This window comes from Acomys minous (assembly GCF_964271855.1).
Source record: "Acomys minous genome assembly, chromosome: 14".
In the NCBI taxonomy this organism is placed as follows: domain Eukaryota; kingdom Metazoa; phylum Chordata; class Mammalia; order Rodentia; family Muridae; genus Acomys; species Acomys minous.
In genome coordinates this window covers 49,172,407-49,444,951 of record NC_140496.1, presented here as the reverse complement: position 1 = coordinate 49,444,951, position 272,545 = coordinate 49,172,407, and the positions used below count along the sequence as shown (strand labels likewise).

Genomic DNA, 272,545 nt, shown 5'->3' with positions numbered 1-272,545 from the left:
TTAAGTCAAGTGCGTCAAGGAAGAGTTCAACAGAGGGACCACTTACAGCAGGTGTCAATGAGGAGCACAGAAGCCGTTTGGGATAATTCTGTAATGAGTCTCTAGACTGTGGAGTTAGACAGGCTGTGGGCAAGACCGTCAGCACAGAGCTGTACGTGGACGCGCCCTCCAGGGGGAGTGGAGACAGTTAATTCTCCCCCCTTTCCCACCCACTCCTGCCCTGCAGAAGCCGGAGGATGAGGGAACCTTCTGCTGTGGGCCAAAGTCAGCCTCACTGGGCCTGGAGCCGGGCAGGAAAGAGGATGAGGATGAGCTCAGCATGCCAAAGAGAGGGGATCCAGCCAGGAGCAGGAAAGCCAAAAATATTAGGAATAATACTTACCCTAAAACATGCCAACTCCTCACTGCTTCCATCACTGGCTAACTTTTTAAAACTCTTATTCCGAGAATGAATGAACTAGAAAGCAGCTATTTGGGGCAGAATTCTGTGTACACATACACTACACAGTATTGTTTATTTTTATTCTATACCTGTATAAACAATGATTTATGAGCCAGGTGCAGTGACACATGCCTGTAATCCCAGCATTCAGAGAGGCAGAGGCAGAGGCAGGTGGATCTCTGAGTTCAAGGCCAGCCTGTTCGACAAAGCAAGTTCAGGACAGCCAAGGCTACATTGAGGAATCCTGTCTTGAAAAACCAAACAACAGCTGGGCGTGGTGGTGCACACCTGTAATCCCAGCACTTGGGAGGCAGAGGCAAGTGGATCACTGTGAATTTGACACCAGCCTGGTCTACAAAGTGAGTCCAGCCCAGCCAAGGCTACACTGAGAAACCCTGTCAAATAAATTAAAAAGAAAAGAAAAGAAAAGAAAAGAAAAACCAAACAACAACATAACCCAGTGATTTAGTGTCTTCTGAAGTTGGTTGACCCACCATCCTCCTCGTTCCTATGTTATTCGGAAAGAATACCACCCATGATAATTGTTGAACATGTCCTCATTTGCATGTGGCCACTGAACTGGCCTGATGCACACTTGACCTGATTATTTCAGCGATTCCCATCAGCATTGCTTCATTGAACTGAACGGCCATCGACACCGATGTCCCGAGGAAGGAGCTGCTGACCCATTCAAATTCATTCCATTTGAAGTTCAGCTGTAGTGTCACTGGCATTTTTTTAAAAAAGTGTCATACAGCATGACAGATGTCCTGAAATCCGGGCTATGTGTCTCTGGAAAGAGCAAAGGAGTGACAGTACCTAGATCTGAGGTTTACAATAGCACTGAGCCAGCCATATTACCTATGAGGTAAGAGCCCTATCTGTGCCACGTGCATTTCTATGGAAGAGGTGAAGCAAGGCAGAATTACAGCAAATCCTGACCTTGATAATTAGCATACTTCTCTGCAAGAATATGCACTACCCTAAAAAAGCTGATGGCCTACTTTCTTTACAATAATAGTTCATCTCTAATATTTCTAATAATGAGCAGTTGTTATGTTATTACTCATTGTATTATTTATATATTGCTTTCTTTTTCTTTTCTTTTTTTTTTTTTTTTGAGACAGGGTTTCTCTGTTTAGCCTTGACTGTCCTGGACTCCCTTTGTAGATCAGGCTAGCCTCAAACTCACAGAGATCCACCTGCCTCTGCCTCCCAAGTGCTGGGATTACAGGTATGTGCCACTGTGTCTGGCTTTTGTCTTTTTTAAAAAAGATTTATTTATACCGCATGTGCCTGCATGCCAGAAGAAGAGGGGACCATATTTCATTATAGACGGTTGTGAGCCACTATGTGGTTGCTTGGAATTGAACTCAGGGCCTTTGGAAGAATAGCCAGTGCTCTTAGCCTCTGAGCCATCTCTCAAACCTATATATGGCTGTCTTTATTTGAGATTTAGAGAATTTCAATTTTAGGAAGAGATTGTAACTTATACAGATTTTTATTGTTGTTATTTTGTTTGTTTTGGGTTTTCTTGGTTTTTTGAGACAGGGTTTCTCCGTGTAGCCTTGGCTGTTCTGGACTCACTTTGTAGGCCAGAGATCCACCTGCCTCTGCCTCCCGAGTGCTGGTATTAAAGGTGTATGTCACAATGCCTGGCCCTAATTTGTTTTTATTTTTGTGTTTTTGAGACAGGGTTTCTTTGTGTAGTTCTGGCTGTCTTGGAACTTTCTTTGTAGCCCAAGCTGGCCTCGAACCCATAGAGATTCACAGATTCACCTACCTTTGCCTCTTGAGTGCCAAGACTAAAGATGTGCACCACCACCATCCAGCTCAGATGAGGATGATGAGGATGATGAGGATGATGATGATTCTTTATGGCTTTTGGCTTTTTGAGACAGGGCTTCTCTGTGTAGCTTTTGCTGTCCTGGACTCGATTTGTAAACCAGGCTGGCCTTGAACTCACAGAGATCTGCCTGCTTCTGCCTCCCAAAATGTTGGGATTATAGGTGTGAGCCACCATGCCCAGCTGAGATTGAGTGTTCTAATATGTTAAGTGCCACCACTGCTTGGCTCAACTCAGATTAAGGTTGGGAAATTTAATAGTTGTGTGTGTGAGGGTCTGCAAAACACACATACAGATAAATGTGGTAGCATGTGCCTGTAAACCCAGAGCTCTTATGTTGAAACGAGACAAAGACAGGAACATCTCCAGAAGCTTGGGGACCCAGCACCGTGGTGTTTGGGATGGCTGGACTGGAGAGATGCCTCAGTAGCTAAGAGCATGGGCTGCTCTTGCACAGGACCAAGTTCAGTTTCCAACACTCATGTCAGGTAGGTTTAGGGCCTGTAAGTGTAGATCCAGGGCATCCAGTATTCTCTTGGGCATGGTACCCACATGCACAAACCCACACACATGTGCACATACTAAAAATAAAATATTTTTAAAGGGTGGATGGCAAAGATTGTCACCGTAGCTTTACTCTGACCTGCACCCACATTCAGATACATGAATACATATCACACACATCATCATTGACACATAAAATATTTTATATGTACTATATTTAGTACTGTATTTATTATAAGAGTCACATAATCCACTTTACTATTGATTTAAATAAAGAGATTCCTGGCTATTCTTTCTTCAAGAAAACACTGGTGATGTATGTATGTATGTATGTATGTATGTATGTATGTATGTATGTATGTTTGTATGTATTCATTCATTTATTTTAGAGACAGGGTTTCTATGTGTAGCCTTGGCTGTCCTGGACTGGCTTTATAGACCAGGTTGGCCTCAAACTCACAGAGATCCATCTGCCTCTACCTCCTTGAGTGCTGGGGTTACAGGCATGTACCACTGCGCCTGGCTGAAAACACTGGTAATCTTACAGCTTATATTTCAGCTACAATTTTATTTATTTATTTATTTATTTTATTTATTTATTTATTTATTTATTTTTTTGGTTTTTCGAGACAAGGTTTCTCTGTGTAGCCTTGGCTGTCCTAGACTCACTTTGTAGACCAGGCTGGCCTCGAACTCACAGCGATCCACTTGCCTCTGCCTCCCAAGTGCTGGGATTAAAGGCATGCGCCACCACGCCCGGCTCAGCTACAATTTTAAATCACTTTTCTTTTCTTTTTGCTGGATGGAACCCACTAGTCATACTTTATAAGCTTTCCTGTCATAAAATCTCTAGTGATAAAGAGTGAAAATGCATCTCCCAGAGGCTTCCTTAGTGCATCACAAAGATACATATTTTTTCTTCAAAATCAATTCAGAGGCGTGTTCTCCCTGTGTGCCCCTGGACGGCATCCAGCTTGAGTTGTTATGCCCTCACGCAGGGGAATAAGGTTATAGGAGTATGTCTCCCATCTAGCCTCTCAAATTCCCCATTTGCAAACCTTACCAGAACTGGACAATCTACAAATACACATAGACACACTCATAATGTATAAAATTCTAAGTTAGGCTTACATTGTTAAATAGTTTACTCATCATAAAGCTTGGTAAAATTGTTGCCGTTTTTGTCTTGTGGCTTTGAGTAGTTCCCAAGACATTGCTAAATGTTCATTCTTTTATGTACTGACTTTGAAATGGACTGTAGAGGAATTTTAATTCTGAACATGGCTAGTATGGTCTTCTATCTCCTTCTATGTCTGTGTGATCTGGCTTGAATCCCAGGAGATAGAGGCATGCAGATCTCTGAGTTCAAGGCCAGCTTGGTATAGAACAAGTTTCACGTAAAGAAAAGCTTAGGTCCAGGCATGGCAGTATAAGCCTTTAATCCTAGCACTAAGAGACAGAATATTGGAGATCTCTGAGTTTGGTTAAGAGAGAGTTGAGAGACAGTGCAGTGGAATTTAGTTTGTGGCAGTTCAGTTAGTGGAATTCAAAGGCTGTTTTTTACCAGGAGAGTTTTACAGAGAGAGGTTGAAGAGGGAACCAGCTAGACACAGGTGAAGACAGAATGAGCCAGAAAATTAGAAAGAGACAGAAGATTTGAAGAGATTGCTAGAGTTAGTTTGAGGCCAAGCAGAGCAATTCAATGAGAAACTGAAAGAAGCCAGATTGAATCAGTCAGCTTGGAGAAGAGTTTGAGCTAAAACAGCTTAGTTGAGCCAGCCAATCAAAGTTCAGAAAGAGCTAGAAAGGTGAGCTTATTCAGCAGTAAGTCTCAAAAGTTGAAAATATTCTAGGCCTAGATTAGATTGTACAGAGGTGAGAAGCTTCCAGGACCAGGCCTAGGTTAACAGAAGGATGCAGTAAACCTCCAAGACTACAATTAAATCAGACAAATAAAAGTTACTTTAGCAATGGACTGGCTATACAGATTGCTGAATGTGTTTCAGCCATCCAATAAGCATTTGCTGAAGATGTGCCTCTGATCAGCACTTTGTGGAGCAGTTAAATTGCTAAAGAAAAGGAGGCATCCTTACTCCATGGTGTGTCACCTCTTGCTTAGACTGTCCAACCTACTTTCCATACTTGCTTGAACTGCCTCTCTGTCTGCCATGTTATTTCACTTTATTCCAAACTCCAACCTTTCTCAGACGATATCAGACATTTCCCCCCCCCTTTGGATGAGTAACCCTCCCTCAAGCAGCCTAGCAACAAGGGTGTGGATGAGACAGAGGTGTGTGTGGGGGATGTGGGACATTAAGTTAATATGAAAAATAATACCTTAGAAAAGGATCTTTCCACTGCTGCTAGCTAGGTTGTATCTATTAAATCTGCTGAGTGACCCCTTCCTCTCTCAGCACCCTGCTAAGGTGCACAGTGGTTGGGCATGCACATACTTCTACTGGAGCAAGGTCATTGTCCCTCTTGTTTGTGCCACTGTACTGTGTCTACCATGTGGGTGTGGCTCGCAAGTGCTCCTCTTGTTTGTACCGCTGCACTGTGTCTACCGTGTGGGTGTGGCTGGTAAGTGCCCGCTTGTTTGTACCACTGCACTGTGTCTTCTGTGTGGGTGTGGCTCGTAAGTCCTCTTTGTTGCTCAACAGGACAGTCTGGTCCTTTTTCCTCACAAAGGCATAGGATGCTTTGCTAGTCTCTATATAAACAGTGACCAGAGAGTGTCTTTTGTTTCATTTGGGATTTTGTAGTGTTTAACAGGTAGGAGATACTTCAGCCTGTGGCTAGTAGACACAGAATATGTTACACATTTGATTGCACTGTGCTGGCATAGGATAATGACCCTTAAGGCTTTTTCTCTCTAACACAGGCTCTATACTTCTCCTTTATTCTTCAAGGGACATGGTTCTCAAGTCAATATCAAGTGAATAAATGATTAAAATAATAAATATTAGATAAAATCCTCACCTTTATCTCCTGACTCCTCCACGACACTGTTGTGACTCAGAAATTTAATGACTGGAATAGGCTAGCATAGATGGTTGTTTATGTTTTATGACTATATTCAACCCAAATGAACCATATTTTCAAAGAGTGGAGCTGCGTCAGGCAAATGCATGGCACATGAGTTCTCTCCTTCCATCATGTAGGTTCTGGGGATCAACTCAGGTTGTTGGGTTTGGCAGCAGCCTTTCCTGCCGAGCCATCTCACCAGCCCATGTTTGCATCACTTTTCTGTTGCTGGTGACACAATACCAGACACTTGGTGGCATAAGAATTCCCTAACTAGGCACGCACAGTTTCTGTGGGGCCGCTGTCTGGATGTGGCATGGCCAGATTCTCAGCACTGGCCTCTGATAGACTATGGCCAGCACATGGGCTAGGACTGTGTCTGTGTCTGGGTATGTATGCTTGCCTCCACTCCCCCCATCTCTCTCTCTCTCTCTCTCTCTCTCTCTCTCTCTCTCTCTCTCTCTCTTTAAACAACTGGCCTTGCCAAGAGGCTGTGCATAGCAGAGCCTACATTAGCCTTTAAAATTTGTCATGGTAATGTGCAAATAGCCTGGCCATCTGGGCAGTGCAAAGGAGTCAAAAGTTTGGGGAGGCTAAGGAAGGAAGCAGTTCAGTATGGTGTTCTTAATAAGTGTGTGGGCCGTTGGCACAGGCAGGACACATGTAAATAAAAGCCTAGTAGAGGGTCCTTGGATGGGAGTTTAGTGTGTAAAGTGTTTGCCCTGCAAGCATAAGAGTACATGTAAAAGCTCGGCATGGTAGCATGTGCCTGTGACCTCAGTGCTGAGGGCCAGAGACAGGCAGGCCTCTGGAGTTCTAGAAGTAAGAGTTACAAAGTCATGGAGTGGAGAGGGAGTATGGAATAGGGATATTTGCCCCCCCCCCCAAAAAAAACCACCCCAGGTCTGAGTTACTTTTTCCCCCCAAAAGTTGAACCATGCCACAAGGCCAGACCATTCAGAAATCTTAAAGTGCAATTTCAGAGAGATGGCTGTCCTCGTCTTCTTACATCTGAGCCTCCCGGTTCTTGCTCAGGAGCCCAGGCCACTCTCCCGGCTCAGCAAAGGATGGCCCTTTATTCCTCTCTCTGAACGGCCCTGGTCTATTCCTTATTCCTGCTTAGATCTTTATGACTGAGGGCTTAGTAGGCTGTCATGGGACTCCCTGTGCTGTTCTGAGTGAAAAGGGTCCCTATAGGCTCATAGGTCACCAGGGAATGGCACTACTTGGAGAGATCAGGAGGTGTGGCCTTGTTGGAGGGACTGTGTCCCGGGGATGGGCTTTGGTGTAGGACTCTCAGCTGCTTCTCCAGTTGGCCTGTAGCCAAGCTTCCTCCCATGATGACAATGGGCTAAGCCTCTGACACGGTAAGCAAGCCTGCAATTAAACACTCTCTCTTATGGGCGTTGCCATGGTCATAGTGTCTCTTTACAGCAATGGAACACTGACTAAGACATTAACCACCCTTCCCTCCACTGCCATATGAACATGATAAAATATAATCTATTTATTACGTCATATTTGTTTTAAATAACTTCTTATTGGTGCTTACTTCATCAGCACACATACTAAAGTTAGAACAAAACAGAGAAGACTAATATGGCTTCTGCACAAGGGTGACCTGCAAATTTGTAAAGTCTTCCATACATTAAGAAAAAAAAAAGACTCTCTTCTTTCTACTTACATGGCATCTTCCGACTTCCATAAGGTGGCCTTGTCCTCTATGCGCTGTCCTCAGGGCCATCTGTCTATTTACAATCACTACACCCACTGCAGTGTGCTCATCTATTGTGGGGGCTGTCAGGGTCCTGCTTGTGGCTTGATAATAAAGACACAGGGTCACATCAGGCACGGTGGCACATGTCTGTAATCCCAGCGCTTGGGAGGTAGAGGCAGGCAGATCTCTCTGAGTTTGAGACCAGCCTGGTCTACAAAGTGAGTTCAGGACAGCTGGGGCTGTTACACAGAGAAACCCTGTCTTAAAACAAAACAAAAACAAACAAACAAACACAGAGAAGACACAGAGATATCTGTATAATATAAGGCTGTTGGCCTGTTTGCTAAGGTAGTCTCTCAGCTAGCTCATAATGTGAGGGTTGGATATTACCAGAGGACCCATGACAGAAGTCACGTAGGCACTGGCCGGTGAGAAACTGTAAAATTATAAAATATAAGACGCTTGTTTGCTTGTCCAACTTTGCTTGCCCAGTGGCCTGAGAACCTCTCCCAGTTCTCGGAACTGCTAACCTCAAGAGTTCTACCCTAATTCCCAGAATAGTTACATGCAAATTTGCAGATATCAGATGTCCTCACAAGAGGTTCCCTCAGGCCAGATGTCCTAATGTCCATATGGATTCCAGTGATAAGCAACCCCACCTACTTTGTGGTTTTTGCCTTTAAAACTAGCCTGTAACAGCTACTGGGGTCTTTCACCTCCCCGAGTGCTGAGGGACTCTGACACATCAACAATTGGGACCTTTGACGTGTCAGTAATAAATTTTACCTATACTTACACCTCTCAGCTGGTGTGACTTGAGTGTCTCTTGCGGCAACCCCCTTCCCAAATTGGACCCCCAGGGTTCAACATTGTGGGCCAGGGTCCAACACCGGTACCAGCCAATCCCACTTGGGGTCATGTAACAGGATGCTCTTGGTCCCAGAAAGACTGTTGGTGTGGGAAAGATCTGAGCCAATCAGCCACTAATGTGACTATTTATGCCCTAATGGCTTTGGTAACTTGGTGACCAGCTATTTGGGTCTCAGTCTATTATCTTATGCCCCTGTGATTGCTCCTTAGCTCACTCAATCAAATTAGAAGACACCACATCCTCTTAGAAGTCCTCCTAATTCCCTATAAAAAGGCCTGTGTGCCTCTGGCAGGGGGTGCGGCCATTTTGTATGGACGGTTGACCCCTGCAAGCTGGTGTTTCTGTAGAATGATTGCTCTTTGTTTCTGCATACGATTTGAGCCTGGGGGTCTTCCTTCAGCGATTCTCTGGCCCTTACAACATAACTTAACCTGGCTTCTTTGCCACTGTGTTGTTTCTCCTTGTGGCTCTTTCTGCACTACTTCCCTGCTTGTTCTGTGTTTGCTGTGTAGTGTGTTTCTCCTTCCCCTCCCCAAGCTCCAGCCCCCAGCTCTTTATTATGCAAAAAGCTACAGTCCTGGGCTGGGTGTGGTGGCGCATGCCTTTAATCCCAGCACTCAGGAGGCAGAGGCAGGCGGATTGCTGTGAGTTCGAGGCCAGCCTGGTCTACAAAGGGAGTCCAGGACAGCCAAGGCTACGCAGAGAAACCCTGTCTCAAAACAGAAAAAAAAAAAAAACTACAAGGGGTGGAGAGATGGCTCAGTGGTTAAGAGTGTCACCTGCTCTTCCAAAGATCCTGAGTTCAATTCCCAGCAACCACATGGTGGTTTACAACCATCTGTAATATGATCTAATGCCCTCTTCTGGCCTGCAGGTATACATGCAGGCACAACACTGTATACCTAATTAAAAAAAAAAAAAGCTACAGTCCTTACTCATCCCGTCTGAACCAATCGGCACCAGGACGACGCCCTTCCAGCTTTCTGGGTTCCCTTTTGGCATTGAGGGCAACTTGCCTTTTCTCTTTGGGCAGGTGAGGAAGTGACAGACCTTTACTGCTAGCTAGCCCCTACCACGGCAATGGAGAACACAAGGACACATTTCCAAGGCCAGTTGGTATAATATGCGTGTCTTATCCCAACACTCAGTGGCATGTGAGCCGCATCTTCCCATGTGTTTGAATCCAGAATGAATAAAGTGGGGAAAATGAGCTGAGTACACGCAATCATTTGTTCGTGTTTCCTGATGACTCAGTGTGACCAGCTAAACAAGCTGCCATGACACCTCTCCAAGCTCGAAGCTCCTCAGTATCAGAGATCAACAAGAATGCAAGCTGAAAAGCCAGAAGAAGAGTTCAGAGTGCCAATTTAAAAAAGGATTATAGGGGCAAAATTAATGCCGTATTTTATATGTAATGTATATTCTACAATTAATGCTGTGGTCTGTGAGAAGTTGTCCTCCAGGTGATTTCACTACTTCCTGTGTTCTGGGAAAGACCATGCACTGCCATAAACGGGGCCTGCTAGCACTCTCCAGAAACTCTACCGTAACAAGTAGATACAATTAATGTCCAAATGATCCTCTGAGATAAAACAACTTCTCTAAAGATTCAGCCTCCTGGACCCAACCTGCCTGAAGGTCCACTTTCCTGAGACTCACGACTCCTGCTTATGTTTTTTTCCTTACTTCCCTGTGACCACAACCCCTAATTACAGTTTTTCCTTATAAACTCATTACTTCTTGAAGCTCTGGTACCATTCTCCTATCCCAATGTGTCAGGAAGGATTGTGATCTAAGCTCCGAGCCCATAATACAGGACCCTGTGTATATTGCATTGGTATTGAGTCCTGGTGGTCTTTTTTGGGGGTCTCGCGATCTGGGTAATCTCGGCATAACAGAACCAGTGGCCTTATAGAGGAATCAGAACACAGGTGGATGAAAGCCGTGACCCAGACAAGAAAGTTAAGAGAAGTGAATGACATAGTCAGAGATTTGGAGGAGAGACTTAAAAACACAGTCCTTCGCCGTGCATGGTGGCGCACGCCTTTAATCCCAGCACTCGGGAGGCAGAGGCGGGCGGATCGCTGTGAGTTCGAGGACAGCCTGTTCTACAAAGTGAGTCCAGGACAGCCAAGGCTAACACAGAGAGACCCTATCTCGAAAAACCAAAAAAAACCAAAACCAAGGCCGGGCGTGGTGGCGCACGCCTTTAATCCCAGCACTCGGGAGGCAGAGGCAGGCGGATTGCTGTGAGTTCGAGGCCAACCTGGTCTACAAAGTGAGTCCAAGACAGTCAAGGCTACACAGAGAAACCCTGTCTCGAAAAACCAAAACCAAACCAAAACAAAACAAAACAAAAAACAAAAAACCAAAACCAAACCAAACCAAAACAAAAAACCAGAAAACAAAAACAAAAACAAAAACAAAAAACACAGTCCTTCAGCAAGGTAACTGAAACTCTGGAAAATAGCCAAAGAGGAATGCCAAAACTTCAAGGGACAGTCAGTCAAATAAGAAAGCATCATCAACAGACAGGGTCAAGCAGAAGAGCCAATTGTGGAGGCAATTAAGGAGAGGGCGAAGACACTAATACATTCAGACATGTACAAGAAAAAAAAAATAATAAGCATCATCAAAATTTCTTAGAGCTCTGAGATACATTCAAGAGATAAAACTTAAAGGACTAAAGAAGCTGAGGTAAAGTATAAAGGCAGAGACAATTAAAAAAAAACAATGATTATTATTTATTTTATGTGCATTGGTATTTTATATGGCCCGTGTGAGGGTGCTGGATCCCATAGAACTGAAATAACAGATAGTTGTGAGCTACCATGTGGGTGCTGAGAATTGAATTTAGATCCTCTGGAAGAGCAACTGGTGCTCTTAATCGCTGAGCCATCTCTCCAGCCCCCAAGACAGAGACAATTTATTCAATGAAATTGTAATAAAAACTGTTCCAGCCGGGCATGGTAGTGCATGCCTTTAATCCCAGCACTCGGGAGGCAGAGGCAGGCGGATCGATGTGAGTTCAAGGCCAGCGTGGTATACAAAGTGAGTCCAGGACAGCCAAGGCTACACAGAGAAACCCTGTCTCAAAAAACCAAAACCAAACCAAACCAAAACAAAAAACTGTTCCAAATATAGGACATGTAATATACATCCAAATACAAGAGAGATTTAGAATCTCAAATAGCCATGACCTATTCACTACACACCATAGTCAAGATGTCAAAATTACAAAGCAAAAAATAACTGTAATAGCTGTAAAGGAGAAAATGCTAACTCATCTACAAAGGTGGACATATTAGAATGACATCATGTCTCTTATCCACAATCTGAAAAGCCTGGGAAGCATGCAGGAATGTAATTTCAGTCCCTGAAAGTAAATAACTACTAACCAACATCGCCAGCCTCATCAAAGTTAGCTTTAAAAACTGGTGGAGAACCAAGAACATTTCAGGAGAAGTACAAACTATGGCAGCCAGGCCAGCACTGCGGAAATCGAAGGGGCCGCTTTGAGGAAGAGGAGTCCGAACTTCCCAAACTTCCACAAAATAGAACAAGAAGACACCATCACACTTCCTGTGAAGCTGGTACTACTCTAATACAAACACGGGATGCACAACTAAATAAGAAAAACGGACCAGTTTTCCTGATGAACATAAGACACATTTTCAACACACAACTTGCAAACTGAAAACAGGGACACATTTAAGAGGTCATACATCATGACTAAGTTGATTTTGTCCCATGCACGCAAGGGTGGGTCATGGTATGCAGATCAGTTAATATAATGCAACATATGAAACCTTCGGACAGAAACCGCATGCTAATCTCAATATACACAGGAAAGGCATTTGAAAAAGTCCAAATATTTTTAGGCATGGCAGTGCACACCTTTAATCACAGCACCAATGCTGGTAGATCTCTGTGAGTTTGAGGCTGGCCTGGTCTACTTAGTGAGTTCTAGGCAGTCGGAGCTGTAGAATGAGACCCTGTCTAAAAACAAACAAACAAACAAACAAACAAAAGCAATACCCCAAAGTCCCAAAGAAATTAGTAATAGAATATATTTGAACATAATAAAAAATCCATCTAGCAAACCAATATTACACACACACACACACACACACACACACACACAAATAAAACTTCAAGTTATCTTTGGCTACTGAGCAAAATTGGGGCCAGCCTGGAATATATGCCATCTGAAACCACCACCACCAAAACCAAACCAAGCCAAGAGACCTGGATGCACAGTCTGAATGCAAAGTGTCTCCCACAGGACCATGCTTTTGAACACGTGGTTCCCCGCCGATGGAACTGTTTTTGGAGGTTTGGAACCTGGATTATAAATCAGGTCCAACTGGTTACAGGGCATGTCCGTCTTATTTGAACAGAGTTTGCGCAGCTGGCTGCCTGTGATTGGCTGAGCCTTTGGCTACACTCTGGTTACAACTTAGGTTTGCAACCAAATGCATATGGAGGAGCTTTTAGACTGAACCTAATGTAGTTGTAGAGGCAGATTTATGATAAACACTTTAATTTGCTAAGAAAGAATTCAGAATATGGTGTGGCGTAGGTGCAGCTCCACAGGTATTTGATGAGTCATATTCACCTACCTGCTTGACTCCATCTTGAAGTCAGGAGGCATTATGTTATATTATTAAAAATAAGTTTCCATTTACTGTAAGAACTGGTCTCTTAAAAAGAAGTTTGTTCGAAATAGGGGTTTTATGTAAAATTTGTATAAGGATGACGGGGACGAAATAGAATGTGCCTCGCAGTGTTTTAAAATCTGCAGATGGCGTTCCCATTAAAGTCTTTCTATCCATTGTCTGTGTTTCGATGGTACTAATGTTCCTTCCACTTCTTATCACACTGCCCTCTCTGGTAAGCAATCATGCTTACGATGGACCGTTTTCCTTCAAAAACAACGCTCTGTTCTGTGGGAAGGACTGTAAGCTTTGTCACAGGTGAAAGCAGTCTTGGCGGGCCTTACCCTTGGACACCCCATGGATACCCTGAGATAGACTGGGTGGAGCCATCCTGGGCCTGGAATTCAGGAAGCCGACCTGGGGACTCCACCTGGACTATTGTTTTTCTAATCGACCCTCAATGGGAGAAGGAGACCGCCCTTCGCACATGAGACAGGCAGATGGAGAGGAGAGAGGAGCAACAGGTTCAGACCGGGCTTGAGCACACATGGATCAGAAGGAAGATCAGTGAACAGGCCAGACCAACAAGCAGGCCAGAAACACCTAGGGACCCATCCCTTGAAGTGGATACCGGAAGGTTCACTCTTTATTCCCTTTAACCTTTTTTTCCCCTCTTGTGTAAGCTAGGTGGGTTGTATAATAAAGTCTAATTGTTAAAAAACAGAGCCTACACTGTTCTTCATGCCGGGTGTAAGTGTTCATGTGGGACAGGCCGTGTCACACCTATTGCTGTCGAGTTTGGGGTCTTGCAAACGAAACACCAAGGACACCTTATAGAGCAACACAAAGTTTATTTTCCAGGCAATAGGTACTGGCAACTGGGGACGCAGCTCCAAGCTCGGGAGTTGGAGCCTTGGCCCAGAGCAAGATTGTTATAGTCTCTTAAACCAAAAACCATAAGCAGGAAGGCACGTGTAGGAATGGGGGTTAGTCTTATTTGGATTGGTCAGTACCAGATGGACTCACATATTTGACAAGGCAGGAGTCAGCAATATGTGGGGTCGGTAGGCTAGGAAGCAACAGTATTTTATCTTGGGACTGGGAACATCTGTCTGTCCTTGGCTAATGGGTGGTTCCATCGTTCTGGTGGTTTTTATGGATTTTCTGAGAACCGAAGGCCTGTGTGCTAAGGTGGAGGACAGGCCTAAGATGGAGTCAGGCTAGCTGGTCCTTTCGCTATTTCACTCAACAAATCTTCACAGTTAATAGAACTGCAAAAGCCCTTCCTGAGAATCTCGATGTTTCCTTACATCCGTTGGATCCCACTGCGGTTGCTGTTACCTTGGCCTTTCTGTCACTTTGCCCAGGGCTTGTTATCGGACTACGAAGATTTCTAAAGCAGTCTGTCTAATTTCAAAAACTAACACTACAGCCAAAATATTAGCAGAAATCAATCAAGAAACGGGAGAACTGAGAACAACTGTTCCAAAAATAGAGTTACTAGAGACCACCTTGGATGTCTATAATCTTGGTTGTCAGCAATTTACTGGAATGTGCTGTTTGGTTGTCCTATTGACAACCAAATTGATGATCTATGTAAAGAAATCAACAAAATCTCTCAAACAAATTTTGACTGGCCAGCATGGCTAAGAAGGTTCTTTTATGCTGACTCAAACTGGCCTGGACTCCCTTTGTAAACTTTGTGTACTTTGTGAACTTTTTCAACCTTCATGGTAGGAAAATGGCCAGGCCTGTGCCTGAGGAACTCCAGCAGCGAGACCCCTTGCCCAGACCTCTCTAGATGTCATAATAGCGTTTCCAGCCTCTGAAACTGTCATAAAGGTCATCTCTAGGCCCTCAACAGGACTCTTCCCAGATTATGATAAATTTAAATGAAAAGTCTAAACAAAAATGTCAGGTCCTGGCCCGCTGCATAAATCGAATCAGGGTTCACCTGAGAGAGGGAGTGGGGATTGAAAGTAGGATACAGAGACGCGAGAAATAACGAATGAAGTCAGGACATTTCTGATCAAGATTCACTTTATTGCTGACTAGCAGGAACATATATAGGGCAAGGTCAATAGGATCTGTTCTTATCTCACTCACCCTAGCCCCCGGGGCAAGAATACAATAGCCTAAATCGATCCCTGTGGAACTTCCTAGTTCTCTGAGTGGTTCCCTATAAGAACTTCCTTGATCCTCTGGGTGGTCCCAAGCTGAGACTTCCCTATTTCTTTCAAAGGTGAATAGTCCAAGGGTAGCTTAGAACACAAGACCTTGTGGTGAGGCAAAGATCAGCAACTCAAAGGTCACAGCACGCAGCCTAAGCACAGGATTTCTGACATGGCAGAATTTGGCATGGCTTCCCACACAAAAAGTCATAAATCTCCAAGCAGGGAAACAAACCAATCCTTGAGCTCCCCTAAGCTCAGGACATGAAATTCCACCAATCCTCACCTGGAAATATCTGCCTTAGAAAGCTCCATGCATTAAGAAATCCTATATAAAGACTGCATCTGCTCAGTTCCCTGTACCCCTGTCTAGGGACCAGGAGTAGCCAAGCCTAGATTCGTCCCTCCATACCCTGGACCCTCCCAATAAATTGCTTTTATGAGATTTGCTTTCTGGTGTGAGTCTTTCATTAGAAGAAGCCAAGAAGAAAAGAAGCAATGGAAAGAAGTGGTTCCTGAGCTCCTCAGCTCAGCAGGGATACCCTCCCCTGGAAGATGCCATGCCTCTAAGGAGGCTTCTTTTCAGAGCTGTGTGGTTCCTGGGCTCCTGTGCTTGGGATACTTTCTCCCCTCAGAGCTGTGTGGTTGCTGGGCTTCCAAGCGCCTTTCTGCCTCAGTAGGAAGGCCAGCAGTTCCTCTAATATTATTTCTCCTGGTTATCTGTTGGTTCTCCTGGCTACTAGAGAGCCGCGTACTCTCCAATGTATTACCAATTTGATCACTTGTCAGATAAACAATGCTAGAATCATCATCACTCAACAACATTACGACAGACAGTCCCCTCCCAGAGATTTGACAGGGTCACGCGAGCCAGTGGGAAATGAGCCAGCTTGACTCCATTTTGAAGGCAGGAGCCATTATGTTGTATTGTTAAAAGTAGGTTTCCATTTACTGTAAGAACCGAGTTTCTGTTTTTAAGTCTCTGTTTCCCAGAGTCTGACCTGTCCCAGTCCATGACCTTGACTTGTTTTTGAGAATACCTCAACCTTCCGTAATTATCCTGTCTTCTCTAATCACGTGATGGTGGCTATTGTTTTTTTTTAAATGCTATTTTTCTGCTCTTCCTTACTGCTTCATTGTCCTGATTCTGTAATCCTACTTTGAAGGTTTTGCAAAGCAAAGTTTTATGGATTTTATTCCTTAAAGGGGCTGGAAGAAATGAACTCAAGTCTTCTCTCTCTCTAATCCAATTTAGGAGGTAGTTGCTGGCCAGCTCTTGAATGTACCTCAATAAAAATCAAGCTTGATTCAAATTAAGCTCAAAGATTATGGTAGTGAGCTTATTCCTACCTGGTGGGATTAAGGTAGGTAAGTATTATTTGTCGAGTGATGGCCCAAGATACAGACAAGGCTGATTTTAACATCGCTTTAGGGCCTATTCTTGGAATTACTTTTGGAAATTTTGCCTCTTGCACAGCAGACCGAATGTCTCACCTGTTAATAAAGAGAAGTATATTATATTGTTGTAAGCATTTCTGGACAGAATTTAAGAAATTTTGACATGGTTTCAGAAAAGGTTTAACAATGATTGACTCATTTAAGAGTAGTCTTTATTTTTTTTTAAAAAAGGCTTATAAAAACCTTTGTTTTTCATTGATTTTAAACTTAAATGTTATTTAATATAAAAAAATTTAAATTTCCTTGTGTGTATGAGTGCACAGCTTTTGCGTGGAGAGCAGAGGAAACCTTGTTGGATCTCTCTTTCTATCATGTGGGTCCCAAGGATTGAACTCATGTCTTCAGGCTTGGTTGCAAGTGCCTTTACCCAGTGAGCCATTTCACCAGCCCATCTGCATTAAAAAAAGTATGAATACTGGTGACACATCACAGTGACATTAATACCATTAATAAAGTTTACAGACATCTTCATTGAATTATATATGACTGTCATTTGTACTTACTACTCGTTTGGAGCCAGGTGTGGGGGCTTACCTTTACTCCAGACTTGAAAGCCAGAGATAAGAAGAAACAGGTGGATCCTTTGTGAGTTTAAGGCCAGCCTGGGCTAAGTACAGTTTTTCAGGCTAGCCAAGCAACACAGTGATACTTTGTTTAAAAACCAAACAAATAAACAAACGGTTGGAAATGTTTATTTAAAATATTTGGCTGTCTTTTTTAATGTATCTTAAAAGACTGAAAAGGCTTCAGAAACTTTAAATGGATCTGTCACTCAAAATTGCCAGATTCCTTGCTCCAATCTTTTGGATAAAACAGCCCAAGCAAGGCCCTGGGATCTCAGCTTGGTGTTTATTCTTCTTCTTTGCTAGAAAAAACTAACAAAACAAAACAAAACAAAATGCCTGGCATGGTAGTGCATGCCTTTAATCGCAGCACTTGGGAGGCAGAGGCAGGTTTCTGAGTTCGAGGCTAGCCTGGTCTACAAAGGGAGTCCAGGATAGCCAGAGCTACACAGAAACCCTGTCTTGAACAACAACAGCAAAGCTATGAAGAGTGTAGCTTGCAGAAGTGAGAGGCATTTCAGTTAGCTTACTTACAACTGGAGATAGAATAAATAGACTTGGAACATACTCCATGTTTGCCTTATATTTTTGTTTGTTTTTTGCTTTTATTTATTTATCTTTTCAAACTAGGATTTTTCAGTGTGGCCTTGCCTGTCCTGGACTTACTTTTAGACCAGACTGGCCTCGAACTCACAGAGATCCTCCTGCCTCTGCCTTCTGAGTGCTGGGATTAAAGGTGTGTGCCACCAACTTTTGGGTCAATCTTTACTTTAAATATTCCTGCTGTCGATACATTTTCTCTCTGTGGGAAAGACTAAGCTGTGTCACAGGCGGAAGCAATATTGGCGGGCTTTACCCTTGGGGCACCCCATGAATATTTTGTGACAGACTGAGTGGAGCCATCTTGGGCCTGGAATTCAGGAAGCAGACCTGGGGACCCCACCTGGACTATTGTTTTTCTAATTGACCCTCAATAGGAGAAGGAGACCGCCCTTCCCACGTGACTCAGGCAGGCGGGAGGAGAGAGAACATGTTGAGACCGGGCTTGAGTGCATGTGGATCAGCGAACAGGCTGAACCAGCACACAGGCCAGAGACACCTAAGGACCCGTCCCGTGGAACGGATACTGGAAGGTTCACTCTTTTTTCCCTTTAACTTTTTTTCCTTATTGTGTAAGCTAGTTGGGTTGTATAATAAAGTTTAATTGTTAAGAAACAGAGCCAACATCTGGCACCCAACGTGGGGCCCGATGGGTTACACAGACCCTAATGGTATGAAGGAAGATTCAAAATTCGAAGGTACAGAAATACTGTTTCAGGGTATCAACAAAGTTGCAACTGTCATTGCAAAACTCTTTCCTGCCTTATACTTAGAGGAAATTCTCTGTTTTTCCGCTGTCCTTTTATTACAACATTTCATGCTTAGAAGGATTAAAAGAAAGGCTAATGACATAGTAAAGCCGGAAGGGTCAGTAAGTTCTATCCTTTTGGAAAAGATTGCAGATTTGACTGGACAGATGAAAAGGCTGAGAAAAGAAAATGAAGAGATGGGAAAGCGGATAAAATTTTTGGTAATTGGGACTGATAAAGGACAGAAAATAGAGAGACCGAAAAGCCAAAAAACCAAACCAAACCAAACCAAAACAAAAACCCCCGGAAGAGTCAATAAGCTCTATTCTTTTGGAAAGAATTACTGACTTGACTAAACAAATGGGCAAAATACAGAAAAAACTGGAAGGGCTGAAAAAACAGAAGGTACCTTTGGTTAAAAAGGGTGGAGAAGGTCAGAAACCAGAGGAAAAGGGAGGCAGGCCGACTAAAAGGTCTTTGGAGGAAAATGTCCCAGTGGAGGACACCTCCACAGTCGCCCAGATACCTTCAGCTTTTCCAGTCACTGTAAGACATGCGCTGAGGGTTATGATGAAATGGCCTGGCATCCTGTAGACATGATGGATTTAAAACATTTTAAGGAATCCTTTGTCAAATATGGTATGCATGCTACCTTCGTTAAACAAATGTTAAACAGCTGGGCCACACAAAATAGACTTGTTCCCCAAGATTGGAAAAATTTAGTTTCAGTGGTATTGGAAGCAGCACAACAGTTACAGTGGTTATCATGGTAGTGAACAGAGGCTATAAAAATAGAACAAGAAAATATCGCACAGGGAATAAATATTAATAGAGATCAATTGCTTGGTGAAGGACAATATACTAACATAGGAGAACAAATTCAGTCTGAAGATAGAGTGATTGAACAATGTCGTAAGGCAGCCTTGAGAGCTTGGGAGCTGGTAGAGGAACCTGGGAAAACAACTATTCCATTTACTAACATGTTCCAAGGACCTCTGGATCCCTTTACAGAATTTTTGCAGAGATTAGGATCTGCTATGGATAAGGTGTTGCCAGATTCTGACAACAAACAGGCATTAAAACATATCATGGCTTATGAGAATGCAAATACTGAATGTAAGAGGGCACTTAGACCATTAAAGTAAAGAGGCGCTCCACTACATGACTGGGTAAAGGAGACAGTTAATATTAACTCTCAGGAGTATCAAAATAATATTGTGGGACAAGCTTTAGCCAGAGAGCCCAGATATCATAATACTCGGTGCTTCAATTGTGGTAAAATTGGTCATGTGCAAAGAAACTGTAGATATAGAAGGCGCAATGACCCAGGAGAAAATGTAACTTGTAGGAGAGAACAAGGAGGTTCTGGTCATGATGGTAATGAGGTACCAAGACTCCCAGGGTACTGTAGTCGCTGTGGAAAAGGGAAACATTGGTCTCGGGATTGTCAGTCTAAGAGAGATGTACAAAGCAATATCTTGCCATGGGAAACAGCAGGAGGGGGCCATCGGCTTGGCCCCTGCCTCTCCCCCCCCCCCCCCCCCCCCCGTAAACAATGCCAGCTGAATTCCTTTGGCCAGTCAGGAAGTGACAAACCCGCAGGAAAATGGGAACTGACTGTTAGTGATCTAATGTACCCTACTGAAGGCAGTGCAGCCTTGGATCTGGCTTCAAATATATCTCTTACCCTATTTCCCCAGGTTGAATGTTACAAATTAAATACTGGTGTTTTCAGACCTTTGCCTTCAGGCACAGTAGGAATGGTTCTGGGAAGAAGTGGGCTGACTTCTCATGGTTTTATTGTGCATCCCGATATTATAGATGGAGATTCTAAGGAGGAAATAAAAAATCATGGCATGTGTGAAAAAGGAGATAAAAATAGCTGCCAGGGATAGAATTGCTCAACTCCTACCGTTTCCTTACATTAAGGGCAAAGCCGCTCCAGTGGAAAGGACTGGTGCATTCGGAAGCACAGGGACATGTGTGTTCCTGCAAACAGTAATTCATGATCAGAGACCTAAGTTAATTATACAATTGAATGGTGTTAAAATAGAAGGCTTGGTTGACAGTGGAACCCAAATTGGCCACTTAAGAAGGTTTATACAAAAATTGTAGGAATTGGTAAGTTATCTCAAATAAAACAAAGTGTACAGTGGCTTGTGTGTTTGGGACCAGAAGGGCAGATAGGGAGGCTGAAACCTTATGTGGCAGAATTCCCATAAATCTATGGGGAAGAGACCTCTTACAACAATGGGGTACTCAGATTACTATTCCTGCAAATACGGAGATAAACAAGGTTGAAACTATGGGTGAATTGGTACGCGCTTCTGGGGAAGAGATTAATGTAAGTGATCAGGGGTGACCACAAGCTTTGCCCATTGTCCAACCTCAGAACTCTTCAGGTTAGAGTGTCAAAATTTATAAGAGGGTCCACTGCTGAGATACCAACCGCCCTGGTGGTTGGAGAATGATAACAGATTTGAGGGCCATAAACAAGGTGATTCAACCCATGGGTTCACTTCAACCTGGAATTCCTTTGCCTTCCTTGTTACCTAGGTCTTGGCATATAATTACAATTGACTTAAAAAATTGATTTTTTTCACCATACCTCTGCATGAGAAGGACAGGGAAAGGTTTGCTTTCTCAGTACCTACTCTGAACAGTAATTCTCCAATAAAGAGATATCATTAAAAGGTATTTCCACAAAAAATGTTAAATAGCCCAACTTTATGCCAGTAGTTTGTGCAACAACGTTTAGAAGTACTTCAAAAGCTGTTTCCTCAATCTATCATATACCATTACATGGATGATACTCTGCTAGCTGATTCTGATCCTAGTGTTTTAAAAAAATGTTTCAAGAGGCACAAAGAATTCTGCCATGCTGAGGATTACAGATTGCTGTGGAAAAAATACAAAGAGGAGATTCAATTACCTATTTAGGTTATAAAATAACTAAACAAAAAATTCAACCACAAAAGGTACAGATATGTAGAGATCAATTGCAAACTCTTAATGACTTTCAAAGATTATTGGAAGATATTAACTGGTTAAGGCCTACAATCGGGTTAGCTACCTATGAGTTAAGTAACTTGTTTCAAACATTACAAGGGGATTCGGATTTAAACAGTCCTAGGTGTTTAACCACTGAGGCAGAAAAAGAGTTAATTCTGGTGGAGCAAAAACTTCAAAAGGCATATGTGGATAGAATTGATCCTGAACTTGATTGCATTCTGGTTATTTTGCCTTCAAAACATTCTCCTACTGGGCTTCTTATGCAAAGGGAAGACGGATTCATAGAATGGATATTCTTGGCAAATAAACAAAGCAAAAAATTGAAAACATACATAAAGAAAATTTCTGAATTGATTACAAAGGGAAGAATAAGGTTGCACCAACTGTCAGGGATGGACCTGGCGGAAATTGTAGTGTCTCGTACTGATTCTGAGATTATGTCATTATTGGCAATTAATGAAGATTGGCAAAAAGCTTGTAGTAACTATTTGGGAGACATTAACAATAGATATCCAAAAAGCAAACGTATACAGTTTATAAAAAGAACTAATTGGATTCTTCCAAGTATCATAAAGAGGTCACCAATCTCAGGGGCACTTACCTTTTTCACTGATGCAAATAAATCAGGTATGGCTGGTTATAAGTCTGAGAAAATAACTAAGGTGATTAAAAGCCCATTTACATCAGTTCAAAAATCAGAATTATATGCAATCCTTATGGTATTGTTAGATTTTCCTAAATCTCTTAATATAATTACTGACTCTCAATATGCTAAAAGAGTTGTTTTACATATAAAAACTGCTGAATTTACTCCTGATAACACAGAATTGACCACCTTATTTATAGAACTGCAACAGGTCATCAGAAACAGAAATTATCCCTTGTATATTACTCATATTTGATCCCATACAGGTTTACCAGGCCCATTGGCACAAGGAAATGAAGAGATCGACAAATTATTGATAGGTAATGTATTCGAAGCCTCAAAATTTCATGAAAAACATCATGTCAATGGTAAGGAGTTAAAGAAAAGGTTCTCTATCACTTGGCAACAAGCCAGAGAAATAATTAATAAGTGTCCTACATGTTCCTTATATAGTCAACTACCATTACCTGCTGGAATTAACCCTAGATGTAACAAAATGAATGAAATTTGACAGATGGATGTGTTTCATTTTACAAAATTTGAAAAAGTGAGGTATGTGCATCATACCATTGATACATATTCAGGTTTTCAATGGACAACTGCCTTAAATTCTGAAAGAGCTGACTGTGTGATTACTCATTTGTTGGAAATAATGGCATTTATGGGAATACCTACACAAATTAAGACTGACAATGCTCCTGCATATGTGTCCCTTAATATGAAAAACTTCTTTATGTATTATAATATAAAACATGTTACTGGTATACCTCATAACCTCACAGGACAAGCAGTTGTGGAAAGAGCTAATCGTACCTTTAAAAAATGCTTATTAAACAAAAGGAAAGGGTAAAGACACCCAGGGACCGATTAAATAATGCTTTGTTGACTCTAAATTTTCTTAATGTGAGTGATGAAGGGACGTCAGCTGTGGAGAGACATTGGGTAATAGAAAAAAACTGAGGAGTTGGGACAACCAATATTCTATAAAGACTTGTCAAGTATGAAATAGAAAACTGCAGTAGTTTTGAGATGGGGTCGTGGGTATGCATATGTTTCCACAGGGAGTAAAAAAATATGGCTACCAACCAAACTTATAAAGATTAAATCTGACCATATAACAAGTGAATTCTAAGAGCTACCTGGTTCTTACAACTTGACATTGTTTCATACAGCTTAGAGAACTAATGCCTTCTTCTGGCCTGTTGGTATACATACAGGTAGAGCCCTGTATTATTTACAAAAAGCAGGACAATACTGAAGACTAAACAGGCAGCCTGGGTGATTTAACCCCCAAAACATGCCTCTGGCACCTTGAACAAGGTGCTTCAACTGATGTTTCCTTGAAAAATTATATATGTACTAACATACCTGCACTAATGATTTCAAAAGTTTGCTTACTTTCAGAGCAAAAAACAGGACAATGATGAAGATCGAACTTCTGCCTCTGGCACTACTGCTTCTTCCAAAAATTGCATGCATATTAACAATAAATCGGCTAGCCAAAAGGATCCATCCCAAAAGGACTGGACAAAAACAACTAGCTTTTCCAGAGCTTGGCCAATATATTATTTTTCTAGGGTACCCAAAAAGATTTTTTTCCTAAACAACATAGAGTAATTTTGAGAACACAATGCCCCCATTTCCAGTAGGTGGGATGGGTGTTTTTAGTGGGTTACCAATGCTCACTTTTACCTAAGGGGGTTAGTTACAATTAATAAAAGTTTCATTTAGAGATTTCTTTCTTCTATCTTACTTTCTATCCCTTCTAATATTACAAAAAAAAAGGGGGGGGGGAAGGGAGGATATAGGTTTGTGAAATAAAAGGTAGATTATTGAATCTACTAGCTTTAAAAATCCTACATTGGTATTGTAGATTGATAAAAATTTAAGACTTTTGATTGATGGAAATTTAAGACTTCAACTTTTGCTTCACATTGATAAGAACTTAAATTGTATATTGCCATTCATTTTTGCCTTATGTATTGTATGTTATATGTTAACAAAATATTACATATTGTATGTTAGAAACTTAAGTTCATTTTGTTCAATGTTTATTTAATGTATTATTCATGTACCACTAATGTCTTGTGAAAAACTATTAATAATCTGTTCAGGAAGATTGGGGATAAAAGTTGGTATTTAGTTACGTAGAAATCCTACTAGATACTAACTTACTTTGTCATAGAGCAGGTTTGTTTAATTTCTTGAATATGTCTTCAAAGAAATAGATTGATACCTGTAAAAATAGATAGAGTTGGTCTTCAAACTCTTCAGAAACCCACAAAATATGACATTTAACGATGAGGTCTTTCCTGACAGAGAGAGACATCCGCTCCTGGCTACATCTCCATTTGCGTCATTGAAGATGGGGGCTTCAAGAGATAAGGGTGACAGAATGGTCAGTGGACTGAGAAACTGCTCTTATCTCTACTGCTGATGACAGGCTGACAGTCTGCAATGATCAGCAGTGATGCTGGAAAGTTGACTGTCCAACTTTGAAGAGACTAGATGGACCAGACCTTAGCTTAGGCTCTCTCACGCTTGCTCGCCTGCTCATCATTCCTCTACCATGATCATCGGAGACTCCTGGGAGAACTGCCTCTGGATGCCCAGTAGTCAGGCAGCAATGGTGGAACTGCCTTTGCAGCTGTCGTCACCTGCATCACCACTGCTGCCAGCTTGGTGCTGACCCTGGTGAGACTGGGAACTGGCCTGGTGCTCAGGTGATGGGCCTCACCCTAAGGTTCTACAGCCAACCCTGATCGAGAAATGGGCCCTTGAGCCTTTGATCCTAAGGTCTGTCCATTCTTGTCTGGAGGCAAGCAGTGCCTGGACCAGCCTGAAAGATGTGGGAATCAGGCCTCCCATTTGACAGATGCTGATGACTGTCTCCCATCCCGTTTAGTTTCCCCGATGGCAAAAATTATCTTGGATATCTCTGTTGGATATACCCTCATTGGTCCAATTGTATTCCTTGCCACAATGCCTGCAAACCCCAGGAAACTTAGGCATTCTTTCTGTTTGATATCTAGGAAAACCATTGCTCCTAAAAAAATGCACATTCACTCCCCACCCACCAGTGAAAAGTACCATATTTCTCACAATCAATGCACCAGGAATTTTGAGATATGAAACCTTTAGCAGGTTGGTCACAGTCTCCTTGCAAATGACCAAATTTCTTGCAGTTGAAGCATCAGGCATTTTATTTAATATTGGAGATCTTTAGCAATAGCCTGTCCTATGATATTAGCATGGTACTTGTGAGACCCAGTATTGGTCATGTCCCTTATCCACTCATCCTCTTCTTTAACTGTCTAACAACCTTTTTTTAAAAAAAATTTTATTTATTATGTATACAGTATTCTGCCTGCATGTTCACCTGCAGGCCACAAGAGGGCACCAGATCTCACTATAGATGGTTGTGAGCCACTATGTAGTGGCTGGGAATTGAACTCAGGACTTCTGGAAGAGCAGCCAGTGCTCTTAACCTCTGAGCCATCTCTTCAGCCCCCTAACAACCCTTTTATATTCAGTATTTGCATTCTGAAATGCAAGGGTCTGGTACTGTTAATTTACTAGCATGGCCTAATAATGCTTATTATTAGGCCCATATAATTATTATTACTACAGTATTTTCTACTCTGTTGGCAATAAATCAAGACACAAACACCTGTTATATTTTAAAATAGCGTTAGTTAACCTGGGGCAGGGCAGATATTAATCCCCTAAACTACTTCCCATAGTGGGGCAGGTATGGAACACCTGTCCTAATCCCATGTCATCTGCTTCTAATAATTTCTATCAAGTTACCTCCCATCCATAATCCCATATACTTGCTAATGTTCTTCATCTGGGCCAAATCTTCCATCCACCGCTGCCATGTGCTTCTCCTCCACCTAATCCATGGTGGCCCAGCCTCCATCTCCTCTCCTCTGGTCTCTCTCCTTCCTTGCAAGATTCTTTCTGTCTCCTCCCCAGCCTCATGCCTATCCCATTTGCCCTGCCCAAGCATCATGGCCTTTTATTGGTCAAATAGGTTAGGCTCTTAGGCAAGGTATAGGTGGGGCACAGAGACAGCAAATAGTAATTAGCACCAAAATACATCAGACCAACCTCCAACAAGGGTCTCTATCAACACCTGCCTCACATCAGGGTCTGGTATGGCTTTGTTCACAGCTGAGACCTGTTTTTGTAAGAAGAAAAATCAAAGAAGGCTTCTCTTGAGCCATGTATAATCTTTGTAAATGAGATGATTCCCGCCCCCCCTCCCCCAAGGCTCATCAACTTTGTCCCAAACTTTTAAAGCTGCTAAGCAACATTGTCCTTGTAGGTCAGAATTCCACCCTTCACCAACCAACTGATTTTTTTTTTTTTATTATATTCATTCCCCTTGCTCTATTTCACCATTCAATGTTTGTGTCTTTTCTCTACCATGTTAGCCATTGAAACTGCTGACCAGCTTCTAGCACAGCTATTACCAGGCCCCTCCCAACCTTGGGGAATAATTCTATTTTGAGTAGTCAAATAACTGAGAATTAGTTTTACATAAGATGAATGCATGCTATAGGAAATCATGGCTTCTGTAAAACACCTTAGAGCTATCATTTCTATAGGACACCACCCATTTCATCCTAATCATAATCATCACTGTTATCAGGAATGTGCTGGGAAAACTGATAGTGTTTTTGCAATTCTAGGCTGTACCTACTCAAACTCTAGCAGCACAATAGGTTTGAGATTAGCCCTTTCTTTCAAAAGGAGCTCGTTCAAGCCTGGCATGGGGGTGCATACTTTTAATGCCAGCACTCGGGAGGCAGAGGCAGGTGGATGTCTGTGAGCTCAAGGCCAGCCTGGCCTATCAAGTGAGTCCAGGACAGCCAGGGCTACACACAGAGAAACCCTGTCTTGAAAAACCCTTTTGTTTTCCCATTTCAGCCATTTAAAAATTTTCTCAGGTCCCTCCCTTTCTACCCACAATTTCCCCAACTGCTCAGCCATTCTCCTAACCCTTTGAGACAGAATAAAGGAAGAAGAAAAATAAAAAAGAAAAAAAACCCAGAACATCTAAATTGTTATCCCATCCCTTGTATCCTCCCATTCCTCCCTCCCTCCCATTTTCCCCTTACTCCCTTCCTCTATGGCTGTGACTGAGGGGGACCTCTTCCCCTTGTATATGCTTGTAGGGTATCAAGTCTCTTTTTGTAGCCTGCTATCCTTCCTCTGAGTGCCACCAGATCTCCCCATCCAGGAGACATGGTCAAATATGGGGCACCAGAATACGTGTGAAAGTCAGACCCCACTCTCCACTCAAGTGTGGAGAGTGTCCTGTCCATTGGCTAGATCTGGGTAGGGGTTCGAAGTTTACTGCATGTATTGTCCTTGGCTGGTGCTATAGTTTAAGCAGGACCCCTGGGCCCAGATCCGCCCATGATAATGTTCTTTTTGTAGGTTTCTAGGACCCTCTGGACCCTTCTATTTCCCCATTCTCCCATGCTTCTCTCATTTAGAGTCCCAACAGGACGTCCTCCCCTCTGTCCAACTTTCCTGGTAAGTGAAGACTTTCATGGAACATGCCCCTTGGGCTAGTGTCCAGATATAAGTGAGTATATACCATTTGAGTCTTTCTGCTTCTGGGTGAACTCACTCATTGTGATCATTTCTAGTTCAATCCATTTGTCCACAAATTTTGGGAACCCAGCTCCTCTTCTGGGTTCCACTTGTAACTGAAGTTTTACTACTTTCTGGGTTCCTTACTTTCTCCCACCCTTCTCCACCTTTGTTTCACCCTCCCAGTCCCCCAACACTAGGTGGGAAAGAAAGAAGGATAAAGGTGAAAAGTGGCTTCACTGCCATCACACTACTTCGTTCCGACTAAGAGTTCCCTGGGCAAGTTTGATCTTTACCTTCAGGATGATGTTCAGTTTCTTCTTCTCATCTTTTTTTTTTTTTCTTCACATGGCCACTTGACAAACGAGGGCAACAAAGCACAGCAGCAGCAGTAGCCACTGCAGCAGCAGCAGTCGGGGGTGGGGGTGGGGCTAGAATTTATATATCATCTCAAGAGTCCCCAGAATCCTAAATGTCACACGCTTGCAAAAATCTGTCTGCAGCTCGCAAACTCATCCCCTTGCTGGAACACCAGCAAATCACAGTCAGCTGCTGTGGACAATCTGCGGCAGCCCCGGTATCCTACACCCGGGACTAAAACAAACCCCATAGCATTTCTGCGTTTTTAAAGAAACCAAAAATCCTCACGACATTCATGTGTCATGTCTCTCATGCCGGTAATTTATAAGCATTATATATAGGACGAGTCTTTTTGACATCAGTGTACTTTAGCTGTATGTTTGTTCGGACACCTGGAGCAGATGTAGGTCTCACATGTGCCCATATGTCTGAGATGCTGATACCAGTGAAAGGAAATGCAAGGAAGTGAAGTAAATCATCAGGGACCACGGCAAAGCAAACATTAGGCAGTTTGGCCAGAACATAACAACCTGAGTGTAACAGGGCCCTTAGTACGTCTCCAGACCTGAGCACAACTGATTCCGTGATGGAAGAACCATTCAGGCCATAAAGCTCACCACACAGACAACTCCATTTGCCCAAAGTAAAGCACACCTAATACACCGAAGTTCACATAGTTCTGGGAAAGTCTTTAGATGTATTCACCTGGCTCTTTGGCTTCTGTAGTTTCATTTCTGGCTAACTGTTGTTGTTAACTTAACATGGTTTTTGTGCTTGAAAGCCCACTCTGAGATCCTGAATACCCAAGTGTAGTCACTGGCCGGCTAATAAAGATTTTCTATCACCTTCAACCAACATCCAAGCAATCTTCTTTGGTGGATACTCCACAACAGCAGGCAAGTAGGTTTTCTCATGTTCGAATGTTTAAATTGCAGTGAGAAGAATTCTGATATGTTCCAAATTTCAGCAGCAAATAAATACACGTGTAAAGGAACTCACTATTTCTGTGCGGAGATACTGAGTCACAAAGATTTTTAAATTTGAGGCCAGTCAGCTTAGATACAGAGACCCTGTCTCAATAAAATAAATAAAATAAAATAAAATAAAATAAAATAAAATAAAGAAGGAATGGAAGAAAGAAAAGAATGGCTGGGAGTGGTATTCTGTGATAAACTGCTTGCTTCTCATGCCTGTTTTTAAAATTCTGTCTCCATTAACACAAAACCCCTGAAATAAAATGCCCCAGCATTCACAATGTAGGGCATTGATAATAATAAATCACCGCTGGGGAGCAAGAGGCAGGAGGATCCTGAGTTCCTAGCAACACAAGAGCAATATGGCAAGACCCTGTCTCACGTAGCAGGAAAATATTTGCTTTGCAGAATGAAATGATTCAAATTATCTAGAATTTGAAAACTACAAGGAAGTCTTGTGATAAAGTCATATTTTTCCTTTTGACTGTTTTCTTGTATAAAAGAAAAGACCTCCCATAGCTGACAACTGCTTAGCATAACTTCTTTGTATTATTGCTTAAGAAATTAGAAAAAAAAAGCCATGTGGTGGCGGTGCAGGCCTTTAAACCCAACACTTGGGAGGCAGACGGTCGGGGATCTCTGAATTAGAGACCAGCCTGATCTACAGAGCAAGTTTCAGGACAGCCAGGACTATACAGAAAAACCCTGTCTCGGGAAAAAAAAAGTTTAAAAAACATTGCTTGAACAATTGCAGAAGTCAGAAAAGGGGGAGCACATGCCAGGCGTCCTGACACATGCTCTTAATCCCAGCACTCAGGAGGCGGAGGCAGGAGGATCTTTTGTGAGTCCCAGGACAGCCCAGAGTATTATGAAAGAATAGGAAGGCACGCATCAGGAACCTTACAGAAGTATTAAAAGAAATATTGCTGTTAAACACCTTAAACGTTTTTCTTTGTTCTATGCACTTTAGCAGTTCTTTATTTAGCTTGCTTTAATTTTAAATGTACCACCTAAACGTCTAAGTGGTGTGATGATTGTGCTCGGAGGCAGGTGCTGTGGATTCAGTGCTGGTTGTTTTCTAGCCCCATAAACACACAGCGCTTCCCTTTATTTTGGCCCTGGATGCCCATAAACCATGGCAGGAAACAGAAACGACCACCAGGTTGCGCTGTAGTTCCACAGCGGAATCAGGCTGGGCTCCGAGGCACTCACAGGAGGTCCGGGTGGCCTTGTTATTTCTGCTTTCGAAGACTGGTGGAAAGGAAATATTTCACAGGAATAAAAAAACACTTTGCTGAAAATAACCCCAAATTTACTATAATTTAGAGATTGCTTATTTAGGAAAAAATAATATCCAAGAGGGTCGCTGCAGCACTTTTTAGAGAAAAGGGCTTTTAACTCAGCTCTGCGGATAAAAGGATTTTCCTGATAGAAAAAGAAAAGATTAGAAAACCCCGTTGAAAGTTAGTTCCCTATATTATCTAGTTTTTGATGGATAATGCTATTTTTAAAAATCCCAAGATAGGGTATATTTATTTAAAGAAAAAACCATAAACACTTTACTTTTTTTCCCCCCAAAGCATTTTTCTTTCCTTCTCTTTTTCCAAAATGTCAATATTTATGAACCAGGGGTTGTGGGAAATGTTACCTAGAACTGCAAAAGCCAGAGTTCCTCTTGGTCTGTCCCTCCGTGGGGACTTGAGTCTGAGTGCCAGAGGGCAGTGTGTGGCTGGAGGGGCCGAAGCCCTTCCTCTTGGCCCCCTGTGGTGAACTCTTTGAAGTTGAAGAAAATTATGTTCTCTGTTTCATATGCGGATGCTTCAAGCCTGAGCAATGGATGCGAGTGCCTGTGTATCCTTGTGCTATGAAAACAAACGTAGCTTTCGCAAGAGCAGTAATGGCGGAGGCAGCGCCTATGCAAGTGAAAGTGGGAGCTCCTCTAAGACAAACACAGTTGTTTCTGATTAGAATTGGAGGGTTTGCATAGTATTTGTTTGGGCCATGGCAGTGCTCAAAAGCTAAACCAAATCATGATATACTAGTAAATTGTGGCACTTATGTTTATTTTGAAAATATATTTTTTAAAACCCCTTAAGATAATGGGGAATAAAAAGCATTATTTAAAAACCCAAATGGTTTGTTTCTTTTCAAACTGCCACTTGGCAGAGCGAGAGGTAGAAATTAAACCAAAAGTAGGGAGGTATTGCCAGACAGAGTAAGAAGAATCCGGAGATAGGACTGACACATTTGAGCCATTAACAAAGTTAAAAAAATTAAAACACTTAAACACAAAAGTCATACAGCAATACAAAGTAAAACAGTCTCTAAGGTCAAAGAAAAACTCTTGCCAGACCCTCAATTTCCACCCTTTGCTTAACATGAAGGACGCTCTTCTTACTCTTTCTTTAGAATTAAACCTGTAACCGTTTTGCCCCTTAGATGTTGAAATCTCCTGGTGTCATTTCATTACGAATCATGATTTTTTTCTTTGTTCTATGCACTTGAACAGTTCTTTATTTAGTTTGTTTTATTTTTAAATGTTCCACCCAAACACTCAACTGGTGTCCGAAAGCTTCCTGTATAAATAACAAGATAAAAATTCATAGGACATTTTATTTTCCCAGGTCAGGAAGTAATTGTCCTGTTTCATTTTTGGAAAAGCACGACATGAGAATTATTGAGATTAATGAAAAAGCAGCTAGAGGGAATGAGAGCCTCCTCTTTCTGAGGAAGCAAAAAAGCCCTCCAAAAGATGGTCTTCCGTTTCCTAAACACGCAGCTGTGGCCTTGACTTTTCCCTCCTGTGTGGTCAGCTCGATGTTGGTGACTTTCTCTCACTTGCCAGGGGCTGCCACAGCTTGTTGTCTCAAACCCCAGCCTTGTTTTCCTCATCTGTAGAGGGGGCCTGGAAACATTTAGCCTGGAGATGTAGAGACCATGGAATTTGTAGCAGATTCAGCCCCCAGCGTCCACTGACGTCCAGTGTCTGACGTGCCCTTCTGCCCTTTCTTTACTGGTAGAAGATCAAGAAACAGAACACAAAGCTATCTCTATATGTACCTTTATGAGAATTTTGTGTAAACTAACTTCCACAGCATTAACATTTTCAGTGGGTGCCTTCCTGTGCCTACGGCTGGTGGTGGAGCTTGGGTCTAACGCAGCCTGTTCCATAACTAGGCAGCCACTCTGAGGACAAGGCCTGACCCATCCCTCACAATCAACAGCTTGTAAAGCCAGAAACAGAAACTGCAAGCCTTGTGAACTGCCAGCAAGCGCGTGAGACTACAACCTTGCACGTGGCTTTCTAGGGAAGAACAGTGACATCGCACTGCCCCCTCCTCTGTGAGTTCATTCAAACGCTCTGCTTTTAATGAAAAAAGTTAAGATGTATTTCTTTTATGTGTGTGATGTGGGTGTTTTTGCCTGCGTGTGTGTATGCATGTGCACCACATGCGTGCTCAGGACCTGAGGAGGTCAGGAGAGACGTCAGGTCTCCTGGAACTGCGGTACAGATGGCTGGGCACTACTATGTGGGTTCTGGGAGTCAAAGCCAGGGCCTCTGCAAGAACAACTGCTCTTAACCTCTGAACTATCTCTCTGGCCCCTGCTTCAGAGTCTTTTGAAGACAGCACAATGGCCCCTGCCCACTGCCCACTTTCACCCCCGAGTGCACTCCGTGCCACCTTATAATAAAGTCTTTCCTCTACACCTTGCTCTGTGTCTAGTCTGAATTATTTCAAATCCGTCACAGGGGCCTGGGAACTCAAAGAAGCCAAAGGCAATGCAAACAGCGCATCCACAGATGGCACCTGCAGCCTCACCCAGTCACAGACACGTTTGACAGAATTAGGAGTGGAAACAAGGCCCTGAAAGCATGCGTGCGATATCTGCTGCACAGAGTTCATATTTTAATATTTTCTCCATATGCATATGTATATTTGTTTAATTTGCCATTGGTTATTTTTTATGGACTTATATAAGCCATATATATGTTTCCTTGTATTAGTTGTGCTTAGATTGTGACTTGGTTTGGATATTGTATACACATGTATGTTTTAAGGATGCATTTGAAGGTTTTCTACTTCTGTTCAGTCCAAAAATGGAGTTACTAGATAAAATTGGATTCTCTACTAAGCTGAAGAAGAGCCAGTTCCCTTTAGCTGACTACCAATGATATAGTGTGTGAAAATCAAGCAGGGTTAAAAATAGCCCGTTGTTCTTAGGAAAGAAAAACCCATATATTCAAATTAATGTCATCTTTTCAGAGGAGTTGCTTTGGAAGGTTAGACACTTCTTTCAACAGTACTGCTGCTATTCCAGATCTTTCAGGGTACTCTTCTGGATTTACTTTTAGTATTTTCTAAGGAATCCTGTTAACAGTCCTGACACATGGGAGTAACATTGTTAACGGTGTGCCCACAGTCCCAACACACGGAATGCTGAGGCACAAGGAGTTTCACACCAGCCTGGCCTAGAGACTGCCTTTGCCTGTCTGTTTCTGTCTGTCTCTCTCTTTCCCTCTCCATTCCCTCTCTCTCCCTCAATCCCTTCTCTCTCTCTCCCTCTCCCTCCCTCCCTCTCTCTCTCTGTCTCTCTGTCTCTCTGTCTCTGTTTCTCTCTCTTTCTCCTTCTCTCATTAATGCCCCCATACACACTCACATGCTTCTGTGCACACAAAGAAAGAGAAACCAAAAAGAAGATGAAGAAGAAAAGAGGAAGTAGAAGAAGAAAAGAAGGAAAGAAAGAGAGAAAGAAAGAAAAACTGGGTCTCATTATATCAGTCTTCTTGTATGTAGGTTAAGCAGTTTTATCTCCTAACTGGAGTCTAGAGCTGTTTTGAAAAATCCTTAACAGGTCTCTGACTATTTAGACATCATTCATGTGTGTGGACAAATTCAGATAGATTTGTTCAAACTAAATGACACTGTCTGGTAGTCACTTCTTTTGAATATAAATCTTTATTGAGTGAAATGAGGGTCCTCATAAAAAGATAGCTGCAATTATTTAGCTAGAAGCCAGCGTGCGATTTTAACCAGGGTCTGCTGTGCTCAGGTACAGAACGCGGAAGCTTCAGAGGGGAAGAGCGGTGCGAAGCCTGAAATCAAGCCTGCGATGCTCCCTCCCCCTCACATGGACTTAGCGAGTCACTGCAGCGGCTCTGTCTATGATTAAATCTAAGTGAGGCATCATGGGATAACGGTAGGAAGACTTCAGCATCCATAGTGTGAAGCCAGAGTAGGAAAGCAACATGAACTTGTTTGAAGAAGAATCCAGACTTGATGACAGCAAATATATATACGTAGTACCAGTTAGAGGTAGAAATTAAAATGATTTGCAGTGTGTTTGTGTTTGGCTATTAGTAAAAGACAGAGATAAGGGTATTAAGAAAGAAGCCAAAATAAAACAAATAAGCCACCAAGGTCTTTGCTTAATGACCTTCATCAGACTAAATAACACTGGGAGTGCACATCAAGTCAGCTCCAGGACACAGGCCAGAGGCCTTGAAAGGCCCTGCAAGGGCTGCGGGCCTCACAGCTGCTCCTTGGGGCCCCGCGCTTCTGAGGCATGCCATTTGCAGTTTCCTCAGATCCACCATGCCAAGCTTCTCCTTTCTCATCCAACATCAGATGTGGAGCCTTGTTGGGTCATCCAGGAAGTTCATCTCTCTAAAGCTGGGGCGTTCATTCTGTGTGTCTACTTTGTAGCAGCTGGTATCTGAGCAAACCTGGGAACTTAAAAAAAAATGCCAGTAGCTCTGCTCCTCAGGCCATGAGTATGGCATCACACGTGACTCACAATGAGGCAAGCACGTTCCTCCGGAAAGATTTCTGGAATTGATGTTGGTTATCTGTGTGTATGTGAGTGTGTGTGTATCTGTCTTTTTAAAAATAAAATCCATGAATAATTTATACTGCTGCCAAAGATGGCTTGCTCTTATCCTTATTAAGTGTCTGGGGATAAACATCACTGGGCCCTTCAGGCTATGTGACCTTAAGAGCAGCATGGTCTTGCCAGGTCACTTTCTGGGAAGGAGGGCCTCCCTGAGCGGGGAGAATGCCTTCTTGATATGTCCCCACAGTCTTAGTCCCGACCTGAGAAGCCAGCTCTGATCAGTCGGCCTGGAGATCCATAGCAAGAGTTAAATTACATGGAGCCGAATTTCTGGGGCAGATGAAACAGACATTTTATCTGCGTCTTGGTAAAATAGTAAAGCAGAGGACTGGTGAGATTTTAAAGGACACCTCTCCTAATATTTATATAACAAAAGCAGTCCTGCTTCTTATTTCTCACCCTTGCTAGGTAAGCAAAGGAATCCAGATCCTAGACACTGTATTGTTACGTGATTCCAGTTATCAGACATAACGAGAGCAGCTGATTGGTATTCAGGAAGTTAGCGCTTTCCAGAGTCTGGGGGCGGGAAGAAGGAGTGACTGTTTTGTGGGTATGGGATATGTTACAGGGTGGTGGAAGAGAACTATGCAACTAGGTCGTTCAAAGTAGATGTCATGAAAGCCGGGTGTGGTGGCGCACGCCTTTAATCCCAGCACTCAGGAGGCAGAGGCAGGCAGGTCGCTGTGAGTTCGAGGCCAGCCTGGTTTACAAAGTGAGTCCAGGACAGCCAGGGCTAACACAGAGAAACCCTGTCTCAAAAAACAAGCAAGCAAACAAACAAACAACAACAACAACAACAACAACAACAACAACAAAAACCAAACTACCCCTGCCCCCGCAAAAAAGAAAAAAAATATCATGAAGGTGTTTAAGCCTTATACAATTATACAATTTAAAACAATTGAAGTGGTAAATTTTATTCTGCTATTTATTTTTATTTTTATTTTTACTAAACTCACTTAACCTTAGGTAAATCACAGGTTAGGTACAATCAGAGACACTAATTATTAAATCACTTGCATAATTTTTCAATTTCAGTATAAGTGTAGAGTAACGAAAGGGTCTCCTAGCAAGGTGCTGATACTGGATAGAAGCAGACATTGAGAAGAGCTGGGTTGATTTTGTGAGGAAACAGTGACAAAAAGGTGAGGATACACAGACCGAGGTGATGCAGCTGTATGGTAACTGGCCCGTGCTTTGGGATGCACAAATATTCATTTAAATGTTGTTTCTGGGTGTGTCTGTAAGGATGTGTTTGTAGAGTGAGTAAAGCCGATTGCCCTCTGATGTGGGTGGGCCTTGTGTAGTCTGGTCAAGGCTTAAAGAAAACAAACTGAGTAAGAAGACGTTCTTTTTCTTTGCCTGTGAACTGGAACATTTGTGTCTTGATGTTTTTTGAAAAACAAGCAAGGCCAATAGACCTTTCAATTAGTATACACTAATTTATTATTCACTGTATAATAACGGTACAAATGGGTTTTAGTATGACATTTCCACAGAGAACATGCAGTATGCTTTTCTCATAGTCCGTTAGACTTTCTGAGCTCTCCCACATGCTTTGTTCTTCTGTAGCCCCAACAATTCCTCCTTTACTTTTGTATCTGCACTTTCAATTTGATATAGGAGAGAAGAGAGAAAAACCTAAATCAATAAAAGTAGAGGTGAAAAAATGGGACGCTACAATAGAAATAAGCAATACTCTGAGAAATTAAACTGCAGTAAAATTTTGCCTATTATTATTATCATTATTATTATCATCATCATCATCATCATCATTATTATTATTATTATTATTAGGGACAGGGTTTCTCTGTGTAACAGTTCTGGCATTCACTCTGTAGACCTGCCTGCCTCTGCCTCCCAAGTGCTGGGACTAAGGTCGTGCGCCACCACACAGCCAGGCTTGCAGTAAATTTGAAAACCAAAAAGAAGTGGAAGCATTTCTAGACAATTTGATGCATCCACATTTAAAAGAGAGGGCATGAACTGCTGCACAGCTGTGCTGAGCAGTGGGCTCAGTAGGGCTGAGTCATTCCAACAAAACTAACCACCAGACCGGAAGGAGTCACAGCCGATTCTATTAGTCCGCTGAAGAAAAATTATCACCAATGCCTTCTCTAACTGTCCTGTAAAAGAAAGCCAGTATTATCCTGATACCAGTCTAGATGAAGACACAGCCATCAAACAAAACAAAGCAAAAAAGTGTAGATCAATATCCTTGGTAAGCACAGACTGAAAAAACAAAACTGAAAACTTCATAAACCGAGTTCGACAACCTTGAAAAGATCATAAGCATGGTAATTAGTGTTTATGCCAGTAGTGCAAGGGCAATTCAGTATATGGAAGTCACAAGCATAATATAGCAATTATATGGAATTAACAAAAATCAAATGAAGGAGGGTAAATTAAAAACCTTTGACAAAATTAACATCCCTTCATGGTAAGAGCCCTGACATCACTGGGAGTGGAAGAGTTTTACTCAACAGCATAAAAGCCAGGCCAAGTCAACACTATACTTGATGTTAGAAAACTGAAAGCAGACGGGTACGATGGTACATGTCTTTAATTCTAGCACTTAGGGAGGCAGAGGCAGGTGGATCTCTGTGAGTTAGGGCCAGCCTGATCTACAAGGGGAGTCCATGATAGCCAGAGCCACACAGAGAACCTCTGTCTCAAAACCAAACCAAACCAAACCAAACCAAACCAAACCAAACCAAACCAAACCAAACAAAATAAGAACAAAAAACTGAAAGCATTTCCTCTTTAGTCATGAGTGAGACAAAGAGCCTTGCACTTTCTAGTCTTTTTCAGGTTAGTTCTCAGAATCCTATGAGAGGAAGAAAGCAAAGCGTCTCTGCTTGCACAGGATGCTGTCCTCTGCTTAAAACACCTGGAAGACTCGTAGATTTGATAAACACTTTTAGCGAAGTAGAGGAATACAGAAATCAACATATAAAACGCCAGTGGCTTTTCATTATGCGGATGGAAGAGTTGATGAAAGAGAAGTCAGGCAAACAGTGGCGCTTTCTGCTTTAGTCTCAGACTCACACTGAAAGTTATAACGTTGGACTTCGGGCTTCCGAGGCCCTCATGTTGGTGGTGCACAAACTTCCCTAACTGAGCCGTTCTCCGGCCCCGCTCTTTCTTATTTGCTGTGCTGAGGGGCTCCTGAATGTTCCCATACCCTTTACTAGGACTTCTGTAATGAAGGATCTTCATCAGTGTAACCCTGTGTGAAGTGACTGCTCTGTCCAGGCCAGCTGCTTCTCATGATAGTGAAGAAAGAAGAATTTCAGAAATAAAGACACCTTCATGGAGGTGGTCAGAGTTGGGGTGTGTGTGTGTGTGGGGGAAGATTGAGTGTTTGGATAGGCACACATTACATATGTATAAATACATATATATGTATCACACACATATATAATAAAATACACACACACACACATATATTACACCCCCCCATACACATATAGCTGAGGAGATGGTTCAGTGGGAAGCTTTTGGTGTGCAAATGTGAGGACCATTGTTAGGATCCCAACACCAATATAAATGGCAGGTGTGGGTGACAGTCTCCTTGTTGTCACAGCACCCAGAAGGTACAGATGAGACTCCTAGAATAAACTCGCTAGCTAGACTAGGTGCATCTGGGAGCTCCAGGCTCAACTGAGGGACCTTGAGTCAATGAATAAGGCAGAAAGCAATGGAGAAAGCCTCCTCACATTACCCTTGGGCCTCACACAGTCACATATGCACTCGCATGACACACATGTGTCTACCCACATGCAAATATGTACACACATGAAGACTCATGTGTGTTGTTTATTTTTAGTTTTAATGGGCTTGTAATAATTGCATGAACTTATGGGAAACTGTGTGGCATTTGGACATTTCATGTATTAGATGCAAAGTGAGTGAGCCAATCAAGACGTTAGCATATTTGCCAGCTCCCTTAGGTAGGATTTCTATGTAGGAATATTAAAAATCCTCTCTGCCATCTCTTTTGAATATTCAGTTAGTTGTTGCAACCAAAGGCATCTAACCGTGCTCTGTGCAGAAGCTCCTCTTATTCAATATGTATATGTGTAGCAGTTTCTTTCTTTCTCTCTGTCTCTGTGTCTGTGTCTGTCTCTGCCTTTGTCTCTGTCTCTCTTGTCTCTCTCTGTGTCTCTGTCTCTGTCTGCCTGCCTGCCTCTCTCTCTCTCTCTCTCTCTCTCTCTCTCTCTCTCTCTCTCTCTCTCTCGGTTTTTCAAGACAAGGTCTCTGTGTAGCCTTGGCTATCTTGCACTCACTTTGTAGACCAGGCTGGTCTCGAACTCACATCGATCCACCTGCCTCTGCTTCCCGAGTGCTGGGATTAAAGGCATGTGCCACCATGCCTGGAGTTGTAGAAGTTTCTTTTGATCAACCACACTCCTGAGCCTATCCCCCACTCACTGTCCACCATCCTTTCCCACCCTTCATGGGCTGTGGAGACCACCATTCTACCCCGCTCCCATGAGATCAGTTTGTCAGCTTCTTCATAGAATGTCTTTGTCACCATAGATATTTTCAAATTATGTTATTGTTGCTGGCAGATGTCCCCACATGCCACCTCCGTTCATGATACCTTTGAAATAATGTTAGTTGAGTGTCCTGAGGTTAGAGTTTAGTATTTCATGTGTTAGCAGAGAAGTCTATCTTTGCTTTGTCACAGATTAGTTTTTAAAATGATTTTGCTAACTGTATTTCAGCATTATTAGTGTTCAGATAATTCTGTGTATTTAAAAACATATTTAAGAGCGTTATTCACAGGAGCTGGGTATAGTGGCGTGCAGACCCGTGATCCAAGCGCTCAAGGAGGCTCAGGAAGGAGGATGATAAGTTTGAGATCAGCCTGGGCTACATAAAGAGTTCCAGGTCGAACGGTGTGGTGGCGCGTATCTGTAATTCCCAGCACTCGGGGAGGCAGAGGCAGGCGGATTGCTGAGAGTTCGAGGCCAGCCTGATCTACAAAGTGAGTTTAGGACAGCCAGGGCTACACAGAGAAACCCTGTCTTGAAAAGCAAAACAACAACAACAACAAAAAAAGAAAACAACAACAAAAAGGAGTTCCAGGCCAGCTTGGACAACAAACATAGTCCGACCCTGTTTCCAAATAACTGCACCAGCAGCAGCAGTAACAGCAGGATACTATCTCCAAGACGTCCAAAAGAGATCAGAAGCCCTGGGAAAGGGTAGTCTTCCATGAAAATTAGCAGAGAGAGCCAGTGGGTTCAGGCCCTTTCTGACATTGTTCAATACTGCTTAGCAGCCATGGTATCAGATGAGAACCTGACTTGGTGCTGTTCCATATGAAGCTCAGTCCGTTCGAAAACATGAGATGTACTAGGTTAAACTGCTCAGCTATTTTAGTCGGCAAATTAAAGTGCTTTCTCAGGCATCTGAATAGAAAAGCTCAATTTATCTGTTGGCTCATAGCCCTTGGTGTCTTGACAAGCCCATGCTAACAGCTCATCTCTCTCTCTCTCTCTCTCTCTCTCTCTCTCTCTCTCTCTCTCTCTCTCTCTCTCCCTCTCTCTCTCTCAAAAATGCTATGGGGTGAGTGATTTCTTTCCTTAAATGCCATTTAATTAATTTATCTCTCTCTGGACAGTTCAAAAGCTGTGCTATTATTTATGTATTGATGTTGAATGCTTTTATTTGGCCCTGTGTATATGCTTAGTGCTCATAGATGGTATCAGATTAGCGAGTCTGGAGACGCCGGTCTTCTGTTTATCTACTTATTTGGGAAGCAGAAGATCCTTGAGTCATTCAGTGTACACTTGCCTGCTCTATGTATACAGTTGCCTCAGTTGTGACCCAGGGGACTCCAGAGAGCTTCAACAGGGACACAAGAATGCTGGCTACTGCTCTAATTTCTTGAATAAGCGGATTGTTTCTTTCCTTTCAAGAAACAGTTATGTTGCGTGTTTACATGGGCACGTGTCTGTGTGTGGGCACACACAGTCATGGCATGCGTGTGGAGATCAGGACACCGTGTGACAGTCAGTTCTCTGTGGCTAAGATGTGGGTGCAGGGTAGCTAGCTCAAGGGGAGGCCTTAAGGCTTGAGGGCAAGTGTCTTTTCCTTGCTGAACTGCTCAGCTCCTCCCTCCCCTGCAAACAACAGGCGCTCACAGACTGGCTTTCTCAGAATGTCCTCCTCTTTCCCTCATCTGAATACTTAAAACATACCTGCTTGCTTTCCAGTCCTTCCCACATCTGCTTCGCTCTCTCCCTACCTCTTCTCTTCCACCCTGGACATATTTCACTCTGTGTTAGTTGTGTTTGGCAATTGTTCCTTGAGCCAAACTGAGTAGTTGGTGCCTAGGTTCCAGCAACAGCTTGAGTTGTTGGGATGCAGGTCGAGGCTCTGTCCTGTCAGAGCACTTCCTACATGAACAACTTTTATGTTTATTTGAATGCTGTGGCAAAACATTCACTTGACCACATCATATTTTGGATGGAGATTTGGAAACTGCTGAACTTGCCACTGCTCCTGGCACATGCTAGCACTACACTTTGGTCTTTCATATGTTGGGAAGACTTTGACTGTGAACCATGATACATGTGTGGCAACAATACTCTGTTGACCCCCGAAGCCTCAAATGTATGTGGCACAAAGCACAGAGCTGTGGGGCTAGTGTCATGCCCTCGGAGTCTGTAACTGGGATGACTAGACTCCCTTCCCCCACCTCATGCTTTACAATGTGACATCAATTGGAAACAAGGTCTTCATAGATGGACTTGGGTGGCTCATAATCTGAAAATCTGTGTCTTCACAAGACTATGGAGAATTAGAAGCAGTGATAAAGAGACACATGACTGCGCCATACAAAAGGAGAGACAGACATGAAAGTGAGGGGTCACCAGCCACTAGTGATCCTCAAGGGCGGGCTGGAGGGGTTTGGGCTGATTTAGCCTCTCTGCCTACTCCCAGGGTCTAAGTGAACCCCTGTAGTGGTAAGCCATCCAGTGTGTGGTCATATGCTACGGCAGCCCTGAGAAACAAACGCAAGCCTTTAACAAGTCCTTCCTGGTCCTTGGTCTTCCTCATGACATCCTCTCCTTCCGTGAGCCTGTCCTCTGGGCAGCCCTTTCTCTGCGTTCTGTCAGAATCCCTCCTTAGTTGAGTAAGCCTTCGGATGTGGCTGTTGGCTTTGTTTGCAAAGGCTCTTGGATGCGAAGTCTTGTTTGCATTCAGTCAAGGTCATTTCTAAGATCCCAAAGCCGTGGGAGGGAGCAGCCTGTTGTTTAGTGTGGCGGTCTTTCTGAAACTGCATGCCAGGCACCAGCACTTTTGCCTATCTGTTTAATAAGTTGCTTTTGCTAGGGAAGAATCTTCGAAAAAAATGAGAGAGGATTGAGTTTGCAAAAGATTGTGCTTGTTAGACATTTCTTAGCTTAAAAAAATTGTGTATGTATAAGTGTGTGAGATGAATATACAAATGTGGTCCCAAGTGTGCCATGGCACACAGAGGCCAGAGGACAATTTGCGGTGCCAGTTCTCCCTCTCTCTCTCTGCTATGTGGGTCCTGCAAACCCAACTCAAGTCAACAGGCTTGGTGCTAAGCACCTTTACCTGCTGGACTATTATTATTTTATCATTAGTTAATCACAAAATTACACTTACTTATTCATTTCTGTATTCTTTTTCTTTTTTTCCTGAGACAAGAGTTCTCTGTGTAGCCTTGGCCATCCTGGACTCACTTTGTAGACCAGGCTGGCCTCGAACTCACAGAGATCCGCCTGCCTCTGCCTCCCGAGTGCTGGGATTAAAGGCGTGCACCACCACGCCTGGCTCTCATTTCTGTATTCTTGTGTGTGCATGCAGAGGCCAGAAGACAACGCTGAGGGGTGGTTATCCTTCCACCTCTATGAACATCCCAGGCCTTATACTCAGGCCATCAGATGGCAAACACCTTTACCCTCATCATCATCCTTTCCCGCCCCTCCCACACCAAGCCAGGGGGTCTCTGTGCAGCCCTGCCTGTCCTAGAACTTGCTCTATAGACCAGGCTGGTCTCAAACTCACAGATCAGCCCGCCTCTGGCTCCCGAGTTCGGGGATTTAAAGTGTGCACCACCACCACCCAACTCAAGGAGTTATTTCTTAAATGAGCTCATAGAAGAAATTGTGTGGGGCTCGAGAGATGGCTCAGTGGTTAAGAGCACTGCCTGCTCTTCCAAAGGACCCTAGTTCAATTCCCAGCACCCACATGGCAGCTCACAACTGCCTGTAACCCTAAGATCTGACACCCTCACACCAATGCACATAAGTAAAAAAAAAATAAATAAAATATTAAAAAAAGAAATTGTGTCATTTATAAACTTTTCCATTGTTTGAGAATTTCATATATGTGTGTGATCAATCTTGATCAAACCCACCTCCTTTTCTCTCCTCCCAGTTTCTTCTTCATCCCCTCACACGTCTGTTCCTTTCATCCTCATGTGCTCCGGTTTAAAGCCCAATCAGTCTACTTAGGGTGTAGGATAACCTATGACAGCATGAATACTTCTCAAGGCTGCACCCAGGAAGGAATCCGACTCCCCTTCCCAGAAGCCATCTGTTGCCAACATCTCCTCAGCTAAGGGTCGGGCTTCAGGGGCATTTCCCTTGCTGGGGGTCTGGCTGCCTTGACCCTGTGTGGATCTTCTGCACTCAGTCTCGGTTGCTGCCAGCTCATGTGTGCAATGGCCCCGCCATGCTCAGCAAACACTGTTTCAGTGCAGATGCCCAGCATCTGTAGCTCTTACAATTTTTCCGTGCTCCTCTCCCATGATAATCCTTAAGCCTTGGTGAGGGGGCTATCTCATTTAGAGATGAGAACGCAATGGTCTCTTAGTCCATGCAGGTAGGCCAGTTGTAGGTCAGTATTGGGTGACTATTTTCAATAAGAGGAAGACAAGTACTCCCCAGTTTTATTTCAGTATTTCTAAACTTGGGATTTAGCTGTTACTGTTAATGTAGGCAAACCACAGAAGAGTGGTTAGCTTTTAAATGCTAATTTTTGTGTATCTGCATATGCAGATTCTTAAGCATTTGTCATAAAAAGAAAAAAGATACATGCTTGTCATACATGCCTGTAATTTTTGCACACCAGAGGTTTGGTGGTTGGAAGCTGGGCTGGGTGGTCTTACCCTAAGCTAGTCCTGGCCACAGAGGGAGACTCTTGTTTTAAAAAAGATGCAAATCCATGCCAGGTATGAGGTATCTCCCTTTAATTTTTTTTTCCAAGACAGGGTTTCTCTGTGTAGCCTTTGCTGTCCTGGACTCGCTTTATAGACCAGGTTGGCCTCGAACTCACAGCTGTCTGACTGGCTCTGCCTCCCTGAATGCTGGGCTTACAGCCATGCACCACCTTGCCCAGCTTTCCCTTGAATTGTTGATCAGCAGTGTCTTGGAGATCCCCAAATCATTATGGGCTATTGCCGTTGCTTTCGGGTGTCTGCTAAAATGTGATAATAAGATCCTATTTTTAAAGACACCTTACACTTTGGTCATGGAGAAATCAAGTTTGTACTGACCAGGAAGATTCCTCTTTGCTGGCTATATAGAATTTTCTCTGTAGGCTCCCGAAAGAAATAAGCCATCAACAGTATTTGTTGTGAACCCCATGAGCTACAGTTATAACCTGAGTGGCAGCATATGCCCAGGTGTGCCACAGGGGCATGAGGTGGTATGGGGCAATCAACTGGTTTCTGATTGGCTATGAGGCCTGCTCTCTAGGAAGAAGCACATACCAGATAGTGTAAATCCGACCAAGAACCCATGGCTAAGGTGCTTATAGGCCCAAGGGCGGCCCCGCTGCTATTATTTTACTAAATGGACATAATATCAAGCTCCTTTTTAAGTTTTATCTATACACCCGATAATTAGTGAAGCTCTGTGAAGTTTCCTTGCGCAGTGGACAGGTGATTAATGCAGATCCACAACAGACTAGAGTGCAGTGAGTCACTGTGGAGTGCTCAGCCATATCATTTCCTCTTCCCCAAGGCTCAGAGACCACTGTGCACAAGGTGTTGGAAAGAGCCAGAAGTTGGGGAGAACTGAGGCAAAGCTGTCTTTCTGGACAAGAGAAGACCACTGCATTCATGAACTCACAGCTGTGGTGTCTGCACAAGACTGGCACAGGGTCAGGCCAATCAACAGCCTAGTATGGAAAGGGGAGGAGCTCATAAGGCCCCACCCCTAACTGAGGAGCTAGTGGCAGTTGATAGCTTCTTGGGGAGAGAGACTCAGCTTTCTTTAAGGGTGTGGCTCCTCATAGGTCTACCACACTCCAGTGGGCGGCCCCATGCCTGAGTATACAGGTAGCACAAACTGGACTGGATGAGTTCTGGGGACTGGATGTAGGGAGGTGGGGGACGGATCTGGGAGGACTTATGGGGAGGATGAGGGTTGAATATGATTAAAATACATTGTATGTAATTAAGAAATTGTCAAAGAATTAATAACAATATTATATTAAAGCTTGGTGTGGTGGCGCACGCCTTTAATCTCAGCACTTTGGGAGGCAGAGGCAGGCGGCTCACTGTGACTTCAAGGCCACAAGGACTACAAAGTGAGTCCAGGACAGCCAAGGCTACACAGAGAAACCCTGTCTCAAAAAACAAAAACAAACAAAAAAATTTATATTAAAAGACCAAACCCCAAACAAAAAGAAAAACCAGAAAGAAAACAATAAAAAAAAAAAAAAAGAAAAGGAAAGAAAAAAGACAGGAAGCTAGTATTTTTGGGAAGAAAAGCAGGACAGCAAAAAAGCAGAAGGAAGGAAGGAAGTGTCAAAGGCTTTAAGACTCTCTCATCAGGACAGCTTAGAGGGCATCACAGAGCAACCAGTCGGCAGCGTGAAGAGAGAGTCTGTAGTATGTGAGAAAGTTTTCGCAAACAGACTTTCTACAGAGACCCAAACAGCACACTAGCAAAATAAACTCTAACTACGATCTCCAGGGAGATTTAAGGAAAACTTGCCTCTATCAGACACAACCAAGCTGCTGTAGAAAAAGAGGAGGCAGAGTTTGAAAAGGCATCTTCAGACATAAAAAAATGGTGAAATAAAAAAAGTGCATTTGGTGAATGAATTCAAGCAGATGGGGAAAAAGTTCAAACGGAAAAGTCCCAAACTGAGGTCCTCCTTCTGAGTGAGACACATTGGAAGATCTGACAGACTTTCATCATTAGCTTTTATACCTCACTTTGCTCAGTGAAGTACAAGTGAAAACAGACAATATCAATACAGTCAGAGTTTTCAGATGGAAGGGGGCGCTGGAGGTCCAATCAGGCAAAGTAATAAAACAAAACCAAAGTGGGACAGGGCATTTAGACTGCTTGTTCACAGACCTATTATCTGCACCTCTGTGTAACTTGACATTTGTTGGATGAATGAATGAACGAATGAGTGAGCTGATGAAAATATCTTAGAAAGCTTTAAAATTCCAAGGCCAAGGAGCAAAGAAAAAAACGTGAACACAGAGGACAATAGAAGAGATTACCTCAAGTAAGGATTTTATGATTAGAATTAGCAGATGCTTCCTCAACACCCACAGCTCCCTTCCCTGCCAGGCCAGTGTGTATGTGTGAATGTTTGTGAGTGTGAGTGTGTGACTGTATGTATGTGTGAGTATATGACTGTGTATGTGTGTGTGAGAGTGTGTATGTGTGTGTCAATGTTTGTGAGTGTGTGTATATGTGTGAGTGTGTATATGTATGAGTGTGTATATGTGTATGACTGTGTATGTGTGTATGTGTGTATGTGTGAGTGTGTATATGTGTGAGTGTGTATATGTGTATGCTGTGTATGTGTGTGTGAGTGTGTGTACTTGTGCCTGCTATTTTGAAGGCTAGTGGTCAACGTCAGGTGTCTTCCACCATTTCTATCCACCTTCAGCCAATGAGCTACAGGGACTCTCTGTGGACTAATACAGACTTGTACCTCTGGAGTCAGCCTTTATGTAATGCTGTGGATAAGAACTTTCAGCCTCATGCTTCTGCCATAGGCAAGGGGCCATGAATCCACAATGTAGGCTCTGATGACACACTACTCTTGTTTACTTCTCTCTCTCCCTTCCTCCTTTATTTCTTTATTTCTCCCAAAACTGCTCTATTCCTGAGCTACACTCTGGCCTGAGGAAATATGGTTTTCTTCCTAGAACTTATTACTCAGGCAAAAGATCAGTCCTGTATTGGGGGGAGGGGGGTTGGAGAGGGGCAGAACAGAGACTTTATACATTACATTTAGAATAAAGGAATAAAGTAATATTCATTCATCTGAAAAAAATTGTCCAAGGACAATCACCAATGAATAAATACATATACATAGGAGGAAAATGTAGAATCCAGAAGCAATAAAAGCCAGAAGTTGCAGAAAAAGGAATTAGAGGGCTGGAAATTGAAGCCAGCTGTGTGCATCCCCAGCAAGCTCCCCACCTCTGAGCTCCATCCCCAGCAAGCTCCCCACCTCTGAGCTCCATCCCCAGCAAGCTCCCCACCTCTGAGCTCCATCCCCAGCAAGCTCCCCACCTCTGAGCTCCATCCCCAGCAAGCTCCCCACCTCTGAGCTCCATCCTAAGCCCCACTACTTCCTTCAAGCCCACATTGTAGAGCACTATGGGTGTGATTGGCTATCTGCTCTGCCACAGTTTTCCGGCCAACTCTGCAGTGGCTAGGAAGTCTCTGCTGGGTTTCAGTGCAGCTCAGCTGGGCAGCTGTGTGGTCTTGAAGGACTGCTTCTTATCCTCAGCATGTGACATTTTCTGTAACCCCAGCATTTAAGAGTTGGAGGCAGAGCCAGGCGTGGTGGCGCACACCTTTAATCCCAGCACTCGGGAGACAGAGGCAGGCGGATCGCTGTGAGTTTGAGGCCAGCCTGGTCTACAAAGTGAGTCCAGAAAGGCTACACAGAGAAACTCTGTCTCAAAACAAAACAAAACAAAACAAAAAACAAAAAACAAACAAACAAACAAAAGAGTTGGAGGCAGGAAGATCAGGAGTTCAAGACCATCCTTGGTGCCTTACTGAATTCCAGGCCAGCCTGGGCTATATTAGACTCTATCTCAAACAAACAAACAACACCCCAAACCAAACCAAAACAACAGTAACCATGACTTTGTAGGAAAAAAGTCTTCATCCATAAGAACAGATCCCACCAACAAGAAAGGCCTGCACGCCAGCGTAACACTGATACCCCTTTCCTGTTTTCTCATCACTGAGGTGTCACTTCAGAATGGCTTCGTCAGACACAGGCTGAGTTTCTCTAATCAGAAAGTCTGAAAGCCCAATTTTTTTTTCTAGACAGGGTTTCCTTGTCTGGGACTCACTTTTGCAGACCAGGCTGGCCTCGAACTCATTGAAATCTGCCTGCCTCTGTGTCCTAAAATGCTAAAAACTTCTAAGGCTGACAGGATTTTCAAGATGTCTCAGAGTTTTGAAGCATTTGAAGTTTCAGAATCGTGGGTCTGGAGAAATTCACCTAAATCCCATGCAAATATTCCCAGCTCGCCAAATGCTAAAATCTGACATACTTCTGCCTGCAAGCGCTTCTGGTAAGGACTACTTAACCTGAGTTAAAGGCAGCCTCGGGGAGTGCCCAGTAGCCTCCTGGTCACTTTCTATTGTGTCTCCCTGATTTAAGTTCATTAAAGTCTATACACTGAGGGCACACTATGTGCCACCTAGAATTAACCCAGACAGTGGGAATAGTATGATAAGCTGTCCCCAGCTATAAAGTATAGCATGGAGGACCAGGTCTTTTGCGTAAAAAGGCAAGAGGAATACTATATGCCCATTATTAGGCGAGCAAGAAAGAGAATTCCTGAGCAGTATGTACTATGCAGAAAATTAAGGTGGAGTGATGTAACAGGGTGACTGGGTGACTCAGATAAGGGCCCTTCTTCTTCTTTTTTGTTGCATCCTGTATAGTGAACCGAGGGAGGAGCTTGTAAAATCATATGTCTTGTATCATAATTCCTGGTTGAGAGCACATAAATATAATCACAAAACCCTCCCAGGAGTACTGAGACAGCCGGGTGAGATAGTGAGCCATGGTCGGGCCCTACGCCATTGTTTGTCCTTGAGTCATAGTTCAGTAGTTGAAGCTCCTTTGAGCCGTCTGGGGTTTGGCTGAAAATCTCCCTTGGATATCAGGTGGACTGTGGAAGTGTGCAGCTGGACCACTTAGCAGGGTCCAAAGAACTTCACAATGGATAACGGAATTATTGGATGTCTACAAATACTGTGGGACCTAGGAAACGGAGACAGAATAGAGACAGTTGGAGAGCAAGGGTCCCTGCAGCCTAATGAGCATCAGGCTCAAGCATTCTGGGGCCTTGTAAGCATGCGTGAGCCTTTGAGCTCCCTCCCAAGCAACTGAAACAAACCAAAGCTGGGTGAGATTGAAAACTCATACTCACTGTTCCTTCCTGGGACTGAACCCAAGTCAGCAGGCTTGCGTGGCAAGCACCTTTACCTCTGAGCCATTTCATTGGTCCGTGTTTTTAAATGACAGATAAGTCCTCTCCTTTTTCTTAGACTTGAAATATCGTCAGAGGACAGGGGACTGATAAGGAAAACATGACCAAAAGCAGCAGGTCCTGTTGGTAGGCGGCGGCAGAGTCACCTTTTTGGAAACGAGGCTGCTGTGTTTTCTTCTTACTTCCTCTGAGACGTCCATCTATCCGTTGTCTTTGTTTTATCTGCACATGTGATCTCATGGTCTCTTCCTTTCACTCATCCCAGTTCTACTGTCTCAGCAATGAGGAGGATGCCCAGGCACAGTGGCCTGCACTTCCTGTTTCCCAACTGCTAACAAGCCTGGTTCTCCTCTTGTTGTTTCAATCTATTAAATACACCCAAGCCTTCTCCTGCACACACACACACACACACACACACACACACACACACACACACACACTGGCTCAGGTTGGTAGATTTTCCATCTTAAGACTTAGTAATTAAGCTTAAAGACAAGCAGAGCGCTACAGCTGATGGAGAAGTGGCTGTATTCTGGAAAAAATGTGTAAATGGAGTGAGTCAGGGATGTGCCCTGGGGTGGTAGGGGGGTGGGGGTGGGGTGGGGGGGAGGGGAGGTAGGGTGGGTAGTGTGGGGTGGTGGAGTGAGGGGGGTTAGGGGTGGGGGTGGTGGGGTGGGCGGCGACTTGGCTGACAATGGGGCAACAGTGCAGAGTCTGGGGAAGGTCATGACTCCCATCTGGGACACATCTATCCCACAACACCAAACACTCAGTCGTATCTACCGTCCCAGACTCACACTGAAGTAAGCATTGATTGCGGAGCGGATAAGGGGACGGTAGTTTAGAACTAAAAAGGAAGAAGCTTTGGAATTCTCTCCACTGCTCCAGGGAGGTTCCATGACTTTTCCAATTCTATTTAGAGCTGGCGTTGCTGCTCTTGATTTAATTCCTCCCAGGCACAGACACATTTGATGGATTCTATCGAATCATTCTGATGCCAAAGCTTAGGAACGGAGCTGAAACAGAAGAGAGCCTGCTAGCTTGCTTCCTTAGGGAGACCAGCCTTAGGAAGGCAAAGAGTGTCAGTCCTTTATAAATTTCTGATTTTCAGGGTTGAGGCTTTTCTTGGTTTTATTACAGAAATAAAAAGCTACAGAACACTAGTCCTGACCAATGTAGACACTGGGTCATCTTTGTTACTACTCAGAGAAAAAGTGTGACAGAAACACTTCCCAACGGAGGTTTATTTAAAACCCAACCAGAGGCCGGGCATGGTGGCGCACACGTTTAATCCCAGCACTCTCGGGAAGCAGAGGCAGGCAGATCGCTGTGAGTTCGAGGCCAGCCTGGTCTACAAAGCAAGTCCAGGACAGCCAAGATAACACAGAGAGAAACCCTGTCTCGAAAAACCAAAACCAAACCAAATCAAACCAAAACAAAACAAACAAAAAAAAAACACAAACAAACAAACCAAACCAAACCAAACCAAACCAAACAAAAAAACCCAAAAGGGAATTTTAAAATAAGAAGAGCTCACTAACTGTTCAGAGCCAGTCAGCGGGGTGCTAGGTGCTTTCTGATGTAACTCCGCCTGTTTAAGCGTGGGGTAAAGCCAACAGAGGTGGCACAGCACATTACAAACACAGGAGCTCAGAAGCACCAGCCTGGAAAGGCCAGGAGCCTCACAGGGCATTCCCTTCTCCAGGCCCAGAGCATCATCTCTGTGTGTGACCACTGCGTCAGAGACTGGCAACAGTGTGAGAACAACTCAGCTAACGGGTTCATCTTCTATGCATGGTCATTATCTTGGCTGTTTGGACTCCTGTCCAATAGTTAATTATGTTAGTATTTAAGATTTGTTGGGTAGATTGTATTTATTTATTTACATATTCATCTATTTATTTTTTATATTTGCAGTGCTGAGGATGGAAACTCTGGCTTTTACTATAGGTAAATGCGCTACCTCTGAGCAAGACCTCCAGTCCCTGGGCAGCTTTAGTATTTGAATGGAAAGTATTACGTACTGACTTACAAAAATACAGCGTAGAGGAAGCACTGCCACATTTTGTTAAGATGCTCGCCTTCTATTTTATCTCCACAGACTAAAACATGGATGGACAGATGCAGGAAGAGCCTAACAGTGTGTTTGCTGTTGACCAACTGACACCGAACGAATCCTGACCCCTGAGCTTAGTTCCAGTCTGCTGAGTCACCACTAAGTATTCTATTGCGTTTAAAAAATTTTATTTATACATCGCACGTCATGTTTCCAGCAGTTAATACCATGTGCCATGGCGGGTGTCCACTGTCTTAGTTACTATTGTTACCAGGAAGCACGGGGACCAGAAGCAACTTGCAGAGAAAAGGGGTTATTTGGCTTACACTTCTATGTCACAGTTCATCAGTGACGGCAGTCAGGACAGGAACCTGGAGGCAGGCGCTGATGCAGAGGCCATGGAGGGATGCTGCTTACTGGCTTGCTCTCCATGGCTTGCTCAGCCTGCTTTCTTATGGGACTTGGGACCACCACCCAAAGGATTGGCAGCACCCACAGTCATTTGGACCCTCTCCAATCCATCACTGTTTTATTGCCTACAGCCTGATCTTATGGCAACGGTTTCTCAATTCAAGTCCCCTCCTGTCAAAGGACTCCAGCTTGGGGAAGCTGACATAAAACTAGCCAGCACATTTTGTGTTGAGTGAAAAGATAAACCAAGGGATCTGAGGAGTAGAGGTGGGCTGGGAGGGAGGGAGGAAGACAGAGAAGAGTGGTGTGACAGAGGGGCTCTCAGGCCAGGCAACTCTTCTAAATGAAGCTGTATTGGAGGACTGTGGCGTCACGCACCCGAGAAAACCCGCAGGATGTAGAGTACAAAGGGTGAGCCTCAGTGCAAACACGAATGTCAGTAATACAACCACACGAGAGTTGGTCCTCCCTGCACCAAGTGCACCGCACAGACACCAAATGTAAACAACGGGGCCGACTGTGAGAGGGAGGAAAGGGCATGAAGAAATAATACAGTTTTGGTTTACTTTGCTTGTACCCTCTGAACGGCTCTAAAACTAATAAGCAACAAGCAAACCCAACGACGCAGAAAGACAACGTAGGTGAGCTGGCCTTATAACTTGTTTCTTCTAAGCAATGGGAAACTGATGCTAACCAGAATAGGCTGAAAGGTAAATGAGCTGATTTGTTTCCACAAGGCCTGGGAAGCATTAAGAAAACCCAGAACTGGGAGGCCACTCTTCCCCATCTTTGTGCCCTGATTTGGGTCATTTTCTTCACCATACACCAAACCATGCATGCCAGCTCGCAAGCAAGCTCTCAGCTTTCATCCTTGGCACAGTAGGATGGTGCTCTTTCTTACCTAGAGCTTTCTTAGGACCCCTGCCCCGCAAGGATACTGGCTAGCCTGGCTTTACCCAACCACAGTGTGGGTGGGATACAGTCTCCCATGAGTGTGGTTGTGTGCAAGACGGGAAACGAGAAGACAGGGTAAGAATCTACTACAATTACATTGACCAGAGATGATAGCACACAGGTAGGAGTCAGAGGTGGGCAGAAAAGTGCTACAGTCTTAGGCATAATCCTTGAATTACGGACACGTTGGTGTAAAGTGTAATGGAAAAGAATGAGAAATGACTTCCAAGTTCTTGTCTTGAATAGCTAAAAGATGGAGCTGTCGTTAGCTGAGTAGATGAATATTAGTGCAGCACAGGTTGGGAGATTTCAGCTTTATTTTGCATATATTATAGCCCATTATTAGTCATCTACTTGGAGGTGTCAAATAAACAGTGGCTATGGATGCGTGACTTACCCAGGGTAGCCACATACATATTGTTGATTGGCTTATACTTCCCCTAGGACGCAAGTTCCAAACCATCTGGGACTTTGTCTATTTTGTTTACTGCTGTGTATCTAATATCTAGCAACAACATTTTGCCAGAGAGATAAAGCATGAGAGAGCTAATTGTTTAGTACAACAAAGCAAGGTGATGGAGGTTAGACCATTATTAGTACGGAGTATTTTTTTGAAAGTAAAATTGCTTGCCTGGCAGTTACTAAGGAGAAATTTGCAAGGCATTATATAGCTGACATGCCTTACTAAGATCTATTTAGAATGAAAAGACATGATAGGCAGGGGTGGTACATGCCTTTAATTTCAGTACTTGTCAGGCAGAGGAAGGTGGATCTGTGAGTTCGAGGCCAGCCTGGTCTACAGGGTGAGTTCTAGGACAGCCAGGGCTACACAGAGAAACCCTGTCTTGTGAAAAAACAAAGCAAGCAAGCAAACCAAACAAAAAGAGACACTTGTAGAGCTTTTTGAAAGTTTTATTTTCGGTTGAATGGGCCACTGCCAGCTCAGGCCCTTAGCTTCTGGCTCACTTCTACAAAGTTATTTGTTGGAAATGTGGTGAAGGTAGAAATTAAAACCGTTTGTGTGAGTGAACCATGGTTAGCAGTCCATAAACAAAATGCACACTGAAGACTGTGTATTCAGATCTATGATGTTCTGAATTTAACAAATATATTTTATATGTAAAAAAATGAAACATCTTTAAAAAGACAATGATCTAATAAAGAAAGCTGTATGCATCTATATCTTACTCTAGGCACGTCTAGGTGTGTATCACCCAGTGGTGCAGTGAGTCTTGACCACTAGTGCATAAAGGGGACAGTATTTCTCAGCCCCAAAACTCAAGCAACTGGGACCTGATGCATTTTATTTTTAACTGTAATACAATATGATGCAAAAATGAACATGGCTAGGTTTTCTCCAACAATCTATCTGATGGCGTGGGACAGAAACTCCAGGCAGCTTGTCAGTTACACCACAGTTGGGGATTAAAACAAAATAACACTGGGCTAGGGATGTAGATCAGTGGTGGAACACTTGCTTAGCATATACAAGGTTCTGGGCTTAATCCCCAGTGCAAACAGTAAAAAAAAAAAGAAAGAAAAAAAAAACTAAACTAAAAACAAAACAAAACAAACAAACCCAAAATAAAAAACATCTAACTAACAAACAAAAAAACCCACATACACATAAAAATAAGAAAAAAAATCACCCAAGGAAATAAAGAGGAAAGTATAATACTTCTAAGTACAAAATTCTTTGTTCCAGCAGGGGCAATGCTGGAATGCTATGACCTCATATATTATTTTGTCAAAACGCAACAAATCCCTACTACAGCCTATGACTAGCTCCCTTGCATGGTGCCTCCCAGAACTTGTAACTGTAAGTAGGTCACAAGTATGGAACACTTGAGATTCTTATATGTAAAAACTGACTAAAAAATCCACTCCCAATACATGCTTTGGCACAAACACAGGGCATTCTAAGATTGTGTTAAATCCATACATACCGCAACACACAGACACACAGACACACAGACACACAGACACACAGACACACACACAGACACACACACAGACACACACACACACACACACACACACACACACACACACACACACACACACGGTTACATTCCATAAAGACAATCACAGAAAATTTGCTTAAAGGAATTTACAATTATTTATATATTTATGTACACACAAAATAAAAGGTATTTGTCATTCTCACAGTCTGTAAACACCTGGGGAAATGCCCAGTAGCATTACTGCGGGCCTTTTGAAATGGTGACCACTGGGGAGTTGACCATCGGATGAAAATTTAAGTTCTTATCGGAATCGGAGGGGAGCTAAGAGTTAAAGGTCCATGCAGGTGTAACTACATCCCACTCCACACAGCCAGCTCCTCTGTCCACTCTGAAACTGTTTCCTAACTGGAAAAAGGAACGAGCAGGGAAGCCATGTAGCCAGTCCCCATTGCAGGAGAAACTGAGGGCATAAAGGGCATATGCATTGTATACGAGCTGCTATTATAGAACTTCAAGAAAATTTCTAGGCCCTCAGAAGCTTGTTCCTCCTAAGTATGCGTTAGGCCCAGCGCTGGAAGTCTCAGGCAGACTTCAGTGGCACATGTAAGCTTTAGGACACAGGTTCACATTAAAAGACACACTGAAAAAAGATTGGGCTTATGAAAATAGAACCACTTGACCTAAGCATTATTACTAATTATTATTCTGAGGCAGAGTTCCTCTACTTAGTGCCGGCAGTCTTCCACTCACAATCCCCCTGCCTCAGCCTCCCTCATGGTTAGAAAGCATGTGGCAAGTGAAGTGCCGTCTTACCCAGCTCCCAAATATTATTATTAATTTAACATAAAAATATGCTCAAGCCAGATGTCATGGCACAAGCCCTTAATTCCAGCATTGGGAGGCAGGAGCAAGTGGATCTTTGTGAGTTTTGAGGCCAAGCTGGTCTGTGAAGCAAGTTTCAGGATGGTCAGGGCTACACAGAGAATCCTTGTCTTGAAACAAAACAGAACAAACAAAAGCAAGCAAACAAACAAAAAAGTGGAAGGAAAGAAAAAATAAAATAAAATACAGGTTCTTAAAAGTTCTTTGGTTAGCAGCTACTAAGCTGCTCTGGCGTTACCACTCTGTGGCTATGCTTGTGGCAGCTTCAGAGTTCATGTTTTACAAATAAGCGAGTGACACAGAAAGATGATCTAATTGCTCATCTGATGCTTTTCTCCTTTTTCTCCAGGTATATGTAAATAAGATGAAATGATCATTTCTAAGGTACCATACAGTTACAAAATTCTAACACTGACATTGCAAAAATGTACTCTAACCTCACAATGTGTTTGGCTAAGAAAATGAATCTTGCCATAACCTTTAAACATGTTTTGTCTGTTGTGTTTTGAGACAGAACCTTTTCTGAACGGTGTAGATGAGGCTAACCTTGAACTCCTCACCATCCTCGCCTCACCCCTTTAATTCTAAGACAACAGGCACACATGCACCACCAAACCCAACATAATTGCTAGGGTAGGGGTTTTCAATCTGTAGGTCTTGATCCCTCTGGGAGGCAAACAACCCTTTCACAGAGTCAGACTAAGACCATCCGAATATCTGATAAGTATAACGACATATAACAGTAGCAAAATTGCAGTTATGAAGTAGCAACAACAACAACAAAAAAAGAAAAAACTACAGTTGTCACCATAACATGAGGAACTGTGTTAAGGGGTTGCAGCAGTAGGAAGCCGAGAATTGCTGTGCTAGAGTCTTGTGGTGAGCAGTTCTCACTGGCTGATCCATAGAACTGCACGAAAGCTGGTCACGAACTTGCAAAGATTCCCAATATCACGTGGTTTCCTCAACCAATCTCCTTTCTCCTTCAGCTCTCATAATTTTCAAGTGCTGGATATGACACGCACAGTACGCAAATCGTAGACAGTGCTCAGGCAAGACCCATTGGCTGTGGCTGGACGCCAGTCCCTCACACGCTGTTAGGGCTGGGGGAGTGGAGGGCTTCTCTTCTCTGAGGCTGGACTTAGACAGGGAGCTGGGGAGAGAATTTGGGAGGCCCAGCTGCTGTATGACCGTGTCCCCCACGAGGACTTGAAGACACATTGGTGTTTCTGCAGAGGGGTTAGTTCAGGCTGTCCTTGTGGCTGCTCCTCTCTGTGGTGTGGTTGTTCTGGTCAGGGTTCTTCCACTGGATACTCGTCCCATTCATGGGGACCGAGGTCATGAGGCTTTTGGATTGGTGACAACAGCAACAGAGGCAGGACTAGGGGTGGGAAACAGAGAGTGTAAGTCACTGAGTCACATTTACTCACACATGAAAACATGGGGCCCACCAGTGAGGGGTGCCCGTGGCCAACTGAGGACAGATGGAGCTTGTCAAAGCCAGGCAGAGATTTAGAAGCAAAGATCTCTTGTTTTTTAGTTTAGTTGTGTTCTTTATGTTTAAGAGAAGGGAAGGCAGTGCTGGTGAGAGATGGGGCTCTTCTAGTGCAGGAGGCAGATATGGCTGGGAAAGGGCCTGGGGGACCTGCTTCCTCATCAGGGTGCACTGCTTAGGTGGTGCTTGGTATCTGTTGGTACCTCAGAGGACCCTCACAATAGCCCAGCTGTGGGTGCCGGTGACAACTCTTTATGAAAGACCATAGTGGGGTCTGAGGACAAGAAAAAACAGAATTTCTGGGAGCGGGTGAGCTGGCCCTGCCCTGAGGACACAGGAACAGGAGAGCTGGCCCTGCCATGATAACAGCTGGCCTTGCCCTGAGGACGCGGGAACAGGTGAGCCAGCCCTGCCCTGATGACACGGGAGCAGGAGAGCAGGACCTGCCCTGAGAACAAGGGAGCAGGCCCTGATCCAGGGCTCTGAGGCAATCTCACCCCAACATCTACCCCATGTATGACTTGCTGGAACACATGAAGGGGCCGGACCTGTAGAATCAAAGATTAAGAATCTCCTTGACACACAGCAACAATGGAATATCTGACAGCAGTCCCAGTGAGGATCCGGTAACAATAGTGTAGGCCTCAAACCAGACCCATGACTCATATCGATGAACATCTGAAAGTAAACATATGTGGACAAAAGGCTACACTGCATGATACACTACAGCTTCTGTGACAAGACTTTTTGTTTGTCAGTTTGTTTTATTTTACTGGGGGGAAGAGAGGGATTTTGGTGCATGATGTGTAAATAATAGACATTCAATAAAAGTTAAAAAAAAAAAAAGAAAAGCAGAATGTTAATTAGAAGCCAGGGTTCTCTAGACTGTACTCTTTTCCTTTGGCTATTCCCTGGGTAAGTGTTTAATTTCTGAGGGTTTTTAACAGGAATTTCCCCTTGTCTTCTAATTAATATATAAAAATAATCAACAAGTGATATCAAGTGCAGCATGTGAAAAACACTAGTTAGGACCTGTGTGTGAGCTAACCCATTTTAGCCTCAGCGCTTTGTGATTTATAACCTTTCCAAGAAGACCTCAAAGCCACAGCAGCTGACACGCCACAGCCAACTCTCACCTCTTTGTACCATCTTCTGCGTCTCTGTTTAAATCATGGTTTCTATGAGGGAAGTTACTACATTTTCCTTTTCAGTCTTAAGCAATAGCCCACACATACTAGGTGCTTATTGTTTGTGTGTCTGTCTGTCTGTCTATCTATCTATCTATCCATCCATCCATCTATCATCTGTCTGTCTGTCCACCCACACTGAATTCTATTTACTGGAATAGTTACTTGGCTCATCTATTTTTACAGGTGAGGTAACTGAGGGAGCAGGAGGGGGTACCGATCACATACACTTGAGACCCTTAGCAAATGCTGAGCTGTGCTGTCAGTCAAGGTTGCCTGTTTCCAGAGCCTGTACTACTCTACTCTGTTCGGCATAAAATGTACTGTGAGCTAAAGTTATCTTGACCCAAGATAACACAACTCAGTAAACACTAGGGCTATGCTAAAGTCATTCCAGAACTAGAAAGTGACACATCAACAGGACACAGGAGCTCCTAAAGATGTTGGCTTGTATGGAAGGAGTTTTGAAATAATGAGAGCTGACCGCAAGTGAAAACAGAGTAGTACAGATGTCCAGAGTAATAAGTATTTACTTTCCTTGGAAAGGCTTTATCATCATCATCATCATCATCATCATCGTCGTCGTCGTCGTCGTCGTTGTTGTTATTATTATCATATTATTATTTTAAGATTTACTTTTTTTGTTTTTTTCCGAGACAGGGTTTCTCTGTGTAGCCCTGGCTGTCCTGGACTCACTTTGTAGACCAGACTGGCCTCGAACTCACATCGATCTGCCTGCCTCTGCCTCCCGAGTGCTGGGATTAAAGGCGTGCGCCACCACACCCGGCTTTTAAGATTTACTTTTATTTTATGTTTATGAATGTTTGTCTGCATGTGCACCACATGTGTGCCTGGTGTCCAAGGAGGCCAGAAGAGGGCATTGAATCCTCTGGAATTGTAGTTACAGATATTTCTAAGCCACCATGTGAACGCCGGAAATGGAACCTGAGTCCTCTGCAAGAGCAGCAAATGTCCTTACCTGCTGGGCCACCTCCCCAACTCTGAAAAGCGCTCTCTGGGCTGGCTGCAGAGCTGATGTCTGCCTAAGACTGCTGAAAGCCTAAGACGGTGAAAGGTGTTTATTGGCTTTCATTAGTTGCAAAATGCTTGGCACTTATATTTGGGCATTCCTTTTGAAGAGAGGCACTAAACTGGCATACAGGTAAGTCAGACCTTTTAGTTTTAATCTCTGGAAGTGTCATCTGAATACATACTGCTCTTCTGCTCTGTTGACAGTTTGACCTTCTTTCTAGGTAACAGGAAGTGATTTTTCACTTCTTGAATGAGGAGGAACGTGCCTGACCAAAGCCGTGGTAAGACTAGAATTGGCCTATTGGAGTACACTGATCTGGCTGTGGGGGATGGGAGTGGGAAGGGAGGCAAAGAGAGCGAGAGCAAGAGAGAGAGAGGGGGGAGGGAGGGAGGGAGACACACACACACACACACACACACACACACACACACACAGAGAGAGAGAGAGAGAGAGAGAGAGAGAGAGAGAGAGAGAGAGAGAGAGATTGATTGCAAAAACAGTCTTACCTGAAAACAATTTTTGAATTTCTTGCTCACAAAATACAGGGCTATTGGGTTTATGCAAGAATTCATGGTTGCCAAGTTAATGCCGATGTAATCCATGAGCAGCAAGAAGCTGAAGCGAAGGAAAACGGTGTCATTAAAACACGTTGCCTTACCATGAATGGCCATGCGTCATTGGCCGGAGGCCCCTGCGCAGATGTAGCATGTGGGCAGCTTAGGCTTCATGTGGCTCCTTTAGTAAGGGGAGGTGGGGCTGTCTCTGACATGGACTCTGTTGCCTGCTTTTTGATCACTTCCCTCTGTCAGGGCTGCCTCACTAGGCCACAGGGTGGTGGGGTGGTGGGGAGGGTGGTGGTGGTGGTTGTCGGGGGGGGGGGGGGTGCAGGGAAGGGGTTGTCCTTTTCTGAGGAACAGGGGAGGGGCCAGGGGGAAAAGCGAGGGAGGGTGTTACCAGGAGGAGGGGAGGGAGGCGGCTATGATAGGGATGGAAAGCGAATACATTAATTAATTAAAAAAGAAACCACACTGCTTTAAAATCTAATGTATGGCCTTTACCCACAGGTCAGCTTTCTCCTGCCCCAAAGCAATGTCTTATGGGTAGCAGTGAGAAACTGATAAGAAGGCCTGCAGGATCAATGCCTTGGCTAGCAGAAACCCTCGTGTTACAGGAGGGAAGTGTCAAGATTATAGACAGGACTCACACAAATTTTGTAATCAGTTATAAGCTGTATCAGATAAAAACATATAAGTAAATTTACAATGTTTTTTAATTTTTATTTTTTTTAGACAGGGTTTCTCTGTGCTAGCCTTGGCTGTCCTGGACTGGCTTTGTAGACCAGGCTAGCCTTGAACTTACAGAGATGCGCCTGCCTTTGCCTCCTGAGTGCTGGGATAAAGGCATATGCCACCTCACCTGACTTTAAGTTTACAAGTTTAAGTCTCAGAGCTAGTAGAAATGTAAATGTTTTATAACTATGAAACCCGGAGAAACTCTAGTTTCTGGCCCGGGCACCCGGAACCATACCTGAGCAATTCGCATCGGTTGTTATCTTTCTCATCGTACACGGTTTTCTTCAAAATGCGGCTTAAGTGAAGAGGGAACCAGCACAGGGCAAAGATGACGACCAAGCAGAAGACGGTCTTTGCCACCTCTCGGCGCTAAGGACAAGTGTGTGCAAACAAGGAGAAAGCTTAGTGCTGCCACACGGCTCCCTTAGTGACACACAAGAAGGGAGGAGATACCATGGAAGAGTCTGGAGAGAGGCCCTCACATGATGCCTGCTTTTTTAAAGACCTAGAGAGCAACTGTCTCACGGAAGAGTCTCATCAACCATGCCTTTGGGCAGCTGCTAGCTTCAAGACGCTCTGAGGACAGTGGCAGAGGTCTGTGCCAGGAGGAGGCAGGAACTGGCTGCAGTCAACACCATGGTTGAGTCTAAGCATGTGAGCATGCGTATTTGTGAGCCTAAGCATGTGAGCATGTGTGTTTGTGAACCCAAGCATGTGAGCATGTGTGTTTGGGTTGTAAGTCTGAACATGTGAGTATGTGTGTTTGTGAACCCAAGCATGTGAGCATTCGTATTTGTGAACGTAAGCATGTGAGCATGTGTGTTTGTGAAGCTAAGCATGTGAACATGTGTGTTTGTAAGTCTAAACATGTGAGCATGTGTGTTTGTGAACCTCAGCATGAGGGCATGTATGTTTTTGAGGCGTGCCGATGGTTAGAGGGCGACCACTTAGGGTTTAGTTAACCACTCAGCATTATGCCTTAGTGATGGCATGACAGCCAAGGAGACTGAGCACACCAAGAAAATGGACAAGTGTATAGAAAAAACAGCCCACTTCCACTTGTTTCTTGTTTTGAAGCTGCTGTTGAAACCCGAGTCTTGCTTTGTTGCCCAGGCTGGTCGTGAACTCCTGTGCTCAGGAGACCCCTTTGCGTCAGTGTCTCTTATGGTTAGGCTGTAGGCACATGCCGCTACGCCTGGGTTGAAGTTTGCTTTTAATTATAAAATTCCCTTTTGATGACGTGGTGGCCAACAGAGATAAGGGTAGGGGTTGCCAGCCGTGCTGGTAGAGGTGACTCTACCTGAGGCCTCACCAGTTTCTGAGTCTGTTTGTGGCCTGAACAGTCAGGGCTCAGGGGCTATCTGTAGCCCTTCATTTATGTTCACACCGCTGAGGGAGGCATGCCCCCACTCACATTTAGAGGTGGAGTTAGGAACATCAAACGTTAACCTGTCTGTAACGGGGGTGGGGGGGTGGGGGGTGGTGGTGGTGGTGGTGGTGGTGGTGGTGATGTGTGAATCAGTGCCCAAAAGAACTGACTGGAAGCAGGCTCGAAACTAATGTTGGCCCAGTCCGAGGTGTCTAACATTCCAATGTTAAGTTCAGGAAGCCTGAAATAAATCCATCCGGCCGAGCCCTTCCCAGGGATTCTGTTTTTCCAAAGTGCTGCTTTAGCCCAAAGAACTAACCCCCCCCCACCCACCCCCTCTGCTTGACTCCCCCCCCCCACCCCAGTCACAAGCCCAGCTGGGATATGGTTTCAGAGAGGCATCTGGAGAAGAAAGTCATAAAACACTCCAATTTTTAGGACTGGGGGCTCCATAAAAGAGTTTTGTTTTGTTTTTTGAGACCAGGTTTCATTATTTATTCTTGGCTGGCCTGGAGCTCATAGAGATCCATCCGTCTCAGCGACCCCACTGCTGGAATTAAAGATGTGTACCACCACACCCGACCTTCAAGGGTTAACTCTGCACCTGAAGCAACTATAAAATTCATGCCCGGAACAAAGTCAGGCTAAAGTTTCTCAAAGTAAACACTCCTGCCAGTCAAAAGTAATTGCTACCATTTGTGACACATTAGGACCTACAAAGGGCACAGATGCATCTCACTTTCTCTGGGCCTCCTGGCAGCACCGAGTCATGTATTATTATGGCCAGTTTGCAGATGAGGGCTGAGGAAATCAGCCCCGTTGTTGAATGGTGCTCATGTGTGTGCGCTACACAGGCTCGCCGTAGGCACTCCGTCAACACCTCGCGCTGCCTCTTGGTGTGACTGAATGTCCCCACATGCTTTCCCATTGCTACCAAGAGCTTACTTGCCCTCTTACTTTTGTTCTATGAATCAACATAAATTAGTTATTTGCTGAGTGACTACTAGGAACTGGACACTATTAGGGACTCTATGTGCCCCTGGCAATCTACAAATTATTACTACATACTTATGAGAAACTTGAAGCTTTGGGACATGAGGTAATCTGCCCAAGGCCACGTGACTAGGAAGTATAAGAGTCAAGTCTTGCCTTCTAAAACCCCAAAGTGCATATAACCATCCTGACTGCTGCCTAAAAGATATATTAATTACTGCTGGCATTTTCAAATTCCTTCTGAAATTTTGGGCATCCAAGATTTCACCCCTTTTTGCTGTGCTCAGTTAAATTTCCTTCCTACCATGAGTGTTGTTTGAATTCTTGTCCATCTTCCTACTCCTGCTTGCCTGGTACTCACTCCATGTTCAAGCAGGACCTTAACCCCTCCAACTGAGCAGCCTTCATCCTCTGCTTTCCCACCTTACTCCTCCCTCACCAATGGGACGGCTTCTCCATTGTTCCTTTTCATATATGCCCTGGCTTTGTATCTCGTACGGCTCCCTGGATTGCACTTCATTGCTATGTTTTCTAATTGCTTGTATTTCTATTTTATACTACAGCTAGACTACAAAGCCCACAGGGGAAGGTGGCTGAGTGCATCTTTTTGTCCCGGCATGGCCGCAAGCCCATTTCAATGCTTCCGTACTCACATGCTCAACACACTCTTGGCAAAATAACCAACAGTCAACTATCTTTTAAGCCCAGCCCCCCTCGGGCCATGTGGTTCACAGGCAGGATTCCCACTCCTAAAAAAGAATTCCTAAAGCTATATACAGAAACAGCTACGAAATAACATTTCTATTTTTAGAAAATCAGTGTAAATCTGTTACATACAACATTGGTCATGTGTGGCTTAAAGATGGATCTGTTCTGAGAAATGTGTAGCTAGTACACCACAGAGTGTACTAACACACTGCTGCATGGTATTGTCTTTTTCACAGTGGGCTGTGTGGTCCAGCCCGTTGCTCCTAGACTACACATCTGTACAACATATCATTGTATTGGATGCTGTAGGCACCTGTAATACACAGCTGCTTGCCTATCTCAACATATCTTAGCCAAGAGAAGAAAAATGCTAGGAGGTAAGGATTTTCAGTTCCATTTACACTTATGGAGCCACTCCCATATGTGCAGGTGCCGCTGGCAGTGATGCTGTCATAAGCACCTCAGGCACCCACAGGCGTGCTGACTTCAAAACGGCCTCGGCCAAGCTCTCGTGAACTTTGGAAGTTTACCTGCTTGAGGTGTTCACTGAGGGCAATCCGCAGGCTGCCGTTCCTCCTGTTGAGCATCTCACAGGTCATGAGGGTGTAGAAGACTGCCGTGCACACCAGGGGCATGCAGAAGTAGAATCCGAAGAGCCACCAGTCCTTCACATCTTGGTAAAACTGCCCAGTGAGGAAAAGGGAAGACGAACCATCGGAACGTAAGCTAAGTGTGTAGCGCCCTGAGCACGTACGCCCCAGTCCTTGTGTGCGTGGATGCAGCCATATATACCCTTTTGGACAGCGAGGGAAGAACTTGCTTTGTGTGCAGTATTTTCTATTTCTCAGCCCTGGGCCATGCCTAGCTAGAGCTCTGCACACACCAGGAAGTGCGGTACTGCTAAACAGTAGCATTAAAATTACCTAACTATCCCCGCAAGGATGCGTCTGAGAAGGTGGCGCTGATTTCTGCTACGCAATGGAAGAGCTCTAATTGCTACAAAGAACCTCCTCGTAAAGTTCATAAGATGGGATTTGTGACACTTTCACCCTTGTTTGCTGGCGAGCCTCAACAATTTGGTAGGATCGGCTGTGACTGTTGTGTTTAAAGTTTGCTTAACAGGAGTGTCTCATTCAGGGACAGTGAAGGATTGACAGTGGTTTGTCTGTGGAGCCAGTTAGTGGGAGTCAGCCTTTTGCCTGGTATGTCTGCTATGTGACCCCAGAGCTGGCCAGTTCAGCCATCAATAACTCCTCTCTCTCTCCCTCTTAGTACTAGCCACCTGGAACTGCTGCGGTGGGGGACAGTCTAGCTGAAGGCTGGCTTGGCACTATCTCACTGTGGGCCACAGTTTATACAAATCTGGACTGTTGAGTTTCTATCTTTTTAAAAGGAGAATAAAAATAAAAGTTGGAGAATGACACTCAAATTCTTTATTCTAATTAATTCACTGCAAACTTGGGAAGACACGCTTTCTATCTGCTTGTGTTCTTTTCCCCAGATCTTTATTTGTGGAGGACAACTCAGCCTCTATGGTAGTTTGATCAGCTCCCACAGATATGACTGCCCCATCCCCTGAATACTGACAGTCTTTGAACATGAAAGGAGCCGTTGATGGCTGTTTAAGTAATCTCAAATGGTTCCAGAGGACAAAAGTCCAGGTGGGGCTTCTTAACTGTTGCAGGCTCTCTTGGAAATCTGGTGAACATGAGAATTTCTTCTGAGAACAATACTTTGTGTGTGTGTTCATGCATGTTCATGTGTGTGCATGTGACATCATGTGTGTGCATGCATGTGTTATGTGGTTATGTGTGTGTGCGCGCGCATGTGTATGTATGTGGTTGTATGTGTGTGTGGATGTGTGTGTGTGTGCATGTGTGTAGAATAGAACCACCTTCAGTATTCTTTAGGAAGCATCCACCTTGCTTTTTGAGACAGTCTCCCATGGGGAGCTAAGGCTGGCCAACTTGGCAAGGCCATCGGCTAATGTCTGTGGATCCGCTAGTCCTTTGCCTTCCCAGCACTGGTTTTTATAAGCCTATGCCCCCATGCCTAGCTTCTTAGGGAGATTCTGGGGATTAAGCATCATCACTTTATCAATTGAACTACCTTCCCAGACCTCAACATTATATTTTAATATGCAGAAAGTTAAACATTTGCAGTCAAAATGGAACCTAATTACAGTGAAATGGAGCTATCAAAATACTGAAAATAAATTTCTGATAAAGAGATTATTCATCAATAAACCGCATAGCATATGGTTTTAATTAAATAGTGTAATGGCTCAAAGAACTACGGAGGTGTTGAAGCAACAATGAATACTAATGTTTTAAGATTGTCCCCACATATTTTTCTCTCATAAGTCATGGTACCCTTAAACACTAGAGAGGTTTACTATCTACATTTAAAATCAGAGGAAATGGCACATTTCAGGGGGAATTTAGTGAAAACATTTTTCCCCACCTAAGCTCATAGCCCCTCAAATTCTACCCCAGATTAAATGCAAACTCCCCAAGGAGTTGGTTTCCTCGAGTTTGTTAAACAGAACTCTTCTGGCCCACCCACTGCAGAAGGATCTCTGTCTGGAACTTGAAAGGACTCTGGACTCTGCCCCTGTTTGGAAGCACAGTACAAACATCCTCTCCCCAACTCCCTCCCCCTCCCCACTTTTGTAGCCTCTTCCCACAGAATTGCAGGCTGAGTGAGTGTGGCCTACAAGCAGCTGCCTGGGGTCTGGGAGGTGACCCAGGCCAGGGCTGGAGGGACAGAGCACCCCACCCCCTCCATGAGAAAGGACTCACACAGTTTTGTTTTTGAATGATGTCATCAGCTAGGGACTGGAAAGGGCCTTGGGACAGTTTAGGGTAGAGCAGAGTTGAAGAGTGGCAAAGTCTGCGAGAAGATAGGAAGCTATAGTAGAAGAAAAGGGTATTCTAGACTTGGAATGAACTCTGAAATCTCACTAGCTTGTTCCGCATCCCTTACTGTAGCCCACAGCCACCCCTGCCAGCACTTGGCCCCCCTCTTCTGAAACCTTACCCAGACACCTCGGACTTTGGGGCCACCTGCGTCAGCTTGTCCCAGAGATTAGTAAGTGGCTTCTCACAGGACTTTCTCTCCTCACATGCTTTTCCCGGGGAAATGTAGAATGCTTCTTTGCCCTTCCCAATCCTATCCCGGGACCATGAGCTAAGCTATCCATCCCACTGTTGCATTTTTATTGTGTACCAACTGACCAAGTTAAAACATAAGAAAAAGACATCAGTTTTGAGGTTGCCATTCTCCAGTTTTCCTGAGTACTTTGAATTATTTTTATTTGTTTGTGCTCAGGGATGCCCAATGCTGCTGTGCTCAGGGGTGCCCAACGCTGCTGTGCTCAGGGATGCCCAACGCTGCTGTGCTCAGGGATGCCCAATGCTGCTGTGCTCAGGGATGCCCAATGCTGCAGTGCTCAGGGATGTCCAATGCTGCTGTGCTCAGGGATGCCCAACGCTGCTGTGCTCAGGGGTGCCCAATGCTGCTGTGCTCAGGGATGCCCAATGCTGCTGTGCTCAGGGATGCCCAATGCTGCTGTGCTCAGGGATGCCCAATGCTGCTGTGCTCAGGGATGCCCAATGCTGCTGTGCTCAGGGATGCCCAATGCTGCTGTGCTCAGGGGTGCCCAATGCTGCTGTGCTCAGGGGTGCCCAATGCTGCTGTGCTCAGGGGTGCCCAATGCTGCTGTGCTCAGGGATGCCCAATGCTGCTGTGCTCAGGGATGCCCAATGCTGCTGTGCTCAGGGATGCCCAATGCTGCTGTGCTTGCTCAGGGATGCCCAATGCTGCTGTGCTCAGTGATGCCAGGCTTAGAGTTCATATTAATATAAGCCCAGGTAAGCCCTGGCAATTTGCTAGCCCAGCTTCTAGGAATCTTGTTGTCTAATTCCTTACCAAATTTGTTTCTTGATCTGAACATATAGTTTTATGTATGTGACAACAATTTCCTGCAGGGCATGCGTGCTGCCCATTTTTCTGGAGAAATGTTTTGTGAAATATTTTTTAGAGTCAATAAGATTTGTGTTCAGAAATATAACTGATGAAAGTGCGTTTCCTCGAATAATATGTACATGTTCAGGTGGACTGTCTTGTCTGCAATCTCTTAGCCATAAAAACAAACTACACTCCGTAAATAGAGAGGTAGTCTATCATAGTAAATTGCCTTGGTATTCTTTGGAACAGATAACATAGTAGCTCTATTCAAGAAGCCGCACACAGGTCAGGACTGCCTTGTAGGGGGCAGAGGACCACAGGAACAGCTGCAGTCGGCACAGCACCCATGTTGGAATACCAGCAAGCCTCGCGACAGTGGAGTACACGGAGCGCTTTCCCTCTCCAGTGCCATTTTAAAACGAAACTGTTGAAGTTGGCATGGTTAGTGAGCGGTGCAAACGTCGGTACCTGCATGAACTTGGACGTGGCATTGAGCATGCACGTCCTATGCTGCTCGCCCTTGTATTCGAAGGGCACCATGACGAAGCCGATCGCTTCTGGGATGGCCAACATGAAGGACAGGATCCAAATGGACACGATTTCGATGGCAGTAACCAAGGGGATCCCAATACCCTGAACACGGCTCCAGGAGGCCACTGCTCTGTACCTGCAGAGGGCGGAGAGGAGGACGAAAAGGAGTGGAGGGGGGCGGGGGAGGAAGAGGAAAGAAGGGTGGGAAATCAAGCTGTTAGCATATTTTGAACTCATTTTGACTAGAAAGTGCCTCCCCTTGGAAGAAGCACAACCATTGGCTTTCTAGGAATTTTCTGGGAGCCTTGATGGGAAACGAAACAAAACAAAGTAAAATAGCGTACCATTTGGAAACAGATGGCCTGGCAGGCCTGCATCGAGAGCCTGTAAAGAGCTACAATTTATGAGTGCTATAAATCACTGTCATCCATACACGATGTGGATGTGGCAGCCATGGACAGGTAGCCACTATGGATAAGGCCTTCACAGGATTGGACCCTCCAGCAGTCCATCATGGTGGGGGAGGGGCCCATGAGGCCCCACCCGTTCCGGAGTGGCTGTTATTGGCAGTTGGTGGTGATAGACGGGGCCAGTGTGATTTTCTTCAGTAGTGTGGCCACTGGTGAGTTGTCCGTATTCCATCTGCCCAACCATCTGCCCAAGCTCATGATCAACAATAACGGAACTGAGAGGCAGGTAGGAGACAGGACGAACCAGGAAGGGGAGGTTCAGATGGATGCAGAGGGGAAGAAAGAGGGTAACGGGGCGGGGGGGGGAAGTTCAATATAGTCACAGTACATTGTGTATGTGTGTGAAATTATCAGCAAACCAGTAAGGAAATAAATAATCTTAGTGCATTTAGAAATTTGAAGCAGCAGGGGGCTGTCCACATATTTAAGCTGAGCCAAAGGAGGAGAGAGGGTAGTGAAAGCTGCTAGGACTTTCTATGGTAATGCGTATGTATGTGTATGTATGTATGTATATATGTATGTATGCATGCATGTAAGTATGCACATGCATATGTATGTACATATGTCTCTCTCCAATATATATATATATATATATATATATATATATATATATATATATATATATATATATATTTTTTTTTTTTTTTTTCCCCCGGGGGGAAGATTATCTCTTGATTTAGCCCTGGCTATCCTGGAACTTAATATGTAGACGAGGCTAGACTTGAACTCACAGAGATCTGTCTGCCTCTGCCTCCTGAGTGCTGGGGTTGAAGATGTGCACCACCATGTCTGGCTCTACTTCCTTGCTTTTGGTATGTGTATGAATTGAGACAGTGTCTCATGTAGCTCAGGATGGCCTAAAGTTCACAGTGTTTCCCAGGACGACCTTGAGCTCGTGATCCTCTTGCCTGTACTTGCCAAGTGAGAGATTATAATTGTGTACCACATGCCTGGCTATTTTATATTTTTCTGATAGCAATCATATTTAAACGTGTGAAGCAAGTCTGGCTTAGACACTGTGCTCTTTGACTTGATGTGATGGTCTACTGCTAACTGCTTTCAGACTTACGATGAGGAAAAGATCTGAGACATGGCACGATCTTTTTAATTAAAAAAATTTTTTTGTGCCATGATGTTTTTGTGGCTTCATTCTTGGAATTTTTCTTCCTGTTATAATGGAAAAGAAACCTTTTCTTTTTATAGCTTTCACTGAATGGTGCCAGAAGAAAGCTGTAAACAGATGAAAGTATTGGAGACAGGTGCACTTGGGTTTGCAGCTTTCTTACTTCAATTTACTATTGCAGACTAATCAGTAAGTCAAGGGAATATACAAGTCACCCATTTTTGCCAAAATGAGCTCTTTGTCATTTATACTTAGCTCACCGTCTCAGTGTGTCTACGCCGTTTACGTCTGTGCAATCCAGCTCCTAAGAATAGCAATGCCTGATTCTTTACCAGATTTACTTATAGATTAGAACCTATAAGCTTCTGTATATTATGATGATGCTACACAACATACGTGCAGCTCAATATGCTGGAGAAATGGTTTGCAAAACGTTTGTAGGGCAAGTAAGATCTGCATGTATAAGAATGTCTGGACAAAAGGCCAGGCCGGTGCAGAATGTAATAAAATACAGCTCCGCAAATAGCAGGAGAACCCTCTTACGGCGTGGTGTAAGTCAGGGTTCTTTTTAGCAAGACAAAGATTCATGCCCATTTTGATTTCCAGTTCTATTTTCTTTTCTTTGTGGCTTATTGATCTGGCCAGCCTGATATTCAGTAAAAGCTGGAGTGGAGACAGGCTGCCTGAGCCCCAGGACTGCCTGCTGAGTTCCGCCGGCTCTTCTCCCCTTCCCTACAGGCAGCAGAACCAAACAGGCATTTGACTTGAACAAAATGCCCTTTTCTCACAAGAAAGGGAGAAGCCAGGGGCCCTGGAAGAAGATGGTATAAATAAGACGGTGTGATGACCATGCTTATAACCAGCTTCATTTCATACTGTATCACGAGTACATCTGACGGGCACACACACCCACACACATCCATATGCTAGTATAGATTTGGTTTTATATATGTGGAAGTAATTTTTAGCGTGTAGCTCACCAAGTGACTCATAACCTTCACTGACCATATCACAAAGAATTAGAATATTTTCCATTTGTAACCACATCGATCTTGATAACATCTTTGTGAGATAAAAAGAGAATACCTATGAGAGTGATTAGAAACAATTCCTTGTGGTGATGAACACGGGGACATTGTGGAAAATAGGAAACCCTAAATGTTTCAACCTTGATTTTTTCTTGGAAGTTTATTATATAAAACACACATAGACAGGCAGGCAGACAGACAGACACACAAATACACTTTTTTTTTACTACTGTCTTTAGTTTACTTGATGTGTGAGTGTCTGTGTATATGTGAGTGTATTTGTATGCGTGAGTGAGTGTGAGTGTGTGTGAAAGATACCTTCAGTTGTTATAACCTGCAGGTGCAGATCCAGTCACTGCCAACTGATCCTCCCTCTGGAAATTTCCATTCCTTGGTTTCCCCAACATTGTCATGTCCTTAGCTGGACCCATTCCACCCCAGATCCCTAGCACTGCATTTCTCTAGGCCCCGTCCATGGAACTCTGTCTCAGTGATCTCCTCCATCCTATGGAATTAGTATCATTTCAACTATTTTTGTGTTGGTAATGCCCACATTTATAATTATAGCCTGAAACCCCCTTTGAACTTTGGACCTGAGTAGCTAGTGGCCAACTTGAGATTCCACTGGGCGTCCAATGAACACCCATATCCCCCAAAGTAGCCCCTTGGCCAGTTCTCACCACCTCAGCCCCATACCGTAGCTAATTCTCAGGGCTGTCCTGAGAATCAAACACAGAGTAGGGTGATCCCTGCTCAGAGCTATGGCTTCTGATTTGATGGTATAGTCGAGAGACAGTTTCTAGACCTTTGCTTCCCTGTTGCCTCTGGGCATCTTTAAGGCTCCTTAAAAACCTTCTTCCCGCTTCGCTGGCCAGCTGTGTTTTTCTGGACAGGGGCCTGTGAGCACTGGGTGCTCTGTGCGCCAGCTTTCAGTGACCCTTTTCAGGACACTTGATTGGTCTGTAGCCAACCAACTCCCTGCCACACAGAGGGGGCGGGGCGATGAGAAGGCTGGTTAAGGATGCGCTGTCGGTTAACAGTCACAGCTGGCTGCTCTGTCTTCATGACTACCCTCAAGCAAGTTACAGATGAGGCCTCTGAGGTGCCAGATGATGCCAGGTTGTTTGTTTTCTTTTTTCTACGTGGAGCCCAGGATGATCTCAAACTTTTGACAATCCTCCTGCCTTAGCCTCCCCCAAACTGGGATTACAGGTGTGAATTACCTTTTCTACCATACACCCAGTCCGTTTGCAAATCTTGTAACACCTTCCTTCAAAGGGGCCCACTTCCAGCGTGGTGGCACATGCCTTTGATCCCAGCACTCAGGAGGCAGAGGCAGGAGGATCTCTGTGAGTTTGGCGTCAGCCTGGTCTACACATCAAGTTTCAGGACAGCCAAGGCTCCGTAAAGAGACTTTGACTCAAAACAAAACAAAACAAAACACAAAAACCCCCAACTAACCAAAACAACTCCCCCAAAGGTGTTCCCTTTATCATGCTGCCTAAATGATTCTAACAGGTGTCTGCACCCACCGTGCCACTCACTTCCTTGGACACAATTGGAATGAGCCTACAAAATAGATTGGGCCTGCTCTGCTCCAATCCTGCCACGACTGTCCCCCGCTTCCAGAGGACACACACAAGGGGCCCTCACATCTGCTCTCTCTTTTCCTTCAGGTCTTTCCTCAGGTGTATCTTTAAAATATTTTCTAAAAATTTAGATTTCGGTTTCAGTGTGCATCCAAAGCTGGCCTGGAAGAAATTATGTAGCCAAAGCTAGCTGTAGATTTGTGATTCCCTTCTTTATCCCCTGGGAGCCAGGATCACAAAAATGTATCTTTACCACCAGTTCAGTTGTCTTTTTATGGAATCCCTAAGTCCTCTTCCTGAATTGTCCTGTTCCATTTACACTTATGTAAATGTCACACTATGGGGCAAACAAAAGTATTTTCTTCATGTATTTTGTTGATTGGCTATGCCAACCTCTCCACTGAGAAAGTCAGTACCATAAAGTCAGACGCTTTGAGAGTTTCCAGTACGCAGAACAGTAGGTACTAGATAGACGCGTGATGAATGAAGTCTTTTTCCCCATTGTGGCCAAGTCTTTTTTTTTTTTCCTCTTACCACATATTATTTACTTTATTGGGCAAAGCAGATTATGTTCTGAACATTTTCCTGCTTTTCAAGCTAGTCCTGGGCTAAGTAACACATACACAAGCTAATCCTAGTTTTTGGAAGTATAGAATAAAATAATTTTAAAACTAGAAGAGGCCTCTAGGCTATTTGCTTTTGCTCTTGTATTTAAGATGGGAACCCCAAGAACTGGAAAGGCAAGGGCTTGGCGTTGCCACACCCCACGTCAGTCTCCGGTGAATGGGGGAGCCTGGGCCAAGCGTGGGATCTGCTGAGTCATAGTGGAGTCTTCCTAGTCTGTCACTTAGTGCCCCGACATGTGACACATCAGAATTAAAGGATAAACCACCTTTTCTAACATGAAGTTGTTTGTTATAGTGCATGCATCTAAACAGATTTAAGATATGTTTTTAAAAAAGATTTATTTGCGTATTTGTGTATATAAGGACTCTATTTGCATGTGCGACTGCATGACAGAAGAGAACAAGCGACAGAAGAAGGCATCAGATTTCATTACAGATGGTTGTGAGCCACCATGTGGTTGCTGAACTCAGGACCTCTGGAGGAGCAGCCAGTGCTCTTAACTGCTGAGCCATCTCTCCAGCCCTAAAAAATATTTTTAAGGACAGGCATTTCCTGCATGTGTGGTGAATATTTTACTCCTCCTCCTATTGTCATTATTACTATTTTTTGAGACAGGGTCTCACTATGTAGCCCTGGCTGTCTTGGAAACCAGGCTGGTCTTGAACTCACAGAGATCTGCCTACTTCTGCCTCCTGGGTGTTGGGATTATAAGGCGTGCACCACTTCATTCAGCTTGTGTGTTAAATTTTTGCTGGTAAGGCTGGAGATAGCCATTGTCCATTAAACTTTTATGGCTGAACAAACTTAAAAACATTATGAAATTAAAATTAAATTCAAAAGATACCACTTCAACGGAACCTCTTTTTACTTTTAAAACTCTTTGGCCATTTCTTCTTCTTCTTCTTCTCCTTCTTCTTCTTCTTCTTCTTCTTCTTCTTCTTCTTCTTCTTCTTCTCCTCCTCCTCCTCCTCCTCCTCCTCCTCCTCCTCCTCCTCCTTCTTCTTCTACAACTACTACTACTACTATTATCATTTGCTGTTGTTGTTTTTTGAGACAGGGTTTCTTTGTGTAGCCCTGCCTGTCCTGGAACTCACTTTGTAGACCAGGCTGACCTCAAACTCACAGAGATCTGTCTGCCTCTGCCTCCAAGTGCTGGGATTAAAGGCATGCATCATTACTGCCTGGTCATTGCTATTATTATAAGCATAGTTTGAATATATTCTTTAATCATTATTTATAATTATAGTTTTGCTCTGCTTATATGGAAAAACACTCTCCCACAAGCGTGGCATTTATCATCTTAATGGCTGCATATGGTGACATAGCATTGATCCCATTTCCGTCAATCTTTCTTTTATGTGCCTTACACATAAAAGTGAGTGAGTTACTGGAGTGGAGAACACATTTGTACACCTGGATTTTTTTTCCTGATTGTGAGCAACGTTCTTGGGTGAATTATTAGGAGTCGCATTGATAAATCAAGGCAATAAGAGGCAGCCCAAACACACTTATTCTGGAGACAGTCTGCAGTCCGGCCTGGCCTGGAATGCACTCTGTAGCTCACTGTAGCCTCCACCTTCTGAGCTCTTCCTGCCTTATTCTTGTGCTTCAGCACGCTGCTTTATAGGATTTAAAAAGCAGTGTCTAGTAAGTGCCAGCTGACAAATGCTTGTTCACACTGGAGCACACTGGGTTTTCCTCAGTTTTGCTACTGCAGTGAGATAAAGAGACATATCTGCCTTTACCTCCGCCTGTCTTTAACTAAGAGCAAGCACTGATTTGTGATAGCTAGCTCTGATTTCCATCTTTACCCAGTGGACACACAGACTACCATACAGAGCTTGGAGGGGAAGTCCTATCAGAGAGAATTTTCACAAGGAACCACCTGAGTTGGGAGTACGGGAGATGAAAAATGCGAACACTTTTGTAGCTGCTTCTGACATCCGGCTCTCCTATTCCAGGACTGGCCTCAGACAGATTGGCACCACAGTCCTGCCAGGTTGAGAGGCCCTGAGATTTCCAGCTGTCTCTGCCAAGGGGCCAGACTAGTGACTGTGGACCTGAGACAAGCTCAGGGCCAGCCGCAAACTACCCAGTGGGCCTGGCTGAAGTGACAAGGAGCAGACGTGTCCAAATTCCTGACCCATAACATGGCTAGATCTGATAATAAAATAGCTATTTTAAATGGCCAAGTTGGAAGGTAGCTGGTTATCAAAGAGAAACGGGGTTAGCAAAACTAACCAGTTGCCTGATCTTGACAGTATAATAAGATAAAGGATGATGAAATGCGGGCTGCGGGCAACAGACCCAAGATGAGATTCTGAGTTGCCCTTGCGAGCGTGTGACTCTGTCCACACCCCGTCTCTTTGGCTCAACCACTTCTCTGCCTTCACTCTTATTATCCAGCAGTAGGAAATCACAGCCAAAGAGGGGGAGACTAAGTCCAAGTGTAGGGCATGCACCTCAGAAAACCACCCTACGCCCCTAGAGTTAGGGTTCCCCTTTGAGGCTCTCAGGGAGGAGGGCAGCGTGGCGCTGGGGCTGGCATCATGTCTGAAGTTTAGGGCGCCCAGAGAAAAGCTGCCTCCCTGATGGATCTTCGCACATGTCCAGGTATCTAATTATACATTGCTCTGCAAGAGTCGTTAAAGGAGTTTTATCTTTTTATGGGCTTCTTCCCCAGACATCTTCTCGCTGCAAGTTGGATCTGTACTCGGGCCTGTTTATAGCTTGACCCTGTCATCATCTTCTGCTTTAAACAAGACCATTAACTTCACAAAGAGCAGCACTGAATCGCCTTTCTTCTTCTGTTCTCCCCCCAAATAAAGTAAAAGTAACATTTGAAGCTCATTACAGCTGCAAGAAGAGACATTTTATGGGTTGGTAACAGTCAGATTATTCATAGTTTTTCTGGGAAAAGCTGATTCCTTGTAAAAGTATACTTAACGTTAGCATTAAAACGTTTACCGATGAAGCTGGACGGAGGTCAAAACTTGTTTTTAAATTTCTGTCTTTATTTCTGAAAAATTTCTCCCATCTTTTCATAAGAGAATAAGAGCATAAATTTAAGGTAAGTAAATAGTAATTAAGTTTGAGGAGGGGTTAGCGAAAAAGTTAAACTGAGGCAATTCCGTGGTTGAGCAACGAAAGCTCAAGAACCAGGTGTAAGCTGTAATCCTCTGACTTCCTTGTTTATCTATCTCAGCCCCACGGCGAGGAAGCTGGGACATTTCTTTGGTTTTATTGCATTCTGTATTTCAGTAAGTAATTAGGGAAGAAATTTAAAAGTACTTAGACATATGCTTTCTCTCAGAACAACTCCAAAAAGAAAGATGATTATCATATTTTAAAAATATCATTAAAACACCATGGTAACTCTTCCTGGGTGGTAATCTGGTTCAGACCAAAAAAAAAAAATTATAGTTTTAAAAAGTAAAACTTGTTTCTAAGAAGACTCCAGACGTCTCCTTTATTACAGCGTGTCTCAGTTTTAAAATGTGGTCCCTCCCTCCAGTGGGCTCTAGTGAAATCAAGAGAAGGCTCAGAGCAAATGATATCCCATCTGCATGTGTAAGTGAACCCTGGCTATGAGTTCCAAGGACCCGAGTTCAGTTCCCAGCACCTACGGCAGGTGTGTCACACCTGCCAGTATCTCCAGTTCCTGGGGCACCAGCACTGATGTGTAACATACACTCACACACACACACACATTCACACACACACACACATACACACACACACACACACACACACACAAATAAAATAACAAAGGAACTGCATGTGAATGTGGTTCAGTCTCCAGGATGAAAGCTTTTGAAGTAAAAAATGTCAAATTTGTCCCCTTAGTCTGGGTCCTCAGACTCAATGTCAACATCACATGAGACACAAGGGTAAAGGCCACACACAGAGGTCTCCTGGACGAGGCCATGTCAGCCGCATGGCATTTTAAAATGGCTCATCTTGGTCTAAAAGTCAGACCACATCTGAATGATATAATTTTTGGCAATATTATTATATTTCTCTTTACTAAACAAAGAATGACATTTTATTTGGGACTAGGCTCAAGGATGACCTGAATCGTGTAGTTTATGAATGAAATGGGGGGGGAGGTGCTCTGGGGAGGGTACCCCACACCAGAGACAGGAGCCAGTGGCCTGAGCCACGCTGGATGGAGTGATCCCAAAGGTCCATAGGTCTGTGTGCTTGCGTACCTAGTCCCCACTTGGTGTGTTTGAGAAGGATGAGAGGAGGTGTGTCTCTGAGGATGGGCTTTTGGGTAACTTAGATATTGTTTTATTCATTTAAAAATCTTATGAATATTTGGTGTTTTAAAATTCTGTCTCATAATATATTTGTGATTACATCCAAATTTCTATCACAATTTTTAAGTTCAGAGATTTTTCTTTTTTAAAGGTTAATTACTCATTATTTTTATACATATGTGTATGCCACATGAGTTTATATGCACCACATGCATGCATGCATCAGATTTCCTGTAACTGTGGTTGTGAGCCGCCACGTGGGCTCTGGGAACTGAACTCGGGTCCTTTACAAAAGCAGTATGTGCTCTTAACCTCAGAGTCATCTCTCCAGCCTCTGAGAAGGCACTTCTAGTCCAGAGATTAAAATGTATTATTTTCTTCTACTGCTTTATGCTTTTAGATTTTGCATGCTTGAGTACAGTGGTTAAGAACGAAGACAACCCGTTTGATTATTGGCTCCCAGGCTTCATAGTTTTATGGCCTTGATTAAACTTTTCAACTTCAACTTTCTTGTCTGTAAAATGGGGGCAATTATCGTAATACCTAGTAGGAGAAAATAATTTCTGTTCACTATATTGTGTCTGGTTCTTATACATAACAAATGATATCTGTACATTTTTATTATTGATATATAGAAACAAGAGGACTTTAACTTTTCCCTCTCAGCTGGCTAAATAGCACTACTGATAAAGAAGTCATTCCTTCAGCGTTTATTCTGTGATATGAGCACTCTACCCTTCATTGTTTTCCCACTGATTTGTCAGAATATTCCCATCTGTATCATGTGGTTAAATTCTGTAGCTTTAAAACACCTGACAAGATGCATGGGAATAACATGCTCCATTTGTCAACTGACAACATTATTTTCTTGTTTCTATGCCCCACATGACTTTTGGATTAAAAAAACCATTTTAATCAAATAATGTAATGAGAATACATCTCTATACCAGTGGTGTTAGAGACATCATTTAGAACCTTCAATTTTGAGGCCTTATTACATGTTAGGAGGCAGCCATGTCTACCACAAGCCCACCAGCGCTTGGTGATGCAGCACTTAGGACAGATGAGGAAGTTACAGGGCTGTGCTTATATGTAGGGAGCAACAGTGAGGATTTGCTAGGGACTAAAGCCAGGTTGTCGGTGCTGGTTTACCTTCTTATGGAAATGGCCACCACACCACAGTCTGCTGTTCAGCCGTGGGAGCTCTACAGTGGCCTCTTATTTTGCTTTTCCACTTCCTGTCCTGCTGGAAGTTAAACCCAGGACTTTGTGTGTGCCTAGCAGCTCTCACCACTGAGCCACGTCTCCCATGACTTAGTGCAGCTGCCCTCAGCGCCTGACGTGGGGCAAAAGTAGCTGAATCAGAAATTGTTTCTCAAGAGATTGCTGCAGACATTAATAGGCAGTGATGTAATTTCTAACCTTTGCATTTAACCACCGGCATGAGGACATTTTTATCCTTGTCACTGTAGTTTAAATCATTGATAAAACTATTTTTGTTTTAGTTTTAGCCAATGTATTTATGTTAAGTAACAGTGCAAAAATTTTAATTTATTTTATGTTTCAGTCATCAGGACTGTGGCTTTATTTTAAAAAAGACACTGCTGCTGGGCTCTGTGGCACATGCCTGTAATCCTAGCGCTTGGGGAGTAAGAGGCAGATGGATCTCTGTGAGTTCCAAGCCAGCCTGGTCTATAGAGTCAGTTACAGGACAGCCAGGACTATACAGAGAAATTCTGTCTGAAAAACAAACAAATAAAAAATATGAATGCAAAATTATATACTAGTGGCATGGAAACTCCTATTTATTTTTGCATAAAGAACACGCTTTTGGGGCCAGAGATGGCTCAGTGGTTAGGAGTGTTTGCTGCTCTTGCAGAAGATCCAAGTTCTGTTCTTAGTGCCCAGATCTGGCAGCTCACTGCATGTTAACTCCAGCTTTAAAGGATCTAATGCCTTCTTCTGGCCTCTCACCTTCACACACATATATGAGAGAAAAATAACAATTTGATACTGTACCATGTAGACGGTCTTCAATGATTTTCAGAACTGACTGTTTTTTTGTTTTATTTTATAATTCTCACTGATGAGTCAATCTCTGTGTACAATAGATAGCACAAAATGGCAAAACGTTTAGAGCCATTTCAGGAATTGTTGGAAAGTCTATCCTAACCCCCAATCCGCTTAAGGATATTTTAAAGTGAAACTCAAATCAACGACTCTAACAAAATCTTTTAAAATTGATCATTTCAACACAAGTCAAAACAAAGGCTTTTATGTGCCAGGGAATGATTGGAGGGAAGTAAATGTTACTTACCTTGTTTTCTGTAATTAAACCATTATGTTTAATTTGCACAACAAATACTGCATTTTATAATATACAGCTGTCTTGCATCTGGGCCCAGGTGTTTCAGGCAGTGTTCACTGGCTCTGTGTGGTGTGAGAACACACTGTAATGTCAGGCTGTGCTCGCTGGCTCTGTGTGGCGTGAGAACACACTGTAATGTCAGGCTGTGCTCGCTGGCTCTGTGTGGTGTGAGAACACACTGTAATGTGAACACCCGCTGTGTGTTCAGAACCAAGGCTGCAATGAAGCCACCTGGTACAAGATGGGCAACGCAGTACAGAGGCACCTTGGGTTCACTACACATTTGGTTTTTTGTCTATCAAATGTTCAGAAACCCTTTACTGTTCTGTCCTTTGGTTGCTGTTGTTGCTGCTTTGCCCCATCTTTCACCCGCATGGGGCTGCAACCCTTAAAGACATTTGTGAGAATTTGGGTTTTTCAGAACTGCATAGAATTATTTCTTTCATTGTTCTCTTTTGAAAAAAAAATGTGAAACATTTTAAAAAGGTATGTCAAAAAACAACTTTGTACATTTATTGCTTGGCTCAAGCATTTGAAAGATAACTCAACAGTATTTTTCTTTAATAATAATAACAGTACATTACAGGATTTGCATATTCTAGGTCTCTTGTTTTCAGCAAGTTTATTCCATCAATATATTCATTTTAATTTTTTATGGTCTTAAGGAAGCCAGTTGTATATCATTGGCTACACATATTGTGGGAGTCTTAGGTCAATACTAATTAGCAACTGTGTGAAGTGATTCTAAACAGCTGGGCTGGTAAGACTGGTTAACAGTATTCTCTGGCACTGAGTCTCCCCTCTTTCTGAAGAAAAAAAAATGGTTTTCTAAGCCACACTAAAGAGCAAAAGAAAGCGGCCCATTACCTGTCGACACTGAGAGCGCAGAGATTCAGGACGGTGATGCCCACAGACGACTTCTGCAGAAAGGGGAACAGCTTGCAGAGAAACACTCCAAAGTCATTGTGGGCAAAAGGCCAGTGCCCCGCCAGCAGCTGAAAAGATGAGATGGGAGTGAGAGATGGTGAGGCTGGCCCAGTGTGTGACCCACTTGTACCCCTAATTACACTTTTATCATTGTGTGAACATATGACCAGATCTTTTGGTTTTCAAATCCTCTACCCCTTCTTGAATAAGTTTTGTGTTATTGGTGTTTGTTTGTTAGTTTTCTGAAACAGGGTTCTCTATGTAGCTTTGGCTGTCCTGGAACTCCCTTCTAGACTGGGCTGGCCTCGAACTCAGAGATCCACCTGTCTCTGCCTTATCAGGGGTGGGATTAAAGGCACGAACCACCCCTGCCCAGCTCTGAATAGGTTTTTGAAAGAACCTTTTCCTTTGATCCAACCTTACATCCCCACCTGGTTTCTTCCTCTGTCATTATAGCCAGTCTCAACTGGTTTATTAAACTTTGCTGGGTGTGGTGGAGCATGCCTATAATCTCAGCACTCTGGGAGGCAGAGGTAGGCAGAGTTCTGAGTTCGAGGCCATCCTGGTCTATAAAGTGAGTCCAAGACAGCCAGGGCTACACAGAGAAACCCTGTCTCAGAAAAAACAAAACAAAACAAAACAAAACAAAACAAAACACAACCCTCCCCAAACCAAACAAAAATCAAACAAAACCAACCAACAAACAAAAAAATTGCATATAAGCTTTGTCCAAGAATGCCCACAGGCTATCTAGTAAAATGCTGATCTGATATCTCTTGTGAACTTCACTAATAATTTATATGACTGTGGCTGCTTCTGCTTAGTGTCTTAGTGTAAGTAAAGGCACAAGGCATAATTTTGGGGGTGAATCACCCCACTAAGGACAAGGATTGTGGTTTTAACATCAACTTGCCACAAATCAGAATCGACTGATCAGGGAGCCTCAACTCAAGAACGGTCGTGGATGCTTTGCTTGCGGTGGGAAGGCTCACTGCTATTGGCACTTCTACATTGAACACCCCAGATTTAAAAAGGTATTTTTCAGAAGGAAGCTTATCCTTATCGTTTGGGGAATGGCCTTCCCTCATGTACCCCAGGCCGATCTACCCTGTGGTTGTTGCCTCTGCTGAATCCAGCTTTTGTCATAGAAGAGGTTACCAGTGGCTCTCCGCGAACTTTCCTGACATCCTGTGCCAGGTGGGACTACTGAGGCAGTCACTGGATGGACGAGTAACTACCACTCGCTGCCCCCAAATTAGAGACTGCTGGTCTGGGACTACAATGACTGTAGAGGGCCCCAGTCTCAGAGACCGAGTAATGAATGGGTTCTCAGTGTCTCAGGAGTGACTTGCCACCATTATTATGTCCAGGCTCATGTCTACACACAGGCGTCCTCTAGGTCATGGGAGTGACACTGAAGGTGAGCCTCCCTCTTCCTCTATGCATCTGGTCTGCTTTGAGCCTCCCAGTTCCCTTCCCCATGCCCTGCCTCTATAATAAGCTGCCTCACTACAAGCTCAAAAGCAATGAGGTGAACTGACCACGGGTTGAGACCTCCAAAGCCGGGAGCCCAGATTGTCACCTTAGCCACCCCAGCCTCAAGAAGGACCAGCATGTCATCCTCACTCTCTCAAGCACTTTAGGATGTGCGGTAGCAGAAGTGGGAGAGCGTCTCGCTCCCTCTGTCCTAGTAATAAAACAGGAATAAAAGGAGGGGCAGCATAGAAGCAAACAGTATAGCTTACTGACTTTTCATTACATTTATTTAGATATTTAGTGCGCGCATGCGTGCGTGCATGTGTGTGTGTGTGTACGTGTGCTACAGTGAAAGTGTGGAGATAAGAGTTGATTGTCTCCTTCCACCATGTGAACCCCTTGAAATAACTTGGGTCAGGTCATCAGGCTTTATGGCAAGTGCCTTTACCCACTGAACACCGTTTCTCTCTCTCTCTCTCTCTCTCTCTCTCTCTCTCTCTCTCTCTCTCATTCAGTCTATCTGTCTGCCTTTTCTTTCCTTCTTTCTGTTTTTTAAAGAAAATGGGCACTTTCTATTATTTAGTAACACTTAAAATTAAAACCACAGTATTTTGAAATAGTAAAAATTAAGCTGCACAACATTTAGACAATGCCAACGGAACAGTGTGTCTATCAAGGCCCCCAGCTTTCCCACCCAAAGGCAATCCTTTGCAACGTACATACAAACTTTGCCTTTTTTTTTTTTTTAGTAAAACAAGTGAGATCACATATAAAATTACTTTTAAAAGTTTGTTGTATTCTCTTTTCTGAGGTAGTTTTAGAAAGAGCCCTATTGCCTAAGGAAAAGGTCTTGGTTTTTAAAATTCCTTGATGAAACAGTTTAAACAAGGGCCACCTTGATTAGTAGCTATTTAGCATGGTATCTAGGCCATGGAAAACCCACTGCTGATTGCTTTAATGTTAACAAGTGACGGTCGAGTCCATGACAGAACACACAAACAGCTCTGACAAGCTGTCAAGTCCAACTGGTTCAAAGGGTCATTTCAGAACACAAGGAGCCATAGCTTATTTGTATTGCCATAAAAAGGACTGTGTTGTGAAAGCTTCGTGCTTATGTCTCTCTGAGAACACCACGTGGTACCTAGCATGAGCACTGAAGGCACCAGTGGTTCCAATTCACCCCCGCATCCGTGACTCTAACCCACGAGCTCAGTTCCATATTTTCATGTTCTGAAATGACAGTATGCAGGCTGAGAGCAAATTCACACTGTGATTTACTCCCTATTTCCAGGCACCAGTGCGTCCGAGTAGCATTTCCATTATTTTCGTTAAGTGAAATGATATACAGACCATGGGGTAGGAGGAAGTGGCAGCCAAAGTTATAGAGCGTGCCTGCCCTAAACCCTGCTTTGGATGATAGAGTGAGCGTAGCTTCGTAAGAGCTCCGGGGAAGGCTCGAGATGACCCAAGTCCTGCAGGCAAACACTCATCCTATTTCTTCTTTCTCTAGAGGAGTTGACAGTAGCACTGCAAACAACAGAGGACAGCCATCTCAGCAGGGGACACTTGCCTTGCTCTAACCAGTTGAAAGACATGCACATTCTGAGATGGCAAATCAATGTGGAAATTCCAGTTCATGTGGTTGATTTGTGGTGTGTCAAATCAACATCACAAATAGACAGACTGCCTCTTTCTTAAACCTGCTGGACACAGATTTACTTACAAACGTGTACAATTTGCCTGTTCTCAGAATGGCTACATCCTCCTTTTATGGCCATTTCTGTATTTTGTATTTTTGTGCAAAGCAAAGTATGGACAATGCCAGCTTCTACTGCTTTTCTGGAACATGACTGAGTAGGGGGGAAAATCTGGAATTGGGTAAATGTGAAATTATGCCTTAGTGGTCCCTGTTCATCATAGGTCAACTAAGTCTCCAGCACAAGTTGGCTTACTGTGACTTTGTGGCCAATGCTATAAGCTTAGTTTTTATTCTTTAGCTTGTTGCACATTCAAGCTGACCACCCCAGAGAGAGGGGAGGGAGAGGGGTCAATATTGGTTTTAAATAAGGGTTAATAAGAGAGCTAGTGAAAAAAAAAACCCAACACTTGTAGCATGACCCAGACCTTTGCTGATCCACAAGGGTAACATTGCCTCTGTTGGGGATATGTGACAATACCAGAATCTTCTGGGTATTACGGACTAGGAGGGGGTGTTCCTGGCATCTGGGGAGTAGAGACTAAGGAAATTGTTAATATCCTGCAAGGCACAAGCGCAGTATCTCCTCCAAATAACTACCAGGATTCAAGAAGTTAGCTTTGTTGAGGTTGTAACATACCATCCTAGCAACTACACCAGAATCTTTGGAGTAGGGACAGAGGGGAGGGTGAGTAGGCGGTTAGAAGCACTGCTTTGGGGAACTGAACAGCATCAGAGGCGCCTGGCAGGCTCCTGACAATACCAATTGTTGTACTGTGTTTCCAGAGCTTGTGACTCAGCCACTCTGGGGTTGGGCCTAAGAATAGGCATTCTTAGCCGACTTCCAAGAGGCTCTGATGCTTCTCTGAGAACCATTACTCTAGAAGTACCACAATCAGCAAGAAGAAGAGTTGGTAGCCAGTTAGTACTGGGGCTGCATGGCTCACATCTCATTTCCCTTCCTGTCCTAAGGACAACAGCACAGAGAGACTTAGTCAAAACAGTAAGGGCTCTAGTGTCTGGGCCTCACTGGCTTGATGCTGTTTGTTCACGCCCTATATTCAGGATGGGCTGAAGAGCACTTCCTATTGCTGTGAGACCAGCTGCTTAAGTCATCAGAACTCTATTTCTGTGCTAGTCAGATGAGGGTGGCCTCACGCCTGCCTGTACAGTGATGTGATGACCATTTGGGGGCCCAAGCAGGACAATCCCAAATGTGGGAATCCTGCCAACTGCACACATACCATAAATGCTATGAATTTGGATTGGTATAATTTGTAAACCTAAGTTGAAATGTATGTACCATTTATACACGAGTTTAATGAGAAACCTGGCTAATCTGAACAATTATAGCACTGGCTTCCCTCTTCCAGATGTTAATATCTGCCACCACTTAATCTCATCACTCACGCTTTGTTTTTGTCATTGTCATCACATCCTAAAACTGCACACAGAAAGCCAGCAGCAGATTTTCCTTTGTCCTGATTCCCTCCGCCCCCTCTAGTAAGGTTGAGTGATTTTTTCCATTTTCTTTTTGTCTCACCCCACCCATCCTAGACAGGAATGAAGAATTTATGAATGCAGTCTGCACTAGCTAAAACCCTCAACATTTAAACAATGTTCTTTCCCTTGGAACATGCTTGATTGTGGGTCGCTTAAAACCAGACAGACACCAGTCTTCAAAGACCAGGGTTCTGACTCTCTCTCTCTCTCTCTCTCTTCTCTTCTCCTCTTTTCCCTCATTTCCTCCTCTCTCCCCTCCTCCTGTCCCTTCCCCTTCTCCTTTCCCCTCTTTCCCCTGTTCTCTCCTCTCTCTGCTTTGCTTCTCTCTCCCTCTGTTCTTGGAGAGGGGCTGGGACACACAAATTGTCACACAGTCAGGCCTGGAGAAGAGGACTGTCCCCGCACTAGCACAGATTGAGGTGCTCACAAAGCCTGCGATCCCGGCACAGAGCCTGCAGTGAGAACATGAGTTCCGGTTACTCAGATCTCCCATCAGATGCTGTAAAATCCATCACTTCCTGGACAGGGAATGGGCTTTGCTCCTCCTCTGTGGCTTAATTGCTTCCAGATTGCGGCAGAGCTTTCATACAAATGTAATAAAAACCGGCTTCTGTGTCATCCGCACACATTTTTCTTTGTCAAGCTCCTCTTGCCTCCTGAACAGGCCAAGAACTTGAAGCGTGTAGCATTCAGAGAAGGAGCACAACTGTTCTGGCCTGGCTGTGTGTGCACTGTCAGTGGCACAGGGGACCGAGGAAGCTACAGTTGGACTGTGGACTGGATCTGACCTGTGGCATCTCTTGCACCCGTGGCTTAGGCACAGTGGCTTACCCCTCTGTCTTCCTCTGTAAATGATGACAGCTGTGGCAGCCACCTGAAAGGGCTCGTCACTATAGACAGCAGTGGAGAAAATGCATGTAAAGAGTGTAGCACAGGGAAAGGTCTAGAAATGTGAACCGTAGCCATTGAGGACCTATGGCTAGCTCTACCTTTTGACTTCACTCTGCTAAGGAGGTTAGCTCACTTCTATCACTGTGAAAAAAATATTTGAGACAATCAAATTTAAGGGAGAGGCTTATGGTGGCGCATGGCTTCAGAGGTCTATGGCTGCTAACCCTCACTGCCTTTGAGCCTTTGGTGAGGCAGCCCTTCATGGTGGGGAGTGTGTGCTGCAGCAAGCTGCTCACTTCATGGCAGCCATGAAGCAAAGAGAGAGAGAGGAAGAGGAGGGGGCCAGAGTCACACAGTCTTCATTGAGGACACACACCGAATGAGCTAACTTCCTCCTCCTACAGTTTTCTATTAAAGGCTCTACCACCTGATAGTGCCATGGGCTGGGAGCTAAGCCTTTTTTTGCCTTTGAGGTGCATTTAAGATCCAAGCTGGAGTGGAAGGTGGAGGAAGGGTATGCAGGCATCTGTTACAGGGTGGCAGCAGGCCTCATGGAAGCGAAAGATGCCCATCTCCAGAAATTTAGTGTCTAGAGGACAGGCAGAAACCATAGCACCCAAACCTCGAAGCTTTCCAAAAAGGATCTCTACAGAAGGAGAGGCCATGAAGTCTTATCAGGACAGGAGCATGCCCCTGTTCCTCCAAGGACACTGCGGATAAAAAGGCTGTCTGTCCTATGTGTCTGGTGTTCTAAAGGAGCTGATGTGACAGTGAGTTGTACAGGTTGGCACACAGCACCCAGAAAAAGTAAACACGGGTTCCTGTACTACTCGGGCTCTGGGGACTTGCCTCACTCCTCTGGCTTGTGCTGGAAAACATGGAATTATTGCCACTATTTTTTCAAACTACTTGCCATATCTTTTACTTCTGAATATTCAATTTATGGAATTATAACACATAGATGTTAATAACTGGGGGTGAGGGGGTGAAGAGAAAATAAGACAGCAAGAAAATGATTTTAAAAAGATAGATCCAGTGTTGCATGTGGTGGCGCACGCCTTTTATCCCAGCACTCGAGAGGCAGAGGCAGGCAGATCTCTGTGAGTTTGTAGCCAGCCTAGTACAGAGTGAGTTCCAGGACAACCATGGCTGCCTAGTGAGACCCTATTTCAAAACAAAATAAAACAAACAAAACCAATCCAATGGGAAAACAGAACAGAGTTCCAGCGCAGGAAGCTTTCTTTCCCTAGAAGAAAGAATATTCATCTAAGACACGGGCTGCTCAGTCTCAGGCACCTGAGGGGTGGGAACCTGGGTGTTTCCTTGAATAACTGATTCAGAGACCCCGATCCAGAAGCAAAGGACTCGAGAAGAGACTTCCTAGTTTGCAAACATAAAATCAAAGGATCATTGGGTGGAGAGAGAACACTTTTAAAGCAGAAGAATGAGATGTTCTCAATATTGACATTTTACTGTGTAGCAGTGAAGGCCTGGCTTAGCTTTTAGAGAGTTAGCTCATAACGGAGATTCATGCTGCAAAGGGTGAACGCTGCCTTTGCCTGAATGGAGAAACGATTTCATGTTGTGAGTGGAGGCCTGTGATCTGTTGAAATAAAAGGCAAGCAGAGTTATGGATAGGAAATTAGTGCTCTGAGGAGGATGTGCCACAGGGCCTAAAGCCTAATGGAAACATTTAGATTTTATGTTAATCACAAGTGGATGATTAAAAGTGAAGCCTATAATTGCAGAGATCTACAACGTAGATTTAGGCAGCAGTCTCTCAAAACTTACCAACGACAATGACAGCAATAATGACGGACAGCATATTTGAAAACCTGCAGCCGATGCACTGCTTTAATGTGCAAATCCTTTAGAACTTGAATTAGTTCCCCACTGCAGTGTGTGTCATGTGGTCACAATTATCTTGTGTGTATGTGGGAACAATGAGCCCCTAACGATATGGTATGCGGCACGAGGAAAAATGGTACCATATGTGTTCTGAGGGATCGGGAAGGGGATGGGGGTGGTTCCGAGTATCCGGGAACAGGAATTCATCAGGGAATAAAATCGCACAGTTCTAATAGCAGAAATTGGAACCAACAACTCGAGAGGGCTGCGTTACTAAGGGACTGCATGTGAAAACGACACGTATTTAAGCCCCCCATGCAAGCTTCAGAGACCTGGCTAAAAGCTGCGTGCAGCAGAGACTATCAGAGTCACAAAGGCCCCTTTAACACAGAGTGCAGGTGCATTGTGACGGGGGTGGGGATGGGGGAGTGGGGGGGTTGGGGGGAAGGAGGAACCTGGCTTTGAGTTCCAGCCCCAGCTGAAAGCTTTGAGTCTTGGTTCTTGTCTCTGCCAGTTAAAAATTGCTGGGCCAGAATACAGTCACTCCCCCAAATTCTCCATGATCTCTCAAATTACATATCCTTATATCCAACTGTGGTTGGTTTCTCTGAAATGATTGCTCCATTTACTGTAACTGGACCACTGTCCTTTCCCTACTGTCAGTGATTGTTTCTCTTGCCTCAACTTCTCTTTTATTCTTCTCAGCAGTTGCATTCGTCTCTTATTCCTCTATTTTTTTCTCCCTACCCAATAGAACCAAAGTTGTCAGAACTTGAGAAAGTCCACAGATGAAGCCACATGACAATAAGTTTGGAGCATGTGAAGCCTATTTTATGTCTTAAAAAAAAAAGATTTATTTATTAATTATTTTGTATACAGTGCTCTGTCTGCATATACACCTGTAGGCCAGAAGAGGGCATCAGATCACATCATAGATGGCTGTGAGCCACCATGTGGTTGCTGGGAATTGAACTCTAACTTCTGGAAGATCAGTCAGTGCTCTTAACTGCTGAGCCATCTCTCCAGCCCCTATTTTATGACTTTTAAAGGAAAAGCTAAACCACACTGTAAGTCAGCCCAGTGGGCTATCAACATCACCATGCAAATAACATAGTGACTTGCTAGAAAATTTCAATTAATTTTAAGCTTCTAGTTAAAAGTCTGTTACATACCATTACAGTTTTCTTTTTAAGTTTTTTGTTTTTTTTTTAAATTTTATTTTTTTATTAATTTATTCTTGTTACATCTCAATGGTTATCCCATCCCTTATATCCTCCCATTCTTCCCTCCCTCCCATTTTCCCCTTATTCCCCTCCCCTATGACTGTTCCTGAGGGGGATTACCTCCCCCTGTATATGCTCATAGAGTATCAAGTCTCTTCTTGGTAACCTACTGTCCTTCCTCTGAGTGCCACCAGGTCTCCCCCTCCAGGGGGCATGGTCAAATGTGAGGCACCAGAGTACGTGAGAAAGTCATATCCCACTCTCTACTGTAGAGACTATTCTGACCATTGGCTAGATCTGGGTATGGGTTTAAAGTTTACTGCCTGTATTGTCCTTGGCTGGTGCCTTAGTTTGAGTGGGACCCCTGGGCCCTTCTTTTTAAGTTTTGAGACTGCATCTGATGTGTTTTATTTGTGTCATCGGGAAATAACATGAGGTTATACTGGTGTTCAAGGCTCTGGCTTCAGGCTTCCAGCTCCTTGGAGAGTGTGACACTTTCAAATCCCCTGGTTAACAAAGGCTGGTAGTGGACACTGCTGGGTGTGTTTTTTGAAACTACACCACAAACAGGCCAACATTCAGAAGATCTATATGAATTAAAAAAGTGTTTGCGTCCTGGCATATGTTGCAAAGCCTTGTGCTTTGCACATGGGTGTTTTCAGTGCACCGTGTATGGAAAGTTCATTTGCAGTTTCTCAGCCATATCAAAGCCAGTCTTAAAAAAAAAACTGCCAGTGCCAGAGTTTGCCTGTCAATCAAGGAATAGCCATAATTATATGAAAAAGCTATTGATGCTCTCTCTTTCCTCTAACTACTTCTCTGTGGGAGGCCAGATGTGTTCATGTATGTATTTAAACCAAAACAATATAATCAGCAGATCCAACCAGGAACTAAAAGGGGAATTCAGATGCTTTTTATTAGGCTAGACAATGAAGCAGTTTATTAAAATTAATGCCATTTTTCACATTTTAAAAAAAACCCTTTTCTTCTGGGTGGTGGCACACGCCTGTAATCCCAGCACTAGGGGAGGCAGAGGCAAGCAAATCTCTGAGTTTGAGAGCAGCCTGGTCTACAAAGAGAGTCCAGTATACCCAAGGCTGCTCAGAGAAACCCTGTCTCTAAGGGAAAAAGAATCCTTTTCCATAAAAATAGCTTAATATTTAATGGGTTTACTTTACTTTCCTTTGCATAAATATTCTGTTGGATTCCAAGTTTTTACTTTTAAAATACTGCATATCAGTGGCCATTAGTTGTTTAATATGTGCGTGTCTCTGTGTGAGTAGGCACACATGCATACAGGTGCTTGAGGAGGCCAGCGGAAGGCATGAGATCCCCGGAGCTGGAGTTACAGACAGTTGTGAGCTGCCTGAGGTGGATGCTGGCATCTGAACCCAGGGCCGCTGGAAGGAGCAACAAGCACTTTTAACCCTGAACCAGCTCTTCAACAACTTTGAAGAATACAAAAAAGTCTCGAGACCAAAAAGTGAATCTAGACCAATATGCTTATTTTAAAAATATTTTTATTGATGTGTGTATATTTCTGTATATATATATCTATATATGTGTGTGGTATATGGTGTGTGTGTGTGATATGTGATGTGTGTTGTGTATATATGTGTGTTTATGGTGTGTGCATGTGTGCAGGTGTGGGGTATGTGATGTGTGTTGTGTTGTGTGTTTATGGTATGTGTGGTGTATGGTTGTGTTGTGTATGTATGTTTATGGTATGTGTGGTGTATGGTTATGGGGTGTGTGTGTGTGTGTGTGTGTGTGTGTGTGTGTGTGTGTGTGTGTAAATCAGAAAACAACTTGCTGAAGATGGTTCTTTCCTTCCACCCTGTGGGTTCCTGTCATCGCACTCAGGTCATCGGGACTGGTGGCAAGTGCTTTACCCACTGCGCTGTCTTACTGGCTTTCAAGACTTTTAAAGATGAGAGTGCTCAAAGGGAGAGAAACGCCACAGAACTTATCCAAGATCCCATAAAAACCTGGCAATATTTTATTTTCTTTGTTGTTACAGCAAAAAGGGAACCCCACCATCTAATTGAAAACTTAGAGCCATCACTTCCGTGAACACGGCCATAGCTTCTAGCCTCCACTAACATTTAACATGGCAATCTGAAGTGCACGACGTGGCGGGTCACAGGCACGGCTCAGGTAGGTGGCTGAGTCTTTGGGGTCATGAATGCAGAGGAGCTCTGCATGGGGATGGGAGGTCTTCTTCTGGTCCGGTCCTGTTTCCTAAGATCTGTGCCTGCTCTGGGCTTCAGCCTACACATGGGATGAGGGCACAGCGTATCAGGGCTCTTGTCACTTAGCTCAGTTCAGTGAGACCCTGAGCCAAGCTAATCTCGGAGTACTCATGGCAACCATATGACATCACTGTAACCTGTCACCCTAAGTAGGCTCTTGAGCTTCTGTGTCAGCCTCTGACTCCCTCCCCTTCCCCCCACCACATCCCCCCTGATCCATAGCCCTGCTGGGATGGTTTAAACTGGGTTTTAATATTAGCTTCTGGGATTTTTCACTGATCTCTGTTAAACTAAATGGAAGATAGTGGTACAATTCACAAATTAGATTCTGGAAAAAAGCATAACCCTTTATCTCCAATGTACAGCCTCACCTTATTTTTGACCTGAAATTAAAAATCTCTTCATGGAAGATGGGAGTAACTTGGTTCCATTTTGAACACTTTAGTGAACTACAGTAGGCTGGAAAAAGAGCCATAGGTTCTTTTTCTAATAACCAACAACAATCTAGTATGAAGATGAACGATCTGGCAGTTTTGAAATAACAGGAGTATGGGATTCACTCACTCAGAACGCACATTGCTGATTGCTAACAGTAGGAAAATATCTAGTGTTACACTACATTTTCCAGAGTTAGTATCTTCTTTATTTGTAATCATAAGTAAATGACATGCTGAACATTTTGTTCCAAGACCCAGTACATTCAAAAAATTATCCCAACTTATTTTACTATTTTTACAAGCAATTCTAGTGGAGAGAGAGAGAGAGAGAGAGAGAGAGAGAGAGAGAGAGAGAGAGAAAAGAAGAAGAAGAAGAAGAAGAAAAGAGGGAGGAAGAGAAGGAAGGAGGGGGGAATGGAATGAAGGAGGGAGGGAGAAAGAAGGGGAAGGAAGGAGGGAGGGAGGGAGGGAGAGAGGGAGAGAGGGAGGGAACGGTACACTTCACATGTGGAATTCAGAACTCAGAGAGCAAGTCTTTGTCTCCATCCTGTTTAAGACAAAGTTTCTTTGTTGTTTCTCTGCTGTGTATGCCAGCTAGTTGGCCCACAGGTCCTGGAGTCTTCCTGTCTCTACCCCTACCCAACCCCCGACCCATCCGGGGAGCACCGGGCTTACAGAAGTAGGCTACTCTGTCTAGCTTTTGTGTGGGTTCTGGAAATTTAAATTCAAGTCCTTACACTTGAATAGCAAGTATTTTACTCACTGGCCTATATTTCTAATACTTTTCTTGGCACTTAAAAAAGATAAAAACAAAAGAAAGAAAAATGCTCAATTAAAATATATGTTTAGGAAACAGAGGCCTTTTTCACTGCTAGTGGGAGTAAAAGAAAGTGTAACCACTATGGAGACGGTTGCCAAAGCAATATGTGTAGTAAGCCTTGGATCCAGGAATCCTACCCATACTTATAAATAGGATGTACCTATACATATAGTATTTCCTGTTAAAGGAAAATATTGGGACAAAGGATTGTATGACTTATGATGCTCTTTCATATTGGGGGAGTATGAAACTATAAAAAGAATAAAGTAGTATTTTATATATCTTCAAAGGTTTCTGGGATATAATGGCAAATGAAAAGATCAAGGTGCAGAATATTGATCAAGAAACAGGAATATAAAATGGTACAAGCAGAGGTAGTTAACTGACTGACTGACTGACTAACTAGCTAACTAATTAACTAACTAAAGAAACAGGAAAGCCAAATATGGAAGCTCAGAACTATAATCTCAGCACTTGGGAAGCTAAAGCAAGAAGATTACTATGAGTTCAAGCCAAGCCTAGTGTAAGTCCAAAGTAAGACCCTGTAGCAAAAAAACCAAAACCACCAACCAACCACCAACCAACCACCAACCAACCACCAACCAACCAATCAACCACCAACCAACCAACCAACCACCAACCAACCAACCAACCAACCAACCACCAACCAACCAACCACCAACTGATTAACAACCACCAACCAACCAACCAACCAACCAACCACTGACCAACCAACCAACCACCAACCAACCACCAACCAACCAACCACCAACCAACCAACCAACAGCCAGCCAACCACCAACCAACCAACCAACCACCAACCAACCAACCACCAACTGATTAACAACCACCAACCAACCAACCAACCAACCAACCACTGACCAACCAACCAACCACCAACCAACCACCAACCAACCAACCACCAACCAACCAACCAACAGCCAGCCAACCAACAACCAACCAACCAACCACCAACCAACCAACCACCAACTGATTAACAACCACCAACCAACCAACCAACCAACCAACAACCAACAACCAACAACCAACCAAATGAAACTACTACTAACGACATAAAAGAAATAGAAATGAAGGGACTAGTTCAGGAGGAAAACTTACAATGCACATACCATTTTCTTGTGTGTGTGTGTGTATGTGTGCGTGCGTGCATGTGAATGTATTCCTTATTTTTTAAAAAGCGAAATTAGAATTTTTTCTGAAAATTTGTATTGAATGAAAAGATATAAGCGCACGAGAATGCACGTGCTGTAAGAGGAGGAGCTACCCTTGCAAGGCCTGCATTTTATGGAGGAGGGGTAGTGTGAACAAAATGGTGGCTTGGGCCAAGAATCACAGACCCTAAAAAGCATCTTTCTCACTCTTCACTTAGACAAAAATTCTAGCTAAGAAAGAAAATTTTATCAGGCACCTTCAGTCCAGAATATGTTTTCTCTCTGGAGATTTTACAAGGAAACTAGTTGTTCATCATTCAGACAGTTCACTAGTGCCCTGCAAACAAGGAATGAATTTCAAATCCACAGGAGACGTGGACAGTGCAGCAGTGGAAGGCGGCCTGTTTTGCTCCTCTTGCAAGCACGGCTATAATGATTTGAATCAAAATGTCCCCCACAGGCTCATAATATATACAATTTTTTGAGATTAAAATTTTTATTTATGTATTTACTTATTATTTTATGTACATTGGTGTTTTTTGCCTTCATGTCTGTCTGGAGTTACAGACAGCTGGAAGTTGCCATATGGGTGCTGGAAATTAAACCATCAGGTCCTTTGGAAAAGCAGTCCATGCTCTTAACCTCTGAACCATCTCTCTACCTCCAGACTCACATATTTGAGTGTCTGTTGCTGGTTGAGGGGACTGTTTGGAAAGAAACAGTAAGTGTGGCCTTGTTGGAGGAGGTATGTCACTGAGGGTAGGCTTTGAGGTTTGTGAAAGCCCATGCATGCTATTCCCAGTCTCTCTGTCTCTTGCTTGAAGACTAAGATGTAAGCTGTCAGCCACTTCTCCAGTGCCATGCCTGCCTGCCATGATGTCACGGACTCATGACATCTAACTTGTAAGTCTTGAATAAACTCTATCTTCTCTAAGTTGTTGTTGTTGTTGTTGTTTTGTCATGGTGCCTTGTCACAACAATAGAAAAGCAACTAAGACAAAGGCAGCCTGATCCAACTGCCTCTGGGGAGTTATAAATAGCTCGTGTTCTGGTTTTGTAGCTGGAACCATAGGTGTCAACTCTCACATCCCAAATCTGACCTTCTGCAAATCTGCACAGGGTGTCTTCTGAGTGCTGACATTTGAGAGATGAGCCCTAGGATAGACTTCCATCACCTGACTCTGCTTCCCTCCCTTTCTCCCACAGCCTGGAAAGGTCTATGCACACAGAGAGCATCGGCGTCATGGAATTTCAAGCTTGTGCGTACACATCATGTTAAACAAATGGCACATGAAGGCATTTCTCACCTCCACACTCGATCCCTTTTGTTTGCCTCCTGGCCTCCTTACAGCTGTCAAAGTAGTCCCTGACCTTTTGGCACTGGCGGAAGGAAGTTCACTTCTTTTAAGTAGGACCATGCAATTTAATTGGCCCACCCAAACAAATAGGAAGTATAGCAGCTTTCATATTGAATACTTCAAATTTGTAATAATTTTCAGCTTTTTAGAGGTTTAGGGAGTACTTACTGTTTATCATGAAACATCCCTAAAGGTGAAAGGGCCATTCTTCTTTTTTTCCTTAGGGGAAGCATGAACACCTACCTGAAAGTCTTGCCTCCCCACCCCTCCCCCCACTTTCCCTCCCCCCCTTATCCCCACTCTCCCCCCCATCAGCCCCCTGGAGCGCAGCTCTTCTCTTTACTACTTGAAAGACAGTGCACTGAGCACAGCCCAGCATATGACAAAGACTGAAAACCTGTTCAATTTTGGCGAGACAAGGAGTGGCGAGGTGTATTTCATTATATTTCATTTAGAGTGTGGCCAGCATTTTGATAAGCTGGCTTTGGGGATGCGGCGATGGACACTTTTTTGTGGTTACAAAAGAATTCTTCTTTCAGATTCCTGTTTATGATATACACTGTAGAAAGACTCATGTTGTATTGGTGTGGTGTGGTGTAGTGACCAGGTCACAGCTAAAGTTAGCTGTTCTACCTAGAAACAGGCATTGTAAAATGGGGTGTGCCATTTTACAAAAATAACCTCAGAGACATCGTCTGGAGAACCTCACCAGCCCAGTTCTGACTGCCAGCAAACGTGTTATCTGTAACCCGTGCCTTGTCATAATTGGCGCTGCGCTGCACAGTGTGCCTTGCTGTCTGCTAGAAGAGCTGCGGCAAATCCTGAAGCCAAACTTTATTTCTTTCTGTTTCTTTTGGGATTAATTTGACTGTTTGAAATTTTAGCTGGATTTATTTTTCTGGAAGAAAGAGACATTTTTGAAGAGACGATTCACATTAAAAAATAGTATATGTTTTTGTGTATGTGCTATGGTTTCAAAAACTTTAGCAAGCTAGGTGACCTTTAATACCAGTACTTGGGAGGGAGAGGCAGTTGTATCTCTGTGATTTAGAAGCAAATATGATCTACACATTGAATTCCAAGCAAGGCAGAACTGCATAATGAGACTCTGTCACAAACAAACAAACAAACAAACCAACAAATGGATTCTAAAACTTCCCTGGGATTCAGGCTAACTTTAGTATGTCCTGTATCATCAAAGAATCAGTTTAACTAGAGGTCACAGCTACCCTCACTTTCTCTCTGTTTTCTAGGTAAGTTGGTGTGTGAGTTGATTTAGGAATTAACTAATGGAGAGAAATAAGAGAGTTTCTTGAAAGGGTAAGAACTGTAATGGGCAAAGTTTATCATGGGCCACACGTGTGTCTAATGTTTTTGAATCAGAAAAGAAAACTCTGCTTAGCAAATTCTGCCTTAGTCATAATTTCGTACCATGGGGTGATATAGTTCTCCAAACTTGTTAATTAAAATATAAACAGATTAGTATAAAGAATTGTTTAAAATGTCCATTAGTATATACCTATACATGCAACTTAACTGCACATATGTGCTCACGAGAGTGCATGTGAGAATGTCCACAGATGCACTTCTCCTTACAACTGAGAGCTATTTAAGCGCCTGCTCACAGAACGGAATTCTGTACAGCGATGAGGATGAGTGAGCCGGAACCCAACACCACAGCATGGTTGACTCTCTCAGGAGGATGATGCGAAGATGGAGAAGCCAGACACAAAACAACGGGTTGCTTGAGCTGAGTCCACAGAAATGAAACACAAAAGAAGACACATCTCACTGTTAGAGGTCAGGAAAGGGATGGCTTCAGAGTCGGGAAGGTGAGTGGGGTGTCTGGGAACGGCCAGCGTTCTGCTTGCTTGGAATGATGCAGCATCAAAGAGCTGTCACTGGAGCACATTTTCCGGTATTCATTCTGCTACAAAACGTCTAGCTTAAAGTACTGTGCTTAAACGATGGGACACTATCGTATACGTAGCTTCTACAAGCAAATAAAATCTGTGGAAATCGTTGGGAAAGAGCCTTTAAAAGAGAAATGACAGTAAACTATAGACATTTAACTCTGAGAATCTAAGAGTTAAGTCTTCCTATGAGCTAAAACCTCACCGTGGTCAGGTCCTGTTTTATTTTTTAATTTTGTACAGACATTCTGCAACACTCTTTTATCTGACAAAAGCGCACGTGCTATGTAGGCATACCATTCCATATTTGCCAAATAGGCATGCGTCCAGGCAATGATTTTGGACAGTGTGAACATGTCAAGACTTTTATTTCATTTTACTTATTTTTTCAAAAGACTTTCATTTTTAAAATCAGGGACAGACAATACAATTCTTCATTATTTTGAGTCAGTGGAACCTTCGTGCAGGTATACTTTATGTGTAACCCTGTAAGAGCCGAGAGTTTCATCTCATGGTTCATGGAGACATAGGCCAGAGGGGTTATGGTGAGCAGCATAAACTATGACAAGTTAAGCACAGTGCTTTATCATGTGAGACTCCGGAAAATGATCATCTCAGGTGAGCAAAGAACAGCATAGTGGTGACCAGGCAATGGGGGAGACAGTGGGACCAAGGGAGGAGTGTAAAAGGATGGAGAGATGGCCGGGAATGGGAGACCTGCAGTGTTTGTCGTACAGTAGGCAGCTCACAGCATTTAACCGTGGGCTTCCAGTCCGAGGAAAATCCTCCTGTAGGAAGGATTCATTCTGAATGATGTCAACACAACCGAAGGGTGATGGATGCGGAGTGTGGGGCCTGGTCGTCACACACTGTGCACAAGTACTGACATGCCTTCCAGGACAGCCAAGGCTACACAGAGAAACCCCGTCTCAGAACTAAAACGTTCTTTAAAACCGAGGACTTTTGGCTTCTTTTCAATAATCAGTTTGGACATTCCCCTACATGTCACCTGGCAAAGTTTCCACATTGTCCTTGAGATTCCTGTGTACCTCGTGAGCTCATGGGACGGCAGTCTACACAGAAACACTATCAGCCCAGCCTGGTGTTTCTATCTCATGTGACACGACAGATAAGCCACAGACACTTGTATTTCTGCACTGTGTCTAGAGACAAATTGCTTGGCCTTTCAGTTGCTTAGTTAAACATTATAAGACACTAGTTTGGCTACAAGTTTCCCTATGACTATGTGTCTAGGCAAGAGTCCACCCAAGAACTCAACTTTTCCTCTCTGTTTATTTCTATTTTATTCTCCATATTTTATTCTGCCAGTCAAATCTCACTATTATGGTCATGAATACAGGGTGCACGAATCTTGCTTACCTGGTGCTCTGAGGCAGTGTGCAAGCCTCACGGCACAGATACAGTGTTGGAGAGAAATCTCTGCATTGTCCGCATTCTCCGTAAGAATATGTTATTTCCACTCTAAATAGAGAGCTATGCTGTTATTGTTTTTGAACTGTAGCTCAGCAGTAGAACCTTTGCCTGGTGCATTTGATGCCCTGGATTCTGTTCCCAGTGCCACAAATGGGTAAGTGAACAAATAAATCAAGTGCCTATTCTGTGAGGTAGGAATGAGCTACAAGCCAACACCTTCTTCTGTGTATCTTCTGTCACTGTGGTCTTTGGAGCTGTGTTTCTGGGGGCAGCAGTGGCATTGGATACACTTGCTTTAGGAGGTGCTTGAATGAGAAGTAGCCGTCAGTTGCAGCAGGGTGTCTGGTGTCACAACCCTGACGCTGGCCCTGCTACTTGTACATTGTGTGAACTCAGGGAGAGTCAGGTAAACTTTCCTTATATCAATTTTGTCTCTGAACAGTAAGTTTTCTAGGGAGATTGCCTGAGTGAGCCTGGCAGAGTGAACACTGTTTTAGGTAATGTCATTCTCAGGATAAATATCAGTTTATTGGGCCCACATGATGGCTCACCAGGTAAGGGGGCTTGCTGCCAAGCATGCCAAACCCGAGTTTGATCCCTGAAACCCACATGGTGGAAGGAGACTTGATTGCCACACATTGTCCTCTAGCTCCTCACTTGTGCAGGGGCACATGCCCACAGGATAAGGAAACAAGCAAGCGAACTAACAAACAAATAAATGACTGTAAAAAGACTGGTACAGGATGGGTTGGTACCCATGGGGGAACTCCCCTTTCCGTTGGGAGAAGGAAAAGAGGGAGTGGGGGAAGAACCGGGAGGTGGGGAGGGGGCTGTGAATAAATAAATAAATGGAGGAAAAAGAGGTTGGCACACATGACATCTTTTATGATGGCCCTTTCCCCCTTTATTAATGTGGAGATGCTTCTCAACATCACAGTTGGGATGTTCTTGTTAAAGTCTAAGGCGGACCACGCCCTCCCTTGCGGATACCTGGTCTCAAGCTTTTCAGCGCATTCAGAGGAGAAAGCCCCAGGCTTCACGAAGACTTGGAGCTACACAGATGACCATGTGTTTCCTACTTAAGTCAGGTTGCCCTGGCTCATGATATGACCTATCCAGAGGTAGTTACTTCTCTTGTCTCCTTTAACTCAGAACTGTCCTGACTTAGACAGATAGACTAGGTGTTCGCTCTCTATTGGGCTCCTGCAATCTGCCTCTCCCTGGCCTCTCCCCGCCTCTCCCCGCCTCTCCCCGCCTCTCCCTCCCTGCTACCTCTCCTCTCCCCGCCTCTCCCCGCCTCTCCCCGCCTCTCCCCGCCTCTCCCTCCCTGCTACCTCTCCTCTCCCCGCCTCTCCCCGCCTCTCCCCGCCTCTCCCCGCCTCTCCCTCCCTGCTACCTCTCCTCTCCCCGCCTCTCCCCGCCTCTCCCCGCCTCTCCCCGCCTCTCCCTCCCTGCTACCTCTCCTCTTCCCAGCCTCTCCACCCTGCCTCCACCCCCTCTCCCTGCCTCTCCCCGGCCTCTCCCTCCCCCCCACCTCTCCTTACCCCGCCTCTCGCCTCTCCATTCCCCCCTCATCTACTCCCCCCTCTCCCCGCCAGCCCCTCTCATCCCTCCCACTAAGCCATCATGCACACTTGCTTGCTTCCTGTTAGGTTGCCAGGCACAGTCTTGTCTCAGGGCCTTTGAACTGGCGGTTTTCCTGTACCCGGCACACATGTGCCTTACAGTCAGCAAGTTTGCTTCTTCTCTTCTCCCCCACCACTCCCCCTTTCTCCTCCCCTCCTTTCTTTTTCTTTTTTGAGGCAGGGTCTTATGTAGTTCAGGCTAGGCTTGAATTCTATATGTAGCTGAGAAAGACTTTAAACCCCAGAACCTCCCGCCTCTGCCTCCCAAGTGCTAGGATTACAGGTGTGTGCCTCCACGGCTTTTCATTTCATTTCTTTCTTTCTTTTTGTTTGCTTATGTATGTGTATTACTTATGTTATGACTTAAAACAATTTTAAATTTAAATATATTTTGATAGTTCTTCCCCTGTTCTAGGTCCTTCCTCATCCTCTCCTCCTCCCTACGCGCTCAACTTTAACTTCTTTGTAAAAGCAAACAAACCAAAACCACCATACAACAACAGAATCCAAAAACCCAGAAAACAAAATAAGACACCCCAAGAGAAAAAAAATGTGGTGCTGGAGACACATCCAGAGGTTTGAGTAAGCCAGGCAGGAACTCCCTTAAGTTACAGCCCCAGTTTCCCATAAACATTTTTATTTAACTGTAACTTGTTTTGAAGCCCCGTCCTCTACCCACTTTACAGTTAGTATGCTTCCTTTCCCCTCCTCTCCCAGTTGACTATTATTTTACTTTCAGCATTTATGTACTTACTCATTATTTACTTATTTATCATCTTTTTGTCTGTTTCCCCTCATATCTAAGCTTCACGAGGGGGTGATGGTGTCTGTTTTGTTTGCTACTATTTCCCCCCATGTTTTTTACTGTACAGTAAATGAAGACAGTGTTAGAAAGAAAGCCCCAATGCCACCTCCTTTGCCTGTGAATACGAGCTTGAATTAATTGGAGTCCTGGTTTGCTTTTCATTGTCCCTGCTCTTCTCACTTTTTTATATGTAGAATGCCTGCCTGCTTGCATGTCTGTGCACAAGGCATTGCCAGGTGCCCAGTGAGGACATAAGAGGGCATTGCATGCCCTAGAACTGGAGTTACAGATGGTTGTGAGCTGCCGTGTGGGTGCTGGGAGTCAGATTTGGGTGCTACACAAGAGCAGCCATTACTCTTTACCACTGACCCATCTCTCCAGGCCCAAGTCTTGTGTTTGAGCATGCTATTAATAGTTATGAATAGTTTGAATAGTTATGAATAGTTTGCGGTTTATGTCCGTTATTTGTACTTTTATTCTAGAGTAAGTTGTTTCAAAAATTAGGATGCTGGTGAAAGAGGAGTTCAGAGTCTAAACTTGCACTAACAAGTGTGCAACTGATAGTGAGACTTTCTGTGGGTGCATCGGATTCAGGTTCCCAAAGTCAAAGAGCACATCAGAGGAGGATTTAAATGAAAAAGTTTGATGTTCAAGTTTAAGTACAGGGCCCCCAACAATTTACACTGAACGACACATTCAGCTTGATCATTGCAGTTGTTTTCCACAATTAACCTTTTTAGCTCAGAACACATTTTCTCTGTAACAACTAGCCTGAGTTAAAATAAAGCTGTAGATAGAGAAAGCCATCATCACTACTCCCAAGGGCCATGGTAGAGCAGAAGGCAGGACGTCAGCTCTATTTTGATGACATTTCTTAAAACAGCCCATATTTAACCATTCTGGTCTTAGCCTCAGCTTCAGAGGCGGCACATTCAGTTCTTTCCCACTCATCTTACTTTGCACAGTCCATACTGACTTGTCCAGCACATAAGCTTACACTACGAAACTGCACCGGAACGAAAAAGCCAGGCCATTTGCTTTTACTGATCAGAATACTGGAATCAAGCTAGCACAGACATACATACATTCACACAGACATACACACATGCATGTACACACACACACACACACACACACACATACGTACATTATGTGGAAATCATTTTCTAAACTGGTTCCACATGTGTGTTTTATGCTCAGCGTGGAATAAAGCAGACTCTGGTGATGAAGAATTTTTTGGTGGAGGAATCCCTCAGGCCTCATCTCCGTTTACCTCTCAGCACCTCCCCACAATAATGGGAACCACCTTCCCCTCCTTGGCCAGGGGAACATTTTTGCAGTTACAGATGGCTCCCCCACCCCCATAGCTGAAACGGGAAAAGCAGTGCTGCACGGCAAAAGCCAAGGGTTAACAGAGCCGACCCACATGAGAATAATTACACAACGTGAGCATGAGAGAAAGCAGTGAGGTTCCCAGACACAGGAAATGACCAGCGAGAAGGGGAGGCAGAACTGGACAGACTTCTGAAGTCTGTCCAGACAGCGACTTCCTCACAACGAACAGAAAAATTGGCTAATAAATTATCACTCTGTCATTTCATATGTACATTTATTCTTAAATAAGCCATTTAGACGGATTTCTGCAGCGTGCCTTCACAATGCCAGAAATGTAACTCATCTCCTAGTCTCTAAAAAGCAAATGGAATGTTTTGTGATGTGAATGTTCATTTTGAAATTCTAAGTCACTTTTAGGTTTAACTATCTATCTAAATCACATCACAGATATGCATAAATTAAATATAAGTTTAAATACACACATTGCACAGTAATTTTGGAATGACTCTTTGGCTGTTTATGTATCCCCAAAGAGAGAGGAAATTATATAGCCTAATTCCTGAGCCATAGGAAAAGAATTCTTGGCCTTTAGAAACATAGGGGCTGGGGGCGGAGGCATCTATCCTGTTGTATTGTGGTGTTCTGTTTCTCACAAGATTTTCTCAGGTTTATGAGCCCCAAGACATTCTGATTTATGGAGAGGGAGAGGGGTAGAAAAATCAATAAATTTAGCAAGAAAGTCAGCTTTTAGGTCTGGGGAAAATTGTCTAATAGAGTCAACTATAATACTTAAAAAAACAAAAACAAAACTCATTCATCAAGTATTTTATGCTGGGCATAGGAGATGCAAAGAAACACAGGATGATGGCAGCTCACCTCAAGCAACTTGCAGGCAAGCAAATAAATTGGCAAATACAATGGGACATGTGTTAAATGTTCACATCGGGTCAATGGAGGATGTCGTGGGAGCACAGGGCGTGGGCAGTAAACTTAGTCTGGGTCATGAATAGCTGCCAGGCAACAAGATGCTTAAGCTAAACTACAAAGTATAATCAGCCCAGAAGATGCACAAGGGAAAATCATTTGAAGTGTATGCATCACTTTGACATCTTGGAAAGGTCAGGTAGCTGGAGCAGAGGGAAGCCCAGAGAGACAGGTGCTGGACAGGAGGCAGGTGTGGCTGCGGTAGATAGAGTGCAATGGCAAGGGACAGAGATCCTGACGAAAGGAAATGGTTTTCTTTATTAAAATTGGGAGGGCAGCTTCTGCAGCTAATTTCATGATTATAACCCTACTACTGGAATGAACGAAAAAGATCTGCTTCTATCTGCCTGAAGACACAGTGAAAGGGAAGCATCAAGCATCAATACCATGATCACCATGATCATGATGGGTAATTTAACTTGGAGAATAGACTGTGAAGACCACAGGCATCTAGTCTAGATTCCTTTTGTTAAATCATCATCATCATCATCACCATCACCACTACCATCATCACCATTACCACCACCACTACCATCATCATCATCATCACCACCATCACCACTACCATCATCACCATCACCACCACCACTACCATCATCATCATCATCACCACCATCACCACTACCATCGTCATCATCACATCACCACCACCACCACCATCATCATCTCAACATGATCACCATCATCTGAAGGTCTCAGAGAAATCTGATTAGAGGCTAATGTCAACAGTCAAGACTCTCATCAAATCAGAATGAGTATTACTGAACATCTGTTTGAGGCAGCTGATGATTGACTGTGTCATGAAGTGACATTTGTGCCACTGTCCCAGAAGATGGTTCTAGAGTGCAAGATGACAGAGACTGGGTGAATTTGGAGAGTGAGAAGGAGAGACAGACTGGGGAGTGGTGGCTTCCCATTGCAATCACCCTTGATAATTTCGTACAGAAACTGCATATCTGTGTACTGCTGGTTGTTGGTCTCAGGTTCACTGAGCACAACAGTAGCCACCAGAGTTACTGTGTTCTGCCCTGCGCTTCTCATGCTAAGTGGAGGCTCTATCCACCTAGTATACTATCTAAAGAGCACCCCCAGTTTCAGCTTGTCATTGCCAGAGGACCCATGCCACTAAGCTCTGTCTTCACGGTGGTAACATTTGTTTTACCCAGTTTCTCTCATACACATGTTTTCTCTCATTCTTGTGTCTGCTTAAAAGGCAAGGCGCAGTGGCTTATGGGAACATCTGTGTGAACATCTGGTTAAATTGTTATCCTGAATCTACATGCTGCCAAACTTTAGGCCACCCACAAACCTCACTTTTGAGGTTTCTACTTCATTACAAACTATAGCTTATATCATCACAGGCTACACTACCTGTTGTAAACATACTCTCATAAGTAAAGAATAAAAATCTGTGCTTCTAACCAACATGCTAACTAGGGATTAGTTTTGCTCTTTAAGCACAGAGATGATCTTTGCACTGTGTTGCCTTCCTAACATGTGAATGCTTTGTGCACAATATTAATAAACTTGGCAAAATTTAATATTTCTTGAATCTAGGATATTAGACAATGCATTTTTCTGACTAATTACATCCATCTCCAGTGAAGCCAGTATAGGGTGTAAGCCTGGGCATACAGAAGAGTGTGCAAGCTCTTTCCCTCCAGAGTAGGGTGTAAGCCTGGGCATACAGAAGAGTGTGCCAGCTCTTCCCATCCCTCTCCCTTCCTATTACTTTTCTCTTGTAATTATGATATTTTCTGTTTTTGAGCAAGTAAAAATTCGAGTTGTCCTTCGATGAAGTGTGTCCCCACTGTCCCTGAGCGCTGCACTTGCCAGGCCTCTGTATGTCTCAACACCCAGAAGGCAATGGACGTTCATTGGCTTTCTGTGTTCTACCTGCTTCACACTGTGGTTTCCTAGATTTTGTGATCTCTCTTGAACACGTGTGAGATTGTGTGTGTGCAAGCAGGGTCTGGATTTCCTGATTTATTTCTTCCTAATGCTACATATACACTCCAGATTTAACCCAGTTTTTAAAAAATTTATGATCTTTAAATGCCTTGACAGTAACTATTTGGGGTCAAGCTCACTGATTATACACACACACACACATATATATTATAATATATGATATATTCAAGCTCACTGCAAAGGTCATTGAGGGGTGGCAATGGCATTCCTTTGTGATTCTCCCCTCCTCGTGTGTGTGTGTGTGTGTGTGTGTGTGTGTGTGTGTGTGTGTGTTAAAAAATAGCAGGGATGTACGGTTGGTCAGAGTGTGGTATGTGTGTGTGGACCTTGACAGCTGACCGTGGGGCTCAGTAGCACAAGAGTGAACTAACTGGGAGAAGTGATGTGGACAGGTAGAACACGGTGCAGGAGATGTAGTGGGAGGATACGCTGACGACAGCGAGAACAGTTAGGCAGAATTTAAAACTTCAGTGTGCGCTGAGCTCTTTCATGTCTGTAGACCGTGAAAAACCACCAAGGTCCCAGTGCAAGGCTAGTGACAGACGGGAAACAGCTCAGCTATGAGACACTTGTTTTCCATCAGCTGTGTTATGGGACAGTCCTGTACTATCCCTTCCTAAGTGAGAGTGACTAGTAAGTGAGATTGGACAACCCATACACACACACACGTGTGTGTGTGTGTGTGTGTGTGTGTGTGTGTGTGTGTGTGTATGAGTGAGCTTGCCCATAAGTACACGTGGAGGTCAAAGGTTGATGCTAGGTTGTCTTCCTCAATTGAATCTCTAAGTTTTTGGAGACAGGACCTGTCACTGCACCTCACACTTAGCATTTTGACTGGCTGGCACTGAGTGCAGGGGATCCACCGATCTCTACCCGACTAAGCTGAGATTACACACACCTGCCGCCATACCTGGCTCTTTACTCAGGTGCTGAGGATTTGAACCTAGGTCCTCTCACTCTGTCTACTATCCCCAGCCCTGAACATCTCATCTAGTTAAAGAGCCTAGCAGGCTGCTCAGCAACTCTACTCTCAAAATAATTATCCCATCAGTGAGGAAGATAAAAAGACTTGGCCAATCCATCCTTTTAGTGAACGAGTTAAGTGATATGGAGAGGGCTGAACACACTGAACCGGAAGTGGCTCGAGGGACTTAGGTCCGACATGGGGCGTAAGTGAGTGCTTGGGATGCTCCGGCAGGAGGCAGCCGTGGGGAAGAGGACCAGAGGCCTCCCTCACACTTTCTGAAGGGTTTCTCCTGACTACATGGGGTAGAATCCATAAAAACAGCCAGAGGTCACGGTGTTGTGTGCTAGAGAGGAGCATGGCTGGAAAACCGTGATGCTGCCTCTCCACTGCTGTGGCCTCTCAAGCTCAGCACAGTGCTGTCGTCTTGCCTCTGAAGAGGACTGAGACAATTATTTGATACTTAATATTTAAATATTTTAAAAGGTTTACTTTCTAAAAATTACATCGGTCCAGTGACTCATATTATACTTAAACAGCAGGAATGAAGCAACTGTAGTCACGTGATGTGAAAACACCATGATCAAACTGGCCACGTGACTTCAAAGTATAACCAGCTACATTAATCATGAGAGTTCCCAAAGTGAAGGGCCACGGGGTTGGATAACCACATACTGATGTCTGTCTATTGCTATGTGGACGCAACACGAATTGTATTTGGATTTCTACAATATTCAGAAGCCTCCCAGCTAATGTGACTCACCGTGGAGCAGAAAGGAAGCCCCCATGCTGTCTCCCAGCAGCTGCACCTAGCGGTCTGACAAGAAACTGCTCTGCACAGAGTTGAATCTACAGGGGGCACTTCAGGGTGTTCGTCCAGAGCATGTCAGCTATGCTCTCGAACAAAGACCAACCAGTTAACCAGTGTCAAAGCCTGGACAAGAACTAACAATTCACTAGTAATCAACTGAGACGAAAGAGTCAAAATTTGACCAAAAGTCATAAAAATCTTTTAAAATCTATCACTAAAGAAGGATATCATGAGAAGGTGAAATAAATGGAAAATTAAGAACTTTGTAAGACAAAAAAGGCAAAAATTGAAGCAAATGCTAAACGTTTTAAAGCAAATTATGCATTTTCAAATTTACTTCACAGTTTAGTTCCAAAACTTCTACTTTTATGTTCAAAGTGAAATCACATGCATTCATACTTATTCCAGGGAAGGAAATAGTATGCAATTTTTCATTATTCATTGTCTTAAGTTCTCTAGTTTTCCAAAAAGTTCATAGTACAATTTGGAAAGATTTTTAACATTCAAAAATCATCAGCTGGGTGTCGTGGTGCATGTGCCGAGTCTCCGCACTGAGGAGGCAGAGGCAGGAGGATCTCTGTGAATTCCAGGACAGCCAGGACTACAAAGAGAGAACCAACCTCAAAAATAAAGCAGAACAACAGTTTAAAAAGCCCATCGCTTCCATCTTTAGTGCTCCAACTCTGATGCTTGTAGTGGCATCATGAGATTTCACTATAATGCAAGTCTACCTACTAGAAACAGGTAAGCTACGCCAGGCTATCCGGCTGCTCACAACTTAATTGGCAAAAGTAGATTAAAGTGATTCTTCAGTACTGTGTCACCTAAAACAGGGGCTCTCAACCTTCCTAATGCTGTGACCCGTTAGGTCAGTTCTTTATGTTGTGGTGACCCCCCAACCATTAAATTATTTTGTTGCTATTTCATAGTTGTAATTTTGCCACTGTTATGAATTGTAATGCAAATATCTGACATGCAGGGGATCTGATATGTGAACCCCAAACGTGTCAAGACCCACACACTGAAAACCACTGACCTAGAAAAAGTTATTTCTGTGGCAGAGGAAGGGGAGAAAGGAAGGGGGGGGGAGGGAGAAGAGAAATAAGAGGAGGAAAGAAGAGGAGGAGAATGGGGAGGAGGAAGGGGAGGAGCCTGACTTTAGACTAGAGGTGGTAGGAGATGCAAGGGAAGGGGAGTAAAAGAAGAAGGGGAGGGGGAAGCAGAAGTGGGAGGAGAGGGGAAGGTGGAGGAGACGGAGGGAGAAAGGAAAGGGGGAGGGGAGGGAGGGAGAGGGGAAAGGGGAGGAGAAGAAGGAGGAGGGAGAGGAGGAGGAGGGAGAGGAGAAGAGGGGGACGGGGAGGAGAAGAGAACAAAGGAGGAGGGAGAAGGAAAGCCTTAGGAAAACAATTTCCTTGGGTTTCAGGGAAGACATTTCTTAAAATATGGCACACATGTGCCAATTTTCTTTGGCTTTTACTGTACTTAAATATTTTCAGCATTTCCCCCTTACAATGACTACAGCAAATATGGAATATTTTGCTCCCTTTGGCTTTAGTTTACTTTGTTAAATAGTCTCCAAGGCAAGGCGACCCAGCAGTGTTGAGACACTCCTCCCCTTCTGTGGAAGCACCTACTTTTCTCATTGTCTTTGAAGCCCTATGGAAGGGCTCAGGGCTGGCATACATTAGGGTGAAAGAGGGAAAAGGTAAACAGGACTATTTTGAATGGTTTAGTTACTAACTCAGTTGTCTGGGTCACCACATCCTGAGGGAAGCCAGCAAGCCTTTGGGCTTCAGTCATCTACCCAGACGCTCAAGACACCCAGTCTGAAATAACAGGGTTCAGCTCAGGCTCTGCTGCGGGTCTCTACTCTGCACAGCATCTCATTGAAAGATAGCAGAAATGGAATATGTATTTATCTTACCTTCTTTGGGAGATTGGTACATCTTACCCTAAAAACTGCATCACAAAAAAAATTTCCAGTCGTTGATTGCCCCAAGACTACCCATGGAGTCAGCAGGCTGACTCTGACGTAGGAACTTACTTGACGATTGCAACATCTTAAGGGTCACCCTTGAAATACCACTAACAGCTAAGTCAGAAAACAGTCTAATACATAACAATAAGCCAGGCGTGGTGACCTGGCTTCAGTCCCAGCACTCGGAGGCAGAGGCAGGCAGATCTCTGTAAGTTCAAGGCCAGCCTAGTCTACAAAGTGAGTCCAGGACAGCCAGGGCTGTTACACAGAGAAACCCTGTCTCCAAAACCACCACCACCACCACCACCACCACCACCACCACCACCAACAACAACAACAACAACAAAACACCTCAATGAGCCATAAGATAGCAGAAATAAACCTGCCAGCCAGAACAAAGCAAAGTGTCAGGGGTGAGCAAGTCCACAGGACTTTCCTACCTTAAACACGTTGATGGGGAGGTCGATGACAACGTAGATAAGGTCACCAAGGGCCAGGCTGGCTATGAGTGCATTGGGGCCGTTCCGCATACACTTGTTCTGGTAAATGATTCTAAGCAATGTTGCGTTCCCTACCATTCCCACGATGAAAATGGTACAGGATATCACAGTGTTGATGTACTTGAAAGCGACTGTGATTTTAGTCTGTTGTGGGCAATAGCCATGCATTGAGCGATTGCCGGGCAGGGCCAAATTAGTAGGTCGATGAGTGGTGCCCAGAAAGTTGAACTCAGTTCCTGGAAAATGGGTGAAGTCCTCCTCATGGCTGCTTAGATTAGTGACATATCTCTCAGGATTGTCACTGATTACACCTCCCACTAGGGCCAGCCAAAAGGATGCCATGAGGCAAAAGGTATCCATCTGAATGTGAGTTGAAGAAATGTCTTATTATGCTGTTTTTACACCTTTCTTTCTTTCACCTGGAAGAAAAAATATAGGAAAAATAATTTTTTGCTACAAAATCTAGCTGTCCCAAAATATCACAGTTAATGAGTGTTTATTAATTTAATGAAAAATATAGGCCGTATTTGGTAATTAAATATGATATAACTATGTAAGGCTAGGCACAGCAGATCACAATAGAAAAGGCCAAGAATCTATTACAGCAAAAAATCGCCCCAGTCCTGGCCCTGTCCAGAGCTATATCTACATCTAGACCATAATATGAATAAAGAAATTTCAGTTTTCCTTAAAAAACAGCAGTTCTTTCCTCTTTAATTAGGCTACTGAGTCTGTGAACCTTCCAAAAGTGACACAGAAAATTTTTTGGTAAAATAGGAAAAGTTGCTTCATATTGAGGCACAAAATATAAGAATCTAATTCTGTGATTCAAAATTCAGCATCCCCCAATGAGTGCTGGATTGTATATAGCAGCATCGTAGTCTAAGGCACTAAAGGGTCCATTTAAAGCCAGAGGTCTGCTTAATATCATATATGCATCTAACAATCCAAGTTTGTTTGTTTGTTTTGTTTTTGTTTTGTTTTTTTTTTGAGACAGAGTTTCTCTGTGTATTCTTGGCTGTCCTGGACTTACTTTGTAGACCAGGCTGGCCTCGAACTCACAGAGATCCACCTGCCTCTGCCTCCCACCAGGCCACCACCAGGCCAACAATCCAAATTTTAATGAAATGAGAAACAACTCAGGGGCTGCAGGAGTGGCGCTTGCTTTGCATGCTCACACTTGCTCCTGCTCCAGCACTATGAAAAAACAAACAAAAAACAAAACAAAACAAAAACACCAAGATCACTGATGAAGACAAAGACTTAGTTTGAAACCCTTGACGACTAGTCTGCAAGGTCCACACATTTTAAGACCGCTCTTCTATGCATCAGAAGCCACCATGTGAGTGACAGGGTTTCCCAGGCTAGTCACACTGTTTGATTTGCCATGGGCTATCTGGCTTCTTAGTGCTTTGCCAGCATCTTGTCTAGCTAGGATGGGCAAGGCTCTTGCCTAATGCATCATGTACTGCTGCTGTCTAGCACAAAGATGCCATAAGCCACACACAGGTCCGTCAGGAAAACAGGGACGCTGGGAAGAAGGCTCATGAAGGTCAAAGGTGGTGACACATCCATAACTCCGAGGCAGCTTGGTTTGACTCCAAGCCTGAACTTTAACCACTAGGCAGTCCTGCCGCTCATTTTCATGCTGAACTTGCACCAAAAATGTGCTCTGAAGATGTCTCTAGAGCTCAGATGAGGCAACAGACTGAGAGGGGTGGTCAGGTATTATCAAAGACGACTTGGCATTTATTTGTTTTGTCACTTGCAAAGGGCACATGGTCCCTGTTGCCCAGTAAATCTAGCTTTCTCCTCTAACACTTAAAGAAAAGACACTTAGAAAATGGAGGACATTTGGTGGTTAAAGAATAACAAGCAAAGGAAAATAGAAAATAGCTCCATCTCTTTCAGTATCTGCACTTTCACTCCTTAATCTGTAAATGAAGAGTATAATTTCATTTACGGGCGGGGGTATATGTATCTATGGCATATACACTTAATTCTAAAATTTAAGAGTCACTGTTCTTTGTTTGTTTGCTTTTGAGTCTGCTCAAGGCTGACAACTTTTTAGGAATTTTGACAGTTGCCATCGGGCATCATAGAATTTAGGCTTAGACGGTGTGTGGACCCAATAAGACATATGACGTGGTACAGAAAGCACAAGGCAAATGCCAGCTGTAAGTCCCGCATGCTTTTGCCTTCCCGAAGCAACTGTAGAGTTTTATGTGTTGCATCGCACAGGCGCCAGCTGTTTCCTGACTTGCGCGTCGCCATTGTATGCAGGCAGAATCAGTGATCACTTCACTGGAGATACAATGAGTCTTGACGAGGTGAAGGTTCTATGAAGTGACACAACAGCCATGCTGTCCCATAGCCAGATTGTAAGGTGTCACTTGCTGCTGTGCCGTTCACCTCTGTCCCTTCTATTTACCCTCAATTGTAAGTAGTTTACAGATCTACTCTCCCACCTCCTATAGTCTGGAATATCTGGCTGAATTATTAGCAGGCCCACGAAATCTCATAATTTCCTTTCCCAGATGGAGACAAAGCTTGCTACAATCCACCTCTTCAGATAGTGAGGAGAGGCACAAGTCTTTAATCTCTTGACTGCCTTGTGGTGAACTGTTCCCACTTTCCTGACGGGAATGGAATATTTAGTAATAGTTTTCTTTAAAAACGAGAGACAGAGGTCTTTCCCATAAACAGAATAGCTACACGGTCCATTACAATCACCCAGGATGTGACATCATGAACCACTTGGCAGTCACCAGCACTGTACAGTCACAAAGTCCTCACTGGAGCCCATGTGAGCTTGCAGTCTTCCTAGGTCAGCTGATGGCTGCAGGCAGTGAGAAGTGAAGGCCATGGTCTCATGACGTGGGCCAGCTACCATGAAAACCTACCTTCCTTCCTTCCTTCCTTCCTTCCTTCCTTCCTTCCTTTCCTCCAACAAAAGACACTACCAAAAGAACTCATTTCTGCCGACACCTCCGTCAGCTCACCACATCTAAGGGACATCTGTCAAAAACATGTGGATACCATATTGTCACAGAGTGAAGAAACACAAAAGCAAAGGAAAGAACCCTCTTTCAAACACATGCTGTCCCCGGTACTGTATCTTCTCACCAAGCTCTGCTAGGCATGCCGCGGTCAGGGCTGTGGAGAAGCCACTCGCATTCAAAGTGGAAGGACATGTTTAGGGATTCGGCATTCTTCCTTTTGTGGGTCTAAGAGTTTGCCCGTCCGCACAAGCAAGCTGCGTCCTCCGCGATTTACCTAACGTATCAGGCTCTCAGGACAAATGTTCACTTGCCATTAGCAATTTGGAAATTACAACGGCAGCCAAACTTCACATGTTTAGGACATGTAATTTACACAATACAGTTGCCAAGGTGTTTCTCAGTTGGCCAACTTTTAAAAGCACATGGGCTGGTAGAGGTGAGGGAACCAGAAAGGACTGCAAGGAGAGAAAACATTAAACGAAGAACTTTTCCCCCCAACTTCTCTATGGTTTTGCTCTCCGGATAAGACAAATTAGCCACCCTCCTTGGTGACACCCTCTGACTTTAATATGCCTTCACCCCAGGTTGGCCTGGGGGAGGCCATTAGGGCAGTGTAAACAGAGGAGGCTTATCTACAAACGCTCCAGTGTTCTGCACACGAAAGGCAACAAGTGCCCTTTAAAGGGCAGCGCAGAGCAATCAGCCCAGACCTCCAGCAGCCGACAGATTTCCAGCCTCACTACTATGAGGAGGGCTCCAGCAACTGTTCACAGTTAGTGTCCACGGCTATGCACACCCGGGCTGCGGGATGAGAGGACACTGACTCTCATCAAGTGGGGTCAGTTTCACCAGGAGGCTTTGGAGGAGCAAGCGTCCTGGGCACCGATGCTCCTGAAAGCTCCTGTCTGTGGACATAGAGACACCTCTGGGTGAACTTCTGGATTTCCTTTTCCTAAAAATCAGAGTCTACCCTGGGCATGTAAAATACTTTGAATGGTCAAAGTTCAATAGTGTGTCGCCTCACTCCCTCTCCCCGCACCCCCCCAACACACACACACACACACACACACACACACACACACACACACACACACACACACACACACACACACACACACAGCACTGGTCTCCTAGGAAGGCGCCCCACACTGGGCAGCCCAGACAGGCAGATGCCAGACCGGCCTGCTGCCTTTCGCTGGCGCTGAGTGACACCCCCACTCCTGCCAACTCATCGTCCCGGGAGCGACCCTGTCCCTTGTTCCTTGGTTCCCAGTAGATAAGACTTGCACCGACCTTAGAGTTTCTCGAACGCAGACAGCTCCAGGTCCGCGCCGGGGCCAGACAGAGCGGGAGCTAGGGAATGGGGGTGGCGGCGGGTGACCGGGGCTGCAGCACAGCCTCCCTGGGCTAGAGGAAACTTCCCCGGCAGAGCCTGGCTCCTTTAGGAGAGATCTCGCCCAGCCTGAAACCTCCTGCGACGGTCTGGTGGCTCAGAGAGAGGCTCCCAACCTCCTCTGCACAGTCGCCAGACCAGAGGGATGGGTGTGCGCCGGAGGCTCCCACGGAAAAGCAAACTCCGGAGGAACACGCCTCCCGCGATGCTCCACAGGCTCCCAGACCGTCCCCTTCTACACTCTGGAACCAAACTGCAGAAGCGTCCTATCCCGCCCGCCCTCCTGGGAGCAGCCACCAAACTGCACTGCTGCTGCCCCCGCCAGGCTTTGAAGGGGCTGGAATCTTTAACTATTTCCTTTCTGAGATGAAGTTGGGCGTGGGTCTAGTCTAGGAGGGGCAGGGTTGTGAGTCGAGAGTAACTTAAGACCAGACTTGAGAGTTGTGCCAGGCTTTACACAGAGACTCAAGGCAGACAGACAGGCGGGTTTGATCAGCAGGGGAGCCAGAGCCCAAGGGTTGTGTCTCCTTTGTCCCTGTCAACTTTGCTAGGCTTGTGAGTACTCATCACCTTAGAGGAAGAACTGTCGCAGAGATCAGTAGAGCATCTTAGTGGGAAGGCTTTTTATATTCTTCCACTTCTGTCGGACCAGGCACTACCCTGCCCATTAATCTGATATCTGTCTATAGCCAGAATAATTGTCTCAGTTTGCACTAAAAGGGTAAGCTTTTGTGTCCACAGCTTGGCAAGCTGACATTATTTTCCAGAAAGAAAAGTTTCTGCCTCCTCCCAGAAGAGGCAGTTCAAAATTTGGTATGTGAAATGTGCCGGATCTCAGACCCTGCTCACCCTGTGACCAGGCGCTTGGACAGCGGCTCATCGTCTGTGTCACTGAGCTCGGCAGTCTACGTAGTCTTTGTTACAGCATTCCTAGGGGCCTCCACCTCTTCCTGATCCCACTGTGGTACAGAACCAGTCACTAAACATTCTCTCTCATCCAAACAGGCGGTCTAGCTTCTCTCCAAGCGTTGTCCTTCATTGGTGGATCAGTTTGTGCAGCCGCCCCCCTTCCAGACCCTCTGGCCTTGATGGTCTCCCTGCGGAGCTCCTGCTCTCTCCTGGACTTTCCATCCCCCACTCTTCCCTACAACTCTCAGCACTCTGCCCAGAGCCCAGCTTTAAGTCCCAGTATCTGTCCCAATCCTGCACTGGGTGGAGTCTCTTAGAGGACATCTATTTTGGGCGAAAGTCCACTTATAAGTGAGTACATACCATGAGTGTCTTTCTAGGTCTGGGTCCCCTCACTTAGGATGATCTTTCCTAGTTCCACCCATTCGCCTGCAAATTTCAAGAATTCCTTGTTTTAAATAGCTGAATAGTATTCCATTATGTAAATGTACCACAGTTTCTTTATCCATTCTTCAGTTGAGGGACATCTAGGTTATTTCCAGATTCTGGCTATTGTGGTGGAGCGTGGGGACCCTCTGACATGCACTCTGGTGCCCACGATTTGGTCTCTGCTCCTTGGCAAGATGGCCTAGTGGGCACACAGAGGAAGGGGATGTAGGCTAACCTGATGAGACCTAATAGGCCATCGCCAGACAGTTGGGGCAGGAGGGTCTCCCTATCAGAAGTCTAGGGGAGGGGAATAGGCAGAAGAGGGAGGGAGGGAGGGAAGGGAAGGTAAGAGAGAGGGGATAACAATCTGGATGTAATGTGAACAAATTATAATAAATAAAATATACATTAAAAATTCTCTTTCATATGCATTAGGGTGGTCACTCTTTAAACACAAATGAAACCAGGAAACAAGAAGTATTGGCGTGGGTGCTGAGAAACGCAGTCCTGTTACTGTGGGCAGGGATAGGCAATAGCTCAATGACAGTGGAAGAGCCAACTGTGTTCCTCAATTAAGCATAAAATTACTATGTGGTCTAGCGATTCCACTCCTGGATATGCATATAAAAATGAACACACAAGGTTGGAGTTGTAGACAGAGCGAGGCTGAAGAACAGAGGAACAGAGTGGATGTTGGTCTGTGCTCTGTCTAAGGTAGGGCCCAGGAGACAGATCAACAGGAAGTGCCTGCTTGGTTAACATCAAGTTAATTCAGGTTAGCCTTTGTGTTAAGTGTTTAGGAGAAAGAATTCCAGCTAACTGGCCTACTTTGGAAATGTGTCTATTTGTGTGTGTGTGTGTGTGTGTGTGTGTGTGTGTGTGTGTGTGTGTGTGTGTGTGTGTGTGTGCAGGTCAAGAGGCAACTTTGGGAAGTTGGACGTAAGGCTTGGGTGCAAACACCTTTACCTCCTGAGCTATCTTTTGGGCCAATGATATTTTGTTCATTCCTCAAAAGGTCAGAAAACAGCTTAGTTTCTGCTTATCAACATAGAATTCAGCTTGAGGGGTTCATTTTGAATGTGTTTCTACATTGTTCTGTTCTTGTTTGTTTGTTTTAATTTAACACCATAGTCACATTTGTAGACAGGACCTAAAATAGTCAAAGCCATACAGCAGGTAGAGTAGTGATTTCCCTGGGGCCTGGGGGTTGCTTACTGTTGTTTTTGAGAGGTTTAGTTTGGGTGATGAGGGAGTCCTGGGGTTGAGCAGTAGTGGAAGCCACACAGCAACAGACTTGGTATCCTGGAAAATGGTTAAAGACTTGCCAGCATGAAAACAAATCTTCCTGATGCTGAGATTGAACCCTGCCTGGTTGTGTGTCCTGTTTATCTATAAAGTAGGTTTCCTTAGGAAGATCTTTACATTCAAATAAGCATACTTATGGGAGCAGCCAAGCACACCTGCTTTTAGAAAGCTTAGCCCTGCCTTATTATAGGTGAGACCCTGTAGACTCACCTTACGGCTATAAACTTAGCTTCTTTTCTGTTTCACTTTGAGGGCGATGTCCTCAGTGAACTCTAATTAATCTTTTTTGCTCAAATTAACATCAGTTCCCACCACCCCTCTCTCTGTAGGCAAGACAGAACTCTTGCCCCGCCTCCTTGGCATTTGACTTTCAAAGGTGGTTGGTTTTCCCTTGAAGGTCCACACAGGTTTGAAGGTTTTATAGACAGCACAGAGACTCCACTTGCCTTCTGCCTCCCCAAGCTCCTTAAGTGAACATTCCTGTGGCGGCATTTACAGTGACTTTGCTTGGCAGCAAGTCGTATTGATTTAATAAACAATAATCACCATAGATTAAGACATACTCGAGACGGCGTTTAAGAACTAACTGTTCATGTTTCCTAAGGCAAGTATTCAGGTAAGTTTACTTCATGGTTTGGATCTGAAAATCGTTGTCACAGTTGCGAAAACTTCCAGAATCATCAAACTGAGCCCACAGTAAAACATGGAGTCTTATAGCATTTTCTGAGAATAAAGTATGCATTTTTTTCTTTTTGAGATCCCTCGGGAAAGTAGAGCAAGAAGAATTCAGAGGACCACACAGATAAAGGGAGGAAAGAGAGAGGGAAATGTACAGGCAACATGAGGCCTAACACTAGCACGGCCGTGTTCATTCTGAGCTGTGTGGTGAGCAGGGGCTGGGTAGCCAGGGAGCACCTCTGGCCTGAAGTGAGTTTTTTTAAAAATTGGCTTTGTTTTCAAAAGCAAATACGTTTAACACCCAGACAACTTGGGAGCTGGACACCAGATTCCCTTCTGTTTAATTACCTTTCTCTTCGCTGTGACCAAATGCCGGAAGGGAAGCAGCTTAGTGAAGGAAGGCTGCGTGCCAGCCTCCCTGTGGGAAAGACATGGTGGTGGGAACTTGTCAACCTGACTAGATTTAGCATCACCATGGAAACCCACCCCTGGGTGTGTCTAGAGGAGGTTTCTAGAAAGCTTGACTAAAGGGAGGAGCTCCGCTCTGCATATGGGCAGTACCATTTTATGGGCTAGAGTCTAGGATGAATGAGAAGAAGAAAGTGAGGTGAGTGGTGATGTTCATCTTCCCCTGCTGCCTCAAGTTCCCACAGGAAGGTCTTGTATCCCCAAGAGCAGATGAATTCCCTGCTGGGGACAGACTGCTTCTTCCCCCTTGGACTTATGGATTTTTGGTCCTAATTGAAGTTTGGAGGAAGGGATGTTTTGACCTTGGGTCTCTTCTTGAGCTTCCCGGTCCACTTCACCGCAGTGAAGGCTAGCCTTGTCCAGTGGGCAAGGCCCTATGGAATAACCATCTTTTTCATCACATTTGCTCGGCCTGGCTAGTCTACTTCCTCCTGCATCATGGGTATAATGCTCACCTCACTTCCTTCTGTACAGAAAGGATGCAAGGTGGTGGTCCATGCCCATCGGGTCTCTCCATGTGTAAAGTGGGACCTTGGCTTGGAGTAAGCCTCTCCTGTTTCTTTTTCACTATTTTGGTACTTGTACAATTAATCACGTGGAGGCCCCCTCCAACATGGTTACTATGGGTATACAACATGATGGGTGTAGACTGCTTGTACGTTGTCTTAAACAGGGACTCCACCGGGGCCTGTAACGTTGCCACCTCCACAGACCTTTCCTCATTCCACAGCGCTAACAAACCCTTCAGTCTCCAAGGAAGCTGCCTCTGGGTGCCCCTCTCCCACACAGTGTTCTGTTGTCTGTGGTAGTAAATATAAAATCTCTAATAATGTTAATTATGAAAACGTATACTCATTATGGCAGTATTATCTAACCTGCTGTCAATCAGGAAAAGACACAGATACCTGTTGTATTTTAGAATAAGTTTTATTTTACCTGGGGCTGGGCAGATATTAACCCCCTAAGCTGCCTCCCACTATCTCCCAGCCCCCATCCCAGGCCATCTGCTGTAATCAGTTCTACCTGGGCTATTTCCCATTCATAATCCCCCAATCCTTGCTTATGCTGTTCATCTGGACCACTTCCTTCCATGTGGAACTTCAGAGTTGCTCCCCCTGGCTGCCTGGCTCCTTCCTGTCCCATGGTGAATCTGCTCCCTCCTGCTCCTCTGCTACCTCTCTCCTACCCAAGATCCTTCTCTCCTGGAAGCCCCTCGAGCTCTGGCCACACCTTCTCACTCTGCCCTGCCCAGGTGTGTAGTCATTTATTCAGCCAATCAGGAATAACTTGGAGGCAAGGATCATAAACATCATTTCGGGGCACGTGAGTGTCTGCTCATTAAAGACAGCAAGCCGACCTCAGGGGGGAAAATAATTAGCAGTCAAACACAAAACACAAGACAGTGCTGTTACATTTGTCTAAACACATCTTCCTTGGTAACCTACCCGTCGATGGAGCCATATCTGCTCTTTACACAGGACTTTTTTTCCTTTTTTAAAAACTGTTTTCCAAATGTTTATGAGGACATTCTTGTCCCTGTCATGACCAGATGCCACTAACATGGGCCTTCTGGGTCACCCTCTCTCTGTACTGCTGTGGGGTGTCCTCAGAACTGAGGGTAACATCATGCTGCTTGGTAAGACGGGTTGGGGATCTGGGTTAAGGCTCAGCCCAGGGTGTGATGACACTGAGGCAGTTCCTGGGTCACTTTCTGTTCCAGCATTCGGCTTCCGCTAGCCCGCTGTTGACCACAAGTCTAAGCAGTAGCAGAAACAGTGGGTTGCTGCATGTTTTTCATGTGTAGAATATGTGCTGGAAATGTGTGCTCACCAGGAAAGGCCACTTTCACAGCTCGGCACAGCTTATAGGGGACACAAGTACTCATAGGGGATGACCAGCGTCATATAGGTACATTGCTTTCTTAGTTAAAAAAATTATAGCCATGTTTTCAGATAGAAAAACTCAAATTTCACTTATAAGAGGGCACATGCAGTTCAAACCTGCGGTGTTCCAGGGTCAATTGTATTCCAAAGAGATGGTTTGCTGACAATTCTAAGGTGGTTTCTTATGGGAACAATGTTGTACCCAGCCCCAGGTCACCCCATCAAAAAGCATTTAATGCATGATGCAGCTCATTTGCTGTTGACCACATCACAAAGCTGAGAAAACTTTGGGTAACATTCCAGAAACGTCTAACTTGAATATAATCAAGACCTTAGCTTCTGTTTCCACAAAAGAGAGTGAGAAGGCGACAAGAGAAACACACAGCCAGAGGGGTGACTTTAGCCAGGACCACCAGCTCTATCTTTTCAGCCAGCCAACTGATGCAGGCGAACACCTACCATATTAAAAGAGATTTAAGGACTGCCTCAGGACACTAGCATTGTCTTGGATCAGGCCCAGGGTTAGAAAACCGACTCTAAAGGTCACCCTTTCTGTTTGTTTGCTTTGGACAACTTGAAATCAGTATTAGATATTGTTAAGAATTTGCTAGTTCTGGGCTGGGGAGATGGCACAGTCAGCAGTGTTGTGTTGAAAGGACAAGAATCCGAGTTATAACACCAGAGAACACACTTTTTTAAAAAAAAAGAAGAAAGAAAAGAAAGGAAAACACCAGGTGTGCTGACAGGCATTTGTCCCAAAGCTGGGGAGTTAGAAACCAGCAAAATCTCTGGGGCTTTTTGCCAACCAACCTAGACAGTGAGAGACCCCATCTCAACAAACAAAAAAGGTGACAGAGAAATGACACCCAGGATGGTCTTCTGACGTCTACACATGTGATATGTATACAGACACATATAGCACCCCCTGAAATATACTAAATGTTAAAATATTGTTTTGGTATGTAGAAGAATAACTTTATAGTTTATAGATTCTTTAGTGTTTTTACTAACAAAGTTTAGACAAATAAATGTGAGTTGTAGACAGAGAGCGGGGGGGGGGGGCAAAAACTGCAAAGCTGGGCAGATGTGACACAAGTCCCAAGCCAAAGGGCGGCACTGAAGGACATCAGAGCTACATAGCAGCCACTGTGCATTGTTGTTCAAGAGAAGGGAGGAAGGACCCTAAGGTGATGCAGAGATCATTAATCAAGCCAGAGCTGCCACTGTCACCACAGGCCCAAGGAAGTCTGTAAGCATCTTGCTGTCAATGACTGGGATTGCCACTGGATTTCAGCAGGCCCTTTGTGACACCTCCTGCCGCCTCAGGCATGGTGTCACCCCCAGAGGTGTTGAGGTCACCACTCTGTCATGAGAGAAGGCCTGGAGGACAAAGCATCAAGCCAAAGACAGAGCCCTAGCCTTAAGGTCCAATGGAATTCTCCTCGCTATGCTTTGTACTTGCAAGGGACCAGCCACTTCTTCCCTTTCTTGGGGAGGTTTCTTCCTCTTGGATGGGGTGGGGGGCCTTTTGTTCTGTGCCTGTGCATCATATGTTTTGGAAACATGTAGCTAGTGTGGTTTTACAGGGTCCCAGCTCCATAGGAATTTGCCTCAAGAGAAATTGTCCTCCTGGTCTCAGATCTGACTTAAATGATATTCAAATGACATTGTACTGTCATCTTTTTAGCTGAAATGAGTGAGCTAAGAGTTTGGGGCCTGTTGGGATTAAGGCGGTTCTAATGTGAGGAGGACATGGGTGTGGTTTGAGTTTTTGTGTCTCCTGGCATTCAGTTGTTGGTCTTTTACCACCTGATCTGATGATGTATTTGGAAACAAGCTTTTTTTGCGGATAATTAGAGCTCAATGTAGTCTTGGGGGGCTAGGCTTTCATGGAGGGTTAGCACCCTTCTAGGAAGAGATAGCAGAGAGCTAAGTATCTGTCCCTACCACAGATGACACACTGAGAAGGTGGCCACCTGCATGACAGGGAGAAAGACTTCATCAGAATTTGACCATGCCAGCACTCAAACCTCAGTCTCACAGCTTCTAGAACTGTGGGGAGACACATTTCTATTTATAATAACCAGATATCTTAGAAATATGGTCTAGGGCCTGGAGAGATGCCTCAGAGGTTAAGAGCACTGTCTGTTCTTCCAGAGATCCTGAGTTCAACTCCCAGCAACCACATGGTGGCTCACAACCATCTATAATGTGATCTGATGCCCTTTTCTGGCCTTCAGGTGTTCATACAGGCAGAGCACTGTATACATAATAATAAACAAATAAATATTAAAAAAAAGAAATATGGTCTAAGCTACTTCAGTATTATAGATAATGCCAGTTATGTATATATTGGTAAATCTATTTTAATCTTTCTTATTGTTTTCTGGTGTGAGGCCAGGATAGTTATGAATGTGGCCAGTTTGTAGATGACAACATCATATTAAAACGTCAGGAAGCTGGGCATCTTTGTTGTAGGAGGGTTTGTTGCATTTTCCTTTAAAGTCTTTGTGAGAATATTTCCTTCTGCAGTCCGTTTCCGGTTTGTTTTGAGGTCCTTTCCTCGTTTGCATAGCTGCTCGGGGTAATGAGCCCTCATGAATAGCTACAACAACACTTCACAGCGCATGCATAGTACTGAGCGCTCTGCATGTATTGTCACCCGCAGCTGTTACAACAACATCTTTGTGCAGTAAGCTCTCTTATGGCCCCGTGTCGCTTTTGGTAGAACCAACGCTTAGAAAGGCTGAGAGGTTTGTCCAAGGTCATACCATTTGAGTGTGCTTCCTCTAAAATTTATGTTGAAACTTAATCCCCACTGTGATAGCATTAAGTGATGAGGTCTTTGTTAAAGGGGAGTAGTTAGGTTATCAATGTTTTGATGAGTAGAGAGAGGCCATTACAAAAGAGGCTGGGGAAACTTCGCAGCATAGCTTAAGCCTTTCTGTCTATCTGCTCATCTTTGGGGGACTCAGTGAAAAGGAGTCACCTTGGATATGGAGAGAGCAGACCTTGTACACCCACTTGAACTCCAACTTCCTGGCCTCTGTACTGTGGGAAAGAACTCATTTCTTACAAATGCCCAGGACTTAGGTGTTATTTTCTTATTGCAACACAAATGGACCAAGCTATCTAGTCAGTAACTGATGGTGGAACTGTATCATTGACACCAGCTCCCTGATTCAATTATTTTTTGTTGCCATTGCTGGTGGTGTGTGTGCGTGTGTGTTGGATGTGCAGGCCTTTGTGTGCATGTGTGTTGGTTGTACAGGCCTTTGTGTGCATGTGTGTTGGGTGTACAGGCCGTTGTGTGCATGTGTGTTGGGTGTACAGGCCGTTGTGTGCATGTGTGTTGGGTGTACAGGCCGTTGTGTGCATGTGTGTTGGGTGTACAGGCCGTTGTGTGCATGTGTGTTGGTTGTACAGGCCGTTGTGTGCATGTGTGTTGGTTGTACAGGCCTTTGTGTGCATGTGTGTTGGTTGTACAGGCCGTTGTGTGCATGTGTGTTGGTTGTACAGGCCTTTGTGTGCATGTGTGTTGGGTGTACAGGCCGTTGTGTGCATGTGTGTTGGTTGTACAGGCCTTTATGTGCATGTGTGTTGGTTGTACAGGCCGTTGTGTGCATGTTTGTTGGGTGTACAGGCCATTGTGTGCATGTGTGTTGGTTGTACAGGCCTTTGTGTGCATGTGTGTTGGTTGTACAGGCTGTTGTGTGCATGTGTGTTGGATGTGCAGGCCTTTGTGTGCATGTGTGTTGGGTGTGCAGGCCTTTGTGTGCATGTGTGTTGGTTGTACAGGCCTTTGTGTGCATGTGTGTTGGGTGTACAGGCCGTTGTGTGCATGTGTGTTGGGTGTACAGGCCGTTGTGTGCATGTGTGTTGGGTGTACAGGCCGTTGTGTGCATGTGTGTTGGGTGTACAGGCCGTTGTGTGCATGTGTGTTGGTTGTACAGGCCGTTGTGTGCATGTGTGTTGGTTGTACAGGCCTTTGTGTGCATGTGTGTTGGTTGTACAGGCCGTTGTGTGCATGTGTGTTGGTTGTACAGGCCTTTGTGTGCATGTGTGTTGGGTGTACAGGCCGTTGTGTGCATGTGTGTTGGTTGTACAGGCCTTTATGTGCATGTGTGTTGGTTGTACAGGCCGTTGTGTGCATGTTTGTTGGGTGTACAGGCCATTGTGTGCATGTGTGTTGGTTGTACAGGCCTTTGTGTGCATGTGTGTTGGTTGTACAGGCTGTTGTGTGCATGTGTGTTGGATGTGCAGGCCTTTGTGTGCATGTGTGTTGGGTGTGCAGGCCTTTGTGTGCATGTGTGTTGGGTGTGCAGGCCTTTGTGTGCATGTGTAGAGGGAGAGGTTGATGTTGAGTGTCTTCTTTTGATCTCCACCTCATATTTTTTAAATTAAAAGACACTGTGTTTGTGTTAGTATGTGCACATGTATGTAGATGCTTGGGGAGGCCGGAAGAAGGTGTCAGATCCCATAGACTTGGAGTTCTAGGTAGTTTTGAGCTGCACTGCACAGTTGCAGGGAAACACACACTGGTTAGAGAAACAACGTGCTCTTTACTGCTGTGCCATCTCTCCAGCTCTTCCACCTCACTTTTGGGGCACATTTCTCACTGAGTCTGGAGCTCATCAATTGCCTAGACCGTTGGTCGGCTGAGCTTTCAGGGTCCTGTCATCTCCACCCAACAGTGGGTTCCATGTCAGGCACCATCGTCTCCTTGTTTTTTGTGAATAATTCCAGGAAACTCCACCTACTAGTTTCACTGGTTTATTCTCTTGGTCAAGAGAGTGTTTATTTGCCTTCATTTTGTGAAATACATAGCAATTCAAACTACTTTGAATATTTAAAATCATACTGTTCTAATGGCAGTAGTTTAAAAATCTACAGCCTCCACTTGTAAGTACACAAAACAGAACATAGTATCTGTGGCTTATTTATAATCATATAATATCAATTGTTTCTTTTCAATTTATAGAAAAAAATAGATGTTTTGGTCTAGACATAAAGAACATGTAATCCAACCAAAACACTTCCTAGATTAAAAAAAATCATGGTGACACTTAAAAAAAGTACAGGAATAGAGCCTTGTGGAAAAAAAAGACTTATCTTTGACGTACATCTTGCTTTCATAGGCAATGTCTATATTGTTTACGTTGATTAGAGTGTGCTCAGAGTGAGGTCAGTGTTTGCCTAACAGGCCTGAAGACCTGAGCGTGCAATCCCTAGCATGCAGGTTCAACAGCTGGGCATGGTGGCCAGTGCTTGTGATCCCAGGCCAAGAAGGTGGAGGTGGGTGGATCTTGCCTAATGGATGATTCCCAGGTACTAGTGAGAGATTTTGTCTCAAAATCAAAGTGGACTTACTCTTGAGGAATGACATCTGAGGTTGACTTGTGCCCTCTACACACACACACACACACACACACACACACACACACACAATCCTAGTGGGTACAGTACAATGGCAGGAGCTGCTTTTGGCTGTGGGGGCAGGAGTGTAAGGTGGATCAGGAAGCAGATATGGTGCAGAAAGTGGGGTGGCGGTTGTACACCTCAAAGGTTGCCCCCAGTGGTCCCATCCTCTAGCAAGCCTTCACCTTGTAAAAGTTCTACAATATTTGCAAGCAGCACTATCAGTTGGGACCCCAGGATTGGAACACAAGAGCCTCTGGAGAGCATTTCCCACGGAAACCATACCGACACACAGCAGAGAACAGCAAATGCTAGCAGGCTGCCTTGCAAACACATAAGCGGCTAAGAAAAGCTGCTTTTGATGGTCTTTGTGCTTTTTCTGGGGGTGCTTGTGGTAGACGCTGTCACCTCACTGAAAAACAAAAATGCATAAAGCATGAAAGGGTGTTTTAACGGGACCCTTCTTGTTCACTCCACTTTCTGGAAGGTGTTGGTTTAAGCATTGACTGATTTTTATTCCATTCCCTCTCACAGCAACTTACACACACACACACACACATGCAATGTAAAAATATTTATATATGGACATTGTTTTTCTGTATTTGTTTATTTGATATAAATGAGGGTAGACTGCCTTATCTGGTATAGTTACCTTTTTTATCTCCATGTAATTATGTATCTTATCACTATTTTTTCATGTCAGAGGTTAAGAATTCTGAGAAACAGTATTTCACAGCATGGATGCATGAGAAACAGATGCTGAAGTTCTTCATAGTTGATACCTTTACATCAGGGCCATAAAGAACAATGGTGTCCCCCTTTTTTTTTAAGGTGCATGTGGCGTTGGAGATTAAGTCAGGCTAAGGCCTCTGAGCTACACAGCCACCAGCAACTCTGCATTTATTGTGACAGTGTGTGGGTTTTGCCTTTAGAATCCATAGCTACCCGTGGACACTGCCATTGATGAGGGAGACAGTTTTGGTTGGGAGGATGACTCAGTCTCCCTTAAACCTGCTGCAGTCCAGGTCTGTAGGAGCACAAAAGGTGCCGCGGACTGTGTTCACACCCAGCGGTAAGGACGGACATGATAATGAGTACACGAGGGTGGCAGGAAAAGGAAGCCAGGTCTGGAAGGCTCAGGGCTTCATAAAAGAATTCAGTTCTGAAACAGTTTGCAAACATTCAAATGGAGATGGCTGGTATTCATTTAGACCTGGGTGTAAGTAAAGGCTTCCACCTTGAAATAGGAGCGCAGCGTGATTAGTAACTAAATCCGTGAGTTGCGTTGCTGCACCCAGATGGGAGAACCCCAAAAAAGGCCACCAGGACTCGATATCAAGCAGTACACACTAGGACCTTTAATTTTTGGACTTGAGCCGGGCTCTGATGGTCACCAACACAGTGGTATCCAGAAAAAGCCTCGAACTCTGAGATGAGGGTAAATTTATAGGTTCCTATCAACTTGCAGCGCTCCAAAGCAGGGGAGCTCCAGCCTGGCAAGCGCCTGTTGGTTGAGTAACATAAGGAGGCCTAATGTCTAAAGGTGACAGGCTACAGAAAAAGGCACCAAGACCATCCATGGCTTAGCTTTTTTTGTTGTCTTTGTTCATTACCTTGTCCAGGGAAGTGTCTGGTTTCTTAGTAACCCTATCTTCGGTGGTCAGAAAGGAATGTGGCCACAAAACTGAGTCTTTTAGCAACTCTGTATCCAGTGGGACCCTTCAGGTCAGTCGCTAGGCAGTGCTGTCTCTGCTGGGGCTCTTCTTTGGAGCTGTGTCCCTACCTTTTAAGTCTGTTTCTTCAAGGGACTTTATGACCCTGAGGTAGGCCCTGAGGCCGTGTGTGATTCCGGTGGCCCCCTGGACATGTGGCCTTTGGCTGTAGTTTCAGTGGCCATCCGGGTGGATTAGGGAACGGAATCGCGTTAGCTCAGGAGGGAAAGCAGCCCCGGTTACTCCCTGGGTCTGCCTGACTGCTTGTCTCTTCTACTCTTGCACAGTTTTTAAAAAAAATCTTCTAGGTCTCTCAGGATGCATTTCATCTGGAGACAGAATATGAAAAAGAGACCAAAATGAGTCTGTGCTAAGTTTTTGGTTAACTCAGCGAAATCTAGAAGCTTGTTCAAAACAGAGACATCAGAAGAGTCAGGCCAGGGCAGTGTCTGAGACATGGAGGAAGGAAAAAAAAATATGGGTGGTCCCGAGAAGTCAGGGCAATGAGGAGCGAGTGGCCTTGGAGATGGCCAGTGGGGGATATTGTTCTAAGCATGTCAGGCTTACACTCCTCTGATACACACACACACACACACACACACACACACACACACACACACACACACACAGAGTAACTGGAAACAGTGTCAAAAGGAGCAAAGTCCACACCCCTACAATTAGCGCATCAGGCTTTTAAAGAATTACCAGTAACTTTTAAGAAGAGGGTTTGTTGGGAGACATTCTGCTTCTCTTTCTCTGGAGTAGAGTGTGAAGAAACAATAAAGAAAGACTTGAAGTAAAGCCCCTATCCTCCTTTCTTTCTTTTTAAAATTAAACATGTTATTTTATGCAATATATAAACAAAAGTTCATAGTCTTTCTTCTCCTCCAACTCCCTTCAACTCTTACCATCTTCTCCTTTTCCTCTCCTCTTCTTCCCCCACTCTCTCAAAATAAGCAGCCCCCCTTAAAAGTGAAAAGTGAAAAACAAACAAGCAAATAAAAACCCAAAAGAACAAAACAAACAAAACACCCTAAACAAAACAACGACCACAACAAAAAGTGGACTAAAACGCCCACATCAACCAAAAGGCATTGATATATTTCGTGTTGGCCAATTACTTCCGGGCCTGGGACCTGCCCTGCTGTGCTAGTGATACACTCAGTGACACTCCATTGGAGCAGTACCGACTGCAAATAGTTAAGGGTGGGGCTTTGAGTCCACACCGCCTTCTCAGTGCTGGGATTTTGTCTGATTTGACCTGTGTAGGTCTTGTGTGTGGAAAAGCCCTTGTCTAACATCTAATTTACCTTTTTAGGATTTCAAGATGCATTCCGGTATCCTACATGAATTCTTTTTTTATTAGCACACATCCTTCGCAACAAGCTTCCGTGTGATCCGTGCACGGAGCGTCCAGTGCCCAAGCCCTGTCTCTTTCTAATATTTACAGCCATTTATCTGCCTTCACGTGGTTCTCTCTGAACTCATTGCTGAGAGAGTAATAACTGAGCCTTCTAGTTCTTGTTTTTTCTTTTTCTTTCTTTAAATTTTATCCAGGCAGCTGTCACATATGCCTTTAATCTCAACACTTGGGAGGCAGAGGCAGGCAGATCTCTGTGAGCTCGAGGCCAGCCTAGTCTACAGAGTGAGTTTCCAGGAGAGCCAGGACTACAGAGAGAAACTCTGTTTCAAAAAACAAAATGTGAAAAAAAATGTGTGGGTCTATACACATGAGTGGAAATGTCTAAAGAAGCCATAGGAGAGCATCAGATCCCCTGAACTGGAGTTGCAGGCTGTTGTGCGTAGTCTGATTTGGGAGTTAGGAGTAAACTTGTAAGAGTGTCGTTGTGTGTGTTCTTAGCCCTTGAGCTGTCTCTCCAGCCCCGAACCTTCTAGTTCTCAGTGTTTACTCACTGACTCTATTTAAAAAATATTAAATGTAGGGCGTGCTCTACAGCAAAGCCTTTCTAATTTTTCATTATTGCTATCTAAAGCTTTTAGACGACAGTTCTGAAGTAGATACATTTTATGACGTGAAGAATTTTCAATCAGTAAGTTGAACATGGTAGCATAAGGCATGTTATACTAACATGGTAGCATAAGGCATGTTATACTAACATGGTACTATAAGGTCAGGGTAGGAGGATAAAGAATTCAAGGTCATTTCAATTGCTGTGACAGAACGCCATGCACAAGGCAACTTACAGAAGAGTTTATGGAGGGCTTACAATTTCAGAGGGCGGGTCAGTGATTGTCATGCCAAGGAGCATGAGAGCAAGCTGGCAGGCATGGTGCTGGGGCTGTGGTCCACATCTGCGTACACAAAGAGGGAGAGGGAGAGAGGAAGGGAGGGGGAGAGGGAGAAGAAGAGAGGGAAAGGGAGAGGGAGACGGAGAGGAGGGGGGAGAGGGAGGGCGAGAGCGAGAGTGCACATGCGCCAGAGCTAATTGAGAATGGTGCAGGCTTTTGAAGCATCAAAGCCCATCCGTAGTGATTCACACTCAAGAAAGCCACACATCTTAATTATTCCCCAAAAGTTCCAACAACTAGGAATCAAGTAATCCAACACGAGTCTCTGAGGGCCACTTTCATTCGAACTACTATAATCATTGGCTACAATAGGGAGTTTGATACATTGTTTGGGGTACCTGAGGCTCTGTCTCAGAAAACAAACCAAACTAAACAGAATTTAGAGTTCGAATGTCAGATTTCAGAATTCTCCTCTGTTGTACCATTCCCCACACCTCAATAGCTTTCACAGATATTAGGTGTTCTTCCTGCACATTCTCTCCCCAAACTGAGGCATCCTTGTCAAAAAGATGGTGCAGAGGTTCAGCAGCATCTCAAGGGCCTCTGCTAACAGTGCTCTGGCTGAGTGGCTTACCTAGCGGCCCCTTCTCCCTCACAGTTCTGCAGGCTGGAATTCCAAACTCTCAGTAGCTTTGCTTTTTCCTGAGGCCTCCCTGGGTGGGTTGCTGATGGTTCTGGGTCCTGGTGTCCTCACACGCTCTTCCCTTTGGGAGTGCAAAGTGCCAGTCCTGCAAGTGCCAGTTTCTTGACCCTCTCATCTTAAGGACAACAGTCATGTTGACAAACCCCACCATTTATGATCTCGTTTACTTAAATGGCTGCTTTAAAGTTCTGTCTGTGAATGCAGTCACATTCTTGAGGGACTAGCACTTAGGAATTCAGTACAGAAAGCTGGAGGGACACAACTGAACTCCAAACAACAGCTGTACTTGCACTCGGTGTCTTACATGATATTTTGGAGACACACTTAGCACACCTGTTACACTCTAGGCTCCATATCAGTGCTACAATTACTGCCTTTTGTACTGCCTTCTGGGTTTTAATGACTAAAAATGGTTCACGGCTGGGTGTGGTGGCACACGCCTTTAGTCACAGCAGTCCAGAGGCAGAGGCACACAAAACTCTAAGTTGTAGACCAGCCTGGTCTACAGAGTGAGTTCCAGGATAACCAGCACTGTACATAAAAACCCTGTCTCAAAAAGAAAACAAAAGCCAACAACAGCAAAAAAATGTTCACAGTTTGCTTTATGTATTTTATAAGAGTATATATTTATTTTCTTTTCCTAAACCTGTATTTCTGTGGAAATATTATTGAGTGATCGAAAGACATCTCAGCACATAGCACCAAGTACTTGTATCCCTAAAATACAAGAGCATTTTTCTACTTTATTTGATCGTGTTCACTCTTATGTCCTCTCAGACACAAGGATTCAGCTTTGGTATTTCCCTGAGGCACTGATTTTACCTAGAGTTGTGCTTCCGTCTGCATCATATCTCTAGGCTCGTGTTTCACCAACATGTCACCATTCCTAAGCGGTCTGTGTTTAAATAATAATGGGAAATGCTGATGTATGTGCCTCTGGAGGAAGTGGTTACACCTTCTTACTTGTTGCTTCAGTGACAGCACCTCCCTGTTCCCTTAGGGAAGTTTACTAAGGCTATGTTGTAATTTCTCTCTCTATGAGATTGAAAATCAAGCATGTCTTGAGGATGCTAACTTTTAGACAGTTTATATTACTACTACTACTATCCTTGTCTACTTTGCTTCTTGGAGATGTTATGGCTCTCTTAATGGTTTTCAGAACATTTACTGCCTTTATTCTTAATATCTTATAAAAGGTAAGTTCAGAGTTCATATCAAAGTCTCTATCTCTACCCCTTATTCTGTTTTTATTCTGCATTAAATCTTCAGTCACAGAAACACAGTGTTGCCGTGTGCTCCTTAGTCCATTTAAGCTTCTGCAAGAACATAGTGTAAAGTGGGTAGTGTGTAAACACAGAAAGTTCTTAGAAAGACAGAGGCCAGAAGTCCTGGGCCAGCCACTGTTGCATTTGATGTCTGGCAAAGACTCATTGCTGCTTCATGGACAGAGCCATCTCCCTGAGCTGTCAAATGGTAGAAGAAAAAAGCTCCATTGGGCCATTTTATAAAGACCACTTATCTTATTAATGAGTGGTCTGCCTGCTTGGTTTAATCACCTCCCCAAAATCCCACTTCCTCGTCCTATTTATTACCATGGGAATCAGGAATTCAGCTCAGGAAGTGTGGGGGAGGTGGGGGCGGGGCCACACAGGCTTTGAGACTAAGAGCGTGCATCTATGCTCCCATTCCGTAGCCTCGCCAGGGCGTTTACTTTCTTCTCCCTTGCACGTCACTAAACAAAATGCTTTGCTTTCTCTTATCTCTCCAAAACTTTTGCAAAATAAAACCCCAATGTCTATATTAATTATCTAGCATAGGCAAAGTTCTGTGTTGAGCCTGTGTTGTTCCCTGAGCTTTCCCGAGCAAGTGTCCTTGACCAGTTTCTTGCAAATGCTGCCCTGGAGTCAAGGCCTCACTCATCACCAGCTGGGGCCCTGGTACCTGGCCTGGCCCTTCTCAGAAGCGCCTTCTCACCATTTGATCATAGCTGACTCATTCTCCACTGGGCTATTTCTGGACATGCCTAGTGAATCTGCTGACATCTGGCCCCTGGATATCCATTCTCTTCTAGATTTTTCAACTGTCTGTTTAATTATATCCGCCTTTCCTCCCTTGGGGTTTCTAATGAGAAAACCGGAACAAAACCAAAAAGCAAACAAACAAAGAAAAAACAGTAGGAATAGTCCCTGGACCCAAGAGAACGAAGAGCTAAATGGTTGGGCAGTCAGGCTGGGGTTTCAAGCTGAGAGGATTCCAGAGCCGATGAACGTGCTGCGCTGGGTGCATCTTTCTGAAAGTACTATTGAGGCATTTACTACACTGACGTCTCTTCACAGAAGAGAAACAGCCTTAATGGCTCACTTACAGCTGACATTTCAAAATGTTTTTGTAATATTTCTGTAAAAGGGTAAGACACTCACAGCAATCTCTCCCCCTGCCCCTTCCCTGTCTCATCATAGTTTCTCTGGGAAGTTCAAAGTGAGTGATTGAGTGATTGTGGCCAGATCTTAGTTTCTCCAAAGCAACAGCACTGGATTTGAGATCCCACCTTCCCTTCCTAGGGGTTCCCACTCACCCAAGAGCCTTTCTGAGATAAGTGGAGTAGGAGCTCAGTAGTGGACTGTTTTCTCTCATAGCAGTAGTCTTTGGGAAAATAAGACCAACCGAAGGTTAGAGAGGTGGCTCACTCGGGCAATGTGCTTGCTGAGCAAGCACAGAACCTGAGTTCAATCCCGGCACCCACATGGAGCCAGGTGTGCAGGAAGCACCCCTAACTCCAGCACTGGGAGGCAGAGATGGGTGGATCCTTGGAGCCAGCTGAGCAGCTAGCCCAGACAAGCTGGTGAGCTCCAGGTTTACCAGGAGATCCTGTCTGAGAGAGAGTGATTAAAGAGGACATCTTCAATCTGATTCTGATAGAACAGGGCTAGTTTAAGATGGCTGTGCATGTGTGTTGTAGACTGTTGTGCAGGAAGGTACTGTATGGTCCTCAGTGAGTCACAGCCAAGGAGTCATGTGTGTCCCAAGATCTCACTTAATAGTGGTCATTGGCTGGAAGCAACCAGCAGGCACGGCGAGTTCGGTGTAAATAGTGGTCACATCCAAGTGTATTTTAAGGGCCTTGGGCCATTATGCTCGCATGGTTGAAAACCTCTAGGATTGCGATTTCAAGGTATTGGAGGGATTTGAAGAGACAAAGATGATTTGACTTGGTTATTAAAATGTCACTTTTCTCTGTGAAAAACAGACTATTAAGACGTAGGAGGACATTGAAGGCTGGAAACAAAACAACTGTCTAGATTATAAGCAACAGAAATCATGAGACCAGAAAAGACTCTGGAAGGATCTGGAGACAGAACTAAGATATTTGTGGTAAGTGGTAAGGATGCTGCTCCCATCCACGGAGACGGAATGCATCCAGAAAGACAAGTTCAATCAAGGCTCCGTCTTATGTGTGTTTGTAAGCTTGAAACAGCAGTAAGGCCTGGTCTACAGAGAGAGTCTAGGGCAGCCAACGATACACAGAGAAACCCTGTCTCGAAAAACAAACCAAACCAACCAACCAAACAAAAAAGATATATGAGTGGTATCCAGTCAGACAGCTGGATATGAAAGTAAACGGTAGAGGGATTACCTGTATAGAGAAAGAATATTTTGGTGTGTGTGGTAGGTTTCATCTGGGTAATTTAAAGCCATGAAAATGAAAATGTCTTCTATGGATAATGCAGCGATATAAAGAAGGGATAGAACCAAAGACGTTGGCGTGGCCTCCAGACCATGGAGATGAGGGATAGAGAGGCCTGGAAGGAAACATCAGAGGAGTAGTTACTGGTGTGAGGGAGGAACTGTACGTAGCAGTGTCCCAGAAAACATGGTGAGTCTCAAGAAAGAAGCGTCCTCTACGTCCAGTGCTGCAAGAAGCTGGTGGGGATTCCAAACTGACCTCTGAAAAAAGAAGGAGACCTTGATGACCATGACAAGAAGGAGCCCGTTAGACTAGTAGGGGACAGGCGGATGGATGCCGGACAGAAGGCGAGTAAGCCCAGATGCTGAATGGTTTCTTTGGAGCAGAAATAGGGTAGAGCCACAGTGTGCATCTGTCTGTACGGGAATGTTCCAGAGCCGAGGTCTAAACTAATATTCTGAGCAATCTGTAACCTTTTAGGGGTTCCTGGAAAGAGCTTCACAACACAAGTTGTTCCTACCTAGGGGCAGGTGGGTCGGGAAGCCTCAGGACAGGCTGGCTGGAGAAGTGAATACACAGCGGCGAGCGCAGACTTTGTAGTACTTGAAAGAGGAGCAATACCGCCTGGCTGCTTCTGTTTTCATCGTGTGATAGGAAGTAAAATATTAGCTAAAAACAGGGAGAAGGGGTGTGAGACTCATGTGTTTAAGAGGCTGAGGCAGGGGGATCAGGAGTTTAAGGCCTGCCTGAGCTGCACAGAGAGCTTCTATCTGAAAGACAAAGAGATCAAGGAAGAAAGAAAGAAAGAAAGAAAGGAGGGATGTTTGTGGATGGATTGAAAGAAGATTGAGAAAAGAAGAAAAAAAGTGGCAAAACAATTGTCTCCAGTCCTAGCCTTCTGGCGACTGGGAGAATGAGCGGCCTTGCAGGACATCACCAAGACCACCAGGCACACAGGGGCTCATCCAAGACGGGTGCAGTACTGAAAAGAGAGCGTCTATGCAGTGAAGAGCTCTCTTTCTGTTGTGTACTGCAGTGGTTCTCAACTGGAGGAAATTTCGCCTCCAACAAGACATCTGAACATGCTGGAGGATGTTGACTGTTAGGTGACTGTGAACAAGGAGTGTGGTGGGGTGGGTTGGAGAGCTGCGTAGCACCTTCCCTTGTCAGCCACAGCCCAGTGCTGAGCTTGGGCTTATTACCAGTGGGAAAGTCACTGTGAGATTTTGGACCAGGAAGATGAAGATCTTTTGATGAAGGTGAGGTCAGGGATGCTGTGAAATAGCCTAGAAGGCACGTCCTCCACAGCTGAGAGTAAATCACTTCTGCTCTACAAGGTCACAGCACAAGGAGTCCACCCAGTCTTAACACTTGGTGAAGATTCAAGTGTGCTGAAGAAAAACAAGCAGCCCGGCCTTGTTATTAAACATAAGTATCCAGTGGGAGGGCTCCCGAGGCCCCCTTTTCACGTTTGGAGACAAGGTCTCACTAATGTCTTCAGAATGGCCTTGAACTCAGTCTGAAGCCCAGAGATGTTTTCAACTTGTGATCCTCCTGCCTCGGACTCAGGCTCTTCACTATAGCAGGAATTATAAGTTTTGTTCACAAGGCCCATAGATGGCTTTTGTTGTTGTTGTTGTTACTCAAGACCCCATTCTAGAATTTAATTCCTAGGACTGATTTTAAATCCTCTAGTGGTGGGGACCGTCCTGGAGAGGGGATGGTTTTGTTGTTGTTTGTTTTTTCCAAGACAGTGTTTCTCTGTGTTGCCTTGGCTGTCCTGGGCTCTATTTATAGGCCGGGCTGGCCTTGAACTCACAGTGATATGCCTGCCTCTGCCTCCCGAGTGCTGAGATTAAAGGTGTGCGCCACCACGCCTGGCATGGAGAGGGGATGGTTTATGTTGTCTGCTTAGACACTCCAACGGGCAATATGTGGTGTCAGAGAAATGATTACTAGCATCTACAATGTGTGCTCCGCTGTGAGTGTGACGTCGCCTCAGGCCTGTGTGCTTGGGCACTCATCCTCAGGTGTTTGAGGGAGGTTGCAGAGCCTTCACGAGGTGGAGCCTGGATGGAAAGAGAACGTCCCTGGGGGCGGGCCTTGCAGCCTTAGAGCCTGGCCCCCACTTCCGGTTCACTCTCTGGTTCCTGAGTACAGAGTCCGTGTAACCAGCTAGCCTTCTGTGGTTGTCTGTGCCTCCCCTGCCTGCTGCCACACCTTCCCTTCCCTGGGCTGTGTCCCTTTGGAACTGTAAATCCCCATGAGCTGCCTTGGGATTTGGTCTCAGTACTGGGAAAGTGACTAACACAATGGAGTTTTCCCTTTGGCGCTTTCTAGCTGGGAGGTCTTGAGCAAATCCCTCAAAAATCTCTGCACAGATTGTCCTCGCCTTCCCCTCTCTCCCAGGGGTCTTGTGTTAATCAGATGAGAATCAAGACAAATGAAATCTCTCCTTATCCCTTATTAATCACAGCACCTGGCCAGAGAGTAGATGTTAAAAGTCAACTGGAATTTGTGAGTTCCTTAAAGATGGTTCCTTGAATGCAACTATTTGTCTTCAGCATTAACAACAACGTGAGGTTACTATATGAGAAAAGGCAGACTCAAAATAGTAGGTGCTTTGTTTAATGAAATAGAACAATGCATTAGATCTGATGGAAAGGAAAAATTTGTTCTCCCTAGTGTTTCCCAGGTACACCTCTCCAAAGGAACCAAGTTGGAAATGTCTACATGGAAACGAAGGAACGTGAGTTAGCCATGCTTAGCATGCGTCTGGGTCAGTCTTTCTTTTAGAATGGATGTTTAGGCCTCACCGTGTGGTTAGCTCTGTACAACTAGTGTCACATGAACAGGCTTACTCTTTTAATTAGAGCACCTAATTGGGCAGTCTGTGTGAGTCAGTGTTCAGTTTGAGAATTCTGCCAGGCAAGGAATTATAAAAGCAACAATGTTGAAGTCAGGCCATGAAAACTCAGGATTCATTTAGGCCCAGCTAATTCGTCAGGGAAAATAACCTTGGGGCATATTTATTGCAGAGGAAAAATCAAACATTCTAAAGAACCAGGCACCCCAATCCAACCCAAACCTCTTGTGACCTGAAGCTTTGGAATGGACCCTCCTGAGCACAGAGGCTGTTGAAAGCTTATGGTGGATGGAGGGGACGGTACTCCAAAAGAGTACAACAGAATAACAGATGCTGAACGAGAGGCCAGAGATGCTACCCTGTCCCCAGCGGCTAAAACTGCAGGAAAGAGAAGACAGTTTTTAGATATAAGTACAACTATTAACTCATCAAATGTCTTGGCATTATGGATGTGCATTTCAGACGCACCAAATAAGTAGATTTAGACTGTGAATTAATTTAAGATGATACAACAGTGATCATTAAGAGACACTTTTTAAACGTGATGCTTTCAGTTCACTGGATGGATTTTTTAAAAAAGAGTATAGAGAAGAGAGGCTTACTTTATTACTTAGAAAGCATTCAATCTTTTTCTTGACTTGACTTTCTTTCTGGTCCTGTTTTTGGTCATCTTTACAACATTTTCTTTAAAAATGGCCAAATCTCATTGTGTCTAGTGCCCCCCCCCCCACATTGTCACTTTGGTCCGTTTACTTTGAACTGGTTCAGAGCAATGTGGATACGTATGACTATTAGATTCTTTTTGGTGCATTGGAGCAAGGGAACGATTTGAGCTCTGTGAAGAGAGATGGAACTGGAGAAGTGAGGATGGAAAGTAATAACCTCATGTGAGTAGCAAACCCCACCACCTGAGACCTCAAAACCCTAACCCGTGCTGCCACCGAGGGCTATGTCTGGGTCTATGGCTCTGAGTAGCAGGGTTGGAGTCCATGTTGTTGATGTCTGTGGCACAATCCCTGGTCTGGGCAGTGGCCACAGACCACGTGTATGTCCAGGGGCTGTGCACAACTGGCCCACCCCCTCACTGGCTGTGGCTCTCTGGAGAGCTGCCCAGGGTAACCTGGAGGAGTCTCAGTGATGGCATCTTAGAAACCTGAAACAATGACTCACTGCAATGAACATTTGCAAGTGAAGATGTGTGGACAGAGGGACACGCTACAGCTTCCACAGTGAGCTTTGGGTTTTTTGTTGGTTTGTTTTGTTTTTGTTTTTGGTCTGTCTGTGTGTTTTTTATTTTGGGGAGTGGGGAGGTAGCCAGGGTAAAGAGTGGAAAGGACATGGGTACATGAGTGGGCCTGGTGTGCATGGTGTGAAACCAAAAAAGAATCAAAGAACAATTTCCCATTCAAATATCATTTTTATCTGCATTGTGCAAATCTGATATGGAGATTTTTGTTGTTGTTGACATTCAGTACTAAGTCTTTTATAACTTCCAAAATAGATTTTTTAAATCTCTTTGATGATTCAGAAATATAGTTTTAGTTTCTAATGTATCATCATCATCATCATCACCATCACCATCATTATTATTAATTTTGCAGTCTTTGTGAGACCTGGTTCTAGCTTTGTTGCATTGCTGTCCATATGATGCCAGGCCCTCACGTTAGGTCAAATTTCCTTCCTGGTATAGGACATAGTAAAATTTCCAGGTGGCCCTGGAGGAGCTCAAGAGATATAGATGTTTCCTCTACTTTCAGGTTTTTTTGCTCCTGCTCAGGGATTCTAGATAGTGACTCTTTTTATTTTAAAAATTGTATTAGATTATTAAGATACGTGTGTGTGTGTGTGTGTGTGTGTGTGTGTGTGTGTGTGTGTGTGTGTGTGTGTGTACACGTGTGAGTTTATGTACAGCATGTCCATGCAGGTGCCCTTGGAGGCCAGAGGGCATCCAAAGGGATTCAGAGCTAAAGTGATAGACAGTTGTGAGGCAGCTAATGTTTCAGGGACTGGAACCCAGGATCTCTGCAGGTGCGTGGAATGCTCTCACCTGCTGAGCGTCTCTCCAGTCCAAGACTATTGGTTCTTAAACTCCAGTAGGAATGACTGCTTCCCAGAAGACACTTTAGCAGTCACACGGCTGGCCTTATTACCAGAATTTTGCATTCCATAGGCAAAATGTTCCAGGACTTTTTCCTGAGGTTGGTGGTGATGTTGAAACTGCTGTCTGGGAGTCATATTTCAAGGCTGCTCTCTGACCTCGAAGGCATCTTTCTCGCCTGACTGTTTTTTGTATAATGTTTTAGTTTTTATTTGGAAGTGCGTTTCACACCCTCTGTGTCCCTTACAGCTCTGCTCACTCTTTATGGAAGAAAAGGACTCTATTCTGCAATATTGATCAAGTTTCTGATTGTTGTGTTTTCTTTTTCCAGACCTTAGAGTCTCTAGCTCTACTGATCTCATCAGAAGTTAAGGATTTTCAACCTTCATTTAACAGTCAAAGACTCACGGAGGTGCCCAGTCATAATGTCCCACTAGAGATTCTAGAATATGGTGGTCTCTGTGTGAATTTTAAATGCTTCCTGGTTCATTTTGACACATACTCAAGGTTAGTAAGAAAAACTTGGCCTTTCTGTCTGGGCCATGTTTCACTTGTTTCAGGACGTGCCTGTTTGAGATGGTAGCTTTGTTAGGGTCAGAAACTCACTGAAGGAAAGACCTCAGACTTAGAGCATATGCAAACAGCAAGGAGCATGTATTTCTGTGGAAGTCCAGCATGCAGGGATCATCCTCAGGCAGAATGGAGACCACGAGGTGAGCTCACAGGCTCTTTTTTCTTTTTTAAAATATATTTTATTAATTTATTCATATTACATCTCAATTGTTATCCCATCCCTGGTATCCTCCCATTCCTCCCTCCCATTTTTCCCTTACTCCCCTCCCCTATGACTGTGACTGAGGGGGACCTCTTTCCCCTGCATATGCTCATAGAGTATCAAGGCTCTTCTTGGTAACCTGCTATCCTTCCTCTGAGTGCCACTAGGCCTCCCCATCCAGGGGACATAGTCTAATATGGGGCACCAGAGTTTGTGTGAAAGTCAGACCCCACTCTCCACTCAAGTGTGGAGAATGTCCTGTCCATTGGCTAGATCTGGGGAGGGGTTCGAAGTTGACTGCATGTATTGTTCTTGGCTGGTGCCATAGTTTGAGCAGGACCCCTGGGCCCAGATCTGCCCATGATAATGTTCTTGTAGGTTTCTAGGACCCTCTGGATCCTTCTAGTTCCCCATTCTCCCATGCTTTTCTCATCTAGAGTCCCAATAGGATGTCTTCCCCTCTGTCCCACTTTCCTGGTGAGTGAAGACTTCACAGGCTCTTTTAAAATGCAGTTAGGAGAATTCCAGATACAGTTAGGTCATCTTTATTTTCATTGGTGTAAACTAGAGGCATGGGTGCAGGTGCATTGGGGATTGGCTAGCGCCAAACCAAGAGTTAACCATGAGTTAGGGGCCCACTTAAATGGGCAGTTGAGCAACCTTATCTCCGCTGGCCAGATGTCCTGGCCAGTTCTGATTGGTTGCCCATTTTCTGTGGGTTTTCTTGAGAAACAGAAACTTAGATGTAGGCTGGCTGAGTGAGAAAATGAAGTCTGTCATGGAGTTGGTTAGGTTTATTTATCCAGACCCCCACCCCTGCTTCTCTTCAAATGGCTTTCCCAGCACGCCAGAGCAGGCTCAGAGCACAGGCTCAGTTGGGTCTCAGCCTGGAATCAGGCAATAATGAACACGGGTGTGAACTCTGAAGCTGTGAGAACGATTTGTGGTCTGTAGGGTAGGGTTGGAGGAAGAGACATGGGGACTAAGCTTCAGGACACATAAGCTTGGACTGTTGGAGGCAGGAAACACAAGAAAGATCCATATGTGCTGTAGAACTGACTTTAGAAAAGTGTCTACTCAAATGATTGCCGTCTTTGTAAAATCTCTGCAGCTTCTGTCATGAGCAGGGTAATTTCAGAACCAGAGTTTTTTTTTCCTGTATTTTTATCTGACCTCTCAGATTCAGAATAGGACACTCCTTTTGGTCTAATCTTAATATATCTCTTCTTTTCTACCACTACATGTTCATATCTTTCCTCTTATGGACATCTGCTTCCTAGTTCTCTTAAACGTTTGAATGTATCTTATTAGATTCATCTTTCTAAAATGTGACTTGAGTATATTTCTTTCATGGTGTGTGTGTGTGTGCGCGCGCACGCGAGTGTGCATGCATGTGTTTGTATATGCATGTGTGTGTGCCAATGTGACACACCAGAGACCCTTTCCAATCTCATTTTTGCTTTAGTGGTCTGTGGCATGCTCACCAGCGCACTCTTGCTTGCGTCTTTCTTCCAATCTCCCCGTAGCTGGGCAGACCTTATCCATCCTGCAGGAAAATGATAAAATGTTACTTTTCAAAGACCTCCCATAGGTCTGTAACTTGTCTGAGCTTCCATGTTCTCATCTGGAAATAGGAATGCTATCATCTATCCTTAAAGGTTGTTATAAAAATTGAGTGATTGCCTGGCAGAAGCAGCATGTGCACTCAGGGGTGGGGTAGGGGCAGAGGAAGGTGCATCTTGTGAGTTCAAGGGCAGCCTGTTATACGGAGTGAATTCCATGACAGCCAGGGCTACACAGAGAGACACAATTTTGAATAAGCAGACAGACAGACAATTGAGTGATTACAGGCTGGCTAGCCAATGGTACACAATATACACTTATACATGTTAAGATAACGGTGGTGATGATGATGGTGGTGGTGATGATGGTGGTGGTGATGATGCTCTCATCAGCACAGGTCTTCCCTGATCATCATCCACCTCTCCTTAGTTTAGTGTTGACAATTTTGCTTACGTAGTAATTTAGTTATGATGTAAGGCTGAATGGTGGCTTTTTGCTAACTGAGAATTATTTGAAACAAAGCATTATATTCTTTTGGTTTGAATGAAAATGGCCCTCATAAGCCCATAGAGAGTGGCACTATTAGAGGCGTGGCCTTGTGGGAGTAGGCGTGGCTTCATTGGAGGAGGATCATTACTAGGGGGTGGGCTTTGAGGTCTCAGAAGCTCAAGTCTGTCTTGTGCGTGTGGATCCGGATGTAGAATCTCAGTTCCTTCCCTAGCAACCACGCCTATCTGCATGCCACCATGCTTCTTATCAGGGCAGTAAATGCACTAAATCTCTGAACTGTAAGCCAGCCCCAATTAAGGATTTTCCTTTATAAGAGTTGCCGTGGTCACAACAACTGAGTGATGGTCACTGTGTGGTGCCTGTTATATGATGGGGCTACTGTGTTTTTCCCACTGTGTGGTCACCATGATGTGACAGACACTGTATGATGTCCACTCTGTTATGGTTTCATATAGCGATACAGACCCTGACTAAGACAATTCTTCTTTAACTATTAAACTTCTTTGCAAGGACAGGGAGGCATAACTGATAATTAAAAAAATTAAATAACCTTATCATATCTTGCTATTGTTTGTTGACTGAAGTTGACAGTAGCCACCAAATCCAAAGTTGAGAAATCTGATTAAATAGTTGAGCCAAACTAAATCCTAAGGTGAATTGACCTGAGTAGATGGATGCATGCTGATGAAAAGTAAACATCGGCAGTGTAAGCCTTAGTCACATTCTGAAAGTGTGCCCTTGCACCCACAGCTAAGTGTAGTCCTCATCCCTCAGCAAAGAAACTTCTCTTTGCAACAGAGACCTTTACAGAAAACCAGAGCTGAGCAAAATGCATATTGTGGAACCTAGTCCAAAGGTATACATACACAATTCAACTCCTGTACCTAAGGCTCAGGGATCACTGAGGAGGAGGAGGAGGAGGAGGAGGAGGAGCAAGAGGATGAGGATGAGGAGGAGCCTAAGGAGCAGGAAGTAGATGAGGAAGAGGAGGAAAAGGAGGAGGAGGAGAAGGAGAGGGAGGAGGAGGAAGAAGAGGCATAGGAAGAGGAGGAGGAGGAGGAGGGAAGACTGTAAGGGTCGTAGGGACCGGGGTTTTGCTGTGAGACAGTGTCTCTTTGGTGTGTCAGAAACCATACCCATGAACTCTCACCAACATGAAAGCCTAAATGTGAGCTAAACAGGGGCAACCACAGCAGACATGCTCATGGGCACGGGAGAAAGCCCAGGGGTCTCAGTCCTACACAAAGAACCACAGACTTTTGGGAAATGCAGAGCACCAGACAAGAGCATACCAGGTGCTTGTCTAGTGCCAGATGGCCAGCCCTGAGAGCTCACATACAGGTAAGACTATACAGACTGAGCAGGATGTACTTACCTAGTTAAGAATGTGTGTGTGTGTGTGTGTGTGTGTGTGTGTGTGTGTGTGTGTGTGTAGCAACAATTACTTAATGAAAAAAAGGTCATGGATTTGAAAGAGAGCAAGGAAAGTCATGTGGGAGTTTGGAGGGAAGAAAAGGAAGGGGGAAATGATATTTTTTTTTATTACATTATAATCTTAACAAATAAAATAAATAATTACAAGGAAAACAAAAAATCAATACCCTGTGTCAAGTGTCCGTTTCAGTGACTTGACTTTCCTACGGTGAATGAAAGAACCAGACACCCTTTCACTCCACAAATCAACATGCTCGACAATGGGAGCTGGCTGAAGCAGATCATTTCTCCCCCTGAGGAAAGAAAGAAACAACTTTTCCCCCTTTGCACATACTTTTTCCTCCCTACAATTTAAAAACAGCAGCAAGAGGAACTCTGTGATTGCAGCTGCTAGAGTTTGGCTAGGACACAGTAAAAGTTATCAAAAAGAGACTACTGCCAAGAACTAATGATTCTGCCATTAATTGGCATGTCTGGGCCAAATTGTCTTTAGAGACAGTTGTTAAAGTAACAAAGAGGTAATAATTATTTACTCCAAAAAAACTACATGCCCAGTCTTGGCAGGCTTGTAATGAACAAAATGGTCAATGGCGCCTTTAAGTTGCAACTTAAATGGGGTATGAAATACTATCCTTTCAATTTAGGAGAAGGCCTTCAGATGATGAAGTTCAAAGAAGGTTAAAAAACAATTCAGGTGATAAATGTACACCAGCCAGGGTGAATGTCCTCCCCCTACTTAGGACCATAAATTAACAAACCTTGCCAGCACACACACTCTCTCTCTCTCTCTCTCTCTCTCTCTCTCTCTCTCTCTCTCTCTCTCAGATAAAACTCTTCTGAGAGTGTGCAGATTTTTTAAAATTACTGTTTCTCATCTGCAAAATTAGAGTTGAACTCGATAGTCTCAGAGGGTCTAAGATTCCTGCGGATGTAACAAGAGCGTTCCCTTTCCCTTTCCTCCCTTCCATCTTTCCCTTCACTCCCTTCCCCCATCCTCCCTCCCTTTCCTTGGCATTTTTGTTTCTCCCACTTTCCAGAACTCTCTCAGTGTGTCATTGCCCTTCTTTGTGGATAGCACTGTATTAAGTACTTTGCACTCCTCCCCTGGTATTTCTCCCCATACTTCTGTTATCTCGTTTCCATGAGCGAGGGAACTGAGACCCCGAGCCTTGATGCTGTTCAATGTCACAGGACCAGGCAGCAGGGAGGACAGATGCAAGTGAGTGAAGGACAGACAGCTGCCTTTCTCGGTCCTTTCCATCCCACACCAGTGACCATAGGACATTTCATCGTTCCTCTTTATTTGCTTGTGATAGCAATAGTTACAGGACTTTAAATCCTTACGTGGTTACAGCTACTCATGTTGTCACCTAACACAAACATAAGGCATAAATATAACATATATTCTATGTATTATTTATATGCTTATATTAATGTATGATATTTGTATTTTATGTGCCTTTCTCCTCCTCCTCCTCCTCCTCCTCCTTTTCCTCTTCCTCCTTCTCCTTCTCCTTCTCCTTCTCCTTCTCCTTCTCCTTCTCCTTCTCCTTCTTCTTCTTCTTCTTCTTCTTCTTCTTCTTCTTCTTCTTCTTCTTGAGACAACATCTCTCTATGTAGTCCTGGCCATCCTGGAACTCACTCTGTAGACCAGGCTGGCTTTGAACTCGCAGAGATCTGCCTGCCTCTGTCTCCCAGTGCTGGGATTAAAGACATGAGCCATTACTCTTGGCTTATGTGACTTCTCTTAAAACTACAGATACTCCTCCTCATACTCCAGAATTCCTAAGGTCTTTGTTGAGTTGTTTTTCTTCTTGCCTTCAGCAATTAAAGAGAGGTTTCCAGCAGGTTTTGATCATTTCCTTCTGAGATTCACCTTTGCCCTTTACCCTGTGCTCTCTGTGTCTTTGTCCTCTCTCTCTGTCCTTCGGTAACATTTGGTGGCCCTGGTTCATTGCTGTCTGAGCTCAGTTGTTTGGTCTTTTAATAGAAGCCCTTCCTTTCCACTTGCTCTCTGCAGCCTTGGCCCACCAGCAGGCACTGACCTTTTGTAGACATACTTGACTATTATTGCACAGAGCAAGAGCAGCCATCCCCCTGCTTCTGACATGAAAATGGAAACAAACAACTCTCCTTAAGGCTTTGGACTATGATAAAACATCAAAGCTCCCTTAAAATCCCATTGGCACTATTATTCTTTTGGCATGATCATTTATTTATTAATATACTGGCAGTTCCTTGCAACCTTTGGTAGATCTGAAGGCAAAAACCAGTTCTATTGGATGCTACCCCAGACTGGCATCTCTCTTGGGTTCCAGCAGTGATATTGGCCTATGTGTAACCTAAAGCCAGAGTGTACCTTGTTGCTTACATTCTAACACATTTGCCGAAAACTATACAATTGGAGCATCACCAGCACACACATTGCCCTTGCTTATGTATGAGCTCAAACAAAATTCCGTCAAGACAAAATGTAGCAGTCTTTAAGAAACACAAATGCAAGCAACACCTCCTCGGTGCCACCTGTTATGCATTATTGTTTAATCTCGGGGTGAATCCTTTGAGGAAAATTTGTTCCCAGAAACAAAGAGTTTTTTTCCCTTGAAGCATCTGCGTGCTTTCCCTCAAGGCTTTGTCTATCCCACTGTCTGCGTTCTTGTGTTTTCCTTTCTCTCACTCGGCTGCCAGAGAGCTTGGGGCTCAGTCAGAGCGAGCCTCAGCCTTGGTGCAAGCGGAGATATTTGTTTGTTTCTTTTCTCGTTTTGATTTCTATCTTGGCAGTATTATTTTATAATCAATGTTAAAAGAAAGCTGCCCCAGATTCTTTTCTCATTTGAGTAGGCAAGTTTAAAAGTAAATGAAGAAAAGGTTTATTTCTCTGGATGAAATATAATTTACATTTTTTAGAGTCAAAAATCTGCTTCTGGAATCTACTTCTCTGGCAGTCATTTAGAACATCAGAGAAATCTCCATGGAAACACATATGTATCTAGCCTTGTACACTAGCTATGCCACTAAGTCCTTAGTTTTATAATTTTGCTGGAAAGGAGGCTATAATCTTTTGTTTTTTGTTTTGGTTTCGAGACAGGGTTTCTCTGTGTAGCCCTGGCTGTCCTGGACTCTCTTTGCAGACCAGGCTGACCTTGAACTCACAGCCGCCTACCTCTGCCTCCCAAGTGCTGGAATTAAAGGCACGCACCACCACACACAGCTGTTTTGGTTCTTTTAAGTAGCCTGGGCCTATGACTTCTGGGACGGTCCTTTCCAGAATCTTCCCTTCTTGCTTTTCTTCCCAATGGGCATCAGGGTGGGTGAGTGAGAACAAAGTTCTGCTTTTCCTAATTCCCTATGTTTGTCTCTTTGGATTAGGCAAGGTAGCTCATAAAATAGTATGTGTTGTTTCTCCAGGTTTATTTCTTTGGTGCAAACATGCCATTCAGCACACTGAATCTTGTGTTTGTAACCAGCTTAAGCTCTCTAAGTCTATTCTAGTGCTCTTTAAAAACTATATGTACATACACATATACATACGTATAATATGTTATATGCCGTATATGAAGACCACTTTTGAAAAGCCCATGGCTAGCATCAGAACAATGGCGAGAAAGTGGAAGCATTTCCTTTACGAGCGAGTCCTTACTCATACCTGCTGTAAGGCAGCTGTACCTTTCTATCGCTGTGATAAAACTCCACGACCAGGGGATTTATAAGGGTTTAGTGGGGCTTATCACTTCAGAGAAACAGAGTCTGTTCTGGCAGAAAGACATGACAGCAAGTGGCAGGCATAGTGGCTGGAGCAGAGGTGAGAGCTCAGACCTTGAAGTGAGTGTTTAAGCTCTCAAAACCCTCCCCTGGTGACATGCTCTGACCAGCAAGACCACACCTGAAAAATCTCTCCAACCATAGCTACAGTTGAGGACCATGTGTTCACACACAAGAGCCAATTGGAGATTTCCTCATTCACACCACTACACTCGGTCCTGTAAGCTTGCCTGCTCTCCACACTTCTGTTCAGTGTGAGTCTGGGAGTTCTCAGAAGGGAAGTTAGGCAAGGAAAAAAAAATTCAAAGGCTGCGGATGATCCCATGCATAGGAAACCCCAACTCTATAAAAAGCTCTTAGGACTCGTAAATATGTGCACTGAAATTGTAGGATATTAAAGTCAAAACACAAAAATTGATAGTATTTCTAGAAATAATATAATTGAAAAAAAGAAATCCAATTTATGACACCATAAATGTCCTTAGGATAGGGCTGAGGAGGTGCCATTTAACCTCTGGATACTCTTCTTCCACACAACAGACAGAACAAAGCAAACTCTACCAGGTGACAGTGTCTTAGATTGGGAAGGTGCTAAGATCTGTGGAGGAGCTTTTCCGGTCATATGCACATGAGGCCAGTCTTGATTTACCTTTCCCAGTCAACCAGGTTAAAGCCTCCTTGTAAGAAGAGGGTATTGGAGGTCATTCTGCAGTGTAAGTACATCCAGGTTCTTACTCGAGTGTCCCTGGATGGAAGTGTGTGTCAGTTTTCACCCCCCCTAAGGCTTTGGGGTTCTAAGAGACCATGTTGCAGTGAGCAGAGAGGTTGGCACGAGAAGAGCTGTGTAGCCTGACTTGTGCCTGAGGAACTGCTTCTCTTCGGTGGCTTCTGTCCCTCTTCACCCATCCCTTTGAAAACATTTATTTTGGCAGGTGGCATGTTAGGTGTTGAGAGAGAAAGATGGACCAGGAAACTCATAAATAATGAGAAAGGGGCACAAGGAGCCCCACCCTGAAATGTAATCCCATGGAATCTGGTGAAGACAATGTGCTCTGAAAACAAAGGAGCGGACGGGAATCCTAGGAATTAGCTTCTGGAAGGTTTAGCTGATATGTAGGTCTTGAGTGGTAAGTGCAGGTCAGATGGGCCTTTTGGAATCTGAATATGGAGGTGGGGTAGGAATAGCTCAAGGGGAGGGTTGAACTTGAGAAAGTGGGGTGCAAGGCAGTAGTTGAAGGCCAAAGCCGGTAGGGGCAGAGTTATGAAGGAGTTTATTTATCTATTTAGTAATTTATTTTGTTCTGTAGGAATGAATTTACTAGTTTTACTTCCTAAATTCAGTTTGGGAGTGGCAGGCAAAGTCGCTTTAATTAGATACAATCCTTTGTTTTGGTTTTGAAACAGGATCTGACTGTGTAGCCTTGAATGATGCCCCACCCTCCTGAGCATTGGACCGGCAGTGCTTTGACTCCGTGCCCGGCTATCAGTTCTTGCACTTCTCAGGAGACCTCCCCAGAGTGGGGGCTGAGCGCTTTGGAAGCCTGGGCCAAGAAAGGGAGCCATATACTTATGGACTTAACTAATTCTTGTGATCTTTTCTCTTCCAGTCAGGGATGCAGAGTAACTGGGGGTCATGGAGTTTGTGTTATTGTGTAGACCGAACAGATACAGTGTGGAGATCCACAGATAGCAGCGCCCCCTGCTGCTTCCCCAGAGCAATGCGCCCCTTATGCGCATGCGCAATGTGCCTTTGAGCAAGCCCCTTATGCGCATGCCTGAAGGCATAGCATGAGGTGGCGTGATCCCAACAAGGCATAGCATGAGGTGGCGTGATCCGAACGCACCAACCAAGAGCGACAACGTGGCAGTCTCTGATAGGACCGGGCACACTATAAAGGTTCTGTGGGAGCTTTTCCTGGGGTCACTCCACTAGTCAAGGTTCCTGAATAAACTGCTGCAAGAAGAGTTCCCAGTGTTGGTGTCTTTCCTGCTGGTCGGGGGCGGCATCGACAATACAGGGACTGTGGTTCGTAAGTATTGTGGAGCTCAATCACCGAGGTGAATGCAGAAGACAGCAGTTGCCTTGAAAGATGGATATTGGCACCTGTGAGCCAGGAGCTTCATGGTTGACTTCGAAGCAAATGGTAAACAAAGGAAATTAACCCCAAAACCTGTGGCAAGGAAGGATTGCTGGACCAATGCTTTCTGCTCAGACAGTACCACAGAGGGCCACATGCTCATCAGTGGTGACGTCACAGGTGGGAATGAAGGCAGAAGGAGATCTGAGGAGAGAGTAGAAATATATCTCCCAGAAAATTTCAACTATACAATAAGGCATAATTTACTATATAGTTAATATACCATGCATCAAAACCCAGAATGCATTTATCTTATGATTTAAAGTTTGTATCCTTATCACAAAATGTAAGCACTTATGTGTTCTTTCTATACTATGTGAGGTGATAATAATGAAAATTCACTTGATTGGGAAAATTATTTCACAGTATGGGTCAGGACATCACATCGTATACTTTATGTAAATGCACACAAGTCATTAATCATACCTTCGTAAAACAAGACATACTTCTATAAAACCACAAAGACCATGGAAAGAATTGTTTTCCCAGGTCAGTAAATTCATTCCAACTTCAGAGAAAATTCAAGTTGGGTTTAGGAGCTTTGAGAGGCGATTTTAATGATCCCCCATCTTTATTCCCGTACAAGAATGTTTACATTAGTGAACATTTTCTTATTTCTCAAGTGTCTCAAGTGGCCATATCATCAAGAAGATGGGACTCCAGTTCTCAGTGTCTTAGGAAGGCTTTGGAAGGGAAGCCATGCTCCTGACTGTCTTCAAAGTCATCCTAGTGGTGACATCACATGACCTATTCTGAAAGCCCATAGACTCTCCTGGGTCTACAGACTTTGAAATGAGGCAGACAGGAGCAGCTGCAGCAGCCAGGCCTGCCATTACAGCAGCATTAGCGGTCATTATAGCCTTTTTGCTCATCACTCCTTAGTAATGGGCAAAATTCAAGAGAGGGAGCTTGACAAGAGGACCGCAGGTTCAAGACTTCATACCACTCATCCCTCGCCATGTCTGTGTCTCAGCAGCAAGGGCAGCGTACTCAGCTGTTTGGTTAAGATTTGTCTAAGTGTTGCTGTGGAGGCTAGACGTGGCTAGGATTAGAACAGTGGCCCCAAGTAGAGTAGATTACTCCATATCATGTGGGTGGGCCTTGCACAAACAGTTGAAGAGACTGAAGTCCCTTGTGCAAGGCCTTTTGCCTCAAGACACTGGTACTGACTCTTTTCTAGGGCTTGGTCTAGCCTGTGCTACAGCTCCAGGCTTGTCATCCATTTTGTTATAGACAGTGAATATCTTTCTGTCAGGTCAGATTCTACAGAGAACGTGAACTTATGCATCACTTTGTGGGTTTGTCTGTTTCTACTTTTATGCAGAGTGGTTGCTCCTGATAGGGCGGAACAGGAAGTATTCTCCCCAGGACCTAGACTTTCTCCGTGGTGGCGTTGCTTTCCACAAGAGGTCAAGAGAAAGAGAGGGCAGGAGGCACAAAATGGTTTTGGCATGAGGTGTGCCATGCAGGGTGCATGTTCTGCTTAGCTTCACACACTCTCTGTCCCTGCATCCTGCAGGCTGTTAACGTCACGTTCCAGTGAAGGTTGAGCTGCTCTGCTCTTTTCTGGGAAGACAGAACATAAGCTTCTTTTTATTAACAGTGACCATGTTGTCCTGACCTTTGTTTTGCATTTTTTTCTTTCTGGGGAAGGGTGGCTAGACTTTTACAGATGGGATGGTAGATCAGGATCTCATTGTTGGATTGGTTTCAAAGTGAAATAAACCTTACCGTCTTTAAATTCTTTGATAGCCAAACCTGCTCCACTCCAGCAGCGTTCCATAGACCCATACAATCCTCTGCTCAAGGTGGAAGCACTTGCTGCACATCACCAGTCAGCACTTAAGATGTGACAAGCATAACCAAGGGACTGGGTTCTATACCTTATTTAACTTAAAGACATTAAACTCTTAAAATATTTTATTAATTTATTCATATTATATCTAAACTGTTAGCCCATCCCTTGTATCCTCCCATTCCTCCCTCCCTCCCGCTTTCCCGCTACTCCCCTCCCCTATGTCTGTGATTGAGGGGTACCTCTTCCCCCTGTATATGCTCATAGGGTATCAAGTCTCTTCTTGGTAGCCTGCTATCCTTCCTCTGAGTGCCACCAGGTCTCCCCATCCAGGGGATGTGGTCAAAAATGGGGCACCAGAGTTTGCGTGAAAGTCAGTCCCCACTCTCTACTCAACCGTGGAGAATGAAAGACATTAAACTTAACTGGCTCACAAGGCAAGGAGCTACCATGTGGAATTCACAAAACCATCATCTGAGTGTGTAAGTCAATTTCCAGTTTATTTTTGCCCAAGGGATGACTAAAACAATCCTTCTCCTATACATGTGCATATGTATTTATTATTTTCTACACTCATAAGGGGTTAGAGTTGACACTAACAGTGCCATCTTTCAGCATCTTGTGCATGTAGAATCACATGTGCAATCATGCAAACCTATACTTGTTGCATGATTTTTATCATTCATGCCTGAGAATTACCAAAACAAAGCTACCATTCAAACAATTCTGCTTCACAGATGAGGGCACAGAAAGCAGTGAGGGTTTCTCCCATTGGCTTACGCATCCTCCCTGTCTGCTCAAGGCTCCTTCTCCAGGTGTGACATCATCTGCTCAGGGCAAGTGTGAACTCTGCATATGGTTTGGGTTTTAAAAATTGTATCTGCTTACAAACTTTTATTTATTTATTTTTCTTGCTGCCATGGGAAGAAGGATTTACATGTTTGAATCTTAAACTTAAAAGTCACTGGGGCCGGAGAAATGGCTTAGTGAGTGGGTTAGGTGTATATGCATGAGGAACAGAGTTTGGATCCCAGCACCCACTAACGAGATGGATGCAGTCTTGTGCAAGCCCATTAATCAACACCGAGAGGGGCAAGATGAGAGAGAGGAATGCAGGGCTCACTGGCTGCCAGCCCAGCCAGAGAAAACAACAGGAATGGCATGGGCTCCAGGTTCAGTGAGAGAGCATGTTTTTAAGAAAAAAGGACAGAGGGTGATAAGAGAGGACACCAAATGGCCTTCACTGGACCTCGTGTGTACATTTACACGTAGCCCACCTCCAACATGTTTACAAACACTAAACACTCCCCAACACACATCACTACTCAAGTCAAAAGTGTTTAGTTGTACTTTATATGATTCTGTCCATTGATTAAATTATTCCCCAAAGTACACATCTTGGTTTTTTATCATCTGACCAATCCATGATAACTTAGTGACATTATTAATTACAATCAATGTTTCATATATATACATATATTAGAAACTGCTCTAAAATTGTGGGTTGTGTAGTAGAGACCAGAGCTGGCTTCCTGGCCATTGATATGCAGTCACTCATTCATAAGCTCCTAAAAATGATTTTGAGCTCTTTGACTTTCCTGACATTGTGGCAAGTGTCATGCAAAACAATGTATAGACAAAAAATCCTGGCTTTTGAGGACATAGCCAGAGAGGACAAAGGCCATGTTGATGGCATCAAATGGATTTACTCTGAAACACTGTGTGGATTCGTAATGTAAGCAATGGCATGTGCACGGTAGGGCATGGCATGTGACTTTTTGTCATTCTTAATCATAGAACACTTTTGAGTTTCTGCCATAGTGTTCACTTTTTTAAAAAGACAGGGTTTCACCAGGGTTGGCCTGGAACTTGTTATGTTGACCAGGTTGGATTCAGCCTCACACAGATCCACCTACTGCTCCTCACAAGTGCTGGGAGTAATGGCTGGGGCATCCTGCTTGGCGTGGCTTTCTGACCTATTGCTGCTCATACATCCTTCTATACTTTATGCATCGTTGTAAGCAAATGGGAAATTAAGAAATGATGGTTTCCATTGTAGGAATCTATGAGGGTGACCCTAGCTAAGACTCCTAGCAATAGCGGATATGGAACCTGAACCAGCCATCTCCTGTAACCAGTAAAGACCTCCAATGGAGGGATGGGGACACCAACCCAGCCAGGGAACATTTGACCCACAATTTGTCCTGCCTGCAAGATGTACAGAGTTAAAGACAGATCAGAAATTGAGGGAATGGACAACCAATGACTGGCTCAACTTGAGACTCATATCATGAGAGAGAGCTCACCTCTGACACTGTTAATGTGGATGCAGAAATCCACAACCAACATTAGACGGAGATCAGGGAATCTTGGGGGTGGAGGGTGGGGGGTGGGGGAGGAAGGATTGAAGGAGCCAGAGAGGCCAAGGAAGCCACAAGAAAACCTATAGAATCAACCAACCTGAGTTCATAGGGTCTCAAGAGACTGAACTGCCAACCAGAGAGCATGCACAGAAGGGACCTAGGCCCCCTACATATGTAACAAGTGTGCTGCTTGGTCCTCATGTGGGACCTCTAGCAGCAGGAGCAGGGGCTGCCTCTGACTGACTCTGATGCCTGCCTGTGGAATGGGCTGCTTTGTGTAGGCATTAGAACATGGAGTGGAAGTTTTGTTGAACATGTTTTGTTTGTTTGTTTGTTTGTTTTTCTTTTCTTCTTCTTCGTTTTGTTTGTTTGTTTGTTTTGTTTTTTTGAGACATGGTTTCTCTGTGTAGCCTTGGCTGTTTTGGACTAACTTAGTAGATCTTGCTGGCCTCAAACTCATAGAGATCCGCCTGCCTCTGCCTCCTGATTGTTTTGATCCCAAGTGTGGGAAGTGAAACTGCCTCAGGCAGTTGGAAAACATCCTTGTTTGGACTCTGGAAGGGTATAAATAGAGGCCCCAGGCCAGAGCGAGATTGCTTTTGCATTGCTTTGCTTCGTGTTGCTTGGCTTTGAAAAGCTCCTAGACAGGAATGCTCCAGAGAACACTTTGAGGAGGCTGCTGCTGGTCCCTGCTGTCATGCCTGCTGCTGTGTTTGGTGCTGCTTTGCTGACCTGCTGGAAACCTGATGACGAAGAGTGGCATCACCCAAAGGAACTGAGTCTAAAAAGGTCTAAATCCCTTGCCCCTGCTAACTTTCTTCCTCCCCTATCTAGGGTTGGTGCACCAAAAGGGAAGTAAAGGGATTAAGGGACCCCAAACAAAGTAGTATTTAAAAAATCAAAGCCTCTCAAAAAACAAAAAAAAAAAAAAAAAAAAAAATCAAAGTCTACAATAGGAGAAGATGCTCCTAGTCCCACTACAATTGATATGTGAAGGCTAGTGGTTACCCATGGGAGATCTCCCCTTCTCTGCAAAGAAAAGGAGGGGTGGGGGGATGAGGAGGTGAGAGAGAGGGATGAGGAGGGAGGGGAAGATTTGATTGGCATGTAGAGCAAATAAATAAATGGAAAAAAAAATAGAAAAAAAAATGGTGGTTTACACCAAACTCAGGTTTATTGAAGTATGATCCAAATTAGAAAGTGCTACTGTATCCATGGATTTGCCCACTAAATCATGTAATTAATTTGAATTGTATGGATTGTTTGCGAACATTAGCACAACTCCCCGCTTCATCCTCTTCATGGTCTCAACGCGGAGCAGATGGAGAGAAGATGGGAAGAGCCTTCACACTCCTAGGTCACACGCTGAAGTCCAGTTTGGGATTTGAAGTCTGGGTCAGTGTGAATCCTGATTTGCTCGCTTCCTTCTACAGGGAGGATAACAGCTCTGGCTTCAGGGTCACTGTAGCCCAGAAAGTGTGGAAGCCTCCTGGGCTCTCCCTGGGAGGTAGCCGTGCTGAGTTACCAGTATCCGTTACTTGAGATTTATTTATTGAAGTCACATCCACATGTCTATATTTTTTAATAGGTACAAATAAACCTCATACGGAAGAGCTAGCCCCCTCTTGCCCTTGCTGGAGACCCAGTGTGCATTTGACGTTGTGAAGAGTAGTCTATAATTCCCCAGTGTCCTCTTCTTGGGGATTTATAACTTGGTCCTCACTGCTAAAGTTGGCTCTGAACTGCTTAACTTTTTGACACTGCCTTGTGCCATGTAGCACAGAACACAGAGCAAAGCCATCCTTAGCCTCAGCATGGCTGTGAGGGTGCTGAGCAAGCTCCCTCGGCAGCCACACACATGCTGGTCTTCGTTGTGCTGTGGCTGAGATGGACAATGGCTGACAGACCAAGACCATGCCTCTTAGGATCCCCTGGTTTCAGTGTGTGCGCGCACACACACACACACACACTACAAACAATCACATATGAATCACATTGTTAGTTGGTCATATTATACTCTATTCTTTAAATGATACAGTAAAGTTCCATGGGAACTGCCGCTATGAAGTATTTCCCAAGACATTGGCTTTAATGGCCGCATTGTCTTCTATTGTCTAGGCATTACTGCATCTCTTCATTTTCTTATTCTTGAACATTTTTCCCCCTGATTTGTTGACTTAAGCGGTACTTCCTTGATATTGCTTCATGTGGTATACACTCTTTCTTCACACACATTGCTAAATTCAATTCCGGAGAGACTGTGTCACTTATGCCCCAGGCAAGCATCTCCCAGGGCTCCAGCAAGCACTGAAAACTGGCATTTAAAAGCTTCCCATTTGATGCAAAGATAAACAATTGCTTTGGTGGATTAATTACTTTAATTGATTGTTTCAATTTGCGTTTCCCTACGTGATCATATGAAACTTTATACAGTGTTAGGTTATTGCTAAGCATTTAGATTTAGTTCAGATGATTGAACCCAGGGCCTTGCACAGGCTGAGCACACACATGCTGCTGTGATGTGTACCTATGTGCTGAGCACACACATGCTGCTGCGATGTGTACCTATGTGCTTCCTTCTTATCTTAACATTTTACACATGTTCATGTGGGGAGGGGTTTCACAATAGTAGCATATTTCCCACCATCAAAGTTGAAAACTTTCATTGTAAAAATGTTTCAGAAAATGTAGAAATATACAAAGAAAATAAACAGCTCCCACAGTCCCTTTGTCAGGAGGACTTAGTGCTGACACTTGTGTTATTTTCTAGGCCTACCTGCCACATTGACAGCCATGTGTTCTTTCCTGGCACCAGAACAGAACCACACGTTGTTCTCATAATTGATCTTGGTCAGCCAAATACACATTGTGGGACAAATGAACTGTGTAATGTCTTCATTAGGAACATGGCCTTGGAATCAGGCTCTCTCACTTGAGGTCTCAGCCTTGTTCCGTATTGGCTGTGACCCTGAGAAATGTATACACTTACTCTGTGCCCCTTTTTTTTTAATGTGCAGTAAGCGAGGAACTAGAATAATTAGGAATGATAATAAATAGGGAGGATGGATAGGCTCTTCCCAGTGTTTGAACAGCAAGTGATGTAAAGTGTGTAGAACACTGGGAAAGGGTGTGCCCCCTAGTAACACCCCACCAGTGACCCTTTACTGTCTTCCTATATAAATGGTGGAGTTCTATTTCTAGGGTGGTAACAGGATGTCATACTTTCATTAGTGCTGTGACACTGTGTGACCCATTGCTCTGTGTGTGGTGGCTCTTACTGAAACAATCTCCCTTTGAGGTACTTAGTGTTTGTAATTTCTCATCTTATCACTTTACAAAGAAGCATAGTGCCATAGCCCACAGTTTCAGAGTACCGGTTCTTAAAATCACTATCTGTGTCCCTATGAATTGTGGCCCTGCCACTTACTAGACTTAAGGCTTATGTTTCTCCCATATAAATTTCATATAATGAAAGTATCAGGAGCCGGGCGTGGTGGCGCACGCCTTTAATCCCAGCACTTGGGAGGCAGAGGCGGGCGGATCGCTGTGAGTTCGAGGCCAGCCTGGTCTACAAAGTGAGTTCAGGACAGCCAAGGCTAACACAGAGAGAGACCCTGTCTCAAAAATCCAAAAAAAAAAAAAAAAAAAAAAAAAAAAAAAAAAAAAGAAAGTATCAGGAAGATATCTATTAGTTTCTGTTGCTAAAATACAAGTAGAGTTAAGAGTGGTTGCTTTGCTAACTTACAAAGCCTTGCTGGGGAGCACCCAGTGGCGCCCACATCTGTGAGCACAGCAGTGGTGGGATGATCTAAGTTGGCCTCCCTTACATGCCTGGGACTGCTTACTGACTGACTGTGGCTCTTCACCAGACTAGCAAGCCTCCTCACAAGGTGTTAAGAGTTCAAAAGTAACAAGATGGGGGAAGTCTTCTATTTGGGACATGTCTTAGTTATGGTTTCTATCTCTGTGAAGAGACACCATGACCAAGGCAACTCTTATAAAGGAAAACATTTAATCGGGCCTGGCTTACAGTTCAGAGGTTTAGTCCCTTATCATCATGGCAGGAAGCATGTGACACACAGGCAGACATGGTGCTGGAGAAGGAGCTGAGAGTTCTGCATCCTGATCCACAGGCAGCAGGAGGAGAGAGAGACACTGTGCCTGGCTTGAGCTTCTGAGACCTCAAAGCCTGCCCCCAGTGACGCACTTCCTCCAACAAAGCCACATGTACCCCAACGAGGGCACACCTCCTAATAGTGCTGCTCCCTGTCTGCCTATGGGGGCCATTTTCATTCAAACCACCACAGGAATATAATGCTTGGCTTTAAATAATTCTCAGTTAGTGAAAAGCTACTATTCAGCTTTACATCATGAATAAATTGCTACATGAGTAAACCTGTCAATAAACACTAAACTAAGGAGAGTTTTTGAAGCAGAACCAACAAAATTTGTTGAGGGACTAGATGTAAGCAAAAGAAGAAAGGCAATAGGTAGGCCCAACAGTCCTTGCGACTTGGGGCTCAAGATGACAAGGACAGACCATCTTTTTCTATGTACTTATTAGTCAGGGAGGACTTGGAAGGGTACTCATAGGCCAGCCGTGTAGAAAAGAAACATTGTCCAGGCAGGTCACGTTGGATGCGTTGTTAGAACTTACCTTTGAAGCCACAGAGAGGTCAGTTGCATTTGAACACCAGCTATGAGGCAGCTGTGTGACTCCAAGTCTACAGAGGCAATGGTTTGGGCAGGGTTACATCTCCAGGCTCTGCAGCAGCTCTGGGTTTAAGCTAGCTCTCTACTAAGGTCAGTGGGAAGCAAAGGAACCAGGCCCAGATGGTTCTTAGGGGCTCCATTCTGCCAGGCAGCATCTCCCAGACCTGGGACATCCCAACTGGGATGACATGCACACTCGGAACTTTTTGGTTTTACTCAACAAAAATAGTGCAATGTCATCACTACGTTTGTAGATGCTGGCATCACTGCTATGCTGCTCACTCTGAGATGACTAGACTCATGTGAGAGATGATGTTCATAATTACTGAAGGGCTGGAGGGGAGAGTTATGGGAGTTCATGTCCCTCGTGTGGTGTTTAACACAGTGGCTGCAGCACAACCGTAGCTTAATGGCTGCTAATGTTTCTTCTCTTTACTAATGGTACCACCATTGTTATCACCTCTCTTGGGTCATTGGATTGGGCCCAGTATTATCACGTTAACTATTAATCTGGTAGGCTGATTCTGGTATGAATCGTGGCCTCTCTTGTGTCCTGATTAACCATTATAGTCACATCTGTCATGTCAAAGTCAGGGAAGAACACAGTGGACAGACTGCTAAGGGCTCTGGCAATCTCCCCAGCCATTATCAGCAAGGGCTGGCTCATGTCGGGTGTAGAGAAGAAGATAAGTTTCCAGTATTTTAGGCTGGCTATCCTAGCTTGTTAGGAAGTATCTAGATAGCTTCCTGCTGTTTGGATCATACCTGCGCCTTTGCCAGTAACTATTTAAATAGAAGATTTTAAGCAGCAAAGATTGTTCAGAAGAACTTGGAAAGGGACACTTGGAACGTGTAATGGCAGCAAGCTAGAAATAATTATGGCCATATAATGACTGCACTTTGGGAGTCTCGGGAACACATTATCCCAAGAGAATATCTGAAGATACTTATTCCTCCACATGGAGTTCCCATGGAGTGGAGACACTATCTATAGACTTTACAGCCCTTTGCAGCTGAGGTACACTCTTCCAGATGGGGCACCTGGGTCATTCTTCCATCTGGGCAACTGTAATCTGATTGGAAACAGGAAAGAGTGCTCCACAGTTAGCCTGCTTTGAAACATCTGCTCTGTGGTGGAGTTTAAAGGCCGTGGGGAGAGTGAGCATCCTACCCACCTGGAAAAGCACTGCTTCCTGTCCGGGGAGGAGAGAGGCAATCACCCAGCACCCCAGCAGCTGACTGCCTCCCCTCCCCACAACCTGGCTGCATTTCAAGGCTCTGGCTTGCATGGGGGATGGGTCCTCTCTCTTCCTCCTATCTTCTCTCCTTCCTTTTATTCTCATCTCTCAAATTTTCTTAAGTTAATTTTAGACTGTAGAAAAGAGCTGTCAATGTAATTTAGAATTCTGGAGTCTCATCCGGCTTCTCATAACATAAACACTAAATGTTTACTCAGGATACAGTTAGCCAAATGAAAACCAGCAGAGACACAATGCTCATAACTATTGTGTTTAGTTCCATTTCTGTATTTCCCACTAAATGTCCTTTTCTGTTTTAAGATTCACGCCAGACTTGACCATCACATTTAGGTGGCACTGGTCCTTAGTGTCCTCAAGTCTGAGACAGTGTCCCTGTCTTCTCTCATCTTGTGCGGACGTGAAACTTTTCCAAGAATTCTGGGGTTCTGTGAACCTGCTTACATTGGACTTTGGTGTTTTCTCGGGGTTAGTGCAAGCCTACTGTCTTTTCAAAAACGATTCTTTTTGTTATGTCTTCCAGAAACACTGGTGTTGAAGGCTGCAGACTCAGCAACTCCCCACTGGTAATTAAGTTGGAGGTGTGTCCCTGCAGGGGCGAGTGCTGACTGGGAAGAAGCAGAATGCCTATTTTCTTCAATGTAAGGAAGCTCTGAAAAGAGGGCTCAATAGCTACCCTTGGCCTAGAACACCATAGTGATGTTCTTTTGGTGACCTTGTAAGATCTTTGACTGTGGATGAGCTATGTGACCTGGGAAATATGGGGGTGGGGGGGACTGCTGCTGTAGGTGTAGCCCAGACAGAGGGGACACACAAAGCCATTGTGCTTGTCTTTTTCAGAAAATGCAACTCTGTGTCCCGATAAAAGCAGTTGCATTATGTCAGCTGCTAGTTGATGTGAGGTGACATCAAGTAAATTGAATAGATGTTTGTTTCCTTCATTTTAAGCATCATATTAATTCTGGCTTACGTTGGAATTCAGGACAATATTTGTGCCAAGTACGAGTGAGTTGTGTAAACAGTTTGGGACGGTTAGAGTTAACTGTCAACTTGACGTAAGCTAGAATCACGTGGGAAGAGAACCTAATTGAGGGATGGTCTACATCATATTGGCCTGAGGGCAGGTCTAAGAGCTGTTGTCTAGACGGCCTTAGTCGCTGTGGGGACACCCAGCCCAGTGCGAGTAGCACCACTCCCTAGACAGGAGGTCATGAGAGTTTGCAGCCAAGCACACACAAGCTTGCAAGTGAGCATGTGTGACATCATTTATTGCCCCTCTTGACCACAGACATGAGGCACTGGAATCATAAGCCAGATAAAGCCTTTCTTCCCTGACTTGATTTTTTTGTCAGGATATGCTTAACGCAGCAACAGAAATGAAGTTATAATAGAGTAATTCTCATTAATTATGTTGTCTATAAATTTACCAGGAATAGTAAATTATTGAATACTGGGTATTGCAGTTTTGAGTATATGTTCTTATTAATTTATACCCTTGATCTTTATATATTTATGTTCAATGGTCTTACTTGGTATGTGTTATTGATTTTTTTAACATGGAACTCATGGCCAAGAGCACTGTAGCATAGATGAAGGCTGGCTGACACACATATGCGCCTCACTGGCACGCCACAGCTTTCTTGTATGTAGAAACATGGAATGTTACTTCAGCACGCGCGAGAATCCCCACACAACAGAAATGCAGACATGGCGGCACTTGGTAGATCGTGAAAGGACACTGGTTCACAGTGTGAAAACTGAAATGTGAAGCCAGGAGTTGGCTTGGCTCATCACCTGTGGGGATGTCTGGGTGGACCTCTAGCATTCTGCAGCTCTGTGAGCGCAGGGCAGATTGCCTTGGGGATTCAAACACATTTTGGCAGGTGGGCAAACTCACAATGTGGAAACCTTGAAACATAAAAAAGTCAGGCGTCACCACCCCTGCACAGGGTGGAGAAAGAATATTTTCATTTTATAAGTGAGGGGAACGTGGGTCCAGGGGATCTGCAGGTCGTCACAGGGCTGCCGGCCAGTTAGAGGGAAGGTCAAGGTAACCCCACTGTTCTGCTTGTGAAGACAACCTTTCCACATGACGTCCGTCATGCTGCAATTAAGAGAGCAAGGCCAGCCAAGTGTTGTCTCCAATGTGTGTACAGTTCTGAGAAGTGAACCATTGCTGCTGTCCCTAGTCTGGCTTCAAACAGGACTTAAGCCTGTTTAATCAGATTCGTCTGGCCCTGAAGCACACACTAGTTACGCCATCTGCTTAGTGATACATACCGTGTTGCCTTTATTCTTTTTTTCTAATTCAATATAGTTTGTTCTATGTGCATTGGTGTTTTGCCTGCATGTGTGTCTGTGTGAGGGTGTCAGATCCTGTGGAACTGGAGTTACTGACAGTTGTGAGCTGCCATGTGGGTGCTGGGAATTGAACCTGGGTCTTCTGGAAGAGCAGACAGTGCTCTTAACAGCTAAGTCATCTCTCCATCCTGTCACCTTCATTCTTGAGCCCTGCCCCTCCACCCCCCACCCCCTGTTCTCAGAGCCTTTTTCCTGAATAGTTTATTTCCTCTCTGTACAGAAGCGAGTCATGTCATTTTAATAAAATTTGAAAACAAGCACACAGAAAGCCCACAGAACAAATAAAACACCCATGTTTCTTTTTTTTACTGTTATTTTTGTGTGTATGTGTGCAGGTATGTACATAGTGTTCATGGGTGTACATGAATGTGTGTGTCTCTGTGGGTCAGAGGTCAACATTAGGGAACTTCCTATATTGCTCTTCCTTTATGTTTTGAGGTGGCATCTCTCACTGAAGGTGGAGCTCATCAATTTGGTTAGGCTGGCTGGCTGCACAGATCAGCCTATCTAAATCCCCACCAGAGCTGGGGTCACAGACACATGCCACCACGCCCATATTTTTCACGGGTCAGGGGATATGAACTCAGGTCTTCATGCTTGCACAGCAAGTGCATTATTGAATGAACCATCCCTCCAGCACCCACATTTTTTGTTATTTACTTATTTGGTTTTTCAAGGCAGGGTTTCTCTGTGTAGCCCTGGCTGTCCTGGAACTAGCTCTGTAGACCATACTGGACTTGAACTCAGAGATCTGCCTGCCTGTGCCTTTGAGTGCTAGGACTAAAGGTGTGCACCTCCACCTCCAGGTGACTCCCCACATTTCTTAACACTACAAAATAATTATTATTGTGCTGGGGTGTTGGCTCAGTGGTAGAACATTTGCCTACCATGCCAAAGCCCCGGGCTTCATTCTCTAGCATGAGCAAAAATCATGAGAAATAATCACTATTAACAATTAATGTGACTTCTTTGCATTCCTAGTTCTTGTTCACTACATCTGTATGTTTGTTTAAACATACATAGATATATTAGTAATTGGGGTAAAACTTTATGTAGTAGCAATGTTACGCGTATGGGGTTGTAGCGATGGCTCCGTGGCACAGAGCACTTGCTGCTCTTTCAGAAGATCTGAGTTCAGTCCCCAGTGTCCACACTGGGGGGCTCATAGTTACTTGTACTCCAGCTCCAAGCTATTCTGGCTGTGTGGGCACTGCAACCACATATAGCATATACACACACCCCACCATCACCACACACACACACACAGTAAAAATAAATCCGGCTGGGTGTGGTGGCATGCACTTCTAATCCCAGCACTGGGGAGGCAGAGAGAGGAGGAACTCTAAGCTCGAGGCGAGCTTGGGTACCAAGTGAGTTCCAGGACAGCCAGGGCTACATAGAGAGACTCTCTCTGTCTTAAACAGCCAGCCACTCAACCAACCAACCAACCAAGCAACCAAGCAAACAAACAAACAAACAAAAACCAATAAATAAAGAAATAAGTATTTAAAAAGCTTTATATGTAAAAATGTGTTTGAGATATTTTAATATTTCATGTGAATATATCACTGTTGGTGAACGTATCCATGCTGCTTTCCAGTCAGCCACTTCAAATGTTTTTAAACTGAACAATGCTTGTAGAAAATATCAACCTATGCATAACTACTATATAGAAATAGAATCACCACATGCAAAGACAGAAACTTTTTGTTTGTTTTTTTTTTTTTTTTTGAGGCAGGGTTTCTCTGTGTAGCCTTGGCTGTCCTGGACTCGCTTTGTAGACCAGGCTGGCCTTGAACTCACAGCAATCTGCCTGCCTCTGCCTCCCGAGTGCTGGGATTAAAGGTGTGAGCCACCACTCCCGGCAAGACAGAAACTTTTTAAAGATATTTTGTGGTGGTTATTGTAAATTTATTTCAGGAAACTTATGTCCAGTTTCCTGCTGGTCATGTCTGCTTTGCCACTTCTTATCTTGTAAATAGGATGTGTTCTAGAAACTTTGCCTTAAGTTGTTTTATTTGAGGCATGTAAATGCATCTATCTATCTATCTATCTATCTATCTATCGATGAGATACATCATTCAGTTTCAGTTTCTTGCGGTAGGAGGTGTCATGTGCCATGGGGTTGTCTGGACCTGAAAGTGAGAGCGGTACCCAGAGTTGGAAATCCTGGGATGACCCCTGGTTCAAGAGAGGAGGGGGGGTCACAAGAACCCCTAGGAGGGTGAGAAGACGCTTGAGTGATGACAAGAGGACCAGAAGGGCCGTTTCCATCAAGCCGTGAGAACAGCCACACATTGCTTCAGAAACTATTCAGAAGGTCAAACAAGCAGAGAGCTAAGAACCATCCATTTAACTGAACAGGCATGGAGAGAGAACAGTTGGAATATCCGTGGCCTGAGCTGTGTGCGTCACAGACATGGTTTTTTTCCCCTGCGTGGGCCTGTTTCTGTTTAGTGCCTGTTGGATTCTTCTTCTTCTTCTTCTTTTTTTGGGGGGTTGTGCACAGAGAGTGGACATATGACTGTGGATGGCCCAGGAAGCAGCTGGCACAGTCTGCTTCAGGCCACCTGCTTTGGGGAGCAGCAATCCCATAATGGCAAAGAAGTAACTGGTTGCAGATACTATCTGCCTGCTTTTGAATGGCCATAAAAGGCCAGTTTCGATTTTGTTCTTAAAATAGGCCAACACTTCCAAACTGACCCGTTGATGATGGGACATGCAGAATATCCGTTTCCAACCACTCAACTGTCTGCACCAGTTAGAGGGGTTCGTTTTAGGACTGCCCATCCTTTGACCTGTGGTTGGCTAGCAGTGACACCCATTACTGTAGCAGCAACTGTGGGCCAGGTGTCCATTTGAAACTGACTAACACGTTCACAGGATTGACTTTGAGAGAGTGAAAGGGAGCTCAGGGTAACTGGAGCAAGGCTTGGGTCGTGGTGTCGGCTTGTATGCTTTCTGGACTCGGGGGACACTTTTAGGTGAAAGTCATGACCTACCTGCAAATTATCTCTTGAGGCTAACCTGAGAAGAGAATAAAGTTTAGATACTTGAGCTGCTTTTTCCATTTTGGGCTTCTTCTAACCTACCTAAGAAGGGAATGTGAGATAATGGAGTGGTAATTACGATGGTTGATGCCCTTTGGTAGCTAGTGGCCACAGTGCAATTAGCCTCTTCTCGGCTCTGTGCCAAGCACCCAGCAGGCTGTGTGCACGGCAGTATTCACCGCAAGCTTTAGGAGATTTGCAAAGGAAGGCACACAGCACTCTGTAACTTTCCCGGGGTTGCTGGTAGGAAAGGAAGTTGAAAGCTAACCCTTGGTTTTCTGGCCTTCAGAGTGGCGACTCTTCTCCCGCTGTCCCCTGGTTCTGCAAAGCCTGGTGCACAGCACCGTGATCCCCAGAGACGTTTAAGTGGACGCTGGCCTCATATCTGTTGTTGGGCGGGATGGCCACACAACAAGAGCTGTCTGCGCCCTGCTCAGCTGACCAGGAATGACAAGCATGGAGAAGGCAAAGGTCGCAGAACTCTCGGAACCCTCGGGGGAGATTCAAGGACATTATATAACTTTCTGGATCATTATTTGCTCATTCTGTGCTATTTCTTGCTCATATCTTTTGTAGTGGTTCATAAATTTTTTTGGTAATTAATTTTCTTTGAAAAAATTTTTTTAAAGGCTCCTGGTCTTTCTTGACTGGCTGCAGACTGATTGCTGTGGATTGTGGGATAGGGGGCCCAGAAAGGAATGTTGCTTTTATCTGAAACCCTGAAGTACACTGCAAAGTTAATGGAAGGGAGGATCTTACTAGGCTGATTAGGGCTGTTGGGTACTTTTTCTCCAAATAAGCCAGACTCCAAACATATAGCTACAGCCACCTAGGAAATGCATAGTATCCTAAGAGGAAAGCTGAAGATTTCTTGCCATTATGGTCAGATTTAGTGTCTGCTGAGGTGTAGAGGTTCACAGAGGGGTCAGAACTGCACTTTACAGCACACTGGAGGCAGAATGGCACCCCTACAGGTGGCCTGAGGACAAGGCAGTTATTGATAGCTCAAAGTCATCTATGTATATTTCAAATACAGTGCTGGGTGCCTAAATTCAAACTTATGCGTTATAATTAAATTACATTAGTCAACTTATATTTGTTAGGCCATCAGTTTCAGCCATGTTGGGGACTGAATAACAAAAACAAACAAAATAACAAAAACAAACAAAAATGAACTCAAAGTCACCTGTCCAGATTTTAATTCAGGTTTCAGTATTTACTAGCTATACACTTAAGGTCATTAAAAAATCCATTGTGCTTTGTATCTATAGGGTTTGTGTGTATGTGTGTGTGTGTGCGTGTGCGTGTGCATGTGCGTGTGTGCGTGCGTGTGTGTGTGTGTGTGTGTGTGTGTGTGTGTGTGTGTGTGATGTGTGTGAGTATATGTGCTGTGTTGTGGACCTACATAGAGGTCAGAGGACAACCTTGGATGCAGTCCCTGAGTTCCACCTTGTGTGAGGCAGGTCTCCTGTTCACTGCTGGGCATGCCAGGCTAAGTTGCACATGAGCTTCTGGGATTCCTCTGTCTCTGCCTCCTATCTCACCACTGGAGGACCGGGGGTTTTGAACATACACTATGGCCTCTGGCTTATTTGGAATATGGGTATTGAACTTAGGTCTTCATGCTTGCTTGGCAAGTGCTTTACTCAGTGAACCATCTTCCCAGACTCTTACTCTCTCTTAAGTAAAGAGAATTATGAGGACAGGTGTTTTGCCTTTACATATTGTCTGTGCACCCTGTGCACGCAGTGTCCACTGAGGCCAGAGGAGGAAATCCGCTGGGACTGGAGTTACAGAGTGTTGTAAACCACCAGGTGGGTGTTGGGAATTGAACCTGGGTCCTTTGAAAGAGCAGCTGGTGCTCTTAACCGTCTCTCCAGCCCCCTCCCCTACTTAGGATCTTAAAGGATCTTCATTTGCAATGAGGAGTTAATCATAATACCTTCCATATAGGGTTGTGAGAACTCCATAATTATTAAAAATTAAAAATATTAGTACACATAAGATAAGCAGTGTAGCATTGTGGCTACAAAATAGCATGTGCTATAGGAGTGTGGTGGGGGTGGGAGAGATGGGAGGATGGGAGGGGTAGTAGTTGGGTGTTTAGGGAGGAGAGGGTGAAGGTGAGGTGAAGACTCCTTTCTAAGCCACCACTAAAATTTGTTAAGGAAGTTAGTTGATAGATTTCTTTGTGTTCCAGTTTTCTGTAAAAGCAACAGCAAACCCACAGTGAAATCCACTTCCCACTCAATAGGATGATAAAAATGGCAACTCAGATGGGGAATTGAAAAGTTGAACGTATGATTCCCATCTGACCCAAGAGCTCCATCCCGGGAAGTGTGCTGTGAGACTCTTCTTCGCTAGACAGGACACAGACTTCTATTTACTCCCAGTAGGGAACTGACCACAACCAAAGTAATGGTTACACTGAAGCACAACTTGGTGACCCCTGAGTGTATTGGGGTTATTTACAGGAGTATGGATGAGGGACAGGGATGACTCAGGCAATCACAGCATCAGAAAGCCCACCCCACCATGGGTGACAGCTCACACAGCTGCAGGCCTGGAGCTCCAAGACCCAGGTAACCTCCTCTATCCCCTGAGTTAGCCAGAGGCTCCTCACTCAGCAGGATGCGACTGTGCCTCTAATCCTCCTGAAGAGCCTTTGACTCTTGGAGGTTTTAGATTTCCAGACCAAGACAACTTGCTTACTTCCAGAGTTTCATGAGTCTTCCTCTAGAATAGATTGTTTCATCTTAGAGGCAATGGCTGTACAACCTGAACTGTAGGGACACAAACACATCAATGTTCACAGAAGTGCAACTCATGTAGCCAAAGAGTAACAAATAGCCAAAACACTAAGAATGTAGCACTTATATAATTCCTGATTGTATCATGGTTCTTCTTGCTATAGGTAGTCTTTTGTTTATGTGTAATAATATTAATGTATATATAAAATGTTTAATTAATTAAAAATACCTTCTTAATAAAAATAACAACACAAATGTCTGTCATGGATGCAATGATGCATGATAATATGAATATACAGTGTAACATTTTTTAGCCGCACAACTAAGTACTGAAGTGTACTTTAAGATGGATGAAGTTTTAACTCATTATTCCAAGTGAAAGAAGCCAGATTAAAGCAAAAGTTATTTTTCAGGAGGTTCACTATGCCCCACTTTGTCCTGAATAACTATTTGGGTTTTCTATTCCACTTCGGATCATTTACTTCCCAAATAGAAGACACAGAGGCCGTTTAGACTTATACAAGCTTTAAGGCACCATAGCTGGGCAGGTAAAGCCTATAAGCTGTTTTGCTATTTCCCTGCTGCATGCCCCAGGGTACTTGCTGTCATTGTTCCTGCCTGGGCTGCTCCTGTTCCATCAGGCCAGTGCTCATGGCTATGTGCTCATGGTCCACGCTGCCCCATGGTGACAGCTTCTCTCTGGCTTCCTCTCCTCTCCTCTCTCTTACCTCATGGTCTCCATCTAACCCCAAGCCTGGGAACCTAGGCTCCGCCTACTTCTCTTCTGCCCAGTTACAGGCTTCTAGCTATTTTTATTAACCAACAAACTTTAAATTGGGGAGCAAGGTATATATGTGAGAATGTGTTCAACTGGACTCAAACCAGATATGGGGGGGGCAGTATTTAGCATCTGAATACATAGCAGCAGACCAACCCCTCAACACCAGACACAAAACATCACACACTGTATAACTTCACTTGTGTAAAATACACAAAGTAGGTCAGTTTTCAGACGACAGAAACAGGCTGGTGGCTGCTGGGTGTTGGGGAGGAAGTGTACAGTGCAAGAGCTTATTGAGCCATGGTTTCATTTTGTGCTCACAACATTCTAAGGAAGGAAATGAAGACTTTGCATATGGTGGATGCACAGAGTTTTATTTATTTATTTTGAGACAGGACCTCTCTACATAGCCCTGGCTGTCCTGGAACTCATTCTGGGCCAGGCTGACCTCAAACTCAGAGATCTATCTACCTCTTCCTCCTGAGCGGATGCAGAGTTTTAGTGGTAGAGTTATTGAAGACCACCTGAGCCATGATGTAATCCCATCAACAGAGGTTTCCTCATGTCCATGCAAACGACTGACTTGACTTTTATCATCAAAGAAATGGAGTCTGTAACTGTGATCAACATACGCGGTGTCTGGCTTCTTTCATCAGAGTGCTCTTGAGATTCGCTTATATTGTTTTGTGTTTCAATACGTCATCCCTTGTGTTGCTAAGTAACATCTCACTATTTTACTACATCATAATTTGCTTGTTCATTCACTTGCTGACGGCTATTTGGATTACTTACACATTTTGTAATAATGAACAAATCCATTCTTAATGTTTTTGTGTGATACCTTTTGTGGAGATAGGTTCTATTCTTTCCCTTGGGTGAAAAGTGAGGAGCAGAAGTGCCTAGAGCTCGGTACATAGTGGCTTTATATGGCGCCATGTGGATCTTAACTGATAAGGTGTAGGTTGTCTACTTTCCTTGCTGCCTGATGGAGTCTCACACTGTCCCTCATATCCTATCTATCATCAACAGCATTTGGAATTTTAAAAACAATATATAAGAAGATATTCACTTTCTAAGAGTCAGTCAAAGTTTGATTTTTTTGGTTGCACCCACTTTTCTTTTTGTGCGCAGTATCTAACAATATTAAAGTAAAACAGAACAAAAGAGAAAAACATTTGTCTAGATTGTTCTCTGAAGAATGAAATTTAACACCCTCTCCTCATTGAACAAACTCTTACATTGTCAAGAAACGCAACTGTTGACTTTGTCCAGTTTGTTTTAAAAAGATAATTCAAAATCCAGGAACGGGGCCCTTCCTTAGACATAACACTAATTTGAAGAATTCTTTGTGGTTTAGCACAGTGCTAAAAATTTTGTTGTCTGAACAAGTGAATTAATGAGTGGAAAACATCCAACGTAGGACTCTAGAAGGAGGAGAGAGCAATGTGTGGCGAGTTGCTAATATTTTGATTCTTTCATTCGGAATAATTAGAATTCTGCGCTGTCTGCTTCAATTTTGCCCACTCTGTGTTCAGAGAAGTATTTACAACTTCCCACAGAGGATTGGATGGGACTGATCACAGACAGCTGAGCCCAGATGAGCCAGCACCTCTGACCACAGCCTGTCTGCGCTTTGGACAGTCCTGGCTGTTCCCATCTCCTTTTGGATATAAGGATCCAATACTCTAATCCTGTGTTCCCAATGAAAGTCATCTTTAAAAAATGAGGAAATATGTTTAGAAAAAGCATAATTTTCCTTTCATTATTATTTTTTTAAATGCCCTGCAAACATAAGGTCAAGAATAGCTTATCCATCACTATGTGAATAGCTCAGCTATTAAATGGAATTGACTGCTTATATGATTTTTTTTTGTTCATTAGTTTTTTGAGACAGGGTCTCTCTACATGGTTTTGGCTAATCTGGAACTCAGTGTGTAGACCAGGCAGGCCTTGAACTTACAGAGATCTGCTTGCTTCCTAAGTGCTGGGATTAAAGGTGTGTACCACTATGCCCAGTCCTGAACGGTTCTTTTAACTGCATTGAAAATGTGTAGCCTGTCACAATGGTACATCTGTCTCCCTCCCAATATTTTAGTAACCATCCTATGACTTAATAGGTGTTTAATAAAACAGAAATATTTTGTCTCCATAAATGAATAAATGGCGGGCAGCCACTGTGAGTAGTTTTTCAGCAGGTAAAGGCGACATGTTTCTGGTTCATTTTCCAGCAGTCATTATATTGCATCATCATCTTTGTTTATACAGAAAGAACTTGGGATGGGTCTGTCCATGCTGTAGCCCTCATGTGGTTATCTTACCTTTAGCTTTGGGGGAGGGTCACGGCAAGAGAAGGCAGAACTGAAGAAAACGAGTTGTATATATTGGAGCCCACTGCTCACTTTTGGGGAAGCCCTTCCTTTATGGAGGAAGAAGTATACATTTCCTTGATCCTGCAGTGTTCACCTGTGCTGGAGAGCAGTGTGGATGCACCCTAACACCTGTGCTGGAGAGCAGTGTGGATGCACCCTAACACCTGTGCTGGAGAGGACTGAGGATGTACCCTACCACCTGTGCTGGAGAGGACTGTAGATGCACCCTAACACCTGTGCTGGAGAGGACTGCGGATGCACCCTAACACCTGTGCTGGAGAGGACTGTGGATGCACCCTAACACCTGTGCTGGAGAGGACTGCGGATGCACCCTAACACCTGTGCTGGAGAGGACTGTGGATGCACCCTAACACCTGTGCTGGAGAGGACTGAGGATGTACCCTACCACCTGTGCTGGAGAGGACTGTAGATGCACCCTAACACCTGTGCTGGAGAGGACTGCGGATGCACCCTAACACCTGTGCTGGAGAGGACTGTGGATGCACCCTAACACCTGTGCTGGAGAGGACTGCGGATGCACCCTAACACCTGTGCTGGAGAGGACTGCGGATGCACCCTACCACCTGTGCTGGAGAGGACTGCGGATGCACCCTAACACCTGTGCTGGAGAGGACTGAGGATGCACCCTACCACCTGTGCTGGAGAGGACTGCGGATGCACCCTAACACCTGTGCTGGAGAGGACTGCGGATGCACCCTAACACCTGTGCTGGAGAGGACTGCGGATGCACCCTAACACCTGTGCTGGAGAGGACTGTGGATGCACCCTAACACCTGTGCTGGAGAGGACTGCGGATGCACCCTAACACCTGTGCTGGAGAGGACTGTGGATGCACCCTAACACCTGTGCTGGAGAGGACTGCGGATGCACCCTAACACCTGTGCTGGAGAGGACTGTGGATGCACCCTAACATCTGTGCTGGAGAGGACTGCGGATGCACCCTACCACCTGTGCTGGAGAGGACTGAGGATGCACCCTAACACCTGTGCTGGAGAGGACTGCGGATGCACCCTAACACCTGTGCTGGAGAGGACTGAGGATGCACCCTAACACCTGTGCTGGAGAGGACTGTGGATGCACCCTAACATCTGTGCTGGAGAGGACTGCGGATGCACCCTAACACCTGTGCTGGAGAGGACTGCGGATGCACCCTAACACCTGTGCTGGAGAGGACTGCGGATGCACCCTAACACCTGTGCTGGAGAGGACTGAGGATGCACCCTAACACCTGTGCTGGAGAGCAGTGTGGATGCACCCTAACACCTGTGCTGGAGAGGACTGTGGATGCACCCTAACACCTGTGCTGGAGAGGACTGCGGATGCACCCTAACACCTGTGCTGGAGAGGACTGAGGATGCACCCTACCACCTGTGCTGGAGAGGACTGCGGATGCACCCTAACATCTGTGCTGGAGAGGACTGAGGATGCACCCTAACACCTGTGCTGGAGAGGACTGTGGATGCACCCTAACACCTGTGCTGGAGAGGACTGCGGATGCACCCTAACACCTGTGCTGGAGAGGACTGAGGATGCACCCTACCACTTGTGCTGGAGAGGACTGCGGATGCACCCTAACATCTGTGCTGGAGAGGACTGAGGATGCACCCTAACACCTGTGCTGGAGAGGACTGTGGATGCACCCTAACACCTGTGCTGGAGAGGACTGCGGATGCACCCTAACACCTGTGCTGGAGAGGACTGAGGATGCACCCTAACACCTGTGCTGGAGAGGACTGCGGATGCACCCTAACACCTGTGCTGGAGAGGACTGAGGATGCACCCTAACACCTGTGCTGGAGAGGACTGCGGATGCACCCTAACACCTGTGCTGGAGAGGACTGTGGATGCACCCTAACACCTGTGCTGGAGAGGACTGCGGATGCACCCTAACACCTGTGCTGGAGAGCAGTGTGGATGCACCCTAACACCTGTGCTGGAGAGGACTGTGGATGCACCCTAACACCTGTGCTGGAGAGGACTGTGGATGCACCCTAACACCTGTGCTGGAGAGGACTGAGGATGCACCCTAACACCTGTGCTGGAGAGGACTGTGGATGCACCCTAACACCTGTGCTGGAGAGGACTGTGGATGCACCCTAACACCTGTGCTGGAGAGGACTGCGGATGCACCCTAACACCTGTGCTGGAGAGGACTGAGGATGCACCCTAACACCTGTGCTGGAGAGGACTGAGGATGCACCCTAACACCTGTGCTGGAGAGGACTGCGGATGCACCCTAACATCTGTGCTGGAGAGGACTGAGGATGCACCCTAACACCTGTGCTGGAGAGGACTGTGGATGCACCCTAACATCTGTGCTGGAGAGGACTGAGGATGCACCCTAACACCTGTGCTGGAGAGGACTGTGGATGCACCCTAACACCTGTGCTGGAGAGGACTGTGGATGCACCCTAACACCTGTGCTGGAGAGGACTGTGGATGCACCCTAACATCTGTGCTGGAGAGGACTGAGGATGCACCCTACCACCTGTGCTGCAGAGGACTGCGGATGCACCCTAACACCTGTGCTGGAGAGGACTGTGGATGCACCCTAACATCTGTGCTGGAGAGGACTGTGGATGCACCCTACCACCTGTGCTGGAGAGGACTGCGGATGCACCCTAACATCTGTGCTGGAGAGGACTGAGGATGCACCCTAACACCTGTGCTGGAGAGGACTGTGGATGCACCCTAACACCTGTGCTGGAGAGGACTGAGGATGCACCCTAACACCTGTGCTGGAGAGGACTGAGGATGCACCCTAACACCTGTGCTGGAGAGGACTGCGGATGCACCCTAACACCTGTGCTGGAGAGGACTGAGGATGCACCCTAACACCTGTGGTGGAGAGGATTGTGGATGCACCCTAACACCTGTGCTGGAGAGGACTGAGGATGCACCCTAACACCTGTGCTGGAGAGGACTGAGGATGCACCCTAACACCTGTGCTGGAGAGGACTGAGGATGCACCCTAACACCTGTGCTGGAGAGGACTGAGGATGCACCCTAACACCTGTGGTGGAGAGGATTGTGGATGCACCCTAACTCCTGTGCTGGAGAGGACTGAGGATGCACCCTACCACCTGTGCTGCAGAGGACTGCGGATGCACCCTAACACCTGTGCTGGAGAGGACTGTGGATGCACCCTACCACCTGTGCTGGAGAGGACGGAGGATGCACCCTACCACCTGTGCTGCAGAGGACTGCGGATGCACCCTAACACCTGTGCTGGAGAGGACTGCAGACGCACCCTAACACCTGTGCTGGAGAGGACTGTGGATGCACCCTAACACCTGTGCTGGAGAGGACTGCAGACGCACCCTAACACCTGTGCTGGAGAGGACTGCGGATGCACCCTAACACCTGTGCTGGAGAGGACTGAGGATGCACCCTAACACCTGTGCTGGAGAGCAGTGTGGATGCACCCTAACACCTGTGCTGGAGAGGACTGTGGATGCACCCTAACACCTGTGCTGGAGAGGACTGCGGATGCACCCTAACACCTGTGCTGGAGAGGACTGAGGATGCACCCTACCACCTGTGCTGGAGAGGACTGCGGATGCACCCTAACATCTGTGCTGGAGAGGACTGAGGATGCACCCTAACACCTGTGCTGGAGAGGACTGTGGATGCACCCTAACACCTGTGCTGGAGAGGACTGCGGATGCACCCTAACACCTGTGCTGGAGAGGACTGAGGATGCACCCTACCACCTGTGCTGGAGAGGACTGCGGATGCACCCTAACATCTGTGCTGGAGAGGACTGAGGATGCACCCTAACACCTGTGCTGGAGAGGACTGTGGATGCACCCTAACACCTGTGCTGGAGAGGACTGCGGATGCACCCTAACACCTGTGCTGGAGAGGACTGAGGATGCACCCTAACACCTGTGCTGGAGAGGACTGCGGATGCACCCTAACACCTGTGCTGGAGAGGACTGAGGATGCACCCTAACACCTGTGCTGGAGAGGACTGCGGATGCACCCTAACACCTGTGCTGGAGAGGACTGTGGATGCACCCTAACACCTGTGCTGGAGAGGACTGCGGATGCACCCTAACACCTGTGCTGGAGAGCAGTGTGGATGCACCCTAACACCTGTGCTGGAGAGGACTGTGGATGCACCCTAACACCTGTGCTGGAGAGGACTGTGGATGCACCCTAACACCTGTGCTGGAGAGGACTGAGGATGCACCCTAACACCTGTGCTGGAGAGGACTGTGGATGCACCCTAACACCTGTGCTGGAGAGGACTGTGGATGCACCCTAACACCTGTGCTGGAGAGGACTGCGGATGCACCCTAACACCTGTGCTGGAGAGGACTGAGGATGCACCCTAACACCTGTGCTGGAGAGGACTGAGGATGCACCCTAACACCTGTGCTGGAGAGGACTGCGGATGCACCCTAACATCTGTGCTGGAGAGGACTGAGGATGCACCCTAACACCTGTGCTGGAGAGGACTGTGGATGCACCCTAACATCTGTGCTGGAGAGGACTGAGGATGCACCCTAACACCTGTGCTGGAGAGGACTGTGGATGCACCCTAACACCTGTGCTGGAGAGGACTGTGGATGCACCCTAACACCTGTGCTGGAGAGGACTGTGGATGCACCCTAACATCTGTGCTGGAGAGGACTGAGGATGCACCCTACCACCTGTGCTGCAGAGGACTGCGGATGCACCCTAACACCTGTGCTGGAGAGGACTGTGGATGCACCCTAACATCTGTGCTGGAGAGGACTGTGGATGCACCCTACCACCTGTGCTGGAGAGGACTGCGGATGCACCCTAACATCTGTGCTGGAGAGGACTGAGGATGCACCCTAACACCTGTGCTGGAGAGGACTGTGGATGCACCCTAACACCTGTGCTGGAGAGGACTGAGGATGCACCCTAACACCTGTGCTGGAGAGGACTGAGGATGCACCCTAACACCTGTGCTGGAGAGGACTGCGGATGCACCCTAACACCTGTGCTGGAGAGGACTGAGGATGCACCCTAACACCTGTGGTGGAGAGGATTGTGGATGCACCCTAACACCTGTGCTGGAGAGGACTGAGGATGCACCCTAACACCTGTGCTGGAGAGGACTGAGGATGCACCCTAACACCTGTGCTGGAGAGGACTGAGGATGCACCCTAACACCTGTGCTGGAGAGGACTGAGGATGCACCCTAACACCTGTGGTGGAGAGGATTGTGGATGCACCCTAACTCCTGTGCTGGAGAGGACTGAGGATGCACCCTACCACCTGTGCTGCAGAGGACTGCGGATGCACCCTAACACCTGTGCTGGAGAGGACTGTGGATGCACCCTACCACCTGTGCTGGAGAGGACGGAGGATGCACCCTACCACCTGTGCTGCAGAGGACTGCGGATGCACCCTAACACCTGTGCTGGAGAGGACTGCAGACGCACCCTAACACCTGTGCTGGAGAGGACTGTGGATGCACCCTAACACCTGTGCTGGAGAGGACTGCGGATGCACCCTAACATCTGTGCTGGAGAGGACTGAGGATGCACCCTAACATCTGTGCTGGAGAGGACTGTGGATGCACCCTAACATCTGTGCTGGAGAGGACGGAGGATGCACCCTAACACCTGTGCTGGGGAGGACTGTGGATGCACCCTAACACCTGGCTGGAGAGGACTGCGGATGCACCCTAACACCTGTGCTGGAGAGGACTGTGGATGCACCCTAACACCTGTGCTGGAGAGGACTGAGGATGCACCCTAACATCTGTGCTGGAGAGGACTGAGGATGCACCCTAACACCTGTGCTGGGGAGGACTGTGGATGCACCCTAACACCTGTGCTGGAGAGGACTGCGGATGCACCCTAACACCTGTGCTGGAGAGGACTGAGGATGCACCCTAACACCTGGCTGGAGAGGACTGCGGATGCACCCTAACACCTGTGCTGGAGAGGACTGCGGATGCACCCTAACATCTGTGCTGGAGAGGACTGAGGATGCACCCTAACACCTGTGCTGGAGAGGACTGTGGATGCACCCTAACACCTGTGCTGGAGAGGACTGAGGATGCACCCTAACACCTGTGCTGGAGAGGACTGAGGATGCACCCTAACACCTGTGCTGGAGAGGACTGCGGATGCATCCTAACACCTGTGCTGGAGAGGACTGAGGATGCACCCTAACACCTGTGGTGGAGAGGATTGTGGATGCACCCTAACACCTGTGCTGGAGAGGACTGAGGATGCACCCTAACACCTGTGCTGGAGAGGACTGAGGATGCACCCTAACACCTGTGCTGGAGAGGACTGAGGATGCACCCTAACACCTGTGCTGGAGAGGACTGAGGATGCACCCTAACACCTGTGGTGGAGAGGATTGTGGATGCACCCTAACTCCTGTGCTGGAGAGGACTGAGGATGCACCCTACCACCTGTGCTGCAGAGGACTGCGGATGCACCCTAACACCTGTGCTGGAGAGGACTGTGGATGCACCCTACCACCTGTGCTGGAGAGGACGGAGGATGCACCCTACCACCTGTGCTGCAGAGGACTGCGGATGCACCCTAACACCTGTGCTGGAGAGGACTGCAGACGCACCCTAACACCTGTGCTGGAGAGGACTGTGGATGCACCCTAACACCTGTGCTGGAGAGGACTGTGGATGCACCCTAACACCTGTGCTGGAGAGGACTGTGGATGCACCCTAACACCTGTGCTGGAGAGGACTGTGGATGCACCCTAACATCTGTGCTGGAGAGGACTGAGGATGCACCCTACCACCTGTGCTGCAGAGGACTGCGGATGCACCCTAACACCTGTGCTGGAGAGGACTGTGGATGCACCCTAACATCTGTGCTGGAGAGGACTGTGGATGCACCCTACCACCTGTGCTGGAGAGGACTGCGGATGCACCCTAACATCTGTGCTGGAGAGGACTGAGGATGCACCCTAACACCTGTGCTGGAGAGGACTGTGGATGCACCCTAACACCTGTGCTGGAGAGGACTGAGGATGCACCCTAACACCTGTGCTGGAGAGGACTGAGGATGCACCCTAACACCTGTGCTGGAGAGGACTGCGGATGCACCCTAACACCTGTGCTGGAGAGGACTGAGGATGCACCCTAACACCTGTGGTGGAGAGGATTGTGGATGCACCCTAACACCTGTGCTGGAGAGGACTGAGGATGCACCCTAACACCTGTGCTGGAGAGGACTGAGGATGCACCCTAACACCTGTGCTGGAGAGGACTGAGGATGCACCCTAACACCTGTGCTGGAGAGGACTGAGGATGCACCCTAACACCTGTGGTGGAGAGGATTGTGGATGCACCCTAACTCCTGTGCTGGAGAGGACTGAGGATGCACCCTACCACCTGTGCTGCAGAGGACTGCGGATGCACCCTAACACCTGTGCTGGAGAGGACTGTGGATGCACCCTACCACCTGTGCTGGAGAGGACGGAGGATGCACCCTACCACCTGTGCTGCAGAGGACTGCGGATGCACCCTAACACCTGTGCTGGAGAGGACTGCAGACGCACCCTAACACCTGTGCTGGAGAGGACTGTGGATGCACCCTAACACCTGTGCTGGAGAGGACTGCAGACGCACCCTAACACCTGTGCTGGAGAGGACTGCGGATGCACCCTAACACCTGTGCTGGAGAGGACTGAGGATGCACCCTAACACCTGTGCTGGAGAGCAGTGTGGATGCACCCTAACACCTGTGCTGGAGAGGACTGTGGATGCACCCTAACACCTGTGCTGGAGAGGACTGCGGATGCACCCTAACACCTGTGCTGGAGAGGACTGAGGATGCACCCTACCACCTGTGCTGGAGAGGACTGCGGATGCACCCTAACATCTGTGCTGGAGAGGACTGAGGATGCACCCTAACACCTGTGCTGGAGAGGACTGTGGATGCACCCTAACACCTGTGCTGGAGAGGACTGCGGATGCACCCTAACACCTGTGCTGGAGAGGACTGAGGATGCACCCTACCACCTGTGCTGGAGAGGACTGCGGATGCACCCTAACATCTGTGCTGGAGAGGACTGAGGATGCACCCTAACACCTGTGCTGGAGAGGACTGTGGATGCACCCTAACACCTGTGCTGGAGAGGACTGCGGATGCACCCTAACACCTGTGCTGGAGAGGACTGAGGATGCACCCTAACACCTGTGCTGGAGAGGACTGCGGATGCACCCTAACACCTGTGCTGGAGAGGACTGAGGATGCACCCTAACACCTGTGCTGGAGAGGACTGCGGATGCACCCTAACACCTGTGCTGGAGAGGACTGTGGATGCACCCTAACACCTGTGCTGGAGAGGACTGCGGATGCACCCTAACACCTGTGCTGGAGAGCAGTGTGGATGCACCCTAACACCTGTGCTGGAGAGGACTGTGGATGCACCCTAACACCTGTGCTGGAGAGGACTGTGGATGCACCCTAACACCTGTGCTGGAGAGGACTGAGGATGCACCCTAACACCTGTGCTGGAGAGGACTGTGGATGCACCCTAACACCTGTGCTGGAGAGGACTGTGGATGCACCCTAACACCTGTGCTGGAGAGGACTGCGGATGCACCCTAACACCTGTGCTGGAGAGGACTGAGGATGCACCCTAACACCTGTGCTGGAGAGGACTGAGGATGCACCCTAACACCTGTGCTGGAGAGGACTGCGGATGCACCCTAACATCTGTGCTGGAGAGGACTGAGGATGCACCCTAACACCTGTGCTGGAGAGGACTGTGGATGCACCCTAACATCTGTGCTGGAGAGGACTGAGGATGCACCCTAACACCTGTGCTGGAGAGGACTGTGGATGCACCCTAACACCTGTGCTGGAGAGGACTGTGGATGCACCCTAACACCTGTGCTGGAGAGGACTGTGGATGCACCCTAACATCTGTGCTGGAGAGGACTGAGGATGCACCCTACCACCTGTGCTGCAGAGGACTGCGGATGCACCCTAACACCTGTGCTGGAGAGGACTGTGGATGCACCCTAACATCTGTGCTGGAGAGGACTGTGGATGCACCCTACCACCTGTGCTGGAGAGGACTGCGGATGCACCCTAACATCTGTGCTGGAGAGGACTGAGGATGCACCCTAACACCTGTGCTGGAGAGGACTGTGGATGCACCCTAACACCTGTGCTGGAGAGGACTGAGGATGCACCCTAACACCTGTGCTGGAGAGGACTGAGGATGCACCCTAACACCTGTGCTGGAGAGGACTGCGGATGCACCCTAACACCTGTGCTGGAGAGGACTGAGGATGCACCCTAACACCTGTGGTGGAGAGGATTGTGGATGCACCCTAACACCTGTGCTGGAGAGGACTGAGGATGCACCCTAACACCTGTGCTGGAGAGGACTGAGGATGCACCCTAACACCTGTGCTGGAGAGGACTGAGGATGCACCCTAACACCTGTGCTGGAGAGGACTGAGGATGCACCCTAACACCTGTGGTGGAGAGGATTGTGGATGCACCCTAACTCCTGTGCTGGAGAGGACTGAGGATGCACCCTACCACCTGTGCTGCAGAGGACTGCGGATGCACCCTAACACCTGTGCTGGAGAGGACTGTGGATGCACCCTACCACCTGTGCTGGAGAGGACGGAGGATGCACCCTACCACCTGTGCTGCAGAGGACTGCGGATGCACCCTAACACCTGTGCTGGAGAGGACTGCAGACGCACCCTAACACCTGTGCTGGAGAGGACTGTGGATGCACCCTAACACCTGTGCTGGAGAGGACTGCGGATGCACCCTAACATCTGTGCTGGAGAGGACTGAGGATGCACCCTAACATCTGTGCTGGAGAGGACTGTGGATGCACCCTAACATCTGTGCTGGAGAGGACGGAGGATGCACCCTAACACCTGTGCTGGGGAGGACTGTGGATGCACCCTAACACCTGGCTGGAGAGGACTGCGGATGCACCCTAACACCTGTGCTGGAGAGGACTGTGGATGCACCCTAACACCTGTGCTGGAGAGGACTGAGGATGCACCCTAACATCTGTGCTGGAGAGGACTGAGGATGCACCCTAACACCTGTGCTGGGGAGGACTGCGGATGCACCCTAACACCTGTGCTGGAGAGGACTGCGGATGCACCCTAACACCTGTGCTGGAGAGGACTGAGGATGCACCCTAACACCTGGCTGGAGAGGACTGCGGATGCACCCTAACACCTGTGCTGGAGAGGACTGCGGATGCACCCTAACATCTGTGCTGGAGAGGACTGAGGATGCACCCTAACACCTGTGCTGGAGAGGACTGTGGATGCACCCTAACACCTGTGCTGGAGAGGACTGAGGATGCACCCTAACACCTGTGCTGGAGAGGACTGAGGATGCACCCTAACACCTGTGCTGGAGAGGACTGCGGATGCACCCTAACACCTGTGCTGGAGAGGACTGAGGATGCACCCTAACACCTGTGGTGGAGAGGATTGTGGATGCACCCTAACACCTGTGCTGGAGAGGACTGAGGATGCACCCTAACACCTGTGCTGGAGAGGACTGAGGATGCACCCTAACACCTGTGCTGGAGAGGACTGAGGATGCACCCTAACACCTGTGCTGGAGAGGACTGAGGATGCACCCTAACACCTGTGGTGGAGAGGATTGTGGATGCACCCTAACTCCTGTGCTGGAGAGGACTGAGGATGCACCCTACCACCTGTGCTGCAGAGGACTGCGGATGCACCCTAACACCTGTGCTGGAGAGGACTGTGGATGCACCCTACCACCTGTGCTGGAGAGGACGGAGGATGCACCCTACCACCTGTGCTGCAGAGGACTGCGGATGCACCCTAACACCTGTGCTGGAGAGGACTGCAGACGCACCCTAACACCTGTGCTGGAGAGGACTGTGGATGCACCCTAACACCTGTGCTGGAGAGGACTGCGGATGCACCCTAACATCTGTGCTGGAGAGGACTGAGGATGCACCCTAACATCTGTGCTGGAGAGGACTGTGGATGCACCCTAACATCTGTGCTGGAGAGGACGGAGGATGCACCCTAACACCTGTGCTGGGGAGGACTGTGGATGCACCCTAACACCTGGCTGGAGAGGACTGCGGATGCACCCTAACACCTGTGCTGGAGAGGACTGTGGATGCACCCTAACACCTGTGCTGGAGAGGACTGAGGATGCACCCTAACATCTGTGCTGGAGAGGACTGAGGATGCACCCTAACACCTGTGCTGGGGAGGACTGTGGATGCACCCTAACACCTGTGCTGGAGAGGACTGCGGATGCACCCTAACACCTGTGCTGGAGAGGACTGAGGATGCACCCTAACACCTGGCTGGAGAGGACTGCGGATGCACCCTAACACCTGTGCTGGAGAGGACTGCGGATGCACCCTAACACCTGTGCTGGAGAGGAGTGGGGCGACACCCTAACACCTGTGCTGGAGAGGACTGAGGATGCACCCTAACACCTGGCTGGAGAGGACTGCGGATGCACCCTAACACCTGTGCTGGAGAGGAGTGGGGCGACACCCTAACACCTGTGCTGGAGAGGACTGTGGATGCACCCTAACACCTGTGCTGGAGAGGACTGAGGATGCACCCTAACACCTGTGCTGGAGAGGACTGTGGATGCACCCTAACACCTGGCTGGAGAGGACTGCGGATGCACCCTAACACCTGGCTGGAGAGGACTGCGGATGCACCCTAACACCTGTGCTGGAGAGGACTGCGGATGCACCCTAACACCTGTGCTGGAGAGGAGTGGGGCGACACCCTAACACCTGTGCTGGAGAGGACTGAGGATGCACCCTAACACCTGTGCTGGAGAGGACTGCGGATGCACCCTAACACCTGTGCTGGAGAGGACTGAGGATGCACCCTAACACCTGTGCTGGAGAGGACTGCGGATGCACCCTAACACCTGTGCTGGAGAGGACTGTGGATGCACCCTAACACCTGTGCTGGAGAGGACTGCGGATGCACCCTAACACCTGTGCTGGAGAGGACTGAGGATGCACCCTAACACCTGTGCTAGAGAGGACTGCGGATGCACCCTAACACCTGTGCTGGAGAGGACTGAGGATGCACCCTAACATCTGTGCTGGAGAGGACTGAGGATGCACCCTAACACCTGTGCTAGAGAGGACTGTGGATGCACCCTAACACCTGTGCTGGAGAGGACTGCCGATGCACCCTAACACCTGTGCTGGAGAGGAGTGGGGCGACACCCTAACACCTGTGCTGGAGAGGAGTGGGGCGACACCCTAACACCTGTGCTGGAGAGGACTGTGGATGCACCCTAACACCTGTGCTGGAGAGGACTGTGGATGCACCCTAACACCTGTGCTGGAGAGGACTGAGGATGCACCCTAACACCTGTGCTGGAGAGGACTGTGGATGCACCCTAACACCTGTGCTGGAGAGGACTGTGGATGCACCCTAACACCTGTGCTGGAGAGGACTGAGGATGCACCCTAACACCTGTGCTGGAGAGGACTGTGGATGCACCCTAACACCTGTGCTGGAGAGGACTGAGGATGCACCCTAACACCTGTGCTGGAGAGGACTGCGGATGCACCCTAACACCTGTGCTGGAGAGGACTGCGGATGCACCCTAACACCTGTGCTGGAGAGGACTGTGGATGCACCCTAACACCTGTGCTGGAGAGGACTGCGGATGCACCCTAACACCTGTGCTGGAGAGGACTGCGGATGCACCCTAACACCTGTGCTGGAGAGGACTGAGGATGCACCCTAACACCTGTGCTGGAGAGGACTGAGGATGCACCCTACCACCTGTGCTGGAGAGGACTGAGGATGCACCCTAACACCTGTGCTGGAGAGGACTGAGGATGCACCCTAACACCTGTGCTGGAAAGGACTGTGGATGCACCCTAACACCTGTGCTGGAGAGGACTGAGGATGCACCCTACCACCTGTGCTGGAGAGGACTGCGGATGCACCCTAACACCTGGCTGGAGAGGACTGCGGATGCACCCTAACACCTGTGCTGGAGAGGACTGAGGATGCACCCTAACACCTGTGCTGGAGAGGACTGAGGATGCACCCTAACACCTGTGCTGGAGAGGACTGCGGATGCACCCTAACACCTGTGCTGGAGAGGACTGAGGATGCACCCTAACACCTGTGCTGGAGAGGACTGAGGATGCACCCTACCACCTGTGCTGGAGAGGACTGAGGATGCACCCTAACACCTGTGCTGGAGAGGACTGTGGATGCACCCTAACACCTGTGCTGGAGAGGACTGTGGATGCACCCTAACACCTGTGCTGGAGAGGACTGAGGATGCACCCTAACACCTGTGCTGGAGAGGACTGAGGATGCACCCTAACACCTGTGCTGGAGAGGACTGTGGATGCACCCTAACACCTGTGCTGGAGAGGACTGATGATGCACCCTAACACCTGTGCTGGAGAGGACTGAGGATGCACCCTAACACCTGTGCTGGAGAGGACTGCGGATGCACCCTAACACCTGGCTGGAGAGGACTGCGGATGCACCCTAACACCTGTGCTGGAGAGGAGTGGGGCGACACCCTAACACCTGTGCTGGAGAGGACTGCGGATGCACCCTAATACCTGTGCTGGAGAGGACTGAGGATGCACCCTAACACCTGTGCTGGAGAGGACTGTGGATGCACCCTAACACCTGTGCTGGAGAGGACTGCGGATGCACCCTAACACCTGGCTGGAGAGGACTGCGGATGCACCCTAACACCTGTGCTGGAGAGGACTGAGGATGCACCCTAACACCTGTGCTGGAGAGGACTGAGGATGCACCCTAACACCTGTGCTGGAGAGGACTGCGGATGCACCCTAACACCTGTGCTGGAGAGGACTGAGGATGCACCCTAACACCTGTGCTGGAGAGGACTGAGGATGCACCCTACCACCTGTGCTGGAGAGGACTGAGGATGCACCCTAACACCTGTGCTGGAGAGGACTGTGGATGCACCCTAACACCTGTGCTGGAGAGGACTGTGGATGCACCCTAACACCTGTGCTGGAGAGGACTGAGGATGCACCCTAACACCTGTGCTGGAGAGGACTGAGGATGCACCCTAACACCTGTGCTGGAGAGGACTGTGGATGCACCCTAACACCTGTGCTGGAGAGGACTGATGATGCACCCTAACACCTGTGCTGGAGAGGACTGAGGATGCACCCTAACACCTGTGCTGGAGAGGACTGCGGATGCACCCTAACACCTGGCTGGAGAGGACTGCGGATGCACCCTAACACCTGTGCTGGAGAGGAGTGGGGCGACACCCTAACACCTGTGCTGGAGAGGACTGCGGATGCACCCTAATACCTGTGCTGGAGAGGACTGAGGATGCACCCTAACACCTGTGCTGGAGAGGACTGTGGATGCACCCTAACACCTGTGCTGGAGAGGACTGTGGATGCACCCTAACACCTGTGCTGGAGAGGACTGAGGATGCACCCTAACACCTGTGCTGGAGAGGACTGCGGATGCACCCTAACACCTGTGCTGGAGAGGACTGCGGATGCACCCTAACACCTGTGCTGGAGAGGACTGTGGATGCACCCTAACACCTGTGCTGGAGAGGACTGCGGATGCACCCTAACACCTGTGCTGGAGAGGACTGAGGATGCACCCTAACACCTGTGCTGGAGAGGACTGAGGATGCACCCTAACACCTGTGCTGGAGAGGACTGAGGATGCACCCTAACACCTGTGCTGGAGAGGACTGCGGATGCACCCTAACACCTGTGCTGGAGAGGACTGAGGATGCACCCTAACACCTGTGCTGGAGAGGACTGAGGATGCACCCTACCACCTGTGCTGGAGAGGACTGAGGATGCACCCTAACACCTGTGCTGGAGAGGACTGAGGATGCACCCTAACACCTGTGCTGGAGAGGACTGTGGATGCACCCTAACACCTGTGCTGGAGAGGACTGTGGATGCACCCTAACACCTGTGCTGGAGAGGACTGTGGATGCACCCTAACACCTGTGCTGGAGAGGACTGTGGATGCACCCTAACACCTGTGCTGGAGAGGACTGCGGATGCACCCTAACACCTGTGCTGGAGAGGACTGCGGATGCACCCTAACACCTGTGCTGGAGAGGACTGCGGATGCACCCTAACACCTGTGCTGGAGAGGACTGCGGATGCACCCTAACACCTGTGCTGGAGAGGACTGCGGATGCACCCTAACACCTGTGCTGGAGAGGACTGAGGATGCACCCTAACACCTGTGCTGGAGAGGACTGAGGATGCACCCTAACACCTGTGCTGGAGAGGACTGAGGATGCACCCTAACACCTGTGCTGGAGAGGACTGCGGATGCACCCTAACACCTGTGCTGGAGAGGACTGTGGATGCACCCTAACACCTGTGCTGGAGAGGACTGAGGATGCACCCTAACACCTGTGCTGGAGAGGACTGAGGATGCACCCTAACACCTGTGCTGGAGAGGACTGAGGATGCACCCTAACACCTGTGCTGGAGAGGACTGAGGATGCACCCTAACACCTGTGCTGGAGAGGACTGTGGATGCACCCTAACACCTGTGCTGGAGAGGACTGTGGATGCACCCTACCACCTGTGCTGGAGAGGACTGCGGACGCACCCTAACACCTGTGCTGGAGAGGACTGAGGACGCACCCTAACACCTGTGCTGGAGAGGACTGCGGATGCACCCTAACACCTGTGCTGGAGAGGACTGTGGATGCACCCTACCACCTGTGCTGGAGAGGACTGCGGACGCACCCTAACACCTGTGCTGGAGAGGACTGTGGATGCACCCTAACACCTGTGCTGGAGAGGACTGAGGATGCACCCTAACATCTGGCTGGAGAGGACTGAGGATGCACCCTAACATCTGGCTGGAGAGGACTGCGGATGCACCCTACCACCTGTGCTAGAGAGGACTGCGGATGCACCCTAACACCTGTGCTGGAGAGGACTGAGGATGCACCCTAACACCTGTGCTGGAGAGGACTGAGGACGCACCCTAACACCTGTCTGGCTTTGTCTTTGGCATGAATTTCTTTGCTATAGACTTTAATAATTCTTGTATCTATTCATTTTGTTCATTCACCAGTATAACATTTTTCATTTAATTTTTAATCTTTAAATCATATGTATTCGTGTCTGTCTATGCATGGACATGTGCATGTGGGTGCAGATACCTCAGGAGGTGAGCACAGGCCATGAGAGACCCTGGAGCTTGGGTTATAGGTAGTTGTGAGCCATGCACCATGTGTGCTGGGAACTGAACTCAGGTCCTCTGCAGTGTCTGCAAGCCCTCTTAAGCACTGAGCCCTCTCTGCAGTCTCTCATATACCGTTTGGACCTTGTTATCTGCCTACCTCAGAGCCGTGAGTGCTGGGGTGACAGATGTGCTCCTTCACATTCAATTCCCCGGAGACATGTTGGTGAAAGTTATGGCATGGTGCCCTCTGTTACAGTGCACAAACAGGGAGAACAAGAAAACCAAGCAAATGAATACAGATAATAAAACTTATATGGAAAAAAAAAACGCTAAAGCTGCTGGGTAGTCAAGGAAGGAGAGAGCCCCTTAGGACTGTGGGACTGGGTCTGAGAATGGGTCCCCAAGAAGGGGGCACATACATGGATTAACGTGTAAATGGCAAGCTGAGACCCACGTTGCATCTACCTGGGCACAGAGTGTCCTAGGAGGAGGCATTCTGGAGTACAAAGCCCAAGCTTGGTTCATCTGCAGACAAGAGACAAAGTTGGAGTGACCTCAGGGACGCAGGGAGGGACTAAAGAAGTCTGAGGCGCCGAGGTCGGAGGGTGTGGCTGAGTCTGGGGCTGAGCGCTGGGGCTTTGAGATGACGCTTGCTTTTATTTAGGACACACGGTGTACTTGGTGGCTGTCAATGCAATTTAAACACAAGTGGCTGGGGAGTTAAGTACTCAGTGTAATTGATGCTTTATCCACTCGATTAAGTTAGTTAAAATTTCCCGTCACTGAGTTGATCCCCAAATTATTCATGCTTCCGGTAGACAATATTGGGGTACAGTAACAGAAACAAGGATAGAATTAATTTTATCCCTACCCTATCACCATCAACAAATGCTGGGGCTGGAAGGTGGCTGCCCTCCAACTCGCCTGAACTCTGAGTGCTCCCTTCGATAAAGTCGACGTGGGCCAAGCCCAACATAAGGCTTAGCGCATCTTGCTCAAGAACGTCGGGGAATCTGAAGCTTCATTGTGTGTGTGAATCATGTTCCTGTGATGGGGTTGCCATTAAACTTTTGAGGCAATCAAACATGGACCACAGCCCAAGCATTTCCAGTGTGGGCATGCCCAGGGAGCAGACTCAGCACAGGAGACGCATGGAAGAGGAGGCAAACCTTGTCTGCTGTGAACGCTGTAGTCAGATAGTATTGTACGCCTGTGGAAGATGAAGACACGCAGCACATGCCTCATTTTCATATAGAATCCTTTGCCTCTAAATCTTAGGGTACATCCAGGGACTGGACTATAACGCAAAGTCCCTCTCTTTGCCTCAAAGTTGCATAGTCACCTCTTTCCTTTCATGAAGACTACTCAGTGAGTCTCCAGAGTTTACAGAAAGGACACGTTTCCCACTTTGAAGCAACAAAGCCAAATGCTTCATTGTTATTTTTTGAAGCAGCTATCGTGTAGCCCAGGATAGCGTCCAAGTTACCCTTAAACTTGTATGTGTGTGAGGGAATGAATGGCCATGCACTGCCCCAGCGTGCATGTGGAGGTCAGAGGTCAACCTTGGGTGTTAAGCCGTGCTTTCCATTTCGTTTGGGACAGGCTCTCTTCTTTGTGAGCCACTGTCTATGCGACGCTGGTTGACTTGTGCGTTTCCAGGGCTTATCCTATTTTCACATCCCGTAGTTGTAGGAGTGCTGGGGTTACAGGCATGCCCTGAAAGCACCCAGCTTTATGTGGGTCCTCGGGATTCAAATTCAGCTTCTTATATTCCTGCGGCAAGCACTTTACCCACTGATAACCCCTCAGCACCCCAGACTTTTGGTTCTCCTGCCTCTACCTCTCCAGTGCCGGGATGCTAGGTGTCTGTTTCACTTCCGGTCTCTGTGACGCTGGCGATCAAAGCCAGGGCTTCCTGCCTTCCAGGCAAGCTGGTGTCTTCAGCACCGAGCAGCTTTCTAATGCTGTTTGCTTGTCCATGGATTCTTTAACTTCTTCATCAAGAAATATTTCTTTTAAGGGACAATGATTTATATCAGGTGGCTTTTTTCCCTCATTCGGTCTGAATTTTAAATTTCAAGGATTCTATGTGACTTCTTAGACAACTCTGGTATAAAGGGCAAAGTTGAAAAAAAAAACCCACACCACCACCACCACCAACAACAACAACAAAAAACAAAGCAAGACAAAATAGAGTTGTTCCTCCCTCAGTATCGCTGCTTCCGTGAGCTTGGCTTTATGAGGTTTAATGGCGCACTGTGATGGGCGTGCCCCATGGGAACACTTTCTAGCCTCCCTGTAGGGGAGACAGTGTGGATAGTGGCATTGTGTAGGTCTTGTTACCTCTGTGGCCTCAGCCAAGTTGCTCACGCTAGCTCAGGGGCCTCTACTGGCAACTTAGATTTTCCCAACAGGCATATGCAGACACTGTGTTGGTTCTGTGTCCTTGAGATCATACATGCACAGATCCCTCATCAGACATATGAGGAAACCTGTATGGAAATCAGGGAATTTGACAATTTGGGAGTAATCCAGTCTGAATTGACTGTTGGAGGACCAAGGAGCTGATGATGTCCAAAGTCCTCAGCAAGGGAGAGGCAGGAACACGTGAGACCTGAAGTCTGAACGTCTGAGAATCAGGGGCCGCAGTGTCCACAGTTAGGAGGAGATGAACGGACCTGCCAACCTAGCGCTATGTTAGTTAGTTCTGCCAACTTGACACCAACTGGAAACATGGAAAGAGAGTCTTACTGAGGATTTACCTAAAACAGGTTGGCCCATAGGCGTGCCTGGAGGAGATAATCCTGGGTGTTACTTTACCTGGGGAGGCGCACCCTGAATGTGAGCATCATCATTCCGTAGGCTGGGCTGTGTGAGTAGAGGGCATTCGGCCAGTACCAAACAGCTGCTTACGTTTGGCTGGAGTTGGCCTTTTGGGTATAGTTGCTATCATAGCGCATCACCTGAAACTGTAAGCCTGACAAACCCCTTCTTTCCCAAGTTGCTTTTTGTCCAAGTATCTGATCACAGTAACCAAAATGAAACAAGGACAGGCACTGACCTCTGAGGGAAATTCATCCACAAACAGCCATCTGGGTGGGCACAGATGTACTCATCATGTTTGGTTCTGGTCTCCACACCTCCTGCCTTTGCTTTCCGAGTGATGGATGTTGTTTTTGGTACCGAGGACCAAACCAGGAGCCTTACACATGCTAGGTGAGCATGCTGCCATGAGCCAGGTCCCCAGCTCTGAGTAGTTTATGCTTGGAGATTCAAGCCCCACTACCACCTAGAGAGGAAAACCAAATTTGTCACAATCATATTGCCAAACTGTGCAAGATAGAGAAACATACTTAAAGCTTACTAAATCCATGAATTCATCACTAAAGTCCCAAACCAGGATGTGGCAACACTAATGTAGAATGTGCTATAAAGTTCAAAACCATTTAGGATACACGCAGAAACAGTACATGAGTGAGACAAGGAAGGAGGCAGGAAAGGCAAAAGCAGAGACTTGAGATTAAATAAAAACAAAGGAAAAAGCAGAAAGGGCTACTGTAGCTCACAAGTTGATGATATTCTTCTTTGTAAGTAACAAGAATAATTCAAGGTTTTAAACACAAAGAAATGCTAAACATTTAAAGGGATGGACAAACTGATGATTGGCATTTATTTAGTCCTTACACATTGTGCTCAAGGGCTGAGTTACGACATGGTACCGCATAGGAGTATGTACCGTACGTACAACTGTGAGTCAATGAAAACTAGAAGATGTTAACATTTAGAAATGCTTTAAAGGTCAGAAGTTTAGGCCTCGAGAAAGAAGACTCAGTTTTGAACTTTATTCCATACATGGGCAGCAATGACAGATCAGTCAAATAAAAATAATAAAAGGCAGGAAGGAGAAAGGACCTTCAAATATAGCCATTCCTGTTGACATGTTGGATCTTTAAACTTATTTTATTCTTGTTAATGCCAAAAATAGATGATCTGCATCTTTGCTATGTCAATTTTCTGGCTCGTTACAATAAAGAGTTTGGCTCTACCAAACTCCAACACAGTGTGACCAATTCCCAACAGATGAGAGTGTTTCATTATGACAGAAAAGCCTCATTCTGTCCCACCTGTGAAAGGGGGATGTGCTCCATTTTCTGAGCAGTCTGGAATATATGGGTCTAGTAATCTAGCTCTCCAAACATGGAAAGCCTTACTTATCTTGGTAAGTATCTTAAAAAACAATTCTTCCAATGCCTTTCCACACTGGCTCGACTATCTGTTCTATGTCACAGTTTATACCATCTGGTTCTTGTTTTCTGGGCTACAATGGCACTGCCAAGTTACCATTTCATGTCAGAGTCTTACATTGTGACACAAGTTAGTATGCAATGATTCAATTTCCATTAATAATTCAGAAAGTATGTTTTGCATAGATATAAATTAGAGATTACCATGTAACAATTTGTTAATTTTATTATAGCATTTGGCTTTGTTGTCTGTTACTATGGGGATGCTGTTACAAAATGCACTTCTAATTTGGAAATGTGATATTATTTTAAAATTTATAAAATTAAAAAAAAGATCTATGTCCTTCCATATGTTGAGCAGCAAATTTGAGTGAATCATCAGCAACAGAAAAAGAAACTTTGGGAGACTGTTAGAAATAAAAAGAAAAACATTGGCTGGTTAAGTACATTTTCTAGAGAACTATGTGGAATGATAGAACCTGAGAGGAAAGGTTTTCATAGCAATATCTCTTAGCTGAATGTAGCATAGATTTGTCATTTAATGAAGCAGGGTGGAAATTTACCTCCCACCTTAATGCCATCTTATAAGAAGCATTTCAAGAGCAACTTGAGCTGCCAGTGAGATGGCTCAGCAGGAAAGGTGTCTGCTGTCAGTCCTGATGATCTGACTTTGATTCCTGGAACTCATGTTGTTGTACAGGAGAACTGGCTCCTGAAAGTTGTCCTCTGACCTCCACATGTGCTGTAGCGTCCATGTATCTCCAGCCTACTATATCAAGACAAAAGAACAGAATGAAGGGGAAAATCCCTAGCCAGCTATTGATTCAAGTTCATAGGCATTTCATTTGAATATTAAACAAAAGGGTCTGATGCTACTGTTAATTATCAGACAATTCCAGTAAGAAAATACAGTGTTCCAAAAGAAATCCATGTAGAAATATTTCAGAAGTGATCTGTATTAGTTGCCTTTCTACTGCTGAGACAAAGTACCTGAGAAAATACACTTGAAAAGTAAGAAAGGTTTATTTTGACTCCTAGTTTGTGAGGTTTCAGTCCAGGGTCAGTTGCCTGTTGCTTTTGAGCTTGTGTTAGAGGAAGGTATCATGGTGGGAACATGCGGTGGATGTGGTTTGTTCATGGTCGTCTGGGAAAAAAAGGTCAGAGACACGTCCCCTAGAAGCAGTGCAGGTGTGGCTGCTGTGTCCCATGTGCACCAGTAGGAGGCAGAGAGGGGAGAGACTATCTCCATGCTCAGTGTTCTGACCTGTTCTGAAAGATTAGTAGCCTAATACTCCCTTTGAAAAAGTGAGCCTTAGATGACCCAGGCACCAGGGAGCCTTGCACCTTGCCTGGTGAACACACTAGAGATGACCCTGGTGATGGGGGTGTGGGTGAGTCAGCCTTGAATGTGTGAGCACGGGAGAACTGACCTCATCACGTATCTTCAGTGTGGTGACAAAGGCAAGGGAGAGATGCCCCACCTTCACCCCTTGCCACCCGTGGCAGGCAGGAGGTCTAGCCCCGAGATCGTCAGGGCAGGAGAGCTGTCCTTGCCCCTCACCTGCTGCAGCACTCAGGAGAGCAGGCCCTGCACCTCACCTGTGCAGCATAGCAGAGCTGGCCTTGGATGTGGGAGTTGTAGCTGAGTTAGCCCTGAGGGAGAGAGTGTGGGAGATCTGGCTTCATACATTTGGCACTGTGTGGTGGTGACAGTGAGGGAAAGATTCCCCTCCCTTACTTTTTGCATTCACCACCTGCAGTGGGCAGGTGAGAGAGCTGCCTGATGGGGTCATGAGAGCAGGAAAGCCTTTTCTGCCCCTTGCCTACAGCACTCAGGAGAGCAGGCCCTACGCCTGGGCAGCACAATAGAGCTGGCCTTCTGGCAATGTTCAGGTGAGCTGGCTCTGAGGGTGTGAGCATGAGAGAGCTTGCCCCTCAACTTGTCTGCCATTGTTGCAGAGAAAGAGATGCCTTCCCCAACTCTCACCCCTTGCCACCTAGGGCAAGGGAGAAAGCTGGCCGCAATGTCAGGAGAGTGAGAGAATTGGCCATGTCCCACACCAGATGCAACACTTGGGCATCTGTACCTCACCTGCCCAGCAGAGCAGAACTGGCCCTGGTTGCAGAGGTTGCTGGTAAGCCAGTCGAGGGTGTGAGAGTGGGAGAGCTGGTGGGCTGACTGGCTAGATACTTTTCAGGCCGAGATCCAGAGCTTTGAATTGCCCCACCCAACACCTACCTCATCAACGAGTGTAACTGTTAGTGTTTGTTACATATTTCTTAGTGAGCATGAAATAATGGCAGCACATTAACAAGTATGTAAAAACTCCACATTGTGATCTTATAACTACTCATATGACCAGAGGCTATACCAAAAAAAGTATTGATATGCTCAATTAGCCCCAAATGCACATGCCCAGCTGTTGGTAAGACTTCTTCATCAAGAAAATTATTCAAGAAGCCATAGAATGTGATGGCTATTCACTGTGTTTTGTAGAAATCAAAGTAGAGTTCAGTGTCATCACAGAAGTCATTTGTGCATGATATAAACATTGCCAACATTGTACCACTTCTTAGGGGAAGATTGTAAAGTCACAACAAATTTATTTGGGTAACAATTGTAAAATATAACTCAAATATTTTACATGCAAAGTGTGTCAAGTAATTTAGGGAACAGCTATTGTCAGTTTGTGGATTATAAAATGCATGTTTACATAAGCAAACTCTTAGGTTATATTTTTGCCATGTAATTATATAACTAAAGGAGAATTTCATAAGTATGGGTTGAATTAAAAAGAAATGAAGGTAAAAATAGAGGGGCCAAATGCATGACAGATGCCTGCATAAATTATAAGATGACATAACAGATTCCTCATTCCTTGGTGGCTGTGTTGCTTAAACACTGACATTATAAAACAGGAGGGTTGTGGCACAATGTGGGAACAATAATTAAAGCAACATGGTATATTATGTGTTATGTTTTGAAATCCAGTAGAAATGATGTTAAATATATTCATCACAAAAGTGAGAAGGATCTAAGATAAATCACACATTATGATATAGTGATTCCAGAATGAAGTCATGTTTCTCAATGTCATGTTATACCTGATAATGTATTAAGGATTTGTCAACTAGAAAAACAAGTTAAAAAAATTTTTATAGGATGTCCTCCACTCTGTCCCAGTTTCCTGACATGTACTCTGGTGCCTCATATTTGACCATGTCCCCTGGAGGGGGAGACCTGGTGGCACTCAGAGGATAGCAGGCTTCCAAGAAGAGACTTGATACCCCATGAGCATATAAAGGGGGAGGAGGTCCCCCTCAGTCACAGTCATAGGGGAGGGGAGTAAGGGGAAAATGGGAGGGAGGGAAGAATGGGAGGATACAAGGGATGGGATAACCATTGAGAGGTAACAAGAATAAATTAATAAAAATTTTTTATGTCACATAATCCAATTTTATAATGAAAATGTTTAATATTATAAAAATAATTTTTAGATTTATTTTTATTGTTTTTAAATTATGTGTGAACTTGTGTGTCTGTGTGAGGGGGTTACACACATGAGTGAGGTGAACATGTGTGTCTGTGTGAGGGGGTTACACACATGAGTGAGGTGAACATGTGTGTCTGTGTGAGGGGGTTACACACCATGAGTGAGGTGAACATGTGTGTCTGTGTGAGGGGGTTACACACATGAGTGAGGTGAACATGTGTGTCTGTGTGAGGGGGTTACACACATGAGTGAGGTGAACATGTGTGTCTGTGTGAGGGGGTTACACACATGAGTGAGGTGAACATGTGTGTCTGTGTGAGGGGGTTACACACATGAGTGAGGTGAACATGTGTGTCTGTGTGAGGGGGTTACACACATGAGTGAGGTGAACATGTGTGTCTGTGTGAGGGGGTTACACACATGAGTGAGGTGAACATGTGTGTCTGTGTGAGGGGGTTACACACATGAGTGAGGTGAACATGTGTGTCTGTGTGAGGGGTTGCACACATGAGTGAGGTGAACATGTGTGTCTGTGTGAGGGGGTTGCACACATGAGTGAGGTGAACATGTGTGTCTGTGTGAGGGGGTTGCACACATGAGTGAGGTGAGCATGTGTGTCTGTGTGAGGGGGTTACACACATGAGTGAGGTGAACATGTGTGTCTGTGTGAGGGGGTTACACACATGAGTGAGGTGAACATGTGTGTCTGTGTGAGGGGTTGCACACATGAGTGAGGTGAACATGTGTGTCTGTGTGAGGGGTTGCACACATGAGTGAGGTGAACATGTGTGTCTGTGTGAGGGGGTTGCACACATGAGTGAGGTGAACATGTGTGTCTGTGTGAGGGGGTTACACACATGAGTGAGGTGAACATGTGTGTCTGTGTGAGGGGGTTGCACACATGAGTGAGGTGAACATGTGTGTCTGTGTGAGGGGGTTGCACACATGAGTGAGGTGAACATGTGTGTCTGTGTGAGGGGGTTACACACATGAGTGAGGTGAACATGTGTGTCTGTGTGAGGGGGTTACACACATGAGTGAGGTGAACATGTGTGTCTGTGCGAGGGGGTTGCACACATGAGTGAGGTGAACATGTGTGTCTGTGCGAGGGGGTTGCACACATGAGTGAGGTGAACATGTGTGTCTGTGTGAGGGGGTTGCACACATGAGTGAGGTGAACATGTGTGTCTGTGTGAGGGGGTTGCACACATGAGTGAGGTGAACATGTGTGTCTGTGTGAGGGGGTTGCACACATGAGTGAGGTGAACATGTGTGTCTGTGTGAGGGGGTTGCACACATGAGTGAGGTGCCATGAGCTAGATGAGGGCACCAAATCTAGGGCTGGAGGCTCCAGACAGTGTGAGCCTTGCCGTGTGGGTGCTGGGAGCTACGCACAGGTCCTCGGGAAGAGCAGTATATGCTCTTAGTCAGCCATTTCCCCAGTTCCTATAGAAATATTCTTGATACTATCAAATTTTAACTATTTTTAAAGAAATAATCAAATGCTTTTTTACCTTCACAAAATACTAGATTATGTTTAGAACACAGTAAACATACAATAAAAATTACCAAATATGCAATAAAGCACTTGATTGAGAGTGTTTTTAAAAACTAAATTAGAGGCTGAGGTTGTTGGCATTTGTCTGAAATTCTAGCACAAAGTCAGCAGAGGACTAGAAACTCCAAATTCAAGTCTAGGCTGGACTAGCAGATGAGTGGAAAGAAACCACACTTTAAGAGCTAGCATGGGGTATCAAGTCTCTTCTTGGTAACCTGCTGTCCTTCCTCTATACAAGGGGAGATAATCCCCCTCAGGAACAGTCATAGGGGAGGGGAATAAGGGGGAAATGGGAGGGAGGGAAGAATGGGAGGATACAAGGGATGGGATAACCATTGAGATGTAACAAGAATAAATTAATAAAGGAGAAAAATAAAAGAGCTAGCATGGGCTTGATAGGAACACTCTTTTCTCAGAAACCAAAACCAAAAACCAAACTGAATAAACAAGAGGCTAACTAATGTGTTGTGTGCCCTTTTAGAAACTATAAGTCTCTCTTATTTAGCTTACTGGATGTTTATGAGATGGCTGTACACAGCATCTTAACACTTATTTTTAAAACAAATTAATTAGTCAATTAGTCAGTTTTCATCCTGGTCCCCCTGCCTTCTTTCCTCCCAGTCCCACGCTCCTTCCGTCTTCACCCTCCTCTCTCCTCTATTCCTCAGAAAAGGGGAGGCCCCCTCCCTCTCCCTGCTATTTTATTCATTTCCTTCTCCCATTTGTATTTTCCTGTATTTCTCTAAGGGATTTATTTTCCTCTTTCAAGGTCTCTATTATTGTCATAACATCAGATTCAAAATTGTTTTCTTGCACTTCAGGTGCGGTTTGGCTATCCAAGGCTTGCTGAAGTAGGATGGCTGGGTTCTGGAGGTGCCATGTGGCCCTGGGTTTTATTGCTTGTGTTCTTACGCTGACCTCTAGCCATCTAGTTGACCCTGGTGTTAGTAAGTCTGTTGGAGCCTGAGGATGGTAGGCCTCTAGGACTGTAAGAATAACAGCTAGTCCTAGACGGTAGCAGGCCTCTAGTTTTCCCGGGTGGAAGCCAGATTCCTGAGATACAGGGAGAATTGGTAGTCCCTGATGGCCGCCAGTCTCTGGGATTGCAGGTGGAGATGAGGCCTAGGAAATGGAGCATACCCAGGAGCTGGAGCATAGTGCATGCTGGGGGATGGAGTTTGGAGGGCTCAGGGCAGACCTTACCTCTGTAGCCAGGCTCTAGTAGGCCAGGAGTTGGGGGAAGCTGTTTATCTGCTCTTCCCTGATGGTTGCCAGTCCCCAGGATTGCCAGTGGAGATCAGATCTAGAAATGGAGCATGTTGGGGAGATGGAGTATGGCAAGGTGTGGGGGCAGGAACCTAGCATGGCTGTCCTTTGAGAGGCTCCACGCAGCAACTGAATGAAACAGAAGCTGAGACTCACAGCCAAACATGTGTCAGAGTATAGGGAGCCTTGTGGAAGGGTTGGGGGAAGGATGCAAGGACCCAGAGAGGACAGGAGCTCCACAAGAAGACTGACAGTGCCAATGAACCTGGGACCAAGGGGGCCTGCCGAGACTGAGGCACCAACCAAGGACCATGCATGGACTGGACCTAGGCCCCCTACACAGATGTACCGAACAGGCAGCTTGGTCTTCCTGTGGGTTCCCAGGAAGAGAGTGGGGGCTGTCTCTGACAAGGTCTCTGTTGCATGCATTTTGGATCGCCTCCCCCATGACACAGTGAAAGAGGATGACTAGCTCAGTTCTGATGCAACTGGATGTGCTGAGGTGGCTTAGTATGGGAAGGGCTCCCCTTTTTTCAGGGGTAGGGGAGGGAGGATAAGGGAAAGAGGGAGGGAGGGAGGGAGGGAGGGACCAGGGGGAGAAAAGAGGGGAGGCTAGGGCTGGGATGTAAAGTGAATAACTAAATAAAGTATTTAAAAAATAAATAAATTATATCCTATGCAAGGTTTCTATTACTCATTGGAGCAAAATAGAAATTTTATAGCTAGAAAATAATCTCCCAGATTTGAGGACACTGAAGAGATCACAGTTAACGTGGAAGGCTTGGTGTGGGCTTGCTTGTCTTCTGAAGTAACTCAAGATGTTATTCTCCCTAAGAAACCAGGCAAAATAGCCTGCGTGGAGTAAGAACTGGTGACTGTGATTCATCTTAAGTGGACAGAGGCTGTACTTTATAACCTCCGAGTCCTCAGAAGGTTTTAGGCTTCTGGTCTACCCTGGCCCTTCCAGTCTCTTATCTGGACCAGCTGACTTTCTGGCAAATCTCTTGGACTTCATCATGAGCTGTGAGTAGGGCTGCCTGTACGGTGCCTGTGGCCTTGCCTGTGGGATCTGTCCTCAAGATGGCGGTAGGGGTGTCCAGAAGTCCACCTTCACTCCTGCCTCTCAGCTTCACACAAGAGACTTAAAATACAGACTTCTAAGAAGTTCTGTAGAGTGAACAGCAATAAGGCAACAGAAAAATATAATTTTATACAGTGATATAAAGGTGAAAAATATGTGTTGAGGCCACTACATTAGACCAATATGAAAAGCCTGTTCAATGTCAAGATAAGAAGACAATTTAGGCAATTCTGAAGAATAGTAAAAAAAAAAAAAAAAAAAGCATGTGGCAAGACATAGTTTTGCTCAAAATTGAGTATTTGGATCCTCATCCCAAGGTCTACCTCATGCTGGTCAAGAACTCTACAGTAAGCCTGTGATTTCCCTGCCCAAGCCTCCTGGGGAGCTGACTTTACAGTTCTAGGTCACAAGATCTGGCCTGAGGGTTTGAAATCTAGAGTAGCATTTGTGTAGCTTAAAAAAAACTGTTTAAACACCATGTGTTAGTCACTACAGTAAAGGGCACCGAGGCAGTAGGCTGCTTTATAAGACACAGTTATGTGCAGTTTCTGCATTAGAAGTTGCTAGAGTTCTTTTGGAGATTAGACTAACAAACTGACCCAGAAAAATCCCATGACTTAAGTATTCTTCTCTGATTCCCGGAATTCTAATTCTGGGACTCCATTCATATTAGTGAGGTCCTGACCAGCCTCTGGGAGCCACGGGGGAAGGACAGGCAAGGTTAGGGCCCTTTGAGTGCCACTGTGGGAGTACATGCATGCCTGCATCTATCTTAACTAGACTTTCAGTTAATATATGGTTAAGCTAAGAGTTTAGAAGAAACAAAAATGTGGTTGAAGCTATTATGTTAATGTATTTCTACAGAGGAAAATGTAAAAAAAATGTATATATTTAAACTCAGTTTAAAGGGTAGAGAGTAGGATATGTCCCAAAACACTAAAAAGAAAAAAAGATGAAGAGGAAGAAAAAGCAAATTACAACAATGTCACAAAGAAACAGCACATGACTATTCCATGACAGGCAGGCAAGGAGGAGGCCGATTTAGGTACAAAGGAACAGTGAACAGAACAAAAAGAAAGAGTAATACAGAACAGAATGTTTGTGTGATGCCACAGCATAAAAATGCACTTACAGAAGGGCAATGGCAGAGTTTGGAAGAAAATGTAAAGAAATATAAATAGTACTTAATGTTCTTAGGTTCCTTTTTTTCCCTATAAAATGGCTGAATTCAAAACTGGAGAGCATGGATTACTCAGATTAAACCTGTGTCCACAAATAACCCAATGGGAACGACCATAGCTTGTTTGTGTGAAGGCAAACATACCTGATTCTGTAAAACTGAGGCATTCCTAAAAGCCTCTGCATGTGCTGGCTGCATTAGCCTGGCAGGGCAGACCTGGTGCCTTGCATTTGCCAGTGGGCATCTGTGCACCCAGTCACAGAAGCAGCATGGTGGTGCAAGCTGTGAGGCCATCAGCCTTTCAAAGCCCATATCTGGGGTGGTGGGCAGATGTGCAACTGAGAACACTTATTTTTCTTTGCCATCCTGGCAACTGCATCTTCGCTCTCAGAGTGGGGCTGTGGGGCTCCAGAGTGTTTTTTGAAGAATTATTAATTCAAGGTCTCCAAAAGTGCTTACATGGTGATGAATCAACCTGACATCTGAAAATGATGAACCTCACTGGCAGCAACAACAAGGACAACAACGGTACTGCCAACACCACCAACAGTGACGCCACCACCACCACCCAAAACAACAACGATACCAAGACTACAATGACCATCACCACCACCACTACCACCTCCACCAAACCCATCTCAATATAAGAGGGAAAGTTCTGAGAACATGACAGAATTCTGTTAGTGTATGGGAAGATAAAATTAGTCTTTTATTTTATTTTTTTTTTGTGTTTTGCTAATGTGTGTGTGCACTTCATGTGCACATTTGTGTACCTGTTCACATGCACGCCATCCTGTGGACGCACATGTTTGTGTGAGCATGCACATGCAGGCCGGAGGACAACCTCAACTGTCCTCAGCAATGCCATTCACCTCACTTGAGACAAGGTCTGTCGTTGGCCTGGAGATCACCAATTAAGCTGGCAGCCAGTGAGCCCCAGGAATCCTCCTGTCACCGAAATCAGAAGGTCACATTACCAGGGCCTTTTCACATGAGTTCTGGAAATGGAATCGAGGTTTGTTTTTTTTTTTAATTGAAAATACAATTTTTTTCTCAGATATCTCCAGATTACACTTTCCCCTCCCTCTCCACTCCTCTCAGCTCCTATGCACCTCTCTTCCCATCAGGATCCACTTCCTCTCTGTCCCCCATTAGAAAAGAACAGGCTTCTAAGAGATAACAACCAACCATGACAAAATAAATTATGATATGATGAAGGAAAAACCTATCATATTGAAGTTCAACTCAACAACCCAACAGGAGGAAAAGAGTCCCAGGGACAGGTACAAGAGGCAGGGACCCACTCCTTCTCACAGTCATGAGTCCCATAAAAATATTAAGCTAGTGGCTATAATATATACGCAGAGGACCTAGTAGAGAGTCATGTAGGTCCTGTGCTTGCTGCTTCCGCCTCTGTGAGTGCACGTGAGCCTTGATGAACTAATTCAGAGGGCCTTGGTCTCCTGGTGTCCTCCATCCCGCAGGCTCTTACAGTCTTTCTGCCTCCTTGTCCGTGGGATTCCCTGAGCTTTTGGGGGGAAGTATTTATACGGAAACCTTCAATTTAGACTCTTTTCTCCACATAATGTCTGGCTGTGGGTAGTCACTGTACCTGCTCTCATCTGTTGCTGGAGGAAGCCTCTCTGATGATAACTGGATAAGGCACTGATCTATGAGTATAGCAGAATATCATTAGGAATGATTTTATTGATTTTTTTTTTTTAGACTAGGAGTGTTGGGTTCTATCCTAGGTCTCTGGGTTATCTTGATTACACACACCATGTAGGGTGTGGTTTCCTTCTTATGGAGTGGATCTAAGTCAAATCAAACATTGACATTCTTTTCTCATATAATATATCCGTATTATAGTTTCCCCTCCCTCTACTCCCACAAGCTGTGTGCCACCATTGCCCTAGCATATCTTGCAGGCAGGGCAGATTGTACAGCAAAGGTTTTGCGGCTAGGTTTGTGTTTATGTTTCTCTTTCGGTAGCCTGCAGAGAACCATCCTGCACCAAAGAGACTGGAACATAGGTGGGTACCAGCTTGACTCCTCCATATTCAGTGAATTGGGCGGGCGTTGTCCTAGGCAATGAGGCACTGCAGTCAGTTTGCAGAGAGCAACATTTTGTCTTAGCAACAGTCTGGGCTGTTTGGGGATTTCCATAGGAACTCTTTGGCTAACAACTCAATTGAATGCAACCCAGTCCTGCCACTGGAAGTCCCACCTGGCTGCAAGAGACGCTCAGCTGAAACTCTGTGTACCCCATTGCTAGGAGTCCTCACCAGGACCACCTTCATAGATCCTAGGAAATTTCTGCTGTGCAAGATTTCCACACCACCCCTGAAATACCCCATCCACCAGTTCTAGCCGACTCTCCCTGTAGCCTCACTCTTCACTCGATCTCCCCTCTCCCTGATCCTCCAGCTCCCCTCCCGCCATCCACCTGGAAAATCTATCCTACTTCCCCCTCAGAGGGAGATCTCTGCATTCCCCTCCCCCAGATACCTCCTCTTTTACCTAACCTCTCTTGATATAGGGATTATAGCTTGGTTGTCATTTACATAATGGCTACTATCTCTTATAAGGGACTACGAACCATATTTAACTTTCTCGGGTTGGGTTGCCCCACTCAGGATGATATTCTTCCCTGGTCCTCTCCATTTGCTAATAGATTTCATGACGTAATTTTTTAAAAGAACTGAGTAATACTTCACTGTATACCACATTTTTTTTTTTTAGTTTTTTAAGATAGGGTCTCTCCGTGTAGCATTGGCTGTCCTAGACTTGCTTTGTAGACCAAGCTGGCCTTGAACTCACAGTGATCCACCTGCCTCTGCCTCTCGAGTGCTGGGATTAAAGGTGTGCGCCACCACGCCTGTCTCTCTCTATCCATTCTTTTGTTGAGGGACATTTAGATTGTTTGCAATTCCTGACTATTATGAATAAAGTTGCAGGGAACATAGTTGAACAATTGTCCTTGTGGTAGGATGGAGCATCCTTTGGGTTTACATCCAAGAGCAGTACAGCTGGGCCTGGAGGTAGATGGATTCCTATCTTTCTGAGAAACTTGCATAGACAAGTTTGCACTTCCACCAGCAATGGAGAATTGTTCCTCTTATTCCACATCCGCTCCAGTATGAACTGTCATTTGTGTTACTTATCTTAGTCTTCTAATGGGTGTAAGACGAAATCTCCAAGTAGTTTTAGTTTGTATTTCCCTGATGGATAAAGCTGTTGAACATTTCTTTATGTATTTCTCAGCCACTTGATATTCCTCTATTGAGAATTCTCTGTTTAGATCGGTTCCTCACTTTAGAATTCAATTATTTGTTTTTTTAAAAAATATCTAGTTCTTGAGTTCATCTCACGTTTTCGATATTAGTCCTCTGTTGAATGTGGAGTTGGTGAAAACCTCCCATCCTGTGGGCTGCTGCTTTGCCTGAATGGCAGTGCCTTTTGACTTACAGAAGCATTTCGATTTCATGAGATCCCATTTACTAGTTATGTATCTTGGTGTCATTTCAGCTGGTGCTCTGTTCAGGAAGTCTTCTCCTGGGCCAATGCGTCCAAGGCTATTCCCCACTTTCTCTCCCATCAGATTCAGTGTATCTGGTCTTATGCTGAGGTCTTTGATTCAATTGGTCTTGAGTTTTATGCAAAGTTATGAATATGAATCCACTTGCATTCTTTTACATGCAGATATCCAGTTTGACCAGCACCATTTGTTGATGATACTGTCTTTTTTTTCCCACTGTGTATTTCTGGCTTCTTCATAAAAAACTCAGGTGTCCAAAAGTGTGGGGATTTATGTCTGGGTCTTCAGTTGGATTTCCTTGATAAACATGCCTGCTTTTATGCCAATACCACATGGCCTTTTACCACTAGAGTTCTGTAGCACAAGTTGAAATTGGGAATGGTGAGACCTCCAGCAGTTCTTTTATTATTCAGGATTGTTGAAGTCATCCTAGATTTTTTGTTTTTTCATATCAAGTTGGCATTTGTCCTTTCAAGATCTGTGAATAATTGTGTTGGAATTTTGACAGAGACTATATTGAATTTGTAGATTCCTTTTGGCAGAGTGGCCATTTTTATTTTTATTTTTTTTACTGTGTTACTCTTACTGATCCGTGAGCATAGACAATCTTTCCATCTTCTGATATCTTTTTCAATTTATTTCTTCAAATACTTGAATTTTTTTTTTAGTATACAAGACTTTCAGTTACTTGGTTAGAATTACCCTGAGGTATTTTATATTTGAGGCTATTGTGAAAGGGGTTGTTTCCTGATTTCCTTTCCCGTCTGTTTGTTGTTTGTATATACTCATTTTCTGTGAGTTAATCTTGTATCCTGCTACTTTCCTGAAAATGTTTATCAGCTCTAAGAGTTCCCTAGTGGGATTTTTAGAGTGACTTATGTATAGGGTCATATCATCTGAAAACAGCAATGCTTTGACTTCTTCTTTTTCAATGTTTACGTCATTTATCTCCCTCGGTTGTCTTATTGTTCAAGCGAAGACTTCAAGTACTGTGGTAAGTAGATAATGGAGAGCATGGGCAACCTCACCTTGTTGCTGATTTTGGTGGAATCGCTTTGCATTTCTCTTCATTTGAGTTGACATTTGGTTTTTGCCTTTGTTATGTTTAAACATGTCTCTTTTGTCCCTAATATGTCCATGAAGGGGCATTAGGTTTTGTCAAAGGCCGTTTCTAGCAAGAAAATTGTCCATTTCTTTTAGATTTTCCAATTTGTTGGAATATCTCTTTTCAACCCTTTACCCTGAGGTAATGTTTGTCCTTGATATTGAGGTGTTTCTTGGTCTGTGTCTTTTTATTGGGGAAGGAAATGATTGATATTGAGAGATATCAATGACCAATGACTGTTGATTACTATTATTTTGTTGTTGGTGGTGTTGGTGTAATAAACATGTCAGGGCTTGTTTCAAAGCCCAGTGTAGGAAGCAGCTACATGTCAGGGCTTGTTTCAAAGCCCAGCGTAGAAAATAGCTGACAGCCCAAAAAGCTGACGTCTGACCAGATGTGTGAGTGATAGATAAAACCTTAGTAGTAAGTTCTGACCTAGGAGCAGCCAGGACTGCAAGTTGGTGATAAGAGTGACGCAGAAAGCTAGATGTGTGAATTAGAGAGGGTAAGGCAAAAGTAAGTATAAAAACCCTGAGAAGGAGCAGCCAGCTCTCTCGCTCTTAGGTCTCTTCTCTTCGCTCGCTAGCTCTCTCTCTCTCTCTCTCTCTCTCGCTGTCACCATGATTACCTAAAATGCTACCAGCCGATGGGCGCTCTCCCAGGATGGAGCAGACAGACATGCTGTCAATAACAACCCGAGAACTGAATCAAGTCGCAGCAGCGAACCTGTTCGGCAGAACTTCGCGATATCAGGTCGTATACCCTAATGGCATAAACTCCCAGAACATTGATATTATAAGATGCTAAATGCTACTCCTATTAGAATTAAGATAGTTTTAAGAGTGTAATGAAATGGTATTGGTGGCTTGGCCTTGGAGCCTTAGCTGCTGCCCTTTGCTGTAGTTGCCTTTGTATTGCTAATAAACCTCTCTTGTTAATTGTACCACTTGCTCTTGGCCTGACTCTTTTGTTCCGGATTCTGAGTGTAAACTCTCTGCTCGCGACAGCTGGCGTAGTCGGCAGGATTCGGAACAAGGCTGGGGAAAGGATTAGTTTATGCTAACTTTTCCCAATTTTCAAAAGGCTTGCATGTAATCTGGCTGAAAACTTATATCGAGTTACCAGGTGATTACCGGACTCCTCGATGATAGGAGCGGGGAAAGCCTGGGTCCGAAAACACCACCCTCCCTAAGGGTGCGGAAGTAGGACGAACTCAGTGCCTGATGCCAACTTAAGAGCTGGTTAATGGCACAGAGGAAAGAAACTCAATATAAGGCAACTAAAATTCAAACAAATGCTGAAATTTTTCAGTAAACGAATTGAAAGATTGGCCCATCTAAAATTTGAAAAATTAATCAAGAGCACTCAAACAAGTAACCTTCAATGGTACCTTAGGAAAAGAGAGATTAAACTGCTATACTGGTTGGCAAATAAGCTGTAGAAATGAAGTCTTTAATTAAGAAAATGAGAGGTTTACATCTAAATCCAGCCACAGGAAGCCCCCAGAAACTGCAGAGGAACAGAAATGGTTGGGAACAGCCCAGGCAGTTAAAAATAGAATTGGCATGAAACCTACTGATGTAAGAATAGGTCTTATTGACCCATCAGTAGTGCAACCGCTGGTGAACAGGCGCCTAAGAATGAAGTACCAGCAATTTTGGTGAAAACTATACAGGATATAGACAAGGACCGAATTATGGGCAAAAGGCTAGCCATGAATATAGTGAGGAAAAAGAAGAACCTGGCCAGTTCATCTGAACCCTCATACTCTTTCCCGGTAGTAACCACAAGTAAAAGGACTCCAATCAGGAACATTGCCAGTCGTCTGAATCCCCTCAGCGATGGCAGACAGCCCCACTATACCCCGGGAACAGAGGTCAAAGAGTCCAGACCATACTCCCCACAGGAGATGGCAGATTTAAGACGGGAATATGCCCAAAATGGTCAGAAAGATGCACAATACATGGTCAGATTGTGGGAAAAAGGGGCTGACACAATCATTCTAACAGAACAGGAGATGGGACAAAGTAGGGGAATCATAGAAAACCCGTCTATCTATGAAGCATTGGAACATGTGTTGGACACCGCTAAAGGTGACACACACCCACTCCTGGATTGGATAACTGCAGCCTGGCGCTTAGCTTTCCCCACCCTAGATCTAACACAATTTGAAACAGCAGGTAGATGGACAACTTATGCAGAAGCAATTAACATTTGCAGAAAACTGGGTATTCTATGGTTCATATATAATGAGGCTAACACACCCCAGGCAGCACCATTTTTGCCATCCTTCAAGCGAATTATAGTTAAAGGAGCTCCACAACATCTGAAAATGAGCTTGATAGGAAGCATTCAGGGCTGCCAAACAGTGGCAAAAGCTATTAACTTCTTTAAAGGCTTCAGAGAATTAGAACAAGAACGAGTGATATCTTTCCAAGCGAAAGTCAAACCTAGAGAGCAGTGATAAGACCTTTCCTGAGGACAAGACCTTTTTTTAGGCAATGGGGGCCACAGGGCTCCTCACCCACAAGCACAAGTCAGACAATGGCAACGGAACCAGAATGGCAGGACCTAGACTCCAAACCATTTGTTAACTTCCCAATAGATATAAATGGGAAATTACAACCAGTAAGGTGGCTACTAGATACAGGAAGTCAAATTAGTATTATAAACTGTCACCCAAACCAAAACAAAGGATTTAAAAATATACAGGTACAAGGAGTAAATTCAACTAAAACAGTACCAGTTATCAAGGTAACAGTAGACTTATTTGGTAAAAAATATGAGTTAGATATGGCAAGCTTTACTGCACCCTCAAGTGTTTTAGGAATAGATCATATTAAGATGCTTTTTCCAAAATTTTTGCAAATCAAAAATATTAAAAATTTTTTCACTAATTTAGCAGAAGTAAAAATAGAACCCGTAAGGTTACCAGAAATTAAGCCCTCCTTCACCCCACAATATCCTATAAAAGGGGGAATAGAGGACATTACAAACACCTTAAGGGAACTGCTTAAAGAAGGTATAGTGACACCTACCCAAAGCTTTAATTATAATTCACCCGTTTGGCCAGTATTAAAGCCAAATGACAAATGGAGATTTACAGTAGATTATAGAAAAATTAATGAATTAAGTCCAAAAATGCCAGGAACCTTACCTGACATTGAGGATATATTTTTAAGAATAAGACAAGCAGCACCAAAGTGGATGGCAACTATAGATCTCTCAGATATGTTCTTTGGAATACCATTGCATCCAGCATCACAAGAAATAACAACTTTTACCTGGCAGTCAAAGCAATATAAATTTTTAAGACTGCCTCAAGGCTATTTAAACAGTCCAATTATAGCCCACACCACCCTAATGAAAACCCTGGAGGACTTTGATAGTCAGGGGGTGGAGTTAGTATCTTATATTGATGATTTGATGATTTATGGACAGGACAAAGACAAAATTCAGGACACAGTAAAAAATTTAATACAACATTTAAGAGATAAAGGATGGACTATTAATCAAGCCAAGGTTCAAGGACCTAGCAAACAAGTAAAATTCCTAGGAGTACATTGGTCCACAGAAGGACCTAAAATACCAGAAGAAGTTATTAGTAAACTAGATACTCTGGAACAGCCTAAAAATAAGCAGCAGGTGCAGCACCTGATAGGACTGTTTGGCTACTGGCGCCAACACATTCCTTATCAGCAACTCCTACTGCAGCCTCTTTACAAAGTTATCAAAAAAGCTCAAGACTTTGAATGGTCAGAAGCACAGGAACAGGCGGTCAGAACCATGATTGACCTAATCAGACAGTATCAATCCCTTGGCTATATTAATAAGGAAGATACAGTAATAATAGAAGTATTGTATACAAAGGGATATGGCAATTGGAATATCTTTGCAAAAGGAAGTAGATTAACACCAATTGGCTTTTACTGCAAAAAGTTCCCATGGTCAGAAAATAAATACTCTCTATTTGAGAGGACCATCTGGGCTACATATGAGGCATGCAGAACTGCCCACTCACTAATAAAGAATAACCCAACTGTGATCCGAACAGAAATGCCCATTATAGACTGGATTAAAGCACCAGGAGAAGCCTGGGCAGGACAACCCATGGAAGGCAAAGTACTTCACTGGAAGTGGTACCTGTCAGACTTTTTCAGACACAATAAAGTATCAACCCAGGGTCGTATATCCCAAGCCTCAGAAGAAGTTCTGAGATCAGGGAATACAGAAAACCCAACCTGGTTGATACCACCCAGTCTTATACCTAAGGGCGCTGAACCTGGCCCAGATCAGACCATTGGTCTGTGGGGCACTAAGGAGTTCAGCAAGAATATACCAAATGCATGGTTTACGGATGGGTCATTAACAACTACTAATAATATAGTGAAGTGGAAAGCTGCAGCCTATAGGCCAGAAGATGGTAAGGTCATAACTGACCAAGGAACTGGAAAGTCAGCGCAACACTCAGAAGTAATTGCAGCATTATTAGCAGCTAGACAAACAAAGCAGGAAAATAGGATATGTTCCCCACTATATGGATGGTGGGAATGGTTTAAAGAAATAGTAATGGTAGCAGGCATTGCTATTGTTGGCATTATTCTTGCAAAATTTGCTTTATCATGCAGAAATAGAAGAAAATATGCCAAACTTCAGAAAAGGACCCAGTGGAAGACGGTGTGACCCATTACAGCGCAACGGACCCTGCATTTTCATCTCACACTTCTACCACAGGCATTTTGACCAAATCAATGATACCCCAAATAGCTTACAATCATGGGCAATTAGAGCCCTGATAGCACCAATGATGGATAAAATGTTATTAGAATTTGCAGCTTTTAAAACATGGTATGAAATGAATAGAAGATATAGAATTTTAAAACGTTTGCATATTGAAGCTAAGTTAAGGAAACCATTTACTTTAATTACTAGAAGTTTGCGTCATTATGACTTTGTAAACCCCAGCCCTGCGAGGCAACTGTTTAACCATCAATAGCCAACAATTGATGGCTTAACCAGGATGACACCTTTCATGTTGACATCATTTCAGGTGTCAGGGGGTGGAATGTAATAAACATGTCAGGGCTTGTTTCAAAGCCCAGTGTAGGAAGCAGCTACATGTCAGGGCTTGTTTCAAAGCCCAGCGTAGAAAATAGCTGACAGCCCAAAAAGCTGACGTCTGACCAGATGTGTGAGTGATAGATAAAACCTTAGTAGTAAGTTCTGACCTAGGAGCAGCCAGGACTGCAAGTTGGTGATAAGAGTGACGCAGAAAGCTAGATGTGTGAATTAGAGAGGGTAAGGTTAAAGTTAGTATAAAAACCCTGAGAAGGAGCAGCCAGCTCTCTCGCTCTTAGGTCTCTTCTCTTCGCTCGCTAGCTCTCTCTCTCTCTCTCTCTCGCTGTCACCATGATTACCTAAAATGCTACCAGCCGATGGGCGCTCTCCCAGGATGGAGCAGACAGACATGCTGTCAATAACAACCCGAGAACTGAATCAAGTCGCAGCAGCGAACCTGTTCGGCAGAACTTCGCGATATCAGGTCGTATACCCTAATGGCATAAACTCCCAGAACATTGATATTATAAGATGCTAAATGCTACTCCTATTAGAATTAAGATAGTTTTAAGAGTGTAATGAAATGGTATTGGTGGCTTGGCCTTGGAGCCTTAGCTGCTGCCCTTTGCTGTAGTTGCCTTTGTATTGCTAATAAACCTCTCTTGTTAATTGTACCACTTGCTCTTGGCCTGACTCTTTTGTTCCGGATTCTGAGTGTAAACTCTCTGCTCGCGACAGCTGGGTAGTGGATGTAAACATGTTTTGATTCCAAGTGTGGGATGCAAAATAGACTTGTGTGAGGGCATGTGATGTTTGTCTGCTGGAAACAGACTTGTGAGAGGGAGAATAATGGTTGTCTGCTAGAAAGGGAACTGCTTCTTGTGAGAGCATGGTCTTTGCCAGGTGATAAATATCCTGGTATGAACTCTGAGAGGAACTAAAACCAGAGGCTTGGCTTTTGCATCACTTTGCATTGTTTGGCTGTTTATCACTTCACTTCAAGACACTCCTAGAAAGAAACACTCCAGAGAATGCTTCAATATTCCAGGTTCTGGCTGCTGTGGTTGTGGTCACTTTTGCTGAATTTCCAGCTTGGGGTTTAATGGGCCTGCTGGAATCCTGACTATGAAAAGGAATTGCTCCAAAGCACCGAGTCTGAAAATGTCTACCTCTCCTGTCCCTATTAATCTTCCTTTCCTATTTAGGGAAGGCGTGTTGGAAGGGAAGCTTTAAAAAACTCCAAATATAGTCAATCAAATTAGTGAAATACAGACACTGGTACATTAAATTCTGTACCAAATTTCCAAATAAAGTATGTTTTAAAAGATCAAAGCCTACAGAGCTGTGTGTTGTGTGTGCATGCTTCCTTTCTTTTGATTTTGTTGGTGTGAGATTATGTATTTCCTCTGTTTTTATGGGTATAGTTAACCTCCTTAGGTTGTAAATTTTCCTTTCAGTATCTTTTGTAGGGCTGACTTTGTGAGTAGATATTGACTTTACCATGGAATGTGCTATCTTCTCCATATATGGTGATTGAAAGTTTTGTTAAGTATAGTAGTCTGAGCTGGTGTGCATGGTCTCTTTGTCTGCAGGATGTCTGTCTAGACCCTTCTGGGTTTTTGAGGCTCTTGTTGTGGCTAATTTAATAGTATGGCCTAATAAATGTTTGTTATTAGGCTAATTATTGTTATTGTGGTACTTTCTAACCCACTATCAATCAACGAAAACACAAATACCTGTTATACTTAGCTAAAACAAGCCTTTACCTGGGGCAGGATAGATATTACCCCCTAAGTTATTCTCCACTAACTTCCGGCCTCCATTACATTCCATTCTCTCTAGTAATTTCTATTTGACATACCTCCCATCCACAATCCCAAAATACTTGCCAATGTTCTCCATCTCTTTCCATGAGGAGCTTCAGAGTTCTTCCTCTGGGCCCACGTGGTTCTCTTCTTACCCCGTGGCATTTCTCCTCCTCCTCCTCCTTCCTCCTCCCCCATCCTGTCTTTTCTCTCTCAAGATCGTCTCTGTCTTCAAAGTCAGCAAACCTTAGTCATGCCTATCCCATTTGCCTACCCGGGTGTGTCGGCTTTTCATTGGTCAAGTAGGAATAAGTGTTTAGGCAAGGTTACACAGCAATGCTTTGGATACATTAAAGGACAACAAGTAGTAATTAGCATCAAAATACATCAGATCAATCCCCAACAGTCTCCCCTGAGAAGTCAGGTGTAATTCTAATAGTTCTGTCTTTATATGTTACTTGGTCTTTTCCAATCGCAGCTTTCAATACTCTTTGTTGTTGTTGTTCTGTGTGTTTAGTATTTGGATTTTTATGTGGTGAGGGAACTTTCTTTTCTGGCCCAATCTGTTTGTTCTTCTGCATGATTCTTACATATTTTGTACATTCTAAAGAAGGCATCTCCTTCCTTAGGTTAGGAAAATATTCTTCTATGGTTTTGCTGAAAACATTTTCTAGGCCTTTGAGCTGAGTTTTCCCCCCTTTCTCTGTTTTATTATTATTAGGTTTGGTGTTTTCATAGTGTCCCAGATTTCCTAGATGTTTATGTCAGGAGATTTTTAGACTTAATGTTTTTTTTTTTTTGACTGATGTATCCATTTCTTCCATAGTATCTTTAGCACCTGAGATTATCTTTCATCTTGTGTGTTCTGTTGGTGAAGCTTTCCTCTGTAGTTCCTAAATGTTTCATTTCCAGAATTCCCTCAGTTTGTGTATTTTCTTTTCTTTTTTAAAAAAATACTTATTTGTTATTACATATACAGTGCTCTGCCTGCACATACACCTGCAGTCCAGAAGAGGGCATCAGATCACATTATAGATAGTGTGAGCCACCATTTGGTTGCAGGGAATTGAACTCAGGACAATTCCTGTCTGCACCGAGCCGTTTCTCCAGCCTTCAGTTTGGGCTTTATTTGTTTATTTTTATTTCCAATTTCAGGTTTTGAACATTTATTTATTTCCTTCCATTGTTTGTTTGCTTTCCTCGATTTCTTTAAGGAATTCATTCATTTCCTCTTCAAGGACCTCTGTCACGTTCAGACAGGTGGTTTTAAGATCTTCGTCTTGTGCTTCAGCTATGTTGGAATATTCAGGGCCTGCAGTGGTTGGACAGCTGGGTCCTGGTGGAGGCACATTGCCCTGGCTGTTGTGTTTTTATGCTGGCATCTCAGCATCTGCGTTTGGGGTGATTAAAGGCTATGTGTTGAGATATGGTCTTGTTTTTGTTGGGTTTTTATTTTGTTCCTTGGTATGTGTTTCCTCTCTGGATTTTTGGAGAATGTGATGGCTGTGTGCTGCCTGTTTTCCTGGACTGTTCAGCTGGTGTGTTCACAGAGGATGTCTGGTGGTCTTGGAGGTTGAGATACGGGGATTAGTTGGGGGAGGAAGGTTGAAGGTCTTCGTGGTCCACTGGAGAATGGAGTCAGAAAGGGAAGGGAGAGTACAGCAAGTTTCCAGCTACAGAGCTGGGGAGGGAACTGTGAGGTGTGGGGGGGTTGTTGGATCTCAGAGCAGCAGGAGAAAGATTGTTCTGCCTTCAGCCTACTTGCTGACCTTGGAGGAGAGGCCCTTGGGTTAGCAGAGGGTGTCTGCTAGAGTTGGGATCCGGGACAAAACAACATGTTGGAGGAAGGTCGTTAGGAGGGGATCGTGTAGTGGAAATAAACATGTTTTTGTTTTGATCCCAAGCATGGGATGTGAAACAGACTTGTGTGAGCGTGTGTGGTGTTTTCATGCTGGAAACAGACTTAAGAGAATAGGTGATATTTGTCCTCTTACAGGGCATGGTCTTTGCCAGCTGATAAACATCCTAGTACAGACTCTGAGAGGAGATGCCCAAAACAAGAGGCATGGCTTTTTTTGCTCTTTGCTCTTGGCATTATTTTCTATTGTTTGGCTGTTCATCAGTCCACTACAAAATGCTCCTAGAGAGAACTGCTCCAGAGAACACTTCGAAGTTCTGGCTGCTGCTCTGGGTTGTGGCTGCTGTGGTTGCAGTCGCCTTTGCTGAATTGCTGGTTTGCTGGAATCCTGCCCACTATGCCAGTGGAATCACTCCAAGGAACTGAGTCTAACAAGGTCTACTTCTCCTGTTCCCATTAACCCCTTTTCTCTCCTATCTAGGGTAGGTGGGTTGGAAGGGAGGTATAAGCACTAAAGAGCCCCAAATAAAGTAGGTTTGAAAAAGTTCAAAACCTACAGCACGGTTTGTGGGATCCACAGGAAATGTGGACAGGGGTGAGGGAAGGTGTTGTTCTGTGTTGCAGGTCTAAGGACAAGACTGAGGGATTTGGAGAGAGAAAGAGAGAGAGAGAGAGAGAGAGAGAGAGAGAGAGAGAGAGAGAGAGAGAGGTGGGCAACCTACCTGGTGTTTTCTGTCAGGCACGCAAGGCCTCTAGGACTGAGATTCTTAAACTTGCAAGGCAAGCACTTTACTTTCTAGCCAAAGGTTCTCATTTCATTTCTCCTCCTCCTCTCCCTCCTCCTCCTCCTCTTTCTTCTCTCTTTTGTAACTGGAAGAGGCTAAAAGAAGCTACCACAGGCAGGATGACTTGGCACATACCTGGGTGTGATGGTTAAGTTTTAATTTTAGCTTGCTACAACCAAGAATCACCTGAGCAGAGAGCCTCAACCTAGAAACTGGCTAGAGCAGTTTGTCCTCTGTGCGTGTCTGCAGGAGATGTCTTGAGTGTTAACTAATGTAGCAGAACCTACCTTCGATGTGGGAAGCACCATTTCAGAGGCTGGGGCCCTGAGTTGTGAAAGAGTAAAGGAAGCTAGCTCAGCAGAAGGGAACAAACAGGCAGCACCGAGGGCTCTGCTTGTGACCGCGGCGGCTGTGCTGTGACCAGCTGTCTAGGGCCCCCATCTCTGTGACTTCCCCCTTGACGATGGACAGTCATCTGGAATTGTAAGTTGCATGAACCCTTTCCTCCCCTAAGTTGCTTTTGGTCATGGTGTTTTATCACAGCAACAGAAAGGAGACTAGAACACCGCATGAGGAGATAAGCATAGACAGCTTCCATCTTGGAAAGAAACGAGGCCTTTATGTCCAAGTCCGCAAGGGCACCCCCTTTCCTAGAGAAGGAGGAGCTAAGTTCACAGCCACTGGCAGGCCCTGTGCATTCTGGGCTGGGAAGCAAGAGGGAGATGTCACTCACTCTATTGTGCCCCAGGTCTGAGACACTGTGTGACTCTGTGATGGTCACTTGGCTTTCCTTTCGCAAATGGTTGCACCTGTCTCCCAGTGCTGTACCGGAGGAAGCAAGATCGCACACTCCAGGGACCACGTAGGTTCCCCCATCAGCATCAGCTGTTGTTGCTTTTGGCAGAAATGAGAATGTGTTTTTGAAAAGAACCTCTGGAGACTCTGAAATACCATCGTAAAGTTGAGATCTCTCCAGGTCACCAGGCTTCTAGAAAGGCTCAGAGGCTATGGGGCGAGCGATATATTTCTACTTATTAGGACATGCAAGAGAGCTGTGCGAAAGCACACCACGGGGCGTGTGACAGAAGCCATGCTCACAGAGAGGCAAAAGCTGGCAGCAGGCACTTGCCAGTGAGTGTTTTATTTGCAAGTTTCTTTACTGCTCTTTGGTCACGATTCTGACCCCAGAGAACTGTTGTAAAAGCAGACACATAGTACAAAGGGTGGCCACTGGACTCATCAGGGGAGCTGTTTTCCTCAACCTTGCAATGAGGCAGGCTTCTCTGCAGGACACAAGGGTCCCAGCCCATCCCTTCTTGTCCTTTCCTTGCCTGGGATATGAAAGCAACACAGGGAAGAGAAAGGGACCTTCAAAGGCAAAGACATCCTCGAGATGGGACATAAAATTGGCTCTGGGGCAAGTTTTAATTGTATGCTGAAGTTCTTGCCCATATTCTGATCTTGACGTATGAAGTTGACAACTGGGGAACGCACAGTTAGACAGCAGCCAAAGCCTCTGCCAGTCATACTGGTAACTGTCCTGGGCCCTTGCTACTTTCTTTCTCCAGCGTCCTGTCAGGCAATGTTACGATCTTCTTTGATCTGATGTTGACTGACCTCGCCCAGCTCATTTCTCACAGATCCGTCATTTTTTTCTCCTAAGCCACAAGCTTAGGTAAACTTCAGAGAGTTTGCTCCTGTATCCCTGAGAATGTTCTGTTTTTATGCCTTTTCGTGTTCTCTTCATTTCTGGGGAAATGCTGACATATCCAAAGGCAGAAATTCTTGCAGATGCTTTCCCATGGACACCTTGCACAGCATCCTGGCTTCCTTTTCTAAGCTGAGAGAAAACTCTTTTGAACTTTCTAAAGCAAGTAAGTGAGTAGTGGGGTAGTGGTACTGTCCACGTGTGCTCTAATTCCCAGTGTTCCACCACATTCCCTCAGAATGCAGTTAAACAATCTAAGGGTAGGGCTCGGCCTTATCTTAAACATTCACTGAACAAATAAATCTCTTCTTAAATTCTCAAATGATGCTGTAAACACCATATATAGAAAAACAGTGCATACAAGTAAGATAAATGGACAGAGTTACTGTTGTGTGTGTTTGCTTTGCCATAGCTATAACAAAATACCCGAGACCATCAACTTAAAAAAAAAAAAAGGAAAGCTTTATTGTGACTGTTTCAGAAGTTTTGGGTTATGGTCATTTGGGTCTTGGAGGACTGTGACATCTCATGTGAAGGAGGAGGACTGTGACATCTCATGTGAAGGAGGAGGACTGTGACATCTCATGTGAAGGAGGAGGACTGGCCAGCTCACGGTGGCTGAGAAACAAAGATAGGAGCAGAAGGAGGCCAGGTTCTAATACCCATTTCAAGGGCGCACTCCCTAAGACCTAAATTTTGCCTACTACATCCCAGTTCCTGGATGCTCTGCTGCCTTCAATTATTGCTCCTTTTCTCCCCTCCAACTTCTTCCTCCCAACCCCCCTTTCCTTTCCTTTTGACACCAGGTCTCACTGGCCAGGAATTTGCTAGGTAGACCAGGTTGGCCACAAGCTCATAGATACCCTCCTCTGCCAGGTATCTTTAAAAAGGGTTATTTATTATTGTATGTGTGCATAGAATTGCATGAGTTGATGTGGATGATCTTCATGAGGGATCCCTCAGAGGTTAGAGGAGGCCATCAGGCCCCCTGGAACTGGAGTGTCAGGTGTTTGTGAGGCAGGACCTGTTCTAGGTGCTGGGAAATGAACTCAGGTCTTCTGTGATTCTCCCTGCCTTCCTGCCTGCCTCCCTCCCTCCCTCCCTTCCTCCCTCCTTCCCTTCTTTCCTCCTGCTTTCATTCTGTCTCTCTCCCTTCCCCCTTCCCTTTCTTTCTTTTGAGAATAGCATCCAAAGTGTTGTGCATACCTACTACTCTACCACTGAGCAGCACCCCCAGGCCTCTCGAGTGAACCCCTTCCCTGACCCCTGCTCTTTTACCTCACAGTCCTTGTCACTTGTCCCCTTTTAGATGTATTGTATCATCTTCTTCACATTTTCCTTGTCCTGTCCTTCCTCCCATCAGTCCTTGCAGGCTTGACAAGAGTAGTTATGATGCTTGTTCACTGACAGGTGCTGATCTCCGCAACTGCCTGTCTCATGGTGGGGCCCGGAGTGTGCCTGAAGCTTACTGAGCACTCACAACCAGTTCTTATCCTTTGCCACTTAAACTGTGTAGCAACACTCTTGTGTACATAATTTCATTACTACATGGAGTTGAGGGAACTGAAGTTTACACAGGTTAAGATGTGCAGGGCCACGGATGACCAGGAGCAAGAGACCAACATGACCTACGTTCAGATGCTCTGTCCTAACCATGCTCCTGTGGCATTTGTCACCGCACTGGGCCGCAGCCTTTTCTATGTTTTAATCAACATTGCTGTATCTTTCCTTAAGACATAAGAGACAGAGAATTTGGAGGAGTTGAGGAACTTTGTTGCTAATTTTAGAGCTTCTGGCTTAGATTGTATATATATACACACACATATATTAATTTTAAGTAAAAGAAGAAAAATATTTAAGATCCAGAAACTCTAAAAATGAGCAACAAAACCAAGTGATGATATTACTGCTCCAATCCCTCTCGAGCCTCTGTCCTCAGAAGCACCTCATAGCTTTTGCATTTTCTTCCAAACTTCTGAAAATTATAAAAGTATTTCTGTTGCTTCACGTCTCTTCTTCAGTTTTAAAAATTCTACATAGGAAGATGATGTTTATAACTCCCCCCTCCCTCTCACACACACAGAGAGGGGGCTGCATGTGGGCACAATACACTTCTTTCCAGTCTCTGACATCCTGACGTCACTAGTTTGGTTGTATCATAAGCCAGTATCTTCACCTGTTTCCTGTTCCTGTAACGAGCTTTAGAGGATGGCTAACTGATTTTGGCTTACAGTTTTGAGGGCTCGTAAGTCCAAGGACACAGCACCTGTAAAGGCCTTGCACAGTTCCAACCATGGCACAGGGCAGGAAGGGAACTGGACATATGTGAGGAAGAACACCTTTCAGTGATGTCCACTCTCCAGAGACAGACCGAATCCTGGGAGGAAGGCGTTGTCAATTCTTCTACATGGCCTGATCATCTCTTAAAGGCCTTACACTTCCACTACATTGGGGAATTGGGGATTTAGTTTTCAGATCATAAACTTCTCCGGCATCCACTCAAACCATGGTACCGATGCTCACGTGTGTTTTCTTTATGAACGGAACATGTACACAGCCCAGTTTTCTGTTTCTTGAATAACTTCTGTGCTCTCTGAGTTGCCTTAAGTTTGTGTTTTCACAGTTGTAGTTACCATTGTTTGAGCTGAGTGCCTTGGCTATGGTCTTGTGTCTTATCCCCTGAGGGAAGCCGCTGGAGGGACTAAAAGAGATTATTTTGCCTCACAGTACAAGGTACCGCCCACCACTGGGAAGTCAAGACAGCAGCTCTTGACCAGCTGCTTGCATTGTACCTGTTGTCTTCTTTGCCCTGTGGCTCCTGTGCACCTGCTTCTCCTACTCTCCTTTGGGGCCGTAGCTTAGTAGCACCCTTGTGTTGAACTTCTGGAATGGCTCTTGTGACATGCCCGCGTGGCTCAGTTCTCATGGCACATGCACCACCACTTGGACGCATGACCTCAGTTCTAGGAAGTTTTCTTAAGGTTCTAATCGTGGACTTCCTCTCTATTTCCATGTCCCCATTTCATAAAGCTTATTATTAGGCCCCTACTAGGTTCTCAGAACTCATCTTCCGTCTGTCTCTCGCGCCTCTATTTTTAGATCATGTTTTTACTTGCCAATCTTTTAAATGAGCTTTTAATTTCTATCAGGTCGGAGAACGTAGAATGGAAGTGCAGAGTTTTTGCTCCAGAAAGGACACTGGTGGCTTCTTGAAGGAAGGGTTTGGATGACAAGGTCACACATCGAGACGGATGTATGGTGGGTACGCAGGAAAACACAGAGAAGAAGATAACCAGGTGGTCAGGACCTAGGCAACGGAGATGAGACAAGCTCGCAGCCTTCGCTGGGGCGCTGGCTCCAGGGAGCCTGTCTTCTACAGGCTTCGGAATTTGCGTACTTGATTGTGGGTTGTGGTGCTGTTTGGGGAGGCTTCAGAGGTGGGACCTGGCTGAAGAAACTTACTATGGGGTGAGCTTTGAGAGTGGAAAGCCTCTCCTACTTTCACTTTGCTCTTTCTACTGTGTGTCTGTAGTTGAAGATGCGAGCTCTCAGCTCTCTGCCCCTGTCGCCATCCCTGTGGCTTACCGCTGTACCTCTGCTCCAAATCATGGGCCACTATCCCTCCGGAGATGTAAACCAAGATGAATCCCTCTTCCTCAAGTTGCCTTCGGTCTTGTTTTTATCACAGCCACGGAGAAGTGACTAGCACAGAAGGTCTAGGAAGAAGAGAACCGAGGATGTACGTTTACTTCAGATATTTTTATAGATTAAAGTCCATATCAGGTCAAAGTCCTAGACAGAGGTTCAGGGTGAAAATGAGTTCAAATAGCCTTAACCACAAACAGAATTCTGGGAGATCATTAACTGGTTAAATTCTCTACAAGGAATGACATTAAGACTGTGACTGAAAACCTTCCAGCTTTAGAGGCATGAGTAGGATAAACCCTTAAACACATAATACAGTATGATACATTTTCTACTTGTTTAAATATATATATATATATATATATATATATATATATATATATATATATATATATTTGATATACACCTCACATATTCTTAACAATATACATAGTTATGACCTATTCATAGATTCTTAATGAAGTACAGTGGTTCACTAAAGAGACAGAGTTTGCCAATAAAATGAAACTGGTCTGTTAACCTCAAGGAAGTAGCTGGGTCAGTGTTTACACATGGCCCTGAGTTTTGTAAGCATCCCGTGTCCCAGTCCTTGCGATGCTGAACTGCTCTGCAGCAGGTCATCTAGTATGTTGCAGCGACGTGAAGAAAGGCAGATGTTAGCTTCTGAGAGGGAGCCTCCCTGCTGGGCCTCCTGCCAGCCGAGCTTGATGGAGCATGTCCCAGCCCCATGTCTAGCGCTTGTGTTCTCCTTCTCTTTCCTAAAGCCCCTGGGATTTGCACTGCTTGCTTCTGTCCCTGGGTTCCTTTCTTCCCAGGATTGGTCACATGCTATCCTCCCATCTCCCCTTTCTCTTGCTGTCACCAAAGCCTAAGCACCCAGAGTCTTCAAGGCTTTTCCTGCTGATCCCTTCCCGTTTTGGGTATCAGCCTGCCCAGCCCATTTCTAATAAACTCCTGGCTCATTTCTAGTCAGAAGATGAATGGGCAGCATGTGGCTTCATGTTGACTAAATGAATGAAAACGTTTGTGACATTTATAATGCCTCCATGGTTCCTGAGTATTCTCCCTGGAGGCTTTGACTGTTTCACCTTTCCTTAAAGTCTCTTTGACTTGAGCCCTTGAAAAATCGCCTTGCTGTCTGGGCCAGCGCCACACTGTCTTTTCAGACTTGGTGATAATCTGCTCTCTGATGTGGTGCTTCTCAGACTTGAACGTGCAGAAGAAGTGTCTGGGGTGCTGCAGGAGCCACAGGGCCATGGGACCCACCTCAAGACACCCTCTTCTAGAAGGTCCAGTGACACTGACACTGGTGGACCGCAGACTAAAGCAAGACCTGACCACTGGGCAGCTGACTGTGTGGTAGAGAGACTGGTGTTTCCTGACTTTCCTGGGAACCAAAGATCCAAGCTAGAGTTCAGACCTACCCTTCCCGTAGATCAGAAGGCTCCAGTGGTCTGTTTGAGGTATGCCCTTTTCATCAGCAGCCTTTTGAAGTGATTTCTTTAAGAAAAAGAAAAAGAAAGGGGTTGAGGCTGTGAGATGACTCAGTGGATGAAGGTGTTTGCTGTGCAAGCCTGCTGACCTGAGTTCAATCCCCGGAACCCATGTAAAAGCAGGTGGAGAGAACTGACTCTGTGAACTGACTCCACAGAGTTGTCCTCTGACCTCACATGTGTGCTATGTGCAAGCAGGGTCTCTCTCTCTCTCTCTCTCTCTCTCTCTCTCTCTCTCTCTATATATATATATATATATATATATATATATATATATATATGGAAAAAGAGGGAAAAGGAAGGAGAAGGGAACTATTTGTTTCAGGAAGATGCAGTTCCATGTATGTGACAGGCTAGGGACAATCATGTGTTTGTGCCAGTGAATACTCACAACAATCTATGGTGTCGCTATGGCTCATCTTATTTGTAGGCATGTTAGTAACGTATACAATAGAGAATGGGGGAAGTGGCTTCAGGCCTCTCACTGAAAACTGCAGCCTGCTCTAGCACTGCTTGCCTTGTGTAAATCTCCCTAAAGGGTTCTCTTCTGCTCCTGGGAAATTCTTCCAAGGAGAACACTGACTGATAGGCCCTATGCCTAATGAGCAACCTCAATTTTCCTTATTCAGACTAAGAGCTTCGCTGTCTTCCTAGGGTCTGTGGGACTCCCTCAGGTGCCCTCTGTGAAAGTGTTTTGTAGAAATACATATTAGCAATGTTGGAAGTAACTCATAGCAAAATGGTTTAGACAACTCGTGCTGACAGAGGGCTTGGATTTTTCTAGCAGACCTGAGGAAAACCAGGAAACAGGACGAATGCACAGAGGTGATAATATTCCTCTCTTGGAATTTTTAAATTTCTCTTCTATTATATTATGACCTGCATATAATTGCTATTATTATTTTGATATGAGAGAGCTATACTAAGAGATATATTTGTAGCTACTTAAGACTGGCACGAGTCATTTTGGTCTCGTCTGTCTTGACACAGTAAGCTTTGGGTGTTGGTATCCAACCTCTGTGTGGCAGCTGTGGGTTGAGAGGGTCTGTTTTCCCACTTTTTGCTTTTTTTTTTCAACTTCCAGGAAGCCCGTGTTTTCAATGCGGGGAGGTAGGTTAGTCCTTCTCATGGTATTCTGACTGGAGATGCCATCTGGTCCTCTTGTTCTGGCCAAGTCCCTTCCCTTCTCCCTTCTGATCACCCCAATCGTGGAGAAGATGGTGGCCTTATTGTAGGAGGACCTGGGTTCCCCTATCCCTACCTGTACCAGTATTCAGCAACAGGAACTTGAACAAGCCACTTTGGTTCATTGGTTCCTAGTGTTGTTTCATGTAAGGTAAAAGATTTATATGGAATTATTTTTAAATGTAAAACTTTTTAATGAAACTGATGCTATAGAGGAACTTAAATTTCATTTTGTATGAGTGATATATTAAACTTGTTGACAATTTTCACCTAAATGCTTAAAAGAATTTTCCTTAGAGTGTTGGCAGCTTGTCAACTTTGTGAACTCAGAGGGGAAAAAAATAGAGCCTTTTTAGGCAATTAACTGGGATGCTGTGTCTTAATTATTAACTGTTTGAGAAGAGTAACAGAATGATGGGCAAAGTGGCTTTTATAATTCCCACTTAAGAACATTGAGTTTTTGCATGTGAGAACTTTGCCATTTGTCAGTGGTGAGAAAGAGAGACCAGTGTCTTCACGCAGTTTTGTCAAGTCAAAACGGAAGGCAACAGGGACTTGGCCCACAAGAGAGCTTGTGACTCAGTAGTGCCTTTACCCCACATCCTGAGGAGATTCCAAGAGGAAGGCAAAGGGCTCTGGATGTGGGGTGGAGGCATTTGGGAAAGGCTGAGCAACTCAAAGAAACCACGCGTCTGGCATCTGTCCATCCATGAGATCAGATAAGCCCATAGGGTGGCTCCTTTTCCTCAGCCACTCCAAACGTGGTTATTCAACACACAGGCTCACCTTTGGAAGTGGTGCTTTCAGGTCTTCATGACTTGTGTCCCTGATGTGAAGGCACACACAGCGCTGCTGTGAATGTCATCTATTCTGATGTAGAACAGCATGGTCCAATTCTGCTGCAGAACCACAGGGTCCCTGCACCAGCTAATGGCCAGGAAAGTCTCCACTAACTGTAGGCTTTGAACTTTTTCAAACTTACTTTATTCAGGGTTCTTTAATGCCTACACCTCCCTTCCAACCCACCTACCCAAGATAGGAGAGAAAAGCGGTTAATAGAGACAAGAGAATTAGACCACATTAAACTCAGTTTCTTCGGGGGACTCCACTCCCCATTGTCAGGAATTCAGCAGCCCGGTTAAACAGCAAACTAGCAATTCAGAGAAGGCGACTGCAACCACAGCAGTTGGAGCCTGGAACCTTGAAGCGTTCTCTGGAGCGCTTCTTTCTAGAATATCTCGAAACGGAGCAATGAACAGGCAAATGGTAGGAAGCAATGCCCAAACCAAAAAGCCAAAGACCATGCCCCCGAAAGAGGTAGTTCCTCTTTTAGAAGACAAACACCAGGTGTCCTCTCACAAGTCTGTTTCCAGCGGATAAACATTGCACACCCTCACACAAGTCTGTTTCACATCCCACACTTGGGACCAAAACACAAACATGTTTACATCCACTACAACTAACAATGCATCACACATCTCATTTTTGGAACATGTGATTGGTACAGACCCAGCAACATCTGTTCTAGAAGCCTGGTCACTGGTCAACTGGGGTCCTTACTAACATCTCTGGGAGGAGATGGGGGCGTGAGGTTGGAAACAACCAATACCAGGCATGGTGTAGGAGGTCACTCATCAAGGAGGACGATTGCTTGTTTTCAAGTATGAGGATCTGTATGTGACCCAGGGCCATTGATGGGGTGATGACATGGCTCAGTTGGTAGAGTGCTTGCCTACCATGCACAAAGTTCTGTGCTCCATTACCAGCCCCACCTAAAACTGGGTCTGATGGTGCGTGGCTGTAAACGTAACACCGAGGCAGTGAGGGCAGAAGAATCAGGAGCTCAATGTCACTCTCAGCTATATAGCTTGTCCAAATAGAGAACAGTGAGACATCACAGTGAACGGAAGACAAGAGGAGGTGGATGCTAGTGTCTGTCCTTCTCATTGGGTCGTATGGGCTCAGAGTTATGGTCTTAGTGTGAGATGACTCCCACCGGCTCACGTGGGATGCTGTTTGGGGAATGTACTGGTACTTTTAGTTGGTGGAGTTTTGCTGTAGGTCACTGGGGGTGGGTCTTGATCTTCTAGTCTTGCCTCGCTTTCTGTCCTCTTTTGTCTCCTGGCTGATGAGGGAATGTGACCACCCATCCTACCCTCCTGCCACCATGGCTTCCTTGACATAACGAACTGTATCCTGTCAGACTGTAAGCTGAATAAACCTTTCTCCCTTAAGCTGCTTCTTGTCAGGTATTCGAGCACAGGAGAAAAGAAACAAACACACTCATGCATGTGCTGGGCAGCTGAGACAATTCCTTCTACAGGCTGCTGTTAAAAGCTTGTGGGATTCACATGCATCATTCGGACCCATCCCAAACACACAAGCCAATCATTTTTATTGTAATCGCTGTTGTCCAAACATTACCACAGTCTTAAATTTAGGATTATTTTTTATCATTTGAAGTTTGCTGTGTAACTCATTGGTATGGCGCTCATAAGAGGCCCTTGGTTTAAACCCAAACACTCCAAAGAAGGAAAAAAAATTATCACCCGAAAAGTGAAAACTTCATTCATAAAGTCGTGTCCATTTCCCTGCATCCATCCCATCCTGATCTCTAGTCCTAGCTGTCTGCTACTTCACATGCTGTCTTTGTAGTGACTTTCCATTTAAAACACTCCATACGAGTGGGAGAGGCACCCTTGTGCTTGACTTCCTTCACTGACAGGGCTGTCGAACTTTGGATTTCTCTGTAAAATTTACTCACATATTAAGACGACTCTCTTTGTATGAGTTTTATTACTGAGTTGGAATATTTTTCTCAAATGCTTGTAGGATTCTTGTTAATCGTGTTGCATTTGAAATATGGCTGTTAAAACTGAAGTACATAATGTATGAATTTGGGTGTTGTTGTTAAATTTAGTGACACGTCAGTATTTTCCTTAATGGTGAAGGTCACCCACTGTTTATTACGTAGAGCCATTGTGTAATTTGCTGTGGATGTTGGTAAGCAGGCTGCCACATAGTATATGGTTCTTAGCGGATGCATGCAGAAACAAGTTATCGCCTTTCAAATAAAAGTTGATTTCACATAGAGAGGAGAAAGAAAATGTAGAACTGAAAATTACATGAACATCCTACTTATTTTTTTTATGACAGAACTTAGTATATTTAGCATTAAAAATCGATGCTTTGTTTGATGGGTCAAGCCATGAAGCTCCTGGTGTCACTGTAATGAACACACATGGCATTGTTACCATAGTGTGGAAGAGGCTGACCATCCTCCTAGGATATGCAGGTCTGACGGCCTGTGGCACAGATGTGGATAAGTGTTCTGCCAGCAGGCATATATATCTGTCTGGTGCCTGAGGAGGTCAGAGGAGAGTGTTGGATCTCCTGGAACTGGACTTATACATGACTGTGAGCTATGATGTGGGTGCTGGCGATGGAATGGGGTCCTCTGCAAGTGCATCAGCACTCGTAACCACCGAGCCACCTCCCCGGCTCCCACAACCTGCTGTAAAAGGAAGAATAATGGTGCTTAAACTTGCATCTGTTTGTTTGTTTCATATCAGTTTTCTTTTTTTTAAAAAACCAATGAAATTTTGTTGTTGTTTTGAGGTTAAAATGCAGGGGGAAAGCAGTTAGCTGAATATTTTGGCTGTTTGGATTCTGTGCAGACAGGCCATATAGTAACTTAGGGGAAAGCAATCTGTCAATGATCAATGAGAGAGTACTACTGCTAATAAAAACCCTTAATCTTTCTGCCGCTTCCTGTCCCCTGAGTGGGCCTGCGTTTTCAGGCATCAGGTGACTCTCAAGCGAAGCTTGTCTTTCTTCGGTGGGCATGGGAGGGAAACTGAAGCTAGGAACGTGCTTCAGAAACATTATCCAGCACGTTTGGAGGCTTACTCCAAGTGTGACAGGCTCAAGGCAAATAAAAGTACAATTCATTAAGCTGAGTGGATCTTCCTCTGGGGAGTAAAAGCAACTTATTGGATTCCTAGCTAAAGCAATCATTCGCTTAAAAGTATTGTACTTTTAGGCCAGGGTGCCTTTGAGAGTTTAACTGAGTGCTCCTAGATGTGTAGCTTTGTGTCAGAGGATATGAATTCAACGGTGGAAAGTCACTGCCCCTCGGGATGGAGTCAGCGCTTTCTCAGCTAGTCTGTTCGATGATTTACATCCTTGAGAGATAAACTGTACATTTGTTAGCAGGAGCAGCTGGGCTCCCGTGGCAGGGCTGGGGTGAAGGTCAGTGTCCAGGAAACGTTGCCGACATCGGTAGATCATTTCCTGCAGAGTGAAGGGTAGCTGGTGTGGCCAACCCGTTTTCCTATGTACATTACGGGAAATGCTGTCTTTTCATGCTGTTGGCGAAGAACTGGCATCAGGGATAGTAAATGTGGCATTGGAGGTTGTCCTTGGTGACCCTATGCCTGTAATCTCATCCAGTGGATTTGATGAGCATGAGCCGCTGGGTGCGGATAACGAACGCACACAGGCCCAGAGCAGAGACAAGTGTGTGTGCGGAAGTATATTGATCTTTAACCTCATTAGCTAACCTTCCTAAAGGCCTTTCTCTCATTCTTGTACGAAGAATACTTAATATCTGACTGTGTGCTCCAGTTGAAAGTTTGGGTGGGTTGCCTGTCTTCTGTGTTCAGCGCTCTGAGACAGCTCGAACTCTCTCGACTTCTTAGCCCACTGTGTTTTCCTATTTAGTTTGCTCGCATCGTTGTGTGTAGAAGTCTGCTGCCAGATGCTGACTCCAGTGAGGTCCTGGGAACCAATCGCTCTTGTTTTGATCTCTCGTTAGTAACTGTGTGTACAGTTTTTTTTTTCATGTTCTAATGATCCTTACTGCTTCTTGGCTTCCTGACCTCCTCTGCTCTCCCCTCCCCCACCATTCCTGCCCTTCACCCAGACTCCTTATCTAGCTGGAATTTATTTCATTTCTCTTTCCCTCCCCCCCCCCCCCCCCCCGTCCTATGGGAAATTCAAGGCTAGTCTTCCTTAAGCATGTATAAACTTAGTTTATGCAGTGGAATCTTTGGATAATTCAGGCTTGACCCCATCACGTGCTTTTTAAACAGAACTTGCTTTTCGTGGTGTGGGCCCAAGAGTGTAAGATGCTCTCCTCAGTCTAGGGCTGTGGACAGTGCTGAAGGATGTGGGTCACAGAAGTTGACATCTATGCCACACTTCCTGTGTTCAAAGTAAAAGGGGGAAAGAACCAGGATGTCCCATAGCGAACGCCATTTTGACCATGGACTATTCCAATTCTCACCTCCTGCCTTGGGATGAACAAAACGGGAGGAACGCCAGAGGAACTCAAGAAGGGTGGATTATAGTTTTGATTCAAATTCCACATGGACTCCAGTCTGGCCTGTGATCGCGCTCCTAACACACCAACCAAACACACAGTCTGATTCCTGGATGTTTACAAGCCCATTACATTTATCCAGCCATGTATCTTACTTTTCTTTAAAGTGGTTGGTACTTCCTGGGCATATGTTCCACTTTTTGAGACTGATTACCATTTATCTTGGCAGTGGTTGGAAGCTTGCTCTTATGGACTGTTCAGCGGTCGGGTAGGGAAGGAGACAGGGAAACTATGAAAGCCTCTTTAGCCCTAGACATGCAGAGCGCAGCGGCAAGGAAAGGAAGGCAGCTTCCAATTTCATAAAGACATTTTGGACAGTGTTTGAGCAGGGAATAAGAAAAATACCCAAGTGTAACTTTATAGCCAACTTCCCATGTCCCATGTCTGCAGGAGAATTTCATATCCGCTAAGTCCCTTGCCGTTCAGTTTGCTGATGTTCCAAGAGAAACAGGAGGAGGGCTGGGAAAAATCCTCCTGAAGGAGGGCTGGGAAAATCCTCCTGAAGGCTGGGCTATGCAAGATTTGCTGTGCCTTTGAAAACTCAAGCCCAGTTGTATAATAAGGGATATTAGTTGTGGTTTGGTCTTTAAAATAACCTTCCTGGGTAAACAGAAGGGAAAAATCCCAAACAGAATTTTTGCTCCCACATGTACGTGATAGTTTTATCAAGGTCATGGCTGTGGGACCAGTGGATGAATGGCACAGTAGGACGCAAAGACGGCCCTTCAATTTTATATGATGTAAAAGTGATCTATGCTCAGTAAAGATTATACCTCAGCTTTTGAATTTTGTTCTTTTTCTGGCTTTGTGATTGGAAGTATGTTCCTTGTCCCAGGATGCCAGGCCCGTGCTACAGTTCCTAGACAGTCACAGGCTTGTATCCAGACAAGACCCAACTGTTGCTCTGCAGCGAGCTGCCCTGGTAGGATGTTCGGCAGGTTAAGCATACTGAGTGCAGTTTTGACCAACCTTGTTTACAATTTAGTGTAGGCTTAACCCATTAAACTCTGCTGCATATTAAGATGAGTCTTTGATAGTTCTATGCTGTGAATCCTGGTGTTGGGATAGCCCTCCCTGACACTGCTTGCTCAAGAGAAAAGAGCAAGATGGCCATTGGCAGAGTGTAGGGACAAGTGAGTGAGTGTCTTAAATTACTGAGACTGTGAAAGAATGATTGTTAAAGTGGAAGAATGTCCCTGGGGCACTGGCCCTCAGGCTATGAGCATCTTCTACTGTCTTCCATACCCAGCTATCCTCTTGCTTCTCCTAGCCAGAGCTTTAGCACAGCCCCAGTGCCCCTCCTTCCCAGGATAAGACCCCAAGCCTATGCTCCTACTACAGGCTCCATATTAATGGTGACCTTGCTATCCCAAGGGCCCAGGACACAAACTATGGTGATAAAAATCTGTGTGCTTGAAAGAAAAAGAAGAAATAAAAGGAGGACATGTTTGCTTCAAAGGGGCTGAGGTTTTTATTATAGATGTTAAGGGATAAAACAGACAGAGGCAGAGACATCTTGGAGAGTCCAGAGTGGCCATTTCCAGCAGACTGAGCCAGGCCCCATGAGGAGAGGGGAAGGAGGCAGAGTGGAGAGCCAGGAGCCCAGAGGCCAGGAGCCAAGAGACATAAAAACTGGGGTGGGAGGTAGGGGGTGGGGAGTAACAAGGAGTGGGGGGGAGCATGAGCAAAATGACTGGGCTGTATAGAGAAGAGCAGCAGCAGTGTGTGTGTGGGGGGGGTGGGGTGGGGGGGGAAGGCCACAGCCTCTGGGCTGGAGAAGTTTAGGGTAGAGGCAGAGTTTGCCAGCCATACAGGTGGGGACTGGGGCATGCTGGGAGGAGAACCTGGCAACCACTGCTCACTTTGATGTGTTAAATAGGTACCTTAGCCAATTGTCACAGCTTTGGGACCGAACAGCTGTTGTCAGCAAAAAGTGAAATTTGAGACCATATGGAGATCGGATGAATTGACCGCTTAAGGTTTAGTTGTGAGAGTCTCCTAATTAATCTTTCCTATGTTCCCCCCAGGTCACAGCTAAGAAAATAGAGAGACCTGAATCTGAATGGCCCATCCCTGTTAGGGGTCTTCATTTAAATTTTAGTTTTATTAATTTATTCAGATTTACAACTCAATTGTTATCCCATCCCCTGTATTCTCCCATTCCTCCCTCCCTCCTGCTTTCACCCTTTCCCCCTCCCCTATATCTAAGACCGAGGGGGGCCTCCTCCCCCACTATATGGTCATAGGCTATCAAGTCTCATCTTGGTAGCCTGTTTATTATTTCTTTGACTGCCATGAGGCTGTTAGGGGTCTTATAGGCATCTCAGATTATATACACGTGAGATTCCAGTAAGGAGGAGGTGATGAGTGTTAGATACAAAGGACCAATCACAGGGGACGTTCATAACACAAAGGCGGGAGCCAAGGTACCGACTACAGCAAAATCAGAGAACAAAGGAACTGCAAGGGGACATAAAAATACACATGCACACTACACACACACACACACACACACACACACACACACACACACACACCCTGACTATTCTCAGAAAGAGAAATAGTACATACATAAAACAAAAAGAAGCCTCTGAAAAGCATCTAGTGAGAAACTAAAGCATTAGTGGGCCAGTGCTCGCGGGACACATAATAGCAGCTTTCGACTGTTCAGAAGATTAGGGGTAATTTAGGACTTGTGGTGAGTAGGAGGACCAGTGTAATAGGAAGGACAGGAGAGTACAGAGTAGGAGTCAGAGACCCAGAAAAGAGGCACCCCAAAAGAGAACACAGAAAGCATTGTAGGAGTACCATGAAGGGCTTATACAAAGGGTTTTCAGTATGGATGGACACGACTTTTCAATTGCGAAGGTAGAACATCTAATATGACGGTTGGATGAAAGATCAGTACCCGATCTTTTTGAACTTTGTCAAATTCCGATGTGAAAAGGGGGCTCTAACCACTTCCTTGTAGAACTCAAAAAAAAGCAAGTGGCAAATGGCATCCACGTGGTTAAGGGCAGTGAGCCTCTCACGTGGAAGGCATGAAGGGAGCAGCACTGGGGCAAGGCTTCAAATTGAAGAGATAGCAATATTATGAAAAGCAAGCCATCTATTTCAAAACTAGAATGCAGATATTTTTAAACAGGCAAAGACTGTTCATGTGTGTTGTGGATGCCAGAGGTCAACCTCAGGTGTTAAAGTCAGTTTCAGAGTACAGTCAACCGTGTGTGTGTGTGTGTGTGTGTGTGTGTGTGTGTGTGTGTGTGTGTGACATTCAAGTGTGTACGCATGTTCACATATGTATGGATGCACATGTTAAAAATGTTTGTGGAAGCCAGGCATGGTACATGCCTTTAGTCCCAGCACTCAGGGAGGCAGAGCCAGGCAGATCACTGTGAGTTAGGGCCAGCCTGGTCTACAAATTAAGCCTAGGACAGCCAGGGCTACACAGAGAAACCATGTTTTGAAAAAAAAACTGCATGTGGAGGTTGATTTTGGGTCTTTTCTTGATCATTGTCCACTGTATTTACTGAGGCAGGGTCTGAACATGGAGCTTGCCAACCCACAAGTTTAGGGAGCTAACTTTCCCAGGAGAAAGTTAGCTTTCCCCTTGCTTCCACGTTCCGAGTCCTGGCATCACAGCGGGCTGACCTGGTACCACAAGGGGTTAACCTGGCACCACAGCGGGCTGACCTGGCATCACAGCAGGCTGACCTGGCATCACAGCGGGCTGACCTGGCATCACAGCAGGCTGACCTGGCATCACAGCGGGCTGACCTGGCATCACAGCGGGCTGCCGTGTCTACCTAGCTTTTACGTGCATCCCCCAGGATCCAGACTGCAGTTGTCATCTCGACTAGCACAAACTTCACTCACAGAGCCATTTCTCCATCTTCCATACAGGATTTCACCATACAAGGTCTCTCTCTGGCCTGACGCTTGCCAATTTGGGCATGCTGGTTGGCCGCTGAGCTCTGGGGATTCGCCTGACTCTGCCTTCCCCCTCCTGCTAGATTAGGAATTGCAGGTGCATCCTACCATGCAGCCTTCAAAACCTGCACTCTTGAGTATTAAAACCAGGCCTTCAGGCTTGCCAGGCGAGCACTTCACCACTCAGGCCATCTTCCCAGCCAGAAGGTCTATTTTTATAATGACGAGTCTTCTGTACTTTTTCAGCAAGCTGTTCCTACAAATCAAAGAGCCGAGTCAAGAAGACAGGAGACACAAGCTGCAGGCTGTCAGGTCACCACTACGGGAACGAGAAGGACTTCCTTCAAGGCCAGCAGACCTTGCACAGGATGGCGGGTAGCTTGGGGAAAATGCTTCCAGAAAAAAGAAAATAGACTCAATTGATATATATGGCAGCTTAAGCCAAGCAGAAAACTGAAGGAAGAATTACTGACAAGTCAAGGAAAATGTAGCCAGAGTCCATGTGAAAGGAGAAACAAATGAAATGATGTGCTTTGTTCCAGGAATATAGTGCAGATACTGAAGAAAGGGATGCATGTGTCTTGCCAAATTCATGTATTAAAGCCCTAGCCATCAACGTGATGCTGGGGAAAGGTACAATTTCGGGGGATGGGTTAAGAGAGGAAGGCAGAGCCCTCAGGAATAGGATCAGCCTTTAAGAAAGAGCTTGAAGAGAGGCCTCATCTCCTCATGAGGCCCTAGTGACCCAGAAGGCACTTCCGCAGACACCAAGTCCACCACCACCCTTAGAAGCCTACGGAACCATGAACCAAAGAAAGGTCTATGTTTATAAATCACTGTGTATGCTGTTTTGGCCCATAATACAGAAACAACTGTTATATGTGACATACTCAAGGGTAAATCATAGCTGGAGAGTTTTAATTAAAGCATAGAATGATAAAGCTATCGTCTTAAAGTTACAAAGGAAGCTGCCTGCATGTACGGGCTGTGCTTTATGAGATGATAGGACTGGCGAGAGATGGGGGAGGGGCAGCTGGTACTTTACAGTCAAGCCCCTGCAGCTGTGAGAGATATCCTGAGGAGAAGCTCTCTCTTTAAGGGGGGCCCTGTGAGCGGAGCTAACCACAGACATTTTCTGAGTGCCCAGCACTGCAGGCCCTTCGGTCAGTGGTGAGTGCGGTGACCTCCAGTATTTTTGCAGTCATCCAGCTCCGTGGGCATGAAGGGGCAATAAAATGCCAATAGAATGGCCTGGAGAAAGATGTCTTTGGCAGGTGGCACTCTGGCTGTCAGCGCCAGTTGCTCATGGCTGTAGGAGGCAACAGGCCCAAGTCTGCATCCTTCCTTACTAACCCTTTCCCCCTTCCCCCTTTCTCCCTCTCTTTCCATCCTCTTCTCTTCTCTGTCATGTATGTATGTATGTATGTATGTTTGTATGTATGTATGTATCTATCGTGTGTGTATGTATGTATGCATGCATGTATGTATGTATGTATCTATCTATCTATCTATTGTGTGCCTATGTATGTATTGACCATGTTGTGTGTATGTAGGTATGCATGTATTGTGTATCTATGTATGTATATATGTATATTCTGTCATGTATGTATGTATGTATGTATGTATGTATGTATGTGTGTGTGTATCTGTCATTCTTTGTGAGTCAGGAGTAGAAAGTGTCAAAATGTCACAGTGGTTTGCCCTTGTGTCCCCACTTTGGAGAACCTGGCTTTACCGCTTAGTATCTGACTAGAACTGTGTTACACAGAACTGGGTTTCTAAAAAGGACCAGAGTCCAGCTTGATTCATTAAGGTTGGGAATACTCATAGAGGAAATGACTGAGAAGCACAAGAGAAAAAAAAAAAACCAGTCTCACATGCAGGAGATTCTGACGTGGAGATGTGGAGACCGAGAAGGCTGGAGAAAACTCTTGACTTGATTGACAACCCACCCCCAGGTGCATGCATGCTCATGAAGGCACACGTATGTGCATGCGTACTGTGGTCAGCCTCAGATATTATGTCTTAGGTGCGTCTATCTTGTTATTTGTGTGCAGTCTTCTGCCTGATACCTTAGGCTAGGTGGGCTGGCCAGCGATGCCCAAAGGTCCCCTTCTCTTTCCGCCTAACACTGGGATTACATGCATGCCGCCGTGCCTGGCTCACTGCATGGGTCCGGGATCCAAGCACATTACCAACTCGGCTCTATCCCTAACTCTTGTCTGTGGATTTTTGAGTGGAATAAGGATGAGATCCCTACCGGCCGGTGAAATGTCAGACCGACCGACCCTGCTCGAAAGCTTCCTGTAAACACTGCAACACCTTTCCAGCTGTGCTTTGACTGGTGTTGGCATTCCTGTGAATGTGAGTGAAATGGTGTCAGGAGTGACTTACAAGCAGGAAAGTGGTGGGTTTTGGTTTTCATTTTGACCACTGTGTGTTACGTAGCTGGTGGTGGACTACGCTTGGACAGTTCCTTTGTTGGGGTAGATATCTTTGGTTAAAGGACCGTGTCAGAGCACAGAAGACAGCTGGCTCTCTGCATCATCGTGATCACAGCTGGCTCAAGAGGCACAAGATTATTAACACCCATTACACATATTTTCACTTCTCACTTAAAAATGTGTTTTCCTGATTTTCATTTCCCTCTCATTGTCTTTCGGCCTCCCGTAGACCCACTTCTGTGCACATGTGTTGGATCTTATCTGCCCAAGAAAGTGCATTACCTTTGAAAAATCAGTTTTATATGGTCTTTTGTTTTCCCAGCTCATTGTTCTAGAACCTTCTTCCCAGGACTTCAGTGTATCAGTAAATTCTACTGGTTCTTCCTCTGAGTTGTGTCCTCAACCTACTTATTATTCTACTGAAGATGAGAAAAATGGAAATAGAAGCTCCATCTAATGAAGCACAGGCAGCTACAGTTTCTGGTTTTTCTTCTATTGAAAATAGTTTTTTCATACAATATATTTAATATAATATATAATACTGATTATAGTTTTCCTTTTCCCCATTCCTCTCAGTTCCTCTCCACTTCCTTCCCATCCAGATCCACACCCTTTCTGCCTCTCTCAAGGAAACAAACAGGCATCTAAGGAATAATAATAATAAAAATAAAATTAAATAAGATAAAGCAAAAAGAAGCAATTCAGAATAAGCCAAAAACAAACAGAAAAGAGCCCAAGAAAAAGCATGAGAAATACATATGGTTGAAGAAACACACATATTTTCACACACAGAAATTCCATAAAACACAAAACCAGAAGCCATAACATACACACAAAGGGGCTGTAAGACAGTTTCTTGAATTAGACATTTCCCCCGCTATTAGGTCTGGGTACCCTGAGTGTCAGCATCTCCATAATAAAATGCCCTTAAGTGGCTGCTATCAAGATGGGAACAAACCGAACATAACAGCTGTTAGTTTAATAAATTAGCTTATGATTCTGGTGCTTATCCCTTTCAGTTGTCCCTATTGTCCCTTTCCTGAGGTCGCCGTGAAGCGCTGGGTCTTTGTGGTCTGGAGTCTTGCTGGGGTTAGAAGTGCCTAACAAGGCTCTAGTCTTACACTTGTCAGGTAGCACCAACTGTCTCCAGGGCCTCTCTCTTGGGTGAGTTTCTGGTCCCCTAGATCATAGTCCTAGGCTTCTTGATGCGAGAGTGAAAAGGGCACAGCCTCTCAAAGTCAGCTAGGAAGTCATAAAGCTCACCTCTGTGAATTGAAGCTCGTCACAAGGTCGTCCCACATTCAAAAGAAGACGAAATACACTCAATTACCAGATGAGGAAACATGTTAACATCCAGGGATGAGGGAGATTGTTACGGCTGTCCTGACCAGCTGTCTGTATGCCTCCAATCACCTTAGCCCTTTATAGAATCATTTTCTTAAGTACTTCACGTACATATGTTTATATGTGTGTATCTATGTATACCCATATATGTACCTATGGAAGTACATAAATATGTGAATCTATTATAGTATAAAACTCAGCTGTGTGCACACATGTACTCATAGTGGGCTTATGAATAATGAAATGATTTACTGTATGAACTCATAATGGGCTTATGAATACCAAGTAACTTATAATTATTCTCCATTGGTAAAAATAGTGGCATCTGTGTGGGAATTGCTTCTGATTGTCTGCTAGTTTCTCTAATGCCACCTGTAAAAGAGTGCTAGTAATAAATACTTCTTAGAAGATGTTCAGCTCCTAAATATGAAATACATTTTGCTTGCAAAAGAAACGTGTATTCCTTCATTTGCCTTGGCTTACTTTGGCTCTAGAAAACTCAGGTGTCATTTGTCATCATCTGTTCTTGTGATTAGTGTAGATAGACTTTGCCCTCATGGCTCAGAATTAGTTTCCCCCTTCTGTTTCAGCTTTCTTACTGTGTATGGGGATTTATTACCAGCCTCTTCTATCACTTCTGAAACTGGATAAGATGCAATCAAAATATTTTAAAATACAGTTATATGAGACTGGCTAGGCAACTCAGTGGTTAAAAGTATATCCTGCTATTGCAGTAGACTGAGTTTTGTTTCCAGCACCCACACCCCCTCTGTAACTCCAGATCCAGAGATCCTGATGTGTCTGGGTTCTGTGAGCACTGCTGCTCATGTGCGTATACATACCTTGCCTGCCCCCATTAAAAAATTAGAGTACACTGGTAAACCTATGGCAGCACTAGATGCATTTTCACTTTAGAAAATGACATTAGTGTGCTCCAGGCAGACAAAAGAACCAAGCGTTGGGACTATTTCACTTTGGTAATGCGTAGCATTTGCTTACGCAGCCTTCAAATAGTGGAGGCGAGATCCCCAGAGAGGCTCTGGGCTCCAATGGCTTCATGAGCTCTTTTTTCTCACACATTGCAATCAATCATTTAGAAGATTCACAGTGACTCATCCTTAGAAAAACAAAAAGCCATAGATTTAATGTCTCCATTTTCATCTGCTCTCCAAGTTTACCTCCTTCAAACCCAAGAGGGATTTTTCATTGAGGAGTCATTAATTCGGTTATTGTCTCATGGGAGATTAATGAAGCAAACATGGGTTATCCTTAGTTAAACTTCCCAGCTTCCTGCTTTGGATGCTTGCCAATCGTTTTGGTTGAGTTCTGAGTTACAAACCCCAGTGCATAGTCTTTATACAAAATATTTTTTTTCTTTTCTCTGCAAAAGAATCCAAATGTATTTTCCCACATATTTCCGCACTTACCTTTAAGCTTGCATTTTGGCCTGGAAATACAAAGAGTTGAGATGGCTATGGGAGCTCCGCCATGGTAGCTGCTCAGTCACCAGAGCACATTTCCGCTTCTGGGGGGCGGGACTGGGGAGGGGAGGGGCGGCGGGATGGTTCCGTTGCTGGCTCTTATTGCCTGAGCACAGTCTCCGCCATGAAGATAGAGGGTGAAATGGAGGCTGTTTACCTCACTGTGTTTCCTGACAGGTGTCTGAGGAGCCTGTCAACTGCTACATCACCCACATTGTTCCTCGATTACTCCCTAAATTCCCAGGCCAGAAACAGATTAAAGCGGCCAAGAGAAGAAGGCACTGAGTTGCTTAAGGTTCCTTTCTCCAAAAAGTGGCAATTTGACAGTTCAACAATGATAAAACCAGAAAAAAAAAACCAGAGACAGCAGACACAAAAATTCAAAAGCATAGCAATTTCAGGCTCATGAGCACGGCCACTGATGAGCTAATAATCCGTGCGGTCCAAGAGCAGCATCCTGGAGCTTAGACCAGGTGCATCATGTGCCACTCATGAATTCAGTCTTGGCTTGCCAGGAAAAGCTTACACTGTGTTCAAGCAGTCAATTTTAAAGACATGTTAAGATTTCCCCCAGATTTTTGTTATTACTTTTAATCTTATTAATGTCTGTTCCTTAAAGCTTTACGTTCAATTAATGGACACATTTATTATGTTGGATGACTCACTGAGCATCCTTTGTATGTGTTTTTATGGCACATGTAATACATACCGAGCACCAACTAGGAGTTGTGCTCACAAATATGAATCAAACAAACACTAATGCTGCCTGAGGGCTTGGATTTGCCTTGGAATGGTGGCCTATTAAACAAGAAGGAAGGAAAAAGGAAATACGTATATCTGTCCAACTTGAATAAAGCTATAAGAGAAAAGAATTTGTGTTGTGTTGTGGAAGTTTTGGGTTGTATGTAAACATATTTTTGTTTTAATCCCGGGTGTGGGATATGGGGGCTGTGCTAGTTTGTCCACAGCTGAGAAACTGCCTCTTGAGAGGACACGTGATCTTCATCAGCCGTGAACTACCTCATGGGGTGGGTGTGTGGTCTTTGTGAGTGGGGATAAAAAGCCAGACCCAAATAGAGACTAGGGACTCTGAGGAAGAAGAAGGCTGCCCTCCCCCCTCCCCTGCCCACTGCTCCTGGTTGCTGTTGGTGCAGTGTGATGAGACGAAGTCAGAGATATCCTGAAATGAGGATTGGACTTGCCCCAAGGAACCCAATGGCCCTGAACAGCAGGAAACAGCTCAGAAAAACTACACCCCCCCTCTCCCCACTAACCGTCTTTCTCCCCTGCCTGGTGTTGGGGTGTTGGAAGAGATTGGGGTGGAGTAAGGAGAAAGACGTAAGGAACTCCAAATAAAAAGAGTTGTTCCAAAGTATGCCAACAGTGGTGTGAGGTAGAATCTCAAGAATGTGTGTGAAGGGGGGGTGAGAGAGAGAGAGAGAGAGAGAGAGAGAGAGAGAGAGAGAGAGAGAGAGAGAGAGAGAGAAGAGAGAAGAGAGAAGAGAGGGAGAGAGAGGAGAGAGAGAGGGAGAGAGATAGAGACAGACAGACAGACAGAGACAAGACAGAGACAGAGAGAGGGAGGGAGACAGAGAGAGGGAGGGAGACAGAGAGAGAGAGAGAAGGAAGGAGACAGAGAGAGACAGAGAGAGAGAGAGAGAGAGAGAGAGAGAGAGAGAGAGAGGGAGGGAGGGAGGGAGGGAGGCACATATCACAGATGAGTTGTAAGGGGGAAAGTCTGACTGGGCCTGGCATGCAGGTCAGAGGGAATATGAAACGGCTTGTGATAAAAAAACAAAGATCCCAACTGTGGAGGGCTGTGCAGAATCCAGCGAGGAACCCAGTGAACCTCATGGGAAGCCGGGGAGCTTTCAAAGCACAGCCACTGGGTGACCAGCTCTGAGTGTTGTGCTTGCTTGTGCCTACAAGGAAGACCCCTGCAAACATGAGGCAGAAATGAATGCTAATTTCAAAGGCACTGCATTAGACAATTTGAGGATGCTGAATTGGAACTAGAATTGTCCTTAGAAGGACCCCATGCTGCTGAGGCCCCAGAGCTTAAGCTTCCTGCTGTTACAATAGACTCTCAGGTACATCGTGCAATGAGCTATATAGACAGTTCTGGCTTTTCCTGGAGCCAAGGCCAGTTTTCAGCTTTGAAACTTGCTTGATACATTGTTTTATCATTCCTGAGAGGCTCTGCCTTCCCTGCCTTTTCTTTTATTATTTCCTCTTTATTTTATTCTACTGTCCACTGCTCCCAATCCAGAGCACAATGTTAAAAACAAGACAAAAGAAAAATTACATTTGCTTCTTACAATAGATTTGGAGGGTCTTTTTTTTTTTTTTTTTTGGTGCATTTTATCCACAGATGCCAGTGATACAGATTTTGAAATGACATATTTCTGAGATCTGGCATCTGAATATATAAAATGGAGTAGGACCGGGGCACGGAATGGGGGAAAAGATGATGGCATTTATGTACATTACTCATCGCATTTTAAAACTGCTGGATATCTTTCCGGAGACTGTTGCAAACTTCCACAGACTTTTTCCTCCTCCTCCTCTTCCTTCTCCTCCTCCTCTTCCTCCTCCTCCTCTTCTTTCTTCTCCTCCTCTTCCTCCTCCTCCTCCTCTTCCTCCTCCTCCTCTTCTTTCTCCTCCTTCTCTTCCTCCTCCTCCTCTTCCTCCTTTTCCTCCTCCTCTTCCTTCTCTCCTTCCTCTTCTTCCTCCTCCTCTTCTTTCTTCTCCTTCTCCTCCTCCTTCTCCTCCCCCCTCCTCCTCCATCCTCTTTTACATCAAAGACCATGCAAAGTTCATGGTGCTTTACTGTGCTGGAGCAAGCTGCCTCCTTTGGTCCAACATCTCTATATTATTTGAAATCTTATTGAACACTGTTGTAGATCTTTTATCCATTTGCCAAACAATTTTTTTTTCCTGTAAGAAATGCTGCCTATTCCAGTGAACATTCTCCAAAGAAACAATGCTGGGGTTTTTATGAAATAGAGGGCAAGATGAGCTGGCTAATTTATTCCATTCCCAATGCTTTGAAACGGGAGTTGAAGTGAATGAAAATGATTAAGTTTGCAGCCTGGCCTGCAGATATGAAAAGCTGCTGGGAAACGTCGGGTGGGGAATGGCTTTAATTTACTGTGTGGACCTCGGCCCGCGATACGCCTGCTTTTCATTTGCTTTCATTAGAGAGAACGAAACACAGGGCAAAAGCTTTAAGAATGGCTACAGTTGAAAAGAACCAGTTGCTTGAAGCTCTAAGATTGTTATTTCCATTGAACAATGGGATATTGTTCTGGAGAGTCCAGGAGCAGGGAGCTGGCACTTGGGAAAGCCATAACCTCTTTAGAGAGAATTCAAGTGGCTTCCCCTGCAAATGGGTCTGCAGATGCCATAGGACGGCCTGGCACTCTTCAGACATCCCCTGTCCTCTGAGGCTATTGTCTCTAGACTTTCTCCATACGGCTTAACCATTGGGCAGGTTTAATATCGACCATACTACAGAATAAATAAGGCTTATACCCTTATGTTTCTAGCCAAACAGCAGTGTTTATGGCTTACTGAGTGAATCCAAGGCCACGTGTGGTGTTGCCATGTGGGCACAGGTGGAGAAAAGTCTCCTGTGGCCCTTTCTTTTGTTCCCCGAGTTTTCACACTGAGCTTCATTTACTCAGCTCTGCACTGCCCAGAATTGAGCATGGCAGTCTCTGTATTTATGGCAGCATTTAGTCACACAGCCTTTGGTTTTTAATGTCTTGTAAATGAGTAGAAGAAAGCAGCCCCTGCCTCCAGCTCCTAGAAAGGACGGACTGTTTCATTATCGTGGCTTTAATCTCCACCTATCCTTTAAAAAGGTGGCGTGCAAAACATCTGGCTTGCTTTGAAGTTAGTTTATTTTACTAAATTAAACTTTCTCAGATTGTACCCCCCCCTTTTATTTACTGTGCCATGCAATACTTGATTAATTATGGAACAAGTTCACCTGTGTTTATAAACCTGACAATTTAGGCTGGAGATGAAGAAAGTTGGAGTTAGAAATTTATGCCAAAGCAAGTCCGTTGGTAGGCTCCAGGGTTTTTGTTTTTTGAACTTTGCATTTTTGATATTATTTTAAACAGTTCCTTGTGCAGACAAATATCTGCGTCTTTGAGGATTCGGTTGTTTAAAGAGACAGTATGCACAGTGATTTAGAGCACGGAGCTTTGGGAAAGCTGGGTCCAAATCCCAGGTCCACAACCTCTGCAAAATTACTTTATGTCCTTGGGTCTCAGGAGCCTCAGCTGTAAAATGGTGGCCGCCTGTGATCACTGTCCCCAGGTCTTCACACACGTGTGCAGTTGCTTCCCTACTGATATGGCTGCTGCATTATAAAGACCAGTATGATGTCATGGAACCGATGGTGTGTGACTTTTGAGGTATGGTAGCCTCAGCCTTATGGCTTCTGTCTTGCTTTTTTTTTTCTTGAATTGCTCATTCAGGGAAAAGCCATGGAAAAGCCCTCTTGTAAGGAGTGTGACATTGCCCGTGGAAGAGGCCATGTGACTAAGGCTTTCTGTGAATACCAGGACTGTTTGTTGAGCCATCTTAGAAACTACCTCCACCTGCAGTGAGGCCCTCAGATACTGACAGCCATGGCCAGCGTTTTAACTACAGCCTCATAGGAAATCATGATCTGAAACCACTCTGTTGAATTGCTACCAAGTTCCTCACCTGCGGGAAGTGAATGAGGTAAGAGCGGCTCTTATTGCCTTGAGATGATGGATTTGGGACAGTTGTCTGTATAATAATGGACACCAGATATTTTAACCATAGTTCCTCATCATGGGATCATGTTGACCTTATGTGCTGAGCTCAACCTCGTACCTGTGAATTGACGGTACCTCCTTCTCCATCTCACAGCTCTGCCTCTCTCGCACCTGTGAATTGACGGTACCTGCTTCTCCATCTCACAGCTCTGCCTAGTCCTCAGAGTCTCAGCATCAAATGTATCGGCCACGCAGTAGCCCAGAACACCACCAACTCTTCCTTAAGGACAACCTGGGCCTGAGAAAAGAGCTGTCTGAGTGCTGTTTTCTTGGCCTGTGTGCCCACTTGCTTTATCCCTTTCAGTGTTGTTGTTGTTTTAAATACTATTCTGCAGAAAAGGGATTAATAATTTTCCATGGTGGCAAGAGCTTCCACCCCGAGACCTGCCCAAGCCTCCATTTCTCCAAACTTACCAACCTCCCTTTTCTTTTCCTTGGCTTTGACACATTTTGCTCAGTTCTTTTTAGATGACGGCCAGTTGCCTTGGTGCAAAGCTGGCTGCTTCTCACTTCCCTTGGTGAATTGTTACTCAAGGCTCAGACCTTGGTCTAAATGGCACAGCCCCAAGAGCCAGTCCAAGATGTCACCCCCATCCATTTAAAGTTTTCTTGATAAATGTTTCCACTGGTATTTTCTTAGTGCTTGCACTTCCCCCTGAGTGTCAACCCTATGAATAGGAGCCCCAACCACCTTGCTTTTATTGCTTAGTGTTTAGCTTAGAAAAGCCTCCAATTAACGTTTATCGAATGAAAGAATTTACCTGGGTAAAGTTTGGCTTGGCTGATGATTCCCTGATGCTTTTTAAAATCTCTATGTATTCCTTTAAACCATGAATACTATCCAACCTTTTATAAAACAAGTTCTTGGTTCCACACAAATGATAGATTTTTCTGTTAGCGAAATAATTTATCTTTGAGATCACTTTTCCAAGGCGATGCCATAGGATCACATAAACCAAAAACCTTCCCCCAGGGCACCAGACTGTAATTAAATTGATAAGATTTGGTTGACAGCTAAGATTTAGAGATCACTTGCATTGAACAGAGTCTATTGCTGCTTGAGCACGTGAAAGTTGTAATTTTAATTCATACGGCTGAAGATATGCTTAAACAGAGAGGAGCTTAGCTTCCAGTCGAAGCAGGAAGAGAACTCTACTGATGGGCCAAAAGAAAGATGGAGGCGCTCATCTGAGCAAAGCGCAGCAGTGGTCCTTGGGTACCAGCACTCTTCAGGAGGCTACTTCCGGACTCTCGTTGTAGCTTTGAAAACAGACAATTAGGAAAAACTGTGCACAATAAAGACGAGGTGGTTGGGGCTGTGCACAATACCTGGAATCCAGTGTCATCCTATATTATAGGACGTTGAGAAGTTCACATTGGTAAACTAAGACTGAGCATGTGGGATTGTACCCTGCAGTACACACAGGTAAGAAGTGCTGGACAGGGAGGGCTCTGCGTGAAGCAAGTATCATTGTTGGTTGGTTGGTTTGTTTCAAGACAGGGTTTCTCTGTGTAGCCCTGGCTGTCCTGGACTCGCTTTGTAGACCAGGCTGGCCTTGATCTCACAGAGATCTCCCTGCCTGGCTTTGTATTCCCGAGGGCTGGGATTACAGGCACGGGCCGCTGCGCCCAGCTGCAAGTATTGTTTTTTTTTTTTTTTTTTTTTTTTTAGCATTTTGCAAAGTGGAAATTAGCTCTCGCAGATTGATGGTGGGCAAAGGTGGTTCCTTTGATATTTTTACCAAGAGTCCTGTACCAACTTTTTAAAGTCTTTTAGTTTGTAAACATCACACACTTTACATGGCAAGAAACTGTTAATTAATTTAACCAATGCTTACTATCTGATATTTTCTAGGCTCTTCTTTAGGCAATTGAGGTGCAGCAAAGGACACAATACAAGTTAGCATGTCCTCTTCCAGAACAAATTCTGCCAGGCACAGGGCTTGGGCAAAATTCCACAGAGAAGTGATGCACGGCATTGGAAATACCGTGCGTGCGCACACAGGAAACGGTCTGCAGGTTATTCACAGGAGGCTTTCTGAAGAAGTCTGGGGCTTCTAAAGGCTCTGTGTTTCATTCGGGTCCAGCTGGCACTGTTGTTCCCTCAAGTCTACAAAAGTCCCTCTGCTCTTAGGAGATGGAAGCGCATTAAACTTGCTCTCACACAGTCAGAGGGCTCCAGACATGGTAGTAGTTAAAGGTCATGGATGAGTTCTGTACAAAGAAGGCCAGGGGCCAGCAGCCTGGAAATTAGGGACAGACCACGTTCCGGTTCAGATCTGAGGAAGCAGGGTGCATCTACAAGTTACTTGCTGCGAAGAAATGCAGGTGATCTTGAATGTGCAGCCTCGACCAATATCCCGAAGCTTGCCAGATCCCAGGCATCTTGGAAGGGCAGTAAATTGTAGGTGCCTCAGCTAGGCCACTAGGAACCGGATGTGTGTGCTAAGGGCTGAGAGAAATTCAACGACCGATTGCAAGAAACTCCCTGCCGTGCTTTCTTTAGGATTTCAGTCTTTGGGCAAAACTACATTTTTCTAGGGTACCTAGAGAACATTCTTTTCAGTTCTAAAAAGCCACATAACAATCCACCAAATAAGCACATCACAGGTAGAAAGTTCTTTCCAGTTAGTAGGTTGTGTTAACTGGGGTTGGTTGGGTTGGGGGTTGGGGGTGGGGCATACAGACTGCAAGTGTTGTGGTTTATTTACTCTTAGATAAGTATTTCTTTGATTAACTGAGAGACAATATACAATTTTCTATCAGATGTTTTACAGAGTTCTTGTCTAGAAATTTGTATCATTGGCTCGGATTGTTACATTTAGTTTTTTTTTTAATGCCCATTGACATGCATCATCAACAGTTAAATACCGTGGACACTGTATCAGATGAGCAGACACATACTGATGTCAGCAGCTTTCACATGAGAAGGGCTGCTGCTGCATTTGGGAAGAACTTAATGCAGAAGAGAATCTTGTGGGCTGTGTGTTCTCATCCTGTGTGCTACCCAACTTAACGCTATTATTGCCTAAAAAGCAAACAAATAAACCCCTTTTACAAACACTGGGTTGGCAAAAGAAAGATCTTTGGTTTGCTATGCTTGCAAGGAGTTTTACTCTGGAAGATGATGAAAAAGAATTTCCGCTTGATATTTCTTCTAGCACTCTTGTATGTGTGTGTGTGTGTGTGTGTGTGTGTGTGTGTATGTATGTGTGTATGTATGTGTGTATGTATGTATGTGTATATGTGTGTATATGCATGTGTATTTATGTGTGTGTGTATGTGTGTGTGTATGTGTGTATATGTGTGTGTGTTTATGTGTGTGTGTGTGTGTGTGTGTGTGTGTGTGTGTGTAGGGTGAACTGGGCAATGCTCTGTGTTTTCCTCAATGTGTTTTCTGTTCTTCCTTTATGAAAGCTAGAGAAAATGACTAGAGTTGCTTATGAAAAACTGCTGCAGCTGATGCCAGCAAATAGGTATTGCATGACAAGATGAACAAACATGCAGCCGCAAAGAAACCGCTGGCTCTACTTACTGTTTGAAACACAGCTTGACGCCAGGAGAAACTGCAAAAGGAGTTAGGAGTGGAGTTGTATGCAGCACACAAGACTTGGAGAGACTGAGTTTCGGAACTTGCCATCCTCTTTGAAAACAAGCTCTTCTCTCCCTTGCAGTATTTCTTTGAACTAGAAGGCACGGTTAGCAGCTGCTTTGGCTCGTTTCTGTCTTTTTTACAGCACTTGACACACAGGGCCTCCACGTGGGTGTTATGCAGCTGGGGAGCAGTGCTGAACCAACATGGTTCATGGCTTGCAAAGCTTCCAGGGTTCTGGAGAGAGGACAGGAAATGCTAATTTAAAATTAGTTATTGAAGCCAAGGAAGAAGAAGAAGAAGAAGAAGAAGAAGAAGAAGAAGAAGAAGAAGAAGAAGAAGAAGAAGAAGAAGGAGAAGAAAGAAATAAAAATGCATTTCATTTCCTAATCAGTTTGGGTTACCTCTTAGGAGTAAGGAATGGATCCGCAGAGTTGGCATGCAGGAAGTGCTTTTTAAGAGATGTCCGAAAAAGAAAAGATGTCTGGATGCAGGGCCTCTCTCTTTCAGAAGTCTTCCCAAATATCTTTAGAGAAAGTCCTTTGTTTAAAAAAACCTGCTTCTGAGGGAAGAGACCTAAAGACGGCTGAATAACTAGAACACTTTCATCAACATAATTTCCATAAAATATTTTTAAAGCTCTGGTTGCAACTAAGAAAACAGAAAATGACCTATAGGTGCTGATACTTTACATCTTGGGTTAATTTTTTTTTTGTCCTTTGACTATTTTTTGGGTCCAATTTATATTTCCTCATCTTGCTTTTGGGTGGGAGACAGGTTTTCACGTAGCCCAGGCTGGGGTGAGACTTACTACATGGCTGAGGATGATGTAGAATGTTTGAGCCTCCTGCCTTCACCTCCCAATGTGAGTGCTGGCATACACATTTGTGCCACCATGACTGGCTTCATGTAGCACCAGGGACTGAACCTGAACCTTCTGCGTCAAAGGCAAGCACTGTCTCTGCTATGTAACATCCCCAGTCTCTGATTTTTAAATTCTAAAATCTTGCAAAACCATTACCCTTTGTTGTCAGATACCAAGTCACATGTTAACTCAGAAGTTCTACAAGTCACTCACAGCCATCCTTATCGCCACTGCTATATATTTTAAACTATTCCTGGGACTTTTTTTTCCTGATAAAGTGATGGCATGCCTTTCATTTTTCTTCACTGTGGTTGGGAAAAATTTAAATGATAACTTCAGCTAAGATGGCTCTGTAAAAGAAGGATCAGCCTGGCCTGGAGAGGTGGCTTAGTAGTTAAGAGCTATGGCTGTTCTTCAAATCTCAGCACCCACATGGTGGTTCACAGTTGTCTATCATTGTACTTCCAGGGGATCTGACACTCTCACACAAGACAAACAGACAGACATGGAGGCAGAACAAATGTAAAAAAAAAAAAAGTATCAACCCTCTGCTCATCCCCCAAGCCCAGTGTGACATAAAAGAAGGAAACTTATTTACACAACTTTGCAAACAACATGAAAGCCTTGGTGCAGACCCTGGCTAGTAGTTAAAGACATGTTCTTATTAATCCAATGGGACTGAAACGCAACTTTCTTCCCTTTTCTGTAGAGATGGCTCCAGGACCTTGCTCCATTTCCACTGAGCACTGGAGTTTGTGACATATTTTGTGGTCTTTGAGTGAACACTACTTTCAAAGACACTTTCCACTACAGTAGAAAATCTGGTTTTCTTTGATGAACATTCCATCGGGCTATGGGGTAAATGAGATTTCTGGGAACAAGCGTTTGTTTTGGCTTGCTTGCCAGGAGGCTGAGTTTCTTTGACTGGCAGGGATCAGCTTCCCTGGGCCTCTTTCTCTCCCCTGAAGAGTTGCCTCTGGAAGAGGGACGCCTGGACACTGCTTCTTTTTGCTCTTGTTGATTTCTGAGTATTGCCCCCTCTACACCTCACCTTGATAAAAACCTTGCGTTCTTCACATGGAAAGGTAACGTTGTTTAACGAGCTGCTTTGTAAAAATGCTCATCTGTGGGGGAATGATTGAGAATTTTGATGGACACATTTGTTGAACCACATGCAACTATTGAGAATACAAAATTTAGAATAACTTAGACAATTGTTACACATTAACAAGTGAGAGAACTAAATGTATTAATAGTGTTGTCATACTAAAAAGGAGACGGATGCTTGTATCTCATTGAGAAGGGGAAATCAAATAGACAACATGAGTTGATGGAGGGAAGGGACTGGAAGGGGGAGGGGTGGGGGAGGGGTGGGTTAGGGGTGGGGGAGGGGAGCAGGAGGGATCAAGTGAGGGAGGGCAGAAGGAGAATTGGAATTGCTGGCTCACAGAGGTGGGGGCAATCTGTACTTGGGATATAAAGTAAGTTAATTAATTAATAGAAGAAGAATTCTACTCCCCTCTAAAAACTTAATATTGAAAGTGTGAAAGAAAAATGGTTACGTTATTGTTGACAGTAAGCGGTAAAACCATCAGCAAAATCTGTTCCCTGTTTGAAAACGTTCTGTAACAGAGGGGATTGTTAAGTTACCAATATAAATAAAAAATGTCAATGCTTTTCCTGTTCAAATAAAACCAATCATGATCAGATACTTTCTTGTTTTCTCACAGCTTGAAGGATCCAGTCCCAATTCTCTAAGTAGGATGAGAGATGCAGAGAGGAAACGAGGCATGTTGATAGAAGGTGTGTTTTAACTCACCCAGTGTCATAGAAGTGCATAGAGTAATTAAGACCTGATCAACAGATAACTAATTGAGAGCACTGTTTACTTTAGGTAGCGTCACATTCCAAATCTGGGTTTGGCAACAGAAAACACAGTTTTTCAATAAACTCTCTCTCAGTGTAAATATGGGAAGTTGTTGAAGATGCTCTCCCGAGACACTCTGTATGTCTGTCAGCTTTTCAGCCCAGGGCAAGATATCAGAGATGAGCAACGTAGGAGAGGAAGGATGTCACAGGCTCTGCCCTAGATGGAGAGCCTCCGGCAGTTAGTAGGTGCTCAGTGAGGGAGACTCAGTCTCCCCAGGGAGAAGCGAGCCTCGAGGAGTGATCAACCCCAAGCAAATGGTCAGCCCTAAATACGTGCGCATACCAGCAACCATCAGTGGGCTCAGCAGGTTGTATTTGTAGTGTGTATGTGTGTGTGTGTGTGTGTGTGTGTGTGTGTGTGTACAAATAACAATACTAAAGAGAAAGAGATCATAAATTGAGAAGGAGCCCGGGAGAAAGCAAGAGAAGAGTTGGAGCTGAGAGAGGTAGAAATGATGTAAGTACAGTACTCATGAATGAAAATCTCAGAAAAATGAAAGTGCAAAGACATTTAAATTACATTTACTTATTTGTGTCTGTGTGTATATGTTTGTATGAGTGTATATATGTGTATGAGTTTGTTTATGTGTGTTCACATGTGTTTATGTATGTGTGTCTATATCTGTGTATGTATGTGTGTATATGTGTGTACACATGTGTGTGTATATATCTGTGTATGTATGTCTGTATATGTGTGAACACATGTGTGTGTGTATGTGTGTAAGCTAAACTATGCATGTGAGGGACAAAGGACAACTTGTAGGCTTCTCTCTCTCCTTCGAGCATGTGGGCCAGGTCTTCACACTTGGTACCACATACCCTCACTCACTGAGTCCCCTTGCTGGCCTAAGGACTTCGTTTGCTCTCATTTTCAGATGCCTTTAGGCTAATATGGTGAGGTAGGATGTCATGACAAGAAGTGCAGCAAAATTGCATATTTCATGCTGACAGGAGATGGAGAGAGAGGATAAGTAGCCAAGGCACCCCCCGTGGCCCCCGTGGCCCCGCCCCCAGCATCCTACTTCCTCCATCAAGGCTCCACCTCCAGAAAGCCATGGAATAGAAATTTATCAGTGAATTGATCCATTGATGGGGTTAGTATCTGCCTGAACCAATCTCCTTTAAGTATTGCCACTAACTGGAGACTAGGCTTTCAGCATGTTAGTCTTCAGGCGTTTCAGATTTAATCTAGATACCTGTTTTTAACAGTGATCATCAAATCTAATCTTCGAAATTCTTCAGTGTGAGTTAGAGATATGGAGACTCACAGAGCGGGATGATCTGTCCCCGTGAGCAGCAGCGTTGAATGTAGAACATGCATCCCCAGAAGCTTAGTGAAAAGTCAGCGTCTTCCTTGGCCTGTAAGAGTTTAGTTTTCCATTGCTTCTTTGTCTGACATGCAAAGTATAAGAGCCAAAGAACATGATAACAATTTTCCATATGTCTGCCTGGCCAAAACTGACGCACGCACGCTGGCAACCGGGTCACCACAGCAGCCCAGGAGCCTTCACCACTGGGGAAGAGCGCCTTCCCTTCGTGAAGCAGGAACTTCAGGCTAAAACCAGGCTCTGCACAGGGAGTGGGAAGTGAATGTAGGAAAGGAAACTTCCGAAAGTGAGAACATTCACGCCCAATTAAGAGAGTGATCCTCTGCCCTCTGCTGACTTCCAGCTTAGGAGCAGGCTCAGGTGGGCAAAGCTAGCACTGCTGGGGCACTGCTTTGCCTATTGTTGCTTCACGGGGATTATTCCTCTTCCGAGAGTCCTACTGGTTATTTTGGAAGGATGTTGGAATTTTCTCTTTTTACGTGGGAAATAGAGAATTTGTGAAGAGAAATGTGACGTGGCTCAGTAACTTCTTACTTACTTCTAAGTAGCTTACGTCTCTGTGTTTGTGGGTGAAACTTCTGCCTTATGACTTGTTCAGGTATTTCATTTTTCTGGTGTGTGTGTGTGTGTGTGTGTGTGTGTGTGTGTGTGTGTGTGTGTGTAAAGAAACACAGAAAAAAACCCCACATAATACGTAAGACATAATCTTTAATTCCTTCCTTTTTTTTTCTTGCCTCTAAAAACAACCTAATCACCAAAGTGGACAACACACTAAGAGCCCTTCAGTGTTCTGCCTGAAGCCAGCATGGCCTCCACATTCATTTTCACTACCTGCACTGCACAGGAAGGGGCTGCTAGCATTCCATTAGGAGACAGACACGTGTGAGAATAAATATCCACTTTCATTTTTAAACAAGGCATTTACTTAGAGTTTTAGTTTCTTTTAGTTCCTGCCTTTTAAAAGTCATCACCATGGAGTGAGGGATGGTTTAAAAATAACATCCCTCATGTTTAAAAATGACTAGAAATGAATTTCTAAAACACGGAGTGAGTCTTTTTGGCAAAGGCTTAATGTTAAGTATTATGCAAAGGAGGTGATATAAAAGCCTGTGCTCTGTTGCTGTAAATCTGCCTAACTCTGAACAAACAGGAGGAGAAAACTGGACACAAGCCAACAGGATCTCTGTGTGCCCCACAGATTGGTTCTACTACATGGATTAATCGTGGGCACTTTGAGACCAGATGAACATAAACTCTGAGAGTTTAGAGTTGTTTAGTGTAGTTCAAAGAAACTTAGCGGGCATGGGCATGCGCTTTCCCATCTGTTGAATCTGGTGATGAACAAAATGGAGTTTATTTCCCTATGTCATTTGTTTTCACTTCATTTTCTGACACTTTTAAAACAATATGGTCTTCTAACATAATCCAAAACAGTCTGAGAATACTCATGAGAAAACACAGCCAGGCCACGAGTGAGTGTAAAGTGTCAGGTAACAGTGTGTATGCTACATGATGACATGCGTTCAGTCTTCTGTTACCGGAGAGCAGGACCAGGGAGGATTCTGGGGATGCCCAGGCAAAAGGAGGCAACTTTGGACAAAAATCCATGTAAAAAATTTTTGTAGCCCACTTGTCCATTTGATGACTATTAAACATATACTATGTGCTCAGGGCCCATCCTCTGGGTGGTAGGACACAACTTAAGGGATAACACAAGGGGCTATATTCATATTTGACCTAAGTTTTAAGTTTTTTCAGATATCTGGACTGACAGTTTAAGTTGCTGTCCTTTGAGTTCCTAGGTGTGACTCTTCGGGACTCAGTCCCGATGGGCTTATTTGTGGAACAGCCCTAGCTGATTAGGCCTCAAGTCTGATTTCCCTATGTAATAGGTTTGATGAGAGATGTTTCCCACAGCCTCAGGCACATTGTCCCCAGTTAGTGCGGTTGTCTGGGGAGGTGTGGTTGTCCCTGGCATTGCTGGACGAAGCTTGTCATCAAGGGTACACTTTCAGAGTAAACAAAAACCTTGCCAACTACGAGTTTGTTCTCCCTGCTTTGTGATTGCCCTTCGAGACGCATGCTTTCACCCTGACTGCTGCTTGCTACCCTGCTCTCCTCGCCCTTCACACTTTCTCCCTTCCAAACCCATTCTTTGCTAAGTGCCTTGGTCATATGGTGGGGGAGGAGGTCCCCTTTTGTCAGAGGTCTCGGGGAGGGGAATAGGGCCGAAGAGGGAGAAAGGGTGGGAATGGGAAGATTCAAGTGAGTGGATAACAATTGGGATGTAATCTGATTAAATGATAAGAAATTACAAAAATGAAAAAAAGATAAATGAAAGAAGTTGCTTTGGTTATAGTGTTTTATCACAGCAGCAGAAAAGTAACTAATACACGCTGTCTCCGTTATATGCTGGTCTCGCTCCTAATTATGGAATGGTCTGGAATACAAGAGAAGGACCGATCAATGGGAATCCCACCAGAGTGTCAGAAGGAAGCCTGCACATGGCAGGAGAGGCAGTGCCTACCATAAGAATAGCTGGCTTTGGGAAAGTTGACAGGGAGGTGTGGCTGGGTGGGAGACTCATGAGGACACTGTGGCCTGCACTAACACCATTGTGACTTTAGATCAAGGTCAGTAAAGGACAGATAACTTAGAGAACACTCAAGGCCACAGGCTGAATCAGCTAATCTGGTTCTCTATCCGGAGGGGAAAACAAGACTGCGGGGGGAATTCCTCTGTGAAGCCCAGCTGGTAAAGCATAGCCTGACATTCTGTTGTGTGATCTTTTGGAAGAACCAGGCATCACACATCTTTAAAGAATAACACAATATTTTCTTTTCATCTTGACTTTTTCTTCTCTTCATCTTGGCTTATCTTTAATAGGCCATTTGTTGTCACAAGAGAGAAAGATGCCATTCATGATGCAAGCCGTAAACTAGTCTCTCCTGCTGATGGATATCCAGATAGCATGGCACGGGGAAGCCTGATCATCCGGTACCCATCAGCAACCTAGGCTGGACACATAAACAAGAACACATGTTGAGACTGATGTATTGATTGGAACAGCTAGGTACTTCTTCAGCAAGGGTTACAGAGCCTCCAGGGTAGTGTATATGGGAGAGACTGGGGGAGGACAAGAAAAAATAAGCACAAGCCAAGGCAGACTTGAAAAATAAGCAATGACATCTGGCAAATAACTTCCTCCCACGTACATAGGGAGGACTCTTCAGGGCAACTGATGAGAAATGTTTTTCTTGGCAGCGCGTTGGTTTAATGTCCGTCAGATTTGTGATGCTTGGGTTTCTATTTCTCTTGGTGTCGGACCTAACACCTGATGGTCACAACAGCCATTCCTTAGCCATTCTCAAGCGTCAGAAGTTTACCTGAATGTGTTCTAAAAAGAGTCTTAAGTATTAAAGATAGTATACTTTTTCATTATTTAAAATGCTGTTTACACCGTCTTTTCCTCAGTTAACATAGAGACCACTCAGTTTCAATTCTGACTGTTCAGCATGTCACCTTAGGCACACCAATGTGACAGATGCTCTCTTCAATTTCTTGGTGCACAGCTATTCACAGGAAATAATTAATGATACATTAATCTAGAGTTATGTAACATGTTATTGTTTAGCTCATCCCTAGACTTACAGAGGGCACCCTCAAGCATTTTCTTACTAGACTGGATATATTTTTTATTGTTAGAGAAAGAAGAAAAAGTATATTACATACTGAGGAAATAAATAAAACCTGCATTTATAAAATAGAAAAACTTGGAGGTTGTTCTTGTTTAAATCACATAGCGATAATTTCTTGACTTCATGAAACTCTAAAACAATATTAGAAGATGATTTTTTAATATTGTACTTACTATTTTAAAGATAATATGCAGCTAGCAAAGCTTGCAGATTCTATTGTGGGAATTTTGTGACTCACTGTTTCTCGGCGCAAAGGGGCTGGAGTGACGTCTTCTGTGTGATGGGGTGGAGCATGAGACAGTAGGCTGCACTCCAGTTCCAACCTCGCTCCCTTATCACCCGTTACTGCTGAGGCATTGCCATGTATGAAAACCAGATGTAGGCAGAGCGAGTTCCATGTCGAATAATTTCATCTCATGTTACGAGAACCATGCGTGTCCCAGCTTTAGGGTTTTTATGACAGTGCTGGGGATTTGCTTTGTCTTGTTTTGATTTTTTTAGGTCTAGGCTTTTTCGCATAGTGAGACCATCTGTTCCTTTGAAGCCATGCGCTTCTTGATAAATGACTCTTGGAAAGACTGGAGGGAGAGAGAAGTCCTGGGATTCCCGAAGACGGAAGTTATATGAGCTGTGGTTATCTGAATGGCAGCTGCATAGGAGCTCAGCCACCTGTGGGGGCCACTTCCCAGCAGCCCTACAAGAGGGAGAAACAAGGCCACAGACAGAAAACAAACTAGTCACCCTGTCACGTGTGTTGGTTTAGGGAAAAAAAAAACAGCATGAAGAATATGATTTGCAGGCAATCTCAGTGAGTCAAGGCTCTGGTGACAATCGTGACTACCTGAGTTCGATCCCCAGGACCCACATGGTAGAAGGAAAGAACCAACTCTCATAAGTTGTCCTGTGATCTCTTCATGTGTGCCATGTGACCAGTGCATGCACAAAGCAAACAAACAAATACTAAAAAGAAAGGAGTGAATGTAAGTTATTTTCTTGAACAGAACCAAAAGGACTCTGGAGAAGAGATACTCAATCTAATTTTGGACATTTGACACAAGGACCGATTTGGGGTTGGAAACAAGGTGGTGTGTGTGTGTGTGTGTGTGTGTGTGTGTGTGTGTGTGTGTGTGTGTATCTGGAGGAGTAGCCTGGGAAGAGACAGTCCTGGTCAACAGTTATATTTAACTTAATTCACTTAATTATTGCAGTTCTGGGGATTGAGCTGTGGGCTCACGCATGCTAAAACAAACACTCCACCACTAAGCTGTATGCCAGCCCTCAGTTACAGATGTGAACACCTGAAGTTCTCACTCTCTGTCTCTCTCTATTGCTCCTGATCTGGATGATCAATCAATCATCGCTCACCCTTCTTAGGCTTGTTATGGGAAGTTCACAGTAAAGAAGATGCTCACAGGAATTCATTATAGAGATGTAGGGCACTCTAAGGAAAACAAACTGGGTGGAAGACAACCTACAAAGACATAGGACTCAAGGCTGGTTGGTGTTCTGGAACTTTCTAAATGCCTTAATCTCTGTTTCCTGTTCTGTGGTTAGCAGTCAACAGACTATCACTCACAACTTTATATATCATAAAACTTCCCAGAGAAACTTAACTCTCTCTTGGTTCTTCTTGGATTTAACAATACTGCATGAAAGGTTGTACTAATCCACAACAAAATCCCAACTGGTACCCTTGTAGCATTGAACAAATTACTCAGTGACAAAATATGTACATAGCAGGGCAAATCCTTAGGCCAGTGAGAAAGGAGAGAGGAAGAGAAATGGAAGACCAGTATGGACTCTGGCCATGGTTTAGTGGCACAGTCCACAGGTGTGGGAGCTCTTGGGAGCCAAACAATAGAGAGGCAGGACTCCTGGGAGACCCTAGGTGTTTCCATGACTCAGAAGATGTGCCCTTGAAGATTATGAAACTCTGGTTTCTTACTTGTTTTTTGTTCCTAGTTTTCAGCTACCCTGGGGTCAGCAGCATCCATACCACGGCCCAAACTCAACAGGGCCTAGCAAGCTTGGGCTGAAACCCTTTAGTAGAAACAAACTCTGACCCCCCCAATCCCCATATAAGTTGATTATCTCAGTATTTTGTTGTAGTAACAGAATGCTGACCACCATCCTTCTAGAACTGCCGAGACATCTAGAGGATTCGCTAAGCTAAAAACTCATTTACAACATCCGGAACACAACAGCTCCATTAGCCAAGGTCAGGACGTGAAGAATCTGTGAAAAATTATTTTCCTCACCAATTTCCACATAATGTAGCAAAGATACTAACTGTAACTTGAATCTTTTCTTTTTCCTGGAATGACAGAGACAGCTTCTTCTATCTAAAGTATGAAGTACACGTGAAAACTGTTCATCGCTAAGAAAATACGAGAAGGAAAAGCTTTCTTCTACCAGAGAATCTCTGAGTATGTTTTTTTTTTTCTGGGGAAAAAAATATACAAAAGGACACCAGTCTTGAGTAATTTGCTCCTGTTCCTTTTCCATTTCGAATAGAGGTAATGCCAAACGTCCCTGTGTGCTGTATTGATTTCACTTCTTTCTTCTGTATCTGACAGCGTCACCAGTCTGCCCTTGTGTGCCTGAGTGCTTCCTGCTCTTATTCGTAAGAGCTCATGGCTCACTTGTGTGCTAGGTTGCCTGTTCTCTTCCTTCATAGGCTGCCGCACAGCCCTGTGCTCTTCCTCATCATCTGTTTCCTTGAGCAGAATGCTCCCTTCTCTCTCCTGTCTGAAAGCCACCCACCTCCTCTTGGCTGGCTCATGGGCTCTCACAACCCCAGTTGCCCATCCTTGGGCTCCCTCCTCATCCACCCTCTGTGTGTTCACATTCATTTCTATTCCACCTCAGACTTGCCTGGCCTTGCTGTCCTCTTTTGTAGTCTCTGCTCTTCCTACTTTGTCTACAGCTCATCCCCTGGTTTGGAGGCATAACCTTTAGAGGCCACAATCAGCTACCTCACAAACTTCAAGAGTCTGCACGAGAGAAGCGATTACCAAGTCTAACAGCCTTTTGCTGGTCTAAGGACCTTTTGCAGGTCCTTGAGAGTTTGTGAATTAATGAATGTTTGTTGTATTCTTACTTTGGAGGATACAAGGTATACCAAGGCCAGTGTATCATTTTTAGATGACAATTTGCAATACTCTTTCACTTTTTGAACTTCCATTTTCACTGCTATGTGAGCACAGTTGTAAGCCGAAACTAGCAATGACTTTCCATGCACTAGCCAATGGAGCCCATTTGGCGATTAATCCTCCAGGTTGGCCTGTGTTTGAAACGGCACTGTAGCAAAATTCTTCAGTTCTCCTGCACCCCAGAAATAAGGCAGCTGAGGAATTTACTTTTCCATCTTTACTGGTCATTCGTGTTGGCTACTTGGGTACCTGTTGGAAGTTCTCTGAAGGATGCTTGACAACAATCATCCTTATGACAGCTGGAAATAACATCTCTGTCCATAGCAGAGTGAATGCTCATCACTTTGTGTTGGCAAACTGATCGTGTTCATACGAGTTCAACTTTCACTGGGTTCCTTCCAAAGAGACTTTACAAAGAAAGTAGGGAGTGGAAAGAGTCTTTATCTTTTATAAAGAATTTTTTTTCTCCTTTTCAAGATATCCATTCATCTAGAAAGAAGAGTTTTGCCTAAGGCAGGGGACTCAAGTGGGGATTGAATTCAGAACAGTGAAAGAAGCTAGCCCTTAATTCATGCAATATTTAGCTAGGACTTCCTCATTGTTGGCCTGACACCCAAAGGTAAAGGACTTAGAGGGGTTCCCAGGGTTGTATTTCATTATTAAATAATCTGGTCTCAGGCCTCTGCCAAAAAATATGTTCACAGATTGAAAGGGTAGGTGTCTAGGAACTGCTGAATAATAAATCTGTTGTCAGTATTAACTTTTAGACAAGTCAAAATTCTAAAATCAAACTCCAAGAAGAGAATGATAAAGGTGGATACAAAATTCTCTTTTGGAAAGTTTGCTACACCCCATTTCAGCCTGGAAGAGCATGTACAGTGGGTCTGCTTTGTGTTCGAGAAAGACAATGCTTCAGTGAACTTCTTCTAGGCTTAGGATCTGGTTAATTTTGGAGTGTGATTTTTTTTTATTTTTAAGGTTTTTTTGCAATAAAATTTATAAATAAAAAGAAAAACAACTTCAGTTCTCAGAAATGCAAGGTGCAATAAACAACTGGTAAAGGTTAGTTCATAACATTTTTCTACAAAATAGGGTGTTACTAGATTTGTCCTTTAATGCATTTTAGACATATTAAGATAAGTAAGTTGTTTTGATACAGAGCCATTTTTGGAGGAGACATACTGTCTTTGTTTTTCATACTGTGTGTGCTTTTGTGATGGGACCTGGGCATCTGGAGAGAGCTCACTGCTCGAGTCTTTTGGTGTGGCCATGTGGCCCACCGTGGTGGAACTGACCTTTGGTTCTCTATTTGCTTTTTACCTCATCTTGTCAAGTTTTGGAGCAGCTGGGTGGTGTTTGAGGCTCAGCCTTGGAGCTATTCAGTGCTAACATGTGATTGGAATATCAGAAGTGGTCTGGACTAAGCTAGGAGGAAAGTCAAGCTTCTAACCACAGGAATGGACTCACTCCAACCCAATAGAGCAAGCACATTCATACCTCAGATCCAAAGTCAGAGGCTGCGTTGGCACAGAGAGGCTGAGCTGAAGGTTACCCACGAAGCACACAGGCTCTCATCATAGGTCTTCAGACAGTTTTAGTCCTGGTGGGTAAGGAGGGGAGCACTAATTTGCAATGCACTGGGGCCTTTACATGCATTATGGCAGCATAGGGTCATGGAGGGGGCAGCACTACCTGTGGAATGCATCTTGGCTTCTGTGCACAAGATTTAGTTTATAGTACTTTTTGGCCATCATGGTGGATAAGAATCACAAGAATTTTTTGGATACCGTATAATGAAGAAAGCGTTTCAGTTTCTCCCAGGTCTTTTGAGTGTAAGTCACTGTGCTCAAATATGCACTTCTGGCTTTTTTTGTTCTGTTTTTAATGAAAATTAGAGCTGGTCACCATTGAGAGCAATGCCTCAGTGCTAATTTCAGAGTTCCTGAAAGATTATGTCCTACAACAACAAAATAAAAAAACCCAGCAGCAGTAGCAGCAATAGATCACTAAGAGGTGAACACAAAAGGATAGTTTCAGATGTTGAAAAGAATGAAAAGGAATAAAGAAAATGTAAATTCAGATGAAAATGCTTATGAAGGGCCACCAGAGTGGTCAGTGGTAAAGATGCCTGCTGACCTTACTTGGGTCCCTCGGACCCACGTCGGGGAAGGAGAGACTCAACTTCTGAAAGTTGTCCGCTGATTCTGTATGCATACGTGTGTGTGAGTGTGTGTGTGTATGCCCTGTATCTATAAATTAATACAGCAAAAGGTGTGGTGCTGGAGAGATGGCTTAGCAGTTAGGAGCACTAGCTGCTCCTGCAGAGGACAAGGTTCCATTCCCAACATCCCTATGTTGACTCACAATCTTTTGTAACTCTAACTCAGGGAGATCTGATGTCCTCTTCTGGTCTCTAGGCATCAAACATACAAGTGCACATCAGATATACGTGCAAGCAAAGCGCCCATGAAAAAAAACATGAAATGAAATCAGACTTTGAGATGTGTGTATGATCATCTGCTTGTACATATCATCAGCTTTCAGAAGCAGTCTCTTGAGCTTGGTGCTCCAGCCAAAAAGCATCTTTAATTCTTGCTTTTGGAGAGTGCCAAATTATTTCCTGAAACTTCCTTGAAGAGTTGTGTTGTTGTGTTGGGGGCACTGTTTATATTTCTTTCCTTTTGCATTCACGGAAGGTAGGGAGGGGTGGACCGGAAGGAGCAGAGATCAAATGCTGGCTGAATCCGGCTTTACTTGGTTGTGACGAATTCTTTAGGGAGAGCTGGAGAGTCCTGGTTAGGGAACTGACCTCTGGGAGGTGTCATGCACTGTATCCATCCAAAGTGTTGTGGAGCAGATTTGCAGTGGAGTAAAGCAAGCTAATGTAAGCATTTGGGGGACACACCCTTTCCTGCCCTCTGGGGTCTTCCTCTGTCCGTTCTACTTACTTTAATGGCTAATTAGCTTTATTACCTCACACAGGATTAGATAAGGCCAGCACTGTCTTTAAGAGTGAGATATCTAGAAACCGTAACTAATTGAGGTAGTCTTTATACAGAGTGCTTTCCTTTTGCCGAGCTCACTTTCATTAGCGGAGGCTCCTGAGTGGGAAAGCGAGATCTGTGACCATCCTCTTCTTCTTTCTAGGCTCTGGCTAGTCAGTCTATGGGATAGAAATGGAAGTAGGTGATTGCCAAGGCCGATCCAGCTGTCCAGGAAGCTGTGCTATAAGGACCACACTTACCTCCATGATGGTGTTGTTCGAGGCGGCCATTTAACTGGCTGACCCTTCAGCCCATTAATTAGTCCCAACACATGAAAATAAGTGAGTGTGACTTCTGGGGTCAAAGGGCTTACAGTTGTGTCTCAAGGTCCTCTCACTTTTACTTAAGCTTAGATTGGTATTTATGATGAGTGAGAAAGCAAGGTGACTATCAGGGGGATAATTATTCTGGGTGAAAGGGCAGCTATGAAGACACATGCTGTCATCATCTTCACCAGGCACCAAGGGCCTATTTGCTTATGGTAATGCCCCGGCTAAAACGGATTAGATCTATGTGACAGAGCCAGGATGGAATCTTGGTGACCTCTGTGCTGGACTGTTGGGGGACTTGTGTTTCAGGGAAGGGAGCTGGAAGCATTTTCCATGAGACAAAAATGCAAAGCTGTGGAAGTGGGTTTGAAAAGGGAGCTGTTTAAGTATGTTCTGCCTACACTGAACAGATGCGGACTACACGCCGTGGAAGGTGCTACATCGGGGAAACGGCACTGAGGCTAAGCTACCACCGCTAAGCACAGCTTGGGCGTGTCCTGGCCAGTGAAGGGTAAATATTTAAGGAACAGCACTGGGGGACCCTTTTCATTCTATTACTTAAGTGGGAGGAAGCAAAGTTGCCTGCTAGGAGGTGGGAAGGGCGGGGTTATTCTGCACTGACAGTGGGTAGAAGACTGGTGAGGAGGGCAGAGGTAAATTAGCCACCTTTTGGAAACGGTTTAATTCCTTTAGGGCCTTGGGTGCCATTCAGTACCTACACTTTTGTTCTAATTAACACCCTTGGGTCCAAGAATTAATGCAGGCCAGAAGGATAGTGGTTTGCTCGCCAGGCACCAAGAATGCGGGGCCCATTATTATTGCTTCTAATAAAATGTACTCACCCCGTGCTTTGATCCACGCTCAAAGGCAGTCTCTCCTTCCAAACACTCTCATTACCACTGGCATCATTAGCAAGATTAAGGGCTGAAACACTGCATCATTATCTCTAGTGTTCGAGAGGGATAGCCCTGGGAGGCGGGCATTTGTCCGGGCTATGGTGAATCCAAAGTAGAAAAGAGACAAGAAATCAGGACTCCTGTTTTTTTTTTTTCTGTTGGGCCCCAAATTACCCAGGGATGAAAAGGAATGTCAGAGCCTGACTTCAGGAATCAGAAAATTCTCCTCTCACCTGTGCACTGCCCTTAGAGCAGCAGGGTTTGTATTTGATGGACAAGCCACTAGGACTAACTCTTTTCCCTGTGGTGACTGAAGAGCCCCCCTGGTCCCTCACCTAGCTACCATCTCTCTACTTTTTTAGTCTTATAGACTCACCCTCACATGGTGCTTGAAAGTGAATAAAAAGAAATCACATGGCAGTGCTACAAACATTTCCAGCTGTGAGACAGGCCCTATAACACATCCGCTCTCTAAGTAGTTAGGCAGGGAGCACTGAACACAGGCACATGACTGCTCCAGATCATGGTCTCTCCATAAGTAGTAGCAAGTGACCAAACTATTTAGCATCTTGTTTACACTATGGATCTTTGGGTTTTCCTCTCCAGATTCAAAAAAACACCTCTCAGATTATGGAGTTTGTCTGAGAGCTGATGTGTAATTTAAAATAGAAGCCTGTACGTCCCATGACATATTAGTCCCTAGCAGATCCTCATGGGAAGCAGGATTCTTGGAGACAATTTTAGGTTTTCTGTACTTGTCAGAGCTTGTTCCCTTAGCTGCAGCTCCTGGTTCTGGGACCCTGGCTCAGAGAATCTATATTTAGATCGTGATGGAGTCCAGCTTCATTTTTTAACAAGTGAGCATGCCCAGCACTCTCCCTCGTCCCAGAGACTACATTTGAGGGCCTCAGTATCAAATACTGGACAATACTGGTCCCCACTTAGTAGTCTCTTTAGTGATCCATTTTTTAATTTTTCACAGGTATATGTATATATTGGCCCCCCCCCCTCTCTCTCTCTCTCTCTCTCTGTGTGTGTGTGTGTGTGTGTAGAAGTCCAGAGCTGGTGTCTGGAGCCTTCCACAGCTCTCCGTTGTATTACTGAGGCAGAGTCTCTCATCTGCACCCAGATTTCACTGTTATGGCAAACCAAGCTAACCAACACGCTCTGGTAACCCTCGTCTCCATCTCCTGAGGGCTGGGAGTCATGTGGAAGCCTTACCCTCCCAGTGTTATGGAAGTTCTAGAAGTCTGAATTCAAGTCCTCGTGGTTGTTAATGCAAGCCTTTTACCCACTAAGCCACTTCCTCAGCTGTGATACCATTTAAAAATCTATTTTAGATACCAGAAGTTTCTAAACTAGAGCGAAAGTCCCATGATACATAGTATTATTCCATTTCTTCCAGGCCCTTAATTTCATTCTCAGCTGTGTGGTCAGGTCCAGAGGAAGACTGTTATCAAACATTGTCATGAGGGTTGACAGCCACTGAAGTACTGAGGCCACACCAACAACATCCTTAGGACTTTGAAGCCCACCCTGAAGTCTCTGCTAACAGTGGAGAAGGAAATGTGAGTTTTGCTGCTACTCAGGGCTTACATTACCATATGAAAAGATAGAGGTGTCTGGACTTTGTCAAAGTCCCTTTGAACCCAGCTACTTGCTCTTGGTCAAAGCAATAGTCTACTTCCCGCTGGTCCTGGATGGAGACCTGGCACTCTAAGCTACCCCAACTATCACCTGCTTGAATGAAAGAAATGAAGACATGACTGCTTCTACTTACAACCAAGGAGGTTTATTGTAGACATGAGGGAGAAAACAGGCAGAGGCATCTGCGAGGGTCCAGACTGAACATGGCCAGCAGATTGGACAGGGCCATGAGAGTGGGACATTGAGAGAGGAAGGGGAGGGGGTGCGCAAATGGACCAAGAGGGATTCAGTAGTAGAGCAATCCAAGGACTCAAGAAAGCAAGAGGACAAAAGACCCAAGTCCAAATGTGGCTGAGGTTATGTGGGACCAGAAGCTGGGGAAGGGAATGTGACTGTGCTCATGCAAGACCGTGGAACTTCTGGTCTGTTTTGTAATGAAACATGACTAAATTTTACATGCTAAACTTCTCAAGTCTCTTTCAGCCTCTAGGGCTTGGTTCTGTGGACACACGCTGTGCAGCATCTCACTTTTGTGGAAGCAGGGCTGTTGGCCTTGCTTACCCTTTGCAGTCAGACTCTGTGATAAAATTGTTCTTGGGAAAGGTCAGTGGCTTAGTGTTTGAAAGATTTCGCTGCTATTGAATTTCAAGCTAGATGCACAAAGAATATTTTTTAAACCCACACAGAAAAACCCAAATAGATCAAAAAGAACAAGAACTGTTTAGCCTTTAGCTCTGTGGTTCTCAACCTTCCCAATACTGTTCTCAATCTTCCTAATACAGTTCCTCATGTTGTGGTGACCCCAAACCATAAAATTATCTTTGTTGCTACTTTATAACTGTTTATTTTTCTACTGTTATGAATCAAAATGTAAATACCTGTGCTTTCCTGATGGTCTTAGGTGACCCCCCCCCCCCCCCGTAGCAGTCACAACCCACAGGTTGAGGACCACTGCTGTATATTTTAGGATGATGTTTACCAAACAATACAACACACACACACAATGATGAATATCAGCTTCTTTTGGAATTTAAATATTCATTAATTAATACCAATGGTGAACATTAATATAGTGAGATGGACACAGCTTCATTGTTTATAACCCATAGGGCTAAGAATTTGGAATCTGAAAATGATAAGGCAAATCAAGGCTATCTCTAGTCATATTTTTTTTACTACTTTATTTGTGTTCTTACACCTCTACCTCCTTTCCAACCCTTATTACACCCTAATCCCTTCCAACCTCACAACACTTGGTAGGAGAGAAAGAAGATTAGAAGGGAAAGAGGGCATTGAGTTCTTTTTAGACTAAATTCTGCTCATTAGGGGTGTTGAGTTAGAGCAAGTTAAAGCAACTTGGAGCAAGCCCAACCTTCATCCTCTCAATATATCTGCCTTCTAGCCCAGTCTGCTGTTTTTTTTTTCCCTGCAGGAAGCTTCTGTTCTCAGTCATTGGGTCTGAACTTTAAAAAAAATTTTTTTTATTAATTTATTCTTGTTACATCTCAATGGTTATCCCATCCCTTGTATCCTCCCATTCTTCCCTCCCTCCCATTTTCCCCTTATTACCCTCCCCTATGACTGTTCCTGAGGGGGATTACCTCCCCCTTTATATGCTCATAGGGTATCAAGTCTCTTCTTGGTAACCTGCTATCCTTCCTCTGAGTGCCACCAGGCCTCCTCCTCCAGGGGACATGGTCAAATATGAGGCACCAGAGATTGTGTGAAAGTCATACCCCACTCTCCACTCAACTGTGGAGAATGTTCTGTCCATTGGCTAGATCTGGGTAGGGGGGGCTGAACTTTTTATTCCTACCTATTCTGTCAGTGTCACTTTCCACATGTTTCGACCTCCCCCCCCCATAACCTCTCCAGTTGCATCTTAGATCCCTCTATTTCTATTTGCAGCATTTCCAATTGCTCAACCATTCTCCTACTCATCCCCCCCCCCCCTTTTTGAGACAGAATATATGAGGAAAAATAAGAAAATATAAAGAAATCCCCTCTGGGAGCAAAGCGGGAAAGAACGCAGTGGCATCAGCCCCAATAGTCTTTCAGTTGACATCCTGAAGTGGGATATTCATGCCCTGCCATCTCTTCTACACCATTAGAAACCGCATCTCCCAATATGCCTAGGCACGTCTGGGTGGCACTTGTTGGCATACTTTTAAAAAATTTTATCTTATTTGGGTTCTTCTATCTACCACCCTTCTCTACCCAATATCTTCCAACATCCCAAACCAGGTAGAAGAGAAATAAAATTACAGGGGACAGGGGGCATTGAGTTCTTTTAAGACTACTTCCTGCTGATTAGAGGCATTGAGTTCCTTAGAGCAAGTCTAATCTTTATCTCATCAAGATATCTCCAACTTCTTGTCTCTTTTTTTCTCAGCCACTTGACAAACTGCCACCAGCTCCATCACCACCACCATCACCATCACCATTATCACCACCACCAGCAGCAACAGACACATGAACCAGCTGAAGGAGCAGCCTCCTCTCTTCTCTTGGGGTTCTGATCTTTTTATACACTCTTCAGAGTCCCCAGAGTTAATCTTCAGATGGCAGAATCACACCCCTGCCAGAGCACACAGGAAGCAAACGGTCAGCTGCTGTGAACAGTCTGACACAGCCTTATATCCCACACATGGATTTAAAACAAAAACATATTTGCGTATCATAACTGGGCTTCTAAAGAAACCAACACTCTCACTGAAGCTGTCCATCTCAGCCCTTCATTCTTGGTTCTGAGAACAGATTCCTCTCGTCAGCACCTGTTCCATGTCTGTTGTCGTGGGAAACACTAAGGATACTCCTTTCTTGACCGTTGCTCTCAGTAGCTAGGATAGATGTGTCCTGTAAGAATGAGCTTCTAGATCCTGGGGTCACCCATGGGTGCAGACCAAGGAAACGGAAATGAAGATGGGGTTTAGTCACTGTAAGAAAACTCCAGCCTTGCTGTGAATGGATATAGGTTATGATCTGACAAAAAAAAATGAGCCCTTAAGTAGGGTCAAGGGCTGTGAAGAAGAGGAGGGCGAGAGGACAAATGTGACATGAGGTGGGAGGGGACTACCAGGGCTGTGAGAACATGGAGTGAAGGAGGTTGGGCAGTGAGGGGAAGAGAAAGTATGAAAAAAGTATAATAACAAGTTCTTATTGTAGTCGTTGAATGAGAATGCCTCTCCAGCCCCCATAGCCTCATATATTTGACTCCTTGGTTCCCAGTTGGTAGAACTGCTTAGGAAGGATCAGGAGGCGTGGCCTTGTTGGAGGCGTGGCCTTGCTAGAGGCAGTGTTTGACCGAGGGCGAATTTGATGTTTTAGAAGACTTGAGCCATTCCCAGTGGGTTGTTCTCTCTCCCTCCCTCCCTCCCTCCCTCCCTCTCCCTCCCTCCCTCCCTCCCTCCCTCCCTCTCTCTCTCTCTCTCTCTCTCTCTCCCTCCCTCATGGTTATGCATCAAGATGCGAGATCTCGGTTGTTCCTTCTTTCCACCATCATAGACTCTAACCCTCTCAAACTTTAAGGTAAATCAGATGCTTCTTTTTTATAAGTTGCCTTGGTCATGCATGGTGTTTTATCATTGCAATAGAAAAGTAACTAAGATACTAATATTTTTGTGCTAATAAAAAATAAACAAATTTATGTCTTTTAAGAATGAATAATAAAACCCTGACCTTGCTCAGAATATTTTATATAACCAAGCAGGTATACAGTGAGAAAGCTGAGGTGGAAGGAGCTCTCACTGAGGACAGAGCCGAGTGAGCAAAGCCCTTGCCTTTGAGATTCCATTCTAGTTGACAGAGGAGACAATAAAATGTAAAGACAATTTCCTAGGGGATGTAGAGGAGATGATGCAGTCAATAACATTTTGCCATGCAAATCACAAAGACCTGAGGTTGGATCCCGAACAGCCATGTGAAAAGCTAGATGTGGCACCATAGGACCAAATCCCACTTGGATAGGTAGACACAGAGGCATCCCTGTGGGCTTGCTGAACAGCCTGTCCAGCTGAATTGATGGCCTCCCATCTCAGAGAGACACTCTGTCTCAAAAAACAAGGCAGAGCGTGGCAAAGGAAGACAGCCCTGACCACCAAGCACATACTTAGCCACACACATACACAAACATGTTCATGCACACACCCCAAATTAAAAAAAAAGTGATAAAAAAGAGAAAGGCAATTGAGGAAACACTTTTAGAACTGGAAAAAAAGAAAGGCCTCTCTTAAGAAATGAAATCTTAATGAGGTCCTGAAAGAGTAGAGAAATTTTATGTGGGTGTTGGGAATAGGTAGTCTAGGCAGAGGAGAGATTCTGTACAAGGTCGTGACGTAGCAGAGGCAAAGGCCTGAGTTATTAGGCCTAGACAGGATGAACCCCTAGTTGTAGTGAGCAAAGGGGATGCCATTGCTAATTAAGAATGCTTATTGATTAGTGTTGGAAACGAAAGGTCCTTCTGTTTCTGCTTTGCATCACCCTCTGCTCCTCTTCCTCCTCTTCCAGACCCCTTGTGTTGCCATCCCCTGTTTCAAGGCCTCTGCTCGGCTCAGAGACTCTACTAGTCCGAACTAAGTGGCTGTGACTCACCCCTGGTGGGAACCTTCCCAAGTGTGAGGCTAATGCCTTACAACCTGGCACAGAGAGACCTCAGGCTCAGGACAACTGTATGGGGGTGACAACCACATTTGTCCAGCCGACTTCATTCTGAAAATTACAAGCGCCCTTGGAAATCAGTCCATATTCTCCCCAAGTGAGAAAAGGGGTATCCAGGCATGGGTGGCTCTGGGAAGGGCTATGGCTTCCATGAGGAAGCCCTGGGCTCTAGTGATCTTTTCTGAACAGACTTTTCATCATTGTAGGTTAAACGTATGTCAAGCTCCTCAATCATAATTGGTGGCTAATACATTGGAGGATGTCTTTTATAAATGTTTAGGCATAAAGAGAGAAGAGTCCAGAGGGAGCAGAAATGAGAGAAGGAAACAGGAAAAGGGGTCCCTTTGTGGACCACAGAGGGGGCTTTTTTTGTAGGATGGGGGAAGAAAGGAGAAAGAGATTAAGGAGGTGAAAGGCCGTGCCCTTTCGCTTTCACACATTCCTGCGCATTCCTCTGGGGAGCTGCAGATAGGGCTGTTGTCATCACTTTTCTATAAAGCTGCTCTGTGCCCTGCCTTGTGAGATGAGGCGGCCATGAATAGTGTGTAGTGGAGTGACAGGGGCCAGGAAACTCCTGGTGGCCTGTGCTTGCCAATAATTACCTTCTGTTGGGACCGTTCTCATTGATCACCATAGGCTGAACTAATGTGATTTATGGCCTGTGAACATGACCTGTCACCAGAGGAATTAGTCCACACCAACACCAATGGAGACGGCACTTTGAATTTGGCTTCTTGGAATTTTGATAACAGCCAACAGACGTCCCTCATTCCAGTAAGACATACGGGGAAACAAAAGAGTGAATATGATAGTCTGGTACAACGGCCATGTTCCCTCAGGGGCAACCAGCTATGTTAATTTCAGTAACACATTAACCATGTTTAAAAGATTGTTAGTTTGTTCTCTAACTCTGATAGAATCTCTCCCTCTCTGCGTCTGATCTGTCTCTCTGTCTGTGTCTGTCTTTCTCTGTCTCTCTTTCTGTCTCTGTCTCTCTGTCTTTCTTTGTGTCTCTCTGTTTTTGTCTGTCTCTTTGTCTCTGTTTCTGTCTCTGTCTGTCTATCTCTGTCTCTGTCTCTTTGTCTCGTCTGTCTCGTCTGTCTGTCTGTCTGTCTGTCTGTCTGTCTGTCTCTGAGGTTGTGTCTGTGAAGGCTAGAGGTGGACATGAGTATCTTTCCCCACCCCTCCTTACCTTTGTCTCTCTGAGCCAGTGTCTCTTACTGAATCTGAAGTCAGGCCAGCTGATCACTGAACTTCAGGGTCCCAACGCTAGCCTGGCCAGATTTTAACATGTTCTTAGGAATCCAAATTCAGGTCCGTGTCCTTTCTGTTTTTTAAAAATGTATTTTATTAATCTATTCATATTAAATCTCAATTGTTATCCCATCCCTTGTATCCTTCCATTTCTCCTTCCTTCCCATTTTCCCCTTACTCCCCTATGACTGTGTATGAGGGGGACTTCTTCTTCCTGTATATGCTCATAGGGTATCGATTCTCTTCTTGGTAGCCTGCTGTCCTTCCTCTGAGTGTCACCAGGCCTCCCCATCCAGGGGACGTGGTCAAATATGGGGCACCACTCTCCACTCAACTGTGGAGAACTCCCTGTCCATTGGCTAGATCTGTGCAGGGGTTCGAAGTTTACTGCACGTATTGTCCTTGGCTGGTGCCATAGTTTGAGCAGGACACCTGGGCCCAGATCTGTCCGTGATAATGATCTTGTAGGTTTCTAGGACCCTCTGGATCATTCTATTTCCCCATTCTCCCATGCTTCTCTCATCTAGAGTTCCAATAGGATGTCCTCCTCTCTGTCTCATTTTCCTGGTAAGTGAAGACTTTCATGGGATTAGCCCCTTGGGCTAGTGACCAGATATAAGTGAGTATACACCATTTGCGTCTTTCTGCTTCTGGGTTAACTCACTCATTATGATCATTTCTAGTTAAACCCATTTGTCCACAAATTTCTGGAATTCCTTGTTTTTAATGCATTTTTTTACAAGCATTTTATCAACTGAGTCATCTCCCCAGCCTGAACCTGGTAGAACATTAACGTATAAGAAGGCAATTGGATGAGGGTAAAACAACTAGACTCACAACAGCACAATACACACAGCAGTTCATCCCAGCAGCCCGTAGGTGTGACGGAGAGGGGAAAGGGCCACGCCCAGACACCCACAGCGTTTTGTCTACACGAAAGAGAGAAGGCAGCATCAAAGGCAGCGGAGGAATGCCTTTGATTCCAGTCTCAAAGGAAAATGTGCCTGTTTAACTTATCCTCTGCTGTTCTTTCATTTCCAAGAGTGTCTGAACTGGTTTAAACTGTAATTTGTAGTCCTCCACGTGCAGGAAAGGCTGCTGGTTTCATGGCAGATGACGTGACGTTATGATCACATACATGTGGGAATGCACACAAGGCCCATGAGGGAACAGGACTGACCAGAGTTGGGAAACAGCTGTTCCTGACAGCGCAGAGCAGACACGCGCACTTCCCCCCGCCTTCGTTGCCCTCTGTGGGTGGGAAGTGAATACACTTGGGGAAAATGATCCAAGCCTCCCGCTTGTTCCCTAGAACCCACACACCTGTGTTCAAGAAGCTGTTGTGTGGTTGTTACGGTTCCCACCGTGAGCAGGTAGGAAGCGGTCACATCCCCACGGTGACTGCGTCAGTCTCACAAGGGAAACATCACCATCTCCGTTTCCTGGTGTTGTAACAGTAACACCATGTGTAGCACCAGGGGCAGGATTTGAACCCTTGTCAGTGACACTAACATGGGGTGTTCTTTCCTCTTTATCACTTTGTTAATGCAGACTTGAGAAATTCCTTCTTCTTACTTGTTTCTACCCTTCTCCTTTGTTTGTTCTCCATCCCTTCCTCTTCAACACTCCCTCTCCTGCCACCTCTTCTACAAAGCTATCCTAGGGTCACGGCAGTTGTTCAAATTACATTGTTATGAGGCAGTTCCTGATACGGTAACAGAGTATATGATGTGGGCAATATCTGAGAATTCCTTAGGTAGCTTTGAAGCTGAGGAAGCCAGTTACAGTTGGGAATGGCTGGATATTCCAGTTTCTTGGGAAGCCTCTCAGGAGAGCACATACAATGGGAATCAGAGCGTTTAAGGACCCGTTGCTCCATCCGATCTTCTTCTTCATTCATGGGCTGTCCTGAATGTTTCAATTTCATACCCATGAATCTGACCTGCTTTGATATGCTGCAGTTACCTGTTCTTTATAGGAGACATATGATGCATTTGTTTGTTTGGCTTTGGTTCTTCTTCTGTTGTTGTTGTTGCTGTTATTATTATTATTATTATTATTATTATTATTATTATTATCATTAGTATCATTAGCATTTGAAATTAATTCAGACAGTTGCAGGATGCCTATCAGAACATAGCTGTCCTTTCTGAGCACATTGTCATGGGGCATACATACAGAGAGACTTACTGGTGTGCAAAAAGTATTGTCACACTAATGGTGGCCATTTGTTTTCTAGACTGCAATTAATGTCTAGAGGAAGACTTTTACGGTTTGAGGGTCACAGAATACTGTCCTTTCCAGACAGCTCATTGTCTAGTATTACCAGGAGGCAGTTAGTGCTGGGTACTTCGTTTTGGGAACAGCAAGTGGAGAGAGGGACAACTGTGGGTAGTCCCATCACACTTTTTGTAAGATGGTAATTAACTGAGAAGTCAATTTAGCTGCCACCAGTTCTCACTTGGGAAGGTGCGAAGATAGGGTGCACACCCCTACAACCTGGAATCCATTGTGAATACCATGGGTTATGTCTGCTCTCATGCAAGTGAAATAGGGCTTTACAGGAGAATGTACTCCCATTTATCTCAAAGGCCTTTACAACAACCTAAAACCCACAGCTTGAAAAGACTTGAAAGTGTGCATTTTCTGTAGAGGGAGCATGACCCTTTGACTTTTTTTTCTAGAAGGATTTAAAAATGAAAAATATCTTATTTCCATCTTCACTATGGTTTAATTACTTTGGCGTCTTCTTATCTGCTTTTGGCCCATTTGGCAATCCACATTTATGAATCACCTGCAAAATAATTGTGTAGGCAAAATGATTCTGAGGAAAGGCAGAGGGAATTGAGAAACATCCTCTTCATGTGTGCTGGCTTGAACTTTGTAAAGCCTCTTGATACGTACTATGGAAAATAGTTTGTGTGATGTAATATGTTTGTTTTTAATTATTAAATCTAAGGTACTGGGTTTCACACATCCCATAAACACTCTGCATAGACTATAAAACATGCTGGAAAACTATTTTATGTTCTAGAAGATAAAGTTTTTCCCTAGATGGGCAGTCGTAGCACACTTTTAATCCCAGCAGTTGGGAGGCAGAGGCAGGCGGATCTCTGTGAGTTCAAGGCCAACCTGGTCTACAGAGTGAGTTCCATGTCAGCTAAGGCTACACAGAGAAATTCTGCCTTGAAAAACCAAAAAAAATTTTTTCTTTTAGTGATTTCCCCCCTTTATTCCTTAATCATTTCACATGTTCATACAATGAAACATGACCAGATGCACCCCTATTAGCTGTCTGCCACCGCTAACTTTCCCCACACCTGCTTAACTTCTTCCCCTTTTCCTTTTGATAATACTTTGGCTAGTTCTGCACATATGTGCATGGGTGTGTGACTGCGCACTCCATGGAGCACGTGCATGGGTGTGTAACCGCGCACTCCATGGAACATGTGCATGAGTGTGTGACTGCACACTCCATGGAGCATGGAAAAACCTACCCATGGCCGCACTCCCACAGAAGCAATGAGGCAAAAATTCACATACGGGAAATGGACGTTGCTCAATGCTGCCCTAGATGCGCACCCTCCAGTCACAATGAACGCTTGGTGTGCTTCACTACACCAAATGAAAGTGTTTATTAAAGTGATTGCTTCTCATCTCCTCTGCACTGAAAATGACTTATTTAGCAGACTGCAGAAGAAGAAAAAAAAGCCTCATCAATGTATAATGTGTAAACATTAAATTTTCCAACATCTGAACAATGTAAGTATATACTTTTTCTATAGTTGAAATCTATTGGTAAACACGATTAGAAACTAGGTCTTCTGGTTTAGTTTTATTACCCCCTTCTGTTAGGAATTATAATCTTAAGAAATCTAAGATCTTCTATTAATTTGCCCTAAACCTCTCGTGAACAATTTTCCTTTAATTTTTGTTCTTATTTTTAAGTTTCACGCATATAGGTGTTTTGCTTATGTGTATGTCTGTGTACATGTGTGCCACATGGAGGTCAAAAATTGTCTTGAATCCCCTGGATCAGGAGGAACAGGTAACTATCAGCTGCTTTGTGGGTGCTGAGATTCAAACCCAGATCCTCTGGAAGAGCAAGGTGTGGCCATAACTGCTAAGCCATCACTCCACCCATCCCCAGTGCTCTCTTTAATACACAACCTATATTAATCGTGTATAAGGAAATATACAAGACAACGCTTTGAGTTAATGTTTAATATGAATGACAAGGCATGTTTAAGAAAGTGTCTATAAATACTCCCACGTCACCAGAGAATGGAAATGAATTGAAGCTGCATAGTCTCTAGACACATGTTTCTGATGTACGCTGAGTTTCATCTTGATTGGCTTGTTATGAGGCAGATGATAACCAGATACCCACACACTGATACTAGGATCCTTTAAGAAGCCAAGGGGGAGGTCCCAGTCTGGCCACCACAAAGCAGAGCCTTTGGTTATTATCCTAGTTTCATGTGTTGTTGTGACAAATACCATGAACAAAAGCACCTTACGTGGGAAAGGCTAATACCTGTTGATCGCAATCCATCACTGAGGGGAGTCAGGGCAGGAATTTGAGGAAGGAATGTGGGGGCAGGAACAATGGAAAGGTGCTGCTGACTAGACCACTCCCTCTGGCTTACTTGCTCAGCTCTCTTTCTTAGACAGCCTATGACTGGGTATCCTTGACAAGACAAGTCAGGAGAGGGTGTGAAGATGACCACTCCTGAAAAGGTTGAAGGGAACAGCATCTGCTTTATTGTATTTGAGCAACCACTTAGATAGCGGAAGCCTATTGACTATGACTAGTGAACAGCACATTACCTTGGATTGGACAGTAAGAACACATGCCACCAGAGTCTTTATGTGGAAGAAGCACATTAAAGGAGATGTGGACCGTGCACACCCATCTGAAGGCCAGCTACCAGCTACTCATGCTGCTTCAGGATTCAGTGTCTGACGGTGCACCATGCTTCTTAGTTAGAAGCACGGTGTGCCAAGAATGCTGGTCACCAGGTCATGCCTGCTTTTTCTCCTACAAGCCTAGATCCACCTTTCTAGGGATGATGTTTCCCATGGTGGGCTAAGCTCTTCCACATCAATCATCAATTAAGCTCTTAATCAGTTGTCAGTAATTTCTCACAAACATGACTACAGGTCAATTTGATCTGGGTAATCTCTCAGTTGAGATTCCCTCTTCAAAAATTATTTTAGGTTGTGGAAGTTGGAATAAGAATTTCCCCCATCCTTCATTGCTGGTGGGAGTGCAAACTTGTATAACCCCTTTGGAAATCAATCTGGAGCTTTCTCAGAAAACTGGGAATAGGGCTACCTCAAGACCCAGCTATTCCACTCCTTGGAATATACCCAGAAG

The 272,545-nt window shown here is 45.0% G+C and overlaps 1 protein-coding gene and 3 long non-coding RNA genes across 9 annotated transcripts; 2 read left to right on the top strand and 2 right to left on the bottom strand.

The window, feature by feature from the left end:
* Window positions 1-54,079: 54,079 nt before the first annotated feature.
* Window positions 54,080-114,513, bottom strand: EDNRA (endothelin receptor type A). Its single transcript, XM_084755683.1, has 8 exons — window positions 114,112-114,513; window positions 109,757-110,235; window positions 80,761-80,888; window positions 68,364-68,562; window positions 64,457-64,609; window positions 61,092-61,225; window positions 60,071-60,179; window positions 54,080-57,230 (listed from the first exon to the last, which is right to left on the bottom strand). Exons 2-8 carry the CDS (start codon window positions 110,174-110,176, stop codon window positions 57,090-57,092), a joined length of 1,284 nt encoding a protein of 427 aa, XP_084611809.1. The 5' UTR covers window positions 110,177-110,235; window positions 114,112-114,513; the 3' UTR covers window positions 54,080-57,089.
* Window positions 68,678-254,465, top strand: LOC311582538. 6 transcript variants are annotated; one of them, XR_014774132.1, is made up of 7 exons: window positions 68,678-69,122; window positions 91,478-91,614; window positions 138,947-139,122; window positions 159,448-159,565; window positions 240,509-240,758; window positions 247,023-247,095; window positions 254,357-254,465. It is a non-coding gene; the product is annotated as an uncharacterized lncRNA (long non-coding RNA). The 6 variants fall into 6 exon arrangements; XR_014774131.1 differs by lacking the exon at window positions 138,947-139,122; XR_014774135.1 differs by lacking the exons at window positions 240,509-240,758; window positions 247,023-247,095; window positions 254,357-254,465 and adding an exon at window positions 163,390-164,904.
* Window positions 241,805-244,894, bottom strand: LOC311582540. Its single transcript, XR_014774138.1, has 3 exons — window positions 244,832-244,894; window positions 244,371-244,664; window positions 241,805-243,287 (listed from the first exon to the last, which is right to left on the bottom strand). It is a non-coding gene; the product is annotated as an uncharacterized lncRNA (long non-coding RNA).
* A 113-nt stretch (window positions 254,466-254,578) lies between the features above and the next one.
* Window positions 254,579-259,224, top strand: LOC311582539. Its single transcript, XR_014774137.1, has 3 exons — window positions 254,579-254,673; window positions 258,547-258,724; window positions 259,123-259,224. It is a non-coding gene; the product is annotated as an uncharacterized lncRNA (long non-coding RNA).
* Window positions 259,225-272,545: the final 13,321 nt, after the last annotated feature.

Excerpts from the sequence above, each read along its gene's own strand:
- EDNRA (XM_084755683.1), bottom strand. The coding sequence starts at position 110,176 with ATGGATACCTTTTGCCTCATGGCATCCTTTTGGCTGGCCCTAGTGGGA. Across the intron at positions 80,889-109,756 it reads TCCCCATCAACGTGTTTAAG|CTGCTGGCGGGGCACTGGCC; the intron begins GTAGGAAAGTCC and ends TCATCTTTTCAG. Across the intron at positions 61,226-64,456 it reads TCAGTGAACACCTCAAGCAG|CGCCGAGAGGTGGCAAAGAC; the intron begins GTAAACTTCCAA and ends ACTTGTCCTTAG.